At 41.3% G+C, this 272,372-nt stretch overlaps 25 protein-coding genes across 28 annotated transcripts; 10 read left to right on the forward strand and 15 right to left on the reverse strand.

Annotated features, from left to right (window-relative positions):
* Positions 1-1,290: 1,290 nt before the first annotated feature.
* On the reverse strand, positions 1,291-22,294 carry LOC140996273 (A disintegrin and metalloproteinase with thrombospondin motifs 12-like). The gene is made up of 24 exons (XM_073466619.1): positions 22,177-22,294; positions 21,651-22,009; positions 14,576-14,813; positions 14,301-14,509; positions 14,115-14,198; positions 13,733-13,857; positions 13,458-13,607; positions 12,446-12,589; positions 11,478-11,622; positions 11,308-11,400; positions 11,006-11,151; positions 10,721-10,890; positions 9,138-9,271; positions 8,578-8,698; positions 7,425-7,669; positions 6,878-7,019; positions 6,373-6,499; positions 5,518-5,728; positions 4,267-5,415; positions 2,867-3,019; positions 2,531-2,707; positions 1,944-2,090; positions 1,673-1,826; positions 1,291-1,558 (listed from the first exon to the last, which is right to left on the reverse strand). Exons 1-24 carry the CDS (start codon positions 22,292-22,294, stop codon positions 1,449-1,451), a joined length of 4,851 nt encoding a protein of 1,616 aa, XP_073322720.1. The 3' UTR covers positions 1,291-1,448.
* A 4,334-nt stretch (positions 22,295-26,628) lies between these two features.
* On the forward strand, positions 26,629-33,676 carry agpat9l (1-acylglycerol-3-phosphate O-acyltransferase 9, like). Its single transcript, XM_073465685.1, has 14 exons — positions 26,629-26,704; positions 27,025-27,295; positions 28,159-28,225; positions 29,515-29,663; positions 29,778-29,923; positions 30,029-30,103; positions 30,214-30,303; positions 30,386-30,479; positions 30,570-30,685; positions 31,065-31,120; positions 31,330-31,415; positions 31,532-31,660; positions 31,788-31,867; positions 32,688-33,676. The coding sequence occupies exons 2-14, from the start codon at positions 27,152-27,154 to the stop codon at positions 32,794-32,796; spliced, it is 1,341 nt and encodes a 446-aa protein (XP_073321786.1). The 5' UTR covers positions 26,629-26,704; positions 27,025-27,151; the 3' UTR covers positions 32,797-33,676.
* A 3,853-nt stretch (positions 33,677-37,529) lies between these two features.
* On the reverse strand, positions 37,530-39,081 carry myl7 (myosin, light chain 7, regulatory). Its single transcript, XM_073465686.1, has 6 exons — positions 39,013-39,081; positions 38,252-38,327; positions 38,055-38,159; positions 37,879-37,957; positions 37,721-37,769; positions 37,530-37,634 (listed from the first exon to the last, which is right to left on the reverse strand). Exons 1-6 carry the CDS (start codon positions 39,046-39,048, stop codon positions 37,530-37,532), a joined length of 450 nt encoding a protein of 149 aa, XP_073321787.1. The 5' UTR covers positions 39,049-39,081.
* Positions 39,082-40,876: 1,795 nt separating this feature from the next.
* On the reverse strand, positions 40,877-45,216 carry gck (glucokinase (hexokinase 4)). Its single transcript, XM_073465684.1, has 10 exons — positions 45,044-45,216; positions 44,428-44,590; positions 44,164-44,318; positions 43,829-43,948; positions 43,624-43,719; positions 43,440-43,539; positions 43,156-43,339; positions 42,348-42,503; positions 41,810-42,043; positions 40,877-41,614 (listed from the first exon to the last, which is right to left on the reverse strand). The coding sequence occupies exons 1-10, from the start codon at positions 45,122-45,124 to the stop codon at positions 41,467-41,469; spliced, it is 1,437 nt and encodes a 478-aa protein (XP_073321785.1). The 5' UTR covers positions 45,125-45,216; the 3' UTR covers positions 40,877-41,466.
* A 3,763-nt stretch (positions 45,217-48,979) lies between these two features.
* Positions 48,980-53,845, forward strand: ykt6 (YKT6 v-SNARE homolog (S. cerevisiae)). The gene is made up of 8 exons (XM_073467018.1): positions 48,980-49,187; positions 49,580-49,746; positions 49,973-50,055; positions 50,761-50,861; positions 50,951-51,055; positions 51,207-51,272; positions 51,787-51,888; positions 51,985-53,845. The coding sequence occupies exons 2-8, from the start codon at positions 49,643-49,645 to the stop codon at positions 52,018-52,020; spliced, it is 597 nt and encodes a 198-aa protein (XP_073323119.1). The 5' UTR covers positions 48,980-49,187; positions 49,580-49,642; the 3' UTR covers positions 52,021-53,845.
* Positions 53,846-55,624: 1,779 nt separating this feature from the next.
* LOC140996528 (uncharacterized) lies at positions 55,625-60,483 on the forward strand. Of its 2 annotated transcripts, none has more exons than XM_073466953.1 (5): positions 55,625-55,866; positions 56,410-56,467; positions 57,451-57,516; positions 58,878-58,962; positions 59,141-60,483. In XM_073466953.1, the coding sequence occupies exons 1-5, from the start codon at positions 55,807-55,809 to the stop codon at positions 59,187-59,189; spliced, it is 318 nt and encodes a 105-aa protein (XP_073323054.1). In that variant the 5' UTR covers positions 55,625-55,806; the 3' UTR covers positions 59,190-60,483. The 2 variants fall into 2 exon arrangements, with proteins under 2 accessions (XP_073323054.1, XP_073323055.1); XM_073466954.1 differs by lacking the exon at positions 55,625-55,866 and adding an exon at positions 56,087-56,269.
* A 922-nt stretch (positions 60,484-61,405) lies between these two features.
* osmr (oncostatin M receptor) lies at positions 61,406-70,611 on the reverse strand. Its single transcript, XM_073465965.1, has 17 exons — positions 70,503-70,611; positions 70,258-70,412; positions 69,949-70,102; positions 68,150-68,422; positions 67,871-68,000; positions 66,922-67,070; positions 66,612-66,745; positions 66,379-66,520; positions 66,185-66,270; positions 65,840-66,059; positions 65,270-65,443; positions 65,087-65,188; positions 64,110-64,268; positions 63,822-63,974; positions 63,627-63,732; positions 63,452-63,533; positions 61,406-62,707 (listed from the first exon to the last, which is right to left on the reverse strand). Exons 1-17 carry the CDS (start codon positions 70,588-70,590, stop codon positions 62,333-62,335), a joined length of 2,682 nt encoding a protein of 893 aa, XP_073322066.1. The 5' UTR covers positions 70,591-70,611; the 3' UTR covers positions 61,406-62,332.
* A 165-nt stretch (positions 70,612-70,776) lies between these two features.
* Positions 70,777-110,233, reverse strand: LOC140995842 (rho guanine nucleotide exchange factor 28-like). Its single transcript, XM_073465964.1, has 39 exons — positions 110,127-110,233; positions 109,176-109,219; positions 105,603-105,744; positions 104,453-104,562; positions 104,033-104,219; positions 100,917-101,100; positions 100,093-100,294; positions 99,754-99,829; positions 98,217-98,263; positions 97,568-97,634; positions 87,754-87,875; positions 87,213-87,586; positions 86,370-86,544; positions 85,770-85,881; positions 85,470-85,550; positions 84,503-84,545; positions 82,327-82,450; positions 81,436-81,580; positions 81,128-81,183; positions 79,839-79,896; positions 79,151-79,274; positions 78,241-78,371; positions 78,006-78,146; positions 77,252-77,502; positions 77,049-77,174; positions 76,822-76,939; positions 76,391-76,645; positions 76,229-76,305; positions 75,957-76,135; positions 75,719-75,816; positions 75,408-75,599; positions 74,647-74,778; positions 74,372-74,505; positions 74,239-74,286; positions 73,645-73,749; positions 73,329-73,493; positions 72,517-72,768; positions 72,031-72,406; positions 70,777-71,846 (listed from the first exon to the last, which is right to left on the reverse strand). The coding sequence occupies exons 2-39, from the start codon at positions 109,206-109,208 to the stop codon at positions 71,662-71,664; spliced, it is 5,427 nt and encodes a 1,808-aa protein (XP_073322065.1). The 5' UTR covers positions 109,209-109,219; positions 110,127-110,233; the 3' UTR covers positions 70,777-71,661.
* A 2,987-nt stretch (positions 110,234-113,220) lies between these two features.
* On the reverse strand, positions 113,221-118,725 carry utp15 (UTP15 small subunit processome component). Its single transcript, XM_073466251.1, has 12 exons — positions 118,557-118,725; positions 117,940-118,058; positions 117,555-117,647; positions 117,263-117,447; positions 116,511-116,689; positions 116,189-116,314; positions 115,797-115,932; positions 115,547-115,631; positions 114,692-114,847; positions 114,384-114,485; positions 114,083-114,216; positions 113,221-113,969 (listed from the first exon to the last, which is right to left on the reverse strand). The coding sequence occupies exons 2-12, from the start codon at positions 118,027-118,029 to the stop codon at positions 113,669-113,671; spliced, it is 1,587 nt and encodes a 528-aa protein (XP_073322352.1). The 5' UTR covers positions 118,030-118,058; positions 118,557-118,725; the 3' UTR covers positions 113,221-113,668.
* Positions 118,726-119,223: 498 nt separating this feature from the next.
* LOC140996465 (transcription factor BTF3-like) lies at positions 119,224-121,777 on the forward strand. Its single transcript, XM_073466882.1, has 6 exons — positions 119,224-119,298; positions 120,077-120,145; positions 120,253-120,366; positions 120,678-120,879; positions 120,977-121,033; positions 121,391-121,777. The coding sequence occupies exons 2-6, from the start codon at positions 120,077-120,079 to the stop codon at positions 121,435-121,437; spliced, it is 489 nt and encodes a 162-aa protein (XP_073322983.1). The 5' UTR covers positions 119,224-119,298; the 3' UTR covers positions 121,438-121,777.
* A 3,464-nt stretch (positions 121,778-125,241) lies between these two features.
* On the forward strand, positions 125,242-129,622 carry il12b2 (interleukin 12B 2). Its single transcript, XM_073466952.1, has 8 exons — positions 125,242-125,283; positions 125,527-125,608; positions 125,715-125,975; positions 126,240-126,342; positions 126,485-126,675; positions 127,365-127,513; positions 127,605-127,715; positions 129,366-129,622. Exons 1-8 carry the CDS (start codon positions 125,281-125,283, stop codon positions 129,510-129,512), a joined length of 1,047 nt encoding a protein of 348 aa, XP_073323053.1. The 5' UTR covers positions 125,242-125,280; the 3' UTR covers positions 129,513-129,622.
* Positions 129,623-130,786: 1,164 nt separating this feature from the next.
* On the forward strand, positions 130,787-134,641 carry LOC140996022 (protease-associated domain-containing protein 1-like). Its single transcript, XM_073466226.1, has 5 exons — positions 130,787-130,976; positions 131,196-131,296; positions 131,410-131,519; positions 133,194-133,361; positions 133,458-134,641. The coding sequence occupies exons 1-5, from the start codon at positions 130,901-130,903 to the stop codon at positions 133,576-133,578; spliced, it is 576 nt and encodes a 191-aa protein (XP_073322327.1). The 5' UTR covers positions 130,787-130,900; the 3' UTR covers positions 133,579-134,641.
* A 2,555-nt stretch (positions 134,642-137,196) lies between these two features.
* On the reverse strand, positions 137,197-138,084 carry LOC140995650 (uncharacterized). The gene has a single exon (XM_073465730.1). The coding sequence runs from the start codon at positions 138,082-138,084 to the stop codon at positions 137,197-137,199; it is 888 nt and encodes a 295-aa protein (XP_073321831.1).
* A 5,763-nt stretch (positions 138,085-143,847) lies between these two features.
* On the reverse strand, positions 143,848-144,732 carry LOC140995651 (uncharacterized). The gene has a single exon (XM_073465731.1). The coding sequence runs from the start codon at positions 144,730-144,732 to the stop codon at positions 143,848-143,850; it is 885 nt and encodes a 294-aa protein (XP_073321832.1).
* A 1,967-nt stretch (positions 144,733-146,699) lies between these two features.
* Positions 146,700-147,584, reverse strand: LOC140995653 (uncharacterized). The gene has a single exon (XM_073465732.1). The coding sequence runs from the start codon at positions 147,582-147,584 to the stop codon at positions 146,700-146,702; it is 885 nt and encodes a 294-aa protein (XP_073321833.1).
* Positions 147,585-149,489: 1,905 nt separating this feature from the next.
* LOC140995654 (uncharacterized) lies at positions 149,490-150,377 on the reverse strand. Its single transcript, XM_073465733.1, has one exon. The coding sequence runs from the start codon at positions 150,375-150,377 to the stop codon at positions 149,490-149,492; it is 888 nt and encodes a 295-aa protein (XP_073321834.1).
* A 1,447-nt stretch (positions 150,378-151,824) lies between these two features.
* On the reverse strand, positions 151,825-153,079 carry LOC140995655 (uncharacterized). Its single transcript, XM_073465734.1, has 2 exons — positions 152,205-153,079; positions 151,825-151,867 (listed from the first exon to the last, which is right to left on the reverse strand). Exons 1-2 carry the CDS (start codon positions 153,077-153,079, stop codon positions 151,825-151,827), a joined length of 918 nt encoding a protein of 305 aa, XP_073321835.1.
* Positions 153,080-155,102: 2,023 nt separating this feature from the next.
* On the reverse strand, positions 155,103-156,017 carry LOC140995656 (uncharacterized). Its single transcript, XM_073465737.1, has one exon. It carries the CDS (start codon positions 156,015-156,017, stop codon positions 155,103-155,105), a length of 915 nt encoding a protein of 304 aa, XP_073321838.1.
* Positions 156,018-157,485: 1,468 nt separating this feature from the next.
* On the reverse strand, positions 157,486-158,352 carry LOC140995657 (G-protein coupled receptor 15-like). Its single transcript, XM_073465738.1, has one exon. It carries the CDS (start codon positions 158,350-158,352, stop codon positions 157,486-157,488), a length of 867 nt encoding a protein of 288 aa, XP_073321839.1.
* Positions 158,353-161,626: 3,274 nt separating this feature from the next.
* On the forward strand, positions 161,627-162,496 carry LOC140995658 (adenosine receptor A1-like). Its single transcript, XM_073465739.1, has one exon. The coding sequence runs from the start codon at positions 161,627-161,629 to the stop codon at positions 162,494-162,496; it is 870 nt and encodes a 289-aa protein (XP_073321840.1).
* A 2,612-nt stretch (positions 162,497-165,108) lies between these two features.
* hic2 (hypermethylated in cancer 2) lies at positions 165,109-178,282 on the forward strand. Its single transcript, XM_073466449.1, has 2 exons — positions 165,109-165,182; positions 175,466-178,282. The coding sequence occupies exon 2, from the start codon at positions 175,532-175,534 to the stop codon at positions 177,284-177,286; it is 1,755 nt and encodes a 584-aa protein (XP_073322550.1). The 5' UTR covers positions 165,109-165,182; positions 175,466-175,531; the 3' UTR covers positions 177,287-178,282.
* Positions 178,283-219,960: 41,678 nt separating this feature from the next.
* LOC140995901 (phosphatidylinositol 4-kinase alpha-like) lies at positions 219,961-246,432 on the reverse strand. Of its 2 annotated transcripts, XM_073466056.1 has the most exons (55): positions 246,310-246,432; positions 245,279-245,395; positions 244,639-244,732; positions 244,247-244,335; positions 244,086-244,158; positions 243,743-244,005; positions 243,531-243,597; positions 242,945-243,093; positions 242,765-242,830; positions 242,560-242,656; positions 242,282-242,473; positions 242,067-242,167; positions 241,661-241,790; positions 240,501-240,630; positions 240,305-240,400; positions 240,001-240,184; positions 239,259-239,362; positions 238,767-238,935; positions 238,625-238,675; positions 234,521-234,629; positions 233,974-234,110; positions 233,741-233,874; positions 233,552-233,634; positions 233,391-233,461; positions 233,158-233,282; positions 232,976-233,057; positions 232,778-232,861; positions 232,360-232,449; positions 231,957-232,076; positions 230,485-230,499; positions 230,261-230,353; positions 230,014-230,170; positions 229,778-229,905; positions 229,490-229,648; positions 228,747-228,898; positions 228,522-228,629; positions 228,284-228,411; positions 227,696-227,854; positions 227,443-227,522; positions 227,102-227,301; positions 226,535-226,625; positions 225,584-225,751; positions 225,306-225,359; positions 225,060-225,180; positions 224,826-224,955; positions 223,335-223,478; positions 223,173-223,243; positions 222,975-223,081; positions 222,764-222,868; positions 222,500-222,625; positions 222,235-222,355; positions 221,507-221,666; positions 221,327-221,416; positions 221,154-221,237; positions 219,961-221,046 (listed from the first exon to the last, which is right to left on the reverse strand). In XM_073466056.1, exons 1-55 carry the CDS (start codon positions 246,406-246,408, stop codon positions 220,995-220,997), a joined length of 6,309 nt encoding a protein of 2,102 aa, XP_073322157.1. In that variant the 5' UTR covers positions 246,409-246,432; the 3' UTR covers positions 219,961-220,994. The 2 variants fall into 2 exon arrangements, with proteins under 2 accessions (XP_073322157.1, XP_073322158.1); XM_073466057.1 differs by lacking the exon at positions 230,485-230,499 and having other exon boundaries at positions 246,310-246,431.
* On the forward strand, positions 235,009-238,079 carry serpind1 (serpin peptidase inhibitor, clade D (heparin cofactor), member 1). The gene is made up of 7 exons (XM_073466058.1): positions 235,009-235,079; positions 235,265-235,532; positions 235,840-236,483; positions 236,635-236,783; positions 236,914-237,038; positions 237,213-237,357; positions 237,502-238,079. Exons 2-7 carry the CDS (start codon positions 235,273-235,275, stop codon positions 237,691-237,693), a joined length of 1,515 nt encoding a protein of 504 aa, XP_073322159.1. The 5' UTR covers positions 235,009-235,079; positions 235,265-235,272; the 3' UTR covers positions 237,694-238,079.
* Positions 246,433-246,745: 313 nt separating the features above from the next.
* On the forward strand, positions 246,746-250,888 carry snap29 (synaptosome associated protein 29). The gene is made up of 6 exons (XM_073467013.1): positions 246,746-246,797; positions 247,671-247,907; positions 248,016-248,209; positions 248,524-248,609; positions 249,132-249,236; positions 249,656-250,888. Exons 2-6 carry the CDS (start codon positions 247,671-247,673, stop codon positions 249,814-249,816), a joined length of 783 nt encoding a protein of 260 aa, XP_073323114.1. The 5' UTR covers positions 246,746-246,797; the 3' UTR covers positions 249,817-250,888.
* Positions 250,889-253,602: 2,714 nt separating this feature from the next.
* On the reverse strand, positions 253,603-268,160 carry LOC140996136 (somatomedin-B and thrombospondin type-1 domain-containing protein). 2 transcript variants are annotated; one of them, XM_073466413.1, is made up of 5 exons: positions 267,714-268,160; positions 258,280-258,462; positions 257,777-257,867; positions 255,609-255,767; positions 253,603-255,054 (listed from the first exon to the last, which is right to left on the reverse strand). In XM_073466413.1, the coding sequence occupies exons 1-5, from the start codon at positions 267,961-267,963 to the stop codon at positions 254,949-254,951; spliced, it is 789 nt and encodes a 262-aa protein (XP_073322514.1). In that variant the 5' UTR covers positions 267,964-268,160; the 3' UTR covers positions 253,603-254,948. The 2 variants fall into 2 exon arrangements, with proteins under 2 accessions (XP_073322514.1, XP_073322513.1); XM_073466412.1 differs by having other exon boundaries at positions 258,280-258,465.
* Positions 268,161-272,372: the final 4,212 nt, after the last annotated feature.

A 272,372-nucleotide genomic window follows, 5' to 3' on the forward strand; every position in this document is an offset into this window, starting at 1 on the left:
GGTTAGACTGCAGAACTGTACTGGTTCTGCAGCTGATTTAAAGGAGACATATTATGCTAATTTTCAGGTTCATCATTTTATTCTGGGTTACTACTACAATAGGTTTACATGCTCTAATGCTCAAAAAACACATTAATTTCTCATACTGTCCAGTTCTGTAGCACTGTAACCCCCTCTGTCTAAAACGCTCTGTGTTAGCCCTTGTCTCTTTAAGGCCCCTCCTCCCAAATACCCAGTCTCCTCTGATTGGTCAGCTCTCACATGCCTGAACCAGCACCAATAATAAAAACAGAGCAGCTGTGCTAAATCAATTTGGACATGGCAAATTAGCTGCTAGGCATAAATAATGCAAATATGTGACATGTTGACGTAGTGTGATGTCACAAAGTCATAGAACTAAAGGCCTACTGACGAGGCGTTTCAGAGGAGAGAGGGGCTTCTGTTGGTGCGGACTTTAACCTTTTTAACTTTCAAGATCTGTTACATGCACATGAACCAAAAACACTCAAAAAAGCACAATAGGTCTCCTTTAATTATCAATGACAGTTCTAACAAAAATGACTAAAGCAGGAGCTTGTACCCAGAATAATGTAAACACACAGTGCCAGCTCTGAGAACAAAAACACAAATAAAACAGAAAAATATAAGAGTAAAAAAAATACACAGAGAGTGTCATTACTATCAACAATTTAATAAAGAGGTCACAAAAAAATGTATTTACATTCTGTTTTTACCAGTTCACTTTGAAATAAAAATATAACTGGTCACTTGACTGTTGTGAGTCATCAGCACCTCGATTATGAAAGCACCTTTAACCCAGAGAGATATGTACTGTCTGTCGTTTTAACTGAATAAAGAGGGTGAATACTGAACCTTGTGTTATAATAGCTCTTGAAATTTTGCAACTTTGTATTTGTGCTTCTTGGTTAATTTCTTAGGAGTAATTATACATTTTTTAAATGTTTTTTGTTAAATAAATTTGACTGAATTATTGTACTCTGCACCAGTTAAATCACATTCATTTTATGGCAGATTTTGCACGCTTTCCTTACGCATTACTAAATTCACCAAAATTTTCAATACCAAAAATATTTTAATTGTAATAAACATTTCTGCTCGATGAACAGCGAATACTTGTAATGCTCCCAATGTGTATTCATCATTCAGTGTTTTGGCTTGTTCTCTAACTCATTTTTCTAACTTCATGGTTCCTAAAATTTAATCCTATACATTTTTAAAAACCCTAAAAAGTTAAAAGAAAAATCATAACATCATCTAAGTCGACCCAGGTTTATTTGTGCTGATAAGATGTGCTTGTTGTGGCACTTTGGTTTGGACGTGTCAGTCTGTGGATGGTGTGGCTTGAGGCCAGTATTGCATGAGGATACAGTAAGTATTACTGTAGTTGGAATGTGTCCATTGTAATATCTGTGGCTGTGTGACCCTGGCTATGAGCCACAGGTGACACAACACTGTCTTTGGACCGACCTGAGAGAGCAGCGACCCAACAGCTTTAGCTTGTCACAGAAGCGAGAGGACATTGTGTTCTTCCTGCAAACTGGACCTGCATGAGAAAGAATAGCCAAATTATTAAAATAGTAAAACCTTAAGAAGAAATAGATACCATGATAGACTGTAGTTGCTGCAGATGGACTGAGCTTTGCATACAAACCTGCGTTGGTCTTGCATTCCTGCATATTGCACTTCCTGAGTGTTTCTGGTTTGGAAATCTTCTCACAGAGGCTGTTTGGCATTACAGCCAAATCCTGCTCACTTGCACAGTAGACTTCACGTTGCTGCTGACCCGCACCGCAAGTCACAGAGCACTGCAAAGTCACACACAAACAGAGTAATAATTCAGTCTATGATTATCACAACTGTCAGCCTAATCAATTTTGCAAACAAAAAACACAATCATCGTCGCTAATAAATCTCTGACTGACCTGCTCCCAGTCATCTGCCTTCCATTGCGTGCAGGGCTTTAGACTGCACGGCTCTGTGCTGTTTGGCCTCAGTGCGGTGCTACAGCGATGAGGTGCGGGGCAGTACACCAGCCGCTCCCTGATGCCTTCACCACAGCTGCCAGAGCACTGAGGAAAACACACGGATTCAAGGGAGGTATCTGCTTTTCACTGAGACTGGAACAAAATCTGACCTCCCTACGTTTGGATCTGTATAATATGGGACATGACTGCGACAATATTCATAAATTTGGGAGTTGGGTGTGACTACACAGGTGATTTATCAGTTGCTGCTGTAATATAGTGGAGGCCAAAATGCAACCGAACAGCAATAATTGTGGTGAAAATGATTACAAGGAAATGGGATGAAATTCACAAGAATATGTTTTGTAAACACAGTAAAGGCACAGTTCCCCTAAATGATATAAACACAGGTAGGCAAATTTGTGAGGACTGTCTGCATGGTTAGATGCCACTTCAGGTAAGACAGAAAATAAACATGTATATTTACGTAAACATATATGATACAAGTGTAATAAATAGAGATTTGATGTGTATAATGCTCCTACCGGTCCCCATGGTGATATACTCCAGGTCATGCAGGGCTTGTGGGGGCAGGTCAAAGTGCTGAGGGGTCTGCTGGCCACAGCTTGACAGTGGAAAGGTCTGAGGGGACGTTTACTCTGAGAATCGACACACTGCACATCGCGGTACCGCCTCCCCACCACCCCACAGGTATCTGGACACTGTGGAGATTATCACAGTGCAATAAATGGCTCAGAAATACATGACACGCATGAACTACAAACAGAAACAAACCAATTTAATCATCCAGCAGATTACGTATTACGTAAATTAACGAGTAATCACCTTCAGGGGAGTGGAGGAAATCTAACGTTACTCACCTTGCTCCAGCTGCCAGTTTGCCAGGTGGCACAGGGCTGCAGGTGACATGTGCGTGCAGGCTCAGGTCTCTTCATGCTGGCACAGTCGTCATCATTCTGGGAGCTGCACGCGACTGTTCGCCATATTGCTCCAATACCACATGTTGTTGAACACTGAGGATGGACAGGGGTATTTTCTCATTAAAACTCAGCTTTGGTTTAAGTGTGTACTTGGGTGACAAACTGATTATTCTGACACACAACAACCAGAAATTTGCAAAGGTTTTGCATGTTGGAGCCTGATGAAAGCAACTTCTGCAGCCATTTCTTAAACCACATGATGCAGTTACAGACAAAACAGCTGACTTTTTTATTGAAGAAATTATTAAATTTATATGATGAAATGACTTATATATAGGCTACTGATACTTCCCACCCAAATTTGCTCACTGTTGTCTTCAGTGTTTCCTGTTAACATAATGCTTTTTGGCAACTCTGACCAAAACCTGAATATTGAAGCTTCATTCATCTTTCAGTCGTTTTGAGCCCTCACCAGCAAACAGGGCCGCAGCTAACGATTATTTTTACTGTCGATTAATCAATCCATTATTTTCTTGATTTACTGATTAGTTGTTTGGTAAATGCAATGTCACAAAAAACTTAAAAAATGTCCATCAACCCAAACGTGATGTCCTCAATGTCTTGTTTTGTCTGAAGACTTTCAGCTGATTGTCATAGAGGGATTAAGAAACCAGAAAATGTTCACATTTAAAAGGCTGGACTCACAGACTTGTAAAAAAAAAAAAAACTCAAACTGATTAATCAATTATTAAAAGAGTTGAGGATTACTTTAACAGCTGACAACTTTTGTTTTATTTTACTAGGATAGGTTTGCATGCTTTAGTGCTCAAAAAACACATCAGTTTTCTCGTACTGTCCAGTGATCCCCATCTGTCTGAAACACCCTGTTTTAGTTCCTGTCTCTTTAAGGCCCCCTTTCCCGAATACCCGGTGTCATTTGATTGGTCAGCTCATGCACGCCTGAGCCAGCACCGCCAACAACAACACAGCAGCTGTGCTTAAATCAGGTTGTAGGTGCCAAACCAGCAGATAGGCATAAATGATGCAAATGTGAGACATGGTGACGTAGTGTGAATTAAAGGCGGGACTACTTTAGAAGGCATTACATTTTTCACAGTGATTATTTACAGTAAGATTATTTTTCATGTCTGTGCAGGTCAATTTTCAAAGCTTTCATTTTTATAGTTGTCATAGCATGCCTGGAGGGAAGGAAAACAATCTTCAGAAGTTATGGTATTCCTTGGAAAAAAGCCAGCATTAATGTCAAGTATGCAATTAAAGGCCTAAAACATGCATGTTTATTGGTATGGTGCTTTAGGGAGCAGGATGTCTGTACTCACCTCGCTCCAGTTTCCTACAACCCAGAATATATCCATGCTGACGGGCTCTCTGGCCATCACATTGCTTTGGTCACTGGGGCTTTCTGTTTGCTGCTTTTGGCCCTTGGACCAGGAGGAGGGTTTTTTAGCACGAGAGACAGAACTGTTTTTCTTAGGTGTCACAGCAGCGGACTTCTTCAGTTTCATAATCTTCACTGTGGGTGTTGCTGCGGTGGTGAATGGTTTTCTCCCAGTTGTGGAAGGAGCTCGTGTTGTGTGGAAGCCAGCTGTCGATGGCAATGAACGGTCTCTGTACATGGGAGTGGTGAGGGGAACCCTGTGCGTCCAGTGGCTGTACGGGTTGATACGAGGGGTGGTGCGGGGGTAGGTGAAGGGATAGCGGTGAGTCGTCTTTGCCCATGTTTCAGTGCTGGTGTGTGGGGTGGAGTAGGTGGTGGCTTCTTTGGTTGTGTGTACGGTAGGTGGACTTGTTTGTAGAGTGGGTGTGATTAGTGTATTTGGTGTTGGTGTGGTCGATTTAAGCGGATTTTTGTGTGATGTAGATGTGGTAACATCCAGGTCAATAATCCCCTCCTCCTCCGTCGCCCTCTCCTCAACAACATAATCATATCCTGGAGTATACATCACCACATTTGGCGTACTTCCCTCCTCTCCCTCCTCCCTCTCTTCTACTTTTTCCGTTTCCACGCCAGTTGCTTTTCTGTCCTTGGCTTTAGATGTGAAACCTTTCCCTCTCTTATCCTCGTTTTCCCTCACTTTAACATCAAACTCATGATCGTCTGTATCTATGATTTCAGGGATTGTGGTTTTAGGGGTTGAGAGGGATGTGGTGGTCGGGATGAAAGCAGTTGTAGTTTCCTTGGTGGTCGTTTCCTTCCTCACAGTGATGGCTGCTGTGGGTGCAGCTGTGGTCGTGGTGCTCGTGGGTGCCCAGGTACCAGGATGCTTGGTGGGGTGGCTCTTAGGTGGGAAGATGCGGCGGTATTTAGGAGGAGGCCCGGGCCGTCTACGAAGACTTGAGTTCGGGCAGCTCTGTAGGCCACACAGCGATCTGGACCGAGGTTTGGTTGAGAGGTCGCAGGTCTTCTTGGGTGCCAGAGCACACGTGACTGTGCGTGAGCGGACACCTCCTCCACATGTGACTGGGCACTGCAAAGATGAAAGAACACAAATGACTCATTAATTTAGAAAAGGTGGAAAAGCCCAAAGATTGATTAAAGCTACAGCAAAAGAGTACAATAAAAAAAGGACCTCCTCCCAGTTGCTGACAGCCCACTCCTGTCCACAGGGTATGTCTCTGTTGCATGGCACAATAGGTTTGGGTTTAAGGAGATGCTTGCACTCGACAGGATGGAGCACCCTCTCCTCCCCTGACACTGTGCGAACACAGAGCACGGTTCGCTTCCGTACCCCCTCTGAGCCACAGGTGGATGTACACTGCTGCCAGCCACCTACCCACCACCTGAGGAAGAGGGAATGAACAGGAAGAGAAATTGAAGCGAGAGATTGCTGATATAAGTGATTTGACTGCATCCCGAACAGAAATGTGGTAAGGAAAATGGTAAGTGGACAATGTTCTCATCTTTATCTAACAATAAAGAGGGCTGGGTATGGTTTGAAAATGTCTGATATATTGCCAATATGTTTCCTGAGTTATGGTACTGAAACACGTTTTCCATTAACCAGATGAAAGGTGGCCAAACTTCTGAATTATACTTTAAAATAATATTAAGGTTATATGCAGTCAGGACACAAGAACGTTTCCAATCTAAAATACTAAAACTGGTCAAATTAAAATCAGGAACTATGTGATCAAAGAATAAGAAAATAAGATTATAATTCTGACCAGGCCATTGACACAGACAATATGTTGGCCAAGCACATTTTGGTTCCATACCCAGCCCTGAAGATGAAGCAATTAGTTTCATCAGCTACATTTTTCCTGTTTATCATTACAATGAAACCCAGGGGCCCATGGCGAGAGTGCAGTATCACTCTTGCAAAAAAAAAAAGGAAGATTAGGCAGTGAAACGAGTCCCTAACTAAAACCACAGTTCAGTGTGTTTTGACAGTACTGACAGTTAAAGAGCATTAGAGAGTAAGGACCTTGCGGGACAGTCAACAGTTTTGCATTTCCGGTGTCTGTCTTCTGGACGGCTCTCTGGGTCGCACAAAGACTCATCCACTACACCCACGTCCATCTCGAAACACCGCACAGGCTGGTGCTGCTCACCTAAAACAGCCCGCAAGTCAGAGAGAAGATGGCCAGGTCATTACTCAAATGTCATTGAAATCCTCCCCAACGAAGATATTTTCTTGTCAAGTCACTGAATGGTTTAGGCCCCAGAATACATCTCTGACATTCAGGTCAGCTCATACAGCCCAGAGGCCAAACTACACATGGTGAAGTAGTATTTAACTGCTATGCTGCATGCAACTGGAATAAACTGAACAAAAGATCTTAGATTTGCACCAAATGTAGACATTTTTGGTCATTTGTTTTCTTTTACATATACTTCATATATAGATATTTATTTTGCTTTCATTAATATCAGGTGAACTGAATTGCCCCGTGTATAAAATGTGCTTTGCTGCTAAACGCAACACCAACCTAAGCCGCAGGTGGTGCTGCAGTCCGTCCACGCCCCGTGTCTCCACTTGTAAAGGGGTTCGATGACCTCATTTCCTGTCTCTTTGGTCTTCTTGATGGTGTACTCGTACTTTATACCTGGGTTCTTCTCCTGAAACAGCAACTGGATAGGCAACCAAATGAATTGTTATGAAGAGTATCATTTTAAGACTTTCTAGACAACAACATGAAATATATTTAAAACATATATACCATATTATAAACACGTATTTTTCACATTTTTATTAATTTGATTAGTATCTGGTGTTTCTGAACCATCCTGGGAAAACAATTGCTTACAGACATCTTCTCCTTCACCCAGAAACGTACATTCTGTCATGGAAAACATACAAAGTTTGAATGCTCTGATTGGTTTACTATCCTTAAAGTTAGTCCCTTTTTTCTCTCCCCGACTCATTAAAATCACTCTACATAGACACTGGGAGAAACACTATATTCATCTCAGAAACTAAAACATTTAAAAAATTGTGAAAATGATACATGAAACCCCTGTAGATGGATATCCTACCTGCAGCATGAGTGGCTGTCTGGTGGGTCCAGGAGCGGTGAGGTTCTCTATGTTCCCGCTGCGTTCGTAAAAGAACGTAGTCCCACCGGCCTCGTACTCCCCGTTCCACTGGATGATGTAGTTGCCGTTGAGGAAGTACTCCTCCGTCGCCTCGCTCCTCAGAGCCAGGAAGTTACCTGCCTCCTCCACTTCCTGCACCAGGATGTCCCGCGCCCCCTCAGGTATCACCCCCACGTCCGTGTACCCTGGGAGAGTCGGGAGGGGAGTCAGAGTCACAGCGAGGTAATGGATGGCCCACCATGGCTGCTGCCACACTCACATCCAGACTACCAGACAGTCTCTCTCTGATCTTTAATAGAGGGTGGGCTCAGTCTGTGGGGGTGGTTGGCATGTGCGTGTGTGTGAGTGTACGTGTGCGTATTCGGCGTGGGGGGCACTGCCCTGTCTCTGTTTTTTATTGTGTTTGGATGGGGTAGGGGGGGGTCGCTGGATGGGGGAGGACGAAAGCAGCTATGAGTAGGTCTCTGGAGTTTAATGATGTTTGTGGGAAGGTGTGTGTGTGTGTGTTTGTGCAAAAATGGGGGAGGTTTGCCCTTGGTCTAAGCCTTTTGAAGTCTTACACATCTGGGCTGGTTATCTGGAAAGGATGCTGTGCGGGGCAAACACACACACACAGACAGAGAGCGAACAAGAGAGGGGGAAGAAGGAGGGATGTTTTTATTGTTTTAGAGCCTCTTTCTCTATTAATCTGTCTTTGCCGCGTGTTTTTCCTGCATGAGTTATAAATCTCAGTGCGCAAAGACGTGCGTCTCTTTAGACGAAGGCAAACACGAGCCTGCAGACACACACACATCACACCAGCCAAGTACAGCAGGACAAACAGCTGCACAGTGTGGACAAGAAGGCTGCCATGACAACAAAGAAACAACACAATGGCGTAATGCAAATGAACTGTCCTGAAATGACTTACCGCCCGTAGTCATAAATTTGAATTCTGCACTTTTTCACACTCTTCTCGCGGGTACATCAAAGCTTTCCCTCATTAATAGGTTGTCTGTTTTGTGTTACTTAAATGTTATGCTTGTATGATTTCTTATGTCTAGATTATTCAATTTGTTTCCAGCTGCTCCAACATGCCACGTGTTGGACTCACCAAAGCCTTCTCCTGCATCAAACGACTTATAGATCTTCTCACAGCTCGTGCCATCGCCCAAACACACTCCACAGCGATCCTCCACTGCGTTTGAGTCGATGCCATAGTCACAGCCCACCTCCTACAGACAAAATACACACACACATACATATAAAAACACAACCACAGACACATTACAGAGTTAAATGAGATAAGAAGCCAATTATTTATAATTTATTCTAAAAGAGATTAAGATTACTTTTTCCCAGAACCCAAAGTGACATGTTTAAATTGCTTCCTTTGTCAACCAACAATCCAAAACCCAAACCCAAAGACTCTTCATTTACTATCATACATAACAAAAAAAGCAGCAAATCCTTATATTTAAGAGACTAGAACAGGCACATATTTGACATTTCTGCTTAAAAACTCACTGAAATGATTGATCGACTATCAAAACAATTGCAAATAATTTTCTTTGGATCGTTGCAGCTCTGGTTACACTGCAGCTTGTCTCATACATCTTTGCTGCTCCACAATAACCCCTCAGTCTCTTTTAGTCTCTTACCCAGCCACACTACCTTGCACACTCCGTTGACGCAGATGTTCCTGGACTTGTTGTTCATGAAGCACGCTGTCCCGTCCGTCACAGTGTCGAGCATCTTCTCCGAAAAGTACTCGCTGACTGGTCGGCAGTGTAGCTCACAGGGATGTACTAAAGATGGTTGAAGATAGTGAAAAAACAAGTGTTTCATTTAGTTTCATTCCCATGAAATGCTGAGCAGGAGCCCAGTTAACTGTTAATAAGTGCTGGTAAACTGGTTGTGCACTTTAAAAGGTGCAATGTGTGAGAATTGGCCACTTGTTGAATTCATACTCAAAGCAAATAAGGAGCAGAGTAACTGCTAACTGCCTCTAACTGCCGCTGCTTTGAGCTAGTTAGCTCAATTAGATGTGCAGCTAGCGGTCCGGACTGGGAGCTGTGTTGGGGTTTACATCAATGGGACGGGCTGGGGCTAGCCAGTTAGCATGCTAACTTCTCTGCACCACAATAAATAGACGCCATAATGTCAAAACTGTTCACTTCACATTCTGTCATTCTGATTTTATCTAAGAAAAACTGACTAATCCATAATAATGGCATGTTATTTAATTTCTTTTCTATTCTTCATACTTGCTTTGTATCATATTGTTTTGTTCTTCTTGATACAGAACTGTTTCAATTTGTATTTTTGTAGATTAAATTAGGGCTGCACGATATGGAAAAAAAAAAGCGATTATTTTGACAGAAATTACGATTGTAATATGATTCATAATTAGTGGGAAAAATTAATGTTCCCATCCCAGTTTAAATTTCACTGAAAAAACTACTAATATCATGATGGTGTGATATTTGTTGGGGTTTGTATCTGGAGAACAACATCTGTACGCTCGGGCATCTCTACTGCACAACAGCATTTCATATAATGCTGTTTTTCCACACATTTTAGCTTTATCAAAACATTGCCGCTTCTGAGATTTGGATTGCACATTTGTCCATATTGGGATTTCAATAATGCTTCAATTAACTGTGCAGTCATAGTTGAAATGCTGAGAAGGACTCCAGAAAGACTTGCAACCACTCTGAGGATGCTAATGGGGTCCCATTATGACTGCATGTGCCCATTTGTTGTCTTTATGCACATGCTTATACACTGTGTAACTGTCTACCTCAGTATGTATGAGTGTATGTGAGTAGCGAGTGAATATGAATGTATATTTTTCCATCCTTTCTTTGTTTAAATTTTGTTTTCTTATGACAATGAAGCCTGTGAATCCTAAAGATCAAAGATTAGAGCCCGACTATCTAGGATGGATGATTATGACGCATACTTTTCATTGATGACAAGACATTTTTGGAACTCTTTTAGTTCAAACAAACCAAAATCACCTAATGAGCACAATGTAAAAGATCCTGAATTGTATTAATACATTGTATGCCCCTGCTAAAGTGCAGTAGCTGCATCAATGAGGGCTTTCCAATGTAAATGCTGCCCCCTGTTGCGCAACATGCAAAATCGCAACTTCAGATTTTCTGTGATATGAAAAGGGGAAGTGCATAAAAGGGTTTCTAACACGTGTGTCTATCTGTAGTTATTGTATATTTGAGGCTTTGACTACGTACATGGGTTAGCCACAGGAATCCACGTGTAGAGCTCATTGTGATAGGGCACAGTGTCAAATTCACTGCACAGCATCTCTCGAAAGGTTGGTGTATTCTTCTGACAGGGTTTTGTGTTACACGTCCGATACCGCTTCCTCTCCCCTGTGCAGTACTTGCCCCCAAACTCTGGTCTGTGGAGAAACAGTGGCATGCTTTGAATCAACCATGTGATCAGTTTCAGGATGTCATCTGCTGTGGAAAAACATGCCAATGAACTGCAAAGAAGGTTTCATTAAAAAGTCTTACTTAGGGTTGTTACATTCCCTCTCTGCAGACTGAACTCCAGTTCCGCAGGTCCTGGAGCAGTGAGACCAGGTGCTCCACTGCCCCCAGCCTCCGTTCACCGTCTCTGGGAGCTTACCCACAATCACACACTCTCCTGAGATGCACCACTGAAGGAGAAAATTGATGTAAGATTACTCATATAAACACCAGTAATATGACACATTTAACATTCAAGGCTCCTCATGTCTGTAGAGATAACCATCTCAATCCCCAGGCTAATGAAATCCATACCACAACGAGACAAAGCAGCTGTCGCCACCCACCTTCTCTGGTCCACAGCGAGTGCCGTCTATAGGCGAGTCCAGTTTGGAGCGACAGGAGCCGTTCACTGAACACCAAAGAATCTGGCAAACGTTCTGAAAGAAAGACGTAATCCAATGAGAAAAGGCCTACTTTCTAAAAGATTTCTGATGTTCAGGTGGACAATACTCACATCAACTTCGTGGCAGAATGTAGCGTTCGGGCCATACTGGAGCTGGCACTGGTGGTGTGTGGTGTAGCGCACACCGAGGCGAGCAAGTGGGGTGGTCAGATCCCTCTTGGATGGACGGTCGTCCAGGCAGAAACCCCAGCCGCGACTAAGACAGACACACAAAGATGTGATGGTGAATGTGTGACCTTTTGATAAAGAGAAAAGAGAAGGGTGGTGGAAAGAGAGAAACGAAAAGAGAAAACTTGAAAGGCCAACAGAATAAGACTTCAGCAGGGAGGAGCTTGTTTGAGATAAATCCTTGCTTGTGGCTACGAGCACGCTTTGAACATTTAGCAACATTTTCACCTTCTCCTTCACTTCGCAGTCTCCTTGTCGAGGATGAAATTAAAAAGAGTGCTGGGAAAACATCAGAATCTGAGAAATGACTTGCTAATTGTTGACTCACAGGTCGAAGTTCAACAAAAATGTACTCTGACCTCTGACTGCACGAGCTTAAAGGTTCATAAAGGAATCACAGAAGTCAATAGAAATAGAAAATAATGAGCAAAGAAAACAGGGTGTGACCGCTCTCTAACGCTCCTTTAGGCTCTTCTTGCTGTTTTTGCTGGAATTTTTTGGCTTCAAACGAATTATGCTCGTTCAGCATGTTTTCATGTCTTTGTTGCTCTTTTAAAGACTCTGTCCGTCATGGTTTGCTTCTCATTAATGTTTGTATAACTTGTTCCAACATACACCGCACCCACTGCGTTTTTTGGATCATTTTCACCACCTCCATTCAAATCTACACCAGCATCCATCAAAAATCACTGTGGTTTGAAATTATTCCCATTTTCACCATCATTTCACAACCCCAGCAACCCACGCAGTTTGCAGTCAACTCGAGCATTCACCACCAAGGAAAAAATAGCGTTAAAGCTGAGTGAATCATTTAATCATTTAATGAGCAGAAGGTACTAATTCATTCTTACTCCAGGAAGCGTGTGATGTATTCCTTGGAGCAGGAGGACCAAGTGAGAGGCGAGCTGTCGTACATCAGCTGTCTGGACATGATGAACGGGTGCCTCCCCTCCAGCTCACAGTCGTTCCCCTGGCCGTCGTGATGGATCCCGAAGCTGTGTTCAAACACGACCAACACGACCAATTATGGTATTATCATTTCACAAAGAACTGTTTCACAAGAGCACATGGTCTTCAGGTCTGCTCATGATGAAGTGCTCTTGGATCAACAAAAAAGCTGATTGTGCCTCTGGACAAACAACTTGTGAATTTCAGCAGAGTTCAACAGCGATGTGTCCCACTTCTGTTGTACAGACAAGTAATACATTTGCTTTCGAATCTGAATTGGTTGAACTTTGATGAATTTGTACACGTTTTACATTGATTCCTTTTAGTACAATGCAGTGAGCTACATTAATTTCTTGTCCAAACAGGATACTGCCAAGATTTGTACAAAATTTATACAGTATATTAGTAATACGACTGTATATAGTGTGGGTTTGGTCTCAGCTCAGGGGTTTAGGAAAATAACTTTACTGATTTGCCTGTTTTTCTTTACTCATTCATCTATCTGAGCCATATGCCTCCTGGCTCTTTCAAACGTAACTCAAAGTTGAGTCTGAACCAACTTTTTCAATATATTTTCGGAAACTGGACACTGAAGCTACAACTAAACAAAACGTATAGAAGTAGAAAAATGAGTCTTAAGCAGTGGTGGAATGTAACTAAGTACATTTACTCGTGAACTTGTACTTTACTAAGTTTTTTTCTTATCACGCCATTAACTTTTGGTTTCATGTAACTAAATGATGTACACCTACACCACATCACTCCTCTCAGGTATCAGTCTTTTTTATGTCTGGTTACAAGATACAAGTGATTATTGGCATGCAAACAATTCACTAATGGGCTGGTGAGCCAATGGAGATTTAATTACACAACTGTATATTCCTCTATAGTAACTGATCACACACACGCACAGACCTGTGGCCCATCTCATGAGCGACGGTGAAGGCGACAGGTAGTCCTGAATCCTCATTGATGTTGCAGCTGCGGTGTGGTTGACACATCCCAGACAGATGAGACAGACCGAGGGTCTCACAGGGCTGGTTCATTCCAGCACAGATGTCTTTTCTGGGGAGAAAACACAGGCAATTGTATGTACATGACACCATAAGATAGCCTAGAGTATACAATTTATCCATTTCATTTGAGTTATGTAATGAAATTGCTGCCAAATTCATGTGTGGGTCACTTGCCTGGTGATCAACACAGCCACGTCATGATGAGCTGGGTGTGTGTCGCTCTGGGGGTTGAGGTTTTTCTGCCAAGCACAGAAACTGGCCAGAGTGGTGTCTGCGTGGTGAACGATCTTCAACCCTTTCTGCAACAAACAGCAGAATTAGACACATCGCTCACATTTTTGGCATCATTTGGATTTTTTACAGCTTCAGATTAGCTTGGGGAGTTTTCATCAACTTCAGTGTGAGCTCAAGGCCACAATGGACAAAACTAGTTTGCCTTTTGACTCTCCCACTTTACTTCACCTCCACTGCATGCTCGCTTCTTGTTCCAACTGCAATATATGTTTTCCCAATGCTAAAATCACATCAATGTTTCTTGAGAAAACTCTGTTGTTACCTCCTCTCCCTGTAGTAGAATGAGGCGAACCAAGATGACGTGGATGGCATTCCCAATACTGGCATCATGAAAGATCCCAGCCACCTGTCGACACAGAAGTCATTCACTACTCGAAGTGTTTTAAAACATCTGTGCAGAAACTTTGAGAGCAAACAAAACGAGTAAAGTCAACTCTTAACTCCTCACCATGTTCATGATGGTGAAGATGTAGGACTCCACATTATCGCTGCCGTGGTACTCGATGAGTTTGGAGTCAGCCACCACCATGGTCTCCACCCAGCGCTCTCTGCTGACTGAGCGCTGTGACCGGGACTGAGGCTGATCCTCCCCCATCTGCTGCTCCCTCTCCCATTCCTCCCTCTCCCCCTCCACCTGGACAGAGTCGCTGAGAGCATCTACAGCACGGACAATGGAAGAAATCACACTACACTTGTGGCTTATCCTCGCTTGACACAGAATACTCACTTGAGTACACTTACACAAACATCTGCAGTACTGTACACATACATTCAGATACACACCTTGAACTCCACAGGGGCTGGGTGTTTCTCTGGACTCTGTGCTACGTTTTGTTCTGTGATTTTCTGGAGTAACTCTTGGATAGACAACGTGGGGCTCTGGAGTCTCTGCAGGATCATCAGGAGACTTCTGGACAGGTTCAATGAAATAGTGTCCTTCTGGCAGGGAGAAGAAGCCTCTCTGAGGAAATGAGAAATGAGAAACAGATGAATATGCATTGAGTAGAAATGATTGAGTTTTATCGATCAGTCCAAATCCTGGACTCTTTGGTCGCCATCTAACTAAAATCACATTTGAAAATTCACACAATTTTAAATGATATCAGGTTTCTGATCAGGGCATAGCACCGTATCCGCCACTCTGAAAGTCATTGATGATATCGAAGAGGCCATGGACAACACACTCACTTGTGTGACTCTGTTTATAGACCTTTCAAGTAGATCCTGAGATCTGTGCTTAGAAGAAGTCTTTGAGAGTATGGGTTAGGAGCCTACTCGTCTGGCCTTTTTTTTAAGTGCCCTTAAATGTTGTACCAGCTGCTGTAGTTGCTTGTGAAGTTTGGGGACTTGCCATTCAAACACCCGTTTGCAGTGAGTGTCCATGTTTTTTAGAGCAAATGCACTGGATTGAAAGTTGGAATACCGACTCAGAAATTCCAACTTCCGACTTGCAATGGAACGCACCAATACTATTTACAGGTTTGCCTCACCGTCCACCTCATCCAAACTCGACATCCTGTATCACTCAGCCCAAAGGTATTCTATTCCTGACTAATTCTAGCTTTTGGACCCATCACTGTACTTTATACAACATGTGGGGATGATCATCCCTCACTTTGCGTAGGCTACAACATTGGTACATCTTAATCTACAAGGTTATTTTAGGCAAATTTCCTTCTTATCCTAGTTATCATAGTTAAATAAAGGTTATATAAACACAGGCAAATTTGAAAAATAGGACAAATCTACCCTGTCTCAATTATGAGGGAGAAGGCGTTCTGCTCAGTCTCAGCTCCAAATTGTAATCAAGATTAAAAAGATTATCTTTTTAGCCCAAATTCTTGCCTAATGCAGATTTAAGTCTCTTTTGTGATGTCGTGCATTCTTAGACTGTGACTAACAGTAACGAGCATGCTTTTGTGTTATAGTTTCAATGATTCCTGCACTTCAAAGGTGAGAGGTTGGACTTTCTCTTGAAAAGCCTGCTGAAAAGGTCACTCCTCCATAATTTCCATCGTTAGTCAACAGATCTTAATATGAGCCTTCCTCCTCCCCTGGGGCACATTCTCTGTCGGCTGCAGCAGCAATACAGAGACTTTTCACTAAGTATGCCATGCATGTTCTTACTGGTGCAGACTATTTACTGGCTGATCGGTGAGATTTCCCAGTGAACGCACACACAGAACCACGCCTCCACACACAAACACATGAAACATGCATGCAAACACACAAAAGAGGCTTCTGTCAAATCTCCTTCTAAACACACACATTATGAATGTTCCACCTCCAGCTCGCTGTTTGCAAGTTCTATTCATTGAGGCGATTGTGTGTGTGTGTAAAACGTGTGTGTCTGTGTGTGTGGGTTTTATGTCAAGCTGAGTCCAAACAAGCCCAGACTGTTCTGGGATGAACCCTCCCTCTCCCCCTAAACCAACTTGCAGAAGACACAAAGAGAGCAGGATGCGTGATTCTTTCTGGAGCTAAATGGAAAAAGTGCAGCTGAGTAAAAATAATCTCAACCTGTTTTTCTTTTACTTCAGCAGTAATTTTTACATGTTAAATTGTCAATGCACATGATTTAACACATCCAGGATTACACAAACAATTGACAAAAAATCCCTTCACATGCCCCTGTAATGCATACTCGCCAACTCTCCCGATTTTTACACTGTGCACCTCATCCTCCTCAGTGAGTAAGAGATGGACAGACAGATGAAGAAGAGAAAGAAATACTCAAGCAAATTTCAGACTTCCTGGAAAGAAGACTTCCCATTTCTTGCAAAAAGTTGTAAAAGAAAATTGCCGATTTTTCCATAAATCATCAGGGGTCACACGGATGTCAATCACCGTAGGCTGACAAACATGAGTTGCAAGATTTAAAAGTCAAATAAAAATAATTTAACATAAAAATTCTGCAGTATTTTTTTTTTTTAGTGTCATTCTGTAAAACTCGCCAGGATGCAGGAAACTCAAAGATCCCTGCTTTCATTTCAAAACTCCTCCCTATTTCTGAGGTCTCAGTGTTGGCCTCTTCTGCTCTATTGAGTCAAACAAGTCCAACACGAAGAATTCTCAGAAGATGATTCCTGCGTCTGATTCTTGGCTCTCTTCTCTGTGTTTGAGCAGCAGATGTAAAAAATTAGGCCATGCAGCGCTTACAGTTTGGCCAGTTGTGGTTCCAAGGGTCTACCCTGCTGTTTGCTGCAGTTACGCACTGTTCAGCTTTCTGGGTCATCCCCACAAGTTTTACATGTGGTTCTTGAGACATGTGTTTCAACCACACTCACTGAGTATCCCATTTCTCCACTCAGGGAGTTCAGAAAGTACAAATCCAGAAGAGTGCTCCACTTGGAGAGACTACATTACTCCACCTGTTACACTAAACCTTGTAAAATAAGATGAAGCGTGCAAAATCTGGTCTCTGTAGGACACAGCTAACCTCCTCAGGCTTGCTTTTTCCCATGTAAAGAGCAACAATAATGTTGCAAATGATAAACAAAAATCCTCTGTATATGTTTGTTTTGGTTAACTGAGATTAAACAAAGCATTGAGAAAGGGTTTTTTTCAGTGACTCAGAGCATGGCCTTGAGCCAGGGGTCCCTGAGCTGTGGTGGACTCATCCACAAAGCATGCAGGCTGATACAGTATGTCTACGGTCAGCTGGGAAAGCTTCCCAGAGGCCCTGTGCAGAGAACACTCAGCTGATTTCACTGTTGCTCCGTGTCTCATCCTGCATGATTATCACTCAACATGATTGAGATTTGTCTTTGCATTTGCATCATCTCACTGCATTACACTTATGATGCACATAAAGGTGAAGCTTTAGGCGGATTCTTTGCTATTCTCTGTTATCGTGCCTCCTTGTCATCTCATATGTTTTCCCAAACATTAAACTTCCAAGCGAGTCCTAGCAGAAAAAAAAGCAGGTGGCGGAGATCAACCAAGAAGGAATGCTACAGAGAGGCCCATCCAAACATCCAGACCATTGCTCTGCATGATCTGTATTATCTGAATACCAAATGCAGTCCCACTGTGCAACGCAGTCTGCAAGGCTTCGCTTGTAGAGTGTGGTTATGGTGTTACTTGTGATCCTTAAATTACCGTGCACAGGTCCTGTGTGATGTCTGTGCTCAACAAACAAAGACAACTTGAAAGGATCGCAGCTAGGACTTTGTTTTCTGCTCAAACAAAAGTAAAGGATTATTCTGGAGCAGTTTTTGCTCTAATGGCAGCTGAATCAGCCTCACACTTGAGTTCACTTTGCACTTTCGCCACCTCCTGCCCTCCTCCTCTCTATTAATCCCCCTCCTCTGACCTAGAGGAAGCATGTTCGGGCGTGAGGTGCCAGAGCCAGGGGAGGTTACCATAACACAGGTCTGTGTTCTAAATACATCGGCCATGTGGAACTGCTTTACTTCTGTTTCCTGCTTCTGTGGGTTTTGTAGTGCCGGCCAACTGGGTCTGGAATAAAGTCTGTGCTGTTACGCAGCCTGTGGCCTCAGCGGTGATTAGTGGGACACAAGGAGAGGTGGGGGCGGATGGTGCTCATTACTGCAATATGATTAATCACGACAATTTTCCACCAAACAAACTTGCATTTATTCTTAGACAACTGTTTTCCCGATAATTACAGGTTTCACTACACTGACTTATCCTCGGGTATTTTTTTTTTCACTTCACAGGATAATTCTGCCTGTGAGCTAATTTCTTCCTCAGAGGTCAAAGACATTATCATTCTTCATCTGCATAGTGCGAAGAAACATGCATTTAAGTGAGGAAAATGCTGATATAATGGGTCTGAACTTGCATGTTCTTGCTTTGTGTCGTGCCTCGGGGATTAAGAGAAAAATCCACTGAGAAATCTTTGGCTTTTCTTCAACAGAAGGTTTTCCCACAGAAACAAAAAAACAACAGTGACAGCAACCTCCATCTAATTACTCTGGACATCATGGTTTCACATGTTCAGAAGATAGTAAAGGTGAAGGGTGATCTGAACGCTGTGAAGCCATAAACACCTGAGTAAATATGGCCCACTGCAGCATGGCTCGAATTCATAGTAGAGTTTATGTTGTAGCTTTCAAGGCATCCTGCTCTGTTGCCTGTTCTGTGTCAGGATCCCTTTACTTTGCCCACCACATAACAGATCAGGTTGTAGAAACCACCTAACCTGACTACAACTACAGTACAGCGCAGGGCAGGAGTCGGACACATCTATTTTCTAATGAATCACCAGCTGATTTGCTTGACCAACAAAGGCTTGAGCAATTTAACTCTCAAAAACCTAGACCCTACCCTATTTTAGCAGTTAGCATCAAGCGCCACATATAATTTATTATTTAATCAGGAGAACCTTAAGTTTCAGTCTGGCTCGTTTAACGTCCCAGATTTACATTTGCTTTGTCATTGCCCGTCAGCCCAGAGGAAGAAACTACTTGGGTTTCCTCGACAAATCAATGCTGCAGAATGTGATGGAGTAATCACGTTCACTATGAAGCCCCTGAACGCTCAAACAAGACATGTACAATATCACTGAAAAGCCAAAAATCTCTGCATCACGAGTGCTTTTAAAAGCATACGAATGGGATTTTAGAACAATACGTTTTAAAAAAATAAGTCAGCCGGCTGTCTAGTTATTTGAGCGTTTGTGCGACTGCTGACATAAACATCAGATGTGGATGATTGTCACTCGTGGGGATCAATCTTTAACGGCAAGTTTTTGAGGAATAATAATTTCAGTAAAAGCTGAATCGGTTGTTTATAGACAGAAATGTCATAGTCAACAGCCGACAAACTGAGGAGTTCGTACAAGATGTTCAATTATCCTGATGCATGTTTTGTTTTATGTTTTATGTATCGTTGTCCTTGCTTGTGTTGAGATTATTGTATGTGGTTTGGGTAAAAAGTCTGAAAAATCAGACTTTCAAAATGCAATAAGAAATAGGCCTTCCCATGTTGTCGTGTTTATAAACTATAACTGTTCATTGATAGAGTTTACAGAAAGTGTGCTTTATCGTGATATGTATGGTTATCTGGATATGAAGGGACCTACATCGGGACACAAGATGTTGGTCGTATCGCACAGCCCAAAAAAATCTCTAGTTCTGGCCTGGGAAAATGTGTTGCCTTTCTTTTTTTCTGATGTAAATGTAAACTGATTATCTTTTGGGAATTTTCGACTATTTGTCACACAAAAAAACAAACAATTTAAAGACGTCTCAACGGGCTCTTTCTGATGGGAAATCACAACAACAAATTCAAACGGATTACACAACACTACTGACAACAGTTTGCATCACATAATAGGGAACTGCTGTTAGAAAACTGCCTTCCTAATATATATAAGGAAGTTTGATGGGTCTTAGTCATTTTTAGATTTCTTCGCTTTGTTCTTGTGTTGCCCGTTTGTTTATAGCCTGTCTTGTGCTATATTAAAAAGGATGACTTTGATGAATTTATATGTTGAAGCAGTCCATCGCTATATCTGTCTCCTGAGGCTGAATGACCTCCACAGCAGCTGGCAGGGTTTCCCCTCCCACATCTGTCTGGCTGAGTCTTGCTGTTTCGTGGTCTCTCTGTGGTTTTAACTGCTATAAACCTTCTTCCACAGCACAGAAAATCAGTGTAATATATCAGAGCGGTTTCCCCGGTAGGGCTGGAGAGAAGGGGAGAAACTGGAGCAATCGGGGCTGCGGAAAAAACTCCTGTTAATGCGTCGGGTTGTAGATAATTAGAATCTACAGCACATGACACACTTTTCAAATGAGCTGCATTTACAAGACTTGGCAGGAAGAGGCAGTGCAACCCACACAAACATAACAGAGGGGCAGGAGGCAAGACCCTGCAGGAGAGGCATTCCTGCTGTGACACAATCAAACACGAACACGGAAACATTCTTCAAGACTAAAACTGACACATCACATCATTTCAGAGCCGGGAAGTTCCACATCCTTTTCCTATTAAACTGCTTTAAATATTGGCGTAAATCGAATGAATCAGTGAACCATGAGGAGTGTATTTAGTATATTATTCGGTGAATAAAGGCCAATGCAATATCAACACCATACATTTCTCCAGACATGTTCATATGGTGCATATCTCTTGTCGCAGCTAAAATATTTCATCTGTTGAGCTGCTTGTCTTTCTGCCGTCCAGCTGCCGTCTCTCCTTTGTAGTTTTACGTATTTGATTAGAAACACTGCAGCTGAAGCTCAAAAAAAGCTCAACACAAAGTATGGCTCTATTTCCTGTCTCTCCATATGTCAAACCTTTTCGTCCAGCCTACAAAAATGTGCCAAAACCTATCACTGAAACTCTCTGTCAGCGCAGAACAAAGTCACACTTGCACGTCCACAGCTTGAGGGCTGCACAGAGGTTCTGCAGGATGAGGCGGTGAGGTGAATGAATGAACGAGTGAGGCTGAAAGTACAGAGGGAAACATCTGAGAGACAAAGAAGACCGAAAGGATCTCATGGCTGGCCGAGAGGCAGCAGACGTCAGCGGGTCTGCAGCACAGTCGTTCTGCAAATAGTGTCAGGAAGCCTTTGAAGGGCAAGCTAACACACAGGGCACTGTCAGATAGAAAGGTTTGCTTAACAGCCAATGACTGCCTGCACCACATACCAGCTTCCCCAGAGTGATGCCCCCCTTTCACCTTCCTGCCAAAAGCAACTAGATTTCTCAAAGATATGACCCTCAGTGTGGATTTATGGAGGAGGATGCTGCATAAAAAGCTCTGAACATGAATGAAAGAGAGGTTTAAATTGGCTTTCTCGCCCTGTGAGACAAGATGATTCCCTACCAGTCCTCTGCAGGTGCTGATGGCAGCCGTTCCTCGCACATCGGATGCTTCCACGGTGCCAAGGAGGTGGCAGGAGTTCCCCTCGGAGAGGCGATGCTCTGTGCTGTTGGCGCTGCCGTTCCTCCTCTCCAGGATGTAGTCACTTGAGACCAGGTGATTGTTTGCAGTTAGATTGAACGTTAAAGCGCGACCCTTGTAGTTGACCTTGTAGTAAACCTGTCCCTCCACACCAAGGGGTCGCAGGTCACGCCTGACTCGCCCACCCTTGAAGTGGTGAGACACTGAGTGGGAGATGAAGTCTCCATCAGCGGTGGTTTTCACTGGGTGGACAATGGACAGGTCTGACTGGGACAACCGACCTGCAGAATCAAATACAACACAGACACAGACACATGCATAGAACAGATTTTTTGAGTTTCCTGCATATTGGTTCTGATATGCACTTCAGTGCACAAACTTTTCCCACTCATGCATTCACTTCAAGCATGCACACAAACGCTGCTTGTATAAACTGCACCACACTGACCTTGATCTGCAAATAGGGAGAGGAGTCTGCCGGAGTCTGAGAGCTCTTCGTGGCCGGCTGCCAGAATTAAAACAAAGTGTAGCAGCAGAAGAACCGGGCACTCCTGCGAACATCGCATATTTCATGTAACCAAACTCACAGCGCTGCAGAAGAGTCCTGGGCACCGGGCTTCCAGTGGCGTTAGAGGCGACCACTTGGCTCCTGCGCTGCACTCTGTCATGTCATGGACAAGCTGAGAAGTCTGCCCTCACGAAGGGAAACATGCACCGAGCAGCACTGGGAGCCAGTTCATGGTTTGAAGAGAGGGGAGAAAGCTCCGGCTCTGTGTGGAGGAAGGGAAGGAGGGGAGGGAGGAGTTGATCTCTGCTTACTTTCCTTGCGAGGAGCGATCGAGGGGGAGAAGGAGTCAGGATCGCTGCTGAGGAGGAGGAGGAGGAGGAGGAAAGAGGAAGCCTCGTTGAGCAGCCGTCCTGTGTCGAGACTTGTCATTACATCCTGCACCATCACAAGACAATGTTCTGCCTCGAGCAAATCATGGGGATCATTTGGGATGAAACTTTATGGATGCGAGGAGGGATTTACAGCATTGTTGCACAGCTGTGACACTCCCAACAATCACAGCTGGTATTTATATTATTTAGTCTATTGGATTGACAGATGAGGAATCACCAGCCATTATGATAATTGATATCATTAAAGTATTTTTCATGCAAAAAATGGCAGGAAACACGGGCGGACTCAGGATGTTTTAGGGGCAGGGGCGGAAAAATAAAAAAAGGGCACCAGCATGCAGAAAGCTGTGATCAGTGATGGGTAACTTTACTTTCAAAGTTACTCATTATGTTACAAGATTCATGCTGTCCTCTCTTGGGTTAGACAATTAAAGACATCACCTTCAACATTTTTCACTATTTTCTGACAAATCAAATAATCTATCTTGCATGATGTGTAAGAAATATGAAATCATATATTTCAAATGATAAAAAACTGTTCTTAGATGTTATGATTGTGTTGCAGAGATATCTACTGAAGTTAGCATGCCAACAGCTAGCCCCGATCCGTCCTGGTCCAACATTCCTGTGCTAGTGGTGTAAACAACAACACTCCTCTGGTGCTCCGAGCTCCCAGTCTGGACCACTAAACTCACGGCTAATCGAGCTAACTAGCTAACGGCAGCTACAGTTAGTGGTTTCTCTGGCGATATACTGCCCTCTGTTTGTTCTGAGTATGAATTCAATAGGTGGCCAATTCTTACATATCTAAAAAGATAGTAATCATTAGTCACAGCCCTACAAACATGAACTTCCTCAGTCCTTATGTAGCTATGACTAAAATTGTATATTTTATGGCAGCTGTATCAGCTTCATGATAAAACTAAATACCTGTCACTTAAAAATCTACACTTGATGAATGAAAGTACTGCTGTGTAGCAGAATGAGTCAGCCTCAGCAAACATACAGTTATGTAATTGTATATAAACTGATATCTGACCTAGTCATACCTTTTAGTGCTCTGTGGCCAAATATAGAAGGCACAGGGTTGAACAGTTGAGGAAAAGCCTCCTGTTAAATATGTGCATTGGTTATTTTTTGCATGCTGTTCTGTTTGTGACATTTTTGCAGAAGAGAAGGCCTAAACGTCAAACAATAGACACACCCTGTGCAAACTCATCCATTCTTCACTTTTATTTAAGTCCATGGGACAAATATTTGTTCATTCCATATTGCGGCTGCAGCTTTTGCACAATGATTTCTATATGGACACGCTCTAATTCTGCATTTCTGCCAACAGAGTTGTATCAGCCAGAATTTAGATTCTTTCAGACTGGACGTTAAGAATTCCTCTGTAGAAGTAGACCCGCGAAAAAATCCCCAAGAGATGTTTTCTGAAGTTTAAAGTGCACTGTTGAATAGCGCTCTGTGTGACATTATTTATGATTTCCACATAACATTTAAAGACCCTGTGAACTATACTGTAATGTACCGTGTGTTAAAGGCTTGTCTGAGGCGTGTCCTCTGAGGGCCCCTCTCAGTAAATACTGCTGTTGTTCAGTTGACTAATATTTATCCCCGGAGCAGATTTATGTGTGACTAAATGGAGACCTGACACATTCCCTCCTGCTTTGTCTCCGTCCATGGGAGACACAGAGGCAGAGTAAATCTATCTATCTAGATCCAAATATAATATTGAAAGAGTTATTTTTGAAACAAAGCATTTTGAAGTCCATATAAGACCGCTGGATAATGAGGTAGTGGCTTTTAACCAGGAAACATTTGGTAGATTTTCTCTTAGAAATCTCTTTAGGGAGACGCTAATTTTGGAAAGTTGAGTGCCTCGCTAAAAATAACATAAACCACTGATAGCACACAGTGCAACACAGATATATGACTAATGGGCCATACTGGGGTGTTTCCCCCAACATGACCCAGTAAAACCAGCATGCTACACGAGCAGTGAGCTCTTTGTGTTGAGGCACCGAGATTAAAAACCAGCTATTTTTGAACAAATGAGCACTGCCTCACTGGAGGTAACACACCCTGACATTAAAGGACAGATAGTGTGTTGTTGGTTTGTGTTTTGCTGCACATGAAATGTCTACCTGGACTGGGCATTTTCCTTATTTATTAACAATTTTATTGCTCAGTTTCATCTTTGCCACGTATCCATGACTGTGGTCCAGAAAACTCTCTGGATTAGGTTCAATCCCGGAACGAATCGCCCTCTTATCACTCCCAGAGACATTACCCAAACTGACCCCCTGAAGTCCCCAGTTACAGTAATGTGCAACAGACTGTGAAATGTCTGAACCTGGAAAATAATCAGGACCTTTTGTGAGTCCAAGGTGGGAGAGAGAGGTTTTCACACCGAGGGACTGTGGCCACATTCCTCATAAAGGCTTCTCTTTGTTGTGGTGAGTAACATTTCTGACAGGTTTGGGGCATTTTATGACGGCAGTATAACTGTTTCCTAAAATGTATCAAATTTCAGGTCAGGATTTTAGTGTTTTAGCAGCTTTGTTAGTGGTTGCTGCTCTCAAAGGACGAGAGAAACTGAAAGATTATTATATGACAACAACAAAAAACGATTAACTAAATAAATGAAATGCTTGATGCTCCAGTGTACATGAAGGTGACCAGAGTTATATTTTGTCTTGTTTGTTTGTTTTAAATTTTCAGTGCAGAAATAGTTTTATTTTTTTCTACCAAAAACATCTTATTACAGGGTCCACTTACTTTGTAGAGCTTTAGAGTACAGTGTAATGCAATCCAACACAACTGCTCTGACATAAAATCTACTTTAATGATGCCTAAAGTTTAAGTTGACACTGTCTTCAAGCTGTTAATTCAATTATATGCCTTAGCATTGAAGTCATAGAAAGTGTGAGTTTTGTACTGGACTGCATAATATTCAGAGGTGTTTCTAACATTGTGACCCTTCATGAATGAGGACAAAAACGTAAGAAACCCCTCTGAATATACTGTAATGCAGTCCAGTACAACACTTACAACAACTATGACCTCAATGCTAAGGCATATAATTGAATCAAAACCTCTGTAATCATAATAAGGATAACTTTACTCACTTATCAGAACAAATACAAAGTGCGTCACAGAGAAAACAATGATTTAACAACAAAATGAGTGATAAGTGAGGGATGAGGGCAAAAGATCAGGATATGCTGTCAGATAAAAATGTGTTTTTGGAAAGGACTTTGAAAACAAAAGGCTTTGACTCACAGAGCCGTGTGTCCTCATGTCCCCTTAGTTTTCAGCACAGACTCTAGAGGACAGAGCGCCACTGCCCGAGGATCTCAAAGGTTCATTAAAGGATGAAAAGGTCTAAAATATAAACAGATGCCAGGTCATTAAGAGCCTTAAAGGTAATCAATAAGACCTAAAACAAACAGGGAGCCAATTTAAAGAGGCTAAAACAGGTGTGAGATGATTATTATTATTATCTTACCTCACGTTAAAAGCCTAGCAGCTGATTTCTGTCCAGTCTGAAGTTGTATCAGGACAAGAGAAGAGGCTGGTTTAACAAACAAGGCGTTTGATAAAAGCATGAACCACAGCTTCTTCATCTCTGAAATTCAAATTCAATTCAAATTCAATCTTTGTGATGTCTTGCTCAAAACAGAAGGTGCTCATTAAATAGATGCCACAGATTTTGATATGTTGTGACAGTAGATGTGTTTGTTTTGTGATCTGCTGGCGTCGAATAACAAGGATTTCTGTTTTCTGACAATTGATTAAGCTCAAGGAAATTTAACAACCTCTAGTTATTTTATAGTATATAATATATTTTATGGCATGAGCAGTTTAATGACATCATATTAGATAGCACAGGTGTGTACCTGATGAAGGAGCAGGTGAGTGTTCAGCCCGCACTTCCCTCTCTGTCCGCAGGAGGCGCTGTTGTGCTCCGTGAACTTTGTTCCAGTGGTGGATGGGCGTGTTTGCTCTCTGAGCTCCGTCCTTTGAGTCGAGTTACTCCTCAGGAAGGAAGGACATGGACTTAAGTTTGACAGGTAAGATGAGCCCGTGTAACTCGAAAACAAAGCCGCTGGTAGTTGTAGAAAGCAGAAACAATGCAGTGTTGTACGCAGTCTTCTTGTCTAAGTATAGAGGAGCTCTGACATAGTTAGGTCATTTAAGGATGTGTTTATATTGGCAGGATTACAGGTGATAGTGATCGTCGGTGTTAATGTGCGTGTGTTTCTCCGAAGCGTGCTGTGACCTGCTGAAGCTTCACTCCTGATTAAATTAACTGGAGTGTTTATTTTGCTCACATTGTCATTGTGCTTGTTGATGACCTTCATGTGCTGACAGCTGATTGTGTCTCACACAGGATGGATCTACTTTGGTGAGAGTAGTGATACCTGACAAGTTAGACACCTTGCCCCCACATTACAGGACTGCACTGCATCTGAGCCACAGGGCTGTTCTGGCACATATTAGGGCATACAGTGGAGAAGATGGAGGACTTCTGGGAAGGAGCCCTCTGGACGATGAAGATCTGGCTGTACATGATCATCGGCCTCATCATGATCCCAGCCATGTTTGGCTTCTCACTGGGCATCTCTGAGACCTACATGACCATCCTGGTCAAAACCTTAGAGGTACTGTTGTTTTATAGTTATGTTCCTGGCAGATTAAGACTGGTCAGTATATCAATATATCGTTATCTTGATATCAGACAATATATTAGATTTTAGTGATGTCGTAAGTCTTTTCCTGGTTTTTAAAGGCTGAATTACTGAATTACATTAAAGTGATGTAATTTTCTGAACTGACCACACCCCTGGTGTTCCACTTCCTTACACTTGCCGTTACCCACTTAGTCATCATATCCACATTACTGATTATTTATCAAAAATCTGATTGTGGTAATATTTTTTGAAAGTACCAATAGTCATGCTTACAATATTGCCGCAATATCAATATTAAGGTATTTGGTCAAAAATATTGTGATATTTGATGTTGTTGCCTGGTCCTAACATTTATAAAGTGCTTTTGAGGAGATTTCAAAATATATAGATACATATTGTGTATCGTGATATAGCCACAGAATATCGCATTATTAATTTAAAGGAGACCTATTATGCTTTTATTTTTTCCCCTTTCCGTCAGTGTGTTATAATGGTTCTTGTGCATATAGAAGATCTTGAAAGTTAAAAAAAAAGTCTGCACCAACAGAAGCTCCTCTCTCCTACAGAAAACACTGCTCCTGAAACGCCTCATCATTAGTCCCGCCTTTAATTCTGTGACTTTGTGACATCACACTACATCACCATGTCACACATTTGCATAACTTGTGCCTAGCAGCTTGTATGGCATGTAAGAAGAAGATAAGATTATCAACATGAAAAAGAGCATAATATGTCTCCTTTAAGCCAATATAGCCCAACCCAAATGAGGATATTGTCATCCACTGGCCCGCATAAGACGTGGCCATTAATGTCTCCTGTCTGTCCTCCGGCAGTGGGCCACTCTGAAGATCCAGAAGGCACATGCTGATGAGCGAACACTCAAAGCCTCGCCATCTAATGGTGAGTGGAAAAATACGTATTTGGAAGGATGTTCAAGATAGATAGATAGATAGATAGATCTGCATTTGATAAGGGCACTCTTCTTGAGAAAAACGGTTGTCATATCCTCTGTTGTGAAAGATGGGGCTTTGCCGACAGATATATGTTGTGCTGCAATACTGGATTTCATAAGACAGTTTACGACAAGTCTCGACAAGCATGTTGCAATGATATCGCCCAGATCTGAGAGTCATTTATTTACCAGTGCAGATCAGAATGCCTTTTTGTTTCTGCATTTATTATTAAATGATAACCCTGTGACCCTGAATGGCAGGTTAAATTGTTTTATTTTGGGACTGCAGGACTGTCTCTGTCTGGCACCGTGACTCTGTTAACTTGAGAACTTTCACAACAAGGTGAAGTTGCTTTGGGAACACCGCCTATCTCACAGGACGCAATTGCTCTTTATCAGTCACAGAGCTGCACAGGGTGGTATCCCCCTGCTGTAACGCATGAAGACATTAGCTATGTCAGCAAGATGTGGCCTCTGCAAGGTCCAAAGTGTGTCACTGTTACATTTTTAAATCTGGATGATGAATAGAAGAAGTGAAAGTGTTTCACGAAGAGAGATAAAGCGGACATTGCTCTAAAAGTTTTGACTCGATATTAAATCCAGATTTTGGACTTTGTTCACTGGGTTATCAGATAATGTTGAGTGTGAGCTGAGGTCAACTCTTAATTGTTCTGAGACCTGTTAGACAGTGCAGCCTTACTGTGAACAGCTCACTTCACTTCTTATTATGTATTTCAGGTCAAAAAGTGAAAGGTCATGTGTGGTGATGAGAAACTTCTAACTATCTCATCTCTCCTGTGGACTCCTAGTGTATCAGAGCCAGTATTTCGTGTTCAAATGATCTTGTTTTGCCAAATGACACATGTTGTACATTCCTAGATGAAGCAGATTTGCTGTGGAGGATATTATGCTTTAATTTATCTTAATCATTTATGTTATTTTTACATAATTCTTGCTAAGTACAGAATGTAACGTCCTTCCAAGAAACACATTCCTGATCCTGAATAAACTTTGATTTTTTTTTTCTTCTGTTGACTCAAACCATTTCGTCCTCTGCCACTATCAACACAATCTTAGAAGATACAGAGAGGCTGATTTATCTTCAAGATTACTATGCAGATAATGATTCCTATCAGATGATTGACTTTGACTCTGTGTGTGTGTGTGTGTGTGTGTGTGTGTGTGTGTGTGTGTGTGTGTGTGTGTGTGTGTGTGTGTGTGTGTGTGTGTGTGTTAGGTCTCATCCAGAGGGAAGATGGCTCTATGGAGAAAGAGTTCGAGGAACTTAGACGCAGTCGCCCCAAACCACCTGTAGGTGGTGATTTTACCCTCAGTGACTGTTTCTATTTCAGCCGGAGAGGAATTGAGAGCATCATAGAGGATGAGGTACATTTCAACTTAATTAGCAAGAACACGATGAGTTATGTAAATGGTGAGAAGTGATTTGTAATCCCTGCTTTTGCATTTCAGATTTTTAACGTCATTCATTTGTGAATTTAGGTGACCCAGCGGTTCACGTCAGAGGAGCTGGTGTCCTGGAACTTATTGACTCGCACCAACAATGATTTCCAGTACATCAGTCTGAGACTGACGCTGGTCTACAGCCTCGGCATCTTTGTGAGATACTGCATCCTCGCCCCTCTCAGGTGCATGAATACTGAATAGAGACTGATTCAGTAGTTCAGTATGTGTATGACATTTTATTCCTTCTGTTTGAAAATGAAAGACTAAACGTGTTCCTCTCTCTCCAGGATAACACTGGCCTGCATTGGTCTCACCTGGTTGGTCATAGGAACATCCGCAGTCGGATTACTTCCAAACTGGCGGTGACTACAAACTATAACCATTCCAATTGATAATAGTCGTATTCCGTTTTTAACTTTTGTTCCCTTTGAAACGTTTCCCTCCTCATCTGTGCTTGTGTTTGTGTTTTTAGGATGAAGTTCTGGCTCAGTGAGTGGGTCCATGTGATGTGCTACAGGATCTGTGCTCGAGGACTCTCTGCCACCATCCGCTATCACAACAGGTGAGTGAGCCTCCTCAGCATGTAACCTTCTAACAATAATACCTTCTGATACTGACTTCATGTCCTTACCTCGCAACAACAGGGAGAATAAACCCAAAAAAGGAGGAATTTGTGTCGCTAATCACACCTCTCCTATCGACATTGTGATTCTCTGCAACGATGGGTGTTATGCTATGGTACAACTTATTTTATTTGACATTTACACAAATTTATATCACTTTCATGCCGAATCATAATTACCATAATTGCCTAAATGTGTTTGTCAGGTGGGTCAGGTTCATGGAGGTCTGATGGGAGTCATCCAGAGAGCCATGGTGAGGTCCTGTCCTCACGTCTGGTTCGAGAGAGCAGAGATGAAAGATCGCCACCTGGTGACCAAAAGGTGCGTTTTCTGCTCCTCCACTCCAGCACGTCTTGTCAGGCTTGTCTTTGCACGTCTTTCTCGCCTGTATATCCTCTCTGTGGCTGCTCTGGCATTAAGAGAGGTTGGCATTTTCCTGGCAGTGAAGTCTTCTAGAGTTTCTGCATCTGCTCTTATCCAAACAAGAACAGTTATGTTTTGGAGAGTCGCTACTGAGAAGTGACTCACACAGTTTGGATTCCAGTACCTCATATAATAATATCACATCTTCACCCCAGACGCTCGTTCCCAGATGTTTGATGTATTGTCCAAATGTGGAAAAAAACTCTTCAAAGGTTTAATATGTAGATATTTATGCAGCCAGGAAATGGTTTTCATTACCTCTTTGTGCTGCTTCCAGGTTGAAGGATCATGTGAATGACAAGACAAAGCTTCCCATATTGATATTTCCAGAGGGTGAGTGTGAGCTTGTCGAGAGATAGAGTTACTTGATGTTTGTCTTTGTATGATCAAAGATAGGACGCAGTGAGTGTTGTTGTTTTAGCTCAGTGCCTGGTGGCAGTCTGACCCCTGAGCTGTGACAAATGAGCAGCTACTTTATGTGGGTTTGGACAGAGCTCACACAACTCTGTCCCCTTTAATCTCCTGATGTCTGGTTTTCACAGGAACCTGTGTCAACAACACATCTGTCATGATGTTTAAAAAGGGAAGTTTTGAAATCGGAGCAACTATATACCCAGTAGCCATTAAGGTACATCAGTCCTTTCAGTCAATCGAGCTCCATCCCTGGCTTACATATTTCAAAGAACAGTTCCTCACTTACACTGAATGTCTGTGGGTTGTTTTTTTCTTGTTTACGTTTCTTAGTATGACCCAAAGTTTGGAGATGCTTTCTGGAACAGCTCCAAGTACAGCATGGTCAGTTACCTGCTGAGGATGATGACGAGCTGGGCCCTCGTCTGCAATGTCTGGTACCTGCCAGCCATGCACCAACAGGTGAGTAAGACATGAGCTGAACCGTGTGCATAAGGTCCAGCCCCCTCCCTTCCTCCAGTTTATGTATAGTACACACACAGACACACATCACGGTGGGCTGAGTTTGCTTTCTATTCAAAAACGGCAGGAGGGAGAAGATGCTGTCCAGTTTGCCAACAGAGTGAAGTCAGCCATCGCTCACCAGGGAGGCCTGCTAGATCTCCAGTGGTAAGATCTTTACTTTCTTCAATTGATTGTTTTTTAATTGTTCTGGAGTATTTTACTTTACTTGTTCTGGCAGGAACTGACATGATCCAGGCTTAAAGGGACAGTTCCGCAAAATAAACATTTTCCCTCTCCCCGTAGTGCTATTTATCCATCTTGATTGTTGATGTGAGTGAGATTAGAGAGTTTTAGAGATGTCTGCCTTCTCTGGATTATAATGGAGCTAGATGGCACTCTGCTTGGGGTGCTCAAAGTGCCAAAAAATGTGTCTTTCTAGAAATCATGACCCGGTTGCTCAAGATCATCCACAGACCTTGCTGTAAACACTTTTGTATAGGAACTATTTTCATTCTACCAAACTACATCGTATCACCGAGCAGAAGGAAGTACAGTGTGCATCTATTCATGAATAGAAGACTAGCTAACTGAGCTAGCTAATGTTTAAACTCAGCCAAGAAGGATGCCAATGATGTTAACATCCTGCGCTGTCACGAACCTCTTCTGGAAAGAGACACTGCTGTTGAAATGAGACTCAAGATTTTGGGTTGAACTGTTCTTTTAATCTGTGATTCAGAAACCAACCCATAATGCACATTCATATACAGTAATTGTATCATTATATCACAGCTGGTGAGTGAGAATCTTTCCATGGTTTCCAAAGATACGATTCTCCACAGAGGCACATGCAGTCCCTTAACTCAACGTCAGACATGAAAAACACCAAGACAACGTTTCAGCTTGCATGGATATGTATTGACATTGAAGAGTGAAATAATTAGAACCACTCTCAGTTTGTCCCGTCTCCACCTGTCTGTCTCTGCAGGGATGGAGGCCTGAAGAGAGCCAAGGTGAAGGAGTCGTTTAAAGAGCAGCAGCAGAAGCAGTACAGCAGCATGGTGGTGGGAGACGACAGCAGCAGCAACAGTGACTGAGATCCTCACCCAGCATGCTGTACAGATCCCTGTTTTTGGAGAATGTACACAGGAAACAGGCCACTCTCCTCTAGTATGTTCCCATTAGCTGGATACTTTCAGGGAGTACTGCCAAGTGGACTTAAACACAATGTGAAACCTTAGGTACAGCTAAGAGGAGGAGATTCTCAGTGATTCACAGCAAACACAAGTGCAATATGAACTTTATGAGAAGCTGAGCTGAGCTCTCTGTTTTAACCGCTGCTGAAGATACCGTAGCTACTGTTTTGATTGAATGATAATGCTGAGATAATGCTCTGAATGAAATGTGTGATCGCAGACAAACCACTGGATCCATGAATGTCTCTACTCCAGGGGTATCTGACATCGCCGTGTTGGTGTTGTTCCTAGAACATCACACTTCATGTTGCTCCAGGACCATCCTCTCAAATTATGAAAATCCATATCTGGAGCAAGCCGCCATGGCTGAATGTGTTAGGTGTAGGACTCTCACTCAGGAGACGGGTTTGCATCACATTTGAAACATATCTTTATACTGTTCACTTATAATTTTACACTAAGTTCATTTATTATTTTCCACTTCTTTTCAGTTTTCTGTCACTGGTTGGTTAGGTTTAGGAAAACATGGTTTGGGTTCAAATAGACACTTTCACCAAGTTGAACAAATGTTAGAAAGGATAACTTTACTTCATTTCTTTTTCCCGGATTACAAAACATGACTGGTCCGTTGCAATGATGGTCCAGGAGCAACATTAGTAATGACAGTCCAGGAAAAACACCAACACGGCGATATCAGACAGAGCCCCTACTCTCACAGTCAGTTGACTCATTCATGTGCTGTTCATTGTTTTTTTAAATAAAATTTTGTTTACAATTTTAACGCCAACAGTGTGATGATTCAATACCAAAAAGAACCTGGAGGTAGATGTACTATTTTATAACATGAAATGGCATATATTTTAATAGGGGTGGGAATCAGAGGTTAACTCACGATACATTACTAGTACGATATGTTGCTCATGAGATGGCATCACGACATGGCGATTCTGTGAAACTTGTTACAAGAAGATCATCTAACAATACGTCACGTCGTTTGTGTGTAACTGAAGAAGAAATATACCGCCTAAAAGGCAAAAAGCAGCAATTATGTGTTAATTTACTGCATTGTGGTGTCTTTTTCACAGAATTTGAAATGGACAAAAAAAGAGTCTTAGCTTAGTGTCTTAAACACACACTGAGTGCAACTTGTCCATTTAAAAAAGCCATAAACAGGCACAAGCCCAAACTGCTAGAAATAACAGCAGCTTTGGAGTTAAAATGTTTAAAGGAAGGACACAACTATGGCTCACTACCATTGTTTCAATCTGTGTAGATTAAAAATCCCCCCAGGCTTTAATGAAACCCCTGAAAACTCATCTCTGTTCCTCAAAATTACATATTTGGAAGATTTTTCCATGAAAAAAAGCCCTTCTTGGGTCCAAAATGGCTTCGACGTAACTCTACTACCATGGCTCATTAAGTATTCAATGATCTAGTGATATGCAAATCAGCCAGACTCTTGCTCCGCCCTGATCCACAGCAGCTCGATGTACCTGCTCACTCACACACCTTTGACTCTGTCACCAAACTCCTTTTTCCCTGTTTTACCAGCTCTGTCTGTCTTTTACAATGGGAAATTGTAATTCTGGAGTTCTTCAGTCATTTAGTCAAGTCAAACTGACAGGTGAATCTGTTAGGAGTGCCTGCATGCTTTGTTAAAAAGATCGATACTTGGCACCAGTGTATCAATAATGTATTGTAAGAGGAAGGGATATGATATATTGTGGTATCATTATTTCATCCCACCCCCTATTATTTAATATGTTTGATGGATTCAAAGAGAGAAATACTGAGATATTCATGATTTAAGTATTTAAATATTTGTTTTATATATTTAGATTTTGCAGTGTTACACTGCAACATAATTAACACTGATAAGCACCTATGAAACACAGTTTCCAGTCAGGAGACAACCAGTTTGAACAATCTTAGATTATTGAATTTAACACTGATAGACATTTAGCTTTGTTTTCAAGAAAGGAAACTTTTTGCAAACTGTCTTTAGTAATCCTTGACCCCTCGCTATTTTTTCACACAAAGGTAAAGCATGGACACAAGAGACCCAAAGGTTTGGCACTTAAATAATGCATGAGAAGGTTGAGTGTGAAAGCCCAGTTCATTCATGTCCACATGAGATGTGACGGCCTTAAAGGATGACACACAGCGGAGACTTTTTAGATCTCTCTCCACCAGATGGTTTTCCTGCAGTCGGACCCTCACTGCCGCCATTTTCCTCCGGGTTCCCCTCTTTGGTCCCTTAAAAGCAAATTAAAGACAGACTTCACTCACTGTGACTGTGTGAATGTTGATGCTGTTGCTTTGTTTCAAATTGTCAGCGTCCTCACCATCATTCTCCTGATCAGTCAGATCTGTGTTGTCCTGCGTACTCTGTGTAAAAACAAACATCACTTAATCACATGAACGACATCTGTCACATCAGCACATTGTGTCTGACAGCCTCGAAACCAATCAGTTATGATGGCAGCACTTACCTGCAACAAGTTAGTTTTGTTTTTCTTTCTCTGTTCCAGATATCTGCAAAAATCATCAACAATGCAAAGAAGTTTACATGCAATTGCCAAGAAACTCAGCTGAGTCTGGTTTATCTACAATGATGACAGCCAGTGTGTGTGTCGCAGCTTTCCTTGAAATGTGACTTCCTGTCTCTTTTAGTGAACTGGCCAGGAGAGACTAATGGTCCAGTCAAATATTTATGAGCCTGATTAGTGCCTCACATCTGTGTCTCCCTCTGCACAGTTCAAATGACAAACAGGTTGCAGCTGATTCAGACGCTGAGCTGCTTTTATCTCTCAGCAATAAAAGCCAATAAAGCTGCTCTGCAGCAAATCCTCTGTTTGTATTCTGTTAGTTTCTACATTCAAAACAGCCATGGCTGTAACAATCTGTCATCACACAATGTCTTGTGTTTCTTCAAGGCTATGATTTTAAAGTTGTGTTAGTTTCCTTTACTTATGCGTAGCCATTATTTAATTTTATTTGATTATGCTGGAAAACTGGTGAATGACTGGTCTTCTCGATAACAGGGATAAACAAACACAATTATAGATTGGGCCTTTAACAACAGCTTTTATTTAATCGTTAAAATCAACATGATAAAACCAAACTATTATGAACTTTCTTAAGATGTGGAATTTCCTACACTGCCATCCTGTAATGTGCTTTGAATGTAAAGTACACAGTAAATTCTCTGTGTACTGAAAATTCACAGCACTACTGATGCAAAATGAATCTATTACATTTAAAATACTGGTTACATTTGAGTACACGTGTGCAGTAATCTAACCCACCGTTGCAGATAAGAGTCATGGTTCCTGTTGGCAGGTTTGGTCTTCTTCTTCAGTCCATCTGGTGTCCACGTTGTGCTTGTATCTACTCCTACATCCACCCTGCCTGCAGCTCCAGATGCAATAGGCATTTCTGCCAGGAGGACTACAGATTTCAGAAATCAAACATAAACTCACAGTCATTTGGATGCAACTTGCAGAGTTTCACAAACTCCTCCTCGAACTCCTGTTGTTGACTGGCTGTGTGAGCAGGAAAATGTGGCCGTGGAGTTTATGGAGGTGTTTGTTGTTGTATCCATGGCAACAGTCTCTCAAAAGAATTGAACAGCACTGAGGCCTCTGTGAACGGGAACCACTGACGTCCTCTTTATTTATCTGTAAAATGTTTAGAAATAGTCACATGTGCCTTCACATGTAGTCCAGGGAAAATCTCGGATCACAAAATCTTTTACCAACCAAGAAGAAACTACTTTGTATTAGTTATCTTAAGCCGCGTTTCCATTGCAGGAACTTCACTCAGAGACTACGAACCTTAGCCCAGCGCGTTTCCACCACAGGGACCAGGGTCTTAAGTAAGTTCTGGGAACATTAATTGTACCCTCAAAAAGTCCCTGTTCAGGTGGGGTTTGCAGAACTCAACATTGTTGATTGGTAAAGTGCTCACAGCATTTTTATTTCAGCCACCATTTCTTTTCTCAAATCTGCTGCTGCAAACCAGTTATTTGTTTGTTCATTGTGCTTGTGCCATCAGCATGGAGTTACAAATGAAGGCGTATGGCAGATGGGCTGATGCCATCATTGTTGTATAGATGTGTGCAAAAATCACCAGAATAAAAGTACGCTAAATATGCAGAAAGATTAAAATTACAGTAGGAAAAGAATTAGTACTATAACAATTATTTGTAAGCTTAAAATGACCAGTTAGTTTATCAAACTCTGCTATTCTCTCCTTTCCTTTACATTAAATTACTAAAGTTACACATTTCTTGGTGAGTTACGTTAAACTTAATTAAACAATCAAGGATACGTCATTTTCCTGTGTGTGATGTTCATATTTTTTTATTTTGGCAACACAGCCATGGTAAGGAGTTTTTAGTCTTATTCTATATGCAGCATTGCTGAACAAAATGAGCATTTGAAATCAACGAAGAAACTTTCGAGGAGCCCAATACTTTATTCCTAACAGCATACAAACAAATGAGCCGATTTTTCATACCATTAGAATTGCAGCAGATAGTCATTCATGTTGTTGGATGAAAACCAGCCTGTTTAAATACAGCTATCATAATGTTCAGATGACCTGACGACACTGTAGGATTACAGTCCTTGTTAGGATTCCTCCTTCTCATCTCCGTGTGTGATGATGTAGCAGAGCGACTTGTAGTCGATGTTGCCAGTCGGGTCAATGGGAGCGACAGCGAAGGCCTGATCCACCTGGAGGTTTATAAAATGACTGGTGAAAATAATCATTTTAAAGAATAGCTCGAGAGTCTGTAACTATAAAAATAGAATAGACAAACCTCCTCTGCTGTGAATTTATCAGCCTGGTTCATCAGTAGTCGTCTAAACCTGGATAAACATGACAAGAGGAAGTGTAAGAGGAGAGGAAAAAATTAAATACTGTAATTTCACAGTGAATAGAGCTAACATGAATGCTAAGTAATAAAACTGATCTTACTCATCCTTGTTCACAAAGCCAGTCGCATTGGGGTCAAAAAGCTTGAAAGCAGCAAGTATGGTTTCTTCAGGGTCAGTACCTGGAGGGAAACAAAGCATCACAGAGCATCTCCTGAAAGTTCATCAAAGAAAATTTAAAGATTCATTAGCTCATGATTTGATCTGAAAGGCTCTCACCATTCAGTTTCTCCCCAAATAGACTCAGGAACACGGTGAAGTTGATGGGACCCTTCCCCTCATTCAACATCTCGTCCAGCTCCTCATCTTTGACGTTAAGCTTCCCTGGTACACACACACACATCAACATCATGGTCATCATCTATAGAGCATTTAAACAGATTAAACAGATTAAAATGTAAAAGTAAAGAAAATACCCAGCTGTCCATAGGTCTCCTTCAGGTCCTGTTTTTTGATAACACCATCTCTGTCTTGGTCAATGCAGCCAAAAGCCTGTAGGCACAAACAATAATAATGACAAACAACTAAATCAAAATAGAAATAGACAGAGTAAGACAATAGATAAAATAGAAAATAGACACCTTTTTCAATCGTTTAAACTTCTTTCTTTTGCATTACATGTTTTTACAAATGCAGGCTGATTATTATTCACTTTGATAGAAATGCTGAAAATGAGGTATTTTACTATGCACAGCTCACAATAATAATGTTTTCCTTGACCAAATGTAAGAATATGTTGAATTGCATTTAAGCCTTTTCTTTTTTCTCACTGACTAACAAGATTAGCAAGGGTTAAAAGATATGTTAATTTATTTTAGTGTAATATTTGCATTGTATAATCTGTACATCAAAATTGTATTTATTACATCAAAAAAGAGAATTCTCCATCATTCACTATTGTTGTAAATTAAAGAGAGTATTGTTGCATTTATCATTTATTGTCATTTTAAGAGCCGTTTTTTAAATAAATGTATGCTTTTCATCCGTTCAGTTTGTGTATACGGTCACATCAACCATTCCTATACTGGTTAAGTTAACGAATGAAGGTAAATTGAATATTTCTCTTCCTTTTCATTTTACAATCAAAACCGACAGATTCCTATGGAAATTTCCTACAAGAAAAAAGAGAAAGAAAAAGAGTCTTGTCCAGGCCGGAGAAGACACACTACTGCTGTACCTCTTTGAACTCCTGTATCTGGGACTGCTCGAACATGGAGAAGACATTGGAGCAAGCCTTCTGTCCTCCCCTCTGTCTCTTATTGGAGGCCTTCTTACTTGCCTGAGAAGATGTACGCAAATACACTCAGTTTACACACTTACATTTTCTTTACTGCAGACTGTCAGTCAGAAGTGTACAAATCGCACAAAATACACAATAACCTAATTACAACACATTAATAGATTCCAAAATTGTCTGTTTTTTCATTTTATGTCACCGCTGACTTAAAGTATTAAAAACCTGAAAACGCTGACTGACTTACCATGTCTGAGTGATCGTACGTGGACTCCCAGCCGAGGTGTGATGCTGGGGTGGGTTTTATGTACGGCCAATCTTATCTCCTGCCCTCCTATAATAGCCTGCGGTGGGCAGCACAGTCCCTTACATGGCCAAGGCTGTTCTCTGTGTGTCAGCGAAGGGACCTGATAAGAGGTGAAGCAGCCAGGATTCCTCTGGGCTGGAAAATAGAGATATGAGGAGCAGAGAGGGAGAGAGGAGACAGGGCAAAGTGACCTCTGACATTTGACAGTCACTCGACCAAATAAAGTTTCTCCTCAGAGGTCAAATTTAGCTCAAAATGAATGTGTTATGTGCACTATTATAAAGATTTCAGTAACAGCATTGTGTGACGCTACACAGCAGGCCTTAAGCCTGATTTCTTATAAATATAATAACTACCTGTTGCATATGAGATGATATAGGGACTAAATACTTTATGTAGTTCACTAGTTCTCTGATGGTTTCTATTTTCATATCATACCTTTCTCATTCTTAGTGCTATGACTGTGGACAAATAAATCAGCTGATATATTATCTAGGACAAACTGAATCGAGTAGAAATGTCACTTCTCTTCAGACTTATTAATATTATTTTGGACAGCTTACAGTACATTGGTTGTGGCTAAATATTTTTTTCATTGGCTAAATAATGAGGCCATGGACCAAAATCACATGCTGAACAAAGAATCTATCATTTCCAGCTACACCATGGTTTCCTTCCTCACAAGAGGCTTGACATTGTTGATGTGTAACTCCATAACCAGCATGTACATGGATTATATCTGTGAGAACAGATTCATTTATACATCGTTGTTCTGGGTCCATTTTCAAGTGTGTTATAATAATAAAAGCACTTAAATCTTGTGAAATTATTGTTGCATTTACAGGAAAGAAGATTTTTATATTCAGGCTTGGTAGCTTTCACTCCTTTAATGTAATATTAAGAGGACAATTACACCTATATCACTTTGATTTTGTCGTTGTGTTCAAAGTGTTTTACATTGCTTGATAATGAGTATTGTTTTAATGTGGTAAGTATATTACATTACTTTAAAATTAAAATTGTTTTAATGTGTTTTAATGACAAATCATACTTGTCAATCTAAAAAATATTATAACATTACTTTAAAGTACAGTGGTTCAGTTCAGTGTTAAGGTGCCTACTAGCAAATGTTTACATGCTTTAATGTTCAAAACACAAACTCTGTTACTGCAGCTTCTCTACTCTGATTGCATTGTTTAAGTGCCTGTCTCTTGCCCAAAAATCTGATTGGTCAGCTCTCACTCGCCGGAGCAGACACCACCCACTGTGTTTCTGCCTCAGCTCTATGGGTGTTTTTTCAACCCGGGCCATGCTGGGGGCTTGGCTGAGGGCAGTGACTGTACAGTTGTGACATCACAACCTTACACAAGTCTTGACAGCTCGTTTGAAGGCACTGTTTCACAGGGCTGTGTGCATTTGAGCGTTTGGTTACTTGCACAGTATTTATTTAGCAAATAGGCTGGTTTAATAATAACAAAAAAACAAACAAACAAGAGAATCTCATTTTTTACAATATAGGACCTTTAATTAAGCAGTTTTATTTACAGTTAAGCTTATTTACCTCCATCACATTTCATCACACACTTATGCAAAACTATAACCTACTGGCTAACACACATATGGTTGTAAATGTAAAATTTAAATATACAATACCAGAGAAATATTTCATCGCTCACAAACAGAAATTACAACACAACAAAAGCAGTGAGAATGATGTAGTTTACAACAGCATTTACAAAATCAATCCAATGTGATGTACATCAACCAGTTTGCACTGGTATTATAACGCACTGTCATCAATAATACATCAGCCATTCTTTAAATGGCCCAGTCCGTCACAGTAAACCAATTCAAACCAGTTCAGACACACTGACATTGCTACAAGTTGGTCTAATTCTACCAAATACAGTAGAATAATAATAATACAAGTTGTTTGCTGCTTTCTTTTCTGTACATCTTCCAGTGACGAGTATCCACTTAGCTGACACTCATCCCACAGAGCCTGAAAAGGCCAGAGCTGCCGACTGCGGATGACACGTCACCAATGTTCTCAAACTTAATGTTCAGGCTTGCTCATTGCACAGCTCCCTTTACTGTGTCAGCATGCAAGCAGCCATCTTACAGGCCACTGCTGAGATCAGAGCAGCTCCGCGGCCGCTCCCCTCCTCCGACTGGATGAAGGTGATCTCACAGTGAGGCGTGAGGTCTCTGACGATTTTGTGGAACCTGTCACGGAAACTGAGATAGAGAAACAATATGTTGAGTGTACAGAATGTACAGAAGATATCTGACCGTTGGATATATAAAAACATTGTGTTTTACGGTGGGTTTTCCTTTAAAAAGGGTCGATCTAATGACATAATGGCCTTTCTTCAACTTATTACTTTAATATAGTCAGAAAACTAACATTGAAAAGTCTAAAACATTCCTCACCATGGGTGCAGCTTGTAGACAGATCCATCGACCCCAACCGTGATTGCCAGGACCTCCTGGCTGCGTCGCTCCCGCATCAGGTTGATCACACTAGCAAGCCCTGCGCCGCACATGTGAGCAGAGCGAGTGGAAACACTCTCACAGACCAGACGTACAATGTCGCAGTCCAGCTCTGATGGCAGAACACCCAGTGAGGACAGGATGTTGTAGATTTGTTTTCTGTCCCCGGTGTCACTGTAGGAAAATGACAAAATTGATCAAATCTCTTTCCCACGTTCACCGCCAACACTGTTATATAAGCTTATGTCATCAGCATACAGTTATATAGCACAACAGGCATTACATTTTATTTGATTTTTTGCTATATTTAAGTCATTTTTCCCTCTGTGTTTATGCAAATGCAATGATTGTCTACATGCATTGATAATCTTATCACATTTTTTGTCTTATTTTATGGGATAATATTTTTTTTTTTTAAAGTGCAGTTATTTTTGGCTCGTGGATAACTGCAACCAGGTTAGGATCTGTTGATGCTCACCTCTCCACCTGTGAGACATAGCGCGTCTCAAAGCTGCCACGAGTCTTCAGCTGCTCAGAGGCTTCCCCATTGAACAGCAGGTCTTCATTCACCAACTTCACCAGGACAAGCCTGACCAGCTCACCCATATACTTCCCACTGATCAGCTTCTCATAACTGCAGGGGGCAACAAGAGAAGACATAGCTAACGTTAAAACTATTGAAAAGAAGGATGGAAAATAATTAACTAAAGATATGATGTGAAAATAGTGGAAGAAACAGGAAGATAATGCGCGTCACAAAACACATGAGCAAACGACTGTATTTTTCTGCATGGACTGGAAAAGGAGAGGGGAGCGGATGAGGATGCCAACGTCATTGTTAAAGAGGCTGAATGAGGCTGGACTCAGCAGTTGTCTGTGCAAAGGGGCAGCCAGTGCCAAAGGTAAACAGCCATTAGGGCAAGAGGGGCCATTAATCTGACAGCCCCATCCGCTGACTGACCGCTGACGTATGAGGCCTCTCGCCATTTACAAACATCCTCAGGAAGAACAGTGGATAGCTTAGCAACTACACAGACAGCTCAGGTGAGAGTCAGGTGAGTATTGCCACAGAGCGATGATTAATTCAGAAAAACTAAGAGAACGAGGGGGAGAAGGAGTGTGGGGCACGTTTTAAAGTATACATGAACCTCTCAGCCCTTTAATGACATATTGCTGAGCTTGAACGTACACTTGAGTGTGTGGGCATACAGTAGAAGACGTACAGAGTGATCAAACAGCTCTCTTATGTGTGCATTTGACTGCATGTTTGAGGTGTATGCACTCACAGCTGATGTCCGGGGTTAATCGAGGTCTCGTCCACCACTCTGTCGTACTCCAGTCTGAACTCCTCCAGCTCCCCGTTGTCTCCGAACGCCCCCCACTCTGTGTTCACACACATCCGGCCCTCCTCGCCTTCTACCAGCTCCACAGTCCTCATCTCCTCCATGTAACACGCATTGCAACCAGTACCTGGTCGAAAAAAGAAAAGCAACACAAAACTTTAGATGTGCTTGAGTGTCTGCATGAGTGCATCTCAGTCGGACATTCATGCTTGTGTGTGTTCACTTACCAACAATCATCCCGACTTCACAGCTGCGATCTTCATAATAGCAGGAAATCATGGTGGCTACTGTGTCGTTCACCATGGCAACCACATCCATCTCAAAGTCCTAAGTGACAACACCAAATTAGGTTGAGAGTAAATCCAGCTGTGAAACATCAGTCTTGTGTTGTTTACTAAGAAAGAAACTCACCCCTCGTCTCTTGATAGCATCTCTGAGTAATCCCACAACATTGTTCCCTTCTGCCCCCGACGCCTTGAAGCCTTTGGTCCAGTTAAGCAGGATACCCTGTGGACAGACAAACACAAACCTTAAATGTATAAACTTCATACATAAAACAGTGATGGTTGCTGTCAAGGATCTTTGTATGAAAGCATGTACAGGTATAACAATCTACCTTGTCAATGTCCTCATGTCGTACAGGAAAGGAGAAGGTGAAACCAAGAGGAAGCTTCTTGTGCTTGATATGATGTTTGTCCAAAAAGTCGGACATACACTCTGCTATGTAGTCAAACAGCTGCGGAGGGAGAGGAAGAGAGGACATGAGATGTGGAAAAACTGCACAAAAATTAGTGCTAATTTCATTCTGAGAGGTTTACAGTCAACGCTACACCAGTATTTACAGAAGATTAGACCCTTTAGAAAATAATTTGGCACTCTTAGATAGTTTTGAACAGTTACCACAGAGATTTTACAGTCACTATATCACTTGTTGATACTACTGGTAAATACCATTTCTGCAGTGCCCGTCATGGCATCTTCAGGAATAGAGTACATCTGGTTCGTGGTCTCCACCTTCCAGCTCCTCTCCTCATCTTCACCCACTTTCACGAGCATCACACGGAAGTTTGTCCCCCCCAGATCCAGAGCCAGGAAGTCGCCCACCTCTGTCAAAACATAAACAACATCTTAACACTGGCTTTTCATTCTCTTTTACATCTGGATGTTTTTGGTTTTTTACCAAAATAAAAGTGTTATGACTGATGGAGTATGTACCTGATCCCTCAGGGGTGGAGCAGACATAAGTCGGAAGCATTTTGACGCTGGCCTCTTCGTGCGTCTCTATACGCAGTCCTCGATCCATCTCACGCTGCATCCTCTCCATGACTTCTTTTAGCTCTTCCTTATTCAGCCTGAACTCTGACAGGATCTGCTCTACCTGCGACAGGAGGAGAGAAGAGCTGGTCAGGAGCTGCTGCTGCAAACAGACTAATTAACTAGTGTAAACCTTGTGCACTCGGGCTATGCTTGTAAACCATACGGTGAAGTGAGTATTTTGAAAAGAGAAGTGAGGTTTCACTTTTGAGAACAAGAAGGGAAATCAGAGGCAGTAACAGCAAAAAAGGGGATCAGAGCACAGACAAATAAGATGCTATAGAAAGAATAAGAGTAAACAAAAGAGAATCACAACTTTATCACACAAAACTAAATAAAAATTCAGCTAAATTACAGCACAAAGTAGCGTCTGAACATCTCGAACAAGCTCCTCACCCAGCCTGTGTGTAAGGACTATGGTTAATACACACGACAGCAACATGAGATAAAAACATAAATCTAAAGCAAAACTAAAGGTACAAATTCCTCAACCTCAGACAGAAAATCCACATCTTACCATATGGATCTCATCAAGCACAGAGCTGTAGCTGCAAGGCATTTTCACCATCTGGTCAAGTTGAGAGCTGACACACGGCATCTTCGCAGGTTTAACTAAATGAGCCTCAGTGTGTGTTTCTAGGTGTGTGGTGAGTGTGTGTCCAGACTGTGTGTGTGCAGAGTCAGTCAAGTGTGAATAGCCCTGAATGAGAACCTCAGCTGTTTTTATGCTCAGGTGAAGTGGGCTGGCCATGCCGCACGCAAATGCCCACTCCCCTTCCCCGATCTCACCCCATCTGGTGATCGGGGGTTCGGACACCCACACCCACGCACACGTACACACACACACACACACACACACACACACACACACACACACACACACAAAGAACACCCAGAGCCCAAAATCTACCTGACCTATTTTCTGCAAAGTAAGAATTACATTTTAAGGACAGTTGATTTTTATTGCAGGGAGCAAAATGTACAGATATGTATGTGGATGGATTTATATAATCTGAATATATATATATTCATATATTTAATTTATTTGTTTATGAGGCTCTGTCATGATTGAATAAACAGTTTTTGTAGTCTTTAGTTGAACATTTACAAAAGAACAATAGAAAGATTATTAACTAAGAGATGCTGATTAGTCCAATGCATGTCTTACTTATTCACAATAAATCACAGTTTGAACTATAGGTTTTATGGATCCTCTGTTATCATGGTGAGATTTTAAATGGTTTTACAAATGTTGATAATTAAGTCTACTGTATATTTTCTAATCTCATTTTGATTTTGTGATATATTTTTGATATGTTTCCAGTACTCTGTTGGGCCTTTTTGTCTGCAATTCAATTTAATTGCTCTCTAGCACTTGAAAAATAGACTTTTCAGCCCAGTGAGGTTTTCCTTTTTTTTTGGAGTTTACATGAACAAAAAATTCAAAATCACATCTCACAATAATCACCTTGATTTTCAGTTACTGTGAGGGTTTAAAAATCTCAGCTGGCCTGTTAACCTGGCAAAAAAAGAGTTCAGATACATTCGGTAAATTATTTTTTGCTCTCATGTGGCAAGGTTTGACCTGTGACCTAAAGCTCACCCACCTGAGAGTTTACAACCTCCAACATCACAAATCAAATTAATGTGAACATGAACCACATGATCTGAACTTTTTTTATTGCAGAAGAGCAACATGCAAGGCCACAGGGTTGCTCAATGAGGGAGCTTCAGAGGACTGAGAGATTTACGCATATATTTGTTTTATTACTAACTCGCTAAAATTAGAAACATGTCTCTAAAATTAGCCCCAGTGAGGGATGAATGACCTCTAAAACTAATAATAGTGTGGTACAGGTGAAGGCCTCCTGTGCTTATCAGCCCCAGTAGTTTACCTGACCAGAGGTCAGAGCTTTTCTTAGCTCTGACCTCTGGCTGTGAGGTAACTGTGACCCTCTGTAAACCCAGAGAAGTGCACTGACCTAAAGAAACATTTATGTGTTAAGCAGCATCAAATATACCTCTTAAATGTTGAAGTATGTAGTTTTGGGGAGGAGTTTTTATGAGAATATAAAAATCTTTAAGTTGATTTTCATGATTGAATGAACTGAATAAACAAATTGTCCTCCAGACTGTTTTACTTGCAGGATCCTTCTAAGTCACCACCTCTCAAGCTTCAAACAGTGTTTTGGGGACCTTACTTCCCTCTGAGGACAGCTTGTTTATTAAGATAAATATTTCTAAGGCTGTATTATTACTTACTTACTTATAAAGTTTGAATTTCTCTACAAAACTTTGTCATGCACCTTTAAATGCCCCCTTAAGTAGCTTTAAGTTTGGTAAAAATTCAATTCTTCCATGTTTTTTTGACATCAACTCTCTTCTAGTTATTTCACTATATGACACTTTCATACTGAGTTGAATATTTATACAGAAGACACCATGTTTTGTACTGATGCAACATTACAGCAGATGTTCCAGATGTTTTGTCCATCACTTTATACTGTGAACTGAGATCCATACCACAGCCTAATAGAAAAGCCTAAACGTGTTTGATTTGGTTAAAGACGTACAGGGGTTCTAGGAAACGTGACTTTTTTCCCCTTCTGTCCCAAGTCAGAAGCTAATAAATGCCTTAGGACAGAACTTTTTGGGTCTGTGAGGTCAAACAACATAATCATGAAATGATCTATGCAAATAAACTAAGAGGGGTAAGAGGGTGCCTCTTTCCAAGCTTCGTCTGAGGGGAGGCCCACAGAGTCAGACTTTGGAAACTCCTGATTTAAGAAGTGCACTTATTTCCTCCATATTAACTTATTTTGTACTTATACAATTAACTTAAATTCTTAGATAGATAGATAGATAGATAGATGGATAGATAGATAGATAGATAGATAGATAGATAGATAGATAGATAGATAGATAGATAGATAGATAGACAGCAGCATAAGCCATATGCCATCAGTGAAATACTACCTTGACTTTCATAAACTAAATCTCAGCTTTTTTGTTCTTTACCTTATCCATCGTATCACGACGAGGATTAAATCCTAAGTGTCCTGCCGACCATCAGTGCTCTGCAGTGGAAGTTCGCTCGTTTTTCCCAGGAGCTCTTGAGATTCCCAAGTTTCAGCTGTTAACGTGTTTTAATAACTCCGTGCATCAGGTGTAAAGAAAATGTCATCCTTTTTATGGGAAGCTGCCCAGGCGTTAATGCGATCTACATCATGTCTCTTACATGTCCGCAGTATTTTCAAGGCCTAACAGCTAAACAGTGAAATCAAACCTTTAAGAAAGCAGAAGTGTCATTAATAGCCTAGGGATTTTTCTTCATTCTTGCAGATACTGAAAGAGGATAAAAACTAAGGCTCCATCTTCGTTCTTGCAGATATATTATGTAATAAACTGTGGATTAGTCTTCATTCTTCCAGGCAACAAGTCCAGTCATCCTCCGCGTCGGCGCACTGGTAGCTCCAACAGTCGGTTAATAGCAAAATAGACTTTACAGTAAAAATACCAATAGGCAAACATCCAGGTGGCAGCTTGCCTTCTTACCGACTGTGTTACTTCGATATCTTAACGCAACCAAGAACTAGTTCCAGGAAAGACAATTCATTCCTGCTCCTGGTGCAGCTGAGCTGTCAACAGGTGCACCTAAAGGCTTAGCGGTTTCCATGCCAAAACGATTTCAGTGTGTTGCCTTGGAAATGAATTACGGACACACTTCTGCCATGGAAAACACTTACCACTGAGTTAAGTGGCCAGGACGAAATTGTTAAATGGAGCAAAATTACCAGGAAAACATCAAATGAGGGTGCCATGTTTTTGGTGAGCAGAAATTTGGTAGACTCAAAAGGGCACCACGCTCTTATTATTATTGATTTTCTTATTGGCTTGTATTATTTATTAATACTATTATTTATTTCCAAGATTTTATTGAAATGCTTTTGTTGTCTGCCTTTACATCAAGAGAAGCTGAGTAGAAAAAAAATATAAGATCCTTGAGGATGAGAGTTATTTATGTTTGTTTTAGACCAGGGCTATCAGTTAAGGCTGAAATAGAAAACAGTAAAAATAAATAAAAAAAAAAAAAAAAAAAAAAAAAAAAAAATGACTAGTCATGATTTCCCAAAAATAATCCTAACTCAAAAGAGTCCGACGCAATGGATGACTAAGCCCGAAAAGTGAATGAAGTCAATAAATTAGGTATGTTCTTGTCATTATACACTGTGTAGCTTAAGCGTGTGTATCAACAGCCTAAGAAAAACAAAGTCAGAACAAAGTCTGCTTTCCAGAGAAACGTTTAATGATGAGGTCTCGCTGTAGCCAGCAGTTGAAACATTTTTATTTTACTGCACAAGGAAAAGTTGATATTATACGTCACGACTTAAATATTATTCAGAAGTATATTCGTGTCGGAACTAAGACAATGACTCGGTGATTGTTTCCACCGGAGCCGTTATCTCACCGGACCGTTTGTGGATCGTGACGTGGTGATTGGTCGCAAAACTGCATAGTGAAAACTATAGTCAGCGATAAGTACGTTGTGATTAGATCGCCGGACGTCTGCTAAACATTTTAAAGAGTTTTAGTTTATGTGGAATAAAAAGTTTATTCTGTTGTTTTGAAGGGAACCGAACAGTTTGCTGCTGATTTGTCTGGTAAGTTAGCTGAGGCCTCACGAAGACCTGATAGCATCTGTAGCTAGCAGTATGCATGCCTGGATTTCAGAAATGTCTACAAGTTATAAACCGGTTTTAGACTTATGTTCGTCACCTTGAGGTGACTTTGCACTACTCACTAACAGTTAGTCAATTTGTCTTCGCCTGGAGAATAAGATTAAACGCTATTTAAGCCGAGAGTAGCTTACAATACTCGGCTAGCTTGGTAGCTAATAACAAGGCGGCTACTTTCACTTATAAGCTAACACTTGTCAGCTGAACTTCACCCAAGTTTCTTTAGCTGCGTTACTGTTAGCAGTGAAGCTAGCTGGCTGAGCCGGGTAAGGGATAATGCTCTCATGTGATTGTGCTTATGTCATCTTTCAAATTAGATCATCAGGGGTGTGTGATCGTATTTGCTGTGACTGGCTGAGCAGAACTGATCCGGCGGCAGCATGAAGCTCTACAGCCTCAGCATCCTCCACAAAGGAGCGACCAAAGCCAATCTCCTCAAAGCGGCCTATGACCTCTCCTCCTTCAGCTTCTTTCAGCGCTCCAGGTGGGTCTCACTGAATGTTGCCAGATCTGAGAGATTAAACACTCCTAACGTGTGTTTGACTCATTTTCTGTGTAAATAGCAGAGAGTATTAGGATAATATCAGTGATTTGTCTTATATCAATTAGTAGAAGCAAATTGGATCAGTACATTGTTTAATATGAATACTGCTCTCAGAACATGCTGGGCTACTTTCCCACTAGTGACATCCTTGTTTTGGTTTATTCAGTGTTCAAGAGTTCATGACCTTCACCAGTGCCTTGATTGTTGAACGGACAACACAAGGAAGTCGTGCCTCTGTCAAAGAACAAGGTAAAAATGTTCACGATCAGCCCAGTCTGAAGGTCATGTCAGCAGTTTATCTTTTGTTAACTTTATTTAATTTCAACATATTTTTTTTACCTCATTTGTTTCATTCTGCCGGGAAACATTTCACTTCTTCATGTCTTTTTTGGTATTTGGTTTTACCTACTGTAACCGTTTTGGTGCGCTCTACACTGATCTAGTTCTCACAAGATTTGGTGCCACTCAGTTTACAATACAGTATCAACTTGATGTTGTTTTGTGTGAAACATAAGCATTTAGTTAATGATATTTACAGTAGCAGTGGTGTCCCGGTGACTGATTTATTTTATGCTTAGGCTCTTTCTCCTTCTGTGTATGCCAGCTGCTCTTACCTTTACACCCCTGGTCCCTTGCTTTTTGCCTCTTTTACACTACTTTTTACCCTCTCAGGATTATACAAGTTGATGATCATGTGGAACAACATGTGTCGTGAGGCTAATGTTAAAAAATGCCAAAAATGCACGATTGTCGTGAAGCATTTTCCCACTACAACAATGATTGCATATCATTTGCATGTCATGATATGGAGAACATTGTGGTAAACATTTTTTTTTTTTGCTTTTTGTAGGAAAGTGCACCAACTGGTTCTGGGTTCACCTTTACCATAACACCAGGAATTTGTATTAGCCTTCTGTTTTGATAATACTGTGAATTTTTAACCATTTTTTTCAGAGTACCTGTGCCATGTGTATGTAAGAAATGACAATCTGAGTGCTGTGGTGATCGCAGATACTGAATACCCACAGAGAGTCTGTTTCACATTGCTAGACAAGGTGGGTATAAAAACATGTAAATGAAGACACATAATTATTGCACTTTGCTGTCATCTTCGATAACGACATTGCTCTCTGTTTTTTTTTAGGTATTAGAGGAGTTCTCCAGGCAAGTCGACAGTATAGACTGGCCTTCTGGTAATCCTGAAACAGTAAACTACAAAGCTCTAGATATTCACCTTGCTAAATACCAGGTCAGTTTATAATTTGTTCATCAGGAATTATGTCAAAGGAATATCTGAATGGTTACTCAAGAGTATAGACTTTGTGGTCAATCAAGGAACTGCCAAGTCAGTATGCAGTAGTGTTGTATCTGACGTGTTGTTTTTGTTTTGTTTTTCCCAGAACCCCAGGGAAGCAGATGCAATGACCAAAGTGCAGGCAGAGCTGGATGAGACGAAGATCATTTTGGTAAATTACTGCATACTCCATAAACTGAGACTCAGTATTTTAATCGAGGATGAAATAAATGCACATTCAAAGATTTTTTTGAGTCAGGGAAAATAATCAATCTATATTTGAACAGCCACGAATGTTGGTCAAAAAGGAAAAGTTTTTGTCTTAATTTGTTGAAATACAAAGGCATACATTGGCCATTATTTTCCTTGTTCTTTCACTAGAGCATTTTTGATAATTAGATGCTAGATGAAATCATAACAATCTTTCATTAATGTCTCTATAGGCAGATTTTAAACACAAATCTGTGAAACTGTTGCTGTTGTAATGCAACAGGTTGAAGGGTTGCTTGAATTTGAATCGAATTGATTAGGGAAGTCAAAGGCGATACCCAGCTCTTGACATCAGTTTAACTAACTAAATTGTGCTTTTACATGCCTGAAATAGTATGTAATATTTACATAGTCCTTGTCAGGTCAAAATCTTTACATGTCACACTATTTCATAGAGAAATGTTATGTTTCTGTAGCACAACACCATGGAAAGTCTGTTGGAGAGAGGAGAAAAACTGGATGATCTTGTGGCAAAGTCAGAGCACCTTGGAAACCAGTCGAAAACCTTCTACAAGACTGTAAGTACTTAAGACTCTCCTTCTGAACACATGACTGAAAGTCAAACTGCCACTCACTGTTTCAGATGCCTGACTTTGTGCACGTTAAACCCACAGGCACGGAAACAGAACTCATGCTGTGAAATCATGTGATGCCGCTGCCTCGTCCTCGTGGACACGCCTCTCTCTGCCTTTCTGCTTTTCCTACAACTCCCATCATGCACCTGCCACCAGCTCTCGACACAAAGGACAGGGCGGACGCTGTCTAATCCAGGATGGGGTGCCAGGATAGGGGCAAGAAAGGGTGGAAGGTGGTGGCCCGTCGGAGCGTGATCTGTCTGGATTGTGGCTGATGGGGGCTGAAGGAGTGATGGGGTTTGGTCAGGGGAAGAAGTAACACTCAAATTATTTTTAACCTTTCAAACGGTAAACATCTGTGTGGTGTTTCAATACCAGCCGAGGACATAATAGTGTGACGTGTAGTGGTGATGTATTGTTGAAAAGTCTTCAAACCATTTAATGTTATTCAGATTCAATCCGATCTTAACAGTTTGATTTCAAAGAGTATTAACCACAGTTGTGCTTCTGCTTTAAGGCAACTCTGACAATCTCCAAGTCTTATCTTGTGAATTCATAAAATACGTCACCGTAATGGTTCAACTATTGTCATTGCTGTCCACAAGGTGGCGTGCTTATTTACTTAAATGTTCCAATGAGCCTCAACATTGAGGTCAGTCTAAAAACTAATGTGAGCCAAGACAGCAAGTGGCTGATCAAAGTCTCACTGAATTTTATTTTGAAACATGTTTGCTCGACTGGATTAAATTAACAGACTTCTTTGCTTTTTTTCTGTCTCATAGTGTTAAATGAAATCTTAAACATTCCCGCTTTGAGTGAGTGTGTTATTGAGTGATGATGCATCTTAAACCTAATGAGAAAATGAGAGAATAGGTCTTCTTCATAGACGCAGCCTTATTGCAGCGTGGCTAACATGTAACCCCTCCCTGTCCTGTTTAAACATTGTGTTGTCTCATGAGAAGGATTCTCTGTTTACTTGGTGTACTGTAGACACGCTTTTCACTCTGATAGCCAACACACAGGACACTTAAACAGGTTTTTACAGTTCCAAAGCCCACTTGGACCTCTGCAGTCCAGGGCTCATCTGTACCTCTCAAACCTGGGATCACTGATATCATCTGTTATGACTGAGGTGATTCTGGGAATCCTCTTGTGCTGTTGCACTCTCTGGCCTCGAGTTTCTCCTGAAATGGGTGTGACGTTTGAAAAGAGACCAGACGTGGGTGATATTTATAAATTGAGTGATTTCAAATCCCAGTCTTATTTTAAGACACTCCACAGCTGACTTTTTTTTTTTTTTTTTGGACTGTCAGCACTGTTTGTATTTAGGTCTGACTGGTAGAGATTTCTTTCTTCAGGAGCTTCTGATCAGTTTAAGATAAAGAAATGCCTTGGGTTGTGTATTTTAGATGTTTCTCTGCTCGCTTTCAGCTGTATGTGCGTATGATTTGCTGATATACAACATCTGCAGGCTGCATTGATGTTGAGTGCCTGTGTGTGAGGACTGTTGTGTGTGTGATCTGAATTGCTCTTTCTGCTTTTACAGTGTAAACTTTTGTGCAATATCTCTGCAGACTGTTGGTGTTTGTCTTTCTCTAAAGAGGAGAGAACAAATGGAACTATTTCTCTTTAAGGACAGTAAATTGACCTTTATATATGCTATTCTTACAACTGATTTCCATGTGAAGCGTGCCCAGGGTTGTTTCTGACATATTTGTTTCAATTCTTCTTTTCAAAATTTCCAATTAATGTGCTAAATTTGAAAACTTTGCTGTAGCTTTTTGCAGGTCATGTCTTACCGACCAGTGTGTTAATCAGTCTGCATTAAACGTTTTGATCCAGATGTGGTTTGCACATTTAAAACTTCAGATAATAAACTGTTCTTTTCTGTCTGTATTAACATTTTGTTTTTGATTTGTTCAAACACTGATTGTGTACAGAACGTGTAATCTTGCTCAGATAAACACGAACAATGGCGTCTGGTGTGCTGGTGATATTTTCCGATAACCAAGTGGAAACTATTTTTTCCAAGGTGGCAGTCAGGTGTCGCAGGAAATCCTGTAAAACAATGCAAACATAAACTTCTCCTGTGCAGTGTCTGAAAGTCAACAGGCCTCTTTTTAAATACTTTAATCAGCAAACAGGACGGTGTGACCTCTCTGCTTCTGCAGGGGGAAGCTGATGCACCCTTCAGGTGTTGTAGGAAATGTTATTAATAGGAATCCATAAAAGATCAAAGGGTGGACTTAAGACAACTTCTAAATCGGGGCTTAAAATAACATTGCAATAGTTTTAGGCTACATTGTGATACACAATATATCAAAAATGCTTTAAATCTCCTCAAAAGCACGTAAATGCTCGTACTGGGTGAAAAAAATCAAATATTACAACATTTTTGTCCAGATGCCTCGATATCAACATTCAGCCATTCTGCAGGAATGAGTATTGGTGCTTTCATCAATGAGATTTTGATAAATTATCAGTAATGTGGATATAATGACTAAGTGGGGATGTGTTAGAGCAAGTAGAACAGTCTCAAGTTCATAAAATGACATCACTTTACTGTAAAGCAGCCTTTAAAACAAGGAAAAGACAATACCTATGCCACCTCATAATATCCTAAATCTAGGCGATGATATATAATCTTATGTTAAGATAATAATACATTTTATTTAAATTGTGCTTTTCAAAATACTAAATATAGTATAACATCGATATATTACCCAGCCTTATTGCAAATGATCACAAACCTGAGGTAGCATGAGCAAGGAGGTCTTTTCATCCATTGTTAGCCCACGTGTAAACAAAGTAGTCATTGTCAGAAAATCTTTTTTTTTTTTTTCCTTTTTAATACACAGAAAACTAGAAATTAGATAACTTACATCAACATTTTAGCTCCTACCCCTCCTCCAATCTATACACCCAGGGGGCTTACACAACATGGCGTCATGTTCTTAGAGGGTCACAACAAGTAATACTGTATATGCAGTGATGGAATGTAACTAAGTACATTTCCTCAAGTACTGTACGGTAAGTGCAACTTTGAATATTTCCATTTTCTATTACTTTACAGTCCCACTCCACTACACTTTGGAGGTTAAAAACAAAAAAACCCACTGAAACTGAATATCTGATCTGATAATTATATTATACAATATTAACATACACATAAATATGTTCATAATTTACTTTTACTTGCACTTTTGATACTTAAGTACATGTATTGCCAGAAAATTACTTTTGATACTCGAGCACGTTTAATATCACATACTATAAGACTTTTACTCAAGTACTATTTGTATGGGTGACTTTCACTTTTACCAAAGTAATATCTTAAAAAGCCTTTTGTGGCTCCAGAGGAGCTGATAAATCTGATAAATTGCCTCCTGTGATGTCACTCAGTGGCTAAGTTGCATTGTGGGTAATGTAGGTGGCAGGATTTAAAAAGAATAGAAGAAGTGTTACCTCTGGCTCTGCTGTAGTGATATTGATCATTTGATTTTAAACTGTCTATTAAAAAAAAACTTGCCTACATTACCCACAATGCAATTTAGCCACTGAGTGACATGACTGGGGGCAATTTATCAGATTAAATGCAGCTTCCTCTGGAGCCACAAAAGGCTTTATACTACTTTTCTCATGTATGCAGAGGTGCTCACCAAGACCTGTAAACACGCTTTAATGTGTACAATTGGTGGAGCTACCCTTTAAGGATGCTAGTCGTAAAGTACGATTTCAAAAGAAGGACTTGAATGCAGCACAAGAGGTGCGTCTCCGCTGAGGTGAGCAGAGAAGAAGAGAGGATCAGAGAGGAGCGCAGAGGAGCAGGAGCTGGTGAAGTGACCCTTCACAGCCTCGGACATGTGGACGGAGGTGAATAACCAGAGCAGGACGGTCAGCAGCAGCTTGAACAGCTCGAAGGTAAGAACAGAGAAGAAACAGACGCTGTTTCTGTGCAGCAACGCACCAAAAACAAGCATTTCTCTCCGACTGTGCGTGACGAAGAAGTACAACTGACTGACGTGTTTACAGGCTTTCTCAGTGTTTCATTCAAGGTTTTAAGCTGCACCGGAAGCTGTTGTGTTATCCTGCTGCGGCAACAAGTGTTGTCTCGACTGGAAATATGTTGTTTACTTTATATTTTCTTATCTTGAATAGTTTTCTTATCTGTGCGTCTGTCGCTGCCCCCGAAGCGCTCTGATTTTCCACACTGTCGGACTTCCTGCAGAAAGTCTCCCACTGACTTGTAGCTGATCGAGCCTGCACCTCTTTCTCCTTCTTTGTTTCTCCTTCTTTTCACTGTGGGACCCAAGCTGTTGTCATTGTGAGTGATTTTTTTTTTTTAACCTGCAGAAGAGAAGCAGTAACCGAGCGGTGGTGGTGGTTTTCCTGTTATGTCCTGTCAGTGCACTCTGCTCTACAATTTTGTTTTTGTCAAACAAGAATGTTTTGCTTCATTTTCAGATGGTTGACCGACATCTCCTCACAAGGCAGCTCTTACACACAGATCAACAGAGGAATGGTGAGCTTTATCTCTTCTGTCTTCTGTTTCTTCTTCTGTTGTAGACCGAAGCTCACAGGGAGCTTCAAAATGGGCCATAATGCATCTACATTATACTGTATCGTGTGCTTTTTAGTTCTAGTTTAAAGCTGAACTGCTTCGCTGCAAGGAGTCGATTATTTGATTTAAAGAAAATCACTCGTCAGCTATTTTGATGATCGATTAATCATCAACATTTGCTGGTTCCAGCTTCTTAAATGTCAGGATTCACTGCTTTTCTTTGTCTTTCACGACTATAAGTGAAGAGTCTTTGTGTTTTGGAGTGTTGGTTGGTTAGTTTTTTTACATTTCATAAACTAAACCAGTTGTTTTCAAAGGGATTTTGTTGCAACTATAGATTATTGTTGCGATATACAACTATACAACAACTGATGAATGAGTTTTTAATTTACTTGATCAGTACTTTGGATGCACTCCTTTCCTGATAGAGACAAATTCCATTCCCTAAAAAATCCTTTAAAACCTTCCAGGGACCCACAAATAAACGGAGTGATCAGACCAGTTATACAGACCAATTCTCACAGATGTTAATACAGGTGTGTCTTGAGATTTTAACTTCCCCTTTCGTTTGCCTCGGTCACAAAGAGTTTGAAAACGCCAGATAGATGCCAGATAAACAGGGAAATCCACTTCAGGTGAATTCCATTTAGTAGTAGGTCACCTTTTTAATGAATGCCAAGACTTTTAGTTCAGAGCAATAAACAAATGGCAAAGTTCCAGAGAAGCAAAATAAAGGTGCTGTGGTCACAAAGATGCAAATTTTTCAGTGTGGCGAGAGGAATATCATGAGCACAGGCTGCATGAAACACTGCAGCTGCGGTCAATGCTTACAGACTAAACTACTAAGTGTATTTGAAGAGATCGGAGTCGGATGAAAGTTTTTATACACACATAGAGTTTATAACAAAACATACAAATTATTTCTATTTTTTCCCCACATGAAGTTTCAACTGCAGCTGCCACTTCTCGCTCAGAGGACTCTGTAACCAAGACCAGTGGAATCATCCCTGGTAAGTCCGGCTTTGACCAAAACCTGATGTCTTCACAGACCCCGTGAGACCTGTTTCAGATGTACCACCCTGAGCTAACTGAGGCCGCCTGTATCACTCAGAGAGCCGAGACCAACAGATAAAGGGGGAGTCGGGTTACACCACCGGCAGCTCAGCAAGCTTTAAAAAAAAAAAGATCAGAAGATTGTTTTGGCAGATCTTTTTGGAGTATGACTGCAAAACAGTGGGCGTCTTGTCATTTTGATCTTATTGTTTGTGGTTGTTTTCATTGGCTGTGTCAGAAACTGAAAACTTTCAGAAACTCTTTTGTAACACACACTTCTGTCTCTGTGCGGTGTTTCGGTGACTTCCCAGTTCTGCTTCCTGCTTATTGTCTGAACCTTGTACGAGAGAACGAACCTCCCTCATGTTTCCCTGCTTGTGTTTGCTTGTGGAGGGTATAGACGAGCACGTGCCCCTGTCATCAGTACGTATAGGAAGTGTTTGACTGTGAGAGTATGCAGATGTGTGACCGAATCAAAAGAGGCATTCCTGGGAGTTGAACCTAAAAGTGGTGCCTCCATGCCAGGGGTGTCAAACTCAATTTCAATTTCAGGGCCACAGCAGGGCTATGGTTTCCCTAAAGAAGCATAAATGCCTCTGCATTTGATTATTATTGGATTTAGTAATAACTTAGTCATTAATAACTGGCTCTTAAGCAGAAGTCTATGAAAAATAATGGCAAGGAGACATTAAAAAAATAATTTCTGATAACATAATCTGTTTAATTGTTGGACTTTCTGTCGCTTTTCTTTCTTTTATGTTAGGTGTGAGCGCTGCCATGTGTATTCACTTTTACCATCTCTCATTAAATTTCCTTCCCTCTGCATCGACTTTTCTTTTGTTGAACATTGTCCTGGGCTGCTACTATTAACTTAACTAGCCACAACCAATCAACATTGAGATGCCATCGAGGGTATAATGATATCTAGCAGCTCGATGCCTTCAGTGTACGGATAACAAAATCAGGATGTATTCAGGGAAATGAAGTGTAAAGTACGGAGTTTTGAAATGCAGCATAGAGTTGTATTGCACAGATATGTTCTTTGCAAGCTCTAATGAGGTGTCAGCACGGATTCTGTCCACAGGCCTTGAGTTCGAGATATGTGCTCTTTGCAACCATCCGGTCCCCATGGAAAATGTTTAATGTTTGAAAATTAAAGTTATGAAGTAGGTTTGAAGCACGCAAACCATTAATAGTCATACAGTATAGTTTTTGTCTCGGGTAATCAAATGACTTCTACCCCCTGCAGAAAACATGCATTAGCATATGTCTAGTTGTGTTTTATCATGTGAAAATAAACGTGTGTGTATTCTTTCAGGTGCAATTGCTGCGACACTGTTCATCGCCTTTATACTTGCTCTCTACACTGTCCTCTGGAAGTGCATGGTGTCACCACCACAGCGGTAAAGAACAGACACAAGCCCTAACTTGATTTTGCCGGCGCTTCAATTTGATTTTGCTGACACAGCAATTATGCAAACTGCCATCGCTGGCCTGGCTTTTAGCATCACATGTTAAATTGTGTAACTGATTTATTGCAGTTGTCATTGTAAACACACTCCTTTTGTGTTTCCCTTTCAGAAAGCACAGCAAGGTGAGAATGAGAGGACAGCCGAGGGCTTCTGTGTGAAGCCTGGCTTCTGTTCAGCAGCTCGTTTTGGGTCTTAATGGTGCAGAGTAAAAATCTGAGAGCAGACTTTGCTCCCAGTCTTGGTGAAGCACTAGAGTGACAATATGCCATGGAGGAAGATCCTCCTGATGGATCCAAAGATCTAACCACAAAAGAACTGACTCAGCTGAGTTTCCATCAGCTTTACTGTCTGTCGTTGGCTCCTGTTGACTCAGAGCTCCATGTTGATGTGAAAAACTTGTTTTGGCAGGTCAGACTGTGCCGCTTTTTTTTCAGTTTTCTCCCCCTGTGAACTCTGCACTACTGACGAACGAGGCAGTTCTGGCCACAGCTCGCTCCACTTGCCAATAAGCTGTGTTTGTGCATGTGTGTCTGAGGGAGAGATTGTGGTACATTTAGTTTATGTATATTTTGCATGGTTTTTGCATGTCTTGTAGGTGCACCAAATGGACAGTTGTCTTTTAAAAAAGTTCTCTATTCTGGCAGAGTATTTCTATATAATATTTTTAAAATAGACTTAATGGCCTCAGTGGGTTGCATTTCCATTTTAATCTAGGTTTCTTACAGGAGACCTTTCATGCTTCTTTGTTTTTTCCTTTCCTTCAGTGTGTTACAGGCTCCTGTGCATGTAAAAGGTGTTGATAGTTAAAAAGCCCAAAGTCTGTGATAGTGGAAGCTCCTCTCTCCCACAGAAAACAATGCTCCTGAAACGCCTCGTCAGTAGTCCTGCCTTTTATTCTGTGACTTCATGACATCACACATTTGCATACTTCATGCATACTGTATATTCACATTAGAACTGAAGCAAACTGGAAGCTGAAAACACAACAGAGCCCACTATAGACATGGTGAGCAGTGCTGGCTCAGGCATGTGCAAGCTGACCAATCAGAGCAGACTGGGTATTGGGGAGGGCGGCCTCAAAGAAATGGGAGCTAAAACAGTATGAGAAAACTGATGTGTTTTTTTTCCGAGCATTAAAGCATCTAAACCCATTCTAGCATTAACCCAAAATAAAATCTGGAACACGCAAATGTGCATAATATATAATGCGTCTCCTTTTAAAGATTTTTTGGGAAAACTCCTAAAGCTTCCAGGATGTTCATGACAATTTGCCAATCACCTCCTCTTGAGTCTTTAGTTGACATTTGGTTTGGAAAAATATGGAAATGGATTTGGATTTTGTTAATATTTGTCCACTGTTGTCTTCTTTGAAATCCCCACGGTTTATTCATTTTACTCAGGATGATGTGACTACTGTGTCACCGCTGACTCTATAATAAACTGTGACTTTTACATCTGCTGGAGTGTGAATATAAAGAAATGGTAAGATCAGTCACCGTTTGGTGGACAACCTGCAAGTATCATTATCAGGACTTCAAATGAGACTCACCCCACTTTCAACTCAGAACGGCCTCATGTATGGCACACATGTATGTAGTCACACAGGCCGGATGGACACATCCTGCACAAATAGACCAAGTCCAGCAGCCCTTAAGCCACTTTGCTTGACATGCTTTTTATGAGATGCTATCTGAGTAGAGCCAATCACAGCAGCAGTCTGACACTGTGTTGTTTTTAAGAACCAGTTGTGCAACTATAAAAACAAAACAGAGTGGAGTTATAGTAACCCAACTAAGTAATGGGCGGGGAATGTGCAATGGCATCACTGTGAAGAGTGTTGGAAATTCTGGGGAATTCATCAGAGCAGCGTTCCTGTAACTGTTGATTGATTCAAAACTGATAAAAATAAGATACAAATCATCTGAACTGTGCAATCCAGTCATATCTTTGGCTTTGATGAAATGAAGTGCATCTGGATTTCTCAAAACATCAGCACAGATAGTTTTGATTTGTAGCTGCATTGAGACAAATATGTAGTGTAGAATTTCTGATTTAACCACTGAAGAAGTGCTGTAATTACAGTCTACACTTCATATTATTTACTTTGTATACTTAAATATGAGATACAACTTTCAAAATATCCATCAGCTCTGGTGAATGTATAAAATCAATTGAATGATAAGTCGTAGATTGTTTTTTAAATTACTTTCTGTGTGAAAACATGAGGCATTTTTGCAGTTCAATAAAACTGAAATGTACTTCAACTTGCATTAGTCTAAAAAATTAGGAAAAGAAAACCAGTACTGTCTTCAACACTTACAGTAGATCTATTATTTTACTGTATTGTGATGTCACATGTCCAACAGATGGCAAAACTAGATGAAAATGCGTCAAAATCAGCAAGATCATAGCAATACTTTATTCTAACTTGGATTAGCCAGAGCAAGATCATACTCACACACATGGGTGCATTGTTCTTGGATACAATTAGAGTAACACAGTCGTTAAGGTAACAGATTTCGTGCTATAAACAGGTTCTGTGTGTTTGATGGAGCTGCAACAATTAGACAACTGACTCACCTCGGATGCCTTCGAAATGACTAAAGCACAGATTTGTTTTTAGCACCTGGAAACGCACAAAGCAGTAGCACGCAAGATAAATACCTTCACAGGAAATTACAGTCACAACAGACGTTCTGATCATAAGTTTATCACAGTAAAAACAGACTTCTTACCCGTTAGTCACTGATGTGATGAATTCAAGGTTTACAAAGAAATATTAACCACATCTTCTTTAAACTGTTGAGTCACTGAAGCTGATTTTTCCCCCTATCATTATATAATTCATGCATGGTAGCTCCTTCTACCTTCAATACAAACATTGATTTTCAGAAATCTGTTTTGATAACACTATACAAGTGATACAAAATGGAAAAGTTAATAAAAGATGCACATGTTCAGCTTCCTGATTGGCACTACCAGTTGCATCCTGTAGATAACATCTGCAGTTGCTTCACAGTTTGCAGTAAGTGTGTTTTTGAGTCTACTTTCACTGAGATTGTTTTCGGTCTCTGTTCCTTCAGAGTAGTTTAAAAGACTCTTAAGATCACCTGTCTTGTGCTGTACAGACAGAGTGCTGTGATCAACTCTGCAAGCTATTTTTTCAACCACATACAGTGGGTTAAAATGTGGCATAAATACAAAACCTTATTGTATTTTTATTAGAGAGATTATGTCAGATTTTACAGTATTTATCCTCTTTAGATGCAGAAATTACGCAGGAACGTGTTGGTCTTCATACTCATACAGTATCATTGGAGATATAACCATATTCAACACTGCATGATTCCTGCAGACTCTCAGAGGGTTCATAGATTTCACTTAGCCTGACTTGTGCCTCAGACAAATCCTCCTCCAAGGCATGAAAATAAGTCTTGTTTGTGACGCATGGTACTTGGTGAAGGTCTGCTCTGTCCCCGAGCAGCACTGTGACCGACTGTGGACGGTATTCATCTCGCAGCAGCAGGCAGGACTGTGAACCAGGAGAGGGCAGTGTGCTCAGGGGTCCAGCGACGCTCAGTGTGGTTGGTTCACTCAGAGGAGGTCTGGTATACACAATCTCAATGTCGCAGCTGCTGCACTCATCCACCCTCTGAGACTGCAGCCATTCACTGGTCTGTGCAAACATGCAGAGAGGATTATGATAATCAAAACTAGATTCCTGTGAATTATATAATACCAGCAGGTCCATACTTGTAAGCTTAATGACTCAAAAAAGGTAAATTGGCAGAGAAACTGATCTATGCAGTTTGCCACAACATGGATTTCCAGAGGGCAGCTTTCTGTGTTTCATTTTAATAAGACTCAAGACAAATGTTTGATATTATTTCTGCTGAATGGAAGGTTTTTTTAAAATCTGTAGTGGATCATGGTCATTGCCGTTGTCTGTTTTTGTCTATTTCAAGAATGGAGGTGATGAGTAAATGCTGTTGTTGACAATATATGAACGAGATGCAGGTTGACTAATGCTCACTACTTACTTTAATGTTCTCAAGCCCCTTTATAACAACATTTTACTGGCTTTTAAAGCTGACTAATGTCTTGCTTCATCGGCAAAACACTAACCAGGAAATTCAATTACTGCAAGTAATTTGATCATACAGTATCTCTGTGTACTGATGAGCCACCTGATTCACAAGTGTGGACAACTAATGCCATCGAGTAATAAAAGTCTACAGAAGCCCTGAGAGACAAGTGAGGGGGAAAAAAATCTGGAAAATATATACTTAGAGGTGTCATCATATACAGATACTGACAATAAACTGATAACTGATATTAAAATATGAAATATTTCAGGTTAGCACATAGTCTTCATTTCCTCTCTGTGTAAGATTCGACTATTTCAGTATTTTATCCGCACCTCATGCAGGTAGCTGTCTAACTCAGGAATTTCGATGTTCATACCAGCAGGATAATCAAATATCCCCTTCAGCCACTTGAGCCTGGAGGAGAAACAAAAAAGAAGGTGGGAGAGAAAAAGTCCAGTCTATGTTCTGCAGGAATTAATGTTTAAGTTGAGATTTAAAGTTACTCACGTTTTACTTTGTGGCCACAGGAGAATGGTGCAGCACAGCAGCAGCAAGATTGGAGTCAGTATCTTGGCCAAGTGAGCAGAGTCCATGTGAGTCCAGGGCCTGTGCACTGGAAATTTTTAAACTATTATTCAAGAGAGAAAAACAATAATAAAATCAATTGATATTGTTGTATTGACAGGATGTTATGGAGCTCACAGTTGGTTTTTGTCCTGATGGTGATGCTGGCAGGTTGTCCAGGCCCCCCCTTAGTGAGAGCGCTCACAGAGAAAGCATACTCTTGGTTCTGCTGCAGACCATCGATGGTCACAGACTTCCTCTGAGGGTCTGCCACGGTCACGTTGAACAGATCTGGACGTGCACAAGATTCTTAATGCCTTGTTTCATCAGAATGTAAGAGTGACTCACACCAGTGTTTGAGATTGCCTCTAACGACCACATGAATTATCATATTGTGGAACAGTGAAAGTTTTCCTCCACACTCACGTGAAACATGACTGAGCTGTGTATCCGATGCTACTTCCTGCACTTTAACCAGGTAACCAGCGATGAACGCCAGATCATCCACATCATAACGCCACTCCAGTGTCACAGATGAGGAAGTACTCTGAACAGGCTCAACCAGACTCAGGGACTGCACACATTCTGAGGAAAAGGAAGTAGTTTTGAGGAAGGAACACAGAATTACTTAGAATTATTTTCCCCTACTTGTGTGAACCTACTCAGACCTTCTATGTGACGCCTGGATTGTTGTGCTGATGTCAGAATCTGCTGCAAAGCCTTCAGCCTGATAGCAGCTGGCTGCTGTGTCTGTGTGTTTTTATACTGATGTGGCGTTTTTCACTAATTTCTTATTAAATTAAACCCAGTGTTCTGCTCACTAAATATAATTTGCATTGCCTTCTTGTCTCTGCTCCCGCCCTGCTTCATCATCTCTGTGTATCTGACAAACAGGAAAGATGCACATAGATGACATCTGGAGGATGTCCTCATTCGAGCCTCTGACGAAGACATCCTGTCTTGAACTTTAGCTGCCACACATTATTAAAAGTTTCATTTCTCACCATGTGCTAAAGACCTCATCTCTGCTGCAGTGTCTCATTGGCCTGCCTGTTGAGGCACCAGTTCTGAGACATTTTAAACCCTTCTATTATGTGCCCATTAGACCAGCAAACACCTCATAAACCTCAGGAAGAAATATTGTGTCATGGTTATCAAAAAAGGTCCCAAACACAAGACAGTAAGGCAGGCAGGAAGGTAATAAAAAGCAAGCTTTGTTAACGTGGGGCTGAATCCACATACAAAGAAAGACAGACTTAAATACACAAGGGCCAAAAAATCACTTCACATGAGGATAAATTCTGCAAAATAAAACAGGAAACATCGAATCTGAAAACCAAAACCACGGCATATTGTTCTCACATGTGCAAAAATACACAAACACACATCAACATAACACTCACTGGGCTCTTGTGAATATCCAGTCTGTGTCTCCAGTAGCCTGTGTCCATTTTCTGTGCATCCATAGATATTAAATGTGTACCTACAGACTGCTTTGAAATCTCCTGCGAACAAAATAATGAAAGCCAATATAGGTAAAACTTTAAAGACGCACATACAGTGACCGCTAAAGGAGAGAAACTTACTAGCAGGTAGGAACAATGTGTTGTTCCCCTCTGGCACCTTCATCCACCTCAGAGTACAAGGCACTGTGCACCACTCCACAGTATAGCCACAGGTGGCGCTGTCCTGCTTGTCCCAGGACAGGTTAAAACCGGAAGCTGTGCCAATGCTGAACCTCTTCTCCACTGGGTGGATTCCTATACAGAGACACATATTTCAGACTGTGGTGATCAACCAGAAAGGAAGCAGAAAAACTAAATCCACAAGCAGTTCAACAAAGAATAATCTAGAGTGTTGAATCAGGTGTGTTGGAGTAGGGTAATTCATCTCACTGTTACCCCAAGTTTCTTTGTCTCACATTTAACCTTACAATGAGTTTCTTATCACCGTATGATGATCACGTAAAACAGCAGAAATCCAAGCTAATCGTCTGCTACATTTAGCAAAAGTCTGTTCATACATTTTTGAGACAAGCAGCCGATAAAGAGTGAGACACACAAGCTTAATAACAGCAAAAACTGTTGTTTGAGGAGGTGATATTTCCAGGAAAGTAAGCTCAGTAATAGCGAGCTGATTCCACATGTGTTACTCACCTCCATCATCTCTCTGCGGGATGGTGATGTGGGCAGTGAAGGTGAAGGTGCAGCTGGTACGGAGAACAGCCTGGACACTGAAGTCACACTGTCCTGGACCGATGGAGAACTCTGCCTGGGTCTGTCCACCGTCCTTCCGCTCGGTCCAGTTTTGACCTTCCTGCGACCACTGAACTAAGTAACCTTGGATGTTTGTAGAGGCAGCTGAGCCAGAGACATGCTGAGAACAAAGGTGTGATGACGTATATGTCCTTAATTAAACCAGACAGAGTTTGCGTGCTGTAGCGCCAATAGTTTAACCAAAGTAAAACATTTGGAGGAAAAAAGACCAGGTTAGAATCTTACTGGAGTCCAAAATAGAGTAACCTGACGGCTGCTCAAGTCTGACTGCTGCTTTATTTTCCTCCATAAATCCAAGGTCACCAATGGACCTGAAGAAAGAACATTAGTTTTAGCCTGAAAGAAGCTTAATTATTTTGGCCTTGACTTGTATCTGAGTATGTACCCTGTATACATCATACTATCCTGGTAACACTCACAGGTTGTGAAGGGTATGGGCTGTGTCCACTCTCCCCAGAGCCTGCCGTTGACAGAGCAGCGTACCCTGGTGGAGTAGCGGGTACTGGGAAGCAGATGTTCCAGTTTGGCTTTGCAGGGCCCTCTCACACTATTGCAGCTCAGCTGATACAAGCACACAGGAGGTTAACAAAAAACACTGAAATGTCCAGCAGCAGTAATTCTGCAGTCTGAATATTTTAGTTAAACTGGTCACCTCGGTGGTGCTGCCTGGATCTGCTGTGACCTGACAGAGGAGGTTCGGATGGGTCAGGTTCCCCTGTACGAACCAGGACACAGTGGTTTCCATCACCCCGAGGCTCACTCTGTCCCACTCCACAACAGGACGCACTGATGGCAACACACACATGAAATCCACACATATGATAAACACACAGCATTATCAGACACACATCTAAGGGCAGATTAAATTCGTTTGTGCATGTTGTTTCAGTCTTTAGGCTTTCGTATCAACACCATATTCTATGTGTTCCATATTCTGTTGGAGTGTTTTCGTGACCTCTGACCTCTGTCAGAGATGTTGAAGCTGTAGCTCTCTGTTTCCTCTCCCAGCGGGTCCTTCACCACCACCCTGATGTTGTATTCCTCCAACTGTGGGACGGCCAGGAAAATACAAGTCGACGGCTTGCAGTTGATGGGAGCCCGGTCGGAGTTCCTGTGTTTTCAACAACAAAGAACGGACATCTGAACGTGACGCCCGCTGCCCCAGAAATACTTTTTCCAATAAGCTTAAAATGTGAAAGAAGCAGCTGTAAAACTCTTGATAAGATTTTTGAGCGTCACAACCCCTGCAAAATGACTAATTTCACGATCAGAATTTGAGCCACTTGCTTCGACAACATTTACCATTAAATAGTTTTATTGTCATTCAAGTTAGTGGAGGGCAAAACCAGAAGTTAGCTGCACGACAGGCAGAATCTAGTGTGCACGCTCTACAGGCCACACGATATGGAAGCTATGCAGAAGATCCAGGTAATTGTATGCTCAGGAAGTCCAACTTTTTAGCAGCTGTAATAAGAAGCTGATGCAGAAACAGAGTGGGAGGTGCCTACTCAGGCCTGTAAGAGCTGACCAATCAGAGCAGACTGGGCTCTTTGGGAGGGAGGCCTTAAAGAGACAGGCCGTTTTTTCTGGTAGACACCCAGAAAAAAGTGTGAACCTAAAAAATGTGCAGAAAACGGGGCCTTTCGACAAATGTCAATTAATTATGATTCATTTTCTACTAAACTTCATAGCAGGATAACATAGAAATGTGTTGTTCTTATAGGTTTGCCCAACTGAGAAAAGAAAAGAGAAAAGAGAAAAGAGAAAAGTAAGTTTGTACACATGGCAGTATCAGAAGGAGCTGGAAGTTCATTTCTCAAAGCATACATGCTGTGCTTAATGGGCCAGTATTCACAAAAACACTCCCATCTACAGCTGACATTCTCCATGTTTGGTTAATATGCGTCTTACTCTATGTGGAGGGTGATTGTTTGCTTGTTGAGTTCATACAGATATTGTTCTCGGCCTGAATCCCAGGTACAGTTGACAGCCGTCATATCTGTGGTCACACAGTTGAGGTCTCTGGGCTTCTCGGGAGGAACTACAGCACGCACGCACCCGCACACACACACACACACACACACACACACACACACACACACACACACACACACACACACGCAGTGAATAGGTAATGGTTCTTTGTAAAATAATATTAAAAGAATGTAAATAATAATAATTGAAACTTACAGCTGACGTAGTTCAAAACACGACTCTTCTTGCCTGTTGAATCTCTGCAGCTGAGTGTGAGAAATTTAATGGCTCTTTGTGGGATGGTCAGGTTGACCACAGTGATAGCCTTGACCCTGGCTCCAACACTGATAGGAGTGTGCTGGTTGTTATCGAAGGTAATGTTGGTGATATCGAGTCCTCTTGGGGGAACACAGCAGAACATGGCACTGGTGCCCTCTCTCAGCACCCTCTGGTAAGGGAACATCTCGGTCTTATCCTTTGCGTGGACTCCTGCAGGTCACAGAGTGCTACAACCTTCACTCACTGCCATCTCTATTTGACTGTTTCCAAATTGTCTTGATGCTCAATGAACAAAAACCTTAGGTTGCTATTTTTGGCCCTCCTGAATCCATCAGCATTTAGTGTGGAAAGCTCAGCCCACTGCCATCAATTTTGAAAACTCCCCAAACCCCCCAAAACCTTGGGATGATTTTAGATTCTCCTATTAAATTTGCCAAACAGATCAATTCTGTGGTGAGAGGCAGCCTTTTCAAACTAGCCTTAGCAAAGGCTAAACGATTCTTTTCATTTGAAGATGCTAAAAACGTAATCAATGGCCTTTTGACCTCCCTCATTGATGACTGTAATTCCCTGTACATGGGAGTGAGCCAGTCTTCCCTCTCACATCTGCAGTGTGTGATGATCGCTGCTGGGAGGTTTTTAACTGGTTCCCATAAGCGTGAGCATATTTCCCCTGTACTTGCCTCCCTCCACCGGCTCCCTGACAGTTTTCATTTTGTTCATGTCAAAGTTTTTAAAGCACTCCGTGGTTTGGCACCCTCTTGTTTATCTGATCTTTTAATTCCCTAAACCCCATCAAGACCACTCAGGTCCTCTGACGGATCACATCTGCTCATCCCTCTGGCTCGGCAGAAGCTCAAGGGCAACTGCGCATTCTCTGTTACAGGCCCTGAGCTGTGGAGCAAACTGCCCCGCCACATCAGATCCGCCACCTCTACCGAGTTATTCAAAGACCCACCTCTTTTCCTCCTTCTGATCAATCTTAAGCTGCTATTACTTAATGGGCTCTCAAAATGGTTGTTTTTATACTAGTTTTTCCATCACTCAGGGACTTTATCTTGAACATTTATCTTTCCTTTTCTACCTCATTTTCTTTTGCCATTGTTTGTAAACCGTTTTGGTCAACGTATATGTCGTTTTAAATGTGCTATAGAAATACATTTTGACTCATCTTGACCTGACATTTAGTTTTAGTTTTGAACATTTTATAACACACATTAAAACTTAACACAATTGGCCAATTTAAACGCATGATTTCAAACGTCTGCGCTTGAATGTGACTGTTTTTCGTTGCGTTTTGTTTGCTCCCTCCTTGACCATTTCTCATGTGTATTTATTCTGTTTTAAATGTACTATTACTATCAGTGAAAATGAGGGTATGACCTCAATGCTTTTTCAAGATTTGATTAAATAAAGATAATTATAATGCCACCACAGATTCTGAATAACAATGTAACCCATCCAAACGGGTCACATTGTGCATTGCAACATACATTTGCAAAGATTGCAACGGACCAGTAGCGGTTGAGCAACAATGATATAAAGATTGGTGAAAGGGAAGATAAAACAGATGGAGAGCTCCCTCACACTGATAGAACGGAAACTGGTGCTTCTTTGATGTCACGATCTTATCAGTGAAACTGTGAGAAACTGATCTGAACTTTTCTGTTTGGTTTGGTTTTACTCATGCACTTATAAATGCATATAAGAGTCATGGTACAGCAGCATCATCTCACCACAGTTGGTCCTCCAGCTGCTCCACGGACTTGGGAAAGACTGGTTATAGAAACGTCGAATCCTGACTGAGTGATCGACACACTCCAGAGGCAGATCGGAGGTCCATGTCCACGTGTATTCGTCTGAATCCAAGGAAAGTAAACTCACATTTCTCTGGAATAAAAACAAGGAAAAATAGTATATACATTTCACAGTTTATCAGCATAGTAAATGCAGTCAAAAGTGGAATAATCAATACTATAAAGTAATTGAAATGCAACTACATAAGGATCCTTTAAACAACATGAAATCCAGGCAGCAGTACTCACACTGTAAATAACGGTGTGGTTTTCGGTGCGGCCGATCTGGACCTCATAAACGTCGCCAGCTAAGCCACTGTGGTTTACCAGCCAGCTCACCATGAGGGTTTGCTTGTCACTGATAGCCTGCAGATGACTGATGCTCGGCCTTGGCAGCTGCCAAACTGTCACATGGTGCATGTAATGTATTTGAGGTTACAGGGCATATTTGAAGAGTTTTGAAAAGTGGGAGAATTTAAGTGAATCAAACTCACCAGTCTCCGAGCAGAATCCACTTTGACCCTCAAAAAGTATCAGATAAAACCCAAGCAGGTTTATCAAGAGTATTCTGAAACTTATCATCCTCCTGATCGAAGCAGAATCAGTGATGTGCTGGTCATGCACTGCTCACACTAACTGAAAGTCTCATGAGTCAATGGGTAATGGCAGCCTGCTGACTATTACTGCATGAGCATTGCGTAATAATACAACATGAGAGGTGTGAATATAAAAGTGATGTTTGCAAAAAAAAAAAAAAAAACACAAATGTTCGCCACAATAATTTTATATACAGCACAATATCAATATGGCACATCACAGTTCAGATTACAAGATTACAAGAGAACACATATCAAACAAAATATCATTAATGTCGACAGTGCATGAAGCAATTTACACACAATAAATTATCAGACAACGAGGTGAACAGAAAACATTCTTTACACAAATCACTTACAGTATCAGATAGCAAGATTTTTGGCACTTAAGTGAGAAAAATAATAACAGGAATATAAGTTCCTCTTCCAACATAGTGTGCATAGGTAGCCTTTCCATAAAACTATACATATATTTAATATTTATACAATGATGTCAGTATATTTCTACGTCTTTAAGATGCTCACAATCCCTTATAAATATTAATTAAAATCACGTAGCACTCTATACATAGTTTGGGGAAGGGCTCGATTGGCTTCTCAAATATTTTCTTTTAAGTGCTCAAATAACAGCAACACACACTTCTGTCCTGATTTCCTGCTACTTTAGGTCCCAGTGTTCGGGGCACAAAAGTACCTCTGCCATCAAACAAGTGCAACGGATACTAAAAAAAATCGTAGAAGTAAAAACATGGGGAGTACGAGTATAAAAGCTGATTTATAAAGAATTTCTTTGCTAAAAGGCACGATGGTTTCATCACACAGGAAGAAAATGATTCATGGCCGCCACATACACTGATAAAGGCACGTGTACTGTATCTGTGGAGACTTCCTCCCTGCAACTATTCCCCTTACATTCGGTTCTTAATTCAATGTGTAACCATCACATTAACATGGGTGCAACGAGTACATACACAAACACATAAAAGCAACAGATATATCATTGTCGGTCCAGTTTTATGTCAGGCAGCTTGCATTGCTCGTTTCTTTGTAACGATTTTCAGAGATAAACAATGTTCTCCTCGCCTGCCTCCTCCCCGTTCTGTCCTTCCAGGGAGAGGTAAGCCTGCGGGGGGAGGAGGGGGGTAAGAGAGGGAGACGAGGAGTAGTCGTCCTCATAAAGTCCTGTGACCTCTGACCTCCAGGGACCTGCCCGTCGCCTGTCCAATGATGGGCTGAAGTCTGCTAGAAGGAGAATGAGGAAAAAAACGCTTTAGGAAAAGATCTAACTTTCTCTGTGTGCCCAGTATAGGATGCAATTGATCAATATGGCTGCATGTCTTTGTATGCTGTTCAGGAACCTCATTACAGAAACTTCATGTGTCTAAAATCCTACCGAATATAGGGAAGGATTATGGGAGGAACTTACTGTTGTTGGTCCTTTGTGGCTGTGCAGTGACCCTGCTGCTGAAGGGGTGGATGGAGTCATTCAGAGGTTGGGTGCAGCTGTGGTTGTTACTGTAGTTTGGGTATGTGTGACTGTCTGGAGGGTGTTTGCTGTGTGCCTGGCTCAGCAGGGTGTTGAGGCTGTTGTAGAGGCTGGCACTGAGGCCAAGGTTGGCGGTGTAGCCGGAGCTGTGCAGAGGGCCGTCTGGGTTCTTCCTCGGCACAGAGAGCAGCTGGTGCTGGTTGTTGTTGGCGGGCTGGTGGAGGTGGTTCTGCTGGAGGGAGGCGAGTAAAGCCGACTCGTTCTCGTACACCGAGCAGCTACCATCCAGGCTGCCAGAGCGGCTGTGATTAGACACCTGGGACATTGAAACATAATTAAAAAACACCAGAGCAGACATTTTCATCTTCACACCCCGTATTCCTCACCTCCACATGCCTGTCTCTGCTCCCTCCCTCATTTTCTTACCTTGTATCCATCCAGTGGTATCGTAACAGGCAGGCTACTCTGGCGGTTGTGCCTCCAGCTCTGCAGTAGCCTTTGCTGGGCTTCAATCTTCTCCTTCTCCCTCTCCACACTCCTCTGGCCCTCCCTCAGTCGCTCTAGATTTTGCTGATACTCCAACATCTGAGCCTCCAGCTCCTCGCGCTCGCAACGCAGCCGCTCGGCCTCCAGGAGGCACTGCTGCTCTCGCTGCTCCAGCACATTCTCCTGCTCACTCTGGAAACACATAGAAGATGTACATCAGAAAGTGCAACCACTTATTATCTCCTCCTGTGGTTATGATACTTTCTACAGTACCATTGGGGTGACTTTGAACATGTTTTACAGAGTATTAGATTCAAAACGGTTCACAGTTTTATGTGAGGTATATACGAGTAATTACAAGAAACCAGATAGCTTTACGTACAAACAGAAACTCCCACACACGTTTAAAGGAAAATGATGTTGCAACATTTTATCATGAAATACCATCTGACCTTCACGGCACAGGAAGTACTAAAGATAACTAAGAGAGGTGAATTCACGGGTCACAGGTTCTGTTGATCTGTGACAGCCCCCACCTTTTATTTCATGGAAATCGAATTATAATCTGTATGACTCTCTCTTATTTAGTCGAGGGTAAAGCCCTTTCAAATGGTGTTTTTAAAAAAATGATTTCTATTTAAAAGCTCGGATTTGGATGTGATATGAGAAACTAGCACAGACATATGGGTAAGGCCTTAGTTAACCACAAGATTTCAGTGAGACAAATGAGAGAAAATCAGCATGAGGTTTACCTGTTGTTTCTCTCTGGCCAGACACTCTTTGTCCCAGCGCTGCTGCTCCTGTTTCAGCTTCACATGGAGTTTCTGCACCTCATCCACTTCTTCTTTCTTTCTCTCTACACCCTTCTTATCTACTTCCTCTTTCTTCTTATCAATGCTCCTCTGCCTTTCCTGCTCCTGGATAACAACAGAAACCAGTTTAAACTTTCTGTCATTATTTAAAAAAAGAGGCAACTGAAGTCTGACTTCCTCTGAACATTGATCTGCTAGTATAGGCCTGCATGTAGTGAAGATATTTATTTCAACAAGATTATCATGTGACTGATACCAGACTGTTTTGGAGGGAGGTGATCGTCCGGAGCTGAGGTCTTTCTCCTTCCAGGAGAAGGAGTTTCTGGACTTCATGGCAGCTGTCCTGGAGGGTAACGGCAGCCTGCCAACACAAGGAGGAGACAACTGATCACACACCTGTGTAACATAATCATTCTCAATTTAGCGATGGTGGACCATTTGATCAACCAGTATCTTGATAATTGAATCTGAATCATTTCGAACCCCCTACGAATCTGTTAAAATGTAAATTTCTAAAAAGTTGTAAACATAAATCTTTATAAAGGAAATTCAATGGACTAAAACACAGTTATTATAGACAGATTATATATTTGCTATTCAGCTAAATTAAAACTTTACTGTTTTGTTTTCTCATATAATACATTTAACAAAAAAGAGAGAGCAGATGGATCACAAATTAAAAGGTGAAAGAAACAAGATTTTTAAGGATTCAAAATAGAAGCATATGTCAGAAACCAACCCAAGTAATACACGCATATTTATTATCATTTTGTATTTAATGTGAATCCTGCCCTTTCACAAAGCCAAACATCCACTTGTGTATTCAGTCACAGATGTGAAACCTGCTCACCTGCAGACTATAGAGAAGCTGAGTCAGACTCTGGACGCTCTCTGCAACCTATAGAAAACTGTGTTACTACAGACGAACAGTAGTGCATATTCATTTTATTAACACTGCTCATGGGGAACTACAGCAGTCGAACCTTTAACAAAGTCCCTTTGTTGTCTCCTCTTCTCAGCTCGACAGCAGAGCTCCACAGCGCACTGTCCAGCCCCGTCAGCTCGCTGTCTGATCCAAGAGAGGTGGAGCTCATACTGAGCGTGCTCAGATAATCCGCTGTGGCAACAGGAACAGAAGAGAGGGCCCAGGTCAATGTGACTGCCTGGCCTGCACATATTAGGGGATGCGGTTCACCCATTTTGAAGTAGTATCGTCACAAAATGACATTCAGATATTCAGTGTATGTTTGTGACTCACGTTCAGAGGGAGACTCCTGGATGCTGCTGCCGTGGCTGTTGTAGCTGCAGCCCTCTGGTCCTCGGACAGGAGAGCTTTGACTTTGTACAGAGAGGCCATCACGAGCCTGCAGGATGGTGATCAGGTTCTCTGCTGCAGAGGAAGCAAATATCTTTTAAAACTCATGAACAAGACTTCTGTGAACAATTCTGGCTATCCAATGCTAACCATGACAACAACATAAACCTACAGTTTGCCATATAACTTGTATGTTATATGTTGTGTGTTGTTTTTCCTTTCCTACTTTGAAAGCTGCCTCTCACTTGATTGAAAGTCTTGCACACTGTCACAAGAGCTTTCTCTTATTTTAGTTCACGCTGAGTTGAGCTATGCAAGGACATCACTAAACTCAACACACAGATAAGAATGATAAAGGCGCAAGTTGTCCAGCCCCAAAAGACCTTTTTGTATAGCAGATATCTTGACTTTGTGAGAGACTAATAAAATTACCTAATAAAATTAATGATTGCATCATTTCACTTAAGTGTCCCTGGAAGCTCTAACACAGTTTGTACTCACTCCTTCAACAGGGGACCTGAAAATTGCCAAAGTAAATGGTGTGCAGCCATTGTTAATGTTTTAAGTGTTGCTGTGCCTTTCCAGCCATGACCACGTTTTATATGAATCATGAATCATAATCATCAGCTATCATTAGACTATAAGCATGTCCTTGTACTGATGCAAGACTGCAGCATTTGTAGCCACACAGCAGCTTCTTTTACCTTCTCTGAGAGCAGCTGTGAGCAGCGAAGAGGCCTGTCGTGGCGCCTCGCTGTCTGTGTCAGGTTGTACCAGCAGATGGCGATGTGGTACAGGCTCTGGCGAGCGGAGGGTTAACTCTGTAAGCTCGGCATAGAGCTGTAACTTCTCCTCCAGGCTGTTGCAGATTCGCTGGTCCTGACCCAACAGTGTCTCTACACAAAACAAACACAAAGATTAGGACTTCTTCATGGCTCTATGAGAGAATGATGAAGATGATGATGATGATAAACTGATTAAAAGTTGACTGGGAAAACCTGAAATGTTTTCTTACCTTGGAACTTTGTTATCTTCTGAACTCTCACTTCTGCTGCTCGCCTGGCCTCCTCTGTCTCAGCACTCCGCTCCTCCTCCTCCTCTTCCTCAGGACAACTGCCAGGTGGACCAGTAGGTTAGATAATGAGTAACACACACACATGCACACATTAACCAGACACACACACAGATTTTGAATAGAAGCTCTGACATATAAACACTTGCAGAAACAAACACTGTCTACTTGACACACACACCTCTCTACAGCTTGTCGTATGTGCCTCATCCACGCATTCCTCTCGTCTCTGGTGTTGGTGTGAACTTCGTACATCTCTGGTCCCACTGAGGAGGCGGAGATAAGGAACATCCCTCGCTCCTCGTTGGCTACTTCCCTAACAATGAGCTTCTGCAGAGGGATAACAGGAGGCTTCTGGTCCTGAAAAAGCAGATATAACCCATGAAGATGAGTTGAGGGATGGAGAGAAATGAACAGACAGCTGGACAAGGTGTTCTTCAGGTCAAAGCTTACCACAGCAGCAAATACAAAGCGCTGATCTTTCTCTTGTAGGAAAACCAGAACATCGGTAAGCAGGAGAGCCAAAGTGTCTAAAAAAAGAAGAAAACAAATACATGTAGATTGGTTGTCTGTTAAACTCAAAAGATCTTGTGGCGCAGATGACCACGCACACACCTTTTAGACGTCCCGTGGCAGTCTTCCAGTAGACCAGCCCTTTATGTCGTAGATCCCTGTGTTTGCTATCCAGGTCCTGTTTGCGAAACACCTTGTCGTTCTTCAGCTTGGCGAAGCTCTTGTTCTCCAGCCGAGCCAGCACTTCCTGCAGCTCCTGACACTTCTCGTACTTACTGACAGTCAGGTCCACCACAGTGATGACGTCACGGATCTGAGCCAGGGCACTCGACAGGTCAGAGTGTTCCTGACTTCCCTCTGTTGGGGAAAACAGGCAACACAGAAATCACATTAAAATAATAATAAACTGTACAAAACACTGTTTTCCAATCAGACAGCAGAACACACACATTATGTATTCCACAGAATATGTAACAGACTTATGAGTTGCATATTTTCATGGTTTTGTTTAGGACACAGTCGAGCTGACGTACCCTGAGTGTACTGTAATATCCTCTCCAGCAGCACTGGGTACTTGGTGATGCGCTGAGTGACCAGCAGGATGAATTCTGGCACCCCTCTTCGTCTGACCAGAGAATTATTGCTCTGTTGCTGTGAGCAGAGAAGTAAACACCACAATGACGATCTCTTCAATAAGACATTTCATTGTAGAACCGTTATTTTAAATGCACAGGAGGTTCTCCTGGTTGCAGGAGCTTACTTTGACGAAGTTTTGCAGTTTTTTGTTTTGTTGCTGCAGCTCTTTGAAGACATTGACAGCCTCGGTGTGATGGCTGCAGAACTCTCCGTACACCTGCTTCATCTTCTCTGCATTTTCATCTGAGAACTGAGAAAGAGGCCGTAAGACACTGACTATTGAATATGTATCTGTGTATTCATGCGCATGAATGCACCTCCACCAACCTGCTGAAGCAGTACATCTCCAATCTGATGGATGAGGTAATTTCGGGGGTTCTCAGGTTGCGTTGCAGCCTGTCGGCGTTCCTGCAGCGCTCCAAAGAGGTTTCTGTGAAAGAGAAGCAGGGGGTCCAAGCAGGGGAAGATCCGGGCCACACTGTCCCAGTTGAGCTGCAGCTCCTCCAGCATGCCTCTCCTGAACACCTCCGACATGACCGTCAGGGTTTGTATGTGGTGCAGCTCTGTCTGCATCAGCTCTATATGGGGGCATTGAGAGTGGATTATGGGCACTGAAATAAACGTGCATGTTTACAGGTGCAGATGGTGGAAATGATGTCACTGATTGAAATAAACTTCTGTGAACAATGAGCTTACCCTGGCAAACCAATGTTTGGCTGAATCCTAGCGGAACCACAAAAGGTAAAAGTGGCCTTTTAATGGCTTCGGTAGCTAATTTTAACAAATTCCTCCAAAAAAGACATTTGTGTAATAATCTGTCATGTGGGATTCCAACTTGGCAGTTTGCACAGTATGTCTGCCAGCTAGCAGAGCTTTTTTTAGTCATTTTGATCAAGTCTAAGCCAAGTCTCAAGTCTACATCTCTGCTAGAAAGCTATTACTGTAGCCTGAGTACTGAAAAAGTGGTTCTTTGGTTACACCCACTGAGGTTTGACTCAATTAATGGGATCTTCTTTACAATTACAGACACAGCATGCACAGCATATAATATAAAATACTGTGTTAAGAAGAGCTGTCCCACCATAAATAACATCCTGTCGTTTAACGGTGCGCCTGTCGTGTTGCCTGCAAAAGTCCGGACTGACCGCCAGACTCCAGGACTCCACCTCAAGTCCAAGCAGGTCAGCTGACAGGTCGCTCAGTAGAGAAGCATCAACAGTATCTGCAGGAACAAAAACACAATCCACTGTACACCTTTTCTCAATTTTATGTGTGTGTATGTATGACAGATTATGATGTAAGCTCGTCTTTCTCACCCTGTGTGGTGATCGGCGGCTCTGTTGACGGGGGAGTCGCTGTGACCGGAGTTCCCTCATCAGACAATGAGCTGTTCGTGAAAGCTGTCACACTGCACTCACTGTCCGCCCCTGCTGCATCACTCAGTCGTCTGCGCAAAACAAAAATAAGTTAGATCTGAACATGGACATTTTTTAAGATGAAGGAAGGCTTCATTTACTTAAAGGGACAGTTTGCCACAAAATCAGAAATATATATTTTTCCTCTTCCCTGTAGTGCTATTTATCCATCAAGATTTTTTTTGGTGTGAGATGTTGTACATCTACTTATGGACAAGAGGCTCGTGCTAATGACAGCACAGGATGTAAACAATAATGGCATCCTCCTTGGCTAGGCTGTAACATTAGCTTAGTTAGCTTAGATATCTGGCCTCTCATTCATGAGTTGATGCAGGACTCCTTCTGCGCAGGGATACAGCCGGTGGGTGTAGTTTGGTGGAAAGAAAATAGTTCCAACATTAAAACAGGTTTTCTGGTTTATCTTGAGTAACTGGGTAAAGATTTCTGAAAAGAGACGTTGCTGCTGAGTTTTTCAAATATCATTTTTTGGGACTTTAAGCACTACAAGCCGAGTGCCATCAAGTGCCACTTTATTAGAGAGGGAAGACATCTCAACAGCCGATATCCCCAAAACTCAGTGACTCACACCAAAACAATCTAGATGGATAAACAGATTAAAAGTTTCCACTGTTTGGAGTCTGAAGTCAAGTTGTACAACACAAAAACTCACTGAGATCGAAAATAATGAAATCAGCTTAAAGTTAAACTTAAAGTACGTTGGCCTGTAGAGTTAAATATGGTCACATTACAAATGTAACAAACATCCCTCTGATGTATTCATTGATGTACAGTAGTGACACTGCCATCCTACCTGCTGTCTATAGAGATGGAGAGGCTTTTGCAGAGAGGGGCGACTGTTTCTTTCTTCTCTCTGGTCGTGGTGGGAAGTGAAGCGGAAGAGGAGAAAATGGCTGGAGAGTTGTCTTTCACAGAGTCTGGAGGGGAGACCAGGACAAGGAGCAGGAAGAGGAGTCAGTCACACCTTGGAGGCTTTCCCGTTCTACAAATAAATACTTCCACTGTCTGTTTTGTGTTCAGATGCTTTGTTTACATCTTTGATTGTAATTGTAATTGGATTATAAAGCTGCAAGGAGGTCTGCGTTTCTCATCCTTCGTTATTTGACTGGACACTGAGCCTACAGTTGTGACGACATGTAGCAATTGAAATTGAATTGTAGCAACTAGGTTTGACTGCAACACACGCTCAATACATCAATAAATAAAATAATCCTGTCGATGCAAGAGAAACACTCAACCTCTGTACTCATGCACAAACACACATAAACACAATCCAGGCCAGATCCCCTGCTGAGATGGATTAAAATTTAACTTTTTTTCTTACCAGGGAAAGAACAACAGGGAAGAGAGGGAGTGGGGGGTGAGGAGCAATGGTTTTCTCAATCTACTACAGGAGAAACAAGGGAGGACAGGTAAGAACTTAATCAAAGACTAGGGGAGGACAGTACAAGGGGGGTGACATGCCGTAATTTCTGACTCACTCTGTGGGAGAGACAAGGTCTTGCTTTTCATCAGCACTGCATTCCTTTCCTGCGGCTTCTGAGGAAACACATAATCATATTAACATCAACAGCTGTAAATCATCCTGCTTGTGTTTCAAATATCAGATTGTTATGATTGTAACCCAACAAATTAATTCAATACTAGAGGCTATTTATGCCGAGGCTAGAACATTAAAGAGCCGCCCCCTCAGACACTCTTGTTGTACATCATCAGTTTGTGATGTTTGTCACATTCCAGGAGTTCCTTTGTCACCAAGTGTTGGAATTTACTCTTCCTGTTGTACCGGCTTCCTCTTAACCTGCCTCAGCTCACTGGTTTATTTATTTCGTTGGCATTTTGCCTGTGTTAGGCGGCATAGCCAAGTGAGAGAGGAAGCACAGTAACAGATTTGTAACATTTCTAATGTGAACTTACTGCACTGGGAACACTGAGTGGGAAATCAAAGGTGATCACTAAAGTGTAGAGACAACATGAGAGTAACAGATTTTCAGTGAAGAGACTGTTAACTGTGTACTTAAAGGCAACCTGTGGAGTTTTTGACCACTAGAGATGCTATCAAGAGATGTTTGTATTATGCAAGCGCACAAGGATGATGATGATGATGCAGATGGACAAGCTGGCTGTTGATGGTGTGACGCTTTTCTACCATTCAACACTTAGTTGAGGTAACATGCCATTAACAAAGGCAATGAAAAAGAAGACTGAGCTAGTAAACATATGTAAACAATGCAGGACTAGAAACATTTAAAGAATCAGCTCAGCAAATATATTATGAGGACTGAAAGGCACTCATGTTTGTGACACACAAAATGTAGTTTTTGTTTGTAAATGTATCTTTTGTATATACAAGAAACCTCCACAGGGCAGCTTTAATTTTCCCCAAAATTAATAAACCTCTTCTAGAGCCACAAAAGATATAATTCACCTGTTTGCATACTGACCTGTATGCGTAAAATTGGTAGAATGCCCCTTTAATGGTGAAAAAACACCATCTGAGAGATTGTCTGCCTCGTGAAATCATGCAATATTTTAACAGAAGCCCAATGTGAGTCTTAGATTCTTGGAAATAACTCAAACTGACTGAGGATTGTTTGTACCCTGGCTGTTATCCATGACAAAAAGTAGCCAGAGACATTCATCGTCTGTCCCCAGCAGCTGTTTTTAATGTTCGTAAAGTAATTTAGAGTAAGTACTATCACTTGAAATCATTCATTATTCCTCCTTGTTGGTTTTGAGACCACATGAGTTGCGTGGTGTTGACAGTTACCTTCCCACAGGCTGCGACAGAATCTCTGCAGTTTTTATGGACATTCAGGAAACAGTCTACAGACAAAGGCAGATGAAATACAGGTTAGTTAACTGATAGTAAACAAAATTAACACATCTCTGAGTTCAGTGTCAAACAGCCCTCCTCCTCCTGATCCATGTTGACTTTGTGAGAGGAAGAAAAATGACTTCACTTCAACTGCTAAACAAAACATCAAGGCAGCACGTGCTAGGAGATTTACAAAAACCCCAAACAGTTCTGCCACCACAGACATCGAACAACAACAGCACTGACAGTACAGCACTTACTGGAGCACTGCAACAGCTCTTTCCCAGAAACAGACTTATCACAGGCCACACAGAGAGCGGGACCAGATGGAGACACGGGAACAAACTGGTGTCCGTTAGCGGCTCCTGACTTCTCCTTTCCCTCCTTCATCTCTTTCCCCTTCACCTGCAACATGAGTCATAAATATTTTAAACTCACTCATTCATCTGACATTTACTGCAGTTAATGCCACAACATGTGAACCACCAAAGTAGAAATAACGTGACTCCGAGCAGCAGGCAGGAAGAACATATAGCGATCGTCTTCTTGCTGAAACACACCTGTTAAAGTGCAGCTAGTGGAGATAAAGGGGCCTCTGAGCGAGCTTTTCTGTTTACTTTGTTAAGGTCCATGGAGACTGGCTGCTGTTGTGGGGGATCCCTCTGTGTATGTGTGTGATAGTGCAATGTTTATTTTCCTATCAAACTTCACAAGGAAGTCTAAGAGTGCATGTTTGTTATTTGACCGTTCATGTGCATCGTGTGTCTGTACATACATGGAAACATGTACTTGAACACACGCGCACGTGTTTATGAGATCAAAAATATACTATGGAATGTGTTTTGGGTCCTCACGCTGAGTGGAGGGGGGTCTACGCATTATGTAAGAGGATATTTTCACTGTGTCCCGTTGCTAAGGCCAGAGGAGAGGGAATTTTTTCCCTGGCCAAATAAAGGCAGTGTGCACAGACAATGGCTCCCCAGCACAGGAATCCTGACCTGGCCTGTCTGAGAGGTGGTAAACCTTTTACTGTGCTACTCTGGGAGGCCTTTTAGCTCCGGCTTTTTTATATAAAGTTCAACTAAAGGAATTCAAGCATGCAGGGGAAACCTTAGCCAGCAGGAGTCATATTTTCCACTGTGTTGCCTCACCTTGGTCTTGTTACGAGTGCTCGACATCCTGCTCTTGAGGAAGCTGAAGGTCCGGCTTACTTTGTACTTCTCGGACTCGACCTTAGACGGGATTATGTATTTGTCCCACTCCTCATCCTCGATCCTGTTTAAGTGTAAATATTATAGTCAGCAATCATTGCAACTTCTCCTTTTTACTTTGGCCAGTGGAAGACTGTCGCATTCAAGCCCACCATGCACACTCTTGATAAAACTAATCTTTACTTTACTACTTTTAACATACAAGACGAGCTGGATTGGCGTCATGCTGGAATGAAAGAATGTCCAGACAGTCTTCCAGGACCCCCAGTCTACAGACTATTACTCTTAACAACATGCTTGGCATGCTTGGAAGTCATTATGGACTCTAGTGGATTCTATTTATAGTGTGACCTTGTCAAGATGCAATTAATAACGTGTCAACTATTGACAGCAACTTATGCTCGTTACACTTAACATTCCAGGTCAACAGTGACAAAACGTAAAGAAGAGAAACATGCAATGTCACATGAAACCTGTACTATGTCTAGACATAAAAGGTGTTAATATAATCTGCTGCTGAAAGTTCATACATGACCACATACAGCTGCAGAGAATCCATGTGGTTAATGGATGAGTTGGGGAGCAGTTTTACGACAGGGGTTAGAATGAGTTAAGCCACACATGCATGGCTGTGAGGCCATTTTGGTGAAAAACATACTCTTTGAGGAACTCTGTGAGGGTAAGATGTTGGAGTGATGCGCTGCTCTCCTCCTCTGCTGACTGGGCCCGCTTACGGAAACCCAAAACCCTGCATGGATATAACACACCTCAGACCAGGTTTGTGTGTTTGGGCTCATCAGGAGACATCAAGATCACCTAAGATTAGAGTCTACAGACCATTTCTGGGCTCAATAAAGTGTGTATGGAAATGAGGGATGACTACAGGTTTTACATGTGGATAGTCACATAGATGTTGTTTAGGTAAACCATATAATGTAGTAGCCAATTGCTTAAAGGTATACTTTGTAGAATATGGCCAGAATTCGAAGGTAGCACCAACATAGGAGGCAGCATATCCCCAGAGTAACCGACAACTGCTGCTCTTTGCTAGCTACCTTTGGCTAATTAACTCCTGGCTCAGTTAGCTGTAGAGCTGAGGCCCTAGACTATTTTCTGGATTGAACAAAGCCTCCAAGAATGACTGAGGTCAGTTTGAGAACAGGGGATACATTACAGAGGTGATTTACAGCAGCTCTGACCAAGGCTATGACTTCAGGGATGACAAGATATTTTGGGACTTTGTTTTGTTCATTAAACACAACACAACTGAGTATAGACAGCTTTGCCATAACGTCAACACTGTTGATTCTTCAAACACCTTTGATAATGTTAACTTTTTAAATGTTTTATACCAAAATTCTGGCCATATCTTACAAATTGCTCCTTCAATGCAGAGGCAAAATCCACATTTTGTAAACATTCTATGGATATTGACCTTGTGAGGGACGAAATGGTCGGTGAGTTTGTTCAGGCTAGTGTTGTGAATATTGTAGTATTAATATGATCTATTCTAATGCAATAATCTGATGATCTAATACGATAATCTAATTGCCTAATATGATCTTTATAAAATGTTTCCTCTGTTAGCAATGCATGGTTATTAGCAAAATGTATTAGCACGTGATACATTTATGAGGCAGTGAGATGAAATCAGCTGTAAAATGAATATGGATGGTGGCAGATATGAAATGACAACAAAATAAGCAAAACGAGTCACATGGTATGATTGTCAAGCAAATGTTAATTCAGTACACCTGTGATCTATAAGCAGGATACATACTACAATATGTACACAAAGCAAATTAAGTATCATTGATGTTCCTGAGGTCTGGAGTCCAGGAACAGCCTGAGATTTGTTGTTTACTCAGGGTTATTTTGAGGTTGCAATCAGAGCGTATTCTGGCCCTCGGCCTTGCTACAGGAAGTATGTCACATCCTGCACACTCAGACCCCAACCACAAGCTTTATACTGGGGATACACATTCAAACGCACACATACACACATGCAGGCCCAGCTAGGCCAATCTCAAACTGCTGGTCAACACTGATGCCTAAAAAAAGGGAGGAACATGTGAGCACAGTTGAGTGTATGCTCATGAAATGACACTAGTTTTACCTCTTTTCTCTGGGAGTCTCAGTCAGGCTGAATGCTCTCTGCTCTGTAGGGTAGAGTAACAAGGACAGGCAGATGAGAAAGGCAGAAATACATGTCAATAAAAATGAAGACATTATTGCAGATTAAAAGTGAATCAGCCCAGAGCATAGAAAACCACCATCCCCGATCAGAATTGAGTTAGAAGCAAATACAAGAACCCCTGAAAGAATCTGGATCCAGCCGACCCCAACAGAGAAAGAACAAACAAAGCACAAGAGTTTTGCCTTGAAAAACCAGATGACACCGAATATGGAAAATTAAAACCAAGAGGGAAACAAAATATGTACCCGAGTCGAAACAAAACAGAACCCTCAGAGTAGAAACAAGTCCTCCTCCAGATGATCTATGAGAGTTACGTAGAGAGTATTTTTTCCAAAGCCTCAGGATATTAAAAAAACATGCAGTCTTAAAGATTCAGACCTCTACTTATCGGTCATTATATGAATAATTGTTTGAATGACTATTGTTTCATTACTAAGATATAAAAAAAAGACTTTGGAGAAAGTCTGCTCTTGATCTCACAGCATTTCAAAATAATAATGTTCTTCTCTGAGACAGTGGTTTGTGCATTTCACATCATGCGTGCTGCACTCACCACCAAAAACTAAATCTCACCACAGACACAGAGCTGCACAGTTTGGGCCACAATGAGAAACATCATTGTTTTGCACAACTGTGTGATCAAAATATCTGGGGAAATCATTTTTAATCAGTTCACTGCAGTTTTTCCATCATGGATAAAAATACTTTTAAATTACACTGGATCACGAAAAACTTTAAATACACAAGATATGCCTTTCAGTTGTGATAACCACCAGTTTATCCCACAGCTCACCAGAAAAAAGAGTGAAAAGACACGCTGTTATTTATCCACAGGCCAACCAGCAGTGTATAAGTTGCTGTTTTTCGACGTTGCTCTTGTACTTACTAACTTGGTTGAGACGAGAGAGGGATTTAGAGAGAGATAAAGCTTGGAGTAGAGAACGACTGCCGCCGCTGAATGCACCATCTACATGGGACAAAGCATGGCCTTAATGCTGCGCACTCGCTTGAGTAGTGGAGCCTTATCAAAGCAGAGCTGACACTAAACACATATACACTTATAAAGAGGTTCAGTTGATTTATGACACCTGTCTGGTCTGCCCCCTGTTAGTGGCACATGTGTCCATTCAGCTGACTCCTGGGAACAGAGAGGTCACAGGGGCAAAAGGGGTCACAGTTCACTCACCTTCTGCCAGGTCGCCGATGGTTGCGTCTCGGTTTAGCAGCGGCCGTGACGGCTTTGCCTTGGGGGAGGAGTAGGAGTAGGAGCGCAGGCGGACCTCGGCCTCCTCTGGGTTCTGGGTGAGAAAGCAGATCAGAAGGAACGGATCAGGCAGGACACACTCTCTTCATATAAGTGACTTTTTGTTCACATTATTGATCTATCGACAGTCTGGGCTCATCAGCTCATGATTGGCTGTTATTGTGTCATGTTATGACATGAGTTTTAGCGCTTTATCATGCTTGTGATGCGTTTTTTACAATAAAATCTGCTGCCAAAAATGTTTTATTTGATAACTGAATTAGAGAATGACACAGCAGGTCCATTCAGCACATCATGGCTCAGTGGAAACAGAAGACAAAAGTGACCTGCTCAACTGTCAACTGAAGATAAAAGTCAAAATGTGTCTGTTTAAAGAAGTAGACAATCAGTAGGAATAATCCAAAAAGTTTTTAAATCTCTTGTCTAGAGGGCAGTATGGTCATAATACAGTGTTTTAATTAACTGATTGGAATAAAGAAGTGTTTGCTGTCTCAGGACACAACACCTTTAGTGACGGTGTACCTTGGTAGACTGGTGTGTGCTGTCAGAGTGTGTGCGATTAAAGTCTGGTGACGTGTCGAAAGAATCCCTCTCCTCTCCTGAGCTGGTTCGCAGGATGGCCTGCTGCTTTAAAGATGCGCAGGGGTACGAATGTCCCAGTATGTCGTCTTCTCCGCTGTCACACTCCAGACTAGGACTGTTCACACACACACACACAAGCACAGATGCAGATGCAGGATTAAAAAAAAATCAAAAGTAGTATGCAAGTATGATCATAATGCGTCAAATTTAAATCCTAAACTCAGGCACACTATAAGATAATGTGCTGACTTTGTGTCTGTGATGACCTCCATCATTTTGCACAGATAAGTCAAGATGAACTTGAATGACCTTAAAAATCACAGTGGGCAGTCATCAAGGCCAAGTCCAGGCTACACTCAGACTTTAAACTGTGCAGTATTTTGCCGGCTTCATTGCTCACAGAGGAGATCCTACAGCACTGAGGAAACTGGAAGGAATGTTCAGCAACTTCAACACACAAACAGCTCAATTGTGTCCAGGCTTCCTGTCACTTTCCGCACCTACACCGACTACAATCGCTGCGCAAAACGTCACGAAATGCTGTTGCCGAAATTCCACACAGATGATGCTCGGCTGTCTTTGTCTGGGTCAGTCACTGGAATGTTTTTTGGTTCTTGTTAACAAGAGCACACAACAAGTTTATGAATGAGTCCACTATAATTGTGTTTTATCCTCTCACTTAAATAAAAACACTAGGCCAGTTGTGAGCCACATTAATAGTTTCATAAATAGTGAGTGCCTTTGTTGTCCCTTATTCAATAATTAACAGGAATAGAGTCCTACCTCAGGCCCCGGCTCGTCTCTGTCAAGCTGCATCCTCTGCGATTCAAAGCAGGAGAAACTGGCAGCGCCTGACGCCTCAGTGCTCCCTCGAACAAGCGGAAGGGGGAAGCCAGTGGGGAGGAAGGGATAGACGGGGAGGAAGCAAGGGGAGAGGGAGAGACACGAGGGGAAGGCTCCCTGTGATTCTCCAGGCCGGAGCCTTGGATTCGCCTGTCGCCGATTCGCGGTGAGGATGGGTGCCGGTTCTGGGAGCAGTTTCTCAAGTCAGGGGGATTCATGGAGAGGGGGTGCCAGCGTGGGCTGCCAACATGGGGCATAGGGCTCACCTCCTCCTCCTCCCCTGGAGAGCGGTATTTAATGTCAGCGTCATCAACCTGGAACAGAAAAGCGAGAAAGTGAAGGAACCATTTCACAGGCTGGTTTGTGGCTCCTGGAACGGAACATTTTACATCATATGAGCCGAAATTGTAACGTTATAAACATTATATAACTGACTCACATTGTATATTTTTACCTACACTGAATGGAACAAAAGACTCACCTGGTCAACCAGCATGGTGTTGGCGTACACTCGGTCTTTGCCATGTATCATCGCTGACAATCTGGCAGCTGCTGCCAGAGTCGGGGACGAGGCCTGGTTCTCCCTTATGGGCTGGCTTTTCTCTACAGCAAGGAGGGGGGAGCCACAGAGAGCGAGAGAAAGAGAGAGAGAGAGGGGATTTTTCAATATTACATTTGGTTTCCACAGCAACACCAAATAACTTCTCACAAACACGGGAAGTGACATAGACATCCTGGGCAGTTGCATGTCATTGTTCAGGACCAACAGTCTCTGTGCGAGTGTGTATGTGTCTGTCTGGCTCTTTGCACACACACGTGAATGGGTGTGTGAGTGGGCATCTGTAGCCATGTTTCTTCCCCGCCCTGCCGTCGATACGGTGGGTCAGTGGAAATAACTCCCAGTGAGCACACAGTAGCATTGAGAGGAACCCTTTGGACACAGTAGAGTCACTGTGAGCAGCAGCCTGGCTTTTTGCTGTTTAACAGGGGAAAACAGTCCTGCTCTCAAAACACACACACACACACACAACTCCCTCTGCACAAAACACAGCCGCTCCACAACACAATTTCTGAGAAAGTATTTCAGGTAAGAAACAACCTACAGATGTGAGCTACTAGCCAGAGCACTCCTTACAACAAACCTTTGAGGAGACCCTTTTTTTTATTTTGTTAGGCTTATTTGCAAGATTTAATTAAATATACAAAACTAAATAAACAGACAAAAAGACAAATACACACTTTTATACTACAAGTCCAACTCAGTAACATGTAAATGTCATTGTAGACGTAAAGCATAAAAACGTTAAAATAAACAGTTTAAGCAGTTTTTGGTGCCCATACAGTATAAATTGCATGTCTGTGTACTACATATAGTATATGCATAGGTACAGGTGATGTACATAATCTTTTAAATTGAATGCTCATGATGCACTGTCCTGAATAAAACAGTAGTATTGAATATTAGCTTGGAATCATGTGATTTGATCAGAAGCACCAGGATCAGCAGGTTTGATTCTTCCAAAGTCATAAATGAACCAAACTGTAGAGCCAAACATGGACAAAAGAGCTTTTAAAATGCTCAGTAAAAAAGTTCCATAATGATGATAATGTACACGTGTGAGGGAGCCCCCCTATCCCAGGACAGAGAGACGGAGAAGGAGGGAGGTTTCTTCTTCCTCTGGGGACTTTACACTACTTACAGTGGCTTGCAAAAGTATTCATACCCCTTGAACTTTTCCACATTTTGCCACATAACAACCATAAACGTAAATGTATTTTATTGGGATTTTATGTGATAGACCAACACAAAGTGGTGCATAATTGTGAAGTGGAAGGAAAATGATACATGGTTTTCAAATTTTTTTACAAATAAAAAACTGAAAAGTGTGCCGTGCAAAAGTATTCAGCCCCCTTTACTCTGATACCCCTAAATAAAATCCAGTGCAACTAAAAGCTTTCAGAAGTCACCTAATTAGTAAATGGAGTCCACCTGTGTGTAATCTATTCTCAGTATAAATACAGCTGTTCTGTGAAGGCCTCAGAGGTTTGTCAGAGAACATTAGTGAACAAACAGCATCGTGAAGCCCAAGGAACACACCACACAGGTCACGGATAAAGTTGTGGAGAAGTTTAAAGCAGGATTAGGTTATGAAAAAATATCCCAAGCTTTGAACATCTCACGGAGCACTGTTCAATCCATCATCCGAAAATGGAAAGAGTATGGCACAACTGCAAACCTACCAAGACATGGCCGTCCACCTAAACTGACAGGCCGGGCAAAGCCGAGCATTGATCAGAGAAGCAGCCAAGAGGCCCATGGTAGCTCTGGAGGAGCTGCAGAGATCCACAGCTCAGGTGGGAGAATCTGTCCACAGGACAACTATTAGTCGTGCACTCCACAAATCGGGCCTTTATGGAAGAGTGGCAAGAAAAAAGCCATTGTTGAAACAAAGCCATACGAAGTCCCATTTGCAGTTTGCCACAAGCCATGTGGGGGACACAGCAAACATGTGGAGGAAGGTGCTCTGGTCAGATGAGACCAAAATTGAAGTTTTTGGCCTAAATGCAAAACGCTACGTGTGGCGGAAAACTAACACTGCACATCACCCTGAACACACCATCCCCACCGTGAAACATGGTGTGCTGTGGGGATGCTTTTCTTCAGCAGGGACAGGGAAGCTGGTCAGAATTGATGGGAAGAATGGGCAAAAATTTCAGTCTCTAGATCATCTGTCATTGCAGCGAAAGGTGGTTCTACAAAGTATTGACTCAGGGGGGCTGAATACTTTTGCACGCCACACTTTTCTGTTTTTTATTTGTAAAAAAATTTGAAAACCATGTATCATTTTCCTTCCACTTCACAATTATGCGCCACTTTGTGTTGGTCTATCACATAAAATCCCAATAAAATAAATTTATGTTTGTGGTTGTAACGGGACAAAATGTGGAAAAGTTCAAGGGGTATGAATACTTTTGCAAGCCACTGTATGTTGTTTCACCATACAGAGTGAAAAGCCAAGTGAGGCATTGCGATAGTGATTTTGAGCTATATTAATAAATTGCCTTGACTTGACTTTTACATAGAAAAGCTTAAGTGCAGTCCATTCATGTAAAGTTCCAAATGTACAGTAGTTCACATTGTGTGTTAAAGTACAAAATAGTGTATGAGTTTTCTATCTGACTTCTCAGCAACACACTCACTGTGTGGCCTGTGTAGTTATTTTGATTGTATTTTTATTTTACTAATTATTTTTATTTTATCTATTAAATCATCTGGCATCACTGCAAAGTTTTACAGGTTTTACAAACATGACTGTTATTTTAAATTATTTTAATCTTTATCAAATTATCCAATGTTTTTAATGGTTTAATGGTCCCATTGTGGGACTACTTTTACTACAATATTTCTCCTTGTTATGGTGTCTCCTTTTCTTTGTTTTGTCTGACTCAGTGTCATTGTAAATGAGGGTCACCTGTCAATGATCTCTTGAGGGATCAATAAGGGTTGATTGATTTACTGATCGTTTGAAATGTGTCTCCATCTCTTCAATGATGAATTTCTTGCTGTACTATTGCTGAACAGAAACATGTGATCCCTTTCTCTCTGATTCACTCCAACTATAATCAACATCATCAAATTTCAAGGAACTCACCACACAACAACTCATGAGCGGCGAAAAATAACAGCCCCCTCAGTGCTTCAGTGGAAGCACACAGACACAGTTTACAGTTAAGGTCAGCGGCTCACAGGTATGACAGCAGTATGCATTTGAAGTGCAGCAATGGAAAGGGGGTTTCACAATCTGCATAGCATTCACTAGAAAAAAACTCACCACATTAGCATACCACAACAACAGTGCAGTACTCATCACACTAACCACAAGAGGCAGCCTCATTAGCTCAGTTATATTATTACGTCCCTAATGACAGTCTCACCTTCCGCTGGCCAACAATGCCAGCCGTGCAAAAACATGTCTTTGGCACTGCTGCTTCCATCTAAACTCCTCAAGCAGATATTAAACTGAGACTCAACAGTCCTCTTAAAAAACTCATCCATAGTTTATACATCGTTGCCAAGCTGCCAGCACCGCAGTGTAGGAGGAGAGAAGTCCAGCATTTGTAGCAGAGAATAAATCAGACCAACAATTGGCTGTGCTTCCTGTAGGCGGTGAGTCCAATAAATCTGAGAGGCAACAGGGAGACACTGATGAGGACACCAGATGATCCCTGTTCCATCCAAACGTGAAGCTGAACCACTGCAGGATGCACAGAGCTTGGACTGCATCATATCTCCCAGAACTTAAATGTACTGTGAGTAACTACCGCCTGAAATCTGGAGAAATATATCAACATTACAACCTGTTCTTCCGCCGTTCAAAAGAACTTCTGCATCCTCTTAGTTCCACATGAATGCATAACACTGTATACAGATCCATAATACCTGCACAAAGTCACGTTAGACCTTCTACTCTGTATTGTAGAATTAGCTTGAGTCCAACATAAAATCCAGAAAAGGGGGTCAGATCTTGGATGATGGTCAAACCACTGTTTGAAAGCAGATACTGTTTCATATGAGCCCACTTAAGGAGCTTGACAGACAGGACTAATAGTTAAGGTTCTGGGCCAGGTCCAAAGCCACAGCTGGCTGCCACGGGCCCGATCATTCACACACCTCTGACCCATAAACGCCGCCTCAGTGAACATTACTGTCAGGGGCTACGATCTGTGTTTAACATTAGTTAACTGGGGGAATAACAGAGAAGCAGGGAGTTCATATTACTAACAAGTTAGAGCTGCACAAAATCAATCTCACTGCCGGAGAAGCTGTCGTTTTATCGCTGAGGCAGAGAGCGCTGTCCGCAGGTTGCCACTTCAAAAAAGGTTTTCAGGAACGTGGAACAGTGCGTGGGGCTATTTGTATAGGATTTCTGCTCAGAGAAGGTATATTTGGATGTGATGTGATATTCAGAGCATGTCCCTGAGAGAGAGCCAACCTTATACAGTAGCAGTGCCTGAAGAAAAAGAGACAGCTCAAGCTTTACAGAGAGCCAGACAAAGACCGCAGTCACTGCCAGGTTTCCAGACCAGGGCAGTTAAACGCAGAGAGTGACCCTTCAACCCCATGCACACCCCTGGGAGAGAGAGATCGAGGAAGGCAGGATGGAGGAGGAGGGGTGGTGATGGTGGTGGTTCACAAGGGCCCTTTCTCAAGGTTTTCTCTCTGTGGAAGCTGCTGGTGTGATAAAAATGGCAAAACAAAAAGATAAACAGAGCGTCATAATTGTTGATCATGTAAACACCTCGGCTTGTTTATTGTGAGTATTAATGGATTATTTATCCATGCTCTCCCTTTTTTATGACGCAAGTCTCTTTTTAAGCACCACACTAAACAACTGTCACCATGGAGAGAGCTGGGAGAAATTAGGAGCAGAGTGAAACAACAAGCTGAGTCTAAAAGAATCACAACAGAAGGTGGTATTACCTCCCAAAGAGGAGAGGTAATTGTTCAACTTCAGTGCTCGTGGAGGGCCGTTTAAATCATTAAAACAATTGTCCACCAAAATCCACAAACCAACTATGAGTTATGACACCTGCAGTCAAACATCCTGGTCCAAGCATCACACTGTCCGTTCTTTCTGTGTTTACATTCGAGTGCGTCACCCGGCCCGAGAGATCCAGGAAGAGGTAAACCCAGAGCGAGCAGCGATCAGTCCTCAGAGTGAAGAAATAAACTTGTGCACACCTGAAATCACATTTCACTTTGCAGGTGCATTGTTACACCAGGGCTGTTTGACTTCTGAAAATGTCCAAATCCACCTCGAGAGAATATGGACAGTTTAAAAAAGTTTATATAGCGCTGCTATTTCTGCTCTGCAGGCCAACAGCACAGACAGGCCAGTGTGGATAAAATTTGCAGATGTCAATCACAATTAAGAAGCAATAACATGGATAATCTTGCAGAGTTTATGGTGAAAGATGAGGAAAAGAGCACTGGAGCTGAGCCATGACACAGACATGGCAGTAACTTGATCTTCCTCTGTCTCTGTCTCTGTCTCTGTCTCTGTCTCTGTCTCTCTCTCTCTCTCTCTCCTCATCAAAAACACACAGTCACTTGCACACAGGCAATGAACTGTTAAACCATTCTGGTTGAATTTTGCACTATTTTAAGCATTCTCCTCAGCTCTCCCATGACTAATGATGTAGCAACAAACTTGTTTGCCAAGCTTAAGCACCAGGATTAACCAGATTTTGGTTTTCATGAAGTGACAATTAACTGCGGCAAACATTGAGCTCTGGGGACACTTCAGTGACACATAAAAACTGATCATGGCGATCAAGTGCAGGTGCCTGAGCAGTGATAAATAAGTTCATTGACCCTGTACATCACATGAAGCCACGACTCCTCAGCGGGGTTCATTCATGCAAACAACAGTGTGGGCCGAGGATGTCAAAAGCCCCAAACCACTCAATCAGCCTCGAGTAGACATCTGACATTCCCCAACATACTGTCAGATATCAGGTTACATCACTGGCAAACATGCAGTTATCTCACTCTGATTGACATTGCTGCAGAGGAGGCCTGTGAATAAGCGTGTGTAGTGGGAACAGTCTAATTTTAACTGAATTGTTCCACAGTGAGCAGTGAGACGTGTCTGCCAGGAGGGCAGTTCGCCATCTGTGACACTGATGTAGCTATAAGAAAAGAGATGGAATTGGGAAAGACTGTGTGTGTGTGTGAACAAGTTAGCCATCTAATGTCTGTCAAACACTGCAGCTCAGTAACACTTTGTCTAAAACTGAATTCTAAGAAAATCTGTGCAATATAAAGTGACGTTGTTGACTTCAATGGTTACTCATACGAATAAGATATAACTGTCAGTGTGATAGGATGGAAAGACAATTATTTTATGTATGTATAATGTAAGATTCTCACATTTATCAATCAGAGCACCACTCAGTGTTACCTTTTTTGCCCGTCTTCCTGCGCATCCTCATCTTTGGAAACGAGGGCCATGAGTAGTTGAAAGGAGAGTCAGAGTCAGAATCCATGATTTGCAGTCTTCAAGGAACTCTTCATCCAAACGCCTCAAGGCGTTTGATAAATAAATGATCAGCGCTTCAGTTTAAATCCATTTCACAGCAACCGAACGGACCATAGCCACAGCGTTCACTCGTCTTTCTCCAGAGCCCCGCTGTAGACACTCTTGACACTTCAGGAGTGAGCCAGCATGTTCCCCTCTGTCTCCCCCGAACACCCCTCCCCCTAAAATCCACCCCTTCCCCCTCCACAACTCTGCACCAACTGTCCGACAGAGCCGGGACCGAACCCTGTCTTCACTCTCTGCTCCTTTTCTTGAGTTTCCACTGTATCTACAACTTTCCCCTGTCTTTCTGACTACTCTTCTCAAATCTCTGCCAACCTGTGGGTCTCCAAGTCTTCCTCTGTTCCCCCTCAGTCACTCATCTACCACACACAGCACAGAGGGAGAGAGATCAACACATGCTGACAGGAGCAGGGGGAGGAGTGTACTGACGGCCGGAAAGAGTGACTGAAGGAGGGAGAGAAACAGACAGAGACAAAGTCAAACATAGGAGTGACTTCAGAACCTACAGCGAAGACAAACACGAGGGCAGACAGCTTAGTGGAGGTGAGTTGGGAGAAATCATTAACCCTGTGAGTTCATGATTGTCCCCGAGATGTCTACAGAGCTGCACACTCCAAGTGCGAACCATTCAACCAAAATATGCCTGGATGCCACGTCTGAAGAGAGTCCTTCATTCTCTCTGTCTCCATATTTTAGCATGTCAAAGCCAAGCTGAGGGGGGAAAGGGGTTTGGAGCGTGGGTGGGTAGGGAGGGGGGGTAGACTGCCAGGTCAGCAGCCTCACCATGGAGACAGCAGTGAGAGCCACTGCTGTTTTCTTCTTCCACGCTGTTTTTTTTTTTTTTTTCTCCCCTTTTTCCTCCTCTTGCCAACTTGCAGGCGTACAGTGCTCCATTTGCAGCAGCGAGGATACAAGCACTTAGTTCTGCTGGAGGTGGTAAAAGTGAGAGAATGGGATAGTGAAAGGTGTTTAAGAGACAACTTAGACAATGGCACTCTGGAAAGAGGCCAAGCACGGGTTTATAAATGCACATAAATGAAGGAATGTGATAAAAAAGGGGGGGGGGATGAGAGGAGTTTTGTAGGCAGAGGAGGGAAACAGGGGTACACTGAGACTATAGAAAGAGGGTGTGTGTGTGTGCATGAGGGTGTTGGCACTGTAGTAGTGAACATTAATGCTGCCTTTGTGGGGTCTGTGTGAGGTTTAATCCGTTTTTCCGTTCCCCAATTAGATCCCTCAGCCGGGGTCGGAGACTCTTGTTAGCGTTCCTGCCGTTGCAACTCATCGTCTGTTGTCCCCCTGCCAAACTATCCATATCATAAATCCCTTTCTCTTACTCTCTCTCTCTCTCTTTTCCCCCTATTACACTGACACACACCATTCTCACACTGCTCCACTCTCCTCTCCCTGGGGATCTCAACAAGCTGCTGGAAAACTGCATTCAGCAAAGCCCTGGCAACCCCCATTCAGCTACAAACACCCCCTTTTTTCCCCACTTCCACATACCCCTTGCCCCCTTCAGAGCGCTCTTCCCCACCACATTCTCCCTCACAAACACACAAGTGCACGCAAACACTGACGACACACACACAAACACACACAGCGACCTCCTTCCCTTCTTCAGCTGTGGAGAGCAGGATGAAGTGGCCTTTGCTGTTTGTTCACTAAACTCACATTAAAATGTTGAGCGGGGGGAAAGGGTACATGAGTCTGTGTGTGTGTGTGTTTGTGTGTGCAGGTATTTGGGGGCAAGTTTGTGTTTTGGGTGGGGTATTTGAATTTTGGGGGCATTAGGAGGGCAAAGGTGGGAGGCGGAAGGACACAAGACAACAGAGAGAACTTGTCTTCTTTTTCTTGAAAGGTTTAAACTATTACTCTGACATTTTAAACCTTGTACAACCTGCTGTGGCAATACTGTATCTCACTGCATTCAAGCCAATGAAGTTACAGTAATTTGAAGTTGAGAGAGGAAAGACATGACATCAAGAAGACAGCGGGAACATGACAGCTAGGCTCAAAATTCCTCATCCCTCGCCGAAGCTCCGGCTGCAGAAGTTGTGTCTGTCTATTTGGTGACGCATTAGCTGAAGTCAAACGGCCTGATAAAAACAGGGCTGGAGTCCCACTATGTGTTTCACTACTTTGTTTATAAAAATAAAATCCTGCCGGTCACTCGTAATGCCCAGCAGCTCAGGAATGTCTAAGGAGGAACTGAAATACTTCAAGGGTCAGAAAAGCTTTGTGATCCTGAAAAAATGATGTGTAGAAAACCTGAGTCACTCTCTGTCTGAGATTTGTTATTTTACTCAAACATGGTACTGAAGGGAAACTTGGGGAAACAGGATCCGAGTGGCCAGTGTTCTGTCGTCTGAACCGCAAAGAGCATTTGAAAGGATCGATTGAGGTCACAGGCAGGGAATCTTCAAAGACGCACTCACACATACACACACGCACACGGAGTAAAGAATGGCTAAACCATATAGCATGGAAAACAAGACCAGCCACAGGAAGTTCAGATTGCAGATGTCCAGTGCCAAGTGTTATAAAGCCTGAAGCCTCAACTGGTAACCACAGCATTCTTACACTGAGGCATCAGTCTGCTCTGCAGCAATACAGGCCAATTATTAACCCGCAGGATGTTCCCACTCTCAAATCCTCCCCTTTCCTTCCCGTCCAGAAGCGGATCAGAGTGAAGCCACCTTCAGCCGCCTAGTTACGGTTCATTTCTGTTCCCTGTCAATGCTGGCAGGAAGAGTATGACTCAGGAGAGTTCTCTGCATGTCATATTAAAAAGATTCCTTCTCAGTGCCACAATCCCTGCATGCACCGAGTGACAAGACTCTAAAAACTCCAGAGAGAGGGGGGCAAGACAAGCCAGCGGGCTGAAATGTGATACTACAGTCCGCGGGGATGGTAGACAGCCGTAGCCGAGGATTAGAGTTGAGTTCCAAGTTCTGTTCAGGAAAGGAAATGTTTCCTGCAGTTGGACTTACTTAATGATTAGAAGCTACTTGGATGATTTCCTATGAATATAATGCCACCTAAAACAACAGCGATCAATTTCAGTCTGCTCAAAATCTACAGCTGAGGCACCGCAAGCTCCAAAATCAAAACCATATCTAAAAACGGGCTTCTGAGAAAGTAACCTCGCTCGGGAGGAAGTTTAAAAATAATATCAATAAAAATTACCAGGCTGCGGTGGATAGTCCTCTTCGTCCTCCTCGTTCAGGCAGAACATCAGCGGCTCCTCGTAGTCCTGAGCGAAGAAACAGGGAACCTTTCACCAAACAGCAGCAAGACTTTCTCAGCAGACTATAAGCACACCACAGAAACTAAAAAAACACAAGTAGAACTAAGTACAAAAACACAAGTGGTTGGTGAGTGTCTAAGATCAATTAGGTAACCATCTGTACCACATAAAACAAGTCCTATCAGATGACCTGGATCATGTGCGCACGCCACACCTCTCCAAACATGAAATACACACTTGACCAAACACACAGCCGGCTAGTCAGTGGCGTGTGCAAGGTGCCAACTCCAACACCTTGACAATGAGAGTGAAACAATGTGGGGCATTGAGGGCCTTGTTCTAGCCGTGACCACTAGCTAGACTAAATGGAGCTTTGAGAGTTTTTAACATTTGAAATTAGATATCTGTGATTCTTTTAAGCAACACCTGTCGCTGAAAAATAGAAAAATTAGTCTGGAAAGGTAATTCTACAACAGGTAAAGCTGTTTAAACACAATTTGTAGGGAGATTTAGAGCATGGGTCAACACATTTTAGTCCAGCTCTTTGTGTATGTGAATTATTATGAGAAAATGACATCAAATACTCACATTTTCTTCTACTGCAGACGTTCCCCCGTTGATATCAGAATACAGCGCTGAAAGAAGAGAAAACATGCTCAGACGCAGCCATTAAACTTCAAAAGGGTCTCAGTATGCACAGATGTTTGTTAGCTTTAACGATGTATGTACCATGTAAAGTCTTATTTTTCTTCTCATAACCTGGTGAGTCTTTACCGTGTGGCCTTGATCTAGTTTTGTTTCATTTAACTACCATGTGCATCCCAGATCAAAGGACACGGTGTGTATGATTGTTTGCCAGAAAAGAAGCAGCGACACACAGAAATTAGCATTTGGGTGGTTTTGATACGAGGCCTGGGGTCATGTTAAAAAAACATAAAGGCAGGAAATGTAGATGAGGGAAGTGGAAGCAGCGAATAAAGGAGAAATTGTTTGGGAGAGAAAGTCAGGGACAAAAAACTACATGTGAGGAGGAGAAACAAAAAGGAAATGCTGAGAGAGGAGATGATGTAAAACACTGAACAACCTTATATTGACAAAGGTCTTTCTGTGCCTCAGTGTGACACCATAAAACACATTCACTCAAGTGTGATACAGTGATGCCAGCTGGCTCTGATGTCGCTCCACAGCAAGAGGGAGATAGACAGAGAGGGTAAAGGGAGACAATCTTGTAAAAGACACTGTGACCTTCTAAATTACATCCTGGTAACTAACCAAATATTTTATTTTATTACTGGTCTTTTATGGCTCGTGTGCTTGAGTTCATGTGTTTTGTTTGTTTGTTTTATTTGTTTTATCTACGACTGTGTGATGCCATGAGTGGCTTTGATTTAAATCATCAATGCCCATCAAGAGACTGTTGGAAATTAGCCTCGACTATATACACTTGTATAGGACATATGACACTGCTTTTGCAACCGTCAATATTTCTGGGTGCTTCGCTCATGCAAGTAAACTACTAATAACAGAAATAAAATCATAATCACGCAATTCACTGATTGTCTAATGATGCTTTTTTTAAAATGATTTTTTGATTAATTCCTTGAACAATCTCTAAATTGGCTGCTAAATTTTCAAATGTGCAGTGATATAAATCAACGAAAAGCAGAAACACATATTTGAGAAGCTAGAACGAGCAAATATCTGGCATCTTTAATTGGTAAATGACTTGTGAAATTAATCAGTCTGTTCTGTGACTGAAATGTTTGGTTGCTTATGATCACACAACCTTCATTCACTCCACTGTTGATCAAATTCACACTAGATCCTAGAGCTGTCTTTGCTGTTTCTTTGCAACAGCCTGTTTCCTCTACAGGAATCTGCCACATATTTTCCCTGCAGTCATTTTGTTTCACAGCCTTGCATTACCTCAACCCCCCACAGGTGGGCAGTCAATGGCTGTCAATACCGTAGCCTGATTTAAATTCACAGTATCTAGCAGCATAAACCACAAGAAAAAAAATGGCAGATCGCTGCAACACAAAAGAGAAGAGTTAAGACTGGATGGTTTAGTTTCACCAGGCCTCTTAAATCCCACACAGCAGACAGATTAGAAAGGGTATGATACCGTTCTCTGTAGGATCATCAACCAGTTCTTCCTTTTCTAAGATGGTCTCTACCCGTTCCCTCCTCAGTGCTTTGATCTGTGGGAGGAAAGGTAATGTTCAAGGAGTACAAGGATGCAGTTACTTCAAATATATTGACCGAGGATGGACTGATTTTAACTCAGTGCTTACTTTATAGGTGAAATTACACACACATAGTTCATTTTTATATGTAAGAAAGACTCAATGATAAATCTTGATTATATAAACTAAATAGGATCATAATTTACTGTGTTGTTCTGTTTTAAATCCTGTGTTTACATACTTATATCAGTGCCAGACGACATTGATAACCAGCTCACCTCTCTGAGGAAGTCCTCATCTCTGAGCCGCTCTCTTAGAAGCAGGATGTCATTGTGCCGGCTCTCTTCCGAGCTCCACCTCAGGTTTTGTCGGACGGTCAGAGTCAGGTTCCCCGTGTCGTGACAGAACCTCAGCAAGCGGGACCGGTCAGCCCACACCTGGGACAGGCCTGCTGGAGGTGTGGCCAGAGGGTTGGGTGGGCTGCAGCACAACAGGTGGGTTAGTTTAATCACACAAGAAAAGAAAAAATGGGTTAGAGAATACTGTTTTAATCAGTTATAATGTGGATACAAAGACTTTCCAAGCTATTAGAACATATAAACAAATCTCTAAAAGTACTGTCAGTGCAGATGCTGGTCTTTCTAGGCCAAGTAAACAGGCCTGTAAATCTGTGCTAAAGGTTTATGGATTAGACAGGTGTTTAGTACTTTATCTGGTCATAAAATGTACGTCAACCAGTATATTTACAGTATTTTAGAAATTGAAAGAATGCAAAGTATTTGGGGTAATGACTAGGCGGCATGGTAGTTAGCACTGTGGCCTCACATCAAGAAGACCGTGGGCCTTTCTGTGTGGAGTCTGCATGTTCTCTGTGCCTGCATGGGTTTCCTCTGGGTGCCTTGTTTGCTCCCACAGTCCAAAGTCTGACTGTCTTCATAAAGGATAACAGGGTACAGCTAATGGGTGGATGGATTTGGTAAAACTGGGTTGTTTCTACTGTGTGTGGGAAAGTTCTGCACTGAATGCATAATGTAACAGCAAAACAGTGATTCATTTGTCAGTGTGTCTCCCTGAAGTGCCCTGCTGGAGCTGATAATCTTACTGTGTAAGCAGCTCCAGGAGCTCGGTGTTGCCTGCTGTCTGGGCCAGCTGCAACGGCGTGACTCCCTCTTCGTTCGGCAGACTTACAGCCATCAGACCCCCTGGCTGGCAAAGCAGCAGCTCTGCCAGCCGATACAGACTCCATCTCACGGCCAGGTGGAGGGGAGACTCCCTGAGGCTGTGCTCTGGAGAAATATAATCACATAAAAGACAGAACAGAGATAAAAGTATGCAGTGGGATCTAACACAGCAGCTGAATGTAGGATGGAGGTGAGATTAACAGCGAGACGAGAAAAGAATAAGCCAGTGGCAGAATGGGAGAAAAATAGGTGGGAACTAACATGTCAAGAATGTCATCTCGATAACCACCTCCCCATGATAATTAACCTAAATGTCAATGATTGATTTCTTCTCTTGCACAGCTCTGGGTAACTCTGCTCCACTGACCCACTTTAAGGCAATAAAAGCTTTTCAACAAAGCAGTGACAGTTTCTTATTTCTGTGCCTGCCACTCAATGCCGTGCAACAAGATCGGTATCCAGGTAACAGCTACAGTCAAGCAACTGGTGAGCTTGGAAAAGTACTGTTGTGTTTAAAAAAATGCAGCATAAATACAATATATTGATATTTTATCATTATCGTGATATGAGTCTATATATTGTCTTGTTATGTCGCGATGTGTCGTCCTTCCCTGGTTTTAAAGGCTGCGTTACAGTAAAATGATGTAATTTTCTGACCTTACCAGACTGTTCTACTTGTTCTAATACGTACCTTTACCCACTTAGTGATTATATCCACATTACTGATGATTATTGATCAAAAATCTGTTAATATGTTGAGAAAGTACCAATAGTCATCCCTAAAATATTTTCGCGATAATCACATCGACGCATATGGTCATATAGCATTTCTGAAGTGGTTTTGATGAGATTTCCAAATATTAAAATATAAATAATGCAGTGTGATGTAGCCTTAAAATACTGCAATATTATTTTACAGCCATATTGCACAACATCACTCCGTAGTCTACACAAGATTAGGAAATGTCTACTAAAATAGTTGTGTTTTGTTTGGGTAATGTTTAAGCATAGAAAATGTCATGTCAAGTTTATCCTGATTATCCTTAAATGGCACTTAAACATACTGTAATCACTTTACCTTACATTTTATCCAGAAACCAATACAATGGGCAAGCTGAGCCTTAAGCCACGTTGGAATTACCTGAAAGATGCAAGTTCTCCCTTTTCTCAGTTAAAAATGACTCAGAAAATGATCGACGGACTGCATGCTATCTAGCTAGACAGCTTTTTGAAGTCTCTCGTGTGAAGATATTTATGATTATCCCGAATCATGATTATCTCGATAATAGAAATTCGCCACAATGAACTTATCCTTAACTTAGGGTTTTTATCCCGATCCACAATAAAATCTTTTATCCTCCCATCTCTAGATATGTCATCAAGTTGTTTTGTGACTTTTCTTCCATAATATTGCAGCATTTGTGACTGATTCACCAGCAGTTTAAGCTTTGATTACAATAAGTGACAATTATAAAGGCAACTGCAGACGTGAGTCACATGTATGGACTGTATGGCAGCCATCGTTGTCATTATTACATTTTCAAGGCAACATGAGGCAACTTACAGAGGGACAAAGAAGCCAGACTGTCTGAACTGATTGTGCGTCAGACACTAACACTGCAATTACATGGCAGGAGTCAGGAGTCAAATCATTATTGTGAATCACGGAAAATACAGACAGGTCACCACAAACTAGAGCCTCAAATATGACCATTGAACACAATAAACACCTTAGACAGTGTCATCAAAAACCAAACATTCATCACAATTGATATTTCCTGCGGGGCTGCTCTAGAGCAAAATGTTGTGCTGAAAGCAATTTTACACGTTGGGTTTGATGTGGTATCCTTCAAATATAAACTAGATGGAAAGTTATTTGAGTTGACTCATTCAAAGATTGTATTTCTGTCCTTTGTTTAACTAGAAAGCGTTGGGGGAAAAATGAGGTTGACAGGTGATGAGAGGCTTTTTTATCCACATGCTGTAGGGCAATCCATGCTTCAAAACAGGTGCAAGATATACTTTAATTTACTTTGACAAGGGATTCATTGTTTTCGCTTTCTGAATTGAGGTTACATTATTGTAAATAAAAGAGGCGGGAAGTGGTGTTGCCAGATCCAGGTTTACTTTACAGAGCTAAAGGTTTCTCTTCAGCTCTGAAAAAGTCAGTTTTTCTATTTGTCTGAGCATTTTCTCCATTCAAAAACCCACCTGAGTGCAGGCTTTGTTGCCATTTCTTAAGATAACACTTTTGCCAGGTGTATACCAAAATTATGATGCTAAATTTTCAATTCAGAGAGAAAATAATAATTAAGACTCCACAAAGTATCTCAATTTTGTGACAGAATGACAAATTAAGGTTGTCCAGTACCTTTAAAGATACAGAATGCACTAAAAACAAATGGGAGAAAGATCATTCAGTTGCATACAGCATTGGCAATGGAGTGATGTCATAAGCAGTGCTTATCAAATTAACTGCAGACATTTAGAGGGAGACGCTGCAATGAAACAGACTGCCATAACTGTATTAACGCGTAATCTAGTTTGTTGTTTATGTAGGTGGCCCTACACAAACACTCATACAAACAGATGGTGGCATCTAGTAAATATCGCTGTCAGCTACACACACACACACACACACACACTACCACACACAAAAAGATTTATTGAGTACTGCCTCAGGTTACTTCCAGATGGAAAGGCTCTATTAACCACATTACATGCTGCTTAATTGGCTTTGATGAATTCAGCAGAGGCTCACATGTGACCGTGTTCACTTCCGATTTCAGCCCAGTGAGCACGGAAAATGGAATGATTGCAGTGGAGAAGGGAAGTGAAGAGGAACACAGTTGAACAGTTCACCTGCTCCAGGTTTCCAGCTCAGTTCTGAGAGATGAGGTATCTCTGCTCACAAAATGCACTTCATGAATCTTTTGACATTGTTATATATGTAATAAAAACCAAATACACTGTGCTTTCGATGAACATATCTGCACAGGAATGCCCGTTCAGCAAGATAACATAATCCTGCTCTCACCGTCTCCACTGAGGCTCCCGAGTACATTCCAGTTTTGGGGGATATTCAGGTTGGCCATGGCCAGGGCTACGCGACGATCCATAGCCCAGCGAGAGCTCTCCTGGCCCAGGTTGAAGAGGCTGCTCAGCTCCTTGTGATCCGTGGAGGTCAGGCAATGTCCGTGGATTACCAGGTGCTCTGCCAGGTCCTGAGAATAAAGCAGTCATGAATAAGATACAATCTGTGATAACTGGTGCTCAATGCAAAAAACACTCTAGTAAGTTTAAAACTACCGCTATGCAATGTTTTTGCAATTCAATTCAACATGTTTGGGGAGTTTTTGAACTGCATCAAGAATCTGTATGTAAACAGGTCATTTTTAACACAGGGATGCACAAATTTACATCCAATGTATTGGATCATATTGTACGCCTTCTATACCTGAGCATCGTCTTGGATATACTCCAGCGAAGCTCCGCCCACCCAGGTGAGGGGTGTGGTTTCAGAGCACAGGTAGGCCTGGACAGAGACCATCTCAGCCAGGTTATGTCCTAAAGGGCACAATGCAGCAAAAGTCAGACACATTTATGCATATTTATATGAAGAAGAGCTGTTGTATGAGAAGTTACATTTTGTCTTTGAAATATGATACTTAGATACGGCAGACCAGTGAAGGCCAACAAAACAGCTGTCATGGAGGGGGCCAGCCCAAAAATAATTCAATGCGGATTCAAGGATAAAGATGTCAATGCCAGTAGTAAGAATAAAACATGAAAGGTCTGCAGCTCAAAAATCAGTGACACGACCACCACAACATCCAGCTTCATCAGTGTCACAACAAAAACCACAAAGACAGGTAGGTGAATGTGTCTTTTTTTGTTAATTTATTTGGTGATCAAACATTAGTTAGAAAGCTAACATTAAGTTTAGGCGATGTCAGACTTAATTCAAATCAATTATGCATTTAATTGAGATTACGTATTGTTAATGTAAATACAAACGTGGGACTTGACTTGCTTGATTCTCACCACAGTAAGCTGGGAGTTGGACTTAAGACCTGCTTGTGACTTGCACATGTCTGACTCACTCCTACCTCTGCTAAAAATACAATACCACTGGTATGGTCCTTATATTTCCACCCAGAGCCCAGTGCCTTAGAAAATGCCTGAATGTGGCAAAACATGTTCACAGATTTTCATTTTGTATGCTAATAAAAGCATTATTTGAGACATTATTTGAGGTCTTAATAATCCAGCTATTGTAGAGAGAGCACAAGTCTGCAGGACTGCCTGTTGTCAACCTACACACAGGCTCAGTAATGTTGACGTATTGTTTATGGAGCTGTTTCCCTCCTGAGAGGAAGCTGATAAGATTCTGTGTCTTTCCAGACCACAAGTCACAGACTGTGTGTGTGTGTGTGTGTGTGTGTGTGTGTGTGTGTGTGTGTATGTGTGAAGATTCAAATAGTGATATACTGCTCCTGAGTATATAATATATATATATATAACAGACTATATGGACATGAAAGCACACACACACACAATAACACAGGAATACAGGACACATCGTACAGACATACATATGCACATACCAGGCACTATAAAGCAGAGCATGACATCACTTTGAGCCCTGGTGACATGGACCAGTGTGGATCCTTCCAAAACAATGTAGACCTCTGCATCCTCTGGCACCGAGTCTAAACCCTCCAGCAGTGCAAATACCTTCGCCTGGCCCTGAGAAAGAGAGAGGTGAGAGAGGTCGAGGGGGGCAATAAAAAAGAAAGATGCAAGACAGGAACAAATATTTCTGTTCCTAAAGATTTGGGCTCAATTTAGAGGAAGACTCTATTCTGATGCAGCGTTCTACATTTCTCTTAAAGTACACCAAATCCCTTGACAGCATTCCTCTTGAGGGTACGATAAAACATCCCCCTCAATAAAAACAGGAATGTCTTAGTGTCTAGTGCAAAGACCTGCCCTGATCCCTACAGGTCAGAACACTTTAGACTTCAGATCTGAGGCTGAAGAAGGTGAAACGGGCCAGAACAGTCACACTGATTTGTACGCTGATGGGCGGCCTTTAATAAAACTTTGCACATGTCAGATGTGGGTGTGCCAACATGTTGAATACCAGCCTCACTACACTGTAACTCCTCACTTATGAGGCAAAGGTTGAGCTGTTCATTGGTTCATTGGTTTATCTAGGGCTGGGTACCATTTGAAATGGATTGATACTGGAGCTGATACACTTCCTGAGTTCTGATACCAGATACCATACAAGTTTGTTGTCCTTTCACACTACACAAAGTAATTTACCCATTGTGTTAATATAAAACTATTTCAGCAGCTGTAAACATTTCTGAGCTCATGCTGTTTGTTCAAATGGCTGCAGTGTCTAGATATCTAATGTAACTGTAACTGAGCTTTATTGCAGGTCTTTTACAGTTAAACATAATGACTAAACATGCACTTTTTGCTTTGGTCCTTTAGAATAAATAAAACCTTCCAGTGCCAGCAGCCTGCTTTTTTAGCGCCGCAGCTTTCCACCAACATCCGAGAAGAAATCTTTTGTAGAAGACATCAATTTGTCCACCTACAGTGGCCTCAATAGACCAGACGGCAATGCCGTCACAAGACACACTGTGTGGGTTATTCTGGGAAACAGATCAAACGATTGAGTGAGGCAGGAGTAAAGGAGACAGGTTGAAAGAAGGTACAGCAAAAATGTAAATTATAACACTGAGCTTGAAGGCAATGAATATCATAGATTGGTGGTGGATGGTGGTATGAGAGAGTAAGAGTGTATTTTTTATGTAGTTTCTCACTCTTTTGCTCAGGAGAGTCTATCTGATAGCCTTGCATCACCTCCACACCTGACCTGATTTCTCACGCTATAAAACAGAGAGGTTTATCCCTTTACTTCTCTCGCCCTCTCAGAAAGAGACTCTGTGAGTAATCCATGTCTCACCTAATCCCACCTTCAGATTCACACATCCATTTCTTTAGCTCTGCTCGTCTATTCTTTGGCAGAGAGAACATCAGGTTTACCACCAGCTTTATGTCCACATAACTTGTCTGATGCTCTCATTAAGACTCCTCACCTCTGTGTGACTGACCAGATGTCAACCACTAATGAAGCTCTGCCCTTGAAGGATGCACAATATGGATTTTTCTCAGCCTATAACTGATAATTTCCTGCTTTTAATGGACGATACCAATAAGATAATGGATAATTATTTACAAATAATTATTTTTTCTTTCTCTCTTTCGTGTTCTTCTTCTTCTTCTCCTTCTTAGCGTGTAGATGCTGTGCTTACTCATTCAATGAAGGCAATTCGACTCTGTATTATTGGCTCTATTTATTGGCTAATTTCATTATATCAGATAAATAGAGCCGATAATATAAAGCTCCCATTATAGGGTCAATATCGTGCATCCCTTCTGGCTATGAAATACTGAACATCGGACAGTCGGCACTACCAGAGGCAGAGGCAGAATGGATACAAACAGGCTTTGAAACTAAAAACAGTTGATGCTGCATTAAAAGATGTGATGCGTCCTCCATCTTGGAGCAGATGCCATAAACTCCCATGCGGACAAGTATACAGAAGATGGACTCCACTGATTTTAGAGATCTCCTGACTTTCCCTCTAATAAGGTTAACGTTTTAGTTTTTTGGTCCAATGCCTTCACAAGTATGAGATGCCATGCATTTCCACATTGATATACATGGTGCACAGAGGACGAATCCCAATAACTTTGGTATTCTTCTGGCTTTTGATTTGGCGCCACCAGCAGGTCAAAGTTTCCAATTATGTAGTTATAGTATCTCAACCTCTGCTTGATTGGCACAACATTTTGTACTGACAGTAATGGTTCCCAAATTAGACTTTGGTGAACTAATGAAGTGTCCATTAAGCACCAACTAACCACCTAACCCTAATCGTAATAACTATTAACTGGGTTGCCATGAAAGTTGGCATTCCTGTCCCCCTCAGGATGAATCTTATAACTGGTGCTCCCTTAAATCTTCTTCTCGTGCCAACAGCAGGTCAGATTGTATTTTAATGTGTCCAAAACTAATTAAATTTCTGTTCATCTCCGCTTTATGTTCAGTGGCAGTTAGCAAATGTTAGCATCAGCTCGCTAGCAGCATCATTGTGAGCATCTTAACGTGTCTTATTGGCATTTTGCTCCAAGTCTCATACAGTAAAATTATGATTTTCCAAAAGTCTATTAATTAATTGATTCATTTGTGGGCCTCTATAGAAAGAAAGCAGAGTTTCTGAGGAGAATGTGTTTCATCACATGAAATGGACAAGATTGTGCATCCACATTTAAGGTTTCGTAACCTTTAAGTAACCTCAGGTAAAAGGAAAACAGGATTTAACACATGTCAAAATAGTAAGAAACAGTGTGAGTGATGTAGTCCCTCTTTGAGCTGCAGAAAGAATTAGTCCTCATTAATGTTTGTGCACATTGATAAGATCCCAAACTGAAACCAGCGAAAAAATATTTGACAGCAGTCCTGCCCTGTTTGACTACAGCTTGACCTTCGCAGACAACAGATCCATTCAAAGGTTTAACACGAGCAGAGACGTCACAAATCAAACTGATCGCAAACACAAGTTCCTTTGAAAAGCGAATAAAAAAACATCACTATCAATGAATCACAGAGTTACTGATTTGCCAGGTATGCACACAAATGACAGGCTGCTTTTGTCACTGTAGTACTGATGGATAGGACCATTTTCTTACGATGAAACTATGATTCAGAGCTCAAATAATCCAACAGAAATGTTTCATTCAAAGACCAATAAAGTCCCTGTTTGATCAAAGTGGAAAACATCAGTCTCCTGTCATCATGGCGTCCTCGTTGACCCAACTGCCAAATCTGAAGTCGTACATACGGTGACTTTACTTAACTTTACAAGTACTGTATGGACACATCAACAGAAAGCCGTTCTTCTATTCAGATATGAGATTTGAGGCATTTTCATTAAACATAATTGTTTGGTTATGAGCACAAAGTCTGTGTTGGTTTTTATAAATGAGGCTGCTGATCTAATTCCAAACTCAATTTGCAGAGATTTTCCAGACAGATAATCAACTACTATGATTAATTGGAGGAGCTGGTTTCAAACTTGACTGGAGCACATACTCACATACAGAGGCACTCTCCTCCTGCTCAGCTCCATCTGCACGGCAACTGCAGGCAAACATGGACATTAAATCAGACATTTGAGAGACAAGAAGAAAAACTCTCCGTGCATGTGACTCCTCGCTACTTCTTTGGTTATTTTGGTGAATCATCCTGCTCCTCTGATCCTTAAGAGATTATCAAACCTTAACTGCGCCGAAACAGGATGAGACAGGATGGTCTTTTGATCTCAAGTATGAGGATAATGACTTTAACGATCATACTTTCTATCTTGGTGTGTGGAGACACTACCAGAACACCAAATATGCCCAAATCTGATGTGCATGCCGTGTGTATACTTCTACCCTGCATGAGTGTGTGTGTGTGTGTGTGTGAGCTAAACTCTATTGAGTTTCAGTGCTGCAGGGTTCAGATCTGTTCTTTATCAGAGGCCACTTCCTAAACTGGACACAACAGCAAGCTCATAACAATCATTTTTCAAGAAATTACTTCCTGTGAAATCACATTATCGTTTACATGTGCATTTATAATTGTGTACTTAATAATTATAACAGACTAAATGTTGCTGTGAGGAAAGGAAAAGCATGACAAACCAATAACAGACACTGCATGCAGTTGTTTTTTTATAAGTGTGCTAGCTTAATGACACAGAAAACATCACATTTAGGATGTTAATGACACTATATTTGATATTCATTTTAAATACAACCAGCACACAGTCTTAGAGACATGTATGTGCCTCTACTTAGTGATTCAAATGAACTGAACTCACTTTCATGTTGACCTATTTAGCCACAGAATAAATGTGAGGCTTTTTACACTGCTATATTTACCCACTCGAACAGGGCTGACATTAGCAACAATATCACAGAAAACAGACACGTCGCAAAAAAAAAACCAAACAAACAAAAAAGTCAACAGCTAATAAAAGGGTCAATATTATTGATGTACCTACCTTCACAGGAGCTCAAACTCCGGCAGAAGAAACCTGGCTTGAATTTAGCAACAGAAACACCAGAGCACCTAAGTCATCCTCCTCCTTCAGCTCACTGCTGATTCAAGTGTCGGTGTCACAGCTACAAGTTGAGAAATGGCGCTGAGTCGGTGCAGATGCTGTTTCCAGTCGGAGCCGCAGCCTCCTCTGACACAGCATCCTCCTCTCTGTCACTGTTGATGCTTTCTGTCTTCCGTCTGCTCAAACGCAAATTCCTCTTTATATACGTGCGAGTTTTTGGGGGTTTTTTTTCTCCAGGTAACAGCGACCTCTAACGGAAGGCGATGAAACAGTGCAAAAGGATACATGTTGATATACAGTGCCTATAAGAGGTGTTCACCCCCTTGGATGTTTTGGAGTCAATATCAATCAGTCAATATAATTTGGCTTTTTTAACAAAAAATTTACAAAAAAAAAACAAAACTCTAGACCCATCGTCGAAGTGAAAACAGATTTCTACAAAGTAATGTCAATTAATTAAAAACTACTTATTTAAACCTTTATTTAAATAGCCCTCATGTTCAATGATGTCGAGAGCACAAATTAAAAAAACAAAAAACAGAATAGGTGCAAAAATGTGATAACAAACAGAAACAACGAACATAATCACAGAGTGAGTAAACTGAATGGGTACATAAAAATTATAACAGATAAGAAGCAATATGACAGAATACAAATAAAAACAGAAAAAAGTGCTGAAAATGATAAGAAACTACAAGTGAACAAACATGACAAAACACAAATAAGACAAGGGTGCATAAAAGATAAATGGCTGACAACCAAACAGAGAGGTTTATCCCTTTACTTCTCTCGCCCTCTCAGAAAGAGACTCTGTGAGTAATCCATGTCTCACCTAATCCCACCTTCAGATTCACACATCCATTTCTTTAGCTCTGCTCGTCTATTCTTTGGCAGAGAGAACATCAGGTTTACCACCAGCTTTATGTCCATATAACTTGTCTGATGCTCTCATTAAGACTCCTCACCTCTGTGTGACTGACCAGATGTCAACCACTAATGAAGCTCTGCCCTTGAAGGATGCACAATATGTATTTTTCTCAGCCTATAACTGATAATTTCCTGCTTTTAATGGACGATACCAATAAGATAATGGATAATTATTTACAAATAATTATTGGGTACATACAGGACAGCACATAGTTAAAAACAGTAACATTCAAATGCTGAGTAGTTTGAAGTCAAAGTCTTAAACTGACCTATAGGTATAACTATCAAGTTCAAATGTACGTTGTAAAATATTCAAAGTGTATGGAGCGCTGAAACTGAAAGCAGTTTTCCCAAATGTGGTGTTTACCCGGGGAACTTTGAGCATTATACAATCACTAGAGCGTGTTGAATAGTGACTCTGTGACCAGTTGAACAATGAGCTGTTATATGGTGGCTGGTTACCCTTCAAGGCTTTAAAAGGAATCAGAAACCAAAAATAAATAATGTAAAATAAGTGATTGTGTAAGTTTTCACCCCCTTTAAAGTGACTGACCTAATTCAACAGAAGTCCAGCCAACTGGTGCTAGTAGTCTCACAATTAGTAAAATGGAGATCACCTGAGTTCTGTGAATGTGTCTCAAGTGATTGTAGTATAAGACACACATTTCTTGAAGGTCCAGTCACTGGTTAATCACTATTCCTGCTACAATTACACCATGAAGAACACTCCAAGAAACCCTGTGAAAAGGTTATTGAAAAGCATAAGTCAGGGGATGGATACAAAAACTTTTCCAAGTCACTGAACATCCCCGGAGATCAGTTAAATCCATCAATAAGAAATGGAAGGAATAGGGCACATGTGTAAATCTACCTAGAGCAGGCCGTCCTCACAAACTGAGTGACCGTACAAGAAGGAGACTAGTGAGGGAGGCCAACAAGAAGCCCATGACTACTCTGAAGGAGTTAAAAGCTTCAGCAGCTGAGCTGGGAGAGACTCTGCATACAACAACTGTGGCCCCAGTCAAAGCTTTATGGGAGAGTGGCAAAGAGAAAACCACTGTTGAAGAAAGCTCATTAAATCTCAACTAGAGTTCACCCAAAGGCATGTGGGAGACTCCTAAGTTCATCTGGAAGAAGGTTCTTTGGTCTGATGAGACCAAAATGGAGCTTAATGGCCATCAGACTAGATGCTATGTTTGGCAGACACCAAACGCTGCACATCACCCCACCATGAAGCATGGTGGTGGCAGCAGGCCCTGGTAGACTTGTGAAGGCACAGGGTAAAGTGAATGCAGCAAAATATGCCTTGGGAGAAGATTAATTTTCCAGCAAGACAATGACCCGAAGCATACAGCAAAAGCTGCACAGTAATGGTTTAAAGACAACAAGGTGAATGTTCTGGAGTGGCCGAGTCAAAGCCCAGATCGCAATCCAATAAAGAATTTGTGGCTGGACTTGAAAAGGGCTGCTCACTGTCGATCCCCATGCAACCTGACAGAGCTTGAGCAGTTTTGCACAGAAGAATGGAGTAAAATTGCTGTGTCCAGATGTGCAAGCCTGAATGAGACCTAACCACAGACTCACTGATGTGATTGCAGGCAAAGGTGCATCTACTATATACTGACTTAAAGGGGCTAAATAATTGTTAAATCATCTAATTTTTGTTATTGATGTTGTAATAATTGACATCACTTTGTAGAAATCTGTTTTCACTATGACATTAAAGAGTTTTTTCTTGTACATTTTTTGTATATTGACCATGATTCCATTTATAAAAGCAATACAAGGGGAAACATCCGAGTGGGTGAATACTTTTTATAGGCACTGTAGATATTAATCTAAATGGTACTCATATACTCTTGACTTTAAAAGTTACTAAGTAGAGTATATGGTGTAATGAATACTTAAGTACCAGTAAAATTATAAACTTGAAAAAATACTCATACTAAAATACTATGAAAGTAGAAGTCCAAAATGACTTCATTACAGTAATTTGAGTAGCTGTAATTAATTACTTAATTAATAACCCCTTCATATTATCAGGGGGAACTTAACACGCAGTGAGTTGAGGCGACTTTTCAAACCATTAGAAAACAATTATCATTAGTCGGTTTCAATAATACAAAGATTTATTTTTATCTGCTTATAAAACATTTGTCAAATCCAAATATTATGAAAACACAAAGCAGACGTTGAAATCATTCATACATACAAGCGCACACACACACACGCGCACACGCACACACACACACACACACACACAATTGAAAGTGTAATTACAATACTTCCAATAAAGCAATGCTTTACATTCACACGCAGACAGACGGACAGACTTCATACAGTAAATGCATGTTCTTCGTTTCCTGTTGTGTGTTTCAGTCACACTGAGTTAAAACACCAGAGTGAGAGACCAGTCTCTTAAAACCTGTACCAAAATGTTTGCTTGGTGAAGTCTGTGTGACACAAAGTCATGTCAGGAAATGTGTCTGATGTTTCAAAAAAGAGGTTTTAGAGTTGTAAAGGCACTCTAACTCAGTCTTTTCACTCTACAAGCCTCAGGTGGCCTGAAGCTGTGCTCTTGAGGTACTTGCTCCTCCTTGAGCCAGGCCATTAGACCTGCTGATGCCAGAGCATGGCACCTCCTTCCTGGGGAGGGCGGAGGCGAACATTGTGTCCAACATGCCCAGCACCTCAAGGAGGTCCTGCTGGTAGTCGATCTCCCTCTCCAGCAGCTCCTGCAGACGCAGCAGCTGTCGGTCTACAACTGGTGACTGGCCGATTACTGACTGATAGATATCCAGGATCATCTCTGCCGCTGGTACGAGGACTGGAGCAAACCTAGGGTCAACCAAGTTCCTGGAGAGGAAAACGAAAAATGTTTAAGTATTCATGCAGCAAAATACATCTGCACAATTTGATGCACAAGTTATCACATCGTGTCTGTACTTGAAGATTTATCTGCATCGTACCCTATGAGGAAGTTGAGCAACTGGGAGAGTCCCTGTTCATCTCTTCCTGCAAGAGCGTTCTTCAATGTTCCTCTTCGATCCAGCTCCTTTATAACAGCAACTGTGATCTCTGGCTTCCTATGTCTTGTCCATGTCTGCAAGTAATACGTAATATACTTCTATATTAATACCAGAAATGTTTGTTTGTGCATTAAAGCTGCTGCAAGTGTCACTGCTTAAATGAACTTAAAATGTAGTAACCTCAAAAAAATTATACCAACAGATTTTTGCTGCTAATCTTATAAACACATGTGAGGTATACCTCCAGAGCTGTATCCAAAGCCTTTGATACATTGAATTTCTTGAGTTGCTTGTCGTATTTGGCCAAATGCTGCTTCACTGGCTTACTGACGAGATAATCATCCTGGAGAAAAGACAAAGAACCACAAAATTAATTAACAATAGTGTGAGAGAAGTCTCATAAGCCTTAAATAATAATTCAGTATGCAGAAATAAAAGGCAGTAGCCATTGTCGGACAGTTTGACCTGGTCTTCAGTCGATACATCAGGGAATAATCATGTCTCAGACAGTCAGCCTCAGCTACTGCATGTTACTAAATGTAAACAAACCTGTTTAGGGACGTAGTTCTTCCCCTTCACAAAAACACGATATGATGGTCGTCGCCTCTGTTGACCAGAGATTTCCTTCGACTCTTCGGGGCTTTTCCTGTGTTTGATACTCAGGATGCTGTTGGTCATACCCACGACAATGGACTCATCATCCGGCTGAAGGGAAAGACATATTCATAGTTAGTGTAAAGACGTCAGGTCCCCTTTGTCAGATTTCTTTGAGGAGAAGTTACATTATGGTATAAAATATATTATCTCAAAACACACAGTGCACACTTTTGGTATAGCCTATGACTGTAGCTGGGTCAGCATTTCTTTTTAGTGTACCACTGTGGTGGTGATTGAAAGTCAAAATCCAAAAGGAAAAAAAAGGGAAAAAAAAGCCTTGTCATGTGAAGTTGCACCTAACACCCCTGTTCCCAAATTAAGAGCAGGTTTGCAGGTTGTCAGAATGCTTGAGATCATCATGAAATTCAGTCGATGGATCACTCAAGAAATCATCATTCAACAACTCCTTTACTACACATCAGCCAGTCAAACACTTCCTGCATGTACCATTTCATCTCCTTTCAAATGAAATCTTTGGCAATACTCGATATTTCTGTTGACAGAAACCGAATGCATCACTTTGCAGGCTCAGAGTCAAGTCGCAGCTCCCTTATTTCTTTTCTTTTCATGTTTATGGCCTCAGTCAGCCAAATGAGGCATTTACCATCCTGGGTGACTGTAATTAACTTGCATGTAATCATCATACATCTCTCTTCATTTATTTGAATGCACCTTACTAAACGTAATTCACCATTAAATATAAAAACCAACTAAAATGTGATGAAGGGTTGAATTTATTTTTCTTACAGCCAAAGCCAAACTGAGGATGGAGGCAGCGTAGTCGAAGTTGTGGACCACTTTATAGTTGGTTGTGTTGTACACCTTCACATGCCTGAAAAACAAACAGAATCTGCGTTAGTTACGGTTCTTACAAGAAGTTCACATAAATATGCAACTGTCTTGACATATAGTGTGACCTATAGTAGTAAGTATAGTGTGAACATTTTTCTGTCTGCTATGTCAGACATGCATACTGTACAAACACCTGTCCCCTTACCTGTCCAGAGAAGCTGACAGCAGTCTCTGTCCGTTGGTGCTGAGACACAAACTCGTGACAGTTTTGTGGTGGTTCTTCAGAGACACCAGTTGCTGGCCTCCTTTTAGCAGATCCCACACTTTCACATAACGCCCACCTATAGAAAGTGATGGAGAGAATTTTTTTAATGCTGTGGATACATATCAGTAACCATAATTCAGTATCAGTGTAGGCATGCAGCCATTTGCAGGGAGGGAATCATGCACGAAAAAACAATTTTTCCAATTTCATTTTATATTTCCTACTTGTTTTATGTCAACAACCTGTTCCAATGTTAACAAGGCAGATGGACTCTCAAATAACTTCACTATTTGAATGTTCTGACTGAACATGAGTATTATACTGCTGGGTACCTGCAGAGACGAGGAGACCCTCAGAAGGATAGAGCAGCAGACTCTCCACTGGCTGGCCGTGGTCCATGGTCATCACACTCCTATCCACTCTAGCATCAAACAGTTTCAGTGTGTGGTCATAAGATCCTAGGGGAAAAAACATAGCATATATTCAGAAACTCTACTGGCTACAAAAACTGTCAAATTGTATAGATAATTCTTAATGGATACAACAAACACTGATGCTAATGGACCAGAAAGTTAATTTCCTCTCCGCCCGTTTACTTTTCCATCACACATAAAAAAATGTTTTTTTTTAAAAAAAAGGTAGCTTCCATCTCACCTGTAATGAAGAGATCTCTGTTGAGTTTGCTTGTGACACCACAGCGGATGTAATCTGTGTGTTCTCGGTAGGTATTGAGCTCAGTGGCGTTTGGGATGTCCCAAAGTCGACAGCTGTAATCGTCTGACCCTGTGAGGATCTGGTAACGGTCTGAGGTGAAGTCTGTTACATGGACAGCCCTGAGCAGAGATTAAATGGAACAAAAATGTACATCACTTCTCTTTGAAAACCCAGATGTTTATAAGTCGGTAAGATGGTTTGCAGGTTGTCAGAATGCTTGAGATCATCATGAAATTCAGTCGATGGATCACTCAAGAAATCATCATTCAACAACTCCTTTACTACACATCAGCCAGTCAAACACTTCCTGCATCAATTAACAGGGAGATAGCTCAGAATGATGGGTGAATGCTCTTTTTGGTTTTGCTACAGTATCATGAAAACACTATAACATATGACAAATACTAATCTATGCAGTATGTAGACTTTCAGGGCCTGGTTCTACTATCCAATTGAAGGTGTCAAAACTAAAATTGTATTATGTAGCAGCAATTACACTGTTGAAAACTATAAGCAAGCATAAAACAGTCACGTATTTATTTTATTGTTTATCTTGAAGTATTCTGTATTCCTTTATTTTGAAATAATGAGAGCAATAGAAAACTTTATAATATAAACTTTTTAACACTCAGTCTGCGGGCCAGAACAGCACATCAATAACATGATCAGACAGCGACACGTGGGATACCTACTTTGTGTGCCCTTTGAACATCCTGAGTGCCACCTTGCCGCTGACATCAAACAACCGGACCACAGAGTCCTCACATCCCGCCACAAGCAGCTGACCGTCTGACCTGAATCTCCCACTGTATGCAGTGTCCTTAAACCGTGTAAATGTCTTCACAGGCTCCGGGGAGAATGGCCCATAAATGTGGACCTGCAGAAAAAACAGTGTTAGATTGACAAAAACTCTCCGGGAAATGTTGCACACATAATTGGAACAACAAAGGTTTTATGGAGGCGAACAAGGAGATGCCAACATACTCTTGTGAATGCTGTCACAGCAAAGTTATGTGGAGCCACTGGGGAGAAGTCTATGTGTGTGACCGCTCCAAATTCTTTTATCTGGACTGGAGCCTGTAAGGAGAAAAACAAAGACGAACTGTGAAGATCATCACTTCTCTTTGAAAACCCAGATGTTTACAAGTCGGTAAGATAGTTTGCAGGTTGTCAGAATACTTGAGATCATCATGAAATTCAGTCGATGGATCACTCAAGAAATCATCATTCAACAACTCCTTTACTACACATCAGCCAGTCAAACGCTTCCTGCATCAATTAACAGGGAGATAGCTCAGAATGATGGGTGAATGGAGGATTGGGGAACGAAATTAAGGATGCTTAATTTCACTAAATGAACTAGACTCACCTTGTAGTTTTTCCAGTATAGTGTGTCTTGTGTGACTTTCTCTCCAAGTTTAGGATAGACTTGGATTTTCGTAGGTTTAAATGAAGCCATTTCTGTGCTGGTCACGTAGTACTCTTTATCTGGTGGGATACAGAAAATAAAAATATAAAATATATAACGTAAGAATTTAGCAGGAGGTATGACACCGTGGCTGGTTATTACCCTAACCAATGTCGTTTTTATTTATTAGTACACAGCCGGTAAAAAGAAGGCATCAATTCAACACAACGTGATGAAAAGCAATACATGTGTGAACACGCATACACGCTTTACCAAACAGCATCACAACCCACCAAACTATGTAACCTGTGAAGGCTAAGCTAACGAACTCACTATTTCCAAACAGTCCATATTATCACTTAAGTTTAAAACTGCGCAGAGAGTTAAAGATATATGTATACAGTCGACCATTTCCTGATAGCTAAAATTACACGTAATGTTATTGGTTCGAAAATAAAAGCGGTTTATTAGACAAATACTTGAGTCAACGTGCTCGGTGCTTACAGCGAAAGTAAGTTAGCACACTGCGCTTTAGCCGGCTAGCATCTTCTACTAAATTGCAATGTGGTTACTCTCACCTTTGGACGAACAGGTCCAGGAGTGCAGTCTTATTTCTTTTTTAAGTACAATGTGTTGAAATTAGATGATACTGGTATTGGTTGTCCAAGAAAACCAAAAGTTTCTCATTTTAAATAATTATCACGTTGCCTCTCGGTGCACAGGAGGACGCCATGATTACAAACGTGACGACTTCCGTTGTGAATGGCAAATCTTTATTGTTCACGGACGATTCACAGTTTACAACTTAGCCTCAAACACTTATTTTAAAAAATGTATTGTAGGTGGAACTAGTTTTGTAATTCTTTATAGGACTATATATTAATTATTATGATCAATTATTATTTTTCTAGTAAATCTACTTTTAGATGAAATCTAAGAGAAATCTTGTACTGATTTTACCTATTTATGTTTATTAATGTCTTTAATCGTAGTTGATTGCTAATATTTTAAGCGGTTGTTGTATATAACTAGCGCAAAAAAAAAAAAAGGAAATAAAAAACCTTCCTTCCAAAAGTATAAAAGTTCGCTGCTTTAAGTCAAGCAGGTTTTATTTGATTATTATTATTTAATCTAACAAGGCAGACGTAACAACAGAAAACTTAGACATTAAGATTTAAATCACATTAAATTATGAGCATAAATTAAGAAAAACTGCGGCTACATCCGGAAAGATATCGATCTGAGTGCGTCACTTCCGGCGTTCCCTCCTTTCTCCCAGCCTCTACCGACTGTGTGGCCCGCGTGTTTACACACTCCCAGGTCAGTTGATGTCTCTGTAGCGTTTTAAGCTGTCTCACCCTCATACCACTTTCGCCTATTAAAGAAGGAACACTTCTTTTTTTGCCACGTTACGTGTTAGAAGTGTGTGGAAAAGGTAAATTATACTTGAATGGTAGCATCAGTTTGAAGGGGCCTAAGCTAGCTGTTTAGCCTGGCTATCAAACTAGCCGGCAGTTGTCATAAATTCTTCGAGGCCGAGTTAATAAATGAGCTTTCTAGTGTCGGAAGCTGGAAGATCAAGCATTAGCCCATAGCACATCTCAATGGGGAACGCCAACAAAATTTGGCTATTAAAGCTGTTCGCTCATTGATCTGTCTTTGCTTTGGAGAGCGCTGTTAACTGTAGCTGATCACCTCTGTCTGATTCATGCAGAACCTGAGTCGAGACTTAAAAAGTGTGCAGCTATTTTGGGGCTTCACGCAGCTGTGAATTCTTGTTAGTTTGCTGTGCCAAAAGGCCAAACAGCATGGGGGATTTGGGGGAGTTTTAGGGTTGGCACTTCATTGAAATTGCAACTCCTGTGTTTCCAGTCAACTGTTGAAATCACACTTAATCAGTACCCTTTTCCATATTTATATATCTCTTAGTTATCATTTCAAGATCAAACTATTAGTGTGAAATGACTTTAGGGAAATTACTTATGCCTTCACGTCTGTCAATTATATGACAAGTGTGAAATTGTTTTTTTTCCCTGATTACTGAAGTTAGTGAGCAAGTATTACTTTCGCTAAGATTTATATGCTGTGTCTTTGTCAGATGAAGGAGTCGATAATGAACCAGGAGAAGCTCGCCAAACTGCAGGCGCAGGTCCGCATTGGCGGCAAGGTGAGCTGGAGTACATGCTGTCAAATTAATTAAAGGAAATGTTTTTCTATGAGCCCTGGCCATAGGTCATAGCTTCATTTATTATAGCTCATTGTTGTGCTTTGTAGGGGTCAGCCCGCAGAAAGAAGAAGGTGGTGCACAGAACAGCTACAGCAGATGACAAGAAGCTGCAGTTCTCCCTCAAGAAACTGGGAGTCAACAACATCTCTGGCATTGAAGAGGTACAGCAAATTCTCCCTGAAATGAACAGAAAGAAGTAGGCAGACAGCCCTTCTTCACAACAATCATGCTCTTGGGTCAGCGTTGTCCACTTAATAATAGAGTAATAAATATAGCACGATACAAAAGGCCAGATTTATAAGCATTATAATTATTTAATCTGTAAACATGGTGTTGTATCATTGATTGGAGACCAGCTGTTGTAACAAAAATAACACAAAAAGAAGAAGAGAGAAGAAGAATTGAGTTTTGAAAATGAGTGTTTTCTTGTCCTTTGTCCCCGCTTCATTTCCTTTTGTGTATTCCACTGTAGGTGAACATGTTCACAAACCAGGGGACAGTGATCCACTTCAATAACCCAAAGGTCCAGGCCTCCTTGGCAGCCAACACCTTTACGATCACAGGGCATGCTGAGAACAAGCAGCTCACAGAGATGCTCCCAGGAATCCTTAACCAGCTGGGAGCTGACAGTCTGACCAGCCTCAGGAGATTAGCAGAGAACCTGCCAAAACCAGGTACCCACAGCACTCTTTCCTGATCTCTTTGAATGTATCAGTAGTCTTGTGTGCTGTCTATCAACACTTGGCTTTGTATTCCTCTTCCCACTCACAGCTGGAGACAACAAAGCACCCATGGTTGCTGTTGAGGAGGAGGATGATGAGGTTCCAGGTAAGAACATTCACACATCCCCTTTTAAGACAAAGAGTTTGAGATTTGTGCTGTAGCATTAATATAACCACATTTTTATCAGTCAAGAACAGGCTGTCCCAGGGACTAATGTCTTATTGCATGGGATGTATATGATCTTATTGGGTTGAATAAGTTTCGTCTCAATGTATCTGGATGTGTATTTAAGATTATAAAGGCCTCTCCATAAATTTTTGGATTAATTGCTCATATTTTATATCATTATATTACGTAATTAAGTTTTTTGTATGTCTCATGCTTATTTAAAAATTTCTATAACTTTATCTGTTACTGTTTTCTGTCCTCCACCCTTTTTCCCCCTCTCCTTTTCATTTTCAGATCTTGTTGAAAACTTTGACGAGGCATCAAAGGACGAGGCAAACTAACAAACACCAGCAAACATTTCAAAGCTCCTCTTGACTTGCCGTACTTTGACACAGCAGCCTTTTGTATTTGTTCATCTCTGTGGCTACAAACAAAAGTTGCTTTTTAATTGTGACCTTGACAATTGGGCTAAATCAAGTAAAATTGACTTTTTATGGCTACTGTTACCCACCCTTTTGTCTGATTTGCCTCGTTCTGCAGTGCAAGTGAAATTATTTAATTCAGTGGAATGTGCAAACCTTTTTCTTTCTCACGCTGCCTCTCCTGCATTGTTATGCCCACACATCAAACATGTATTGGTGGAATAAATCATTTAATAAAGATTACATTTACATTTCTCAATTTCATTTTTTAAGTGCCTCACTTTGTTTGCAGCTCATTCTGTTTTTAAGTGGAGGCTTACACTGGACCTCTGATCAGTACACTTCGGCTTTGTGCAATCAGAAACATTCGTCAGACTTCAAAGCCCGACATGAATATTTTTAAGTGTAATTGGTGAAAATAAGCTTGATAAGAACAGTCCTGTGCAATTAAATATGATGTGCAAATATTAGGCCTGTGAAAACTGCAGCATTGGTTTAATTTGAAATGTGTCTGTTCCATGATACTGAAGCCTGAAACACATGGTGGAAACACCGGTGTAGACAGTCAAGCTGTATAATTCAAACACAGGCCAGTGCTGCTGATCCAAAGAACCAAAGTTTAGTAGTTGCTGTGTTTAGGCTCTCTCCTTCATAAAGCCCCACTCTGGACGCCCAAGTGTCTTTGGTTTTAACGTTTCCTTAAAACTATCTTAAATCTTCTCTTTTGTATTCAGAATGAAATACAGCACCCAACTCTACACGTTGGATCACAGGTGTGGCAATAGAAGCAATTTAGCTAATTATTGCTGAATTGAGAGCTGGAGGGTTACGTCCTTACCAACCAGCAAAAGCTCAAACAAAAGCCTCCTTCACATGAGCCTTTTTAAAGGGAAACTTCACCAATTTTATACATCAAAATATGTTGACAGGTCTTCAGAAATACTATGCGATGCCAGGTTTTGAAAAAGAAAGAATGCGTGGAGTATAAAAGGTGATATCTCTGTTTTAGCTGTATCAGTTTCGGTCATTTGTTTTAACTATCCATAATGAGTCCAAAAGTGTTATAGAAGTACAATGCTGGACCAGTCGACTGTTTTTCAAAACCTGGCGCCTACATTATCGACAATGCAACTTAGACACTGAGTGACATCAGTGGCAGCAATTTATCATATTACATGCAGCTTCGTCTGGTCAAAGTAGCTTCATACTACTTTTTCTTCTTTTTAGTACTCCCCAAGACCTGAACACACTTTACTGTGTACAGTTGGTGGAATTCATCTTTTTTCATATGAAATGGTTTGCCAGACCTCTCAGACTTTGTAGCTTTTCTCTGAATTTATAAATGACTGAAGCAATATATTACGTTTTCAAAATATAATGTTCCTGTTCAGAGGGTTTGACGTCAAAACTAAGGTGGCCCTATGTCTGGCATCAAACGTGAGGTAGGGTCACCCACTGGTGCTCCTGACTGTGACTCAATATCTTGCAAATCCAGCAAGGGAAATAATACATTCAACTGTAACACATGGGTTTCATGCAGAAAATTATCCCCAAAAGTACTCAGAATCAGGAAGAAGTCCTGTAAACTAAGATACTCATATCACCCATTAAATATGCCATTAATTAAATGTGTGTTCGGGTGGGTGCTCAAACTGGCATGAGCCCTTCATGGTTGTTTCTGGACTGATGATTATGGCCTGACTATGGCAGGGTGTGGCGTAGTGCTGAACATTGCGTAAACTTAAAGAAGAAAATGATTTCATATGCAAGTGACACAGAGTCATCTGGGATGTTGTGGCTTTGGTCACATTCATCCGTCTTATTTAGAGGGAAAAAAGAAGTTGTGTGACTCAAAGTGATCTTTACACTTGAAAGTGTAATCACTATCGAAAATGTTCACATTTAAGTCAGTATAACTGATCAGTAGATGAATAATGCTGTACAGTTGTGTCCCTGTGTGGTCAATTCTCATTAAGTCCACACTACTGAGGTTAGCCTTTACAACCCTGAATGACACATTCTCTCCTCCGTAAGTTGATCAGCTTGTATATTTACCTGCTCTGTATTCACGAGTTGGACTATGCGATAAATGATTTCTGGATGTGAACATTTCAAACAGCTGGGCCTTTTGTTGATATTAATAATATCAGTAATGTGAGCATCCACTGCAGTCACTGTAGTCAAATAAATAGAGACAGGAAGTGAGTGAGAATATAGTCGAGTGCATGAGCTGCTCTACAACATGAATAATGCTATTTATTCATTTAAGGAACTGAAACCTGAAACCTATTTCTGTTCAGATGACCTAACAGGTTTAGCAGAATTTGAGGTCAGCAATGTGGTTCAAGTACGCATGTTGCTACTTTAGATGTTAGATTCTATTAAATATATAGTATAGTATGACTGACCTACTAAACTGTGAGGGCGCAAAGAGGAATTAAAATGCTGCAATGGAAGTACCTCACACACAGCTCAACACATGACAGGATCAGATGATATACATGTGTGTGAGAATAAACACATGAGCCAAATGTGTTTTCTCGACGTGCAGCTTTAATGTCGCGTCCTTTCATAGCTGACATTTGGCAGAAGAAAATTGGATTGCCCCATAAATGACTAAAGTCATGGGCCGGGAAAGTCCTGTTTGCTCTCCCTCTGTCTTTTCCTGTGTGAAGTTGTGTGCCTGTGCGTGTGCATTCTCTCGAACTTCAGGGACATCAGATACCCTTATTGCGATGGTGTGACGGGGTAAAACCTCTGAAAGTAAAACATTTTGTTAGGTCATCTCTTTGTTCAAGATAATGCTGGGTTATATCTGGGATTTAGTTCCAGGATTACGGGTCAGAAATTAGATTTAGGGTCAGGGAAATATAATATAAATATAATAATATCATTAATGTGATTAATGCAAAGGCTGTTAACATCTCTTCTACACAATCTCTCTTGTAGTGCCCCAGTTAATGGTATTTTATCATTATCGATGAAAAGGAGGATTCATTTTTTTAAGACTAACAAATTAATTGTTTGCGCTACAAAGTGATAAAAACACAATCTCCCAAAACTTGTTTTGTGTGAGCGAAAAATCTCCCAAGTCTTTAATTAATTACTTTCAAAAGTTCACATTTTAGAGGGAGCAACCAGTGATATCTTTTTGACATTTCAGCTTAAAAAAATAACTGGAAATACAGAGAAAAAGAAGATTACTAGAGCAGAAAGATTAACAATTATCTCTAAAGATTGCATCCCAATTTTATATGTTCTGTTGCCAAAGATATCACTGTACACTGTTCATTTTGTTTAGTTCTCATGAATTGTACATCAAGTGTGTGTTTGGTGCGCGTGGGCTGTGTCCAGTTTTTGTTGTTTGTTAATCAGATACTGTAGTATTCTGTCTTAAAGCCTAAAGGGCAAACCCCCACCCCGCTGCACACCCACACTTTAACACTTCTTATCTGCATCTCTCAGTCTTTCATTCGAAACTCGTTTACAATTTGACATGCAAAACATAGAGGAAATACGTTGCCTACAAGCTCTGTCCACGCTCCTCTTATCAGTTTACTATATCACTTAGTTTCTGTAACACCTCCAAAGGTGCCTCGCCGGTGGTGGTGATGATGATGATGATGATGATGATGGTGCAGGGTTCAGAGATATAAATATGATGCTTCGTGAACAGTTGAAGCATGCGATCACCAGGACTACTACGACGGAACTTCTGCTCTTGATTTTTTCATCACATCACTTCAGTGTAACTTCATCCAGATGGTAAGAAATAACTGCTGGGGGTCAATAGATGCTTGAATAGATGGCAGAATGGGGTCATTTTACTTTATTTTAACACATTTTCTCAACTAAAAGTATTGTATTAAAATGTCCCATGAACAGATTTTCATTTTGTTTCTCAGTTGAAGATTAAATGAACAATAATAACTAGCAAATCCAGGTAGAATTGCTCAAGTTTTAATGCAAGTAATGATGAATTTTCCTCTTGCTGTCACACTTTCTCAGGAGGCTTTGTCACTGTGGATATTCGGGCTTCTGCTCATCAGCCCCACAACAGTACATGGTCTCAACCACTTTCCAGAAAATTGTATGTCTTATTTATGGTCCACATATTGTTTCCTTACTATATTTTTGTGTGATTCTACAACCTATTAACTTGACATGTGTGTCTCCTTTTATCTGTGTTGGTGCAGTTGTGGTGGCAAAAAGGGATGATCCAAATCCAGTCACACTGACCTGCCGTTCAAAGACCAACGAAGCCGTCACATGGAAAGTTCAACGCGAAGAGATGGAGGATGTCAAGTTAGAGGACAATATAAAGCAGGTTGGTCAGAATCTGGTCATGACAGACGTAGATACACCCAACCTGGGCCAATACAGCTGCTGGAGAGAAGAAGAGATGTTATCATCAACCTATCTATTGCTGCTGGAGGCTGAAGAGGAAGATGAGTCAGGTGAGACACCCTTGTTTCCTTTTCTGTTTATACTACTCTTCATATGCTGTAAATGACAGAAGTCTTTGAAATTAGATGTGTCCTAAAACTCTCTGCGTGTCTGGCTGGGTGGAGTATTTCTCTGTTTAAACGATGACCCTGAAGGTTGACACATGATGAACCATTCATTGTCTCACATTTAGTGACATTTTCTCTTCTTCAGTGTGACAGCGTTCAAACATTTTCCATTAAACTTGTGTTCACTCACATTTTGGTTCTTTATAGATTCTCCCATCCATTGTCGGGCGAAGTCTTATGACTGTACCTTCAGCTGTAAATGGACCGACAGTGAATACGAAGCAGTGCGTCTCGGACTGGGCGAGAACTGGTAAAGAAAAAAAACCCAGACTAATTATAATAGAGAGGCCAAATATTGCACATGGTTCATAACGACAGACCAACAAGCAGACACTGTTACTATCTCAGTTACATATGTCATTCAGCGTCAGTTTTTCTGCTTGCCTCCGTAGCAGTGAAGGCGATAAGTCATGTCAGTGGATCAGCAGCAGTGAGAAGCTCGAGGATGAGGGATTTCGGTTTGAGCTGGCCCACTCCCTCTCACCTCACGCTGAGGAAATCACCATGCTGATAGTCACTGCTGAGGCCATCAGTCACCTCTCCATCCTCAGGAAAACCAAGAGATTTTATCTCAGAGACATCGGTAAGCTGAGTGAAACTGAGCTGCACTAAAGGCATTAGACAGGAGATTATTAAGATTAAAGAGTTAACAGCATCTTCTACAAAAAAAAAAAAAAAAACACTGATTAGATTGTTCAGAAATAAATGTCAGGAAATTCAATTGTAAGAAATTGGTCTTGAAGGATGAAATCATATCTTCATTTGTACCGGCTGCTCTGTGCTGAATTTGGCTGAATTGCTGCATCATGCTCCGGCATCTGGCAGAAATAGAAGCCCTGCGTATCTGCTCAGGAAGGCTCCGGGGTTGCGAGTTCCAGTTCCTTAAATGTAGAGATTTGACGTCAGGTTGGGCTCTGGGAAATTGTGATTAACATTTTTCACATATTTTCTTCTTTTTTTTGGACATTTCATAGACTAAAATGATTAATTATCAAAATCATCGACAAACTAACTGTCATATAAAGCAACATTATGTAGAAATTGGCATTTTGTGCCCCCCCCCCCCCCCCCCAAGAAATAACTTCAATATGCAATATTAAAGCTCCAGTATAAAAAAGTCAATAATTCAAATATAAGCAGTCCCACCATTAATCATCTTTAAATGCTTTCTTCTTCTTTTTTTTAGATCAATGTGATAAATTCAGACAAATATTTGTTTATTTACAGATATACCTTACTGATTCCTTACTGACCTGTTTTTACTCTGTCCAGTTCAACCTGACAGTCCCCAGATTGTCAAGTGTCAGGAGGTGGAGCAGGACCTGAAAGTGACCATCACCCCACCATCCAGCTGGTCGACCCCTCACAGCTTCTTCAGTCTGGAGCACGAGATTGAATACGTGTTGAAAGACAATGGCGAGGTACGTGCAAGCTTGTCTTGGTGATCGCTCGATGTGTGTCATTCTATCCACTGCATTTGTTTTTCTTACTGTGTGACCTGTCTTACTTTAGCACGGATTTTCTTCATTTGCTCTGGTCCCGAAGAGTATCAGCATGCTGAGGGTCCGATCCAGAGACCTGCTGGTGCCCTCTGCCTGGAGCCAGTGGACTCCCTGGAAAAATGTAACCTACTGATGTTATTTGAATGCATAACTTCTGCTCCTGCTCTTTCTTTGTTCTCATATTGTATGTCTACACTGTCCTCTCATTTCTTCTCACCTACTGTTATCTTACTAGTCACACACTGACGGCCAAGAGATTAACACAGCAATCACCAGAAGCTCAGTAATACGTCCATTCGGCACACTTTTGTTATACATTTTTATTTATTAGTTAACTCAAACTATTTATTTGTTTATATATTTATTATTAATGTTAAATCATACACATCATTATTCATCATTAGTCATACTGTAACATCTTTGTGAGGACTAATAGAGGTACCTAGTAAATGAAGACAGCCAACGTTATACTGTCACTGTTGCCTCCCAATTTACAACCCAGCTCTATGAATCAATATGAAACTGTATTAACCACGAAAAAAAGGGCTGATAGAGTTTCATGGGGACAAATCTTAGTCTCACTTAGTATGCACTTCCACACATACTTTCACACAGTTTGTTTCTTGTTGCAGTTATTACTGTATGTGTTGTAAGTGTGCTGGCGTTTCTGTGTATTGTGGTGGTTTGGTGCTGTGCACAACAAATGGCTATTAAAAGAGCTTTGTGCTTCCTTCCTTATATATGTTCCTTTTTCATTTTCATGTGTTGCAACTGATGTGTGTACACCTACTGACAAATAGAAATTCCCCTTTGATATGATGCAACCCACTTGGTACATCGGGGTGGACAAATTACGAGGAATATTATTCGTTGAATGTGTGAACTGAATGTTCCTTGACAGATATAATTGCTGAGGTCACTTATAATAAATAATGGAGCCTCTATGGCAGAAGTATTTTAAAAAGGAAATTATTCAAACAAGCTTTATTAAAGGCCAAAGGCTATTATTTGTTGGTCAGAAATTAATACTTTTTTTTGTTGATACTGTATTTAGACTTATTTAGGTAGTAAAACCTGTAATTAGAGTCTGGCATCTATTGGAGAGAATAATAATAAGAGGAGACAGTCAGGCTAACAATGACGCACTTTCACAAACATTCTTACTGTCGGCTACAAAATAATGCTAATGTTTTTAACTTTTTTACATATTCATATCATAATTTGTTAGTTATAAGTTTTTGTGAACAATAAAGACCATCTAAGGCACCAGCTATAGCTAACAAACAGCTTAATGCAGCAACATTTATCATAGTTGCACCTGTTTAACCGGCCAGATTTGTTATAGGTGACAAATGCACAAAAGCATAGCTGGGATTATGGCATTAGTTCCTTTCTAAAGTTCCATGTTCCATATTATTCTTCTTGTATAGTGAATAAAATTGTCATTTTAGCAGGTACATTTTGTATATTTATTTATAAAAAAAAATGTAAAAACTTGGCTTAGATTGCCCAAACCTTAAAAAGAAGAATCAAAGTACTTGCCAACAGCTTATTTGGCTTGAAGCTTGAGCAGTAAATGACACTTTTATATATGGAAATCACATGCTCCAGTGTAAGAGTAATGCTCTAATCTGTGGCACTGAAAGTGACAGACGCTGTCACACTTACATATTTTAATGATAGTTTTTAAAGTTTTTAAAACGTACAGCTTTGCTTATTCCAACAGTCTTGGCATCATTTCAGACCCTAATCTGTCGTTAACTCATTACAGGTGAACAAAGGGAAAAAGAACCGAACTCATTGCAAAGACCAAGCAAAGTCTTGCTGTCCAGAGTTGCCATCTGGAAACTCGAACCTCTGCAAGAAGAGAAGGAAGAAAAAAAAGAGCAAAGATGCTGAGATGAACCAGACATCTTAAAAAGATGACGTTCAATAAAAGGACGCCTCGCAAATGGGATCATGCTGGTGTACAAAAACCTTTCAAACTTGAGTTAAATGGGGGGAAATATTTTGGATAAATACATTGATTTTTAGGAAGTGATAAAATGTTACCTCTTAATTCATGTCAAGTGCTTGAACACAGATTCAACATAAGGATTTTAAAGTGAATATTGAAAAGCTTTACTTGTGTGTTCTACTTGTAGTCTAACGCAGCAACTGTGCAATAAATCTATACAGTCATGAAGGTTGTAATGCTCTGTCCTGATGAACATTATAACATGCTCTGTTTGTATTTTATTTCACTACTATTATTGTGCATTTCATGTGTTGCATTAAGGGTGAATTCATGGTTATTTGTTACTTTTTGGGACCATAACAACAACTTCTCTGGGTCTGAACATTGTTGGAAACATTTGGGATCATGTTAGTACAAAACTAAACTCCATAAACAACAAAGGTCTTGACATTTCAATGCAGAAATGTTACATATTATATCTTTAAGACCTTCTTTATTTAAGGATGCATGATTTGTAGGCTAGCCCGGACATTAGCATCGCCCAGGTTCCCTCGACAAAAAGCCAATGAGATTTTTTAATTGTATTATAGAATAACGTTGAAAATAAGCTCTGTGGGAACACAAGTTTATATATTAAGTTTGCTTATACATTTTGTTCAGCAAGATAATCTTCACAGACGAGCACCTCTTTAGTGATTTTTAAAGCGTAAATTAAATCGCTAGAAGCGAAAAGCTAATTTTCGGCTAGAAACAGGCTACACTGTGGTCGCATGACTTAAACGTCACCACCACTAGGCGTCTTACTGCACAATTACTGTACATGTTTTCTATAAAATGATCAATGTATAAGTTGTAAAGTTATCAAATATCAACTATTATGAGATAGGAATAAATATTTTGAATTGTAGGCTTAGCTACAACTTCTGTGGTCTCATTCAGCCGCTTGTCAGCAACCACTTTTGTAAGACAGGTAACAAAACATGTGCATATCTTAAGCCTGTGGTAACCACAGACCTTATTTCAGGCATTTAAAGAACATAATTTTTTAAAAACTAATTGCCTTTGAGATGAGGGAACAGGATGTGCAGAAATGCTAACTGTCTTCCGGGTTTTAGGACTACAGACTGCGCCACTCTGGGGGGGCCCAGCTGCAGCCCTGCGGCCCTGGAGCAGATCAATCCGTCTTTGCAAGATACGCATGCGCATTAAACGAAGCGCGGAAGTAGCTGCGAGGCTGCTGCTCTGTTGTCCACTGACAGCTGCATATGGACAAAAGCCAGCTCTCACGTGTACTGCCACGCTGAATTCTCATCTGTGTAACGTTGAGGGGCTTCACAGATGTCTTGAACATGGCGGAGGTTGTTCGGACAGCAGCTCTGGTGTTATACCTCTGGAGTGTTTTCATGCAGTTCAGTCGCCTGTCAGGTGAGAGTGAGGGGAGGAGGCAGGCTCTAGTGATGTAAACACCTAATTAAGCTAACAGAGGGGTTTCAGACGCATGCTAAGGTGATTCACCCCTTGTTTAGCTGCACTGTGTCATATTCCCTGTGAATTTCCATCACATATGACTGTGGTTTACCAACACTGACTTCATACTCACGATGCAGTTATTCGCATCTCTTCCTTTTGTGTGGTCTGCTTTAGGTCTTGGGATCAATGAACTGCTTTATTTCCGGGTGATCAGTCCAGAGGAGATAGGGTACATCTTCAGTGCAGCACCTGCTAAAGACTTCGGAGGAGACTTTGTCAGTACTCTGCCCTCCTCTGAATTTTGCTTGTTGGCCAAAGCTGTCTCAAGCCTCAGACACATGTATATTCACCATGTAATCACACCTCCCCTCTCTCCTTTGTGTACCAGACATCATCCTATGATGAGATTTTCCTCGTGCCAGCAGACCCGGCAGATGGCTGCTCAGACCTGAAGGACAGCGAAATCATCCAGGGACAAGTCATCCTGGTGGAAAGAGGGTATGTTCAAACACCTCAGAGCCTTGTAGCTTCACCTGTATAAGCCATAGATATCAGTGGAGGGGTGAAGCTGTGGCCTGAGATCAATATGGCAAGTAAGGCAACTCCTTGGATATCTCGTTCAAGGTCCCTTATTGTAGATGCAAATCATGTGTTACTATAACACCCTTCAGCAAACACGGGTTATTGACTCGCCTTCACTTGTAAAGAACATAACTACAGGCATAATTGCAGTTAGCTGTCTGGATTTTCAAGAAATACCAAGAGACTAATGTGTCATATTGAATATCCAGTTTGAACTACACTTGCAAACCTGGGACCTACTTTTTAAAATGCTCTTAGATTTATACTTGAAGTTGATCTCAAGATCATTCTGACAGTGTGTTTATGTTTGATTCATAGATGCTGAGCATGAAACACTTAAGTAGGTTCTAAAGATCCCATTTGTGACTTCAATCAATCAATCAATCAATAAAACTTTATTTGTATGGCAATTTTCATACATCAAAGTAACACAAAGTCCTTTGTAACCCAAAGTAACCACCAACCCCACTCACATACATACATACAGACATACATAGCAAGCAATATAAAACAGAAACTGAGGAAGCACTATCTTGAGTAAAACACGTAGATAAAACAGTCATTCATAGAATAGAGGGACAGTACACTCATTAATACTTAAGAAAAACGCTATAACTAATAAGACATAATTTACAGTACTAAAAACCTGAGACCACCAGCCAGAACGCCCCCATCCAGCACCCGTCCCGAGGGCAACCACCACCCTCTCCACCACAGCCGACGTGCGCCCCTGTGATTTATAAGTGTCAGATCAATTTAAATTGGCAGCACTTGCCCTGTGAGTTCCTTTCACATAATGTCAGCACAAATGAGGGTTTAGGACTAAAGACTTCATAGTGTTTTGACAAACAAGGCCGGACACACAGCTTGGCAGTGTGTCACAACTGCAGATTGTTCATAAAGCTCATGCAATGTTCCCCCCAGGCTCCCCAATACCCTACTTATTTTCTGCTTGAGGGCAGAACCATGGTCCAGGCAAGTACGTAAACGCAGATGGGATACAGGCGCTTTAAGCTATGTAAGAGCGTTTACACGAGTTGTTGCACTTCGGGATGTGTCACCTGAACATCCTAACACAATGAAAGCTGCAGTCTTGCATCCAGCAGGCACCATAGAATGAAACAAGAAGAGAGAAAGATACCTTCTTCTGTTTGGGTTCACTTCCCCTCAAAACAACTGCACCCTCTCAGTTTCACAAAGCTCGAGCTGAACGTGTCCACATGCACCTCTTCTCTCCTCGTCTATTTGTTTTTGTTTTCTTTCTGTGCAGTTGGAACAGCAGTAAACGTTCCTCCGCATGCTCAATGTTTATGTACTACCGCAGTACACATTGATTGAAAGTCTTTTGTGGACAGTGGTTACCAGATATTTTTGCATATTCAAAAGAAACCTGCACTCAGTATTATGTGTCATTTGTGTTTGTGTGAAAAGGTAAAAACTTTGTGCAAAACAAACTGGCTTCATGGGACAATAAAGTTTGTCTAAATGCGTGAATAGATCGTTGGATGTAGTATTACAGCTTGTAATGCTGGTTAATTTAAATTAAAATGGTTTCTCCCATTTCTTTATCTGTTTTCATGTGCCATCCAGAGGTTGTTCCTTTGTTCAAAAAGCCCGACACGTCGAGGAGGCAGGAGGCAAAGCTGTTCTGATTGCTGATAATGCAGAGGACAATGACAGTCAGTACCTTGATATGATAACTGATGGAAGCACTGTCAAACCAAGCATACCTGCTCTGTTCCTGCTGGGACGTGATGGGTAAGACATCATTCAGACCTGCTTGTTTTGATATAATAAGTGGCATTAATAGGATACATTTCTGGAGATGAATGATTTCTCCCTCATGTATTCTAGGATGATGATCAGACGATCTCTACAGAGACAAGCACTGCCGTGGGCGGTCATTTCCATTCCTGTCAATGTTTCCTCTTTGGCCTCATTCCCACTCAAGCAGCCCCCATGGACACTGTGGTAGAAATTTCCCGCCCACAACTTCATGCACCCCCTCACTCAATACAGACTCAATACAATACAGACACTCTTTCATCAGTTCACCAGGGAAATTCTGGTGGTGGTTAAACAAATTCACACACACGGCTGGACCACTGACATTAACATATGTACACATGATTACGATTATACACCTAAATACACAGCCGAAGGCATGTGGAGCAAACGTTGAAAAGTGTCCAAATGGACTCTTTCATGACTCATTCATGCTCAAAGATAGATACATATAGGGACAGAGCCCTCTGTCTGTACTCTGCCTTTATTTCATCCATATTTGTGCAAGTTCTGACAATGTCAGACGTCTGAAAGTTCATCATCAGTTTCTCTGATTGGTAAAGTGAAAAGAATTCTCTGTCCACACACCTCGATGTATTTACTGGCCTCACAGACAGGTGCCATCTACAGTGCTGCCGTCGCTTATGCCTCTTTCTGTACAGGTAGATTATCATAACCTCCCTCACCGCTCCTCCTGGGTTGCCATGTTTGTTGTTGTCCATACTGCTTGACTCTTAGCTGCCCTCTAGTGGATGCATTTCTTGACATCCATGCCAACTTAAAGGATGCATGGTAGTGTGTGGGCAGTTAAGGTTACATCATTCGAGATGGATGTATCTGTTTTCTTACATAAAAGGGGGCATAAATAATCTCAGTGCTCAGCTGAAGTTGACTGAATCAGCCAGTAGTTTTGAAGACAATGAGACTCTTTTCCAGTCGAGTAGTCTCAAGGAACTTCTGCACAGATAATTTATTGGTGAGAAGTCAGTGGTCAAACTGTGTAAACTTGATGCACATTAATACAACTCATTCAAATTGAAGTGCACGGTTTCTTTTACATTGTCAAATAGTACAAACTGCTGCATAAGCCTCTATGGGGGATAATATAAACTATGACAGCACAGTACCAGGAAAGTAGTTTTACTGTAAATATGTTACTACATTCCTGCTTATTTGCATGAACTTCAACAGGGTGACCAAAAATGAACACTGTTCTCTTCTGCTTAATAAATATAAAATGTTTTTGCACAAAAGACTCGGGTTTATTGCCTTTCCTATCTATACAGCTTTTTAAGAGCATATACACACATTTTGTCCTCTTGTGCCTGAAGCCTGAATCACCTAGACTACTGACAGTAGTAAAACATGCACATTGACCTCATTAACATCAACTTTATAACTTCATAACAACATTCAGTAACATCTATATCTACTTTCATACTTCATGTTTGGAGCAGTTTAGATAAACAGGACTGATACAATGTGGTGTTTGGGGAAACAAATGTATAGAAAGTTAAAATAATGGAAAATGAGGAATTGCAAATAACCATTAAAGACAAATCATTTTAAGATCTCTTTTTTTCCCCATTCGGCTGTTATATTTCATCTTTTTAAATTTCTGTGAGTTAATTTTAAGAATCTGTGTTGTAAAGATTGACGAAATATGAGAAAATAAATAATTTCATGCTTATGAGATCATAGCCTGTACATTTAGACTTTAGACCTCATGCCGAAGCTTAATGTTCCCCCAATTTCTAGACTACTTTTTTTTTTAAATCAGTGAGTGACTAAATCAACACCTGTGCACTTCACCACAAGTTAAAACCAACCAAGAGTGACACATTTACTGTTGTTTTGACTGTTAGTGTCCTAGAAAACATCACATATGTGAATAGAACCAGCGAATTGAGGAAGTGAAAATAGTTTCTTTGCTTCTGTACATTTCTTCCGTAAAGTTGTTTTTTCAAAGGTACAAAAAAGCTGTTTGAATGTCTTTTTTCTTTGATTTTAAATTTGTGAGAAAGTTTGTATCTGGGAGATTTAAAGGTGCACTATGTAGTTTGGGAGAAGACATTTTAATCAGAAAAGAACGATCTTCAGAGACTGATTTTTTATGCCTAAACAAACTAAATACACTGACTGAATAAACAAACTAAATACAGTGTCATAATGTTTTACTTTGTTTACATTTGGTGGACCCTGCCACCTTTCTAGCGTCAAACAGTGTTCTGGGGACTGTATTTTCCTCTGAGAACAGCTTGTTTATTTGGAAAAGATAAGTATTTCTGAGTCTTTATTACCTCATTCATACTGGAACCGTTACAATTCTGAGTCTGAATTTCTTCCCCTGAAACTACATAGTGCCCCTTTAGTCTGTGGATATCTATATGTTGGCCTCTACAGTTCCATATTTGTGTAGTATCTGTGGTTAACAACTGCTGCTGGACCTCAACACAAAAAATATATTCTGCAGTGCCTTCTGATAAGCTTTTTACAACAGTTTCATTCATATATATTACAAAAAAGAATAAAATGTGCTTTCATTTAAGCTCTTTTCACTTGGAGAAAAAAACTAGGCCTGTATTTATTCATTGCTCATTTAAATAAATAATAATGAACTTTATTTATATAGCACCTTTGAAAACAGAGTTTACAAAGTGCTTTGACAAACAGGCAAAAGCAGGGAACTCAGGAAGACAATATCCCAGATAAACAGTCAAGCCAAACTAAAGAAAGCCTAGTCTGAGGTTAAAACAAGAAGGCAGAGCAGAAAATATAAAAACACAGAAAGTCAGTGTGAGTAGACAGGCAAAATCACAGAAAAAGAAAGAAAACATGAAGATAAAAGTAGAAATCTGAGAATCTATGAGGATAATAGAAGTCATCTGTAATTTCAAGTTGCATTGCCTTATAAGACATTCACTTTGGTTATGTTGATGTTCATGTATGTTCTGTAAAATAAAATGTAAAATCATAACACACACTTTGAATAAAAACACAAAAGCCTAACAGATCTGAATTAGTAGCGACATCATTCTTTTCACTAACATTTCCATCTGCGTGAATAACTTGTGGACATGACAAATCCACAGTTTCACCCACACACGGGGCCTTTCCACAGACATCACTGAAATAAGATTAATAAAGTTCTGTGAGAGGTTACTCATGTTCTTAAGAAAGAAGAAGTCTCGACTAACAGAGAGGGCATGTGGAGGACACTGCTGACTGCAACCTACACATTAACATACAGATCATTTAATCGTGATTAAAACTGTCTTTATCAAATGCTTAGTAGTCCACTCCAAAACAAACAAACAAACAAACAAACAAACAAACAAACAAGCAAACAACTCGCCAGTTGTGCATCCTGGCTTGAACTGAACTCCTTTCTTATATATATATATTATACTTATTTTCCATTTTATGTGACATTTCTTTTGTAATTTACATTGTTCCGATTTTCAACTACTTCTCCGACTTATTTAATATTTAATCATAGCGGCTGTGGGGTCATGAAACAGTTAATTCAGGAGAAGCATTGTCCAAACACTTCGGGAAATAGTGAATAAAACTCTGACTGTGTGTGGGTGGGGGAGTTTTTATAGTTTGAATCTAAATCTTTGAGAGGGGAGAGACAGAGAGATGTAAAAGAATAAAAAAAATAAAGGCGAATGAAGTCCTCGGGTTAGTTTTTGGTGTCTCCCTTCCCATGACAGGATCCGACTCTGCAGGAGAAGAAAGACAACATAAATAAGCAACTAATCACGACACGAACAGTTTTTGTATTGAGTGTTTTTCCTTGACCCAGTTACCTCCTCCTGCACCTCGGACACACTCTGCCCCACACTGTCCTCACCGTGGCCTCCCTCAGAGCCGGGCTCCCCCAGATGTACACAGCCGGTGTGCTCACAGCGTTCAAACGAGCCATGATGGCGAAGAGATTAGTGGCCTCGTTTCGAAATGTCAGCCCTCTTCCTAGAAATCTGAGGACGATATTAACAAAAGAAGGGCACCACAGCACCAAGAAGTTTATGACAACAAAGATGATGATTTTTAAGGACTCCTTCTTGCTTTCTTTCTCGGCGCTGGGAGGATCTCTCTCCAGCTGGAACCTGGCGACAACATACAGCTTGATGGTCATGACCACTTTAGTGACCACGATGAGCTGGAAGAAGACGATGCTGAACACGAACAGCTCTGTCGATTTGGAGAGTGGCAGCAGGTTCCTGGCGAGCAGGTGAGCGAAGTTATACAGCCAGCAGTAGATGTTGATGGCGATCACGAAGTGTCTCGTTATGAAGCGGCTGTAGATGAAAGGATGGCACACTGCGAAGTACCTGTCAAACTGTGCGAACAGAAACGTCAGTATATTCACCCCTAGAAGTGACGACAAGACATTATAAGTACCATTTCTAGACGGATATCCCTCCTGAACGTCAAACAGACCGAGATAATACACTGAGAAGCCGACCAGCGTGTCACAGACACTGGTGTTCAGCATGAAGATGAACCTGTTCTGCAGGCGCAGAGCTCTGGTGGCGCAGATGCCAATGACTACTGTCCCCGCTGTGAGAACAGTAGCGGTGGCGAATAAAATCTGGAAAATAAAGATGAGATAATCCTCAGGACCGTCGAAGTCCACCGAGAGGGGAACTCCTCCTGTCGCAGAGTCTGGTGTGATGTTGGAGAGGAGCATTGTTCATGCGCAAATGGTCCTTCAGTGCAGCCATTGTTTTATATAGTAAGAGCGCGCTGTGCAGTGACGAGCCGCGCTCTCTTGAGGTGATGTCCTCTGTATTTTTTCTGGGTCTTTGATATCCTCATCATCAGGGGCGGTCCTAGACCATTTGGTGCCCTAGGCGAGGTTCACTGATAGCGCCCCATCCCCACAAGAAAAGACCTCATGTCCAAAAAATTGCACATTTATTTAAACAATGATAATCCAAACAATATAACAATATGTGCAACTGAATAAACCTGTTCAATAATGAATACACAAAAAATAAACTTTTAAACATATTTTTAACAGTAGTGCAACATCTGAGAACAAAAAGTGCACACTAAAGAATCAAAACAAAAAATTGTTTATGCTGGAAGTGTAAAGAAAAGGCATTTATCATTTTCAAGACTTTATTCAAACGAGTTAGAGATAATGCAAAACAAGGAGTAAATACAGAACAACAAATAAACAGGTGTCAGGCAGAGTTCCAGCACTTGATGCGATTGCTCGAAATGTAGTCCTTGAATGTTGGCCTGTAAAGCAACAGAAGAGCAACATGATTAGATATTTTTATGGAACAGAGCTCGCCTGTCCTCAGCATACTGTGAACATATACACTTTCAATGGTCAATACTTTAGACATTCCTGGACAAAACTGTACAGATGTCCCAGTTTATATTAAATTAAAAAATAAAAAGTACCAGCCCTTTATCTTTACATTTTTCTACTTACTGTGTTTATTGTTACGCACCAAAACACACATTCAAAGGGTGAAAAACTGCTTCGCAAAAAATATGATTCTGATTAGGGCACTTGCGTGTCCAAGTTACATGCCCGGTCAATATACTGTACAAACACAAATAGTTGTAGGTGGTGTTTATCAGGAAAAAATGATGATGTAGCAGGCCCACCACTAATCTTCATGTTTTAGCTTTGCCATATCTAACGTTACCATAGCCAGCTGCTGCTAGCTAACCAGCAATAAGTTACAACATCAAAACACACTTTCAAAACAATGTCTGAATGCTAACAAAGCTAGCTGGACAGCTATCAGTGCTAGCAATGGCGATGTTGGTTGTTTACATTTAATATGATAATATTTGGTGTTTACTCACAGGTGAATGAGACATGAGGTAGCTACTTGTTGTTGGATGTTGTGATGAAAACGATGCACTGTTACTCTTCTTCCCACCGCTCGTGAGGACTCGGACTCCGATGGCGGTATTCGGCAGTTGTCGATGGTTGGGGGGAGTTGCTTTGGAGAGTGCAGGGGGCGGAGTTTACTGGCTGGATACTTTCAAATCTGGCCTGGGCTTGATGGTTTTTCCAACTTGCAAACCCCAGCTTTAAGTTTAATTTATTTTTTATGTCAAAGTAGTGTTGTAGATAGAGGGATGGCAAAAACTGCTGAAAAATAAATAGACATTATAATTTGAATTATAATTTTTTCTCGCCGCATATTTTGCGCCCCTCACTAGGTGGCGCCCTAGGCAAGCGCCTATGTCGCCTGTAGGAAGGACCGCCCCTGCTATCCGTTTTCCCGTGATAACGAGTTAATTTCATTTGTTTTCTCGAGATCTCGAGTTATTATCTCGAAATAACAACTGCCGTTTTCCCGAGATAATGGGATATTTTCTCGTGATCTCGATATAATGAAACTTTGTTTTCCCGAGATAACGATATAATTAATTCGAGATCTTGAGAAAACAAAACGATAGTGTAGTTTATTAAATCATTGCAGGAAACATCATTCAGTGTAGCAATGTCAGAGGAGCAGGAGCATATCGATCACTGCGTCACATATCTTTTCAATCAAGGCCTGACACAGGCTGAAATAGCATTATGCCTTGCTATTACAGATAATATACACATTAGTGTGCGTAATCTAAAAAGACGGTTAGCAAGGCTTCAGCTATATCGGCGGCGCAATCAAAGTGAGCCTGATGTCGTCATTAACTACATAGCTGACCAGCTACGAGGTCCCGGGCGTCTCCATAATCTCAGGCCTATCATATCACAGTCATTATCTCGAGATCTCGAATTAATTATATCGTTATCTCGGAAAACAAAGTTTCATTATCTCGAGATCTCGAGAAAATTATCCCGTTATCTCGGGAAAACGGCAGTTGTTATTTCGAGATAATAACTCGAGATCTCGAGAAAACAAATGAAATTAACTCGTTATCACGGGAAAACAGAGGAAATAAAATGTATGAATGCATGGCCCTTAAGGGCTTCTGTAGAATCAAACTTTAGTTGATGGTTATTTCACTGTTAAGAAGCAATGAAATGCTTTATAAACTATTTATTAGCAATTCTTTATTGGAAAGTTGCAATTTGTAAATGCTTAGTAAACACTGTGTAGTTCAGTCATACACATTATTGGCCATTAGTACGGAAGCCCTAAAGGGCCATGCATTCATACATTTTATTTCCTCCGTTTTCCCATGATAATGAGTTAATTTCATTTGTTTTCTCAAGATCTCGAGTTATTATCTCGAAATAACAACTGCCGTTTTCCCGAGATAACGAGATAATTTTCTCGAGATCTCGAGATAACGAAACTTTGTTTTCCCGAGATAACGATATAATTAATTTCGAGATCTTGAGCTGTTGTAACATTCATTCATCCCTTCATCAAAAACTAATTTAGTATAGAAAGCATAAACACACAAAACAAATGGAGAAATAGACTTACCTACAGCAGTATTCAAGAAACCCATCGGTCAGCATGCCATGCCACCTGTGTGTGATGGAAATCTCAGGCCTATCATATCGCAGTCATCTGGAGATCTCGAATTAATTATATCATTATCTCGGGAAAACGGCAGTTGTTATTTCGAGATAATAACTCGAGATCTCGAGAAAACAAATGAAATTAACTCGTTATCATGGGAAAATGGAGGAAATAAAATGTATGAATGCATGGCCCTTTAGGGCTTCCGTACATTAGAGAGTTGTAAAGAAGTTTAATAAATCGAAGTCAAAATCGGCCATATTCGTTACTTATCTTCTTCTTCTTCTGTCGGAATTTGCATCCAGTTTCATGGATTTGCTGTAACTGATATTATTTCCTAAGTGATTATCGGTCCTGCCGAGAAATGCACAAATTTATACTATAGTCTTGAAAATTTCCTCGATAGGTGGGTGGGGGTGGGGGCATGACCAGTATTTCTAAAATCCTGGCTACGGCCCTGCTTCAGATGCTCTGATCTTATGTCGTGTTTTTCCCCTTTAGAGAATTTAGCTCAACCTTCAGCCGCTTTAGAAGGTTTAATTCTGTTTTTTCTCATATGTAGCACGTCAGGATTTTATTCAGCTTTTACTGTGATGTCATTTGTCCTCAACCTGATCAGGGAAAAATCTAAGAATTATTAGGTCTAAGTATATCACTAAAAAAAAACAACCACAATTTATATATACCAATCAAATATATTTGATCCCATCAAATTTTTTTACACAAGTACAATGTAAGTTAAAGTAGATGTGTGAATTATCACAGGTGATAGAACAACCCATTTCATAAGCATTACTTTTATGTAAAATACTTAGATATTACTTTTAACCTGCAATAAGTCTGCATTTTACAAACTTTGCATTTACTGTGACACTTTACATTGAACTAATACACTGATAAAATTGAATGGAAATGGTACGTAAATGTAATTGAAATACTCAAAGTCACTGTTTCAGGCAAATAATGGGTTAAAAAAGGTGCCATAATGTTTCCTTGACAAATTGTTATAACACAGTATTGTTGGAAAATATCATTTTATAATAATAATAATAATAATAATAATAATGTTTTTTTAAATACATTTACAAAAGGTTTTATCACTTTTTTGACAGTATGGTGCTGTGGTCTGTAAAACCAGGAGAGGCAGCATCTAAAGTTCTCCTGGTTTGTGTTTTTTGGGAAAGTATTGCTTTGGACTCAAAACTCTATTTTAAACAAGAGAAGTGTGATGTATATGAAGTGGTAGGTTACTCGTATGTGTCTGTACTATTCGTCGGGTGGGTTTTACAGACTCAGCACCAGGAGCTGTCCACCATCTGTCAGTCGGCCCACTTAAGTGCTCGTCCAGGCTGGACATGCAGTCTGCCAGAATGTTCTCTATACTTTCATCATGCCTAAAACCTGCGTGAATATATTGAGGCTGTGATATGGTTTTATGCTGCCCTCCACTAACGTTCCTTATATTCTTATAAACCCACATCATGTGAAAAACATCATTTAACCAGGGCCTATAAATAATTGGATGCTATTGAAATATACATCATATTTAATCACGTTATCAAAACATTCATATGATAAATGAAGTATAAAGACAAGTGAGAGACCTTAATGCAGGAATCTAACCGCGTATAAATATCAAAGATTAAATAATTTACGGTCAAACAGTCGTTTATTTGAACTGAATATTTAATTATGCTGTAACATTTGTTATTGTGCGCTGTAAAATACATCCTCCTCTCCTCTGTAATATTTAAAAAATGTTATCATGATGGATTGAGCTTAGAAAAAACATTAATTCTTTTTTTTATTAGGTTGACTCTTTGAGGAAGCTTCTTATACTTAACAGTAAACAGTAAGAAATGCCAAAATAAAGCACAAAGAAAAAGCTGCAGTTCAAGGCCAGGAACAACCTGCAGAACACTGTGCGACAAATACAAGTATTTTGTTAATAGCATGAATATTAAATCACAAAGTAGGATTTTTAATGTTTTATTTTTATATTTAAACAAGTGAGAAATCATGCTAATACATTTTTTCAATATGTTCTTTTGAAGGGACATGCAGTGGACACCATGCATCAGATGTTACCTCCTTAATCCTTTAATTCTCAAAAAGTAGAGCGGTTAAAAAACCCCAATATTTTCAACTCTGAGATGTCAGAAGTACTTTTAAACAGATTACAATAATAATATTATTTATTGTACACCTTATTTTGTTTGTATAGGCTAACAATATAGTTAACCTATTCTGCCCATTGGATCTACATTTACACAAAATCTGAAGACAGTTCAGATGAACTATTCAAGTGTAAATCATATCATTGTTTCTTGTTTATATCGTTCTTACTGCTTTTTTTTAACTTATTTATTATTACTGCTTTAATTGGTGCTCTATTTTTGCTATCCCCTTTGCTGCTGTAATAATGCAAATTTCCCTGTTGTGGGCCTAATAAAGGATTATTTTATCTTGTCTTATCTTAAAACATAGCTATGAAATAAGGATGAATCTATAGGCAGAATGAACCCTCATTCATCCACTAGGACAGATGAATTTTCAGTAGCAGACAAGAAGAAATATGTTAGGAACATCTGAATAAAAGTACTTCTAACACACACAAAAAAGAGATTGAGAGAATAAGAGGATTTTGACATTTTGAAATTATAATACCTTATATCTCCAGTTGTGGACATGGCTTTATGGAGCCCATCATTATCTCTTGAAGGGGACATGGTACTCCAACTTAAATGTTTAAAACGGCTTCCACATATCTGTCCACTGTACTGGACACCATGAATGGGATGAATTAACAGTTTGAATATTTGTTTTCAGTCCCTCATCATCACTGGATCCTTGCAGTAGCTGAACATGTGTCAGTGATTCTTCAGAGGACTCCCTCTGCCGCTTCCCTTCACAGGACAGGAGCCAACTCTGAGGAAGAGTAACCAGCTGCTCATCGACAGAAATAAATGTGATCACTTATTGCAGTATATTCATTTAACCTCTTACCTCCTCCTGCACCTCGGACACACTCTGCCCCACACTGTCCTCACCGTGGCCTCCCTCAGAGCCGGGCTCCCCCAGATGTACACAGCCGGTGTGCTCACAGCGTTCAAACGAGCCATGATGGCGAAGAGATTAGTGGCCTCGTTTCGAAATGTCAGCCCTCCTCCTAGAAATCTGAGGACGATATTAACAAAAGAAGGGCACCACAAAACCAAGAAGCTTATAACAACAAAGATGATGATTTTTAAGGATTCCTTCTTGCTTTCTTTCTCGGCGCTGGGAGGATCTCTCTCCAGCTGGAACCTGGCGACAACATACAGCTTGATGGTCATGACCACTTTAGTGATCACGATGATCTGTAAGCTGACCACACTGTAAACATACGCCTGTATCGACAAGGACAGTGGTAAAAAATATAAAATGGTCGACTGACCGAAGCTATGAATCCAACAATAGATATTTACACAGATCACCACGCGGCGCGTTATAAAGCGCGCGTAAATGAAGGGATGGCACACAGCGAAATACCTGTCAAACTGTGCGAATAAAAATGTCATTATGTTCACACCGAGTAAAGACGGCAACATGTTATAAGTCCCATTTCTAGACGGAAACCCCTCCTGAACGTCAAACAGACCGAGATAATACACTGAGAAGCCGACCATCGTGTCACAAACACTGGTGTTCAGCATGAAGATGAACCTGTTCTGCAGGCGGAGAGCTCTGGTGGATAGGATGCTGATAACGACAGGTCCGGCTATGAGAACAGCAGCTGTGGCGAATAATATCTGGAAAATGAAGATGAGATAATCCACAGGACTGTCAAAGTTCACCGAGAGGGGAACTCCTCCGCTCAGAGAGTCTGTGGTGTTGGAGAGGAGCATTGTTCCAATAACGCAGCCAGAATTAAAGACTTTATAAAGCTGCTTGATAAACACCGCCCATCTACTGTTAGTCATCCTGGCACCATGAGCCCCCTGACCTAATCTCACTGTTCATACCAATGTTTAGGCTACAAAGAAGATTTTTCTTTTTGTTGTGTTTGGGTCATTGTCAAATGAAACCTTTGGCAATAAAGCCTATAATTCTTTCGATTTCATTTTGGGCTTCACAGTGAATTAAAACAGGAAAGCCTTTAAAGGTGCAGTATGTAGAAATTTTAACAGATGAGAAAGATCTTCATCCACTGATTTTTTATTTTTTTTATGTTCAAACAAACTAAATAAACAAACTCTCTTCGTTTTCATGACTTCATACTGTTTTACTTTGTTTATATGTGGCGGACCCTGCCACCTTCCTAGCTTCAAGCTGTTCTGGGGACCTTATTTTCCTCTGAGACCGTTTTTTATTCAGTTATATAAAAATAAATATAAAGATTTTGTAATATGACCTCATTAATATTGTAAATATAAAAAATCTTGGGTTTGAATGTCTGCTCCAGAAACTACACGGTGCCCCTTTAAGTGCTGATACAGAGGATTCACCTTCATAATTAAACATACAAGTAATGGAAATCTTCATAATAATTAAATCCAAGTTGTAATCAACATAAATACAGACCCAGTTTAAGTTCTCAGCATGTTTTTATTGATGAATTAGCAAATAACTGATGATTTCACTCATGAAAACAAAGTGTAAAATGAGATGGATGGTTAACCTGATGCCCTTTTGACCCCCGTGCCTTACGCTCTATGCAGTGTATTTCTGTCCCATCTGGTCTTAATTAAACATATTCATTTTAGGATTGTGCAACATATAAGCACAGAACTGATATAACCAGATTTTAGCACAGGGAGTCTCTTCAAGAAGAGGCCTCAAGATCAGTAAATAAATCAGGACCATCCTTATCATGTCAGTGGATTTTGTGTTTTAAAGCTACATATTTGTTTGCTTTTTTCCGTTGAATTGAAGTACACCTGTACACATGTATATATCAACACATGTATATATCATGTAAACATCGACTGCATTGGACACCATGCATCAGTTATTACCTGTTAAATCCTTTAATTCTCAAAAAGCAGAGCAGTAAAAACAATATTTTCAACTCTGAGATGTCAGAAGTACTTTTAAACAGATTACAATAATAATATTATTTCTTGTACACCTTTTTTTGTATAGGCTAACAATATAGTTAACCAATTTTCTGCCCATTGGATCTACATTTACACAAAATCTGAAGACAATTCAGATAAACTATTCAAGTGTTAATCACATCACAATTAAAATTATCCCGATGCAATGGTGTAAACATTTTTGGAGGCTTGTTTCTTGCATTGTTTATATCGTTCTTACTGCTTTTTTTTTTTACTTATTTATTATTACTGCTTTAATTGGTGCTCTCTTTTTGCTATCCCCTTTGCTGCTGTAATAATGCAAATTTCCCTGTTGTGAGTCTAATAAAGTTAAAAATTATTTTATCTTGTCTTATATTAAAACATAGCTACGAAATTAGGATGAATCTATAGGCAGAATGAACCCTCATACAGATTAATTTTCAGTAGCAGACAAGAAGAAATATGTTAGGAACATCTGAATCAAAGTACTTCTAACACACACAAAAAAGAGGTTGAGAGAATAAGAGGATTTTTAAATGTTTAAATTATAATACCTTTCATGGCTTTATGTATCGGACAAAATGAATGGGATGAATCAACAGTTTGAATATTTTTTTTCAGTCCCTCATCATCACTGGATCCTTGCAGTAGCTGAACATGTGTCAGTGATTCTTCAGAGGCCTCCCTTTGCCGCTTCCCTTCACCAGACAGGAGCCAACTCTGAGAAAGAGTAACCAGCTGCTCATTCACAGAAATAAATGTGATCTTTTATTGCAGTATATTCATTTAACCTCTTACCTCCTCCTGCACCTCGGACACACTCTGCCCCACACTGTCCTCACCGTGGCCTCCCTCAGAGCCGGGCTCCCCCAGATGTACACAGCCGGTGTGCTCACAGCGTTCAAACGAGCCATGATGGCGAAGAGATTAGTGGCCTCGTTTCGAAATGTCAGCCCTCTTCCTAGAAATCTGAGGACGATATTAACAAAAGAAGGGCACCACAGCACCAAGAAGCTTATGACAACAAAGATGATGATTTTTAAGGATTCCTTCTTGCTTTCTTTCTCGGCGCTGGGAGGATCTCTCTCCAGCTGGAACCTGGCGACAACATACAGCTTGATGGTCATGACCACTTTAGTGATCACGATGATCTGTAAGCTGACCATACCGTAAACATACGCCTGTATGGACAAGGACAGTGGTAAGAAATATAAAACGGTCGACTGACCAAAGACAAAAAGCCAACAATAGATATTTACACAGATCACCACGCGGCGCGTTATAAAGCGCGCGTAAATGAAGGGATGGCACACAGCGAAATACCTGTCAAACTGTGCGAATAAAAATGTCATTATGTTCACACCGAGAAAGGACGGCAACATGTTATAAGTCCCATTTCTAGACGGAAACCCCTCCTGAACGTCAAACAGACCGAGATAATACACTGAGAAGCCGACCATCGTGTCACAAACACTGGTGTTCAGCATGAAGATGAACCTGTTCTGCAGGCGGAGAGCTCTGGTGGATAGGATGCTGATAACGACAGATCCGGCTATGAGAACAGCAGCTGTGGCGAATAATATCTGGAAAATGAAGATGAGATAATCCACAGGACTGTCAAAGTTCACCGAGAGGGGAACTCCTCCGCTCAGAGAGTCTGTGGTGTTGGAGAGGAGCATTGTTCCAATAACGCAGCCTGAATTAAAGACTTTATAAAGCTGCTTGATAAACACCGCCCATCTACTGTTAGTCATCCTGGCACCATGAGCCCCCTGACCTAATCTCACTGTTCATACCAATGTTTAGGCTACAAAGAATTAAATATTGATAAACAATTAAGTAGATTTTTTTGTTTTTGGGTCAAAGTATTGTCAAATGAAACCTTTGGCAATAAAGCCTATAATTCTTTAGATTTCATTTTGGGCTTCACAGTGAAATAAAACAGGAAAGCCTTTAAAGGTGCAGTATGTAGAAATTTTAACAGATGAGAAAGATCTTCATCCACTGATTTTTTATTTTTTTTATGTTCAAACAAACTAAATAAACAAACTCTCTTCGTTTTCATGACTTCATACTGTTTTACTTTGTTTATATGTGGCGGACCCTGCCACCTTCCTAGCTTCAAGCTGTTCTGGGGACCTCATTTTCCTCTGAGACCATTTTTTATTCAGTTATATAAAAGATAAATATAAAGATTTTGTAATATGACCTCATTAATATTGTAAATATAAAAAATCTTGGGTTCGAATGTCTGCTCCAAAAACTACACAGTGCCCCTTTAAGTGCTGATACAGAGGATTCACCTTCATAATTAAACATACAAGTAATGGAAATCTTCATAATAATTAAATCCAAGTTGTAATCAACATAAATACAGACCCAGTTTAAGTTCTCAGCATGTTTTTATTGATGAATTAGCAAATAACTGATGATTTCACTCATGAAAACAAAGTGTAAAATGAGATGGCTGGTTAACCTGATGCCCTTTTGACCCCCGTGCCTTACGCTCTATGCAGTGTATTTCTGTCCCATCTGGTCTTAATTAAACATATTCATTTTAGGATTGTGCAACATATAAGCACAGAACTGATATAACCAGATTTTAGCACAGGGAGTCTCTTCAAGAAGAGGCCTCAAGATCAGTAAATAAATCAGGACCATCCTTATCATGTCAGTGGATTTTGTGTTTTAAAGCTGCATATTTGTTTGTTTTTTTCCGTTGAATTGAAGTACACCTGTACAACTAGCCCTGAAGTCTACTTTTATGATAATATACGTATGAAACGTACAAATATAACATATCCATATTTTGAAGAAACAGTTATAATGCCATCGTTATTGCCATTGCACAGTGTTCTGCAGGTTGTTCCTGGCCTTGAACTGCAGCTTTTTCTTTGTGCTTTATTTTGGCATTTCTTACTGTTTACTGTTAAGTATAAGAAGCTTCCTCAAAGATTCAACCTAATAAAAAAAGAATTAATGTTTTTTCTAAGCTCAATCCATCATGATAACATTTTTTAAATATTACAGAGGAGAGGAGGATGTATTTTACAGCACACAATAACAAAAACATTGCTACGAAATAAGGATGAATCTATAGGCAGAATGAACCCTCATTCATCCACTAGGACAGATGAATTTTCAGTAGCAGACAAGAAGAAATACGCTAGGAACATCTGAATAAAAGTTCTTCTAACACACACAAAAAAAGAGATTGAGAGAATTTTTTAATTTTTTAAATTATAATACCTTATATCTCAAGTTGTGGACATGGCTTTATGGAGCCCATCATCATCTCTTGAAGGGGACATGGTACTCCAACTTAAATGTTTTAAACGGCTTTCACATATCTGTCCACTGTACTGGACACAATGAATGGGATGAATTAACAGTTTGAATATTTGTTTTCAGCCCCTCATCATCACTGGATCCTTGCAGTAGCTGAACATGTGTCAGTGATTCTTCAGAGGACTCCCTCTGCCGCTTCCCTTCACAGGACAGGAGCCAACTCTGAGGAAGAGTAACCAGCTGCTCATCGACAGAAATAAATGTGATCACTTATTGCAGTATATTCATTTAACCTCTTACCTCCTCCTGCACCTCGGACACACTCTGCTCCACACTGTCCTCACCGTGGCCTCCCTCAGAGCCGGGCTCCCCCAGATGTACACAGCCGGTGTGCTCACAGCGTTCAAACGAGCCATGATGGCGAAGAGATTAGTGGCCTCGTTCCTGAAAATCACCCCTCCTCCCACCATCAGTCTGAGGACGATATTAACAAAAGAAGGGCACCACAGCACCAAGAAGCTTATGACAACAAAGATGATGATTTTTAAGGACTCCTTCTTGCTTTCTTTCTCGGCGCTGGGAGGATCTCTCTCCAGCTGGAACCTGGCGACAACATACAGCTTGATGGTCATGACCACTTTGGTGATCACGATGATCTGTAAGCTGACCATGCTGTAAACATACGCCTGTATGGACAAGGACAGTGGTAAAAAATATAAAACGGTCGACTGACCAAAGACATGAAGCCAACAATAGATATTTACACAGATCACCACGCGGCGCGTTATAAAGCGCGCGTAAATGAAGGGATGGCACACAGCGAAATACCTGTCAAACTGTGCGAATAAAAATGTCATTATGTTCACACCGAGTAAAGACGGCAACATGTTATAAGTCCCATTTCTAGACGGAAACCCCTCCTGAACGTCAAACAGACCGAGATAATACACTGAGAAGCCGACCATCGTGTCACAAACACTGGTGTTCAGCATGAAGATGAACCTGTTCTGCAGGCGGAGAGCTCTGGTGGATAGGATGCTGATAACGACAGATCCGGCTATGAGAACAGCAGCTGTGGCGAATAATATCTGGAAAATGAAGATGAGATAATCCACAGGACTGTCAAAGTTCACCGAGAGGGGAACTCCTCCGCTCAGAGAGTCTGTGGTGTTGGAGAGGAGCATTGTTCCAATAACGCAGCCTGAATTAAAGACTTTATAAAGCTGCTTGATAAACACCGCCCATCTACTGTTAGTCATCCTGGCACCATGAGCCCCCTGACCTAATCTCACTGTTCATACCAATGTTTAGGCTACAAAGAATTAAATATTGATAGATAATCAAGTAGATTTTAGTTTTGTCTTTGGGTCAAAGAATTGTCAAATAAAACCTTTGGCAATAAATAATAATATATAATAATTCTTTAGATTTCATTTTGGGCTTCACAGTGAAATAAAACAGGAAAGCCTTTAAAGGTGCAGTATGTAGAAATTTTAACAGATGAGAAAGATCTTCATCCACTGATTTTAATTTAATTTATTTTTTTATGTTCAAACAAACTAAATGTATACAAACTCTCTTTGTTTTCATGACTCCACTGTTTATATGTGGCGGACCCTGCCACCTTCCTAGCTTCAAGCTGTTCTGGGGGCCTTATTTTCCTCTGAGACCATTTTGTATTCAGTTGTAGAAAATATAAATATAAAGATCTTGTAATATGACCTCATTAATATTGTAAATATAAAAAATCTTGGGTTTGAATGTCTGCTCCAAAAACTACACAGTGCCCCTTTAAGTGCTGATACAGAGGATTCACCTTCATAATTAAACATACAAGTAATAGAAATCTTCATAATAATTAAATCCAAGTTGTAATCAACATAAATACAGACCCAGTTTAAGTTCTCAGCATGTTTTTATTGATGAATTAGCAAATAAATGTGTATTCAGATAATTGATGATATCACAGTGTATTTCTGTCCCGTCTGGTCAGAAACAGTTCAATGCCATCGTTTTATTCTGGTGACCAGGCTGGTTCAGAGTCAGAGATGGTGTTGAACTGGACTAAATTAATGAGTGTTTATTAAATTCTGCCCCCTCATTTATGTAAATAGGAGAACAAATAAATTACAACACAACACAACAAATGTTTTCCATGATTTTACTGTATGTGTCACAACGATTACAGAACAGCTGTATGTAAAGTATTTCACTAGGCTCACTGAGGCAATGTGATTGTGATTTTGGGTGATAGAAACTGAATAATGAACAATAATAAGGACCAATATTCATATAAACCTGAGTACAATTTACTCAAGTACTGTTCTTAAGTACAATTTTGGGGTACCTTAGTTGAGTATTTCCATTTTCTGCTACTCCATCACTTCTTTTCATTTATTTGAAACATTTAGTTACTGTGCAGATTCTGATTATTTGGCAGGCTGGACATGTGAGAGGATGTTGCATCAGAGAAAAAGTAGCACATTTTAGTTATAATAGTTTATTTTATGGGCAATCTGACATAAAAAATCACTGATACCGATAATCAAAACATGCTGAATAATAATGGGTCTAGCCCTAAAAGAAATAAAAATTGACCTGCAGTCTATAATTGTGTCAAGGAGCTCTTTGTCACTGTGAAATCTTCTGAATCGTCCCTCCATCGTTATCCACCCTGTGGGAAGAAAATATTGAATACATAAAATTTCATGCCACCAAATTTAGAAAGCATAATAATACGTTAGCAGTCCTGCAGTAACCTGTGCAGGGTCACGTTGATCAACATTTCTTATTAGCCTAGAAAAAAATGACTTTACGGATGTTACAGCCTTACACCTCTGACACCTGGTTGATAATGTTTGTTTGATAGTTTATAATAATTCAGATAAAGCAATAGTCATAATCTCAAATTGATAAAATAGAATAAAAAAAATCATGTCCAAAAATAATCAGACTTAATATAACAGGCCTGCAGATATTTTGACTTCGAATTTCCTATTCCTCGGACCAACCTGTGGTGTGGTTTGCAGCAGCACACTTTGCTCCACACAGTTTTCCACACGGCCGTCCTGAGAGAGGGGCTCGCGCTCAGGTAGAGGGACGGGGTGCACAGAGAGTTGCTCCTGGATAAAATTCTCAGCGGGTTAATGGCGTCGTTTTCCGTGACATAATATTTCCCCACCAGTGAAGACACGATGGTGTAGAACATGGCCGGGCCCCACAGCAGCAGGAAAAACACCACCACCAGCACAATGATCAACAAGGACTCTTTCTTATTGTCTCTGTTGGGGCCCGGCGGCTCTCGTCGGAGCTGGTGCCTCGCCACGATGAGCAACTTGATCGTCATGGACACTTTGGTCACAATAATCACCAACAAGCTGACCCTGCTGAATGTCGCGATGTCTAAGGCTGTAGAGAGTGGCACCAGGTGCTGTGCGAGCAGCTGGCCGTACACGTGCACCCAGCTGTACACGTTGATGCACACGATCACTCTGGTGTTGAAGAAACGATCGTAGAAGAAGGGATGACACACGGCGAAATACCGGTCAATCTGGGCGAACAGAAACGTCATGATGTTAACTCCGAGAAGAGATGTCAAAATGTAATAAGTCCCGTTTTTAGGGGGGAAGCCCACCCGCACATCGAAGAGGTACTGATAGAAGATGCCACAGCCCGTCACAGTGTCACAGATACTCGTGTTCAGCATGAATATGAACCGGTTCTGTCTCAAGAGCGCACGGGTACAACTGATACCACAGGCTACAGAGCCGGCCACCAGCACGGTGCTCACACCGGACAGCACGTGGAAAATGAAAATGAAATAGTCTCCTGGACTGTCAAAGTCAACACACAGAGGAACGAGCGTCGTGTTGGGAGAGAGGATCATGATGACAAAAACACAGAGCAGCGCTGCTGTTTAAAAGTAGAGGTTAGGAGGAGGTATGCTGATAAGTCCCATTGCCCGTTCCCCTTGTGGTTAATTATGTTTTATTTATTTTTTTATTCCAACAATAGAGAAGAAGAATAACAAAAATGAAGTCATCTTAAAGTTGGGCCTCCTTTCACCGCAACCATCCCTGAGTCAACAACAACAGCAGCAGCAGGGAGCTGACCAGGGTCCTGAACCTGCGGCTGTCATCATCATCATCATCATCATCATCATGGGTGACCAGGGTGCATAACTTATTTTAATCTGTAGCTTTTTATTTGCTTGCTTTTAAATACTTTTTTTAAATGCTCCTAATGTCTGATGTGTTTTAATGTATTAAAAAGCACTTTGTATTGCCCTGTGTCTAAATCTGCTGTATAAATAAACTTGCTTTGTCTTTGTGGTTTAACCTTCATGTGTATTTTGGCCCAATTGCAGCAAGTGCCAATATTTAACCATCAAAACGTGACACTTTATCTTGTTAGTGAGAACAAGGCGAAAGCTGCTTGTGAGCTCCTGTCCTGAGCTGAACAGAGAGGCAGCTCGTGAACCTTCATCACATATTCAGATTGGCTGTTGTGAACAGGCCTCCACATAGATAGTCACATTAACCAAACCTCGATTGGGAACTTCACAACTCTCAGTGCAAAAAAGAAAAGGAGAAAAAAAGGTTCAGAATTAAAATGACATCCAAAGTTTAAAACCAGCTTTTAAGAAAAGTAAGATAGATGGAAATTATTCGCTCCTGACCTGAAATGTTCGCAACTGGATGAAGAGTTTTCCATAACATAAAAAAAACACACAATCCATATTTTAAATTCAAGAGAAGCAATAGAGAATGTTGTTCAGGTGTTAACATTTATTCTGTTAGAAGCCTTTTTGACAGGTATGACAGTGTTTCATGTGAAGAACAATACACCGTCTCCAAATGAAACGTCCCAGTAAGTGGTCTACGTGCGTGGCAGTGGGCACATACATTCAGTATTTTCGAGCCAGTGTATTCAGAAATAATCACATTTCATTTGTAATAACACACCTGAAGCCCCACTCAAAAAAGTGAGCTGCTCGGTCTGTAAAGCGTTTTGTTTCAGTCATTGTTTTTTTTTTTTTTTTTTTTAAATCATGTCCAAAAATAATCAGACTTTATATAACAGGCCTGCAGATATTTTGACTTGTCACGGCAGGAAAAACGCAGGTTTTAATAATAGTTTTACAAATCAAAGCAGCTTGGTCTCCTACAAATTGATTCATAAAAATACAATTTGTTTTCGCAGTTACAGTGTGATGTAACTCGATGACTGTCTGCTCTTTTCAGCACCAGATCACACGGTTATTAGGCCCACAGCGGATATTTTGACAGAAAGCAATCGAAATCAGTATCATCGTTTTGCGACTGATAGGCTATTGACACAAAAAAAAAAAAAAAATCCGTAAAGTTTCCATTTGCTGCAAATAAGTAACTAAAGGCCTGGAAAAAATATTTCTAGAGACAGGGTTGGCCATCAAAAACTCATCCAAGCCATCATGCACAGTGCCAGGGCCCTGACAGCCTTTCATTCGTTCGGCTGTGTGAATGTAAATCAATGTGCGATTCACTTTACATTACATACAAACATCTACAGTTTAATCAGCTGGCAGTGAAAAAGCCTCTCCCAGTGTTTTTTAGTTTATTATTATTATCATTCAGTCATTTTTTTGCATTAAAGGTGCATTATGTAGTTTTGGGAAAGAAATTTAAATCAGAAGAGAAAGATCTTCATTGACTGTTTTTTTAAAATTATTTTTCCTAAACAAACTAAATAAACAAACTCTCTTCGTTTTCATTACTTCATACTGTTTTACTCTGTTTATATGTGGCGGACCCTGCCACCTTTCTAGCTTCAAACAGTGTTCTGGGGACCTTATTTTCCTCTGAAGAAAAAGATACATATTTCTGAGTTCATAAGAGTATAGCCTACCTCATTCATATTGTAAATATTATTTAAAATTCTGACTTTGAATTTCCTATTCGTCGGTCCAACCTGTGGTGTGGTTTGCAGCAGCACACTTTGCTCCACACAGTTTTCCACACGGCCGTCCTGAGAGAGGGGCTCGCGCTCAGGTAGAGGGACGGGGTGCACAGAGAGTTGCTCCTGGATAAAATTCTCAGCGGGTTAATGGCGTCGTTTTCCGTGACATAATATTTCCCCACCAGTGAAGACACGATGGTGTAGAACATGGCCGGGCCCCACAGCAGCAGGAAAAACACCACCACCAGCACAATGATCAACAAGGACTCTTTCTTATTGTCTCTGTTGGGGCCCGGCGGCTCTCGTCGGAGCTGGTGCCTCGCCACGATGAGCAACTTGATCGTCATGGACACTTTGGTCACAATAATCACCAACAAGCTGACCCTGCTGAATGTCGCGATGTCTAAGGCTGTAGAGAGTGGCACCAGGTGCTGTGCGAGCAGCACGCCGTACACGTGCACCCAGCTGTACACGTTGATGCACACGATCACTCTGGTGTTGAAGAAACGATCGTAGAAGAAGGGATGACACACGGCGAAATACCGGTCAATCTGGGCGAACAGAAACGTCATGATGTTAACTCCGAGAAGAGATGTCAAAATGTAATAAGTCCCGTTTTTAGGGGGGAAGCCCACCCGCACATCGAAGAGGTACTGATAGAAGATGCCACAGCCCGTCACAGTGTCACAGATACTCGTGTTCAGCATGAATATGAACCGGTTCTGTCTCAAGAGCGCACGGGTACAACTGATACCACAGGCTACAGAGCCGGCCACCAGCACGGTGCTCACACCGGACAGCACGTGGAAAATGAAAATGAAATAGTCTCCTGGACTGTCAAAGTCAACACACAGAGGAACGAGCGTCGTGTTGGGAGAGAGGATCATGATGACAAAAACACAGAGCAGCACTGCTGTTTAAAAGTAGAGGTTAGGAGGAGGTATGCTGATAAGTCCCATTGCCCGTTCCCCTTGTGGTTAATTATGTTTTATTTATTTTTTTATTCCAACAATAGAGAAGAAGAATAACAGAAATGAAGTCATCTTAAAGTTGGGCCTCCTTTCACCGCAACCATCCCTGAGTCAACAACAACAGCAGCAGGGAGCTGACCAGGGTCCTGAACCTGCGGCTGTCATCATCATCATCATCATCATCATCATCATCATCATGGGTGACCAGGGTGCATAACTTATTTTAATCTGTAGCTTTTTATTTGCTTGCTTTTAAATACTTTTTTAAAATGCTCCTAATGTCGGATGTGTTTTAATGTATTAAAAAGCACTTTGTATTGCCCTGTGTCTAAATCTGCTGTATAAATAAACTTGCTTTGTCTTTGTGGTTTAACCTTCATGTGTATTTTGGCCCAATTGCAGCAAGTGCCAATATTTAACCATCAGAACGTGACGCTTTATCTTGTTAGTGAGAACAAGGCGAAAGCTGCTTGTGAGCTCCTGTCCTGAGCTGAACAGAGAGGCAGCTCGTGAACCTTCATCACATATTCAGATTGGCTGTTGTGAACAGGCCTCCACATAGATAGTCACATTAACCAAACCTCGATTGGGAACTTCACAACTCTCAGTGCAAAAAAGAAAAGGAGAAAAAAAAAAGGTTCAGAATTAAAATGACATCCAAAGTTTAAAACCAGCTTTTAAGAAAAGTAAGATAGATGGAAATGATTCGCTCCTGATCTGAAATGTTCGCAACTGCATGAAGAGTTTTACATAACATAAAAAAAACACACACACAATCCATATTTTAAATTCAAGAGAAGCAATAGAGGCAGCTGTTACAGGGAAATGTTGTTCAGGTGTTAACATTTATTCTGTTAGAAGCCTTTTTGACAGGTATGACAGTGTTTCATGTGAAGAACAATACACCGTCTCCAAATGAAACGTCCCAGTAAGTGGTCTACGTGCGTGGCAGTGGGCACATACATTCAGTATTTTCGAGCCAGTGTATTCAGAAATAATCACATTTCATTTGTAATAACACACCTGAAGCCCCACTCAAAAAAGTGAGCTGCTCGGTCTGTAAAGCGTTTTGTTTCAGTCATTGTTTTTTTTCTCTCCCAGTCTTTACATCATGATGATTGAGCGCTCACATGTGGCCTTTTTAGTCATTATGATACCTGATGATGCTGCTGACGGTGGCTGGCGGCTATAACTTGTGTGTTAGTCCATCAAAGTTAAAGCCAATTCTGAAAGACAGACAGAGAGGGAGAGGATGGTGAAGGAGAGGAAGTTACTGTGATTTTCAGACAAGATTTCTCATTCACACAAAATTGCACAAAGACAAACAGCTCTATGGCTTTAAAACGCGTGGTAAACACCCAGATTTGAATGCTGAGCCCGACTCCTACCTTGCCCTCCTACAGGGGCACACCCTCCGCCACACCGTCCTCCACACGGCCCCCCGCAGCGCCGGGCTGCCCCAGATGTACAGAGCCGGCGTGACCAGCGCGTTCAGGCGCGCCAGGATGGCGAACAGGTTAGTGGCTTCATTCCTAAACCTCAGACCTTTCCTAGTCAACTGTCTGACAATGATATTGACAAATGATGGACACCACAGAGCCAAGAAGCAGATCACCACAAACACAATGATGCGCAGAGACTCCTTCTTGTTGTCTCTGTCAGCGCTGGGCGCCTCGCGCCCCAGCTGGTTCCTGGCTATGATGTACAATTTAACTGTCATTAACACTTTAACGACAACAATAATCTGCAGAGTCATCACACCAAACGCGTTTATTTGAGCCGCCTTTGAGATGGGCACCATGTTCTGCACCGTGAGGATGGTGTAGGTGTAAGTCCAGCAAAACGCGCAAATGCCGATGACAACAGACCTCGATATGTAGCGGCTGTAAAAGAAAGGATGGCACACTGCGAGGTAGCGGTCAAACTGAGCGAAGAGGAAGGTCAACACATTGACTCCTAGAAATGAAGGTAAGATGTAGTACGTCCCGTTCCTCGAGGGGTAGCCCTCTTGGACGTCGAAGAGGCCGAGGTAGTAGACGGAGAAGCCAGTCAGAGTGTCACTGATGCTCGTGTTCAGCATGAAGATGAACCGGTTCTGGCCGCGCAGGAACCGAGTGGCGGATATCCCGATGACCACTGAACCAGCCACCAGCACGGCGCTCGTGGCGAACAGGATGTGGAAGATGAAGATGAGGAAGTCCTCCGGAGTGTCGAAGTCCACCGACAGAGGGACGGTGGCGTTGAGGAGCATCCTGACGCTCCGCCAGAAGAAGACCAGCAGTCACTGTATTTATAAATGAACGGTGCCACTTGTCTGGATTTTAGCATGCCTCCTGATCTCTGGAGGGCAGAGGGTTCAGCATAAACAAGTGTGTCAACAGGTGGAACTGACGCATGCCAGGCATGTGGGGAGAATAAATGAGGCCTAATCAGAAGAAGTCCTCGGGGTGTCCAGAGACAGTGATCATCTGTCACCTGTTTGTGCGTCCTGTGGTTTCCATAACACTTTCTCAGTGGTTCGGTGCGGCCTAAAGTCTCCTTTCACCTTGAAGTCTACAGTCTACATGGTTCAGGATGAACCAGGAATACTTTCATAAAGTTTTTATCACTTTTTGCCTAGTGCACAATTCACTTTCCCCTCTCTTCTTCAGACTGAAAACTGCAAGCTTCTAAATCAACTTCAAGTATGCTTTACCTCAACCAAGACATCTGTGAGTCCCTTCAGGCCTTTCTTTTTTTAGAGGATGATTTGTTTTACAAATGTCTTGTGTCTCCTCTAATTCTTCTTCTTTTTCAGAGCACATTTATTGACTTTTGCTCTTTTTAAAAAAGCAGAACAGCTCAGCACAGCATTGAATATATAAGATAAAAGATACAAAATGTAAAATAAGCTCAGGTAGCAAAGGGGTATTACAATCACAGTGTTATGAGCAAAAAAGAAAAAAGAGTGAAGAAAGAAAAGGTGGGTGTCCAGAGTTAGTCATGGAGAACACAAAGTGTTGAAGCGACTGTGAAATTTGAGAGATGGAGATGTGGAGGCCATATTTTCAAGAATGGTCCGTTTGAGGAGAGAGGTCGAGTATTCAAGAGGAAAACACCCATTCAGCACATGATTATCTATGTTACAGCTTGCTTGAGAAGGTGGTTTGTCATTTATCTATGATATAGAATATTCTTCCTCTAATGCTGTTTTTAAGTTATTAAACTATATATATGATGATCACAGCCAGGGTCTACACACTTCATGGGCATACATTAACCTGCATGGATTTATTCAGGGTAGGCCTACGTTTTTCCAAACATAATACAGATTGATCACTTGCAGACCTTTTAATGAACTTATTGTTTAATCCTGCAGTTATTTGTTAGTTTTGATGCTTTATTACATTAAGATACACACACTGAAGCCTTATGAGCGACACTGTGTCCTTATGTCTGTTTGTGCAAAGCTGTTCTGTAACTTACATGTCACGTTTCTGCTTACTTGTGTTTGCTTGTTGTTGTACTGTTTTTCTCTCACTTTGTTGCACTGTAATTTTCTTTTGTTGCTGCCCAGGTCTTTGTCAAGCTTTTACTGTAATTGAGATGTCTTACATCATGATTGTTGTTTTAAACTTGTTTCTTGATTTTAGGTTTACATCTTGAAAACTGGCCTCTTGGTTAATATACAGGAATATTCATTAATCTGAATAATTAAATACATAAAAAACACACCCGTACAATGCAATCCAACACAACAGCTCTGCCATGAATCCGTATTTACAAAGAAAATAATGTTAAGCTTTGATTGACACTGTCAGAGAGGCATTAACTTTACATGTTGATTACACTGTAGTGTGCAATGGTGTTGAACTGGACTGCATTATGTTTAGAGGGTTTCTAATATTTAGTCCACCACGTTTAAATACACAAATGGGGCAGAATATTAGGACCACCTTTCAATATAATGCCTTCCAGCACAACGCCCCATGACCTCAATAATAAACATAAATTAGAAGTATTACCTTTCTGGCAGCAAAAAACTGAAAAATTCCATATGGTGGCCCTGAGCGTCAAAACACAACTACATTTCTAACTAGTAACTACATTACTTCAAAAACCACGACATTCAGAAAACACATTTGATGTGTTTTGACCTTCAAGGCCACCATTATTATAATGAAACATTTGTGAAAGCAGAATTAAAGGCTGAAGGGCTTTATTGGACTGAATCACACTATATGTGTGTACCTAATGAAGTGCAGTGAGTGTACACATAGTATTCTATCTACCTACAGTACCTGACTGAAGTCGATGCATTTTCCAGCCACTAGAGGGGGCAGTAAGCCATTTATTTTCCCACTTAGAGGCCAGAAGACATGTCTCCACTGTGACAGCAATCACTCATCTTGCACCAAAATAAGATAAATATTTTGATTTGATTGATTGATTTTTTTAAATTCCAGTTTGTAGTGTTGTAAATGTATGAACACTTGGTCTTGCACAGAGGTGTTCTCTCTTAGCTCTAGCAATTATAAACACACACTTCACTGATAATAAAACAGTGACAGAGATGCATTAACCTGGAATGCATTTGACAAAATCCTTTTCTTGGCAAAAGGGCCTAAAGGCTTAGAGTCGAAGAGTGTATGATTACTCTGTTGATAATGGGTAATTACTTTATTAAGGACACAAAAAGGACACACTAACAATTGAGTTGAAATGACTTTTATTAAGGTCAGACTCTCTCAACAGTTAACACATGGCATACAGCCACGATTAAAGATGAGTGGTCTCCTGTGTCTAAAAAGTGCCCAGTCAGTCGACTACTTAGAGTTTATAGTTTTATAATCAGGCCTGTTTGAGAGGGTTCAGCACAGACAGGTTAGGTTGTTCTTTTGTGGCCAAAAAATTAAACTTAACCCTACTCTGTGAGCCACAACTACAAAACTGCTGCACATAATAGTTTATAGCAGCAGGTTACTCTCTCTCTCCTAATAAATATGTCATCATGAATGTTTCTCCATACGGCTCTGATAAAGTCAAAGTGCCTCACATCAAAAAAATTACATGAAAAAGAGGACAGACAACTCAAAGAGATAAAAAAAAAAGTTTAGTACTTATTCAGCAATAAACTCAATTTTAAAAAAGTAACTGAGCTGTAAGACAGATTAGTTTATTGCACATCCTAAAGGCCTTTCTTGATGCTGCTTGGAAAAACATATAAAGTTATATCATCATTTGAGTGACTAATATGTTCTTGAAGGTTTTATATAAAAGGTACCAGAGTAAGGACTGTTTTAAAATGTGATGGTGATGTAAACTTGATGTACAACAACAAACGAGGCCTCTTAATGCAGGTGTTTTAATGAGTTGTTGACCTCTGTGTGTTTTTGTCAGGAACTTGATGACTTGTTATGCACGGGGAATTAAAGTCGCCTGTAGGCCGAGGTCTTCTTCCATAAATCAGAGCAGACGTGAACACCCTCAGCTGCTCTGCTGTGCAATGATCTGAACACTGTCGCACACACGTGTCCTCCGCGCCTATGGGTAACAGCAGCCACGGTTGGTCTCTTGTGGTGCCCCTAAACAGCTTCGGCAATGTGTTGATGTTCCTGTTCAGCATTTTCCTGGCTGCAGCCATCATCTTCCTCAACGTGTCTGTCTCTCTGTCCATCCTGTTGAACAAGGCGCTGCGCAACGAGAACCGCTTCATGTACATGCTGAGCACCTGCCTCAGTGACATCTGCACCGGAGTGTCCTATTATTATGTCGGCGTGCTCGATGTGAGGGACAGCTTCGACTCCCCCACGAGCACTTTTTACATCGTCCCCACATTTCTCGGGCTGTCCTACATGGCCATCCTGGCTGCTCAGGCGGACAGGTACCACGCGGTGGTGTCACCCTTTAAATACTCCCAGCGCATGACCCGCAACAGGACCCTGATCGTCATCCTCCTCTACTGGGTTTACGCTTTCTTTATCGTGGGTGTGCACAACCTGGTCGCAGTCGGGGTAGCCAAAAAGATCACGAGCATGGGTACGTTCGTGGGGAACATATTGACGGTGATTATAATGATAGGGCTGAACATCAGACTGTTCATCATAGCCAGGTTCCAGCTGGAGAAGGAGCCCCCCTCCGAGGAGAGAGACAGCAAGCGCGCGTCCGTGTATCTCATACTGGTGGTGGCTGTGTTTTTCTTAGGGACGTGGCTTCCCATTTTCTCTCATGTTATGGCCTGCAATTTAGTTGGTTCAAAATGTTACACCTTTAGGAATGAAGGCACTGACCCTCTTCGCATTTTGCCCCGAGTTAACGCGTCTCTGACCCCCATCCTGTACATCAGAGGGTGCAGTGCGCTCAGAGTGACGCTGCTCACCAAAGTGTGGAGACACTGCTGCTGCAGGTGGAGGTGAGAGGAGGCTGTGAACGCATCAGTGTCATCCAAATATGTTTGTCATATTAGTTTACACGCTTTTACGCAATGATTTGAGCTGGTTTATTTGTTTGTTTCTGTCAGATCCACAAAGTATTTGCGACAATATTCAATATTCTCCACATGCATACCACTTTTCACGACTTGTAGCTCACCTTATGAATTTGCATGTTCTGTACTTTATTATTTCATGTTGTTGGATCTCGCTTGAAATGCTTTATTGCTGTCTTTTTCCCCTGCCATGAAATGTCAAGTGTTGAGTTGGTTTGACAGTGAGCACCCTAAGGTGACACTGAAATTAGTCCAGATGTCTTTCTTCTCTTCCCAGGGAATCCTGGGAAACCTGGGCCAAAAGACATCCAGTCTCCGCGTCGTAAATTTAAAGTTGGGTGTGTTTCTAAGTAGACGTTGTTTTCAATCCATGCCGGCATAACCAAACACATCACAGACAGATGAGGACATGTCAGTATGGGTGCTTGCCAGCTCTGACACACTGAGGACAAGTTCAGGCCTTGGGATAATTAGAAGATGCTGGAAATGTCTCATCATGTTCTAACAGCTCATCTTTATTAAATGTATTCTCATCATAAGAAATATGGACATTACCAATGAAAAATGAATCTAGCTGTTATGTTTTTATATACAACAGGCTGTATCTCAATAAAAGAAACGTCATTAAAGAGGCAATACGTCGTTTTGGAAAAGAAAATCAGAAACCCAGAAAGGTAATATTTACAATATTGATAATAATACAAAGAAATGTTTATTTTTTTCATGACTGAATAAACAAGCTGTTCTCAGAGGAAAATAAGGTCCCCATAAAACTGTTTGAAGCCAGAAAGGTGGCAGGGTCTGCCAGATATAAACAAAGTAAAACAGTAAGAAATTGTGTTGTCCTTTAAGTTTGTTTATTCAGCCATGAAAACGAAGACAGTTTGTTTATTTAGTTTGTTTAAGCATGAAAATCTGTCAATGAAGTTCTGTCTCCTCTGATTAAAATGTCTTCCCAAAAACTACTTAGTGCCCCTTTAACTGAAACTTAACTGTGCCAACTTTTGGAATTACTTTCAGGCATGTATGTTGGTTGGTTTTATCTTCAAAGTCTTCATTTTCGATTGTCTTAAAGGAGTTCCTGATTGAAAACAATAAAAAGTGAAATCTGCAAAGGAAAGTGTGTCGACACCTTTATTATAACTTGTTCTGCTAAGCCTCCAACATCTTTCCAGAGACCGTTGGATGCTTTTCTTACACCTTAAAGGGGCCCTATGTAGTTTTGGAGAAAAAAAAATTCAAACTCAGAATTGTAATATTCACAATATATATGAGATAATGCAGTGTCTGTGAGCACCTTGATGATGCATCTCAGCGTGCCGAGCTCTGCTTCCCCGCAGAGGATGCAGTTCCCACGGCAACCACAGAGAGGCAGGAGAGCTCTATAACACGTTGCCATGACTTCCAACATCCATGGAATGTGAACCATAAGCATAAAGCATGGCAGATTCCACTGACACAACATCCGGATCAGTCTGTCTCTGCAGCAGTTTGAGGGCAATGGGCACGAATATTGATTATAATCTGCAGCCAGATGCCACCAGCAGCTCGTTGATGAAGGTCCAGTGTAGGTGAGACTCATCTATAGGTTGTGTCCTGGTGCCTATTGGTTGAAGGCAGGTCTGGGTCCTCTGTGTTAAGAGGAGGAGCGAGCAGATCGCCACACTTCCGCACATCTGGTGCCCAACTTGTGAACCACGGCCATCTAATTTCTGCTGATCCCTCTAAATCATTTTTATCTTTAGATCTGTGGAGGCTTTGAGTTCATATGTGAAGCCCCAACTGAGTTTATTATCTTAAATCCAAATAATAAACTGATTTCAGAATAAGTATTGTTGATATAGTTGTTTGTGGTGATAGCAGTATGCGCATATTGATATTTTATAGTCTAACAATAAAGACTCTTGAGCTTGCAGGGAAACATAGTGTAGCCTACACTGCAAAAAGTGTAAAGTTGAATGATCTGCATCATTGCACGAAGCGTGTAAAATTTAAACCTGGTGATGTCATACAACACATTTCATTTGCTTGCGATATTTTCTTCATTAAAATTAAATCCCCGTCGCCACTTCATTTCAACACACGCCCTGCTGACACTTGTTTTTATTCGCATTTCGGTGAAACTGCACCCGAAACTTGCAGGTTTCGCCCACACCCCGTCATATAATATGCGATTTGTCTAATTATTCTTTTTAATTACATCTCAAGACTGAAACATTAGACGAGACAACTTGTCATGTCAGTCATTTTTCTTGCAGCGGAGAGCTGCATGCAGCAGTAGGCTATACGACCATGGCTGAGTCGTGCTGCTGGGAGAAGAAGGCCTGAACGCTCAGTGTGAACACGGCAGGTCCCTCACTTTGTCTTCTTCTTCTCCTTCTCTCTGCCATCTTGCAGGTAAAGTTGCCTGCCAGGGGTCCTGGGCTGAGAAAGTGGCCAAACCCTCCCACAGTGGGATGTTTTCTCTGCTGCACTCTGGGCTGGTTTCTATTCAAATGTGGGTCAGGGGTGAGGAAGCCTAACGTCATAAGCTTGCAACATGGCGTCCCGAAGGCTGTGAGATGAGCAAGAGGATGGTAAAGAACGCTTGAGAACGATCCTACCGATGTAATAAGGTATTTAAATGGATTTATTTCTCTTTTAGGTGGGTTGTGAATGCGTAACGTGGCTGCTTTCGCGTCTGTTTCGATCGGATCGTTTTTCTCGCAGCTGCTGCAGGGATCGCAAGGCTTTTTCGGCGCTACGTTGGTGTTTTTTTCCACGGCGTGCCAACAAAAAGGGGCTCCGCTGGTGCATATTCTGGCTCTACCAGCCTGCTTGGCAAGCCGAGAGATCCCACAGTATTTGCACCGGCTCATCGCGGCTCCTGTTCGGAAACCGCAACATAAATCGTTCGCGAATGTTGTGGCGTTTATTTTGGCGTCGTGGGCTTGTGAGAGATGCCACACAGGACGAGTGTGTACCAAATAATTACCAGGCTGCCTGGCAAAGCACATACGGACCCACAAACGGCTCGTCGCTGCGCTGCACAGAAATGTTGAAATGTCTCCACTCTTTCGCCTCGTTTTCTCTGTTTTTATCATCCAGTATGTTGTATTAATTGTTTAGCAGGATGTGAGGAATGACTTTGTTTAATATCTCGTGTAATCAAAACACTGGCTGCTTTTTTAAAACAGCAGTTGATAAACCGTAATGTGTTAAATGAAATAATTTGCGCATTTTTACGCACGATATTTCGCGCAATCCTCCTGATAACCACAGAGATGTTGCAGTTGGTACCTCTTTGGTGTAACCTGCATTGTTTATATGTAGGTTAAGCACCTTGGTGTTAGGTAGGGTTAATTAAAAAATGATTTAACAGGATTGAATCTCAAATAAAACCCAGCGTAATGTTAAGACTTTCTGCTTTACATCGTTCTCTTGTACATTCTCTCGATGGAGGGGATTGTGTACCTCTTGATTGCCTATAGGTGGGCTACTGCTATACATCGACCATCTTTGTGATCGGCTACAGTGTGGGTGTAACGTTACATTGTGACCCAAAAACTACTGCGCTTTATAGAAGCAGTGTTGCCACATATGGATTTACCAGGTGTGAATTTCCAATTCTGGAAGATAAAAAATGATCAAATCAAATAAATCCACATCAGTTTGCTGGATATTTGATTATTGAACTCATAATTCAGGCCCAACCACAAATCACTTGGCAACTAACAGGAAAATATTTGTGCTCAGGTGTGAAGACAGCTTGGCTCCTCAGGTGATTAGTGTTGTTAAAGTACCAAGGGGCATGGAGGTAATAGGGCACAGGAATGTCAGTAATGTGGCTGCTGTCTTTTGTACAAGCAAATGATTAGTTCTGTCAAGACATTTCCACTCCACGCCTGTTTCAGTATCATCCGAGAAAAATTATTACGCAATAAACAAGATGTACTTTGTTGTCTTTTAACTGATATACATGCTGTGATTAAATAGTAATTTTAAATGATAAGTTATTCAGCCAGTTGTATGTTTCGATGCTTTAGTTTAAGTGATGTGAGGTCCTCGTTTGTCAGGTAACGTATCGTATGTGTCCCAAATGTAGGTTTGGAGTCACAACGTGTTTCCTGTTTTTGATCCTGACATGCCTGGCAACATAGTTTTTGCACAGTCTTGCTTGTAGTTTAATCACACAACTGTTTTTATACCTTTTTGATTGAATACATCCAGGGCAGTTGTTGACGTAAACTAATTTTAAGTAGGGAATTTGTGAGGAGTTTTGAAAATCATAATGTTTTACTATTTTCTAGATTATGTCTTTGGAAAGTTTAGTCACAACATTTGGGCAGCTTGACGGTAAATCTGTCTGTTTTCACAACCTCTTATCCCATTCAGGGTTGCAGCGTGCTGCAGCCTATAATATGAAGATTACAGGACTCTGTTTTAGCTGGTTACACCCAGCCAGAAGTGTTGTTGAAGTGAGCAGTTGCTCTGCCTGCCAGCCTGAAATTTGGCCAAACAATTAGCTGAATCGTGCTTTTCAACAATACAGTTACATAGCTGTATACGACACACTTTCGAGGCTTGATGTGGTGCACACTTTATATACATAATCTAATTTGGTGGGGCTTGTAAAGCTGGAATAGCGCTCCTGGCTGTATTGAGTCGAGTGTTTGATGATGCCAGTGCTGCATCTCTAACAGTAATAAGCTTTGAAGACTGACAGGTAATCCCATTATTTTCAGGACGGTGTCTTATAAACTTAAACAGGTATGCAGAAATTATCAAGTTGTGTGAGTGGGGATATTAGTGTGCATTTTAATCGACCAATCCTCTTTCAGACAGATTAAATATTACACTGACGGCGTGTATGTAGCAAGTAGGTAACTATAGTGAAAATCTGACTAAAATGTAATAAAGTAACTGCTTTAGTCTTTTACCTGCTCGTCTCCATATTCTGTCTGTTTACAAATGTACATTATACGTATGTACATCTACTAAGAAGTGTGGAACAAGTTAATTTAGGTCCTTAAAATGAGCAAGTCAAGTCAACTGATCAGTTTGACTGGTTTCATTGATTACTATGGACTACAAAGTGGGGCCTGGAGGGTAATTTGAGGCCTGTGTGTGCGCCTCATGATCCTCATGATCGGCCCGTTGGTCTTGCCTCACCCTGCTTGTCCCTTTGGCTCCTAGACACACGCACAGTATCCTGTGTACATTGTGATCACGGCTTACTGTGGCGTGTGTGGGCAGCAAAATGCAGTAAGGCTACTTAGGCTATATGTTCCGCTGACATGATAGGCGAGGACTTATAGATTGTGCTAGGCTGTCGTATCTATATGGATCCGACCGTTCTGGTCAGTTCTGTCCTGTTCTGTCCTGTTCTGTGCTGCCTGTTTGAGGGCAGTTTGCTTTCGTTGAGTGGTTGAAGCACCTCAGGGCAGGGTTGTTGTTGTTCTTTAAGAAGAAACAGTCTGTGGAATGTAGTGCTGATAGCCAGAAGGTTATGCAGTGTTTAAAGGCTGGAGGAGAAGGAGGAGGAGGAGGAGGTGGGGAAAGAAGGGGGGGCAGCTGTGTAAAACCTTGGACCATACAGGATCTTTCCTTACCCAACATGCCCTCTGTCCTTAACCAAAGCATTAGCATCCAGGTCATGTGGATCTGCTGCTTTTTACGGGTAGGGAAGGGGCTGGGGGTTTATCTCATCAACAAAGTTCATTCTCTCAAGACAGAGGTCACTTTATCATACCAATCATATGTTGGTATGTCAGTGACACGGTTGATTACTTCACTTTTGGCTTTGCGGGCACATGGTTGGATACAGCATGTGTTAGCCAGTATTGCTGGTAGCCTCTGGACATCTCAGTGTTCATTTCAGTGTTTATTTAATTTCTCTTGGGGGGGGGGGGGATGCAGCAACTGAGGCTTAAAACACAGGACACAGAATGTAGATGCACACACGTATTAACCCATTACAGAGAGAGAGGCAGAGTGTAGTTGTAACTCTGCTTAAAAAAGACCTAGTTGGTTTTCTTAGACACTCCTCTTTTGGATCTGGTTAAATATATGGATATATGGATTAATAAGGCATTTGAAAGGAAGTAAATTGACTCAACACTCAATTAGAGATAAAAATGAAATGCTGTCAAACCTGAAAATATGAGATTAGTCACATTGTAGGGAATTCTACCTGCTGCTGTTATGTTGATGCGTCCTGGTTGTTTAAAGTTACAGTTTCTGAGGGAAGTATTCAGACTCACTTTTTACAAACTTTATTGTGTTAAAGATCACATCAGTCTCCACACAATAAATCAAAATCGCAAAGAAAAAAACATGCTTAGAAACATTCTTGCAAACAAAATATTAACAGTCAAAAAATTTGTGATATAAACGTAAGAAGAATAAACATTTTAGGAAAGCACATGACTGCTGAGCTGTACCTGCAGATACACTGTCCTGTGCTGCCATCTTGCTTTGTTGGACCTCTTTAGTTATGACATTGAATTCTCCCATGCTGATAAAATGTATCTGTTTGGATTAGAATTGGCAGTTTGTCAGAGTCCCGACTTTAAAAGTGAGGGGCTCGTGCCCAGATTATGACTTGTTGTTACTCCCTCCAGACTTGACTGTGGCCGCAGTGTCTACTATTACTTGTGGACAACATGCAAACCACAAAACAAATTCATTCATGAGCTGTTGTTAAGTTGTGGTGTTGGAAATGAAGCTCAAAGAAAAATCTCACTGGTCTGTCACTGTGCTGCAAGAAAATCCAGAAATTTAAAAGGTGTCATGTATACCGGACTATGTTTTTTTGTTTTGTATTTTTTCGGTTGTGCACATGTAGGAGGATTCATGTGTGGGAGAGAGAGAGTCTTGCCTTTTTATTTCCTTGCTGCACAGCATTGGCACATCTGGGGTACACGGGAACCATCGGGCCACCTCCTGTGATGAAATGGACAGGGCTCTTTTCATTCCACTGCACCCTTGGCAGGACTTGTTTTTCTGCATCATGGCTGAACTGCCTGACAGAAAATGAGTCTTAATTGGAAGGTTTCTACCCTCACTGCGGTAGGGACACTGTAATTCATGTACTTCCCCCTTCAGCCATGTAGCACCAGGGTCATGCACCTGTTCTGCAGCATTTGTATCCAACAATTTTTGCAGAAATCCATGTCTCCAAGACAGATCAGCCTGTACTTCCCATAATAATGTGTTTGAGCATTTGTACAGCTGGACGTCTCCCCTGCGTCTTTTCTGAAGCGATTATGTTATCAGAATTGGATCAGTGTCCAGAATTCCAGCAGATGCTCTGCATCAGAGCTATTCACATTTTTGCCACAGAGACACAAGTAGAGGCAGGTTTTTATTTCCAGCAAAGACCACAGCGAGTGATTTCACCCATTATTTCACCCTCTGTAGTCTCCGTTTGGAACAAGTACTATGTTTTGGATTAAATTCAACTAAAACTAACTTAACTAAAAATGACTTAATGGCAGCGGGTCATGCTCAGTGCATTTACATACACATAACTTGCTGTTAACTTTCTGTACTAACCTGATTTATTAAACGCTATGGAAACAACAAACTGGGTTTCATTAAGTGAATCAAGAGATTTAGGGAAACACGGCAGGATTTGGGTAAGACAAACCTGATTTCCTAACAGGGTTAAGGAGTTTCACTTATGTGCGCATGCATGACAAAGGCTTGAGATAGGAAGATCTGGGACGGCACTGAGGCCAGATGAAAGGAATCATCATTACTATAAGAAGATCGTGCTGCTTTGAACAGTGAAACATGCACTGTAAATGCTCTGTAAAGCATCTCCATGACTTTTCCTCTTCAAATATGACAGCATTAATAAATATCATTGGGGGAAAAAATGTTTGCTAATCACCTGCATGTATATTTATAGTCACCAGGTTACTGTGGTGCATTTAAACACATTGTCTAATTTTTCTGCCTTAACCTGCAATTCATAAACACAATAACCGTGGTTTCTAAAATGTGTCCTAAAACTGAACTCTTGATCAAATCAAATCATCGAGGTTTGTATATGCCGTTTCCTGTGATGCAGCAGATATACTCAGGTGAAAAGAAATGTATAGAGTGCCAAGAAGCACAGCTGTCCCATTTAATCTCCTCATTGTACTGTGAGCCGTCCCTCCACTCATGAGAGAACAGAAACTCAGATAATTGCAGTACCCACGAGTCCTGAATGGATCAACCTTACCCATGCAGCAGCCTCAGCCATGTTGAAATGGCTCAGAGGTGCTCTGTGTTTGTATTTCAAACTGGCTTTGTACCATCCCCCTAGCCCCTCCCCCACTCCCTCTGCCCACCAGCATACTCTCTGGGTGTGTGTGCTGTGTGTGCATGTGTTTTAAGTGCACTGTCTCTGTAAGTGCGCGCACACAAGGAGGCTTTTTTGCTCGCGTACATGATTGACTTCAGTCTTTACCTGCTCATTTGTCTCTTCTGCAGTTTTACAAAGTCACTACTGTATATAATTCAAAGAGATCGCTGCGAAAGGTAACCCTGCAATAAAGCCGAGGTTGAATCTGTTTTCTTGTTTTTGATTGGTTGTTTAGCAGGTGACCTTTCACAGTTGTAGGGTGTGTTTTGTTGTTGCGCCACAGGACTTTGCCTCACCTCTGCCCTCTCTCCTGGCTCGCTACCCTCTGTTCAGGAGATTAGTGCCACAGCCCACTGCTCTCTCAGCCACCTTCGCTGCATGTACGCTGACTCTGAAAGGTTTGCCAGCTAACTGTTTAATCCATAAACTCCTTGGAAAAAGGCTGCAATGACAGGCAGCGGTAAATGAAGTCCAAACAGATCATCCAGATCGCTGGTGTAACCGGTTTAATTGAGGGCAGACTGACATTAATTCACTGCTGGGGGCACTTTGATGCTCACTACTTTTCATTCCAGAATCGGATATGTTACTCTGATCATGTCTGCCAAGTGCGTGTAAACATCCCCGTCTGCTCATCTTCTCATCAGGCCCCTGAAACAAGTCAAGGTTGAGGGTAAGCAGTAGGGTACGGTGTTTTTAAAATGAGGTTTGCCCCTCTATCATTAAGCCGCAGTCAGTTTTGGAAAAGGTTAACACTGCAGGCAAGGTAAGCTGATCCCGTGCCTGTGCTTGAAGGGCACAGGATCATGCAGTCCGAGCCCAGAGCTGTCTTTGGTTGGTATGTGGTGCCATATTTGGTCAGAGCACGTATTGTTTCTCACGACCCTCCTGAGCAGCTATCTTGGCATCTCTCGACCTCACTGCCAGCCTTTGCAGAGGGCTTAAAAAACCCAGGCATCCAACCCTGCAGGAAATGCCGCTCGTCAACTAGGTAATGTTATACATATGAACTAGTCATCCCGCATACTGGAAACATCATTCTAGCTGTTCTAGTAGGGTCGTCTTTCTAATGCTTGATCCTTCCCTGACTTTACACTATAGCTGTGAGGCTGCGATGCTGTAACAGAACACGGCCTTGATGTGATACTGAAAATGTTTCTGTAGTCTCGTACTGGCAGAAGCTGCCATGATGGTGCTGGCCTATCTGTCCCCTGTGGTATTAAGCCTGCTTTCCTGGGCAGCACCATTGGAAGGGGAGCTGGGCCTACACGTGTCCCACCCTAGCAGCATATAGATCAGCCATAATCCATTAGCAGCTCCCTGGAATCCAGCCGGCACAGCACAGCACTGGAGGGGCCAGGGGGAGAGGGTAGCAGAGTGGGTGATGGCAGGGGGGGGGGGAGGAGAGAGAGAAGGAGGGATGAGAAGAGGAGGGGGTGGGGGAGGGCTCTTTTTTTTTTTTTTTTTTTTCTCCAGAGCTGGCTTCTCTGCTCCGAGCCCAGCCCCTTTTTTATGTTGGTCTGCTGGAAAAGCCTCTTGAAATCCCCCCCCCCATAAAGGCTATAGAGGTGTGTGTGTGTGTGTGTGTGTGTGTGTGTGTGTGTGTGTGTGTGTGTGTGTGTGTGTGTGTGTGTGTGTGTGTGTGTGTGTGTGTTAAGAGACTTGACTGATATATGGCTTCCTGGCTGGCATCATAGCATGGAGAAAGAGGGCTGCTAGAGGAAGAAGGGCCTCCCCTTCTTTCTCCAGCAGCCCTCTTCTCCATTACTGCCTGCAGGGTTGAGCGCCGCACACCGCTGTAGCACATTGTGCGATTAGCCGCAGATCTGGGTTATGTATTCCAGTATAGCTCATTATAATTCTCGTCGGGGACAGGGAACTGTTCCGGGGATGTGTCTGAATGCCCGGCGAGAGGCTGGTGACGATAGGGAGAAAAGGAGGAGAGGAGCAGAGGAAAGACAGACGGGGGAGGGGAGGCAAGAAAAGAAGTGTCAAGGCAGAGGAGGCAAGCACAGGCCTGGACCTGAGAGTAATGATCACTCCAGCTGATTGTATCAGCGAGCCTCACTGTTCCCACAGAGCTGGCTTTGATACACCAGCAAGCTGTCCCCAGTTAACAGTTCACCTGGTTGTTTTTGCAAGATGTTCAGTGTCGCCTATAACAGACTATTTCTAGCTACCCAGACCTAACAAATTCCCTTCATATGTTACGATATGATATACTTTATTGTCCCCGTGAGGAAATTTGTCTTGGACTCAAATGCTGCTCACGTAACTGCCTCCGAGTTACAGTTGTCACCTATAGTTGTGTGTTATTCACTCATCATCTGCATGATGATTGCAGAGCTTTACCAAAGGGCCTTGGCCAGTATATTCAAAGCTTTGCTGAAGAATGTTGTGACACAGCATGCCATTATTTTGCTGGAAATGTCAGATTCCTCGATGAAGGGCGCAGATCAAACAAGAGCTTGCTAAACCTGATCATTCAGACTGAATTGACTGGTTAAAGGAACTGATGAAAAAAACATTAGTGGTGATGCTGAAGCAGTTGTTCTTGGTTAGTATAGCTGCAGATACACATTATATATCAATTTTTTTTTTTAGATCTCCTGCATAAAAGCACTTCACAAATGCTTGGACTGTATGACATAATTAAATATCACAATGTTTTTGACTGAATACCTCTATCACTCTTTCTTTCAAAAAATATTAATGAGATTCCTGATACATCACGATATGGAAAATCTAAGATAATATTGTCTCATGAACTGCACATATTTGCGTGGCTTCAGTGGTCAGATGAAACTTTATTCCAGAGGGTGTTCAGTCGTGAGCCTTTGCACTCAGGCGTGATGCTTCTGGGACGCTAGCGGAGTGTAGGGACCACTTCCTTCTTTCCTGCTGTGTGTTATGAAACATGATTTTCAGTAAATCTCTCAGTTGGCACTGAGTTGAAATGGCACATTTTCACATGTATTTACGGCTCGAGTTAAGCATTTCTCTGCATTACTGTGTAATCTCCTGTAATACGGTATACCCTGCTCTGATCAGGGGCATTAAAGATGTGTGTCCATTTTCCCAGCATGCCCAGGGCTTTATGAACGTGCTAACATGGGTCAAGCATAGACCCCTGCTGCTTCAACTAAAGAACACTACTACTATCACACTTGCAGGCCTCTTTTGCATTCAGTTTCTTTAACAAAGTTCCTGTTTTCACTGTCAGACTAGAAGTAGACCACAGCAGTATGAAATCGGTCATCAGCATGTAGTTTAACGGTGAATGAGATTCATCTGTCCTAATTCCATAAATGAGGGCCTCTCTGGTGGATCAGGTGTTGCCGTCCTTGTCTTTGAGCCACACCCTCTGCCCCCCTCTTCTGCCCTATCTACTGTGTAGTTTTACCTGCTCAGGTGTCACCTAATCCATCCCCGCGGCCCTGCTGTGCCACCGACCCCCACCCCCAGACAATAGTGCAGGGCTGACATTACCATGACCTAATGTAGACTAGAGCGAGCCGAGTTTCCAAAGAGGGCACCCCACCGAAACTAGAGTTGCTCCACAGAGATAGAGAAGAGAAGCGTAGGGGAGGCACCTGAGAAAAGTGGTTACTTTACCCTTTCTTCTCCTCCGCCCCTTTGGCTTTTGTGCCAGAACAGTGGCAATGTATACAATCAGAACTTGATCCATGTAGGGTTGCAATTTGTTTAAAAAGGAAGATAAGAGGAGAGGAAGGGTTCCAGTTTCTGAGCTGCCATGTGATTATGTGGCACGCTGTGTTAACAGTTTGCTAATTTCCCCATGAGAGCTAAAAGCTTGGATTGATGTACTCACAGTGGGTGTCGCAACACACGCAGTTTAATTGTTAGATATGTCAGGCATGCAGCTCTGTAACTGTCAGTTTTTTCACACCTGTATTCAATTTTAATCCTACTTACGGCTACAACAAACAAGTGCAGCAACTGAAGCTGTTTTCCATTGTCGATTGATCTGTTAATCATTCTCGGTTGATCAATTAGTTGTTTGGTCTATAAAATGTCATAAAATAGTGAAAAATGTCTGTTTGTTTCCCTCAAATGCTTTTTTTTGTCCCCAATCCAAAGATATTCACTTTCGTGTCATAGTGAAGTTAAAAAAAAAGCATAAAATATTCACATTATAGAAGCTGAAATGAGAAAAATGTACTCGATTGATCGATTATTAAAATAATTGCCGTTTGATTTAAATGTCCTATTTGTAAGAAAATTTGTTTTTGAGTCTCATTCCCAGCTTTTCTTACAAATAGGACATTTTATTAGTTGGCAATGAATCAATGAATTGGTTTATTGTTGCAGCTCTCCAATAAAGTAGAATTAAACCTAACTTGTAGAAAAACCTGTTTCTACTGAACAATACAAGCTCCGTTTTTACATGAAGCCTTTGCATGTTGCATTGACTAAGCAAATGCTGCTCGATCACCATTTTTATCTTTGTGTTGAACAACCTGCCATTTGTCACGTATCAGTCTAGTATGTCTTGGTGTCTCAAATGAAAAAACCAACCACATTTTTTGTTTTTTCTTCCAGCTTCAGGTGGTGCTCGTGTAGGAAGAGAGAGAGAGAGTGAAAGAGAAGGAAAGAAGGAAGGTGGAAATGGAACTGCCAAATCATGCCAAACAACTGCTGCTGCAACTCAACCAGCAGAGAGCCAAGGGCTTCCTGTGTGATGTTATCATCGTGGTGGAGAATGCGCTCTTTCGTGCCCACAAGAACATCCTGGCGGCAAGCAGCATCTACTTCAAATCTTTGGTCCTCCACGATAACCTCATTAACCTCGACACAGAGATGGTTAACCCCTCTGTATTCAGACAAGTTCTGGACTTCATCTACACTGGGAAGCTCCTCTCCTCGACGGAGCAGAGCAGTGAGCAGAATTTCAGTGCCCTCTTAACCGCAGCCAGCTACCTCCAGCTCCATGACCTCGCTGCTCTGTGCAGAAAGAAGCTTAAGCGCAATGGTGGGAAACCCCTGCCAGGTAAACCCTCCACTCCAGGTCCCCTCAGCCGCTTACGCATCAACAACCAGCGCCTTTCCTCTTCTACCCCTGCTGGTCCTAAAAACCACTATCCTCCAACCCCTTCCGATGCCGACCAGCCACAGCCAGATGAAGGCCTTCGGGACAAGCTCTCAGATGACGAAATGTTTGTCGGCAGCACTGGGAGGAATGGGAATGGGGGGAATGGCAGCAGTAACGGTAACCTCAGCAGTGGAGGAAGTGCTGGGGAGCCAGACCTTGGACTCGACCTGTCCAAGAAGAGCCCCCCATCTGCGGGCACAGCCACTGACGCCCTCAGCCCACACAGCAACTCCCAAGAATCCCCTCAATCTGCCTCAGTATCCACAACCAACAGTGCCTCACTGGATGACTCCTCTACCACCCTACCAGGTGGAGACACCTGTGGCTCAGAGAACATGGATCTCAACTCCTCCTCTAAAGGCTCAGAGGAATCCCAAAACCAGCCTGATGGCCCCCCACCTCAGAAGAAATCCCGGCAGGGTGCTCGCAAGAACGAATGGCCTAAGAAAGAGGCGTCAGGGTTGAAGTCAGAAGATCATGACAGGCCCCTGGTTAATGGGGTGATCGTGGGTCCTAAAGATGGCCGGTCCTCTGGGGCTGGAGGGGGCAGCGGCAGCAGCTTCACCTCTGACCAGTGTAAAGATGAGGAAGACGGGGGAGAGAACGGCCAAGACCACAGTGAGGAGAGTGGGCAAAGTGACGGAGAGAGTGCAGGAGGTGGTGGAGGAGGAACAGGAGGGGGACACAGCGCCAACTACGTGTACCGGCAGGAGGGCTTTGAGCCAGCGTTTGGAGACAACCTCTATGTGTGCATTCCCTGTGGTAAGGGCTTCCCCAGTTCTGAGCAGCTCAATGCTCACGTGGAGACACACACCGAGGATGAGCTCTACATCAAAGAAGAGGGAGGGACCTTCGTGAAAGAGGAAGATGAGGAGGAGGCGGAGGACCTATCTGCCCCCACAGGTCCCTCCAACTTTGGCTCTGAAGCGCGTCCGTTCAAGTGTACAGTCTGCAGTAAGAGCTACAAAGACCCGGCTACGCTGAGACAACATGAAAAGAGCCATTGGCTGACCAGGCCTTTCCCCTGCAACATCTGTGGCAAAATGTTCACCCAGAGGGGCACCATGACGCGCCACATGCGCAGCCACCTCGGCCTCAAGCCGTTTGCGTGTGAAGAGTGTGGCATGCGCTTCACACGCCAGTACCGTCTGACAGAGCACATGCGTGTCCACTCTGGGGAGAAGCCGTACGAATGCCAGCTTTGCGGGGGGAAGTTTACCCAGCAGCGCAACCTCATCAGTCACCTGAGAATGCACACCTCACCCTCTTAGAAATGCATCAAGCCAAAGAACTCTGGGAATAGAAACAAAAAAAAACATTTCTCTACCTTTTTTCCATCTCAACAGCAAAGAAACGCACACGTACACATTCACACACAGACTCACACACAGTTCAACATGTTTATTCCAGTTTACGATGCCCTGGCTAAGTGAATGATGTAGCTGTTAGCCACAGTGGGCTCTTGGTGACGGTGGGATCTTGTCAACGCAAGGATCATGTCATCATTTATAACAGGTGACGTCTGCTCACCTCTCAGGAGTTCTCGAGAGACAATTACTCCTGTCTCTCTCCAAAGTCACAAAGCCATGGTGGAGTGGCATGACTTCTGGTCTGCGTTGCAAGTCTGTCAAATGTGAATGTGGGTACTGATATGTCAAGCCCCCTCACCTCATATCCCTCAGCAGCCTTTCTATACTTTACCTGTGAGCATTGAGTTTCTCAGATTGTTCCTCAAGCTGATGAACTCAAGAGTCCCCACTGTACTCCAGTGCTATCTTAACCAAAAAGAAAACCCGTGCAAACAATACTGGCAATAATTCAGCAAAAAGATTATTTCTACCCTGACAGCTTTATATCCTTTGTTATGTTGGTGATGGGGATCTGTATGTAAGAGGAGGGGTAACTTGGTTTGGGACCATCTCCATGCTTTAACTGAAAGTCCTGAAGGAAGGTTTGTGGTGGGATGACATTGGATTAAGTTTTAGTTTTACAGACAGCAAATACTCCTCTCTGCAGCTGTCCGCAGTGATATAGAGAGGCTTTTCATTGTTTTTCGGTTTTGCCTGCTAGTGCTCCCAGGAATGAATCCTGGTTGGAAAGATGAACCCCTTGAGGTACTTTGTTTTACTTAAAGAACTTGTAATGTTTCAGTGAATGTTTAAACTGGAAGGTCTTGGGATTTTTCTTGTGGAGGGGAGGGATTGCGGGCGGGGTGGGGTAGTTTGACGGGGGGTAAGAAAAGGTTTTAGACTGAACATTATGTTCAGTGGGTACGTTTATTTTTTTGTCTGTATAGCTTTCCTCCCCTCATAAAAAAGAAAAGTCTATTTATATAGGCTTGTGACCTCGCTACCTCTGATTACTCTTACGAACTCTATGTTGATTAGTTGAAAGTTCCTATGTAATTAATTGTAAAAAGTGTGTAGATTATGGTAACTTTTCACCTAATGCTTTAACCTGCCCATCTCTCAACACAGGTTTTTAATGCTCATAGATTTTACACATTAATATTGTTTTTAGCTGTTGTTTTTACTTGTCAAATATAGCTTTTTGGGTGCCCTGCTCAGTGTGGCGCCCACCTCAAAGTGTACTGTAGCTTCCTGCCTGGAGCAAATAGTGGTTAGTTAGTGTAGATGTATAGTGTTCCAAAGATCTTTTGAATGTTGAGGAGAACAGAGCTAACTAACAAACATTGCTAGACAAGTTCATAACCAAAGTTTTTTAAAAAGATGTACTTAAGATATATAGCATACTAAATTATTTCACGTTTGATTTCTTTTTGCTGTATAAAACAAATTATGAATTATATTCTAAGTCCAGACAAAGAAATCCACTCTTTTAATGGAGTTTTGGCCAATGACTCTGACACTGAGGAAGGTTCTCGTGGTTTGCAAGGAAAGCTTGTGCTGATTGGTGGGCCGGTATAATGTAAACTTTACCACCTAACGAAAAAATGGTAAAGTTTTAAAACATGTTCCCACGAACATGTTTTTTTTTTTCTTTTTTTCTTTTTTTTTTTTTCTTTTTGTTTGTATCCAGAGTCCTTATCACTTTATATTCCCTGACTTTAAAAACAGGACTTGATGACATTGTATGTGTTCTGTTCAGACCAAAAAAAAAAAGAAAAAGAAAAAAAAGATAGGAATTATAATCAGAATTTTAATGTGAAGTTCAAGTTGCTTGTTAGTTTTTTGAGCCAGACTTGTGAAAACTTGTAATAAGAAGGGAGAAGCAGAGATGCACTGGACAGCTGGACAGCTCATTGGTCTCCTGCAGCATCCTTTTGTTTCTGATTGTATTCCATTATATCGCAGAATGATTTTAAATTATTTTAAACCTCTAAAGCTTTACCTCATCGTAAGCTACCATAAGTTGGGAAAGGCCCCTCTGTTGTCTGTGGGTTTCACTGACACCTGTCCAGTGTATCTATTCTTAACAGTTACACTGTGGAGCATGAACCTTCACTACAAGTTTTTGGTATAGGCATTCCTCTATTATGTTGGTTTAACTGTCTTCTTGATTTTTTTTTTTTTTTTTTTATTCCTCTTTCGTCCTCATGTTTATGGTCTGTGAAATGTTTGTTATAATAGGGATGCAGCTACAGTTACACAACATCACTACCGTTTTAAGGTACCTGCGTCCTGGACTCCCTGAGTTGTTACATGGTTATGTTGGATGTTGGTGTCTTGCTGTTAAGCAGTTGCTGTTTAGTGATTGCATGGTACATCTATGAATTTTTCACACTCCCCCACCCCCCCTTCAGCTACAAACATGTTATTTATCGCCTGATCCATTGTTGCTTGTGACCTCTTCTAGCTTAAGAGGGAGTCCACAATGCATTGCCTTCAAACGTTATTGTACTTGTCAGCACTTACTGCAGTACAGCGTAATGTCTGTCATGCAAAAGGTGTTTTTACAACAAGATCTCTAGCCATCTCTGCAAAAGACTTTGCAGCTGCATTTGAATGCTCGCTTGTTTGACATAACGAAGAAAGAAAAAAAAATACTACGAACTCCAAACTGTGACCATACTACTACTACTACTATTACTACTACTAGTACTACTACTATTCAAATACTTCAGGGATTGTTCTGCATCTGTGAATGCAGACTCTCAGCTACATTTGTAAGACATGGTATTGTATCGATTTCTCTGTATTTTAATCATGGGAAAAGCAAAACACTAGTTTCATATTTAAGACGAACAGGGGGGTACTTTTTCAACTAACACAAAGAGCCTTGACAAAAGGCGAGGCAGCTCGAAACAAGTCTACATTTTAGTTAGTAACACAGTATGTTCAGAAATAGTTGCAAAGTTGTACAAAGAAACTAAGAAGAAAAAAAAAAAAGCTCATACCCAAATCCACAAACTATTTTTTAAACCAAAGCACATTTGAATGATTATGGAACCATGCGTGGCTCTAAAAAAAGAAACATATGTATTTATCTCATTGTTTACATAAACTTTTACAGTTTTACAGACCTCAGTCGAGGCTCGGCCAGTCAGAGAGGTGGCTTTGTGTGTTTGTTTTTTTTTATTTTTTTTTATTTTGTTGATGCTTTTCCACAGAGGTTGCTGCCAAAACAAAAGCATAGCGTCAAACCTGGGGTGAACTGCTGCATATTCAATTAAGGGGAGGGGTGTGTGGTTTAGGGGCAACCCCGACGACCCCCCCTCTGCCAGCTGGCTTTGGGGTGACCCTGCGCCCCAGTCCCCCTGCCCTCTGGCCTGTCTTCAGATGGGACTGCAGCATTAGAGGGGGGGTGGGCAGTGCGTCCTTGACGTATTAATCAAAAGAATTGTTAGCCAGGGTCTTTAGCTCAATGTTGTGTCTCTGTGTTTACCCAAATGCACTTGAGGACTACCTCTGCTGATTGGGTCTCTTAATATGTAGGAGCGTGTGGGTGATGCTTGAATGGTTTGGGCTGTTTTAGTAACATGGTACATCTCTTATGCTGGCGGTTCTTGAAACTTAACTGGAGAATGTAGCTTTGATTTGTTCACTGCATGTAAACAGGCTTATCTGGTAGTCTTAACTGTGAATGTTATTGTCGTATTTCTGATTTTATGATGTTTGTTTTTTTTAGCTGCCTGTGTTCTGTGGGTAAAAGCAGCACAAACCTCTGGCTGGCCGGGCCTCATACAAAGTTGGTGCAAACACTTATTGACAGTGTTCTTTTTTTATCAAATGTCTATTGTCAGTGATGAATGTATTTATTTCTGGTCCTGCCCTCACCTCTGCAGAGAATATGCTCAGTGTGTGAGACTGAGGTGGAGGCAGGACCCCCTTTTATTTTTTTTTGTTTTTGTTTTGAGGATTTCAAGCTGAGAATCAAAAATGAGACACAAGACATAGCCATTAACCACAATCTGTGAAGTTTTTTTTTTTGTGGGAGAACTGATTTTATTTTTTCCAACTCAAAGAAAATGGTCTATGGCATTTAATATCTTCTTTCTCAGTTATACCTGACAGTCTGTAGGGTTTTGATTTCATGTGATTCACTATGGGTGTTTTTTTGCCCATGTGTTCTTGGGTTCTCACTGAATGACTGCACACCGGGGGAGTTGAACTTTAACCCCTTGTGTGTGTCTGTGGACACAGGCAGGTTGCTGTGACCTGCCTGTACAGAAAGGAGGCTACTGTATCTCTTCAAACTTGCTCTTCCTGGGTGTTGCCATGCTGCTGCCATTAGGAAAAAAACACATCACACAGCAAAACATGCACATAATCGACACATCTCTCCGCTGAACGGTATTGTGACTATTGTTACATTTCTTGTCTTAAACCACTTCTTCCATCTCCTTTTTTCATGATGTACGTGTTTTTAGAGTCTGTTAGTTCCACATCGGAGGGTTTTAGAAACGTTGGGTGAGATAGCTTTACTAAGTGCACTTTGTATGTTTTTCAAAGCCTCTGGGAAGACCCGGGTGCTCTCATATCAGTTCCCATTTAACTGATGGTTTACTCTTTGTCTTTCTCTTCTTACCTCATCATTGTTCCTGTATGTTTGTTGAAGTATCATATCATTATGCAGTGTTACAAAAGCTTTAAAAGTGAATATACAAAGCAAGAAATGCGGCCGAGCGGCTGTTCTCGGATCTGAGCATTCAAGTCTCCATCTCATTTCTTGATAATATCGTTGTTACACCTTTCTACGGTTGTTACCACCATCTTCCTCTCCAGGCGTTTTGTATAGTTGAGGGGCTGGTCTGTCCAGTTATTATGGAGATGCTCCCTCTTACCTCGGCAGACTAAACCAAAGCCAGTTTTTAAAATGGCCTCCGGTGCCATTAAAGCATGTCTAAGCTTTACTGTCCCTTGCTTTATCTCAGATACACCTGACCCCCCCCCCCCCCCCCCCCCCACTCTTCAGCCCTTTGACCCCTCTGCATTGTTACCGCGCAGGCAATTGTATCCTCTGCTCTGCTGCATTTTACATTTCACATCAGTATTTACTGTACCTCCAGTAACGTTGTGCAGTAGTGACTAAAAAAAAAAAACAGAAAACACCAAATTACCTCAAAACGTTCAGTGTTTACAGAATTGTGCTATCTTGCCATTACATCTCAGCATTTGTACTTTTTTTGCCGTCCATCTGTAACCAAAATATGCTTTTTCTGAAATGGAGTTCGTTGCAGCATGTTTCCATACGTCACCTTTAATTTAATTTAAATCTGTTTATGAATTAACAATGGCACAGTGTCACCTCGATGTGCACCGCATTAATGGAAAGACTAGCTGCTAAAGAAATAGTACTTGAAGAGTTGATTAGCGGAGTTGCCCATGAAGTGGGTGTATCAAGCTTCCTCTCCGGTCTGTTTTCTTCAGGAAGAGCCTCTCAATAATGTATCAGTATCCGTGGGCTGAGAGGCTCTGGAATGGACACGTAGGGTCTTTGCTGATGAATAATTAAAGGCAGAGAAACCCCCTCCCCCTTGGCAAACACACTACACATGCAAAGGTGAACACACCCAGGTGCACTTTTGCTGGCATGTATGCATGCGCACCTCCACTCATGCAAACGCAAATGCCACCGTCTAGACTTCAAACACAACCTAACATGCACACACCAGTATTTAAGGTGAGATTCTGTGACCCCTTTTTTGTGGCTTTTGGCAGCACCCAGGTTGGGCTCTCTCCCTCTCTTTATCTCCACTCCTCTGAGAGCTCGTATTCAGGTCAGAGCCGCCGCCGTGCACAGTGACGGGGCTCGCAAACTCAAAGTGTCATAAAAGTGTAATACAGCTGACCTCAGCACTCACAACCTTGCAGTCTTAATGTACAGCAGTGAGGAAAAATAAACTGTTATTTTATGATCTTTTCATTAAAAGCTTGATTGAAAACCAACACCTGTCTTTGACTTTGTTTTAGTTTTCTGTTCCTCTCCTGAGAGCAAGTCTGATTGTGTCCTTGGTTTGGTGTAAGTGATCCTGTTCGTAGATAATATCTGATGGGTAACGTCTCCCGACTCACAGGTCACATGTTTCTTGTTTCATTTCAGGTATTGCTACCCTGTGCTGTTTGCCGCAGGGTTAATTTGTGTACATTTTATGAACATGCCGAAGAGACGTGTTATGTGGCGGCTTGCATGTGTATGTCATTCCTGTGACATGAGAACCGGTTGGTAGTCTTCACAGACAGTATGGCCCGCATACATATGGCAGAAAAGTCGGTACAGAATATGGGACAAAATAACCGTTGACAACACCAAAGTCCTGCATTAATTAACAATTCATATAATTCATTATTTGACTGAGGCATTGACTTCTTTTTTCAGTTATCTTGTAGTGTTGCAAGCAAGTTTCCTGCCAAGAGTCATGATTCTTGAGTCATTTCCTTTGGTCACGTTGCAGGTTTACTGTTAGCCTGACGCACCAGCAATTCAGGAAAAGCGACTTTCTGCCCTCTTTGTACCTCTTTAAAGGATAGACTCACCCAGAAATTAAAGTTAAGTCATTATTCACTCACCTCCATGCCGATGGAAAGTTGGGTGAAGTTTCATAGTCAACAAAACATTTCACACCAAAACAGAAACAACTGAATTACAGTTATTATTGTTCCTTTAGTGAAATGTAGCCATTTTCATAATGACAACCCCCTCTCCTGATAATGCTATGAGACTTTTCTGTATGCAACACCAAAAGTCAAAAGTACACTGTAGGCGGCCAGCCACATGACCTGAGAAACTTACTCATCTACACTAACTAATAGCTAATGTTGGAGTGAGAGGGGTCCAGCCATCTCTGTGGAAAGGCTTGGTCACAAAAAAACCCTCTGTGACATTTAGTGATTTGCACATGCAGCAAAATGCTGCAGCACAAACTGAAAAAAGATGTATTAAAGTAAAGAATCATAGCTTTAGTTCTGCTTGCATCAGCTGATCGGCATTGGCTGTCACATATCATTGGGTTATTGATGCATCATATCTTTGGTACCAAGTGACCAGTCTTATCCAGTCATATTCACCCAAGTGTTTTGGGCAGTCTTTATAAACTGTCTCTCATTCTCTGCTGATTCTCTAATGTCAACACTGATGACTGTGCAACTCTCCACTGTTGGACTAAGACTAAGTAGTCTTCTAATTTGGCCCAGTGAATGTGGACATTTTGAAAAGCATTGTATGTCTGAATCTGCCAGGAGGCCATCATGATAAGAACAGGCATAATAATATGCTAATTACACTTAAAGAGAGTTGACTTTCTCTGCAATTAAGTGAAAAAAAAGTATATCTAAAGTGGCAATCAGCCAAAATGAGTTTGGAAAACATCAGCATATTGGTTATCAGCAAAACGCCAGTATCATACATCCCGTCCAATTTTTTATATGTAAAAGTCTCTGACTTAAACCGATTAAACTGAGAAATATGGACCTCTGAGGTGAGGTACAGGGGCGGACAAAATACAAGAGTGTTTGAGTGACTTGCGGGTAGTTGTCTGAATGTTTCCATGCTGTCACCCCAGCAGTCAGAGATGTGACGCACATAAGCGTATTCCCCAAAATGTCAAACTATTCCTTTGAGATTAAATAAAATGTCTGAAAATGTCAACAGAACTGAACGTGAGAGGTGTCACCTCACTGTGTTGTTTGGGGTTTTCTCCCGTCGTCTCCACCTTCTGTATCAGGACAGACTGGGCAGCTGTGGGAAACACTGGGTCTTTTCCAGCCTGTCTACAGCCCCCCTGCCCCCCAGCATCTCTTTCTCATATTCCTTTTGATGCCATGGCAGAAATGCCCGTGGCTGTGCTGTGACCTGCCCAACATTCAGTAAACAAACATTTGCATAGATCACACATGCTCGTCCACACGCCCTCCTCAGGTATGTAGATGAGCTCCTTAAACCTTCCCGTCTGCCATCCTCCCATCATGTGTTTCTTCTGTCGCTTTTTTGCCCCTAATTATGAGTTGATAGTTTTGCTCTCTCTCTGCCATCCTCTTTCCTTCTTCCCCCTTATCTCTCCTGCCTTATTCCTCATCATCCTGGCTCAGGTCAGGTTGTAGGGAGCTGGCACATTTATTGCTCTTCTGTGCCATTAGTAATGCACTGTGCCCCTAGAGGTGTCACATGCTAAATGACCCTGAATGGGGGTCGCTGAGAAACAATAGCCCTGGTGACGATAGCCCTACCCTGCCCTCCCCCACCCGAGAGCCCCTCTCTCTCTCCCCTAACATCAGCGCCAAGTGAGCACAATAGGCAGAGCAAAGGGGGGGTGGGTGGGTGGGTAGCATGGACATTACCCACAGCAAAGGCCCGGAAAGCCTGTTTGCCTGCCAGGGGTCATTTATGTTGAGTGCTGTTTTGGCTCCTCGAGAGCAAAGCACAGAGCTCAGCAGATTCAAATGCCGTTTTTTTTATTGTATCTGGTGAAGAGCGGAGAGAGAAATTTCTTAAAATGCCCCCACTTCTCCCCCAGCCTTCCTCATCCCTGTGGGTCTGCGAGCATGAGTGGAATTCACTGGGGTCTGCCCAGGTGGGTCCAGGCTTGCCTCTGCTCGTCTAAGATGGCCCTCTATAATCTGAGGAATGTGGATGAGAGATGTCTGGCCTGCCCATGGTGGGCGAGGGAGATGGACAGCATCTGTTAAAAATGGTACACACACACACACACACACACACACACACACACACACACACACACACGCACACACCACAGAGAAACAAAACCCACACCCACCTTTATCTCCAATGCCAGATGACCTCCTTGTCTCCATGCTGATATTGAGCAGAGGGTCTCGTCTTGTCTTGTCTTGGTCATGGTTCTTTTTTGAACCTCTGTAGGAAGAATAGTTTTACATTTTCTTGAAAAACACTTGTTTGTCGTCTTGCTGAGAGTTATCTAAGAGGACTGATACCGCTCTGATGTCTGTACAGTAAATGTAAGACTACAGCAAGAAGCCACTTAGCTTAGTCACACAAATGACCCAGTAAAACCATAACTTGTTTAATTTTTTGTGAACGGATCAAACTAAAGAGATCTAACGTGTTTATTTGTGAGCATGAGAGGTGCTAGTAGGTGACTTTTGTTACATTTTGACAGAGCCAGGCTAGCTAATAAGCCCTATTCCTATTCTTTGTACTAAACTGAGCTAAGCTAAGCTAACCGACCGCTGGCATCAGCGTCATATTGAGCGCTCTGTGCAAGTTGATAGTGGATAAGATTCAAGATTAGTTTTATTGTCATGCAACACATGGACGTGTAATGAAATTCCAGCTATAGTTTGCTATGCTACATACAAAAAGAAAAACTATACAAATACAATACGATTGAGTTATTTTCAAAAATGAATTAAACGCCAAGCTATTTCTTCAAAGTCCTGATTTTTCCCCTAAAATTTCTCTTAAAAGCCGCTGTGAGCGCCGTTGCCAGTTTGGCTAACTTCATGTCCGTCTTGCAGTTAACGATCACCTCACTCACCTCGCGATCAAAAATACACATATCTCTCAACTTATTCCAGTACTTCACTAACGCAATATGATGCCTGCACTGAGTGAAATATTAATGTCTTTTGGGTTAGAGCAATGCAAAGGCAAAACAACATATTTTTATAAAGATGGAAACACTAGAAATGTACGTGTTGTTTCACCGCCCAATGCATCTCTGCATTATTCTGTGATCAGGTTGAATATGACTTCTAGTCAAAAAAAAGATTATGGCCAGTATGAGGACTATGTGTGCAGAAACAAATGCAAAGTTTCATCTATTGGTCCAAAGTTACCTGCCGTCTACAAACCAGATTGATAAACCCCCCGAGAGAGAGAGGATCACCCACAAGTAGAATTTATTCATTCTGATCATGTGTGCATACATCCTCAATGTTTTGATGCACATCAATTATTAATAATGTGGTGAATTAATGCCTCAGAGCCCCAGGTTGTCTGTAGAGTTGTTATAAGATGCTGCTCCTGGTAGAGCAGGGGAGACATCCGGGGAAATGTTGATTCACCCTCTGATACAAAGCTCTGTCCTGCTCGTCCCTGGTTCCAGCACTCCGTCTCTTCTTCATAGTTGCATCTTTTCATCTCCCTGCCTCTGCCTGTGGGGCCGTTGCCTCTATCCATGTAGTTAACCGTGCCCTCCTCCCTCTGCTTCTTCCTCGGGGAAGAGTGCAGTGGATCCCGTCCCACTGGGAAGACGCGTGTCTTGGCACAAAAGTGCAATGCTGCAGGCAATGTATATATCTCCATTTGTGTAGGATTTCATTGATTTTTGCAGTGCGAGCGTGCAGACGTATGTATGACAACACCTTTGCTTTCACCCTATCTCATTATTTCTTCGCACACACACACGCGCACACCCACACACCCACACAGATGTTTCCCTGACAGTACTGGTCTCATGATGGTGCGGTACAGGGATTCGCTCACTCCATCAATAACCCATCAGTATTGACGGGGGCTGAGTACACTCTGACTGTCAATACCTGATCTTAAATTCAGTGGGTCTGCTTATGGAGCATGTGGGTGGGGGGTGGGGGCAGGAAGACAAGGCCAAAGTAGGCAAATTGTATGAGCTATACAACCTAGAAGCAGTATGTTGTGAGTCATACACTCCTGAAATTGTGTTGATTTCTGGACGAGAGTTAGATCGACCTCGTCCTTCTTCAACACCCATAAAAACTTCTTCAAAATCCAGAGCCAGGTGTAACTCAGGCCTCCCTTTCACTGCCCAAACAAAATACAGTACCTATGTATCTGCCTGCTTCTTTCACCCCCTTTTCTTACTCTCCCACTCAAGAAATTAATCTTTTCTCTCTCTTTTTGTACCCGTCTTTTTTTTCTTTATTTCACAAGGCCTCAGCCTGAATTGAACCTGGACTGCTGAGTCACTGAGCGCTTGACGGTGAAAGGCAGAGAAAGAGAGCAGAGGGAGAAGGGAGAGATGAAGGAGAAAGAACTCGGCAGGTGGTGGGCACCGCCGCAGCTTCAGCCCGCGGAGTCTTTTCAGCTGGCACACAACTGCTAGGCTGCCACAGAGGCCCTGCTTTCCATCAGAATATTCCCCCTCTCTTCCCCCTCTTTAAACGATAAACGAGGAGAACAGGCTTGGGCCGGAATAATAGGATCCTTTCTTTCTGCCTCTGCCATGTGTGAGGACAGGAACAATGGCAGGGACCGGGAGGGGAAATGATTCAAAGTGAGATTTTCACCTGCTCCCTTCAACCCCGGCTCCACTCCTTTCAGAGCATGCTAATGCCAGTTCATTTACAAAATAGTACTGTAAGCTGTGACTCACAGGCACACACGGACAAAAAATGAACAGATTCTTTTTTTTCTCTTTGTGATGGACAGTTTAGATTATTGTGCTCCAAGACGTCCATTTCGGTAATCATACTCATTATCATCATTATCCCAATTTCAGCGCCAAATAAGAATTAGAGACTGGCTGACCTGCTTCGTGGTACAGTCTCTGTTTTAGGTTTTTTTGTTCAGTCGGAACGGCAGTTGTGTTTTTTTTTTTTTTCTTTTTCTTTAAGAGAAATCACAGTGGCTTTCAGTAAACCTTTCCTGTCAGCTGTAAAAAGTTTTGCATTCCTTATGACCTGATTCAAGGACATGTAAGAAGCCTAGATACTCTTAAACAACTAGTTTGAAACATGTCTATGATCTACTGTTGAAAACTAACTTATGTCTACAAAGCCTTGGCGCCATTTTGACATAAAAGCTTTAGTCTATGGTTGAAAAAGAAACTGGTTTATTGACAAAACAATCTCACCTCAAGGTCCATATGGCAGCTGTATCATACAGGCCGTGTCCGAAATGGTTCTTGACGATCCTAAATAATCAACAATCAGTTGTTCACTTGAATTTGGACGCTTGGTATTGGTAGCAGAAGGTAGTGAACGTGCCCTGGACATTATTTTGTTTTCAGTTTTTGAGGGCACTACGTAAAGCGAAGATGACCAAGTGTTTACCATTTCCAAAACTGAAACTTAATGGTGGACCACAAGCCAGAATAAATTGGCGAAATGGAGATTTAGCAACTGGAAACTGGAAATTTGTGTGTGTGCCACCTTTAAACCTTTGGGTAGTCAGCCGTTGAAACACATGAACTTAAAAACAAAAATCCTGAATCCTGAAATAAAACACTGGGAATATGCATCCACTCAGAGATTAAATATAATGTACCTTACAGTAAGTAGGAAGTTATTTTGGACACAGCCACACTCTTCCTTGGCAGGTGAACTTGTCCAGTTGTCAAGGACATGTAGATGTTCACATTTTTAATTTAAAAATTTGATTTCAAAAAGGAAAACTCTGGTATACTAATACTGATCTGCTCATGAAACTCGTGTGAATATGATCAAAAGCTCCAGCAGAGCTCAAACAGACCTTCAACTGAAATGGTTCTTTCAATGATGAGCTTTGAGATACAACTGATTATTGAATCAACAGGAAATGTGATGATCAAACAATCATTTAGGTCTTTTATCAAGTAAATCGCCAAATATTCTCTGGCTCCATCTTTTTGAAAATGTTTGAAAATTCATTGAAAAACCTTTTGGACTGTTTGTCGGACAAAACATATATATAAGACATCACCCAAGGATCTGGGACGCTGTGATGGGCACATTTAATCAGGACAAAAAATCAACAGATTAATTGATAATGAAAACATTTGTTAATTGCAGCTATACTTCACTCCGTTAACATGAATCTTATATTAAAGTGACATTTAGTGCAAACATGAGCGTCCTCTAAATAGAAGGTCATCCACTGTTTGCTGCCGTTTCTCATTCATTTGGGCTGTACAAGGAGACATGCAGCACAATCAAGTCATAAACAGTGGAAGGAGATCATGAGAGGAAAGGTATTTGTCTCAGAGTAATCAACGTCATGGCGTATGGGTAAACTCATTTGCTCTCTAATCTCCTCCCCTTTGTACTAATTTGTTTATCTCTTTCCCTGTGTATGTGTGTGTGCGTGTGTGTGTTTATACCGCGGTTGTAATTCCCCTTTGGTGGTGAGTGAATTAAAACTTGCTCCTAATTTATCATTCAGCGGCTGACTTTGAGTGTTAATCACAGTGTGCATATTAACACTGTGAAAGGCTCATCTCACACATGCACAGGCACAATCACACGGATAATCTTGTGTGGAAAAAATCACAGCAATTAAATTACTGGCCACTGCTTACATCCAGTGAAACATAAATGTTCATTTAATAACATGAGAGTGACACTTTTATTGCATGCCTCTCTGTTTTACAATGTCAAAAACATCATTAAAGCCAACAGCTGAAAAACAGATATGTGCATTAACAACAAGATTCTGCGTGAAAAGCAGGATGTATGGCTTTCTTTTATGTCCATTTAAATGCCTCCCTCATGCTCCAATTACCAGTCGTTTCTTACCCCACGTACAAATCAAAGCAGTACATGCGAAAGAAGAATAAAAAAAACATCTCATTTCAGAGTTGAATATTTTTAAAGGAGTAACGATGATGGCATGAAAGAGCCTGTGAAGATCTGGCACTGTTAGAAGATCAAGCAGAGACTCTGTGAAGAGACACGTATTTCAGTTTCACAGAAATTCCTCTTCTTTCCTTTTTTCTGCTCATTATACGCCCAGAGGACGAAGACTAAAAGGATCCGCCGTAGAGCCGTTAAAGGGCTTTGTATGTTAAAATAAATATAGTGCTGAATAAAAGGCACACTTTGCATGTCCATTTGGAGCTTTCACAGGATGGATTTTGTTCTCCAGAATCATCTTCAAGCTTTTATAGGTAAGATTTTACATAGAAATGTTACAGAATTCATGTTTCTCTCCTGTCAAAACAGTCACACCAACACATTTTCCCCTTCTGTTTTATATTTATCACCTCCGCCAGGGAGGTTATGTTTTCACCCGTGTAACGCTTTTTGGTTGGTTGGTTTGTCATCAGGATTACACAAAAACTACCTAGAGGATGTCCATGAAACATGGATGGAGGATGGGTCTCAGCCCACAATGGACCCCATGAACTTCTGGTGCAGATCCGGATAAAAAAGGACAGATCCAGGAATTGCGAAATATGACATTTTTCAACATTTTCATTAATTTCTCAGGGAATAATGCATGGATGTTGATGAAAAAATGTGTCGTATTTAGGTGGCTGGTATCTATGAGTGAGAACAAATCGATGGGGATCCAAATAAATAAAATAGAGGTATGTACTATACTGAGTGCTGTTAAAGTTTATTAATATGATAGCTAAGCAAATAATAAAGGTTGTATTGGGCTTAATTGTTCCACTGTTATCCATCTCCTCTCTTGTTAAAATAAAGCTTACAGGAATCAATGGTCCATATAAAGCTATAAGGATGTTCTTATTAATGTACAGTATTTGTCAGCTTCTCCAATGAAGACATATTTTATATTATTGGAACTGTATTAAAGCTTCCATATATATTATTATACATAATCATTTTATATATTCCATTAGTAATCACTGTCATAGAGTGGTTGGTCAGTAACCCGTGTCTCTCCACTCCCTGCTCATGCAGTGAAAGAGAAAAGAACATTTCTGGTATCCCTCTCCTCTCCTCTCCTCTCCTCTCCTCTCCTCTCCTCTCCTCTCCTCTCCTCTCCTCTCCTCTCCTCCATTAGGTTAGTGAGAACACCTCCTCCTTCTTCTAACCATTTCACTTTACGCCTCAGCTCCTGCTGTAATTGGACAGAATTTGATCTGCTTCTCTTTCTCTTTATTTCTTCTGTCTACCATTTCCTGATATTTCCTGGTTACTCCTTACTCTTACTCTCTATCCCAATAAAGCAATATATTTACTTTTCAAACCTTTGTTCACTCTCCGTTGCTCCCTCACTCGTCCAATCTCTTTTGTGCCTTTACTTTGTGTTCAGAGGAAGAGCAGGGACAGAGAAGAGGAGTAGAATAAAGGTGAGGGCTCTGTGTACAGGGCAGGAGGGAAGCTTCCCCAACGGCACACAGCTACACCCTTTGCCCTGAAGCCACCAGAGTGCATTGTGGGAAGAAGGTCAGTGGCAGCCTCACCCCAGGGAGTAACAGTGATTAGGTTGTTTGCTCAGTTCCTCACAACAATATGTAATATTCATGAGATGTAAAGAGCCAACATTTAGCTGAACAAAACGATACAAGAGTTCAGAACTATTTCTTCATATTTACATCGACTAAATGCCACTAATGGAGCACTTTATAGTGGATTAAACCTATTGATACATAACAGCTCATCTCATTAATTTAATATGGTAACTAATGTGAGCTGACCTTACTAATAAGGTACAAGATGGTGCCAATCCAAAGTGAGAAAGCTTGCGTTACAAACTGTAAGTGTGGGGTTTGAAAAACATGGACCTTTCGGAGGCAGATGGGTTCAAATGCTGTTAAAATTTCTGACTTCCAACCTCAAGCCTGCGAGGTGCACAACACCAGATAAACAAGAGAAAACATGGCTGACCTGTACATGTTTCTCTGGCAAGTGTACAGACAATAGCCCATATTCACAATGCAGCTGTTTTTCTCAGACATCACGCTCAGGGTAGGAGGCTCAAATGTCGCAATGCTTTGTTCCAGGTTGCAAGTCCTGTAAACCTAGGAAATCTGACAAATTGTTACCATTTCACCGCTTCCTGGTTATCAGCAACTGAAAAGACGATGGATAGTGAAAATCTCGGTGAACATCGGGCCCTATTTTTAAGGTAAAACAACATATTTTAACAACATTACCATTTCGTAAGAATATCTTAAGTTAATTCTAAAATATCAACGCACATTTTGGACACATCTATTTAAGCCTGGAAGTGAGATGCACTGAATGTAATCAAGTTGTAATGTTTGCTAGGAAGCTGTTGAATGCTAACGTTAGCTAACGGGTTGCCAAATATGTTGTTTTACTTATATGATTGATATTTACCTAATATGGCCGGATGTCTCTCCAGATTTCCGGTATCCAAGCACTTTTATACTCTGGAAAACGTATCTAAATATTCCATTCACAAGCCTACAAATGCTGCTTCGTAATAAAGTTAGGGTAGAGGGATTTTCCCTGAGTTTACGATTAGGAACTCCAATTTGGAGTGGAGAAGCAGACACACAACGCTGAGAAATAAGAGACTCAATGTAGGATCTAGTGTTTTTGGAGCTTGATGTACAAGGGACTAAACATTTGGATATCTTGGCCTCTGCTTCAGCGGTTTTGACCATTTCTTCCCTGTGATTTTCCCAACTTGATGCGAGTGTTTCACTAAATTATTTGTCAAAATCATGATAGGAAACATAACTTTTTTTTCGGCTCTTTTTTTGCCTGTGGACGTACCTCAACAAAAAGCACATACATTGTCTTTATTTCTTTACTTCTCTACACTGTGAAACCCCTCCTCTGTTCCTCCTACATATATTTTCAATTGTGTTTGCTTAACACTGATACAACATTGACAGAAACGGACTTAGCAAACCAAGCCAACGTTTTCCCATTTTCCAATGTGTATCAAGCTATTATTGCTCTGAATCCTAATCTGTTCCTGCAGGAAAACCTTTGCACTTTCACACACGTTAAGCCACAGTTAACCCTTCTTCACGTACAGTTGCATAAATTTCATGAATATCGGTGAGCCCTTACAAAAATGTTGCACATGAAATGAGCACGCAGCCACGGTTAAATAGGGTCATTTTAAGATTTAAGGCACCTGGAGTGAGTCTAATAACCTTATAGCTGTGCCTGACCCTATATTCAAGACACCATTACTATGCTAATGCTTATACAGCAATTGTGGCAGTATTGTTCAGTGAAGGCTTCCTTGAGTGTGCATTAGAGAGAGGGGGGAGAGTGTGAAGCTGAGCATGTAACGAGCCTACATGTGTACATGCGTGTGTGTACCATCTCCAGTCAGTGCCTCGTGGAATCAGATACTTCCGCGTCCAATGCCTTCCAGGAGATAATGGAGCCCACAGTGAATGAGTGAGTGGCAGCTTCTTGTCGAGCCCATGGATTCATCAGCTCTTTCTTCGCTCCCAAGTTTCTCCATGCCCTCCCCCAAGCCTCCTCTCCTCATTCTCAGCTTATGGTGATTGGCTCGGAGCCCGAGAGGACGTTATAGTGTATGAATAATTGAGGAGAGGGAGAGAAAGAGTGAGGGAGAGATATGTAAACTGACCCTTAGCTGTCCTCACCCGTAGCCGGCCCTGCTCAGGAATCCATGATCAACCGTACACAAGAGTATACCAGCTAATTATTGTAAAGGGTTAAAAACAGATAGAGGCGGATGGTGATGCTGGATTCCCCTTTGCAACATGCTTGAGTCCATCTTTAGTTTAGTGTGTGTGTGTGTTTGTGTATGAATGCACGTACCTTCTCTCAACCAAGGGTCAGTCTGAGGTTGCATTGCACTTACCCTCCCACTCCCACGAGACCACCACATTCTGCAGCTGTACATGTCCATGTGTGTGTATGTGTGTGTGTGTGTGTGTGTGTGTGTGTGTGTGTGCGCGCGCAAGTGAGTGGGTGAGTCTGTGAATGAGTTTTATGCCCTCCTGGTTTCTTTTAAGGATCCCAGAGAGCCACAAAGGAAGAAGAGATTGTTGCCATGCAGGCTTGACCCTATTCAGCTCCTGAAAGATGTGGAGTGGCTCCAGCGAGGGCCGGTGCAGTCAGTCAGACCGCTGATGGGCACTGGAGATCCTTAAAGGCAAGTAAACACACCACACACGCTCTCGCTATTTTCAGGTTGCCATGGTTTCTGGGGAATGTCGTTGGGCAAGTTGAAGCACATCTCTGGTAATTCCTCCCTGCCTGGCAGCGATACTGTGTGTGTGTTTCCCTGTGTGTGTCTGTGTGTGTGTGTGTGTGTGCATGGCAGGCAGGCAGGAAGGAGGGTAAATATGCTGCGGCTTGCAACCTGCGAGTGGATTCCAGATTTCACATGAGCGGAAGACGAGGAGCTTATCTCTTTAGTGTTAATATGTGCTTCCACAGCAATATCAATTTTCCACAGATGAGCACAAATGACGTGTGGATGATGTATATCTATAAAAGCATTGGTACAAGGAGACATAAGACGGGATCCGAGCAATCGATTAGAGCAAACATTTCAGCTTCTCCTTTGTGTTACTCGCTTTGAAAATGCTATGTATGTAATTAGCATTACATAGCTACAGTGTTAATGATTATTGATTTGGTGTGGCAGTGAGGTTGCTGGTCATAAGACCCTCTACTGTGGCATTTCCTCATGTCATATCATTGGTCAGTTCTCTGTGAATGGCCCCTAATGGCTCTTATTCAGGAAAAAAAGCTACTCCTGCCTCATGGTGACCTTTTCCCAGCAGCTCATTACTTCGTAGCGATCTGCTGCAGTTCTGCTGAATGATTCCACTTTTTAAAAGGGTCCTTTTTTAAGCCTATATATGACAAATCACTTATACTTTATATACCTCACATACTTATATTATATACTTTTTGTACAGCCCTGAATCCAAAAAAGTTGGGAGTCCTTGTGATGCTGTGTAAAACCTAAATAAAACAGAGCGTGATAATTTGCTCATCATTTTGAAAAATAGTACAAATAGAATATATCTACTGAGAAAAAAGAGAGAAGAGAGAAGATGACTGGTTGCTCTTTTTAACACAACGTAGGCAACAACTATGTTGGATGCGCTTGGAAAACGGGAGAAAAATCTGATTCCAAAGACAGTCTCACCTCTTGTTATTTCATTGCTTTATTAACTTGAATTTGTTTCACCTGGTATGTCATTATCTGGGTCACGTGAATGCCTCCTATTGGCTGTTGCCACTATATAGGTGGGGCCCACACAGTGTTCTTTGTTTGGAGAAAAGACTGGGAAATTTGTGAAATGTGAATGTGAAATGCTCCAAAAACACCTGTTTGGAACATTCCCCAGGTAAACAGGTCGACTGGTAACAGGTGATAGTATCATGATTGGGTATTAGAGGGACATTCTGAAAAGGTTCAGTCATTTGCAAGCAGGGATGGGGCGAGGTTCACCATTTTGTGAAACGAATCCATGTTACTAAAGACTGAACTGGAGACTGGACTTGAATGCAAACTAAACTAACGAGGGGATGAGGTGCAGGTGGAGTGAGGGCAAGTGAGTAGGGGAAACAAGAGAGCAGGGAAGGAGCTGATGGTCTAGGGAGAACAGTGGAGCCATGGCTGGGCTAATGAAGGTGATGCAGTGCAGGTGTGGAGGGAAAGCAGACTGGGGAGGAGCACAGGAACACAGGAGGGAACAGAGCGCTGGAAACGAGGCAGAAGACACCACAAAAACCCAGAAAAAGAAGGCAGCACTTACTGTATATAAGGTAGAATTTGAATTGGTGACATCAACGTTGGTGAGGGCAGCCTCAGCGCTGTGCATTGAGCCTATAAACTACATTCCCTACTCTGTGATTGTTGCAGAATTCAAGTTTCAATAGTCCACTTATTGATTCTCATGAGCAAAAGTGAATGAAAGCCAATGGCAGGCAGGAGTAGAAGAAAAAAATAAACTCACACTGTGTGAAAACTTTTCAGCACAAATGTAAAGTAAACATGATATTTAGGTCAATGAAACTAGCAAAAACAACAGGTTAGGCCTTTAAGGCTTTAATGCCTTCTCATGATGTTTGTACAAGTGTATGCCTGCAAGCCTATGCTCTACCTGCAAGTGTATAAAAGATGAAGTGGTACTTTCTTTATCTCTCTCTTCCTGTCTCTCTTTTATTCTCACGCACACACCTATGCATAAAAGCTGTGTCCTGCAGCGGGGAAGTGGCCTCCTGACTTTGACTGTTAAACCAATAAAAGGCAACTTCATTATGGTCTCACCCCCAGCCATTGGACAGTTACACCGTGGCAATAAGTCGACAGGCAATAAAATCATGAGCTACCTCAAGGGGACAGATGAACACGCACACACACATGCACACAAATGGATTTAATAATCCTCACTCTGGGCCTTTACACACACATGCCCATTGGATTATAGGTAAACTCAGCATTTTTGGATTGTTTCCTCTACTGAAGCATATTTTCTTTTTGTGTTTCTTCATGAGTCTGTTGAACCTCATCCCCTCAAGACTAGACTCCGTGACCCTTAACATGCATGGATATGACAGGATTCGCTCCAGGCTTCCTCTGTGGCCTTTTTCTTGCAGCGTGTAAAAGGGGTCAAGCTCTGTATCTGTGACTGACACCTTTAAAAGTGTGAACGCAAAATCACACCGATGCTGCTCCAAACATTGCAGTTATGTAATATTGATGTCATTTCCTGAAGTGTCTCCTCTTGGACAGTTTCCTAATGAGATTTCCTGTATGGATATGCATGCAGGCAGGATGCAGAGAGCCAAGGAGGCTTTGCTCGGTCCACCTCAGCAGTTCTCTCTGTTGGTGGGGTCTCAGTGGCCCTCTCACCTCCTTCGCGCTACAATCCACAACACCCACCTTCCCCTTCCCTTAATCATAGTGACCCAGCCCACCTTGAGCCTATGTGCTTTAGCATACTCAGCAGTACTGTGGTAATCAGTAATCAGCCTATGGGTCTAAGCCTCTCTCCACACCAACAGCCCAGGCTCCAGTCATCTCATCCCAGTCAGAGCGACGTGGGCTGAGCATCACTGTGCCTGCCTTTAAGCACACAAAAGGGAAAAGGCTAATGCTTTTTTTAATCAATGGAAAAGAGACACTATAGACTATAACACCCCAGTTAAAAGATTAATATAGTTTGAATGAGAGCGAGCACAGTTGATGCCATTCCTACCCTGCAGATAAACTGTGAAAACACATGCTGACAGCTCAGTGTTTGCTGAGTGGCACCAGGATGTATATGCACAGACACAGAGACATCCTGTACATCTATGTAAACTCAGCGAAAGAAACACAAGACGAGTGAATACTTAACATATAACCTGCATAGAAATTGCACAAAAACTCTTCGGTGTTGCCACTTGAGAACTGTGCAGGTGGTTTTCACATTTTTACTTCCGTCTGCATAATTACAGGGCTCTCTTGAGGAAGACAAAATAGCACAATGGACAGTCTGAAATGTCTTTTCTTTGTTCATATTTTGTAGATTGAACATTTTCAGTAACAACATATAACATATGCGTGCCATATCTGTACATGCGACATCTGTTGTCTGCATGTCCATCCATCCTATAAGAGGAATTCCTCCTCTGTGGCTCTTCCTGAGGTTTCTTCAATTTTTTTCCACCCCTGTTAAAAGGTTGTTGTTGTTTTTTCTCAATATGGCAAATTTTCTTGAATCGAATCGGATCGAGGTTTGAGATTGTAGAGCCCACTGAGGCAATGTGGTTGTGATTTTGGGCTATATCAATAAATTGATTTGAACACATACTTACATGCCACAATTAGTCAGCTGATAATGCACCTGGTTTGTTATTCCAATACGTAATTTCATTAAAAGATAACAGTTAAAAGTTTGGCATCTGCACACTGATCTGCAAGCTCCAAATTAATTTTGTTTCAAAGTTGCACAAACTCTTTGATCAGATACCTCCATGTTCCATGAAAATGCGGTTGGTGCTCCAGCTTGATCAAACATATCACAGTCTTGGTACTTTTATTTGTTTTGGCAGCAACTTGCTCAAGATTACAAACTTTCATTAACTGTCTGAGAAAAACAGTGTGGCAGTGTCGAAATGTATTCTTAAGACATCACACACAAACAACATGTTGAATCAAAGATTTTTCCATAGGCACTATGCATATGCACTACCAACCTCTGCAGCAGCCGCAATTACATAGTATCTTGAGAAAAGGGCCAGAACACGTATAGACAGAGGGGGTGGGTTTCATTAGAGTTGCCATGGCAACCTCCATCACCCCCCCTCCCCTCATTTTATGAATTTCACCCACTAATCTAGCCCAGATACAGGGAAGCGGCAGTAAATGATTTATTAACAAGCTGATGGAATTATTCCTGATCATCATTCATGGACATTAATTCTCAAAGTGCTCGAATGTGACACTGTACATGCATTCATTTGCTGTACAAATAGGCATTTACTGGTCGGGCATTCACCGAGGTCATCATTATCTTCTTACCTTGGTTCTCTTTCATTTAACACAGAATACGGGCGCACGACATCTGCAGCGCTATCAGATGTAATAATCTTGTCATCATTGTTTCACTCAAGGCTGAGGGCAGCTGCATTGTGCTGTCTGTGTGGTACCAGGCTGTCTGAAAGATGGAATGAGCCCATTCTCATCCGACATTTACCAGCAAAGTATGACATTCCTGCAGCATTTTAATATTACTCAGAAATCACAGAAGTATTATTGTTGCGCAAAGGAGTTCACACTAGATTTGTTAGAGAAATATGCGTTTCAGGGGAATTCGGTGATCCACAGGTCTGAACAGCAACTCTATACACAGGAAATGAGAGAGCCGTGCTTATCTTGTGCTTAAAAATACACCATAAATCTCTGCTCTGCAGCAGTTGAATTTATCAGGTATAGAAACACAATAAAGCCTAATGTCACTGTAGTGCTCCAACATGCAACAATCACAAACAATAAACCAACACATCAGCATATAAAAGGAGAATGATTAATCTTACATGCACAAAGCTCTTTCATAATATAGAGTACAACAAACAGACAAATAACAAACCATCTCACCATGGATGCTTTGAAGTTGGTCTCTGATGTGACTTGTTGAAAATGTATTCCTGTGTACTGAAGAAAAATGAATAAATGCACTGTTGCCCATCAAACTTGAAACAATGAAAGAAAAATCTCTTAGACTCAACTTATACTTTGAAATGATGATAGAGATTCAGTCAGCTGGCCTGTCATTACGGAAAAACAATAGTACAGTAAATAAGGAAACACAAAAAGATACATTTAAAAATGTGTAAATTTGATCTTTGATTGATGTTTGAATTTAATTTAAGAGCTTATTACACCTTATAGCAGTGTGGTACAGTATGACCAGCCCTATAATTCTGACCTACAGTGTGTGTGGGTCGCTATTTGTGTACAGTGCAATGTGTCACTTTTTCTCCACAAAAAGAGGCAACCAAGAGAGCCCTGTGTAACATTTTCTCCACTAAAAGAGAAACCGAGAGGGTTCTCTGTAACATTTTCTCCACTGAAAGGGCACTCTAGAGGGTCCTGCATCATGTTTTCTCCACAGGAAAGGACCTTTATCACTTCTTTCTACACATTGGACTACTGCAGAGGGCACTTTATCATGTTTCATCTGCTATAAGGGCATCCAAGAGGGCACCTTTACAGCTTTTTTCCACCGGTCCACCGTCTGCTGCTATTGTAATTAAACTTGATTGTTACAGTATCTGATGGCTGACTGTGTAAAATGACATCCTCTCTGATCACAGTTTTTTTGATGTAGCCTCCTTTCTTTCACTCTCCCCTCTCACTTCATTCAGTTATTAATATCCTTTCTCATATCTCGCCATCTCCCTCTCGTTCCGTCTCTTTCATATCCACCCCCTCTCTCTTTTTCCTCCCGCTCTTTTCTCTTTCTCTGCTTTCTGGCATGTTCATTAGTCTGACAGGAGAGTGTTGTTAATCGGGGCGAGCAGAGGAGGGAGGCGAGAGAGCCCCGGGGCCATAATGGGAACCAGCATGGTGCATATGGTACATAAACACATAACCGCTGCCACCTTAGATGCCCTGCAGAAAGGGAAAGAAAGACTGTACATGTGCACGTCATCTGCAAATCAGTCATTATCAAGACCAGAACAGGTATGGGGTACACATGACTGAGAGCTGTTCTAGCAGATATCTGGATCAACACTGCCTCACACACCACTCACAGCAGTGTACAGCACAGGTCTTTACATAAAGCTATTGTGTTTGTCTCTGTAGCTTTTTCTTTCATCAGTGCATTATGCATTACATCCTGCTGGATAATCACCTCAAAAAATAGATGTTGCAGCTAATAACCATGGGGGTTTTAAGGTCCCCTCACTCTATAAGCCTGAAACAACCCACATCATATATAACAGCCTCTTTAGGATTTCATAATGACATAAAAGAAAAGGTGTGGTCAAGATTGCATTATTCACACAAATTTGACCATGGGAGTGTTTTAGCAGACATTGTACCAACTGTGGTAAGAGGGTCTTTGTGTGTTACTGACTATTATTACAATTAAGGGACTGAATGAAATGAAATTGTCAAAGTCCAGTCAATACATCTTTAAACAAAGCAGCAAGCACGCAAAGAAGCAGCTAACTCTGCAAAAATGTAACATTCAGGCATTGACCCAATTTTCTCCAAATTTCAAATAAATCATTTGAGTGACTCTTGAGATCCTGCAAACAGACAAACAAACAAACAAACAAGACCAAGAAAACCCCTACTGGAAACATAAAAAATAAGACCAAATGTAAAATCTAATCCAACAAGATCTGCAACAGTCTTTATTTTGAACTCTGTGTATCTTTATATTAGCCTTAAACTTTAGATCCATTTAACCCAGTTAGTGTCTTTTCTAACGAGACAGACAAAGATCTCAGAGAAAATAAGGAGAGTTCTGTTTGTGTACTTGCTAGAGAAGCAATTTCATGGGTTGTTAAGATCCCTGATATTTGAATGTAGACTCATTTGCATTCTTCAGCCATGTCGTGTATGGCGACAAACATCGAGCTTATTCAATCTGTGATCAGATTGTAAAAGGACCCTGAGCTGAAACAGTTTCTTATTTTCATACTTTTATTTTATTTCAGTGGGGGAAGTTAATTGAGGGAACAATCTCATTAAGTAATGGATACCACCGAGGACAAACACTTTGGCTCTTGCAGCTCCAGCTCTGGTGTGGATAAGTGACACTGAGAGCACGAGGAGAAATCATGAATAGCCCTTCTTGTGAAACCTTCATTAGGATCTGTCAGGGCTGTTTGATTAACATTAATGGGACCAGCCCCCATCTCTCAAACCGTTCTCCCTGCTCGCCCTCTCCGCCATCCATGTGCATCTTTTCTCCCCATGTTTCCTCTCTCGCTTTATTCTGTCTTCTTTCAGTATTGTCATTCTCTTGTCTTTACCATCCTCTAATGATCTCCTCCACCCTCACCTCCATCTCAAAAGCAGTGCCAACGAAGAGGGGGTGGAACCTCTCCTCCCCCCTCTAGTCCCTCCTTTCCCTCATGTTATCTATTTCTCTCCCACCATCTCTCCTCACCCCTCCAGTCTCTCTTCTCCCCCTCTTTTTTTCTCTCCTCACCTACACATACTCCGTTGCTTCTCTCTCTGCCTTTTTATGCAGATGACTCCCTCTGCTCTCCGTTCTCTGGACCCCTCTGTGCTGAAACCGTGTGGTCCAGCTCCATTCATCTCTGTCAGACTGCATTAGTGCCATGAGGAGCATGTGCACACACACACACACACACACACACACACACACACACACACACACAGGTCCCTGGTCTGGTCTGCCATGGGGGGTAGGGAGGCCATGACAGCAGGCCTCACCAAAGCTAGCCAATGAATATAGATCACCTAGCTATTCTCAACCACTGGGGCCCTGAGACCCTCTCTGGCCCTCAGGGACTCCAAGCCCTTAGACTGGGTCAGACCAGCTCTATGTGGACATACAGATAGAGTTTTCACCAGTACAGCACCAGCACCCTTTGTATGTGCGTGCATGACTTTTGTATAGGCAATAAATGGGCAGTTGTGCGATTTATATCTGGTGTTATTCGACAGCAGACTCCAATTTTATTTTTATTCTTATAGGAAACTGTTCTGGTAGGAAACAACAGTCCTGGGAACAATGGAGGGAAACATAGCCAACAGCTCTGTGTTTACTTTCCCTCAGCAGAGCAGATGGGGATGGATCACATGAGAAATGTTCAGCCAGTGTTTTTTCTCTCCAACATAGTTCATATTAATACTTCATAAGCTAATTTCAATATTTTTAGACTCAATATATATGAACTTTATTTTACTAATTTTACTACGTGCCAGAATTGAATCCTGGCAGTGTGGAGAAGGCTTTAAACAGCATTTAGATCTTAGTCTCAAAACCAGTCAGCTCTTGTCTAACAAGGATTTAATCTCTCAGGGCAATGGCCAATGTTTCAGGGCCTCCGGTGTAGCCAGCAGATATCTGGACCAAGGCTTCTTCTTCTGTGCACTGGTTGTTTGAGAGGTGAGAATGGCGTTGGAGTTGAAACTCTTAATTTATCTGCATAAAAAAGGCAGATAATTTTTTTAGGTGCAGTAGACCAGCATGCGTTGCAGCCACAGGAGGAAAATGTGCTGTAGTTCTCAGTTGTATATTACTCTCTTTCTCTCTCTACTGTTTTTACCTGCTCTGTACATATATAACCCACAGCTGAATGAAGCCGACACTCTATGTCATGTATAAACAGACAGACACAACTATGTGAAGCAGGTTTTAAAAACATGGATATACAACTATGAAATAAAAAACCAAGGTTGGCATATCTGCTTTAACAGCACACGCCAGAGCAGATTATCTCTGAGGTGAAAACAAGCCTTGTTACAAGCATGTGAACGCTCATGTAATTGTTTGTGCAGATAATACCACGTACTGTTAAGAATGTGATATGACCTACAAACAGAAGAGCTCAACACCAGATGATCAGGCTCAGGGTACTGGTGTGTGCAGGGTATGTGCACATGTGTGTTCATGTTGGTGTGTGGGCTTTTGTACACTTTGCATGTGCTGCATATCTGGAAACAGTTGCATCATGTGTGTTTATGGACGCCTGAGTGGTTTTAAATGTAAGACTGTAAGAGGAAGTAATCAGCAGTAATACGTCTCTCCTGTAGCTGTGTTCGGCCGTGTGAGTAGCTGTGTTCGGCCGTGTGCCACTGTGGATAGGTAATCTGTCTTGCTGTATTGTTGGACTCTGTGCTTGTGTGCCCAATCCCCTGCAAGCATGCGGTAGGCATCCTAATCTGCTTGGAGAATTACTAAACCAGCTCTAAGCTCAGTGCTGCTGTTTCTTGAAAAACAATGAAGCAAAAAGGAGTTATGGGTGTTTTAGACCTTATCTAAAACCTTCTGCTCAGTGCTCAAGCAGTCTATTTACAGTAATTTACACAAAACATTGTTTTTAAAGCTAATTTTGCCTTTTCATTACACTGGATCATATGTCTGAAACAAATATATGATTAAAGAATACCAAGGACTGGAAGTTTGTGTTGTATGTGCATATATATTCACATGAAGAGCGCTGATGGAGTGATCTCAAGCTCAAAACACTGGATCACCCTTGTTGATCTCATTAGGTGCAAATGACCCAGTTGGTATAAGCAGATTGCTGATGCGTGGGCCACTCTCAGGGCCAAATGCCACCAGTGTAAGAGACGGATAAAGTAACAGGTAGAAGTATCGGTAGATTATAAAACGATTGTAAAGGCCAGCACTCACAGTATAGTTACTCTTTTAGCCATTTTGTTATTCTTTGCAGTCTGACTAGTCGGACATGCTTTGTGCTACAAACATCATATGAACATCAAGCTGTGCAGCTCATTCAGCAGACGTATGCTGTAAGCGTATTCCAGTGATTTAAAACTGTGAACTTCTGACGTTTTTACTCCATGTGGGGATATTTTTGAGCAATTTAAGCATTTTTAGACTTCAACACAGTCATGTGATCTGTTAGAGTGAGGACAAGTGTTTTGATTACACCAGAATTACCTTAAAGTTGTAGTCACAAACCTCCTCTCTCTTAAATAACTAATGTTAATGGCAGAGATTAATAAATACATAAGATGTTGTAGTCTCAATGAGAGACAGAGAAAAGGAGAGAGACCGAGCTGTCCAAGTGTGTGTAGTATGTTGTGTAGTTTTTTTTTATTTGTTTCTTTCAGCTTATTTGTATAGTTAACATAAATAATACTCTCATTCGCTACTGTATAAACTGTAGACTGACTCCTTCCCCTTTATTCAACTTTTGACCCTTTACACAATTTCTTCCTAAATTTTAAGACTGTGTAGTCATAAAACCTATCGTGCTCAGGTTCTCCTGCTGCCATTAATATTGTAAAAATCTTAGACAAGCTCCCCCTACAAGCTTTGGTTTTGGGCCTATTCATTTCTCCTCAAGAAAACGTACACTTATGCTTTGCCCTCCTGTTGCTTAGCTAAACAGCTCAGTCGTTAGCACTGTTGCCTCCTGATTGGAGTTATGTGTTAAGTCAAAAGGTTCAGAGCTCGATCCGTGCAACAGGCAGAGCAATGCTCATATAAGTGCCAACCAAAAAGCCCTTATGCTCGTCTTCAGCTGCTGCCACACAACCTAGAGCCACAAGCTTTAGTTTTTGAGCACTTAAACTTCTCCTGAAAGAATTTAAACTCATAAATTAATTTATCTGAACGAAGGAAACCGATAAAAGCTGCTAAAAATGCTCATGTCTGGTTTAAGGATAGTCTTAATGATAAAAAATAAAATGCTGAAACATATTTCTGCTTCTCATAAATGTCCTGTAGCCACATTTCTTCCCAGAATAGTTAAATAAAGAGGTCTGTTGGGAAAGGAGGAGGAGATCACAGCAGACTTATCTCGGTTCACTTTATGGGTCACACATCCTCAGTAAGGCCCTTGTGTCACAGCAGGAGCTGTCCCCTCGCAGCGTTTCTCACTAAATCAAACTAAATGTAATTTGTTCTGAATAATTTATGTTGAATGACATTACAACTAATAAAAAACCCATAGCCAGTTTATTGTATGTAATTTTCTCATTTGATAACAATTGTGTTGCTTGTTTTATATCTGTAAATGTACCTCCTGGGGGGGGGGTGAAGCATGCTGGTACTATGAATCAAAGAAGCTGTATGTTTCATGTATTTGTATTTCTTCCTGTCTCTCCTTCTTTTTGGTATATGTCTGCCCGTGGTTCACACTCACGTGCCTGATGTAAATGTACTTCCAGCTATAGGCAAATGTTTGCTCACACCCACATATAGACACATGCACATACCCAATAATATTGTGTGAACACTGGCAGGAACCTGTAGAAGAACCACTTGTCCTGCAGCAGTTAATAAAAACACACAGTAAAGTCAGTTACTGGGATCGTGAATATTAACTCTCTAACAATGTGAAATGGTAATTGTGTTTGGACAGCCCCAAAGGTAGTCAGAGTCACAGTTTAAAGTGTTTCATCATTTCTTCCAAGAAGCACAATTGCCATCCAGTGATGAGTGGTGTATCCCTGGGCTATTTGAGATTCAAACAGACAGTTGAACTGCTCAGACACCCATTCCTAACATGCAAATAGAAAGAGAATGGCCCGCACGCCTTCAGGGGGAAGTGCAGAGGGTAGCTATTAAAGAGAGAGAAAAAAAAGAATAACAGATTACAGAGAGAAAACAGACTGAACAAGAGAGAGAACGAGCCACATTCCTCCGTGCCAGGGGAGTCTTACTGCAGAGACATTCACTTCCTCACAATACCTGTCAATACTGGAGCACAGTGGAGCTGTACATTCAAACCTGTGGTACAGGTTGCCCTGCTGAGAGCTCCTCATGAGTGCAGCCCAAGATTATTTAAAAAAAAACTCTGTGGCTGATCTAAAAACTGTGACATGATGTGTTTATGTGCACGAAAACCATCAACAAATGAGAGAAACTTAACAGTCATTTAAGCTAATGTTATAATTTAACAGCTGTTAAACTCAATTCACTGCTCGGGGCAAAGCAAACAAATTATGGCTTCATGTGCCAACTCCATTTCAAGTGTTCATCATAGATATAAATACCAACCTGCTGAATGCAGTCATGATTGACATTTATGCAAGAAATGTTACCCCACAAGTACTTTTACATTACGTCTATTTTGCTGATGCTTTTATCGAAATTTAGTTACAATCTTGCATTAAACCATAAGGATACAACCCAATAACTGCAAGAATCATGCCAGTACATCAACTTCATCAACTATGCCAAACTGCTTCAGATGCTACATTTAGAAACAATAATTAATAAATATTCGATGGCATGGCAAGTCTGTATTTTCTCAGTAAGGTGATATTAACAGTCTATTTGGGCCAGGCAAAAACAGATCATGTGTTTTCAAATTGTTAATTAAAACAAATGATCTTAACCATCATTTTAGGAAGTAAAACTAAAAGTGAGTGCACCAAAATTGTTGGTTATAATCCCACATAAACACTGTAACTGCACGGCAGGTCAGAGTTGAACTGGTCTGTTAACTATGATGGATGTTTGCAACAGATAGTTTGGGTCATAATTGTACAGTTTGACTTTATTTTCTCTTTTAAAAAAAAGTTTATCGCAACTGGTGTTTTGTGTAAAACCTGTACGATCGTGTTTCTCTCCCCCACAGACTTCTCTTTACCTGTTTCAACACCCTCTGGTGCTCAGGCCAGTTACCCAAATACAGAATTTGTATATGGATGAGGTCAAACTAGTAGTAAGACCTCAGTTATCTGTTGCTCAAAGCAGTCGAGTTCTTGACCATACTAAAAAGACATTTTTGCCAATAATTCTGGTAAAATTATGACTTAAAACATGGCTGATGGTGCAACTCAAAATGCTCAGCTCATTCAAGCAGAAAAAGTTTAGTTTCGAACAGTTACATTTTTTTTAAAAAAAAAAGCAGAACTGAGATGTTGTGGCTTAATGTGGCTCACTGACCACTTCCTCACTGGTGTATATTTTACTTACGTAACAATATCAATAGCAAGCCACAAACAGCGAACCATGAACATGTAATGACAACTTTATGGTACACAGACCTTCATCAGGTTATTGTTTTCTTCCTACTTTTAAAATTTGGCACCATTGGTCAGCAGGTGTCACTGATTGTTACCATGGAAACATTAAACATGTCTAACTGCTAAATCAAAACCTGTCCTAGCACCCCTGATGAGTCTGAAATATCTTTGTGAAACTGCCCTCAAATCTCATCAGTTAACATGGTGAGTACAATCATCAATAGCATTTAGGGAAATGTCTAAAAACTTGACAAATATGATCCAATAATCCAATAATAATACTACTCTTTAAAGCATTTAGTGCACCTTGCTGATTGAGAGTTATGATTCAGGTGTCCCATTATATGATTATAAGGAAACTCATCAGCCAACCGGCCAATCAGAAATGAGTATTTCCCATGAGCACATTTGAAATAAATCATTCACTGACAGAATAAATAAACTCATCTTTAGTATTAAAAACTGAACTTTTCATCATGTTTGTCATCCACCGAGATGTGTTTCAGTGCGCACCGGCAATATTTCAAGCATGTGCCTTGTGTCTTCCTTGACCTCTGTGCACGTGTTTGTGTGTGTGTGTGTGTGCGTGTATGTGTGTGTGTGTGCACATGCATTTGTTTGTATCAGTGTGAGTGTGTGCATGTGTTTAAAGTGAAAGAGAGAGAGAGTTGTTGCCTGCTCCCTGACCCCTCTCGTGTAAACACGGACACACTCCGGCGAGGTGCTGAATGGCAGTGATTATGAGAGAGCTCTGCACCACACACACACACACACACACACACACACACACACACACACACACACACACACACACACACACAAACACACTGGGAGCTCAGCCAAGTAGGGAAGACCTAGCAAGCAAGGCTTCCCCTGGCTCGCTGCCAACAGTCCATTAACAAGCGGAGGAGGAGAAGGAGAGCCGGAGGGAGAGAGGAGGGAGTGGGAAAAAGAGGAGGTGAAGAGGAAGGAGAAAGGGAGGGAAAAGCAGTAGCGGAGGGGAAGTAGAGGGAGTGGAAAAAGTTGATTGTGTGGGGGAATGTAGGATAGAATAAACTTCTCAGTGGCTGTGTATTCCTTTTATAATCTGAGGATTAGAGCTGAGTTGATAGGATAAGAAGGTTGATGAAGCAAATGACTCTAACAAGATTAACACTAGTTCTCCATCAGAGTTATTATAAAATGCATTAATACGATTATCAATACTTTATTTTATTTAACATCGATGCTGAAGGTGATGATGGTAATTCAGGAGACATGGTCATCATTTTCAACTAAATTATCTGTAGATGAAAACTAGTTTAAAAACAATATGAAATGCAAAAAAAGTACATTTTTAAAAGCTATGTAAACCAAACCTGACTCAAAGAATCAAATAGATTCACTATGTTTAAATATATAAAAATATAACCAGTGTTAGTGTTGATTCAAGAGACAGATGGAGCTGAGTTGAAAAGTTTACTGGAGAAATTGTGTATCCACTGATGTGGATTTTAAGTTTTCTAAAAAAAACAGGTTTTGTATTTTGATTTTAGTGTTGTGTCACAGAACATCCATACAAGTAGAAAATGCAAATGCAAATTGGATTTTTCATTTTTTTACTCAAATAACACATACATATGCTGCAAATTATAATTCTATTGTGGAATAAAATTTTCATTTTCACTTTTATATTATCATTTTAATAAGGTCCCCAATAGGCTTCCATAGCAGCATTTAAAATGGGGATAATCCAAAAAGATAAATGACAGAAGTTCAGCATCCTTTTTCATTACGTTCGGGACGTCAGGCCTAAGAAACTCAAGACACTAAAGGAAGCAATGCTACAGATCCCAACAACAAATCAATAATTCAGGAAAAAAATCATTTGAGCACTCAGCTTCAGAATAGCTGAGAGTAACAAGCTTCAAAGGAGGATGACAGAGACAGTCTAAGAGAATATAATGAACAAACAGGAAAAATGAACAAAGATATTTGTTGGGGTCATGTGTTGTTTGCCGAGTCATGCCTCGTCTGTACTTTGCCCGTCTGGCTTGTTATCGCAGCCTGTCAGCTGACCACAGATGACCATGTGTTGACCTCTGCAGCCTCCAATCAAATCATATGATGACTGCATTTGCCCCAGAACCACAGGCAGCTGGACACGCTCATCTCCCAACACAAGAGAACCTTATGAAGCCCCTAAAAACAGCTGAGCTCAAGTCAAAGCAGAGACCTCTGACTCGGAGACGCTTCAGGTCACGGTCTCATCGAGAGACAGTAAATTATTACCAGAAAATGTGAGAGATATTCTGTTTTACACTCAGATCTATGATTTTTCAGCAACCTCCGAGCCACACAGAGAGTTGAGAGGGCAAACAAGACATGCTCTTCATAGTCTTCTAGTGTGATCCTCACGTTTGGTTTTCAATATTATTATCACCTTTATTTAAACTCAAAGATCATTGAGGGCACGGCCTCATTTACAATGATGTTGAGTTTAAAATGACATAAGACATCCAAAGATTTAAAAGATTTAATTTTATGAATACAAATACATAGAAGAACAATTCAATTTAAAGAGGTACAAACAGAAGCTGAATGGTTCATGATCATGGATTCACGTTCGCCACACGGTATCAAAGTGGCAGTTGGGGCATTGAAATTAAAAGCAGATCTTCCACGTTCAGTACAAATGACAGTTTGATAAGCAGCAGAGAACCAATGAAGCATAGCAGATATATATGATGGCAACTTCCCAATAAAGGGGCCTTGCAGTTAAACAAAAACAAACGCCTATCACATCTCACAGACAGAGGCCACCCAACTTTTTCATACAAAGTACAATAACGAGTGCTGTAGGCATCACCAGCAATAAACCCTAAGAGCAGAAGTAGCCATCAATTCAAAGGGTAATGCAGGTAATACAGTCTTCATGAGCTTTGGATTTGGAGAACATGCAGCCCTCAGTATCCCATAATCCACCAGTGACTATTTGAGTTGCAAGTAGACCGCAATGGCGAGGATGACCCAATTAATGTGACTTTTGCTTTTATTGTTTATTTTGTTGCAGAATGAGCTACATTATTTCAGAGAATGATAGAAAATTCCTACCTGACATGCTATAATAAAATCACTTTGGTTTTTGTAGATCAACCTGAGAGAGCAGCTAAAAGTCAAACCATCAGTCAGTTGTTTAACGGAGCGTTCAGGAGATTCTCATCAACTCAAGTTGACAGGACCGTGTCGAACAGCTCAGAGGGTCATTGATCACTTGTAATACTACCTCTTTAACAATACTAATGAAGTTATTCGGATATGTTTAACCTACACAATCTTCTCCAGTCACCTCTCATGTGTAAGTGAAAGGTCACCAGTCATTCTGCAAAATCTGGCATCACTGAACTTGTCCTACATGTTCCCAGTTTCCCTCAGAACTCAGGTGCTTTCTGTGGTGAAAGTTTTCTCAAGAAAACAGATATGAAGGAACACCAGTGCTTTCCTTGGTTCACTGAACAGTACGTACATACGAGCCTTGCTGTGTATGCGTGTGTGAATGGATTCAAAGCTCAATTTTCTTTTATGCTGCTGAGCTGAACCGGCAGACTGCAAAATGGAATTTGACCCATGCAATGTCCTTTTTAATCAGAGGTAATTGACACAAATAGACCTTCATCATAACGGCACATGCCCTTGCCAACCGTGCTTTGCCACTTCCTCCACTTACAGTAGGGAGGCTGAACACATTCCTACAATCCAAAGAGAAGAAGCCATCAGGCCATTAACTCATTTAAAAAAATAAACTTAAAGCAATGATTTTGACAGAAGAAGCCTTCTCTTTAAACATCATATAACCTCTCCGTAACTCCTCCATAGATTTCCTCCGTGTAAAAATGTGCACTCCGTCTCTCCAAGCCCTTTTTTTGTCAGCCTTGCACAGTTATGTGAGAACTTTGTGCCACTGGATGGTTCAATTAATATACAGTAACCAGTTTCTCCTTTTACCCTCCATTCTCCTCCCTCCCCTGCTGAGGGGAAAAATGTGTCTCATTCCAATTTAATGCATGGCCAATTCCCACCTCGACAGAGCAGTAATTAAAATCCACACGCAAAGCCCCATTCATCAGCGGAGATGACAGAGAGAGAGAGAAGAGGTGGGGGACAGGGGGCTCTGTCGCTGTACCCTTGAATTTAGGGAGCCAAACTAGCTTGTGAGGAGTGAGAAACAGAGGAAGGGGAGCTGACGCTGATTTCTGCAGACGTGTGATTCATGATGTTTTCAGTCTATCAGCTTCATTAAACAATCAAATACCTGAAGTGTGATTGTGTGTACACATGGTCATGTTATATTCCTCTGAGTAATTGCACCTCTGCTTATGCTTCACTCTCCAGTACCTGCAGTGTTATCATTTCATTAGCATAGCACCCACCAATTTAAGCCCCGCCCCTCATATTAGTCATCTCTCCCCTCCCTTATTACAGATCCCCCACCTTTTGCACCCCATGGCAGATTTTCTGTTTTGGCAGAAGTCCTGCTGTGCTCTCTTGGCTTCACACACACTTACACACACACACACACTGCATGGCCATGACCCTCAGAGAGCCCCGTGCATATCCACAATGTCCTTCGGGGGTGCAGGGACACCAGAGGGGCTCTGGGAGGTTGACGGGTGTGCGTGTCATTGTTTGCTGTCTGTGATTACGCGTGTTGCCACCCGGCAGCTGTTTGCATTTTTTATCCTGCTGTCCATCCGCACATGGATGAGGCCGTGTCTGGCGCCGTGGTGACATCACATCACTCTTAAGCTACTTCTTTCTAAAATGCACAAAAAACGAACCATCTCTGGATGCATGCTGTGCCTGACATGCTTTTTTTTCAATAAGGAAGGAGGGCGATGAATTCAAACAGTAGGCATACAGAGGTGACTCAAAATGGGGGGGAAAAAAAACATGCTGATACCTGTGTACATTGTAAAGATATAAACTTTGGTATTCTTTTGTTTTTAGTTCTAACTTAAAAAAGGTTTTAAAAAGAAAGAAAAAGAGAGGATTTTAAGATCGAACAGCAGAGCGACGGGTTTCTCTGTGCAGCTTCTCCAGTCCCAGTGGTGGTGGCATATGTCCAAGGCCTCTTCCACCCATGTCACCCCCTCCATACACACACACACCTCCCAACCTTCTCTCTGTCTGTCTTTTCTCTCCATCCTGCAGTGGACTGCACTTGAGCTTGAATGGCCAGAGCGGGACAGGCAGCTGCTTGGGCCCTGCGCTCCAGAGAGAAGGAGGGGAGGCGAGAGGGGGGGGGGGGCGCACAGATTTTAATGAGATGCACAGTGTCAATGGCCACTCTCTCTGAAGAGGGCAAGAAGAAAAGGGTGCTCTCTCTTTCTCCCCACTCCCCTCTCCTCTGTGCCCCTTCCTCCAGCTCTCTCTTACTCCTGCCCTCCTCCCCAGCTGGCGAGGGGCTTTGTTAGGCGCCAGATGATACCCCAGATGCCCCGGCCCAGCCGCCCCTTTCAGCTACATTCACCAGCCTCCCCTCAGGTCAGAGGTCACCACCGGGCATCTGAATGGGTCTCCGTGGCAACAGTGGCCATGGCGGTTGAGAGAGTGGCAGAGGCTTTTTGTTGTCGCCTGGTCTCCATGGACAGTGCTTGATTAATCTGATTCAGCACCGGGCAAAACTGAAGTATAATTTGGGAAGAAAATCCCTAATTTTCAGTTTAAAGTGGTTGCAATGCAAAAATACTTGTTAATTCACATGGGAATTTGAGCATAAGAGCGTTAGAAGGAAAATAAGATTAAACTGAGTGAGAAAGTGGGACTGGTAGAGGGGGAAAAAAGTGTTTGAAAGGAATCTTGTACATTTCATGCAGGGGTCCTCTCTCCTGTTTTGGGATTCATTATTTCTGTGCTGATGTTCCTGCAGTTTGGTGCTGCTCCAGCCCTCTGCTGGGCGAACGCACAACTACATCGTTTCACATGATCAGTCCGGCGCCTGCTCCAGTAAGAAAGCACCAGTGAGAAAACTTTAATGCACCAAAATTCCTGTTTTATGTTTGGAGAAAATGTTGTGGGATTCTGATTAATTCGGCTTGTCTTGCTTCATATTTTTCTTGTTGACAGATCGAATATAAATAATGAAATGTGCTTTTCACACACGGGAGGAAAGGTGATATCAAGAAAACATACAAATATGTACATAACAAGCATTAAAGGAAAGAATAAAATGCTTATTAAATAAAGGAGTATAAGAAAAAGCAACCTGATGACAAAGAATGGCATATGACACATAGGATTGACTGATAATTATAAGTCACTACAGCAAATTATTACTTGACTTTCTGTCAGGAATGTATAAAAAAGTGAGAAATAAGAACAATATCTAAGTGGTTAAGTCAGTGCAGTGACTCAAAAGTGGGGACTGTTACAGTAAGTCAACAGTGAGTAGCAGCACAGGAGCAGGGAGAGGTGGTGGAGGTAAAGGGGTGGCGAGAGGACAGCAGGGAGGGAGAGCGTTCACAACAAAGAGTTGACAGGGCAAAGGCTCAATATGCTATTCTTAACCTACACTGTACAATCAAGAACAAAAAGAAAAGTGATAGCGATTTATGAGACATGAATGTTTTAGGGCCAAACACAGTTTACCAGGGACGCAGTGAAGCCCTGAAACATGATTGAAAATAGTGTATTCATCATACTTTCATTTTATCTGCATAAATGTGCGCTTGACGCTTGTTACATGCCTGCATTTCATTTGATGCCTTTACAATTGAACTGTGCCCAGTTCCCTCAGCTCTGACTCGGTTGTCTCTGGGCTCTCTTCCCCTCGCAGCCTCTGTTGGTCACGCTGTCCAAACAGATCAAAGGTCACATGATAAGGAGAGGGCGAACACTGGGGCCCATTCAGCAGCCCGGACCAATAGCGAAAAACCCGTGGGCACCAAGAAACAGCGAGAAAAAGACAGAAAGAAAGAAAAAAAGAAAGAGTTTTGGCCCCAGTGTGTGTCTTGACAAGCCCATACAGAGCTCTGGGAGAGTCTTTTCATAGAGTGGGCTTTATAAAACATAGATTTGTTATGCTAATACGGCAAATTGTATTGAATACAGTGAAATATATCATTATGAAGGATTTAGCCTTACAGTTGGGATGAGCAGTACTAGTGTGTGTCGTCTGTTTGAGTGTGCATACATGTGTGTAAATGTACTGTGTTTGTTTCCCAGTGGCCTTAGCTCACAGGTAAACAGTGAGCCCTGTTGGCTAAGGCTGCGGCTCCGACCCCTCCCTTAAGTCATCACAGCATCAGATAACACAACTGATCAACAGTGGAAACACTGCAGAGGAGAGGCTGACCCTGCCACCGCCCTCCTGACACATGCAAACTGCAGCACACAGCCACTCAAGGAAAATGGATTCAGGGGGGATTAACTGATTTTCTTTCTTGCTAAGAGCAAAAGTAATTTACAGTCAGTTGCCAGTTTATTTGTTGAAACTGTTTCAGAGAGGTGTTGATTCAACTGTTAGGTCATTTTGGAGGATGCACTTTATGATACTGAGAGGTGTTACAATCAAAACTCTCACAGCAGAGTTGGAGCTGTTTTCCAATAATGCATAATCTCTCCATCTTGTGTACTCTGAATGTATTAGACCAGAGAAATGGATGGGAGGTTTGATATGAGCGTAATTGTGTTAATAACTGACTTAATATATATGCAAATTAAAACGTGCTTTCATTAGAGCAGCCATCCATCTTTGGAGAAGTCTAAAAGTGACTTTTAAAACAAGCTGCTATACTTGATCCTATAAACATCTGATTTGTGCTAAGCTACGCTAACGTTATGGATGAACACATTTCTAAACTGCACGCAGACAGACGACGAAAGGCATCCATGAGTTTGTCAGACTGTGGTTAACGATCTCTGTCAAACCAAATCAACATTTGTTTTCTTTTGTTGTCAAGGCGACATTCAGCCCAGTTGCCCGAATAAAATGTTGGCTTTTAATGATTCACCAAAAGCACAGATACGTTGTAAGTATACATGTCATCATATCACTTTCACATTAAATGTATATGAGCTGACTTTCGTGTTGGGAGATAGAGGGAACCATGGTAGTGTTACAGCTAACTGAGATGGCTGCCGATCCACAGACCACTGTTCAAGATGGCCTTTCAACATTTGTGGGCCAGAAAGCGGATATTTTTTGCTGTGTTTGAGGTGACCAGGTGAACCAAAACATGATCTTTTCCTAATCCTAACCAAGTGTCTTTTGGATAAACCCAACCAGCATGGCTTTGTCACATGAAATTGAAAATTGTGGAGTTTCAACAAATCTGTGGTTTGCACAAACGTACACTGGCAACATTTATTCCGGTGTTTCAGTTGTTTTATTGGCCCCCGAATGATGTAAAAAAAATCCTGACTATGACCGTGGTAACGAGGGGGGACAGCCTGACTTTTGTGTGGCACCGGTTTCCCTTCTCCCACTTAAAAACACATCAACGCTGCTATTCAGGGCACAGCGGCCACTATTCCTGATTAGCTCCAGCATCTCATCAATAGGCCTGACTGTCTGCTCTGGCCTTTGGACAAATAGCCCTTTCAACTAAACTTCACTCCTCGCAGCTTTAATGGCTGGAACGGCTCAGAGAAGAGTTAATTATTGCATAGCACATGGCTGGCATAAAACAGCCCGGCTGCACCAGTGAATGTGTCACAAGACGCGTCGCATTTTAACGCATGTGATGAGCAAGAGTATCTGGAGCCACAGTTTACAGTATGTTTGCACAGAGAGAGACATAAAGAAAGAGGAGTTTTCAGTTAATAGATTAGGTGGTTTTATACCCAATTATACGATTCACGCATGAGCTAATACAAACAAAAACACTGCAGTGTGCACATGGTGGATAACCACCATGTGCTGACAATTCAAATATCAATCCCTCCATCACCACCACCCACATACTCAAATACACCACCACCCAAAGACAGACACACTCACCACCCACAATAACACACACTGTCAGTATCAATATGTCTTAGTATTTAGCAAACAGTAATTAGTTTCTCATTCTTCAAAGCTCTCCACATCATAATCTCATGGTTTGTTTTAAAACCTGTTACCATTCCTGTAAAATCAGCCTAAAACACCTCTCCAAGACGTTAATTGAAAGCTGTTCTTGAACCATTTGGATTACGTGTTTGGTTTTGGTCTCTTTTGAAAGGTTACATTCTGAAGTTTCTCCCACAGCAGTCAGAATCAACGCCATTGACTTATTTTTCGATTTTGTTTTTGGGCAAGCAGATGCCGCAGATGACTATAACTTGGACTTATTTGCTGGAAAACACAATGGCACCACTGCCTGAAGGCTTACCTACTCAGATATAAAATGTAATGACAACAAGACAAAGAATTAGTGTTTTACACGTTTTTCTCAGAGTATGTCTGGACGTCTCAAAAAAGGCCATTTGGAGACTCCCAAAAGGACCCTTGCCTTTGTAACCATGGTCACATGCCTAGAATAAAAAGGCTAAAACTCTTGAACGCTTTAATTAATAAACATCATTATCCACTTCGAGCTGATATCTATGTATGACATTGTTTCTGTGTTGTTGTCACATTTTTGAGTCATTTGAAATCTTGAAGTTTATTGTCTTTTTGTATTTTTCTTGGATGTTTAGCCTGTCTTGGTTGTACAATTTGTGTTGATGTTCTTGTCTGTTTTGGTGCACTTTTTTTCAATTTTTTTACACATTAACATTTGTTTTTCTCTGACAATAGTTCTTGTTCAGACTTTAAATCAGTATAAATGTCCTTTCTGCACACACACACACACACACACACACACACACACAGAGAGAGAGAGAGAGAGAGACAGAACACACAGACATGCATCTCAAATTAGAAACTCTGTGTGAAGCTACAAGGATTAGATCAGTACACCTGCAGGACCACAGGGAGTAGCCATGACAGTCAGTGATCTGATCTCATCAAATATAGATCAAGGTGTTTCCCCTCTGGACATCATATGCACTGAAATATTAACCAAATCCACCCATAAACAACCATCAGCACCTTTTTCTTCACTTAAATATGTAGTCTTTTCATTAAAACCACCCATACAGCAGCAGTGAGGGCTAAAAGCAAGACGAGCAAGCCCGGTGTGCGGTCATGGCATCTCCATCTTTCTGTCTTTCTTCTCTCACTCACTCTCTCCATCCATATCTCATTGTTTGGCCTTCAGCGTGTTGACTTGAGCTGCGGCGGCTCTTTTCCTCAGGACCCTCACTCTGCTGACTCACCCAACGGCCAACCCACACATCCCCTCAACACACACACACGCTCTTTCTAAACAGGTTATTTGAGTTTTTCAACTTTCATTTGGGAAAGCCCTGATCAGTCATTGAACATTCAACGCTGAATGTCTCCAATAAAACACTGATCTCACCTCTGAGTTTTTTTTTCATAATTGTTTGCATATTGTCACACAGACCACTCCCACGTACTGCTGTACATCTATGAAACTGAAGTGAAACCTGCCAACACCTCTTGGGTTGGGCTGTTTCATTGCAGTCTTTTTACTGCATAAACGTGCAAAACATAACCTGTTTCTCAAGAAGTATGTCACACGAGGCTGCGTCTCAAGTCTGTGTTTCACAGCAGCACAAACAGGCGAGCACATGTTAGCCTCCTTTTAGTCATGCTGCTGTCAGAGGGCAAGATCCTCTTCAAAGGCCGAGTCGCTCACTGCATCTGTCAATGCTTCGAGGCCTGCTCAAGGCCACTCTCATTATCTGAGAGGGAAACAGATTTGACAGCTGTAATGCCTGAGCTCCATTTGAGGCCTTTTCCTGGTATTACTTCCTAGAAAATTGTGGTAGCTGATTTAGGTTCACAGGAGTTAGGACTGAGCAATCTTCTTTGAATCCTTCTCAACTAGTTAGAGACATATTGAAGATGTGTTATCTGCTGCCCTCTGGTGGATGTTAATATACAATACATTTATTCCACCTACAAAGATCATACTGAATTCTTTACTTTCTCTCATGGAAATTCATGACTTTTATTTGGTTTATGGCCCCTTTCCCTTATTCTGTATTTTATAATAATTTATCTGTTTAGTTTATACACTTCCTATTGTAAAATGAAAGATCATAAAACAACCATACTGGGTCATGATGATGCCTTCACCTTCGAAGTGTACTTTATGGTCCAGGCACTTCTTTGTTAGAGAGAAAAACAAACTATTAAAAAAAGCACTGTCACCTACAGCCTTGGAATGGCAACAGTTGTTGTGTACATCTTTACTCACTTTGTTTCTGGTGTGCATGAATTAATTCATATTTTGTTCGTGCAATTAGTCAAGACGTGGGATCTAATTGTATGACATGCCCACAAATTAAGCAAAACGTGGGAACAAATTGTATCCTGTGTGCACAAATTAATCAAGATGAGGGAACTAGTTGTATTTAATGACCACAAATTATCAAAAAAGTGGGAACAAATTGTATTTTATTCGCCCAATTGATTCAAAAGGAGTGCTTCATATGGTTTGTTTTTGCATTTATTTTAAAGTCCTATGAGTTGTTATGACTCTACCTACAAATGCATAATACCATAAACCTTAATGAATAATACATTTTTGGAACACAGTATCGAATAAAGCTTTAAACTAGAGCTGAATTTCTGATCTTTATTTATTCCTGGTCCACCCATGAAGGCGAGCTGTAACTGCAAACTCCAATTGCCAATGTATCATCACATGTGACAGTGTCTTCAATTATGAAATTGTGACCTTTTAATGAATGACTAAACTTTCTTTAAGTTAATAGATCTTTATTTGATTTCATATCTTATGCATTCTCATTCAAAAGGCATGAAGATAGAAAAGGAGACAGAAAATGGGCCATGGATATAAATATACAAAGAGAGGCAAAATCTTTACAATCAGTAACATTACATAAAGGCTTAAGCTAGCCATATGGACATGGGGCACAGCACTTTGGATTACTGAAATAACTTTCACCAAAAGCCACGTTGGACACAGGCTACATGGTAGTTAACTCTTAACTTCATGCAACTGCCCAAAACTGTGCCTTACCTTCATTCATAAACAACAGAAAAGTTGGATTTGTGTGCATGTCATTTTCCCTCCCCCCCTTTGGCAATGCTAAATTTACAGAACTCAGCCCCAGTATTTCCCAGAACTTATGTGCAACATTTCTCCCGAGGTAAATACAGAAACCCAAAAATACAGACAGTGTAACCCATGTCTATACAGTCAGTCACCACTGTTAAATACAAGACGAGTACCATGCTACAGTTCAAAGATATCCGACTGGTCCATTAAAAAGAGAAGCACAGTAGTACAGTCAAGTACGAGATGACAGAATAGGCCACATTGGTCAGAACTGAAACCGGTTTACTTCAGCTACTTCAAGTATCCAATTACATTTCAAACCCCATCTAAAATCAACAGCTTTAAGAACCCACATTCATGAACATTACAAATAATTTAAAATTGGCACAAACTCTGATTAAACATTCACTGAACGTGCAGATTACCAAGAGCTTTTTTCTCTAAGTGCACAGGAGTCAAGATGCTAGTGCAATGTACAATAATAATTAATAACAACATAATAAATAAAGGAACATACAAGGAATATAAAGAAAATATGGTTTGAGAGGAAACGAGAAGCTAAAGCGAACACAAAGAAACAACATCCAACAATCAGTGGAAGAATTGAGCCACAATCTTCAAGGGTGAACATTAACAAAGGCACGCACGCGAAACTCACGCACACACACCATGTACCAGCCAATATATACACATGCTTAGGCACAGACGTTTAGTATGGGATCTGGTTTTGGTAATACTGGATCATGTCGTAGGTTCTACTCCTGTAAGTAAAAAAAAATAGAGCAATCGGACCAATGTGAATATTCTGACAGCCAATATTAGCAAAACTATAAGAAGAATATGTGAAGTGTTGAGGTTTTGTACAGACCTGTTGCTGAGGAAGCAGTTCTGGATGACTTTGATGATGAAGGAAGCTGCATCTTTCTCACTCAAACCAGGGTTGAATCGCTGCCTAGATATGAGGAGAGGGACAGCAAATGATATTCAAAATACTTGTCCTCTGTTACATTTGCTCACACATGCAGACACATCCACACTCACTTGAGCAATTTGATGGTCTGTCCTCTGAAGCAGGGCAGGCCCGTGTCCAGCATGAGTGTTACCAAGGAGACCACTCCATCCATGTAGGGCCTGATGGACCCAAGGAACTTGTCTTAATGTTACATGATAGCCACCTTTGAAGTGCAATGAACATTAGCTTCAGCACTTCTGCTTACTCACCTGACAGCCAGGTATCCCCTCACGCACATCTCCATGAACCACTTGAAGGGCGTTGCCTCCATCTTGCCGCCCATGATCATCACCATCTCATCGGTTAGCTTGATGTCTGGCTCCCAGCCGAGGTTCCCGCCAGGAGAACTTTCAAACATGAAGCCGAAGTCTGGCAACACACACAAACACACACTATAGCTTAGGATTTCTAATTGAATTACTCCAGAACCAATGGCATAGGCCTGGGCAATATATCGATATTATATCGTTTTCGTGATATGAGGCTGTATATTGTCTTAGAGTTTGGATACTGTTATATCATGATAGGGCATAAGTGTTGTCTTTTCCTGGTTTTAGGGATGCATTACAGTAAAGTGATGTAATTTTCTGAAGTTACAGTCCTAGCATTTATGAAGTGCTTTTAAGAAGATTTAAAGATACAGTTACAAAAAACGTTTTTTTGGATCCTGATTACATAATCCTGTTACATGTATTCTGTTACTCCCAAAGCCTGGATATCACCCAGACCTAGGCTGGCACTATCAATACAAATTCCAAAAGTTTTATGTTTGAACACACCTTCCTCCCTTCCATACAGCCATTGGTTTCTATTATAGTGATAAAAGTTTCTAACATTGTATTACCGTCAAATGATGATGCAGTTGTGCAAGTAGAGTCTTGAAACGCTTGTTGGAAATTACTGTAGGAACACACAAAGAAATTCACACAATACAAACCGATGTGGATGAGGTGGCCTTGGCTGTCCAGCATGATGTTGCCGTTGTGTCTGTCTTTTATCTGCAGCAGGAAGAGCAGCAAGCTGTAAGCTGCCATACTGCGGATGAAGTTGTACCGTGCCTGAAAAGAGAAGTGTTGGACGGAATATTAGATTGTTTGTAAGTGAGTAGGGTTAGGGTTAGTAAATGGTAAAAAATTTGCATTATACTACACTGCAAAATGTTGCTGATGTTGGTAAAGTCTGTACAAATGTGTTATGTTTACCTTCTGGAATGCTAGTGTGGATTCATCTCCGTACTGGTTCCTGAAATAGTCGTACATGCCGAAGTCTGTCTGTCGGCCCAGCTGGTCCCGAGACTTGCAGTCCGGGATGCACTCAATCACTCCACACTGTGGTGGAACATCAGAAAACAGGACGGATGAGAGGTGGTTTGAGCATCTTAGGGGAGAATGTGTTTTCAATATTCAGCAGTTCCTGTCAGGAAGTAATAAAGAAGAAGACAGAAAATATATTTTATATGGACTTACTCCTGGGGCTGTGGCCACCACTCTGTAAGGAAACACGTAGAGATCCAGGCCCACCAGCTGGAAGATGTTCTTAAACAGGCTGATGATCTGCAGAGCCAGCATGTCCTGTGAACAGCAAAGGGCGAAATGGTGAAGAGAGGGAATATAGCAGAAATAATTTAGTCATGATATCATGAAATGGACTGGGAGATTGGGTGTGTAAAACTGAGACCTGTCTGCAGTCGTCTCCCACTTTAAAGATGGCCGCCTGCCAGCAGATCCTCTTGGCCTCCTCTTCACTCTTCGCCTCATCTACAGAATCTGAGCGACACAGCAGACCTGTGGAGAAGATGTCATGACACATTGTTTATCCGTGCACACATTTAAGAAATAAAATATCTATTTCAGGTTTATTTAACAATAGAAGCACCTTCTTTTTCCAGCTCACTGACTCCACACCTCCTAACCTTGAACCTGGCCAGGTAGGGAGCTTTGGCAGCACTAAATGGAGACACAAAGGGATGTAAGAGCACTTTTGAAAAAACTTCAGTGAACTGTCAAATTTCTTTGTGAAGATGGTTTTGAGGCCAACCTCTGCATGGGGGTCCCAGACTTGTAGTCTATATCCAAAACTATGGCCTCTGGATTACTGGGAAGATAACAGCCAGGTTGGACTTTGATCTGTGACATGGCTTCCAGGCAGGCCCTCTTCCTCTCCTCGCCTTTGGGAAAAGGTCTGATGAAGACAAACAAAAACAACTTGAACACACATTTTCCACACCTCACTGAGAATATTATGCATGGGTATCTCACTGAATGACTTCAGAGCACAAGTGACAGTCGGGCTCTGCTGTTATCCACAGAGGGGAGTCACTGGGGTGAAAACTAATAGAGTGGAAGCCAGGGGACAGTAGGAGTTTCTCCCCTGGACAGCAGCAATTAGTGCTGTAATGAGAGCCGAGGGGAATTTTGTGTGCCTTTAGTGGGTTGACAAAACACTCTGTAAGAGGCAGCAGTAATGGGACCTTGTCAGAAAACTACAGTGTCTTCCAGACCGGTGCATAATCAGAGAGACATTACAGCAACTATTGGCCGAGTAAATGAACAACAAAGGGATTTAGAGAGTAGGTCACTGGTGGTACGAGGCAGGGAAAGGAACAAAACATCTTGATTCAGGGGAAAACTTGTTATCACTTCATAAACACCTTGAGGATTACCTACAGCAGAGGGATGTGTTTAACAGAAAAGTTAAACAGTAGTTTTACTTTGAGGCCTTTGGCAAAGATCAGCATTTTGGCTTCAAAAAGACTTCTCTTTTCTTTAAGTTTCCCTGTCATTATAAGTGTATAACATTGCATCATTCGGAGTGGGACAAAATATTGATTCGGCAATATATCACTTCCTTTTGTGATACATTATCAATACACTGGTGCCAAATATCAATATTTTCTTTTAAAACATGCAGGTGCTCTAAACAGATTCCCAAGAATTTGACTTACCAGAGTCACTACTTCATGACTCCTTGTGGTGTAAAGTTCTGTAAACTTAATTTGCACAGATTGAAAAGATTTTAGTGAGCCATAGTTGTATCCTTACTTTAAACATTTTAACTCCAGACCTGTTCTGCTTTCCTGCAGTTCAGCCTTCTTCCAGTTTATAGCTTTTTTTTACATTGCACCATAGACTCCATGAGTTTTTTGTACATTGTTTCTTTTCAGTTGTCAAATTATGTTACACGGACACCATAATGTAGGGAAAGAACACATAAATCCTGCTGTTTGTCTTTTAAAGGGTATTTTTTCTTCTTCTGTTACACAGACATCATGATGTATCTTAGAGGATTTTCTTGACATTAATCAAATATCGCAGAATCGCTGTATTGTGATACCATCATTACTGTGGGCAATGTTATGAAAGTTTGAGGTAAGGATGAAGCTAAAACACGTGTGATTGAAAAATTGATGTTATATAACTTTGGGAAAGGCAGCAGCAGTGATGTAAAAAATATGCTACTCTACTTTATGGCCTTAAACATGCAGCGTGGGCTCTAGGGTCAAATAAAAAATGTAAAGTGTGTTCATACTTAATAAGGGCCGACACATTGGTGATCTTGTTGAAGAAGTCAAACTCTCTCTGGTAAAAGTCTTTGGCCGGGCCAGACAGAGAGCCAGTGATCTCCTCCACCATCTGCTCCAGCAGCTCGCCAATGTCAGCTGCAAGGAGAGAGATGCTCATGGTGTTTTACATTTAGTATGATCACGTGTTGCTGATGTGCATGTGTTGACTCAGAAAGAGACAGTAAGGGTTAATATCTCACGGTCTTTCTGGTTTCCTTCCTCGTCCAGGAATATGTTGGTCTTCATGTTCCAGATGAACTGGTGAGCCAGAAGCTGAGACTTCTGAGCGGCCCACAGGATGTACTCTCTCACATAACCCATCTACACCAGGTTGTAACAGGAAAGAAAGAAACAGACGTGGAAAGTTCTGATTATTTAATAATCTGAAGGTATGTGGGGCTTTGAAACTATCTGCTAACTCAGAATTTCTGATTTTCTGATTTTACCTTATCGTAACGAAGCGCTTGGACAATCTGAGGAATGTAAAACAAAATGGCATCCTGGAAAGAGTAGAAAAAAATATTTTACCACAAGAAAAAAAAAGAAATGCAATAACTGTGTCATTGTATACAAGAGAGTCTAAAATAAATAATGTGGGCATCCCTTTGGCTTATTAGTGTGAATTATAGACCCCTGGTGTTCAATACTGTATGCTACTTGAGAAAACGATGGTAATTTTAACAAGGAACAAAAACAAATGTGTGTGCTGTATATGTGAGCGTACGGGAGGAAAGGAACGGAGCACTTTGACCCCATACTGGGCTGTGAGGGGGTGAGGAGGGTACTGGGAGGAGAAGTAGGACAGTCCAGTTGGGGGATCTGCTGGGGCCCAGCACAGGATGTGACTCAGCTCTGGAGAGTCAGCATCAATTGTGTGCCACGTCACGAGAAACTGTAGAAAAAGAAAAAGGAGAGAGGAAGTAAATTGAGAACTTCCAAGATTCACATTAATACTTAGTTAGATGCTACTCATGCATCACTGGATCCATATCTCTGCATCAAATATGACAGCACTCTGATGCAAGGTGATGACCTCAAGCCTGATGGTGTGCTAACTAGTCTCCAGAGGAAGCTGTGTTTATTAGTTACTAAAGTGATTGGAATAAACAAGTACGAGATGTCAAGGCGAGGCGGATCATCCACTAAATTATGGTGGCCTTTGGGGAAGGCCGTGCGCTGCCTCCCCTGCTTCTTCTTTAGACAGGTACAAGGCTCATTAAGAGCTCAGTCAGGTATGACTAAATGAAGACGACTAGAGGAAGCTGAAGGCAAAGAGATGACTTCAATAACACATTTCTCAAGTGACATAGTCTGGCGAAAACAAACAAAAACTTTTTTCTCGTATTTAACTTATGTTGCATGATCACAGGAAAGCAGTAGTGGGAACCCAAGAAACAAACTAGAATGGCACTCAGTAGAGCGCACACCTCCGCCAAGGCCCAACAGTCCCCTTTAATTCAATTAAGCCTTATCCAATATAAAATAAAACACATTTAAATCCGCTGGATCCAGATTTTTATTTGATTTCATGAAGATCTGTGCATTATTCCCTGAGAAATTAACAACAATCTCTCAATGTTAACTTGAGAAAAAGTCGTCCCTTTATTTCAAAATAAAAGCACCAAGGAAACAACTGTCATCCTCGTGATTTGTGGTGGCAGGCAGAGGATCTCACCTTCACTGCTTCAGGAACATCACACACAGCAGCCGGATCCATTCGCACCAGGCGAGTCACCTCAGAGACAATAGCCTCAGTGTTTTTAAATCTGAAAAACAAATCAAACGCATGCTGCTGTTCAAAAGTTGCCCTCGTCTTGCCATAAACTTGCATGTACGCATGTATAAACTACACTGTGCATGGATGAGATCACTTTAGTTTCAGTCCTGTAACTGAACCATAGTCTGTGCGTCAGCCATATGTTAGTAAATATATCATATAATAATATAGGATAATATAAAGTGCATTAAGCCTGTTAATTGAGGATATTTTCATTCACGCAATAATGGTGTGTGATGATGTCACAAGTGCAACTATGAACTCTGCATCTTTGTTGTAGTTCAAAAATAGAGGACAATAGAGGACACAATATGGATAAAGTTATAGATTTTGGCTTTGAAGAACCTCCCTTACTGGCTTGTTGGGGATATTATTATGGATTTAATTTGTTAGACAAAATCTAATACACTTTCAGTTTGACACCTATGAAACTTGGGATGTAATGCACTGTATTTCTCCGTGTACCTGGCCGGCAGCTGCAGGGCGAGGTAAGGTGCTATGCTCCAGGCCAGGTTGACGTTGTCCTTCCACTGTTTCTCCGTCAGACTGATGTATTTGGACCTCCAGTTGGCGATGCTGGTCTCCACTGACTGTTCAGTAGCAATGGCGAGCTCCTGAGTGGATAACGGGTTGTACCATATCGTCAGCCTCTCAATCTCGCTGGCCTGGAGAAAGAGACGTACAGGGAATGGGATTCATCATAATTGACCAATAAGGTGCCAGGTGAAGATGTAATAATTTAATGATATTTTCCCTATTATCACATAGTTGTGAATATTGAAAAGTGGTTGGAAAACTGTAAATACCAGCAAAGCCAGTAAAAGAGTCCGGCGTTTCATGTAGTACTTGTGCAGCTGAGAGCCTCTGTTGCTTTTTTTAGATAATCCTGAAACAGAACAGGAGTAACACATCAGTAATACATAATGACAGAGAAAACTTTATATTAGTGAGGATATACTGTATTTCATCTATGAATAAGAAGAAATGGAGGTTAAGTTTCACTGTGACCATCTTTGCAGCACACAGGGTTAAGTCTAACATCCTTTATGTGTGTTTGACCTGATTTCTTGGATATGGTGGACATCCCGGAGGACAGAGGGTAGGTGTTGATCCATCCCTGAGCCACCTGCTGCCTCTGGCCCACAGCTGCATCAAGACTGCTCCGGCTATCTGTCACTGCCACTACAGACAGGCTGTTCACTGACATGTCTTGTGGATCTTCACAAGGAAAAAAATAATTAATTTATCCTACAAGTCAATTATGCATCAATCAAAAATAGTAAAATATAAAGGCTGAGATACCAACTTCATTTTGAAAATGATCATGGTTGGGGCTTTAAGTGCATTATCATGGGAAATATGCTTCTCTACTTGGCTGTTGCAAGGACGCCAAACTTCAGCGTCCCACATGCTTGATTGTTTACATTGTTATACGGTAGATTATACATTACTGACACTGCCCTAAATTACACAAGCAAATTAGCACAATGCAGTTAGCTTAAAAAACTGCAAAAGGGATGAAAATTCGCCCATTAGAAACTTTAAGAAAATGGTAAATCAAATCGACATATAAACTGTTGTGCTGTGTGAAGCTGATAATTCAGTTATTATACTGATAGAAGAGGCCACTGTTTGTCAGTGCTGTACCTGGGGGGACCAGTTGGCTGGCAGCAAGATACTTCTTGTCAGACTGCAGACTGGCATAGAACTTGATCATTATACTGATGTCTTCTCTCAGCCTCTTATCTGTCTGAGTGGGAAATTTGGGAGCACCACTGCGCAGGGACAGAGATAGCAAAGAAGTTAGCAGACAGACGGTAATTTCATGAAATCACATTAAAATAGTTATCATTCTTTTCAACAAAACATAATTCATTTTTTCTACCTAAAATAGTCAAAAGCCGTGGAATAGATCTTCTCTCGAAGCACATTTCTGATGGTGGCATTTGTCACAACATCAGCATGAAGGAGAGTCAGACCCAGAGTCAGCAGTCTGAAATTAGGTGGTGACATAATAGTTTTATCAAGCTTAGCATTCATTATTTCTCGCATTATGATGGTATTTTAAAAAATAAAACCAATCTGCCGTTGTGGTAAAGAGACACAGTACCTGAATCTTGGGCCAATGGCAGCAACATGTCGGTTCAGGCTGCTTTTGGGTCCTCCGACGCACAGAGACAGAGATCTCTGCAAAATGGCGGTGAAAATCTCCACCTGGTCAGCACTGCTGTACTTGGCTATCTCAAACCTCTGCACCAGAAACTGGAAGAAGAACGTAGACAAGGAATATAGAGGTTATAGTTGTACTCTTAATAAATAGCTTAACTCATTTTTATATATATATACAGTATATATATATATATATATATATATATATATATATATATATATATATATATACATATATACAAATATACAAATATACATATATATATATACATATATACAAATATACATATATATATATATATATATATATATATATATATATATATATATATATATATATATACATATACATATATACAAATATATATATATATATATATATATATACATATATACAAATATATATATATATATATATATATATATATATATTTATTTATATATATATATATATATACATATATATGGACTGTTCGAAGACAGCTCAGTGTACAAAACGTTAAATGTGTCATATTTGCAAATGATTCTACAGTATGTGTAGCGTCACAGGCTCACAGCCCAGTAGATTGAATATGAACATGCTGTATTTTACTAGGTTGGGTGACCTCTGGATACTGATGTTTAAAGCGACTTAAACCGTAGGCATAAATTGGGGAGGACAAGAAATGTCTGCATATCACTGACCTCTATCCAGAGGAAGTGAGGGATGACGTCTGGTGCGCAGGGTGCAGGTTGACTCTCCTCTGAGACAGCCAGAGGACCAGCCTCTACCTTAGCTTTCGAAAACAAACCCATCTTCTGCTCTACTGTCATCTGCCAAGCTCCAGCCATCTCACGCATGAACTAATCAGATGGAAGAGAAGATGAGAATTAATCTATTTTACAATATATTGTACTGTATCTTACACCAACATACACATTAATTTAACAAATTATTCTTAAGATTTTATGAAGAGTGATGGATATACATACTGGCACTTCCACCCCGTTGTGTGCAGCCAGGAGCCATTCCCAGCAGGCTATGGCAGTTTCCATTCCGTGCTCTGTAAACATCTTCAGAGGAGACCAACACAGGTGGTGCAGGAGGAGAGCATCGCAGTCTGAAAGACAACATTTAGATAATTATTTTTCCATGAATGAATTACAACATAAAAACAACAGCCACTGTTGCTGAATAATATAAATATCAATGAGGTAGAGCTGCTCACTTTTGGTACTTATAAGCAGGGCAGCCATCTTGAACATGGCCTGGGTGAAGGCCTCTGGGTTTTGCGTGTCCAGAGCACTGGTCATCTGCTGGATCATCAGCTTGTTGAGGTCTGACTGGCTGTGAGTCGCCTCTGAGAACTGGATCATACCAGCCACCTAGACAGCACATAAAGAGACAGGTATCAATCATACTGTATGCAGAAAGTCTCTGACAGTCACATCCTTAGTGTAATATTACGACTTCACCTCTCCTGTGTAGCGGTTGCGCAGGTTGAGTGATGCCATGAAGTTGGAGTAGTCCTTCTTCACACATGCTGGTCTCTCTGTCAGCTGGGTGGTCTGATGAAGAACACAGTTTAGGGGTCACTTAGGACCACACAGTCACGACGTAGCTTTACTGTAACACTTCTGGATATATTTAAGGTATCATGCCTGAGCCCTGTCTCTCTATATTTAGTGTTCAGACCAACCTGAGGGAAAGCAGCCTATGTTGGCCACAATGTGGAGGACAGCAACAGCACAACCAGTTAGCCAAATGGGCAACCAGCCAACCAACCCACCAGTCCATTGCAGGTAAGTAACCAGGTACCCAGCACATCCGTAAACCAGCCAAGCAACCAGGTAGGCAGTTCGGTGCAGTTAACAAAGACAAAATACAACAAAAGAAGCAAATGACAAGACGGATATAGCAGAATGCAAGCCAAACACCACAAATGAAATGCAAAGCAAGCAAAATAATGTCACACAGACTAATAAGCATGCACACATGGACAAACAATGCTGTAAACAACTATACTCCCAGTGTTTACAGATCTATAGAAAGCATAGAGAAAAAAAATATATATATAAACACATAAATGTGCAAAAAGGATACAAGACACTTCTGCAAAACATCAAAGGCTTTGACAAAACAACTAAATGGCACATTTGTTAACTTACCAAGCCATTAATGTTAGACAAATGTTAATAAGCATCAAATCAACAAGCCTGTGAGGCCAACTGCAACGGTAGCAAACACATTTCGTTTGGTTTTGTTTGCTCTATTTTCCAAAAATTGAAAAAGACTGAAAAAACTGATACTGTGCTAATGTTGTTGTGTTGGGTTGGGTTTTCTTTATGCTGAAAATACAGACGGAGCACGGCTGTTCTGTATGTAACATTTGTCAATGATACTGATGAAAACAAAATTAAAAAAAGTGGATAAAAAGCAGAAAAACAAAGAGAAAATGCTGAAAAAAATACAATTGTGCAATCCAAACTTCAGGATCCTGTGTGATATTCTTTTCTATAGTTTCTGAGGTAGTTTTAGAAATACATTTTAAATCATTGGGCAACACCAAATCATATTTCAAAGATCTGTAGTTGTCATTTTACATTTCTGTCACACAGATTATTGGTAGATTTGTGCAGATTAACAGGTGTATAGTATTTTCTGTATAAGATCATGAATTAAATTAAACACATTTGTTTTTAGTAAGAGGTCTTTATCACATATTCAGAACAATTAATGTTAAGAATATGATAAACAGCTAACATTAGAGCTCTGGTTGCTGTATGTAAGGTGTTCAGCAACTGTTTCTTCAGAGGGGTCTCCTGCTATATGCCAGGAAATCTATGAAGTGAGTTTGCTTTGACCCAGTGACTGATTTGCAAGTACTTAAATAGGTTGTGTTGAGGTTGTATTTGTGGGACAGTGGAAACTAGAAGATATACCTTATATACCTTCAGTGTATAAGTACCCAAATATTTTAACGCCTTTATCCACACAACTCTTGAGTGTGCCGTCTGCTATGGGATTTGGAGTTGTGTCTCTCTAAGCAATGTTTCTGTAGCTCAGACTATGACCTTACCATGAACTTGGGATGTGTGATTTTGTCTAAATTCAGCCCGCCTTATTCTGAGGAAGGGGTTTGTGTGCAAACATGCAGCCCGTGTGACTCACGCCGAGTGTAGTACTCTGTCTGTTGTAGCCTGCGAAGTGCAGTATGCTCTCCGTGGCCATGGCCAGGCCAGTGTGCTGCGACAGTCCTGACACCCAGTTCTGGTGCTTGTTCAAGTACTCCTGCACAAGAAACAACAGACAGGTGAGATACATGAGCGTACGAAAAGAGGGAAAGAGGGTACTGGAGCAACAGTGAAACACATTTTACTGTTGTTTAAATATACAATGATTTCTATTTAACAAAAATGTAAAAAGTCCATAAGTCAAACTTTAAGTACAACCATTTTTGCAGAAACTACTAGTTAGCTACAATTAAAATGAGCCATTTAACTGAAAACTCCTCATCTTTCTGATGTCAGAGATCTGTACTCGGAGGAAACACAAAGGTTAAAAGAAAACTCACCTGTAGATGCGACTTTGTGACCGAAGGGGCCCATTTCATTGCCTCTTTCAGGATCTCACCACATCGAGCAGCAAAGTCCTTCACAATGCTCTACAAGGAGATAAGGATTATTAGTGAAATACAAAAGGGCTGTAAGACAATTTCAATAAAATACACACAATTCACAACATGTTGAGACTAGGCAGATACCTTTATTTGATTATTTTATTGAATGTAAGGGCTTAGTTAGTTAAACAAATCATGTCATCATCATAAAAATATCTCATAAACATCCATCACAAAGTATAATTTAAATGATGAACAGATAAAACAATTAAAAAAGAACCAAGACTGAGGAAGAAACAGGCTCCTAATATCTTTAAAACCAGTACTGTGCTGCCCTCTAGTGGTGATAAGTGTACTAACAGTCAAAACTCACCTCTCGGGCCTCATATGTGTCAGGAACAGTGATCCTGTAGGGGGTGTCTGGAATGTCATAATACGGCTGATCTTTGTGGATGTCCTAAATAAACAGAGAAGGCATTTGTTTCAGCTGAAACATGTATTTGCATCTATCTAAACACTTATTTCACCGAAGGGATTGTGTTGTTCACACCAGGCCTCCACTGATACTTACAGCACTTAGTGACAGAGAGAGTGTCTGTAAGATGTCCAACATGGTCTTTAAAACACGGCCACTCCAGAGCAGATGAGGGAATCTGTTAAAGGTAAAACACATGAGAAACAGGATTAATACTGTTTATATAGAAATGAAAAAGTAATGCAGGCAGTCAAGGTTCTTGGATTAATATCACTCACGTCTCAGCCAAACCAGAGAGATATTTGTCTGCCACTCTGCGGATCCTCTTGTGTGTGTGATTAAAGTTGATCAGTAAGAATTGAGCATGTCGCTCCAATTCCTCCTCGTGCTCTTTGGTCTTCGGCTGAAAGAAGAAGAAAAGCACGCATTTATTGTTATTCACTGATACTGAAGAATAAAACACTCAGTCACCAAGACATCAAAGCCTTTAGAAGTAGTTTGAGCTTCCTACCTTCTCAGCCATCATCTGGAGGAAGACGTCAAACACCTTATCGCCAACACAAATAATGCACTGCATCATGCCTGTGAAGACAGAAAAGAGAGTTTGAGAAAAGGAATTACACAACATGAGTAAAAGTATGGCCAAAAGTGTAACAGGTGTAAAGCCCCCACCAGATTTGTCTTTCTGGATGGCTTTGTCTTCAAAGTACCGAAACATGACCTGGAACCTGTCAGGATCGTTGGACCGCAGCATCCTGAAAGAGTACAAGAGAGATATTAAAAAATGTAATGATCTGACTTCACAATATACAAAAAGAAACAAGTATACCAGATATACAGTATAAGCGTGACAGAGCTGACCTCATGTACTCTAGTCTGTAGACTGAGAGCAGGTATGTGGACATTGCGAAGTCTAGCTTGTTAATAAGGGCAGATCCTTCAGGAGGAGGGTCGAGGAGATTGCTGATGGTTGTCCGCAACTCGCTCAACTCGGCCTGGATGACAGAAATGGACAATTTGATAATGAGATAAGTTCTGGTGTTTCTGTATTAAAATATTTTAACTACCCGCTGCAAAACTTAAGTGTGTGTTACCGGCGTGACTGTATCATTCTTCAGGGCAGAGTTATATTGCAGTTCGGAACGAAGAGGTTCACCACTGGGAAAGGTGAGAAGCGGAGACTTGGTGGCAATCTCACACACACCTTCATACCATTCTTCTGGCCAAAGCCCTGAAAGGACCAAATATATATCCACTGATGTTAGTAGGCTATTTCTAATATCTCTGATTATTTACATTTGTGAACAACCACTCCTAAGTATGTTTTGGTTATATTTAAGTCAATACTGATACTAGAAAACACAAACATCTGTCTTTATCACATTTAATAAACCCTTATCACACAGATAAATGTCTATTTCTATTATTACTAGTAAATGAAGGAAGTGGGCACCTTTTGAAACTCAAAACAAGTCACAGCTAAGTTACACAACATCAACATTTAACAGGGGAAAAGATAGTATTATCTGGGGAAGCTCCTGGCTGCTTAACAAAATATGGGAGCGTATCTTTAAAAGTGCAGAGGTGCAAAACTTTCCACCAAAAACGTAGCATAACAAAATCAGTTCATCTCTTGCTCACCTGATCCTTCCACAGCAAAACCCATGACCACAGAGTACAACCAGAAGTCCCTGAACAGCTTCTGGAGACGTGGCTTGGCCTCTTTGATTGGTGGAAGTCGTCTGGTCAACTGTGATTTCGAGAAGTAGACAACGACAAAAGGGTGAAAAATTAAGAGACATTAACGTTGGTTTACTCAAAGCATCTTATTCTGTTAAAAGTAATTCTAAAGGAGTGGTAAAATGCAAAGTCCTTCAAATACAAATGGCTAAATTCTTTTTGAGTTTGCTGCACACACAACAAAAATAAAAAGATGCAAATAATATAAACAAAAAACTGCCAAAATAATCTGTCTAAACTACTCACCCTTTAATGTATAATTAACATGAAATCTTCTTACCAGATAAGCTGAATTGTGAAGAGTTAAAGATTTTAGTCAGCCACAGCACTTTTTGGTCTGTTTGATCTGGTCTATTTGTTCAGGAGGAGCCCACATCAAAGTTCAGTCGTGTATTCAATTCTTTGCTCTTAGTCCCACAAACAGAAGCAACACAGCACTTCCCGCCAGCACACAGTGAAGGTAAGATATTTTACAGACTTCAACTGCAGTTAAAGGCATTTTATGTAAAGTCGTTTGATTTTCTAGCAGGTGAACACATCATTTTTATTCCTACTGATTTGATTAAAACGTAATTTAAACAAAGCTACTAAATGACGTTCAAGTTATTAACTAGGCCATATTAATGTTCATATCCTTTGCCCCAGCCTTCAGGATGTGGGTCATCACCATCATCTCTGTGGCCTGTCTGATGGTCAGTCCATCTCTGGCTGGGATCAAAGAGCTCAGCTCTCACTTCAGTGACCCTCAACCGGACCCCAGAGGCTTTGAAGGGGACGTAGTGGATATGGAGGCCATCCCCCTGGAGTTCCACAAAGAAAACACAGTCACTAATGACCTTATTTTTGATGGCTTTGAGGATGAAGATTATATTGATTTTGATAAGATCCTGGCTGCAGGCAGTGACGATTATATGTGAGCATGAACTCTTGCTATTTCTGGTTGATTTAAGTAATGATGTAATAAGTAAAAACAAATCACTTGCATAAGGTATGTCTAACAGAGGCAACTCTAATCATTAACTTGATGCCAATCAGTTATTTGATGGGATTTTCCCTATTCATTTCTGGGAATATTCATATGTAGAAGTGTATAAACACTGTAAGATGTTTTAAAAAAAACTTAGTTGGTTACTTATAAAGCAGCTACAGTATAATGAAATGTGCTTTGAGAGTGTTTCTACTTTTGAATGGCTGGTTGATGAGTTGATGATATTTTTCAGTGAAGGGGATGAGATTGATGAGATTGCCACACCAGCCCCAGACATCGACATTTTTGCCGAACCATCCGACCCGAAGATTCGTCGTGCCAGACTCCTGCGGCTGTTCCATGGTCGGTCTCGCCTCCAACGCCTCAACATTGTCAATGCCCGTTTTGGCTTTAACCTCTATCGAAGTCTTCGTAATGACGTCAACCAGACTGACAACATCCTGCTGGCACCTGCTGGGATCTCCATCGCTATGGGGATGATGTCTTTAGGGGCAGGACCTGGAACCCACGATCAGATCTACAAAGCTTTGGGATTCGCCGAGTTTGTCAACGCTAGCCATCACTATGACAACACAACAGTGCACAAGCTCTTCAGGAAGCTGACACACAGGCTCTTCAGGAGGAACTTTGGTTACACACTACGCTCTGTAAACGATGTCTATGTAAAGAAGGATGTCTCGGTGAAAGATGCTTTCCGCGCAGAGACAAAAGCGTTTTATTTCGCAGAGCCACAGTCAGTGGACTTCAGTGACCCTGCCTTTCTGAGCAAGGCCAACCGTCGCATCCTGAAGCTGACCAAAGGTTTGATCAGGGAACCACTCAAGAGTGTCGACCCAAATATGGTGTTGATGCTGCTCAACTACCTGTACTTCAAAGGTGAGTGAGAAACAGGGACACAGCGTCCTCCACCTACTCACAAATGACGCATATGATTTTCATGTTGCAAAACCTAAAGTAAAATCACAACACACATGTCTGCTTTGTTTGGTTATTTCACTCTTGGACTCTTATTTGTTTATTTAAACAGGTACATGGGAACAGAAATTTCCCAAAGAAATGACTCACTATCGCAACTTCCGAGTAAACGAAAAGACAAATGTACGTGTGGCCATGATGACGAACAAGGGGAACTATCTGGCTGCAGCCGACCACGAACTAGACTGTGACATCCTACAGGTGGGCTGCCTCACACTGACACTGCCTCACACAACGCTGATTTGAATTTTTCAACAACAAAACAACGATACCAATCCATAAACAAATCAACTGAGCTGCGTAATAATTATGCAAACTTTCTTCCTTTCAGCTCCCATACACAGGAAACATCAGCATGCTCATTGCCTTGCCTCGGAAGATGACCGGCATGAGGACTTTGGAGCAGGAGATCTCGCCCACTGTTGTGAGCAAATGGCTCAAAAACATGACAAACAGGTCAGCAGCTTTCTCCAAACACACTAATGAAAAGCTGAGAAGTGTAACAACATGCTTTAACCCTTTTCAGTGGGAGCTCCTTTAGAGTTTATGGCTTACAATGTTGAAAATGTTTAGACTAAGTGGATATTTAAAAGTTACAACATGAGGTTACTTTTCTATGCCTCGTTTCAGGACTCGAGAGGTGGTGTTACCCCGGTTTAAACTGGAGCAGAACTACGACTTGATTGCAAATATGAAGGAGATGGGCCTCATTGACTTGTTCCAGGAGAGTGGAGATTTCTCTGGAATGACCTCAGAAGAAGTTTCCATGAACTGGGTGAGTTAAGACTAAATTAGTCATGGTTTTACTAAGAAATAACCAAACTGTAACAAAAGGCATACTTAAAAAAAAAAGGTTTTATGGACATCTTATCAACTGTAATTAATAATCCTTACAAACTATCTCAATCTCTCTCCCCAGCTGAAGCACCAGGGAACCATCACTGTGAATGAGGAGGGGACAGAGGCTGCTGCTCTGACCCAGGTGGGCTTCATGCCCCTCTCCTCTCAGATCCGCTTCACTGTGGACCATCCCTTCCTCTTTCTGATCTACGAGCACCGCACAGACTGCCTTGTGTTCATGGGCAGAGTGGTCAATCCTGCACAGAGTTAAACTTGTCAAGAAAGCCCACCGAAACAGCTAAACTATTCCCTAAAAATTCCCTGTTTTGTTAAAACATTCCAGATTTTAATAGCTGGGATGTTGTTATTTCTTTTAGCGCAATATCTAACACGTGACATCAAATACCAAGTCTTTATGTGTGTGTAGTCTCTTAAAAACCATTTAAACTTCTCTTTAATATTTCTCAAACACAGTGACTCAATGAATGCGTGTTATCTGTCTGTTAATGTTTTATCTTTAGCAGTTAGGCTAGAGGGGAAATGTTCTCAAAACACACATTATATAACTGTCATTACCAAATGTTTGTATGTAATAATTGCAGAAAGACTGTGGAACCAACGGCACAAAAGGGGAAAATAAAGTAACATGTAACACTACTACACAAGAACTGCTGTGAAAATCTTTAAATTGTTCCATTATTATTTTTCTTAATTATAAATACATAGTTAAAAATCACAAATTATTGTAAATTAGATTAACTTAGTACTTCAAATTATATATTATTTTAAATTAATTATCAAAAAATAAATTATATTATGCTATTATGTGAATATATATAAATATATGTATCACAAGTCTATATATATATATACATATATACACATAAACATACTAAGACTAATTACTAGTAACAAGTAAATAGCAATTAATCATAATTCCATATAATAATATATTTCGAGAAAATCGAGGTTGTACGATTGTGACATCATTCAGTAGTGAACCGGTGACACAGATGTTTGTACTGCAGCTAACAGGGTAAATATTTGTTGAATGCTAACTAACCATTCAGATTCATCTGAGGCTCTCATGTAGATCATTTAACTGCGCTGTAGTGTATGAAGGCAGTATTTTAACACAAATTCTTGACTTAAATAAAAGGCTCTGTTGGGGGCCGCAGTGTGTGCAGACCTCACATACTCACCACAGCAATCACTGGAATGAGCACTCCAAGATTCCCAGCACTACTTGATGCCTACAGTAGATAAAGAGCCATTAACAATTCAACAACAGCTCTGTTATCAATTTCCTGTTGTGTTTAGATGGTCATGCATTTAAGCACGTACCTTCAGCGCTGGTCCTTTGTCTGAGGCCCTTTCGCTGGCTCTCTTTCCTTCCAGGCCCAGTTGGACAAACAGCTCTAAAAGGTTCACCATCAGTTCGTCCACGAGTTGCTCCCCCTGCAGGTTGGCTGCGATGTTGGCCAGAGCATTTATCACTGCCAGAGAGCAGTGTCTTGAGGATGGAAGAGGGGACAGTTAAAAACAGGTATACTAAACATAGACACAAATGTAGACAAGCACAATGTATTTAGAATAGATGTTTATTTTTCAACCTTTATTTATAAAAAAAAAAAACCCCAGAACAAACAGATTTAACACAAATCAGGGGAGCATAATACATAATACATAATAAATCTACTCCTGACCATCAGGAGCAGTGAGCAAAGAGCAACAACTTTTAATGTATCTTCTGACTACATTTCCTGCTTCAACACGACAGCTTTCCCCTGGTGCAGCTGGTACTGGTCTGTGAACAGGGTAAGAGCAGATGCTGACCTGTAGCCGTGATCTCTGTAGTCTTTGGTAGCTGAGTAGACCACTGAACTGGCCTTCACGCTGATCTGCTGGAACAGGTTCCACACCTCCTGATAGATGTATTGCTACAAGACAGACAGACGGACAGAGACGAGTCAGACTGCGCAGTCACCCACGGGATAAAATGATTTTTTTTTTTTTCATATTTGTTGGTTAATCTACTTCTTACTTAGTACTTAAACATTTACAATTTTCTCAGAATCAAAATCCCATTGTCAGAGATAGCATGAGCAGATGTGTGAGATGTGTATCAGGACTGAGGGAGGTATTTTGTAAGTGATCTGTTTCTGCTGTAAAAAGGTCAGATCTGCTTCCAGTCCTTTGTTAATTATAGTATGTCGCACTCTGGGTACACTGTGATGTCAAAAGCACTCCATTACATGCCAGTGGAGTGTGAATTAGAACCATTATTATATGCACACTGTACTGGGCAAGTAAACAGCAGCCAGCAGCTGTCCAGTAATTACAGCATGTCAGCCCCTCTGGGTTTAAACAGATTGCACTGCTTCTATTAAAGTCACAGTAATAAAAAAAAAAACAGTCCTCTAAAACACCATTTCAATCAAATAAATCTGCATACCATTACTAACTATACCAATTGTTTAGACTTTTAAAAGATCCCTTGGTGATTCCCTTTCAACTATAAATTTATGAACTAATGGAGGCCAGATGTAAAGATGTATCGTTGTATCTTTGAACTCACATTTCCTGTAATGACCATGCAGCCCAGCTGATCTATAATGAGGACATCAAGCTGTGATGGAGGCAGGCAAAACTTTTGTTGAAGGATTTGTAGGATGTGCTCCATGACTTTCGGAGTGTCTCTGAGAGCGACTGCAATGTGGCCAAGTGCTCGGATGGTGTGATCTGGGATCAGATGGGCGTCCCTGGCAGAGAGACAAGTTTTATTTTTATCGTAGCTATTCATCAGTGTCAAGGACTTGAAAACGTTCACAGTGAGTACAAAGCACAATAGAGCTTTTATTCCAACCAGAAATGTTGCTCACTTGTCATTCTCCTGTGAAATGTATAGACGGTTGGACAGACTGGCCAGAAACGCCTCCACTATCACATGGTCCATGGTCAGACCAGCTTTCAGACATCTGAGAGATAAGATATACACACAACCATGAACAATGACAAATAAAAAAAATTCTCAAAAATCTTATTTTCTAATCCAGCTGTGCCAGGTGTTTGTTTTACCTGCATATGTTATCGATGGAAATGTCTCTGAGCTGCTCGTACATGGACGGCTGGTCTTTCCTGTTTGACAAGAGGTTGAAGGTAGACTGAGAGTGCTCATTGGTCACATTTATCCTTATCTCTCCTGTACCTTAAAAGAAGAGTGATAAGAGCAAAAACACACAAATATTAACACAGAATTAAAAAAGTTTTAAATCTATGATAATTTAAAACATTATAACAACACATGATCCTGCACAGAAAAAAAAAATGCTGAGTCTGAGGAGCCTGTTATCTTCCATAATCTAACAAATTAGCAGCAAATCTATGAAAAAGCAGCACGCTGCGACGGACAACACAGATAAATCAGTAACTAACATCAGTAAATTACATTCCCAATCGTCTGTATTTGTTGCAGCTCAACACTGAACACTCTGCTCAGATCAATAGTGGACGGGAGCCTGATGTAACAATGACACTGTTATTGATGTATATTTGTCACTGTATCATCAGCACTCTGTCCCATTTACTCTGGGCTCTGAACATTTGTGCTGTATTTGGAATAAGAAAGTTCCTTGTGGCCGAATTGTTGATAAATTCTCATTTTTAGGAAAAAATTACCCTTTGTTTTTGCACTCTACTTTCAATCAGGAGTTACAGGTAGGCCTCAGCCGATTTATAGAAACTGACACCCGCCATCAATCAGAGTCCAAAACTGCGAACGATCTTTCTGTCTTCAAATCAAATTAAAACTACCTTTGCAAAACACCCTGAAGAACAACGTCCTTACAATGAGTGATAATATATTTTAGAACAATATAATCACTCCTGATGAAAATGGGAGTTTTAAGTCTCAGTCCAGTGGTGTATGTAAAGTAATTTGTATATTAAAGTCTGCAACCACTGACTTTGTATTTCATTTGTTTTTCTTTGTATACAAATCTCATGCTTTCAATTTGCCTAACATACACTGTTACTGAAGAGGTGAGGGCGTGTGGGACGTTTGTGTTGTTTAGTGGTGTTCTGTCAATGTGTATGTTTTAGTTGTGACTTACCAAGGGACTAAAGATTAAATTAGCTTTAAGAAAACTTCAGTACAATACATAAAATGGAAACATTTATGTTTCTTATTGTACATGCTCCCTTACAAATAAAATAAATAAGTAAGTAAATATCTGTACCTGTGCTGTACTGGCTGTGATACTTGTAGAGTTTTATAAGAACAGGGGAAGGAACAACCAGGAAATCCCTGAGAGAGGTTGTGGTAGAGTGAGCAACTACTGGAAACCTCTCACACAGACGACCAAGGCCCTGAAGCAGAGGGTGGGGGAGACAATCAAACAAAATTTAATTTTAGTAACTGATAATAGAAATTCACGACATGCAACACAGGTCTTGGTCAGCTTCAAAATAAGGCAAACACATGCCTCAACCCACTGAATCAACAGGATACCTGACACTGGATTGCTTTTAGTTAGTAATAATAATTTTCGAGGTAGAATCCCATGATGATGAAGTGTCTTGTATAACGTTTCACTTTTATTTAAGCACATATCTTAGCACTCTTTCTAGCTTGTAGTCTTATACCTGTAGGCAGCAGATGAGCAGGGGCATGTGAGCGATGATGACTTTACTAGAGGTTTTCGACTGCAGCTTCTCTGACAGTTTGGTGCACAAGTTCTCAGCTCCTGAAAAAACAAAAGGAAAACAGATGCAACCTGAACAAATAGAAACAATCAATATCCCTATGATTATGTCATCTGAACACGCAGCTCTGCTCACGCTCTGCTACAATTGATTACCTTGCTCATCTTTGACGGCCCACACCATGAGGTCTACGCAGGCAGCGTTGGCTTGGCAACGAAGCTTGAGGGGGCTCTGTTCCCCCAGCAACCCCCCCGTGTCATGAAGTACCCGCTGCAGCTCCGACTGACTGCTGCTGAACTGTTCCAGAACAAAGTCGTGCACTTCTCGTACAAATGCAGGCTGCAAGGCTGAGAAACACGGAGAAGGCATTAAAATTAGTACTTAAATACAACAATAATTGCAGATAATAAACACGCTATTTATGTTGCTTTACCTTTCATGTAGTACAGTGTGTCCCGCAGCATTTTGAACACACACACATAGAGAGGGTCACTGAAGGTTTTGTAACAGAGGTTGATTCCAGGGTTAGACTTAACAAAACAGAAGAGACAATGACAGAGAAGATTATTTAGCTGATAATGGCATACATTTTACTTTGAATTTACAGTGTTTTGTACAGACTGTAGTTATACTGTTACCTCTGTCACTTCCGTCATAGTGTCGTCCAGAGTTTTCAAAAAAGGGTCAGAAACAAACTTCTTCACCTGTGAATCGACAAAACGCACGGCCACTGTTTAAGATGCAATATACTATAGATATACAGGATGGGAGACAAAATAGGAGGCAGTAATTGGTAAATGGGTAGTGGGCTATTGTACCATGCTGAGGAGCTGTCGCAGCAGATCAACGGGCACCTCCACCTCGTTATCTCCAGCACCCAAGAAGAGAGGAGACACTGAGAAACTAGAGCTGACTGTAGAGAAATAGTAATCAGGATCTACTGAGCTGCTGTCTGGGAGGTAGGCACCTGAAATGAAGGAGACCAGAGGACATAAAAAATCCTGACAAGTTGGATAACAAATGACTGGCAGTGGATAACAGTTAATGTTTTGGGGAGCTGAAATTTGCTATGCGATCAAAGTCAACTGAAGTTGATGGAAATATCTCAAACACATGTCAGATAAATCTAAGTTTGGCCACTAACAGCAATCTGCCTGCTCTGCTAACAATTTTAACAGTGGGTGCACTCCTTTATTATAAACAGATTGGGAGATATGCAAGAGCCCTCATAAATATTACTCATTCAGATTACATACAAGTGCAGATAAGCACTATGCAAGCACCTAGTAGTTGTTGCATAATGTTAATGGCTGGTAGCGCTAAGCTAGGATGAGTTGCCAGAATCCAGGTTTGAACTGGTAAACACAAATGTAATCAAAGCAGCTTCTTTTTCTTAAGTTTTACCTTCAAAGTAATGTGGGCCAGGCGCTGTAGGAGAGCAGGGTGAGTGGCCTCCTGGATCTGTACACACCTGTGAGACAGCACATTACAGTTCTTTGACCAGTAACCAAACATAACTATACTCTGTTTCTGACAATAGATTCACAAAGCATGTGAGTATAGTCACTGCTAGTTCTCCTGATTGTCCAACCAGCTCCATCACAACATACACACACCTGTGAAGAGGGATCTAGGTTGGTCCCGGTGCTTCGGCGCAGAGTGTCACTTTGGCACACTGTAAGCAGTGAGGATGGCAGAATAGAACGAAAGTCATTGAAGGACCTGCGCCGCACTCCCTCTGTTTCCTCTGTGACGCAGCGGGCCTGAGGCGAGTCTTTGGGGAACAACTTGGACAGCAAAGCCTCGTCTGTGTTGCTGTAGCGGCCAAATGCTCGAGTCATGCCGAGCAGGCTGGGGACAACATACCTGCACAGGTAGACTAGAGGATAGAGAGCATCTATGAAGCTTTTGGGAGGACTGTTGTTATGCACGTTGTTGCCTGTGTGTGTGTGTATATACCTTTGTCATGATTATCAGGTGTTTGGCATATATCCTGCAATGCCTGCATGACCTCCATAATAGTGTTCAAGATCTGGAAGGGAAAGAGGTGATAACTTTGCATTTAACAGCAGTGCATCCTGACCCAAGAATGATATTTTATTACCACTTTTTAAGCTGACCTCTTGTCGGGAGTCTGGGTCCCTCTGAGCCACATCTGCCAAAAGAGTCACTAAACAGAAGCTGAAGTTTTCTGCAACTGGAAGAAAATCTAAAGAGCAGAAAATGACCAAAAACTTACATGTGCAGCAGAAAAAAAGGATGATAAGCGGATTATATACTAAAAAAATTAATAGACAATTAAACAGTGAATTATGCACAATGGAGGATAAACAAGTGAAAGCTGCTGTCTGATGACATTTTATGAATAGATATCAATACCATCTCAATATTTCTTGAGTTACTACTGAAACTGAATAAGAATGACAAAAAATACAACTTACTGCACTGTTAGAGGCAGTGAATAGAGGCCATTGTTAAACAAAAGGCCCCACTGTAAGAGGATTGTTCTTACCCTTTCCCTTCTTTCCTGAGCTCTCTTCGATCCATTGGACCCGTGGCAGCCCTCTCAATAGGCTCAGCAAGTAGGAAACAAGTATGTCTTTGTGCTGCCGGAGTAAAGCAAATCATTACAAACCACAAACAACTGCACTTGTAGGCACAGAGCAGCACTTTTATTAGCCGTACTGATGAAGCAAAAATGTGATGCATTGTTCATTTCAACACTGAATCAAATCTGAGTCAAAGAAAATATATCAAACATGACTCTAACACTGAAAGTGAAGCCTCCATCTCTACTTAATCAGAAAGCTCGGGAAGCATTTAACATTGTGTCTCAGGGTGATTAGGTTAAAGGCTTACACGGCCAGCTGCATGTCTAATCGCCAGCTTAATCAGATTATGAGAATAAGCTTAGCATGGTGATATATGTGGAGTCCTTTGAGAGACTGATGGCAAAAGCAAAGTAATAGTGCTAATATAATGATACTAATCATTTCTAAATATATCATGCTACAGCATCCCTATGTAATAAAGATTTGACTCATTATCCATTAACTGCCAGGACATCCTAAAGACCTACACGTGTGATGTTGAGATGCACCCACTGTGTTAAAATGGTGTAACAGCTCGATTTTTCACTCATCACCACCCACCTGTAAACCAGATTCCACCAGAAAAACAGCCAGCGCAATGACTGCATCTCTGCGACGCACATCTAGAGTGAAAACACCACGGACCTCCACTGGACACATGCATTGTAGCTTCTGGACCTGTGAGAGAGAAAAAAAAGCATTAGAAAACATGACACATTTAGATCTAATTGTATGGTGTTACATTTTTGTAATAAAATACCTGTTTGAGAGTGACTGTATGTTCCAATATTGCGTTTGTATCTTTGTTAAGAGTAATATTAGTAATATCAGGGAACTGAACTGTTGGTTTTGCACATACATTACAATTAAGCACACAGTTACATACTGTATTTAACTTTTGTTACTGATTTGTGTCTACTACATCATCTGTCATTGTATTGATACCCACCATAACAATGTCATCATGATACTGGTATTTATTATATTTACTATAGTGCAAGGCACTCTAGCTCAAAACATTCCCACTACAACACACTTGACATTACATAATCCATGCTAAAATATCAATACTCAGTGACAGGGTCGATGTTCTGCTGTATGTTTTATTTGATTCCCCCAAATCACAAAAGCAGCTTTTTCCAAACTCGCTGATCTTCCTGTACTGTCAAAAAAAAACCTTTTACTGAGACCTCACCATCTTTGCAACAGGTAAGTTACTGTCTGTCATGTCATTGTTTATCTTTCTCATCCATCGCTCCTGACCATGTAAACCTGTTTGACTGCAGTGCTCATAAAGCCTGACTATGATGCAGTAACTGGCACCACACAAGCAGCTACGCCACATGTCTCTGCGCTGCTCTTTTCTTTTTATTACAAGGGAAATACTGTCGAGGAGACCCAGCTAAAGCAATTCAAACACTACAGACGCGCACACACCTGTCAAATGTTAACCCGGCTGTCAAGTCGGTGATCAAAATAAGCCACCGACTGTGCGGAAGAGGAGCTACACCCTCATCAACCCTGTTGCTTAGCGGTAGCTAATGAATACAAATGTGTCTTTACGGAGCTCACTCGGTTCACTCCTTGCTCACCTTTTCGACCGGTGCGGGACGGTGTGCAGCTAACGAGCGGGCCAGCGACAGGACTGTGTTGAAATAAAAGCCTCTCGTACCACCTCCCATGACAGACATGTTTACCCTCACTTCAAATGAGCTCAGCTCAGCGAGCAGAGGAAACAAGCGAGCAGCGGCAGCTGGCGCTGACAACGCCGCAGTACGGCAACTTAGCAGGGACAATTCTATGTGTTTCCATGTATTTATTTTAGTGGGCTTGTATTTGGCTATAAAATACTATTTTAACTATAGTTATAGATAAACAAGCCACTCTGACATCTAATTTTCTATTTTATTATTTTTTTTATGCAACATTAGTCACTTAATGTGACTGTATGCGTTTTTGTTGCGCACGATTAGCCGTAGGGACAGCACGCGGCTACGTCACCAAACGTGACAGGAAGTGATCAGTCGCTAACAGTCAGCTGATAGAGCAGCAACAACATCTACAGCTCCGACGGTCAAAGGTTTGTCTGTTAAATTGATTGTACCTATGATCTTTACAGTTTTATTCTCGATAGTATCTATTCTACGAGAAGAGAATGTCAATAATGACGCAGCGCCGTCTTGTCTTGTCTCATGGGTGTGGTATTTGGTTAGCAGTTTAATAGCTAGCGTTAACCAACACCCCTTAGCTAGCATTAACATTTGAAACATAGTTATTGTACACTACAACAATGTAATATATTATTTTGTGTTTATGTAATCCAATAGTTGATTGAGCATATGATTGATAAGAAACATTTGGACCGACTCTCTACATTGTTCAAAACTTTTTTATTTTGTGGAACTTGTAGCTGGAAGCTAACAATCTAAAGCTAGCTTTAATTCTGTCAAAATTGGAATAGCAATACCCAATCAACATCATGTCAGCTGGTCATCACATATCTTAATTTAAAAAAAAAAAAGTTCAATTGATAACACTCTCTAGGTATTAATTGCCTAGCTAACTAAATCATTTGTGAAATGTAAGCTACCAGATCAAAAAAATCTGGCTAGTGAATGATGAATGACATTTTTTTTGTTTACTACTCTGACCAGCAAATGAAACTCCAGTCTTTTTCATTTGTTGTGAAATTAAATTCTAACAAACCAATTATAAGGCTATATTCGGAATATTAGCCAACTAATATTTTAATTTTGTTCCAACAATATTTTGTTTCACATTCAAACATTTTCAAAATCCCCACTGTTCAGCCGTTTACAGAAACTGTGTTATGTTGGGAATTAAAGTTTACTTTTAAAATGGCAGTCCTTGCAATATTAGCCTGACAGAGATGAGGATGCAGAGATATCAGTGAAAGCTCTAGAAAAGCACTAAGTCTATGTCTGCTCCACAGATGGCCTATCCTAAATCCCACAACCCATTCGCAGATGATGATGATGAGGAAGATTTTAAGCCTAAAAATAGGGGGTTTGATGATGACCCCGATGACAGTGGAATGAGTGACGCAGAGAGGAGGCAGAGGTACCTCCAGCAGGAAGTGATGCGTACAGCCCAGTCTGCTGTGGACAGCAGTTACCGTTCACTTGGCCTCATTCATGAATCAGAGAAGATGGGGGTGGAAACTGCTGAGGTATGTCAAATCACACAGACTTTCCTTGTGTCTGAGAGGGTCACAATGTTGTAATTTCTCTCAATTTTCTCTCACTCTCTCTCTTCCCCCCCCTCTTTGTCTCTATAGGAGCTGAAGCGACAGGGGGAGGCTCTGAAGAGGACAGACAAGATGTTGGACAACATGGATCAGGATCTGAAGACCAGCCAGAAGCACATTACCAGTATCAAGAGTGTGTGGGGTGGTCTTGTCAATTACTTCAAGGGCAAGCCAGAGACAAAACCACCACCTGAGCAGCCTAACGCATACCAGGCCAGTGACAGGTTAGATTCACTATGGTTTTGTAATTCAGATAGTTTATTGACTCAAATATTACAATAAAAATATGTATCTGTATGTAGGCCATAGGCTCAGATGTAGTTGTACTTCACCTACTGAAGTTTAGAAAAAATGGGCAGTATTTTCACTTATGTAGCAGGCTCAATAAATTATGTAATGACACAAATATCAGAGTACCCGCTCATCTCCCCTGGCAAATATTTTCTAGTCTCTACTCCTTTAGTATACCCATGGAATTGATATATTTGTATGTTGTGCTGTAAGGGTCACCTGAACAATTCTTATCTGACTTTCTCAGATTACAGAGCGCCTTGTCCGACAGCAGAGGACATGAAGATAGGTACCAAGCCAGCCACCCCAACCTAAGAAAGTTGGACACAGGAGGTAAGAGTGTGCACAAGACCCACAGTCACCGCCTCACTCACTGGTATGTTTTTATTTAGAAAGCCTTTCTTGGCAAACTTCCTATTTACTTATCTTTTAAACTAGAAATATGGAAATCAGTCTTTGTTCTCTTGACATTTTGCGATTTGTTCTTACCAAAGTCGTACTGTATTGGTAAAGAAAGCTTTTAGGTTTTTGGCACCCGCTGCATGGAACAATAAACAGACTGAACATTAAACCTCAGAATATTGGACCACTGAACAGTTTTAAAACTATTTTGAAATCCATTGAGACCAGGTTGTCTGTGTGCAAATCTTGTATCAGATTATTTATGTGTGCTTTTTCTGTTATTTTGCTGTTGTAAATCTGTGTTGCTGCCATTCTTGGCCAGTTCTCCCTTGTAAAAGAGATCTGTAATCTCAATGGGACTAACCCAGTTAAATAAAGGCGAAATAAAATAAAATGGCATGGTTTAACCATACCACAAACTGCCTGCCACTATTTCTGATTTCTATGTTTCAGGATTTGGAGCCTCTGCATCAGCTGATGACAGCTCATCTAGACAGAATGGATACCCTCAGAACAAACACCTGAGGGAGGCTCACCAGACCCTGGACAACAACTTAGGTAAAAAAAATGAAAACATATCTGTTTAATTGTTTGTATTTCTACTTGATAAATAAATACAAATTTATTCAATGCAGCCACAAGAAAAGTACAAGGGGATGATATCAATGCTGTCAACAATGATTGTATAATAATTCTTTTAATTTTATGAAGTACTGTAATCACAGTTTTGTAATTCTTTAGAAAAAAAATACATTTAATTTACGACAATGTGCCTCAAAAAACTGTTATAATGAAATGTTTTATTCTTCCAAAAGTGTAACCATAAAATATCCATTGTGTAATTTTTAATAACAGTGAACTGGATATTCTGTGTTATAATGTAAAATGTGTTATAATGTAAAAAAGAAATCCCTTTAATTACTGTCTGCCTATCCACAGTTTAAGTAATGTCAGATGTCCTTTTGTGAATTACCCAGATGACATGTGCAGTGGCTTGAGCAGACTGAAGAGCCTCGGCCTTGGTCTCCAGTCTGAGATTGAAAGCCAGGATGACTCCATTGATGCTCTGCTGAATAAAGCGGACAAGATGGATTTGAAGATCCGCAACACAAACCAACAGATTAAAAACCTCAAATAAAACAAACACTTGGACTTACCTTACAGAGACAAAAGACGGCAACAGGTCACCCTCTCACTTGGCTCTCCACCCTGGCCTCTGTTGAATATACTTTGTGTTCTTTAATTTTTCTATAGTTGTTTTATGGATGGGAACATGTAACTCTGGCAGATATGCAAATGAGCCTATTGTTATCCATATTGTTTTTATCTTGTATGACTGAAAGGTCATTTACCATTTATTTCTTTTTCAAGTTTGCCCATGAATCCAAGTTTGTGTAGAAATTCCTCCTACAACTTCACTGATTTGTTTACTTGTGTGCTTTGAAGGGAAGACTCTATTCCATTTGTATATTAGATGTAAGAGACTGTCTGTCTAAGCTGTTTGTTCTGCCCATCAATATCCCCTGCACTTCTGTCTGGATGGAGTCTGCTGAATTTGGATGATTAGATCAACTTTTCTTGATTCCCAAAGACACACTAATGGCTACAAGTGTGCTCATCATTCAGGCAGAACAGATGAATGGTTTGACAAATGAGGAACTAATAATGAATATTTCATTAGATAGAAAGGAACACGGCATATGTCTAAAACTGGAATGTTCTGTGTGTATGGTTCGTATGTCTAATTTCTGGACCTGCCTTCACGTATGTACAAAAACACTTTGGATGTCTACTCAAGTCACTCTTGCCTTACAGATCATTTGTATGAACACGTTTTGGTATTGTGCCATTATTCTGGTGTTTCTCGCCATGAGATGCTTCACATTGTTTGATTTAAGTTTATCCGTGTTCCTCACTGCCTTCCCCAGCTTTATAAAAATTACCTTTATTGATAAATGTTGTATTAAATACTGCAGAATGTGATTGAGTGAATTGTTGTACAGCAATGTGAACAAGCTAGCTGTGCATATAAAACCTCAAAACTGAAAGAATATCCCCATTATTATAATCATATATCCTCCCCAGCATACATTTATGAATAGGTGAACCGCTACCAAGTTTTTTATGAGTTAAAACACAAGGTTATTCTATTCAAGAAAAGTGTATCATGTACTCTAATCAAAGCCTCAATAAAGTCATTTGTAAGGGGATTCTCAGTTTAATCAATTGTGTTTCTGTTTCAGTGGAGCAGGAAGTCAAAATCACCACCAGGTGGTGCCACATTTCTAGTGTGGAGTTTGCATGGGCTCTTGCAGAAAGATGCAACTGAGAATTATTTAGTGGATCATGTATGTTAGTACAGTATCTTTTCATTTTTGATGCATTTTGATAAACTGATAGTTTAGATTAAAGTAGATTAGGCACCATTTTACAGTCCAAGAACATTTAATTTGGTCCTGAAAATAACAGCAACACTCCCAAAATGATTATGTACATTTATTTTTAGCCTACCTTTGACTGAAATTACAATGCACCCACAGTATTCTGTCTTGTAATGAAGTGCAATACTTTAAAACAAGTTCTGGTTGATTGTATTTTTTCAATATAGTCATCATACTGTTGGATGTGCCCGCGTTTACTCTTCTGGCTCTGTTGTGTTCCAGCTGTGTTGCTGTGTGTAGCTCATCTCCTCATGTTGAGGTGTCTATTCATTATCATTCCTCTGAGTTGGACCAGCTGCTCCTACAGAGGCCCTCATTAGGATGACTTGCTAATTACAGTACACACTTCCCAAAAACACATATATATACACAACATGGGGGCGACACAGGGGAAAATGGGGGTACCAACTAGCCAGGGCCCCAAGCTGAGGGAGGACCCTGCATGTCTAAACTAGAAGGGTTTTTTGTGAGTTCTCCAGCATGTTTTTAGAGATGTATTTTATTTTATGCATTTTTTTGTATTTGAAACCTGGTTCAAAGTTGCAGAACCAAACCCTCTCAATACTAGGCAGAGTAAGAGTTGTGTATCTCCTCAATGTATTTCAAGTATGGAGGAGTAAATTGATGCATTGGATTGTGTTCAAGCTGCAAATGTGTGTGTGTGTGTGTGTGTGTGTGTGTGTGTGTGTGTGTGTGTGTGTGTGTGTGTGTGTGTGTGTGTGTGTGTGTGTGTGTGTGTGTACAGGGCAGATCATTTGTAGCTACAACAACAACAACGTAGATGGAAACATAGTTTGAGTGTCAGGTAATTGCGGCAAAGCACATACACAAATAATTAGTTTCACCTTGCCTGAGCAGTTACCATTTTTGTTTTGGTCGAGGAAGGGAGATGCACCTCGAAGGAGGGAACATTTTTCAAGCTGCAGGATAGAAATGTTGCTTCTGTGACTCAAATATAAGTATGTAAGAGGTGCACAAACTGGGGATAAATATACTGCTGAAGCGACCTCAGGTGGAGGTGGCACCGACACCACCATCAAACGGAAGTCACTCCTGGGTCCTGTCCCTTAACTCCATCCATGGGGGCCGGGAGGGCTTTGAACAGCTGTCTTGTCAAAAGCAAACAGTGGCCGTGCTGTGACAAAGGCTGCCGGTGCTGGAATGCCCCCCTTTTCAGCGGGCGTAATCCCAGAACACACTGCTGTCGGAGCCCATCAGGCACTGGGCCAGAGACGGGCCTTCCTGCCCTTTGGAAAGCGGGTTAGCAGCAGAGGCAGGGCAGCCAGGGGGGCAAAGCCTGCTTCAGAAGGGATGGACTGTCAGGCTGACAGCACTCTATTGCCACTGTTGTAGTAAGAGAAAATAAAGAGTTGTGCTGACGGAGGGGAGTTTGGTAGGGAGCTGGTGAGAGGGAGGGAGGAGTGCAGAGAAAGGGGAGAGCTGGAGAGATTACTGGAGGAGGTAAAATTCAAGTGCCACTGAAACACATGAAAGAAGCCATGTATGAATCCCTCTCAAAGGACTAATAAGTGTTGATTTGTTGCCTTTAATGATCATTTTCCATTTTTTGAACAAAACATGCTCCTGGTTTATAAAGAGAATAAGTGGCTTTCAATATCTATCAACTCAAAGCCCTAAATAGGTGACACATAGAAGGCTTACATCATCAAATCCATCCTAAATTATGCTTCACCTCACTTTTTCTCTGTTTAGTCTCATTACCTACCTGTTTACACATCTGCTTGTAATGAAGGCCTGAACTGTACAGTAAATAGACTGATTAATAAGTAATAACATGGATTTATCAGGAAGGAAAGATAATCTGGAAAACATTAGAAGGTTCTGACATTGTGGTTTAAAACTGTCAGCAAGGACAAGGAGCAACGGCTTTATAAACAACTCTGACTCTGGGTCAGAGTCAAGGTTTAGACACCCCCTCCTCCATGTTCACTTAACTAGTCCGTATATCACATGAAGGAGGAGGCAAACTGGCTCTCAATTGCGGCATTTTGGTCTTCTCTGTCCAGAGCTGCTGTAAAAACCCTAGGAAAAAAATGCGACAGATGTGTTTTCAGGTGATGTAAGTTGTCCACACATCATCTCTTTCAGTTACGTCACAAAAACAAATCACAAATTGTAGGAGAACGTAGCACAAAAACATGATTATACACATTAGTTGCCATTAGTTGTCCTCATCCTGTTTACACCAAAGGGGAAAAAATGTCAAGAATGCAACAAAAATGTGTTGATTGGTGCGTGTTTGCATTAAGGTACTTACATTCAACAGCGCTCTTCTTTTAACTGTGAAGCGCTGCATGTAATCACTGGTCAAACTGAGGCATATACTTAACAGTGCTCATGGTAGTGATTGCAGAGGGTAGAGGTCAGAAATGCTAATGGTGGTCTGTGTAAATGTTGGTTATCTGAATACCAATGACGCAATGAAATACCCACATTAGAAAATATGACAAGAGGTGGACAAATGACAGTATAGTTGTTTATTTTCACTAATGGACAGTGTACAGAGTATGCTGTGCTGCACTAATAAAATCATCACTTGTTTTATAATAAATAAACACAAACACAGACGCAGACGTGGGAGAGAAAGAGAAAGTCACAGCTTTCCAGAGAGAAAAGCCCTTTACTGAGACTACACTGGTCCTCCTCTTAAACCAGCAGTACAGGAGATGTGGGAAGGCGTACCAAGCCAGTTCACTGACTCACCAAGGCTGTGGAGGCAACAAGTGCAGATGAAGGAGCTGTGGGGAGTGCTGGGAGGAGACTCTGTTAATAAAATGGGAGTATCATGGGCATGACTGCATGTGATAGTTACATTAGATGATAATTTGCAGATTAAAAACTCCCTTGTGAGGTTAGTAGGGTCTCCGAGCAGGAGTGGGAGTGAGAGAAAACAAGCGATGAAGCAATTCTTTTTCAGTCTTGGACACAGAGGACAGAGAGAACCACTGTGAAATTCTCTTAAATGGCTCTTTTTCCTCTCCAACAATATTAGGGTCTAAACAGATGTGACCGATGTCAGCTATGAGTCACTTTAAACTACTAAAAACATCAGTGACCGACCATCAGAAGAGGCAGACGTGAAAGAGGAAGCTTGATGGGAGACAAAGACACAAATCTCAGCACCTGAGAATTAATACCTGATATTCAACTTGACTTGCTGGTATAAATGCTTTCGTTCAAAGGGAATAGTAACAGGGACAAAACTGCAAAACACAGATATATTGACTCAAGGATTCTAGCAGTGGATACAATTTGGATGAACCAGTTTTCAGCTTCTCCAACCTGCAGGTGATTTAGGACCCTTTGGATTGGGGCTCAAACTAGGTGCAGCAACTGCTGTTTGGTGTTTAAACTGTTGGATACAAATAAGTGTAGCTATATAGACAACACATATACATAACACATAAACAATCAAAAGTAGAAAATGTATAAAGCAAAATAATATATTTCTATATTTATACATTATGCATTAACAAATGCACTTGCATTGATGGAGGTAGATAGCAAAGATTCAGAGGTAAAAAGGCATATAGATGTTGCTGTGCTTTGGAGGAGAATAAGTACATAACGTGGCTGTAAAATCTGAAAATAAATGCAAGAATTTCTGTGTGCTTAGCAAGAGTGTATACAGTACAGAGTATGAGGTGAAAGGAAAAAGTGGCAGGATGCTGCTGATCTCCTTGAGTTACCCATCCAGTAATCTGGATCAGAGGGGTCTGGCTTGGCTGGCAGGGTTCTCCACGGTTAGCAGGAGGTGTTGAGGGAAATCTTGTCCCTGCGTACGGATTTATGGAGTTTACACGTCGGCTCACACAAAGAGCACAGAGTAGGGAGGACACCGGCAGCCCTCAGCGGACGACTCTCGCACCCAGGAACCATGACAGCCCGGGACTGAAGCTGCTGCCCAGAACGTTCTGGGAAGAAAAGGACCAAGCAGGCATGAAACAGTTAGTGACCAAATGGAAAAAGTTTATTTTTACCTCCGTCGAGAAGATTATGTTTTCAGCCCTTGTCCGTTAGTTGGTTTGGTATGTCTGCAGGATTACACAAAAACAACTGAAGGCTTTCCACAAAACTTGGATGAAGGACGGATCCAGGAATGTTTTTCTCACTTTCTTTAACATTGCATGATAGGGCGTATTTCTTTTTTATGTTTTAAGACTGGGAAAAGGAGACTCCCCATTGGAACTTTCCATTTACACAGCAAATGAATATGCACTGCTTGGCTTTATACCACTGGTTTTTGGGAAGGTGTCACCCTAGACATAAAGTATATTAAGGGCAATTAAGTGCCTTGCTCATGGACTTTTCACTTAGTAGTTGCTGACAGGGGAAAATAAATTGTTCCACCCAGTCTGCAGATGGCTGAGCTGTATTAAAAGTTATACACAGGCCAACTACCTTCAACTCATAAACTGTCAGGAGTGTAATGGGTGAACACATCTTTGGTTTTGATTCTTTGGTTTACCTGGTGCTCTCTAGGCCATCACCTCCACAGCGGTCTGACTTTGACATGGCATCACTCTGACACTCTGCACAGACCAGCCTCTCTCTCACCAGATGAGCACTCCACAGTTTGAGTTTACACGCTGCACTGGTCTGTTTCACCCGCAGGTACACACAGTAACTGCAAGGAGAGAGAAAGAAAGAGAAATAATAACTCAATTTCACTTACATCTGATTCTTAAATCAAGACAAAAATACATGGGTCAAGAAGTCCAATCACACATTTTTGGATCAAAAACCTGCAGATGTAATCCTGTGGGAACGAAACTGCTCATACAGATCTGAAGCCAAGAGCTCGACGATGTTTGTTATAACTTTGGAATATGGCACAACGGCATCAACAACAACAGAAAAGACAAATGGAAGACATCCAGATGAAGACACGGCGAGGCAAGAGAGATTTAGACACTCTACATAAGTCATCTCTCCTCTTCCCTACATCCACCGTGGCCTGTTTGATGAAAGCCAAGTGGTGATCCAACCCAGCAAGCTGTGCTTGATCACAGCTATAACGAGACAAAAGACAAATTCAACGCCTCGATAAGAGATTTGCTCCATTTGAAGGTGATCCAGCAGTGTCATGGTCACCTGCAGTATCCTTGTATCAACACAGCTCACCCTGTGCACTGGAAACAATAATAACGTCTTGTTTTTCTGCACACTGTGTTCTCTGGCAGGCACTTTGAACTTCTGCACTATTTATTTTGTCTCTGATTCAGTCAGCTGTGAAAAAACACCATCCCCAGTGGGACGGTTTGTCAAAGAAAACATGAAGCTGTCGTTTTTTCTTGAAGACCTTTTCCACCAGTAACATCTTAAATATCATTATTCAGGTCTAATTCAGAGTGTTCATGCCTGCATTTTGAAGCCTGCATTTTCGAGGCAAACATGCAAATGGTTGAGAGAGTAGAGAAAAGTGAATCATTAACATAATCACTGATGTTGGATGGATTCTATCAGCAGTTTGCATTAGCATATGTCTTTGGGATTACTTCAACATTATGCAAACACATTATGCACACATGCATTTTGCTCAATTTCCCTACTTTCCCCTGTAAATCCCTGATCTTCCTGGCAGATAGCACAGGTGTTGAACCTCCACAACCTCCTCCTCTTTGTGAAATATTACTCATTCAATTTGTCACATATACAGTACAACTAGAGAACCAAAGACAACTACCAATCACCATCTCATGTCATCTTAACCCCTCGTTTCCAGGGTCATTTTACACCGCCGACATAACAGGGCACCAGATGTCTGCGTTAAATCACCCTGACTCTGTCATCCACGCTGAATTGCTCTCATTTATGAGTAATGTGCCTCCAATTCCCCGATGCTTTGTATTTCAGTCAAAATAAAAGTATCCAATGTCTTTTTTAATCAGTGTAAAATGCTGCGGGGCTGTCAGGAAACCATCCATGATATTATTCCCTGGTCTCTGATATTCTTCGCCTCTGAGAACATCTGCAATCAGCTCAGATCAAAGATGACATCCATGCAGGGAAGGTTTACCTTTTACATGGATTATGGCTGCCTTATCAGTAAAGGTCAGCTCATGATGAAAATATTCAATGACGGCGTTCATGTTACACAGTCAAAGCAATTTCAAGGCCCTGCGTGCTATGGCAACCTTGGCCTCGGTCTGTAGTGTCTAATCTTTTGGAGCACAAAGTTGATCTTAAAGTGACCTTTGTAACTGAGTAAAATCCAGATTCATCAGAGAAGAAATGCAGCTTCGAAGCTTCGAGCTGGAACAAAAGAGGTTTATGCCTGAATGAGCAAGTTGACATCTGAAAGTTTTCTTTTATAAAATGATTGCTGGCATAAAATCAGAGCATATTGTTGCTTTTAATTACATCTATGAATCAAATATGCTTTTGAACATATTTCAGTCAAAATGCATAAATAACATTTTTTAAATGAAACTCATTCGTTGCTATAAAATCCCAATGTCTATACAGGAAATGCAATCATTCTCCAGTCCACACACTTCAGCTGTAATTACCCCCTCTCTGCATCGACTGCACATGAAAGCCGGAGCCACAGACAAAAACAAAGAGGGCTGGCCGGGTCAGTCAGTCGCGAGCAGTCGTGTGTGTCTGTTTGCGGTGTGTTAATAGAGGCTTTACCTGGCCTTCTCCTCCTTCATCAGCATGTGTGGTCGCCTCCAAGGGTCCTTGAAGTTCCTCTTGAAAGAATCAGGCAGGATCTTTGCCACCTCTGCAGGTCGGGTGCAGGGATGAAAAAGGTGGAAATGAAAAAGGCAACAATCATGTCAGATAAGCTCTTGTTTCCACTGAAGAGCATATTTTTTAGTTACATTAATGAAGGTATAAACACACCCAACATGTGGTCTGTATAGCTGCTGATTGCATAACTCAAAATGACTAAATGTATCAGAGTGGTGTGAAGTGAAGTCCTTGGAAATCTTCTACTTGGAAAACTGTTTCTGTGTTTCTGAAATAGTGCAGCTATAGATAAGGCTGCAGAATAGATGTTTTATTTACAGTAAAAGTGTTAACAAGTACCCCAGAGAATACTGAAACACCAAATTAATATGTAACAGAGGTCAGAGCAGGAGAGCGTGCTTGCATAAATGCATGCGTGTAGGGGCATGTATGGAAAAGCTCACCTTTCGCAGTGCTGCATATGGCGTTGTTTCCAAAGCATCCTCGTCGCTGTTTGAGGTCAGGACAGGGCGTGCCTCCATTTCTAGGGGGCACAGATACCTGGCGACTCCTTTCTGTGCTGCCAACTCCACATGGAGATGTGCACGATGACCATGGACCCCACGATCCCACCACACAGTCAATGGCTGCTAGGGAAGCAGACAGAGTGATCAGCTGAGGGTTTTAGGAGAAAAACGTCCAAAGACATTAAAAAAAACCCATGAAATATCTCTTCTAGTTGTTTTTTGTTTTTTTAGGTTGCTTTAGGTTCTTTCAGTATTACATACAGAAAATAACAATTTGGATAGGTCAGATGAGTTTCATTTAAAGGGACAGTTCACCCCAACTACACATTTTTCATCTTACCTGTGGTGCTATTTATCCATCAAGACTGTTTTGGTGTGAGTTTTGGAGATACTGGCTACAGAGATGTCTATTAATGTTTACATCCTGCGTTGTCATGATTAGATGTATGCTAGATTGATAAATAACACTACAGGTAAGAGGAAAAATACATATTTTTGATTTTGGGGTAAACTGTCCCTTTACGGACGATTTAAAAGGCCTTTAGTGATGAAGAAAAAAACATCTTTAAGAAACTCAAGCACTCTCCAGTGGCGCTTTCACAATAAATGCTATAATTCTGACAAACAAATTGATCTTTACCCCAGAGGTAGCTGTAACTTTCCTCTAATCTTTGCTATCATGCCTGACTGCATGGCTGAAAGTGTGAGCTGCAACACACCCAGATATAGGGTGCATGATATTGCCCTGCACATAGGTAGGTGGGCAGCCAACGAGTGACTGGGTCATTACCATCTACGAATGTCAGATCAGCCAAACCCCAGACTCAGGAAGTCTGTGACCCAGGTCAAATGTGGGGGCCATTTAAATAAGAAGCTAATTTTGCATCCTGTTCCCTCTGGTTTCCCTCTACCCCACAATTAAACACACACACACACCACATAAACACAGCAGCAGCAGCAATCAGGCTTCCCGTTCAGTAGGCTGATTTAGCCAATTACATCAGGCTAAAGAGGAAGCTGTACTACTTAGATGGCTTCTCTGATCACAGCCAAGAGTCTCCAGCAGTAATCAAGCCTTGTCCAACTCGGAGATTTAATAGCAGCAGACATTTAACAGCTTTGTTTTTAGGAGGAAGTGCCCACTCCATAAACATAAACAAATAAGGAGCGAGGGACTCAAATGCTCACACACAAATTAATAAATACAAACATAATCACCAAAATACCTTGTTTAAATAACCTGATATTGGTGTGGAGCTTCTTTGTAGACAAGCAGAGGATAGACAAGTTTTAATACAATGAGAGCAGGTGCACCCAGCGTGAAGCTCTTAGATGTTCTCGGCGAAACTATAGGGAGCGAGAGGATAAATATACCATAACTGAATCTAATCCTCCCTCGCCATCTAATCTACCTAACTCTGTCTTTATAATATGCGCTCGCCCCACAGTACAATGCTGCAAGTGAATAAGTATCTGTGTGTGTGAACAGGAGAAAGAGCGAGAGAGAGCTTTCAAGGTGCCGCCTGTTCGGTTCATTCCCATGGTCCTGTTGGGCTTTCGGAGGCGGGGGGCTGTCTCAGTGACACAGCCGATCCACAAAGCCACTGTGGAATCTCTGCATTCCTGCACATTAGTGCTGCCCACCTGACACTCGCCTTTCCCAGATCACCACACACACACACACACACAGACACACACACACACACACACATCGAAAGCAATTTCTGTCAGATTAAACCCACCTACTTGGGCTTGTTCCACCTTCAGTCATCACCCTAAAACACACAGACATACACATTACCCTGTGTAGACTTGTAGAGGGAACCTTCTTGAAAGAATACTAAGGGGCGTGAGCAAATCCAATACCATATCAGCTTGTCTACCCTTGCCTCCTCCACCTCTTCTTATCCTTACTCCTCGCCTTTCCTTCCCTCTTCTACATCCTCTCACATTCGCAGGGGCAGATTTTCTGTTTATCTCTGTCATAGAGGGAAAACGCAAGGCAGCTGAGGGTGTGTAATGAAACCTGGAGAGTCAGCGAGTTCCCGCACCAAAGGGGGGAAACAGGGCTATTACCCCCCCTCTGATCGACACACACACCAACAGGACAGGACTGAGGCCCCTGTCTGGAAGTCTCAGCCTGTTGGCCCCGAGCCACCAGAGGTCAGAAGGTAATTACCAAACTGTGGTGGTCCCCCTGCTCTGCTTCTGGTACCACCAGTGCGACAGTCCCACCACCCACATGATAACCCTGCTGACAGTCTGACACAGCCTGACCCACAGAGCTTACAGCCACCGTTGTCCCCTGTCCTCCATTGTTGACGAGAAAGTCCCCCAGTTGGAGAGCATGACACCACCTCTGACCTTTGACCCCCAATACAGGAAACAAATGGCCCTCGTTGTCAGCATGTTTTGTCTTTTAAATCAGCTGATATTTTGTTATTTTGTGTTTTCAAGTGCTTTAAAAATGTAAGCTCTCTTCAAACAAGACTTTTATAATATACAGAGACTGAGTTTTGTCTGCCACTGACTTTAGATCTGTGTTTTCTAATCTTTTGGAGCACAAGGTAGTTGAAAACATTCAAATTAACCAAAATCATCAACAGAATGTGAATAAATGGCAGTTTTGACATCAGAATGTTTAGGAATTGTTGTGTTGCAGAGGTATCTACTGAAGTTAGCATGCTAATACTTCCCTGGTCCTCAAGCTCCAAGTCCGAACTGCTAGCTGCACGGCTAACTGTGCTAACTAACTAACACAGCTACTGTCAGCAGCAGATAGTGGTTACTCTGTGATACACTCCTCCTATTCGTTTTCAGTGTGAGTTTGAAAAGTGGACATCAGATTAGGGGGCCCTAAAAAGCATTTTCTCAATTACTATGAATGAAGGGGTCTCACAAGCAAAATTAAAAATTAAGTTAATTATGTTATTTCACATGAGGGATTTCTTTCGTGCTTTTCTCACCAGTTTGGAGTTGGCCTTACCAAGTTGGAAAAAGGTGAAGTCACATATTTCAGAATTAAACAACCATAGGATCAAAATCTGGGAACAGCTGGTAGTTCCTTTGGTTCGTGTCAGTTAAATCTGATCAAACCACACCAGACAAATAGTTGTCAAGGGCATTAAATTAAAGATATCTGCAGAGAGGGTGAATCACGCTGTGTTTGAAATAATAAGGACTGCAGCTATAAATGAGAGTAATGGGAGTTTATTTGGCAGCGTTGAAGCTCAGTTTCCTGTCACACAAATTCCACTAACTGACCCGAACCACTGAATGTGTATCCAACAACAGCACTTTTATCTCCCGACTTGTCTGCCAATCTCCACTCACACTTGTTACAGTCAGATAAAAGCGTACTATCTGGCTTTTCACATTAGCATTAGTTAGCTTTCTCCTGCACTCTCACAGGTTTCTGCTTCCATTTAAGGGTTTCATAACAAAAGAGTTATCAGACCTGCCCGCCCAATCTGCTTTATCTTTTTCTCCCTTTATCACTTTCTCTTGTTCTTTCTCCCCCATCTGTCTCCTTTTTCTGGTCTTCCTTTTCACTCTTCCACCCCCTCCATCCACCCCCCATCTCCTCTCTGATTGGACCCAGATGTCCAGCTGCTCTGGAGGACCACTGCACCCCAAAACCTTCCCACTCAACTTCCCTCCCTTGTAGAGAGCTGGGCTTTGGTCCCACAAGACAAGCCTTAAAATGTTTGGCAACACAAGGGAGGACCATAAGCCTGTGAATAGGGGTGAAGGACACGGGACTGAGTCCTAATAACAGCTTAGAGCATAAATGTTTCCTGTAGACACCTTGAGAAGAGGAGCCAGTCAAAACGACTAATTAAAAGGATTCATTGCAAACACAGCTGAGGCAGATTTTCTGTTAAAATGGCAGCACCTAAGAAGTGTTTGCACTGAGTGACATCCCTGTACAACAGCTGTACAGAACATTATAAACAATCATTCTGGGTTGTAATGTTTTTTCTAATATGAACAACCTGTTGATTGCAAAAATGTATTGGAAAATTTTGGACAGAGTGATGTTGTCCACTGTTTTGGTCAGAGAATACCTCATCAACAAGATAAACCAGACAAATGCATTAAGGGAAATTAAAAAGATGACTGTTAACAATGTTTTATGTTTAAGGTCATGTGAGAGGCTCTGTGAGGCTGTACATAAACACAGCAGTGCTTCAAGCTAAATGCCAACACTAGCATGCTAACATGCTCACTATAACAATGCAGGCATACTGATGCTAATCAACCATATTTACCATGCTCATCCTTTTAGTTTAGTGTGTTAGCATATCTTTACAATGTATTTGTATCTAAGTGAAGCAATTGTTCTTAAAGTGTCGCTCCATTTAAGGATTGCTAAATTAGAATGAACACTTTCTTTAATCACTGGGTGGTTTCTTGCCACGCAGATAGTTTTATGTTTAAATTGTCCAGGTAACCACCTCTGATATTTCTGCCACAGCATGAATGGCAGAAGAATGACATTCAAATGCTCGTGACTTTGGAAATTCCAGTTTTCCATCTGACTACTCTCTACAGAATAAATGGTTCCTACAAAACTGTTGACATCCTTCAAGTTCAATGTGGAATGTAACATTTGAGTTTTTTGCTCATGACGATGCCAGATGAAGGACATCAAATTTGCAAACAGGAGCATTTATCGCGCCACGAGCAGTCGGCTATGTGAGTACCAGGAGAAACTGGACGGGAAGCTGTTTGTGCCAAAAACTACAGCAGCTGGCCTGTTTCAGCCAAGCTGAATCATATCACGTCCACCACTCATAAATGTTGAAGAAGGAACGTGTGGGAAGCGAGGGAGAAGAGGAGGGAGTGAACGAAGGTGGAAAGAAACAAACATCGTGGCATGACAGTGTACCGCGCCCTTAAGGAAAGACAGAGAAGCAGAAGCGCCTACAGGAGTGACAGATGAATGATGAGCCAGCCTCTGGGGTATCTGAGGTTACAGTATGTCTTCCTGCTGAGGTGAGAACTACCAGATGCCACAGTGGGAGAGGAAAGGAGCTGCCCCCTCCATCCTCCTGTGGGCCAGTTTCATGTCTAGAGTCTCTGAGGAGGAATGAGCAATTAGAGAATTATGGGCTGAAGTGGAAATTATTTGATGTACCATTTCCGAAGAAGACAACTCCCCGCTTGGATTTCTAACACTGAACATACTATACAGTATGATTCATTTGAAATGTTCATTGGTGTATTCAGTTTTCTTCTTTCTTCCTCTTCTGCTTTAAACAGTAACATCCTGTATTTGTGAGGCATTAGTGACGGCATAGCAATGTGAAAAATGTAAACGCATAACAGTTTACAGTACAGTTAACAAAAATGTCAGTAGTTACATGAGAAAGAGTAGGGAATGAATCAGGAATTAGCTGATAATTAATGAAGCGTAAATGAGTCATTCCTGAATGACTGTGTTTCGAGAACAATGATGAGTTGCCACAGAATATACTGGGAGATACTATATTAATAAATCATTGGGTAATAATTAGTTCAGAAATATCTGTGAATGGACATACTGACCACATTTTTCATGAATCGTTACTGATTTACTCTAAAGCACACTCTCTTATTACTTCATGATAATGTCTAGCAGCTGCTGAGTTTTTACTGGAAATTCACGATGAGTTCATTAAAGCAACATTATGCAAGAATTTTGCAAGTCGGCGCCCCTGCAGTCTCAGAGTGTAGTTCACTTTAACACCACTGTCGTACTGAGGGTGAGGGTGAGGGTTAGCAGCGGCTTCGACGAGGAAAATATTTTCTGGTTTTCCTGCAGCTGCTCTGCCACAACTCTCGATGATACTGAGTTTCCCGATGGACATGAATGTTTACTTGTTGCTAAGTGGCAGCTAACCGCTCCAACAGTAGTTGCTATTAGCTAGTTAGCTCAATTAGCCGTGCAGCTAGTGGTCCCATTAGCTGACTATGGCCAGACTGGGAGCTTGGAGCACCTGAGGAGTGTTGGTGTTTGCACCGCTAACACAGTGCCTTCCCCATGATGCATTTCTCCCTGTTTCAAAATAAGGTCTCTTTCTAAGAGGCTGACACCAGCATGACTGAATTGGAAATTAAAAATTAAAATTTCAGTTTTTACTTTTGTAAAATTATTTGCAACAAAAAATACCAAAAGTACTTGAGCTTAGTTTTTGCTATGAGATATTAATGTGGAAATACTAGCTGAGAATCAAGACCTGCAGCTAGAAGCCAGACTCATCGCCAAGCTATGCAGGGTGGTTTAGATGACAAATGATGTCAGCTTGCTGTATATCAACTCCAAAACCTCAAGAACTATTAAACAAACTTGTGGATATAAAACTAAGCATGAATGTACACCTCAATAACTCATGTCTACCCTCAAATTCTTCCATTTTGATGGATTTTTCGGTTTAAATGTTGTCGTTACCAGAAAAGCCAACACGTTTTTTCCAATTTGAATACCAGACAAAAACTGAAAAAAAACATCCAAGTATTTGGCACGTTCTGCCAGTCAGGTGCACAAAGATTTCATACTTGGCAGGCCACAAAGAGCTGGGCACATCCCTTAATTTGTTTGACTGTATGTGTTGTAGGGAGGATTTATTTTCATTCCAACACTATCTTCACTTGTTTAAAGTTAATTCCCACAGCTCTTAACCGAATAATATAAATCAAACGAGCACAGGAACATCCTCCACACTGTTTACAACCAACACAAATTCCTGCCAGATGCTTCATTTGAACATCTCTGGAGAGAATCGCATCACACTCGAAATACTTTTAACTGTGGTTTTAACAGTCTTTCTGTCTCTCCTCTGATGTCACCCACTCCAAGCACCCTGCTTGGCCACAGCTGACATGACTAAATTACAGACTGTGACAGACAGTACACAGACGGACTCTTCGATGTGTTACAGAGCTGCAGGATCAGGATCAGATAAAGTCTGAGTGTAATGTGGGTGAGAAAACATCGGGGTACTTTGATGGAGCCGTGTGTTGTGTTTATACTGTACAGATGCTCAGGTTGCAGAGGGAGGATGTCACGGTGCTTTTCTCAGCATCACTCCACGCTCACTGATCCATACAGCATTTATAGGTCATTGCAACCATGATAATAAATCATTCTGGTTTGTATGATTATTGGGCCTGTCACATTAATATTCAGCAGACAGTGAAACATTATCCAACCTGTAACACCTGCATCTCACCATTGTGTGATTCTGGTCTCACTGTGCCAAAATCCCCGTCCGACACGTGAGTGAAGCGATGCACATGGCAGCCGTTAGCTGACCTCTGAGGGACCAGCTGCTGTTGAACGGTACTGTGATGACTCAACACTGACCTGAGGTGCTACACTGAGCTTATTCTGTGAAGTTTCAGCTTGGCAGGCGCATGGGATGGATCAAGTGATGCCTGGACTGCACTCAGCTGGCTGCTGGGTGATAAATGCTGTCTCTACATGCCTCTTTGACTGATTGGTGGATAAAAAGCACAAATTGAGATTTGTGCTGCAATATTTCATCCAATGTGTTGTAAATATAGTCTAATGTCCGAGTTTATTCATTGTACTCATATCTCCAGAACCAAACATGATAACGCTGAAAAGGCTATGTCTACCTCTATGATTCTATGGTCAAGAATTACAATGATACCACAGACAACATCAAAAACTGTTCAGGCGAATAATTGATGATGTGAGATGGAAATTACAGTATCTGAGAACCTAGACTAGACTTAATAATACCATGTCTGCTGGATGCATGTTGTGATGAGTTTTAAAAGCTTGATCCTTTGGGCTCGGGGGCCCCAAACTGTACAAGTGTGCCAAGTTTCATGCTTTTATGAAAAAGTTCACATTTCAGCTCAAATTTGGCTTGTATCACCTGGACTATAATGGTGTTTTTGAATGTTTTAGCCCTATGTTTTAGGGCCATTACAGACAAACACTTCCTCCATTTAGCATAATGCAGTTTAAATTGTAGATTAATTGGAAAAGTCTTCACTTTGTGACCGCATGATAATAAAACCACTCAGACCAAATTACAGGCAGTCATGATGACTTGATGTCAAGAAGGTTAAAGACTAAGGGAACATGCTTTTTTGGTACAGACCCCAGCAAAAATTTTTTTTTTAAATTTGTAAAATGAAATGCAAAAAAGGTCATTCTCACTAAAATCGTGAGTCATTTTGCAATATGTGTAAAAATAATAATAATAATAATAATAATAAAAAACTCATTCCTTTCTTGTTGTTGTTTTGTTTTTTGCATATCGTTCGGCCCTGATTCAAACATTAATTCATTAAAGCATATGCTTTGAAAAAAAACTGTTTAAAAGTGACGAAGAAAACTGACTTTTGAAAATAACTGCAGGACTACAGCATGCTGCAGTGATTAACAGGTGGTTCAGCCATCTTTGCACTAAACAGTGAGGTCAAATAAAAAGTACTCCATCGCAGCACTTTTGTACACACTTTTCAGTGATGGACTCAAGAATGGTCGAGGCAGCCCGTTCACATCACAGCACAGATGCAACACTCAAACAAAGGTTCACTATGTATACACTAAATGTGCCTAAATAGAGGGATGGCTGCAGCATTTGAAGGGCTCTTTGACTCAGACTGACCCTGCAGGTGCTTGTTAGTGTGCACTTAAGGCGAGGGTCCCGCTCTGAGTGTATCTATACAGATAGTCACTCCTCTGGTGAACTTGAGATGTTTCAACATACTGTAAGAGCTACCTCTGTCACATCTCGCACAGACAAGGCTCCAACTGTCAGAAATCCTGACCATCTTTGGCTGTCTGTTCCCATGGTGTCCATCCCCTCATTTGTCCATATATAGCAGCAGCAGCAGGCAGGATGATGAGGCACACTCACATTTTAGGGATTCAGTGGAAAAATAACCTCAATCTACTGATTTCAGCAGTGCAGTTCATTCTTTCTGAACTGAAGAGAAAGCTAACATGCTGGTTTGTGACTGTTATGATCACTCAGTCTACTTTCCAACCACTTCATGGCCAGGTCAAAGGTCAGCCCTACAAACTTCAAAAACACATACACCATGAAGACAGGAGGTACCCCTACTAATGGGCACCTCTGTCTGGTCACTTTAAACAAACAGCCTTAATGGGCGCACTAGAGACAGCTATGTGTAGTATGTCTCACTGTCTCCGTGTCACCTCACTGTCAGCCATCTCTGGCTCTAACTGGACCACAATGAGCAACAGGCATCACTGAACAGAACACTGAATCAGCATACAGTATAGCTTTGAGTCTTTTGTTTGTGTAATTTTGAACTTTCAAGAAAAGAGTCAACAATTTCTGAAGTCAATTGATGCCAAATTGGGGACAGAACCAGCAACTCACCAGATATTTGGCACACACGCTGGTAGTCCTCGCAGCAGTCTCCGGTCTTCTGACAGTAGGTGTCACAGTAGCACACTGTTTTTCTCTTGGTGTACTCAAAACATTCGTTGTTCCGGCCGGTGCAGCAGTTCGGGCTCTCTCTCTCCCGGCAGCCCGCCTCGGCCTGTGGAAAAATCTCCCCGCAGAAAAACGCAAGATATCCACAAACGACGAGCCCGAGGCGCGCTGAGCTCCATCCACGCGCTCCCATGACTGAAACTTTTCTGTGTCCACTTGCTCCACACACTGCTGCTGCTGCTGCTGCTGAACGCGTCACTTCGGATGGTTCTTCTTAAAAGTGGATTCTTCTGTAAAGAGGGAGGTGGTATTTTCTAAACAAAATCCAAATCCGAGGTAACTTCGGCATTGACACCTACACGAATAACCGATGCGTAAAAGTGGAGCCAGTGTGCGCACCAGCTCTGCTCTACCCGTCTGTCGGACACCGCCCCTTTACAGCTACTGTTGGTTACCAGGAGAGACGTACAGTACCAGCCTCTCCCCCCTCTCTCTCCTCTCTCTCTCGCTCGCTTGGTTGCGCAATTTGTAACAAAACAAGTGAGTGCTATTACAAAATGTTGTTGTTCCCTCAAGGGGTGTTGGACCACCTCTCATGCTGAGATGCAAATCAAGACGACATTGTATTTTTGGAAAGAGAAGTCAGCCCAGATGGAGGCATTTATAGTGATTTCCCAAACTGGAACCAAAAACCTTTCGAAGACCCCAAAACATGACCCGCACATGAGTGAGAGTATCTTTGAAAAGTGTCTAAAACCGTCCAGATGATCAGTTTGGGTTCCAATCAGAAAATCAAATTCAGCACCACGGACAGCGGCGCAAAATCAAGTGAATAAAAGTTTACATGAAACATAAGATTCAGCCAAAAGCCAGAGCAGAAAGCAGCCAAATGATCTCCAGTCATCCCAGAGAGCTAAGAGCATCCACCCATTTGAGACACAGACTGGAGAACAATGACATTACTTCCCCTTCACTGGCTCTGAGTGAATGGAGGCTCTCAGGGAGAAACTGAGCAACGGGAGGATGGCTACTGTAAAAGACGAGAAAGACAAGGCAGTTGTCAGTTGTAAAAGATTCAGTCCCCAGCTTCTCTGAAAGCATAAATCTGTGGAAAACGCTAGACTAAAAGAAAAAACTGTAGATGTACTGCTTCACATTGTATTGTAAGCAAATATTAGTACCACATTTCCATGTTGTGTTTGATGCATTCATGTGTAAGAAGTACTCAGTGTATAAGGATCAGCTCTCTTTTTATCAGGTCACTGCAGGAAGTTTAACCTTAGTCTGCAACGTAACATATAGCAGCCATGAGATAATGGGATATAATATAGAGCAGTGGTTCCCAACCTGAGGGTCAAGACCACCAATGAGGTCCCAATCTAAATGTGAGGGCTCATAAGACAAGACTTTCTCCACTCTAATTTTACTTGTGAAGTATTGGGCGTTTTATTCTCTTCCTGGCTCTAAACATTCTTCAGATGTCTTATCTTAAGAGGTCACAAAACAGGTTTAAGTATTTCCATCTATAAAATGCAAAAGTACAAACAATGAACTTCATTAAATGTATTTGTAGCCTTCATGGTGGACAAAATATAGGGAAGCGGAGCTATAAAGCCAAGGCTGGACTCTTCTCAGAAAAACTCAACTTTTCATCTCTTGAGTTCAAAGATGATCTCAAGACCTGAGCTGTGTGAATGTCTGTGAAGATGATGATGAGAGATTTTTGTGCAATTTTGGACCAATTCTGTCTCCAGCAGCAGAGAGGAGGAGGAAGGAGGGAGTGATGATGTTAGGATGAAGGGAAGTTGCGTCTTTGATCCTTCTCATAAAGCCCTATTGTACAGATATGAAGAGAGAGGAGGCTTCTCTCATCACTGATGTGTGTGTGCGTTAGTGTGTGTGTGCCACAGTAGTAGGCAGGGTGTGTTTGAGGCTCTGGCAACAGCTCCACCTGCTGTTTAAGGTGAAGTATTTGGCCAAGCTGTTTGTGTCTCAGTAATGTCCGAGTTGGTAATTCATGCAGCCATTCTGATTGTCTGGATCACTGATTCACCATTGTCTTGCACCTTAACACACCTTTATGATTCTTGTATACATTAACTTAAAAGCAGTGGTAACATTTTAAGTCAAGCTGATTTGAATTATCTCACACAAACTCACAAATCACTTTACAATCTATACAGTACACTGACCTTAGACCCTGATTTGAGTGAGGAAAAACTCTATAAAACTAAATTTTAAAACATGGAAGAAACCACAGGAGAAGGGATCCCTCTCCCAGGATCTTCTAGCAGTTCAGCCATATATCACGTTGTGGAGTCGAAAACAATCTGGCAGCAAGTGGAGAGCAGGCCAGAGTATTTAAGCTGGCGCTGATGATTAGATGAGCTGCAGGCTGCACGCCCAGCCTCTGCAACGCATCTCTGAAAACACACAGGAAAAACAAAAACACCAAGCACAGGAAAAAACAGACACAGCCACACACACACATACTGTAGTATTTCAGTACACTTCCTCATTCAGGCCACCACATGCTGTCCTCACTCCCATCTCCTACACAGAGCTGTGCATTCCTTCTCACGACAAACACTGGGGCACCAAAGTGTGTGTCTGTGTCTGTGTGTGTGTGTGAGAGAGAGAGAGGAGAGATGGATAGTTGGATCACTCTACATGAGCATCAGCCAAAACTGGAACAATGAGCTCCCTGTCCGATTCCTCCCCTACCTGCCCCCCATGGTTTGTCTCAACGTGATCTGTTGTAACCAAAAGGGCAGAACAACAGTGGAACGAGAGAGGGAGGAGAAAACAAAACAAGCAGTCTGCATGCTTTCAAGTTTTCAGATGCTTGATTTAATGAGCTTTGAACCCCCCCGACAACGAAGTACTTTACATTAAGCACAGACAAAAGGAGGGCACGGTGTTTATTGCATGAGCTTCATCATAAAGAACCACACAGCCTACACTCACAGCATGGAGATACATTGATTTGATATAATAATAATATTTTCTCTTGGCTATTTGGCAGAGAGGAACACAGGACAGGAGAAAAATTTTTTAAAAAGCTGAACACTGTTTCAGAAACATCTGTATTTTAACACAATTTATATAAATTATGACTTTTTTCACATCACCAGTGATGACACAAAGAGGACAACCAGTTCTTGTCATCATTTGTTATAAATATAAAAACATGACTGGACCACAGAAATCTCAATTTGCCGGTTGGATGATTAACTGGTCAATAATAGATACAGATATTTCTCAAGTACCAACAAACACAACAGTAAAAGGCACATGAGTGAGAGGTAAAAACAAACCCTGAATGAAACAGAACCGCACAGGAAATGGAATTTAAAGGGGCAATATGTAACTTTTTTCATCTTATATTCTTGAGCTGAAGGACCTCTGGATGGGCAAATGGCTCTTTTTGATCCAACCCCACCAAAAGTGTTTTTTTCTCCAATGTTTGACTTTCAACTACATCTAGAAACTCATGTTAGGGAGTGATGATCCCTTTACAGTGAATCTACTTGCGTCCCCCGAGCACAGGCTAATGTGTCCATCACTCCAAGAGTGATTTCCTGAATAGAATAAACAGAAATGTGTTCAGCAAAAAAACATTTTCCTTCTTTTCTTTCCAGTTAATTATCTCAGATTTATCTTGTGACCCACTGGAGGAGTCTTGACCCACAGGTTGAGAGTCATTCGTGAGGGGAACGGAGATCGGAAACTGCATTTCATGAAAAACAGAAGACAAATGACAAATGGTCTGGATGGAGGTCTGAGGTTACTTTGTCTGTGACCCCCAGTGTCATTGGGTCATTTAGACTCACAGTGAAATACAGCAATAAAATATTTCCCCAACATATTCAAAACACCTTTACACGCACACACACCAGATCACAGAAAAAAAAAACTTGACACAAGTTGCACAAGTTAACAGCAAACAGTCTCCCAACCATCAATATATTCAACATTCAACTTTCCATAAATACATTTATAAAGTCACAATATAAGTCATAATATTTGCTCCTCTCTTGTTGGGATCATTAGGCTACTTTTTGCATGTTCATACTCTGAACACACTTCATAGTTTAACAGGTTTGGCATCTGGCACAGGAATAAAATATATCTTACTTTACAGAAGAAATATAATGCTGGTAATGAACTAAATTAGAATCTACACTGTATAAAAATAATTGGCATAATATAAATGTAAAATCACTCTATTAAAGGCTTAGTTATGGAAGTCACTGCAGTTTATGTGGCTGTAAACTGCAACCAGCTGCAGTCTGGCTCCTCTGGATTTTAGCCACAAGAAGAGACAGAGAGCAACTCTAACTGAGGCAAAATCCAGCATGACACCTGCATACTCACAGTAAACACCAGTAAAACAGCTGTGAATGACTAGAAATGACGTTCTTCACTGAAGGAGGGTCTTTTTACAAAGTAGGTTTATAGAGAAAGTGAACCAGATAACATGAAAAAAGGCTGTTGTTGAGCCTTATATTCAGGTTTTGTTTCACATTTAGAATTTGATGCTGTGTCTCTGGGATGAAGCACCATTTACCACAATTATTTGTCTAACTTTATAATCCCACT

The sequence above is a fragment of the Pagrus major genome, chromosome 5 (assembly GCF_040436345.1).
Source record: "Pagrus major chromosome 5, Pma_NU_1.0".
Lineage (NCBI taxonomy): Eukaryota > Metazoa > Chordata > Actinopteri > Spariformes > Sparidae > Pagrus > Pagrus major.

Bases quoted from the DNA above. Each gene is read 5' to 3' on its own strand.
- snap29 (XM_073467013.1), top strand. From the start codon at position 247,671: ATGGCCTATCCTAAATCCCACAACCCATTCGCAGATGATGATGATGAG. The intron at 248,210-248,523 runs GTTAGATTCACT...TGACTTTCTCAG, and splicing joins GCATACCAGGCCAGTGACAG to ATTACAGAGCGCCTTGTCCG. The intron at 249,237-249,655 runs GTAAAAAAAATG...TGAATTACCCAG, and splicing joins GACCCTGGACAACAACTTAG to ATGACATGTGCAGTGGCTTG.
- LOC140995653 (XM_073465732.1), bottom strand. From the start codon at position 147,584: ATGCTCCTCTCCAACACCACAGACTCTCTGAGCGGAGGAGTTCCCCTC.
- LOC140995842 (XM_073465964.1), bottom strand. From the start codon at position 109,208: ATGGAGCTGAGCAGGAGGAGAGTGCCTCTGTAT. The intron at 77,175-77,251 runs GTTGGTGGAGGT...CCTCTTTCTCAG, and splicing joins GAGATGTACTGCTTCAGCAG to TTCTCAGATGAAAATGCAGA. The intron at 74,287-74,371 runs GTTCGACTGCTG...AGTTTTCTATAG, and splicing joins ACAAAGGGACTTTGTTAAAG to GTTGCAGAGAGCGTCCAGAG.
- myl7 (XM_073465686.1), bottom strand. From the start codon at position 39,048: ATGTTCGAGCAGTCCCAGATACAGGAGTTCAAAGAG. The intron at 38,328-39,012 runs GTACAGCAGTAG...TTGTGCCTACAG, and splicing joins AGATACAGGAGTTCAAAGAG to GCTTTTGGCTGCATTGACCA. The intron at 37,770-37,878 runs GTAAGATCAGTT...ATGTTTATCCAG, and splicing joins GGCTTTGTGAACAAGGATGA to GTTTAGACGACTACTGATGA.
- utp15 (XM_073466251.1), bottom strand. From the start codon at position 118,029: ATGGCTTCATTTAAACCTACGAAAATCCAAGTCTATCCTAAACTTGGA. The intron at 116,315-116,510 runs GTGAGATGGAAG...TTTTTCCCCTAG, and splicing joins CAGAGATCTCTTCATTACAG to GATCTTATGACCACACACTG. The intron at 114,217-114,383 runs GTATACCTCACA...TATTACTTGCAG, and splicing joins CTTTGGATACAGCTCTGGAG to ACATGGACAAGACATAGGAA.
- LOC140995901 (XM_073466056.1), bottom strand. From the start codon at position 246,408: ATGTCTGTCATGGGAGGTGGTACGAGAGGCTTTTATTTCAACACAGTC. The intron at 227,855-228,283 runs GTACAGCACTGA...TTCCTTGTGAAG, and splicing joins CAGCCAACTGGTCCCCCCAG to ATCCACAAGACATGTCAGTG. The intron at 227,302-227,442 runs GTATTTACAGTT...CTCTTTCTCCAG, and splicing joins CTCTTTTACTGGCTTTGCTG to GCCAGCGAGATTGAGAGGCT.
- LOC140995657 (XM_073465738.1), bottom strand. From the start codon at position 158,352: ATGCTCCTCAACGCCACCGTCCCTCTGTCGGTGGACTTCGACACTCCG.
- LOC140996465 (XM_073466882.1), top strand. From the start codon at position 120,077: ATGAAGGAGTCGATAATGAACCAGGAGAAGCTCGCCAAACTGCAGGCG. The intron at 120,146-120,252 runs GTGAGCTGGAGT...TGTGCTTTGTAG, and splicing joins AGGTCCGCATTGGCGGCAAG to GGGTCAGCCCGCAGAAAGAA. The intron at 120,880-120,976 runs GTACCCACAGCA...TCCCACTCACAG, and splicing joins AGAGAACCTGCCAAAACCAG to CTGGAGACAACAAAGCACCC.
- LOC140995651 (XM_073465731.1), bottom strand. From the start codon at position 144,732: ATGCTCCTCTCCAACACCACAGACTCTCTGAGCGGAGGAGTTCCCCTC.
- LOC140995656 (XM_073465737.1), bottom strand. From the start codon at position 156,017: ATGATCCTCTCTCCCAACACGACGCTCGTTCCTCTGTGTGTTGACTTT.
- hic2 (XM_073466449.1), top strand. From the start codon at position 175,532: ATGGAACTGCCAAATCATGCCAAACAACTGCTGCTGCAACTCAACCAG.
- LOC140995658 (XM_073465739.1), top strand. From the start codon at position 161,627: ATGGGTAACAGCAGCCACGGTTGGTCTCTTGTGGTGCCCCTAAACAGC.
- osmr (XM_073465965.1), bottom strand. From the start codon at position 70,590: ATGATAAGTTTCAGAATACTCTTGATAAACCTGCTTGGGTTTTATCTG. The intron at 70,413-70,502 runs GTGAGTTTGATT...ACCATGTGACAG, and splicing joins TGGATTCTGCTCGGAGACTG to TTTGGCAGCTGCCAAGGCCG. The intron at 67,071-67,870 runs GTAAGACGCATA...TTGAAAACACAG, and splicing joins ACAATCACCCTCCACATAGA to GAACTCCGACCGGGCTCCCA.
- LOC140996136 (XM_073466412.1), bottom strand. From the start codon at position 267,963: ATGGGAGCGCGTGGATGGAGCTCAGCGCGCCTCGGGCTCGTCGTTTGT. The intron at 257,868-258,279 runs GTGAGCTTTTCC...CCCGACCTGCAG, and splicing joins CATATGCAGCACTGCGAAAG to AGGTGGCAAAGATCCTGCCT. The intron at 255,055-255,608 runs GTAAACCAAAGA...TTTTCTTCCCAG, and splicing joins GATGGCCTAGAGAGCACCAG to AACGTTCTGGGCAGCAGCTT.
- LOC140996022 (XM_073466226.1), top strand. From the start codon at position 130,901: ATGGCGGAGGTTGTTCGGACAGCAGCTCTGGTGTTATACCTCTGGAGT. The intron at 130,977-131,195 runs GTGAGAGTGAGG...GGTCTGCTTTAG, and splicing joins GCAGTTCAGTCGCCTGTCAG to GTCTTGGGATCAATGAACTG. The intron at 133,362-133,457 runs GTAAGACATCAT...CATGTATTCTAG, and splicing joins TTCCTGCTGGGACGTGATGG to GATGATGATCAGACGATCTC.
- LOC140996273 (XM_073466619.1), bottom strand. From the start codon at position 22,294: ATGCGATGTTCGCAGGAGTGCCCGGTTCTTCTGCTGCTACACTTTGTT. The intron at 13,858-14,114 runs GTAACAACAGAG...TGTTTGTTGCAG, and splicing joins TTCTACTACAGGGAGAGGAG to AAAGGGTTGAAGATCGTTCA. The intron at 1,559-1,672 runs GTTTGTATGCAA...ATGCAGGTCCAG, and splicing joins GGAATGCAAGACCAACGCAG to TTTGCAGGAAGAACACAATG.
- il12b2 (XM_073466952.1), top strand. The intron at 125,609-125,714 runs GTATGTCTTATT...GTGTTGGTGCAG, and splicing joins CAACCACTTTCCAGAAAATT to TTGTGGTGGCAAAAAGGGAT. The intron at 127,514-127,604 runs GTACGTGCAAGC...GTCTTACTTTAG, and splicing joins TGTTGAAAGACAATGGCGAG to CACGGATTTTCTTCATTTGC.
- LOC140995655 (XM_073465734.1), bottom strand. From the start codon at position 153,079: ATGATCCTCTCTCCCAACACGACGCTCGTTCCTCTGTGTGTTGACTTT. The intron at 151,868-152,204 runs GTTGGTCCGAGG...TTCTTCCCACAG, and splicing joins TGCTGCAAACCACACCACAG to GGTGGATAACGATGGAGGGA.
- agpat9l (XM_073465685.1), top strand. From the start codon at position 27,152: ATGGAGGACTTCTGGGAAGGAGCCCTCTGGACGATGAAGATCTGGCTG. The intron at 27,296-28,158 runs GTACTGTTGTTT...GTCCTCCGGCAG, and splicing joins TCCTGGTCAAAACCTTAGAG to TGGGCCACTCTGAAGATCCA. The intron at 31,868-32,687 runs GTAAGATCTTTA...CTGTCTCTGCAG, and splicing joins GGCCTGCTAGATCTCCAGTG to GGATGGAGGCCTGAAGAGAG.
- gck (XM_073465684.1), bottom strand. From the start codon at position 45,124: ATGCCGTGTGTCAGCTCTCAACTTGACCAGATGGTGAAAATGCCTTGC. The intron at 43,949-44,163 runs GTATTTACCAGT...CTCCCTCCGCAG, and splicing joins TGACGGGCACTGCAGAAATG to CTGTTTGACTACATAGCAGA. The intron at 42,044-42,347 runs GTGAGCATCAAC...ATTTTCCTACAG, and splicing joins TATGTCTCACAGGTGGAGAG to TGACACCGGGGACAGAAAAC.
- serpind1 (XM_073466058.1), top strand. From the start codon at position 235,273: ATGTGGGTCATCACCATCATCTCTGTGGCCTGTCTGATGGTCAGTCCA. The intron at 236,784-236,913 runs GTGGGCTGCCTC...TCTTCCTTTCAG, and splicing joins TAGACTGTGACATCCTACAG to CTCCCATACACAGGAAACAT. The intron at 237,358-237,501 runs GTGAGTTAAGAC...CTCTCTCCCCAG, and splicing joins AAGAAGTTTCCATGAACTGG to CTGAAGCACCAGGGAACCAT.
- LOC140995650 (XM_073465730.1), bottom strand. From the start codon at position 138,084: ATGCTCCTCTCCAACATCACACCAGACTCTGCGACAGGAGGAGTTCCC.
- LOC140995654 (XM_073465733.1), bottom strand. From the start codon at position 150,377: ATGCTCCTCTCCAACACCACAGACTCTCTGAGCGGAGGAGTTCCCCTC.
- ykt6 (XM_073467018.1), top strand. From the start codon at position 49,643: ATGAAGCTCTACAGCCTCAGCATCCTCCACAAAGGAGCGACCAAAGCC. The intron at 50,056-50,760 runs GTAAAAATGTTC...CATTTTTTTCAG, and splicing joins TGCCTCTGTCAAAGAACAAG to AGTACCTGTGCCATGTGTAT. The intron at 51,889-51,984 runs GTAAGTACTTAA...TTAAACCCACAG, and splicing joins CGAAAACCTTCTACAAGACT to GCACGGAAACAGAACTCATG.
- LOC140996528 (XM_073466953.1), top strand. From the start codon at position 55,807: ATGTGGACGGAGGTGAATAACCAGAGCAGGACGGTCAGCAGCAGCTTG. The intron at 55,867-56,409 runs GTAAGAACAGAG...CTTCATTTTCAG, and splicing joins GCAGCTTGAACAGCTCGAAG to ATGGTTGACCGACATCTCCT. The intron at 57,517-58,877 runs GTAAGTCCGGCT...GTATTCTTTCAG, and splicing joins GACCAGTGGAATCATCCCTG to GTGCAATTGCTGCGACACTG.